General features: G+C 31.6%; 22 protein-coding genes and 2 pseudogenes across 24 annotated transcripts; 14 read left to right on the forward strand and 10 right to left on the reverse strand.

Moving 5' to 3' along the window:
• Positions 1-7,874: 7,874 nt before the first annotated feature.
• On the forward strand, positions 7,875-9,930 carry LOC114195909 (UNC93-like protein 1). Its single transcript, XM_028086355.1, has 2 exons — positions 7,875-9,306; positions 9,510-9,930. The coding sequence occupies exons 1-2, from the start codon at positions 8,150-8,152 to the stop codon at positions 9,742-9,744; spliced, it is 1,392 nt and encodes a 463-aa protein (XP_027942156.1). The 5' UTR covers positions 7,875-8,149; the 3' UTR covers positions 9,745-9,930.
• Positions 9,931-24,178: 14,248 nt separating this feature from the next.
• LOC114163642 lies at positions 24,179-29,260 on the reverse strand (annotated as a pseudogene).
• A 33,936-nt stretch (positions 29,261-63,196) lies between these two features.
• On the reverse strand, positions 63,197-63,796 carry LOC114163643 (110 kDa antigen-like). Its single transcript, XM_028047943.1, has one exon. It carries the CDS (start codon positions 63,794-63,796, stop codon positions 63,197-63,199), a length of 600 nt encoding a protein of 199 aa, XP_027903744.1.
• A 2,880-nt stretch (positions 63,797-66,676) lies between these two features.
• Positions 66,677-67,537, forward strand: LOC114164558. The gene has a single exon (XM_028049275.1). The coding sequence runs from the start codon at positions 66,932-66,934 to the stop codon at positions 67,328-67,330; it is 399 nt and encodes a 132-aa protein (XP_027905076.1). The 5' UTR covers positions 66,677-66,931; the 3' UTR covers positions 67,331-67,537.
• A 4,976-nt stretch (positions 67,538-72,513) lies between these two features.
• LOC114196030 (60S ribosomal protein L9) lies at positions 72,514-73,612 on the forward strand. The gene is made up of 3 exons (XM_028086523.1): positions 72,514-72,946; positions 73,057-73,179; positions 73,278-73,612. Exons 1-3 carry the CDS (start codon positions 72,575-72,577, stop codon positions 73,362-73,364), a joined length of 582 nt encoding a protein of 193 aa, XP_027942324.1. The 5' UTR covers positions 72,514-72,574; the 3' UTR covers positions 73,365-73,612.
• Positions 73,613-79,366: 5,754 nt separating this feature from the next.
• LOC114163859 (BTB/POZ domain-containing protein At2g04740) lies at positions 79,367-86,880 on the forward strand. Its single transcript, XM_028048221.1, has 5 exons — positions 79,367-79,803; positions 82,612-83,362; positions 84,106-84,142; positions 84,218-84,351; positions 86,287-86,880. Exons 1-5 carry the CDS (start codon positions 79,413-79,415, stop codon positions 86,663-86,665), a joined length of 1,692 nt encoding a protein of 563 aa, XP_027904022.1. The 5' UTR covers positions 79,367-79,412; the 3' UTR covers positions 86,666-86,880.
• Positions 86,881-89,586: 2,706 nt separating this feature from the next.
• On the forward strand, positions 89,587-90,648 carry LOC114196094 (60S ribosomal protein L9). The gene is made up of 3 exons (XM_028086617.1): positions 89,587-90,032; positions 90,143-90,265; positions 90,366-90,648. The coding sequence occupies exons 1-3, from the start codon at positions 89,661-89,663 to the stop codon at positions 90,450-90,452; spliced, it is 582 nt and encodes a 193-aa protein (XP_027942418.1). The 5' UTR covers positions 89,587-89,660; the 3' UTR covers positions 90,453-90,648.
• Positions 90,649-91,978: 1,330 nt separating this feature from the next.
• On the reverse strand, positions 91,979-96,064 carry LOC114195866 (stomatin-like protein 2, mitochondrial). Its single transcript, XM_028086285.1, has 9 exons — positions 95,776-96,064; positions 95,440-95,686; positions 95,013-95,162; positions 94,122-94,179; positions 93,943-94,035; positions 93,645-93,776; positions 93,185-93,276; positions 92,559-92,618; positions 91,979-92,458 (listed from the first exon to the last, which is right to left on the reverse strand). Exons 1-9 carry the CDS (start codon positions 95,940-95,942, stop codon positions 92,183-92,185), a joined length of 1,275 nt encoding a protein of 424 aa, XP_027942086.1. The 5' UTR covers positions 95,943-96,064; the 3' UTR covers positions 91,979-92,182.
• Positions 96,065-101,442: 5,378 nt separating this feature from the next.
• LOC114164630 (WAT1-related protein At5g64700-like) lies at positions 101,443-106,965 on the forward strand. Its single transcript, XM_028049366.1, has 7 exons — positions 101,443-101,957; positions 102,069-102,131; positions 105,178-105,294; positions 105,476-105,710; positions 105,798-105,956; positions 106,381-106,532; positions 106,617-106,965. Exons 1-7 carry the CDS (start codon positions 101,764-101,766, stop codon positions 106,807-106,809), a joined length of 1,113 nt encoding a protein of 370 aa, XP_027905167.1. The 5' UTR covers positions 101,443-101,763; the 3' UTR covers positions 106,810-106,965.
• A 2,125-nt stretch (positions 106,966-109,090) lies between these two features.
• LOC114164389 (uncharacterized calcium-binding protein At1g02270-like) lies at positions 109,091-113,245 on the forward strand. 2 transcript variants are annotated; one of them, XM_028049041.1, is made up of 10 exons: positions 109,091-109,522; positions 109,628-109,732; positions 109,843-109,948; positions 110,706-110,926; positions 111,030-111,106; positions 111,188-111,296; positions 111,384-111,509; positions 111,947-112,054; positions 112,148-112,255; positions 112,387-113,245. In XM_028049041.1, the coding sequence occupies exons 1-10, from the start codon at positions 109,358-109,360 to the stop codon at positions 112,624-112,626; spliced, it is 1,365 nt and encodes a 454-aa protein (XP_027904842.1). In that variant the 5' UTR covers positions 109,091-109,357; the 3' UTR covers positions 112,627-113,245. The 2 variants fall into 2 exon arrangements, with proteins under 2 accessions (XP_027904842.1, XP_027904843.1); XM_028049042.1 differs by having other exon boundaries at positions 112,390-113,245.
• A 21,365-nt stretch (positions 113,246-134,610) lies between these two features.
• On the forward strand, positions 134,611-138,177 carry LOC114163198 (NAC domain-containing protein 91-like). The gene is made up of 6 exons (XM_028047355.1): positions 134,611-135,053; positions 135,426-135,703; positions 135,782-136,087; positions 136,755-137,066; positions 137,171-137,578; positions 137,662-138,177. Exons 1-6 carry the CDS (start codon positions 134,849-134,851, stop codon positions 137,950-137,952), a joined length of 1,800 nt encoding a protein of 599 aa, XP_027903156.1. The 5' UTR covers positions 134,611-134,848; the 3' UTR covers positions 137,953-138,177.
• A 5,207-nt stretch (positions 138,178-143,384) lies between these two features.
• Positions 143,385-146,407, forward strand: LOC114164633 (IAA-amino acid hydrolase ILR1-like 5). Its single transcript, XM_028049370.1, has 5 exons — positions 143,385-143,821; positions 143,901-144,026; positions 145,063-145,377; positions 145,575-145,703; positions 145,836-146,407. Exons 1-5 carry the CDS (start codon positions 143,483-143,485, stop codon positions 146,211-146,213), a joined length of 1,287 nt encoding a protein of 428 aa, XP_027905171.1. The 5' UTR covers positions 143,385-143,482; the 3' UTR covers positions 146,214-146,407.
• A 2,845-nt stretch (positions 146,408-149,252) lies between these two features.
• On the forward strand, positions 149,253-150,660 carry LOC114163644 (annotated as a pseudogene).
• A 28,368-nt stretch (positions 150,661-179,028) lies between these two features.
• Positions 179,029-184,256, forward strand: LOC114196320. Its single transcript, XM_028086926.1, has 5 exons — positions 179,029-179,806; positions 180,379-182,087; positions 182,665-182,847; positions 182,954-183,125; positions 183,215-184,256. Exons 1-5 carry the CDS (start codon positions 179,221-179,223, stop codon positions 183,979-183,981), a joined length of 3,417 nt encoding a protein of 1,138 aa, XP_027942727.1. The 5' UTR covers positions 179,029-179,220; the 3' UTR covers positions 183,982-184,256.
• Positions 184,257-185,875: 1,619 nt separating this feature from the next.
• Positions 185,876-187,302, forward strand: LOC114164268 (peroxidase 5-like). The gene is made up of 4 exons (XM_028048871.1): positions 185,876-186,128; positions 186,240-186,431; positions 186,508-186,673; positions 186,746-187,302. The coding sequence occupies exons 1-4, from the start codon at positions 185,916-185,918 to the stop codon at positions 187,156-187,158; spliced, it is 984 nt and encodes a 327-aa protein (XP_027904672.1). The 5' UTR covers positions 185,876-185,915; the 3' UTR covers positions 187,159-187,302.
• A 481-nt stretch (positions 187,303-187,783) lies between these two features.
• On the reverse strand, positions 187,784-189,585 carry LOC114164270 (nascent polypeptide-associated complex subunit alpha-like protein 2). The gene is made up of 4 exons (XM_028048873.1): positions 189,342-189,585; positions 189,162-189,261; positions 188,435-188,553; positions 187,784-188,348 (listed from the first exon to the last, which is right to left on the reverse strand). Exons 1-4 carry the CDS (start codon positions 189,441-189,443, stop codon positions 188,001-188,003), a joined length of 669 nt encoding a protein of 222 aa, XP_027904674.1. The 5' UTR covers positions 189,444-189,585; the 3' UTR covers positions 187,784-188,000.
• Positions 189,586-196,310: 6,725 nt separating this feature from the next.
• LOC114164267 (riboflavin biosynthesis protein PYRD, chloroplastic-like) lies at positions 196,311-198,942 on the reverse strand. The gene is given in 5 exon segments (XM_028048870.1): positions 196,311-197,075; positions 197,232-197,451; positions 197,454-197,529; positions 197,727-198,152; positions 198,309-198,942. Coding segments are annotated over 4 exon segments (1,281 nt in total). The 5' UTR covers positions 198,093-198,152; positions 198,309-198,942; the 3' UTR covers positions 196,311-196,456.
• A 7,575-nt stretch (positions 198,943-206,517) lies between these two features.
• Positions 206,518-211,081, reverse strand: LOC114163645 (nascent polypeptide-associated complex subunit alpha-like protein 2). The gene is made up of 3 exons (XM_028047945.1): positions 210,768-211,081; positions 210,378-210,686; positions 206,518-206,574 (listed from the first exon to the last, which is right to left on the reverse strand). Exons 1-3 carry the CDS (start codon positions 210,831-210,833, stop codon positions 206,518-206,520), a joined length of 432 nt encoding a protein of 143 aa, XP_027903746.1. The 5' UTR covers positions 210,834-211,081.
• Positions 211,082-212,294: 1,213 nt separating this feature from the next.
• On the reverse strand, positions 212,295-214,080 carry LOC114164269 (nascent polypeptide-associated complex subunit alpha-like protein 2). Its single transcript, XM_028048872.1, has 4 exons — positions 213,878-214,080; positions 213,696-213,795; positions 212,962-213,080; positions 212,295-212,875 (listed from the first exon to the last, which is right to left on the reverse strand). The coding sequence occupies exons 1-4, from the start codon at positions 213,986-213,988 to the stop codon at positions 212,528-212,530; spliced, it is 678 nt and encodes a 225-aa protein (XP_027904673.1). The 5' UTR covers positions 213,989-214,080; the 3' UTR covers positions 212,295-212,527.
• Positions 214,081-228,913: 14,833 nt separating this feature from the next.
• LOC114163646 lies at positions 228,914-229,627 on the reverse strand. Its single transcript, XM_028047946.1, has 3 exons — positions 229,394-229,627; positions 229,105-229,191; positions 228,914-229,021 (listed from the first exon to the last, which is right to left on the reverse strand). The coding sequence occupies exons 1-3, from the start codon at positions 229,625-229,627 to the stop codon at positions 228,914-228,916; spliced, it is 429 nt and encodes a 142-aa protein (XP_027903747.1).
• A 49-nt stretch (positions 229,628-229,676) lies between these two features.
• On the reverse strand, positions 229,677-235,034 carry LOC114163648. Its single transcript, XM_028047947.1, has 6 exons — positions 234,698-235,034; positions 234,409-234,495; positions 234,188-234,325; positions 232,122-232,206; positions 231,738-231,850; positions 229,677-229,763 (listed from the first exon to the last, which is right to left on the reverse strand). The coding sequence occupies exons 1-6, from the start codon at positions 234,974-234,976 to the stop codon at positions 229,677-229,679; spliced, it is 789 nt and encodes a 262-aa protein (XP_027903748.1). The 5' UTR covers positions 234,977-235,034.
• Positions 235,035-239,987: 4,953 nt separating this feature from the next.
• On the forward strand, positions 239,988-241,626 carry LOC114164317 (caffeic acid 3-O-methyltransferase). Its single transcript, XM_028048952.1, has 4 exons — positions 239,988-240,484; positions 240,565-240,875; positions 240,980-241,044; positions 241,172-241,626. Exons 1-4 carry the CDS (start codon positions 240,066-240,068, stop codon positions 241,472-241,474), a joined length of 1,098 nt encoding a protein of 365 aa, XP_027904753.1. The 5' UTR covers positions 239,988-240,065; the 3' UTR covers positions 241,475-241,626.
• Positions 241,627-247,767: 6,141 nt separating this feature from the next.
• Positions 247,768-248,145, forward strand: LOC114163649. The gene has a single exon (XM_028047948.1). It carries the CDS (start codon positions 247,768-247,770, stop codon positions 248,143-248,145), a length of 378 nt encoding a protein of 125 aa, XP_027903749.1.
• Positions 248,146-257,850: 9,705 nt separating this feature from the next.
• LOC114196010 (protein DOWNY MILDEW RESISTANCE 6) lies at positions 257,851-263,733 on the reverse strand. 2 transcript variants are annotated; one of them, XM_028086489.1, is made up of 4 exons: positions 263,195-263,733; positions 262,860-263,107; positions 259,795-260,119; positions 257,851-258,050 (listed from the first exon to the last, which is right to left on the reverse strand). In XM_028086489.1, exons 1-4 carry the CDS (start codon positions 263,390-263,392, stop codon positions 257,952-257,954), a joined length of 870 nt encoding a protein of 289 aa, XP_027942290.1. In that variant the 5' UTR covers positions 263,393-263,733; the 3' UTR covers positions 257,851-257,951. The 2 variants fall into 2 exon arrangements, with proteins under 2 accessions (XP_027942290.1, XP_027942289.1); XM_028086488.1 differs by lacking the exon at positions 257,851-258,050 and adding an exon at positions 259,003-259,626.
• Positions 263,734-288,358: the final 24,625 nt, after the last annotated feature.

Here is a 288,358-nt window from a genome sequence, read left to right on the forward strand (position 1 = left end):
CTGGTTTCATTCAATTTACGGCTCAAAAGGTTGTACTCAATGTTTAGGTTCACTATCCATTCCTAGAACTTCTAATAAGTGAAATTCCATTAACCTTTTTCCCTTAATTTAGTGCCACTATAAAAATCCCCAAATCATCAGCCCTAAATTAGTGTTCATATAGTTTTTCATTGAATTTAAACTTCAACTACATATAATCCCACGAAATCTGATCTCCAACCATTTACCAATCATTATTACTATCTTTTACCCCAATCAAAGTTAACTCAGGAACCTCAAAACACCGAAATCGAACCAATATTGGTTCACATCGCCTGACGGGTGTTCATCACCGCCAGACAGTTCATCAAAACCCAGAAACTAGGTTGAGCAGTACGCGTCGCCTGGCAGCACAAGACTCGTCGCCAGGCGATTCCTCGTAGGAACCCAGAAACCAAGCAAAAATACATGCGATTTATCATTAAACGTAAAATTAACGAGTAACAACTCCCATAACTTGGAAATCCTTGCTTAAAATTTGAGTTTTAGAGTTCTTTCTCTTTGATCACCAGGCCGCCTAGCACTTTCCTTCAATTCAGCTCCCAAATGCACTCAATTCTCACCACACATTCTCTGAATTCGTACCTCTCCCAATGCTCAGTAATGGCAGCACAGAAAAAACCTCCTCCACACTCAAAATTTGCCTTTTATTGGTGCCTTAATGGTAGTTTAATGTGGTAAAACGAAAATGACATTAAAATTGATGTAATTGCCATTCAAGGTCCATCATTAGTTGTTTTCTAGCCCCTTAGACTGCCTTCACATGGCTGGTAATAATTCTTACAATTCGAAGATTATATTACTGTAACATCCCGTCAGGATATTACGAATTTTAATAGAATAAAGAAAAGTAATTATTTACACTGCATTTAATAATACCTCATTTTCCAAAAACACGGGAAATTAAAATCTTTATATTAATTCCAAATATAACCAAAGTTCATAAACCATAACAACTAAACTTAATAACAAAGTCTTTCATCAGAGTTTAGAAAATATTTCAAAGCCGAATAATATAAAACTCTCAGGCTTTTTCCCCACTTCACGGCTAAGCCTCACCAGCTTCACCTGCAACATCATCTGCTCACGTGTACCGCGTACACGATCATCGCTAAACACAAGCAGATAGGGTGAGCTAAAAGATAAAGCATAAATGTACAACAAATACACACACACACACACACACACATATACATACATATATATATATATATATATATATATATATATATATATATATATGCATAAACAATAAAATACATCAATAACACAAACTCTTCTCTTATCCCGCATGGCCACAACCATATATGATATTATCTCATTTCCCAAAGAACTTCCTTCTTTTCTATCACATGGCCACAACCATGTATATCGATGCACCTTGCGGAAGACTCGTTACCTTCCTTCCACATGGCCACAACCATGTATATCAATGTACATCAAGGAGACTCGTTCCAGCTCTTCCACATGGCCACAACCATGCTAGCAGTGTTTTACATCTTCTATTAAGTATCTTAAGGCGCTTTGCTGCCTCACCTATCAGCCACAACCGATAGAGCACGTGCGGGGACTATGCTACGGATCACACACCTTAACGCCAGGTGGAGTTCCCAAATACGAACATAGTCCGTAACGTCCCAGGACTACCAAACTCGTCAGTGAATCACTGAGGAGGGCAATCCATCTGGACCTATCCGTACTGGCCACAACCAGCACACTCACACCGGCAACACTCGCCAACCCGAGCCACAACTCAAAGGTTGCTCGTGTTCATCCGCTATCCCGAGCCACAACTTAAGGGAAGTCATTCCGGGTCACAACCCATAGAATGCCACATGCTTAAACCCTATCCTGGGCCACAACCCAAGGATACATTCCGAGCCACAACCCAATGAACACTGTTAAGACTTTGACAAGTGTACCAAGTCGCGCAAGTAGTAACTAGTAAGACCGGGATATCGTTTCCCAAGAGACTCGTGTATACTAAATTATTGTGTAATTAGTGACTAATTTAAACTAATGAATAGATTCATAATTTGGGTTTTTGTATGCAAGAAAGTAAATATTTCATAAATAAGTAAAATTGAACTTGGATATTTGAAGACTTTAGAAAATGGTAAAGACTAGAAATGCATTGGATTGGTATTGTTGGAGTTAGACTTCACCTACTTCACTCTCATGTATATTAAACAATAAAACTTTTCTCCATTAATTACTAATGTCAACCCACAAGTCTACTCAAACTCTAATTCCTTAGTTGAATGAGCCTAGGTTTCCTTATTTAGAGTCAATTCCTTGAATCCCTAAATAAACAAACCTGCTTTACAAATTAGGGTTTAAGACAACTAATGGGTCAAGTTCTATTCCTAGATACAAGTTCCATTAGGTATCTTGTTTCAATTCTAGGTTTCAAGAGATATTTTCCAATACCTAATGACCCAAATATCATGCAATGAATAATCAAAACAAAGCAAGCTTTAAGCACATAAACAAAGATACTAACAATCAATGGAAGAAGCATTTATATATTCAAATCATTCAAAAACACATGAAAGTTCAGTGGCTACATCTAACCCCAACAAAAATGGGTTTAGCTCTCCATTGTCATGGAGAGCTCAAGCTTATAAAAATGGAAATGGAAGAGGGAGGAGATACAAAGAGGAAGAAAGGGTAGTTCCCACTAGCCCTAGAAGACCTCCAAGCACTCCAAGACGTGTTGCTCGAGCTCCAAAGTGTCCAAGATATGTTTCCCCTCGCGAAAACAGAAGAAAAAAAGCCAACTTGCCACATCAGCGAAAATTGGCGCCTGTCGAAAAAGTCTCACCGCCAGGCGCTAGGGAACAAACAGTGGCAAAACGACCAGCTACCGCCCTGCGGTGTCCAGGTCCCGCTAGGCGGTGAGCAGCAGTGGCGCCTGGCGCTGGCGGCCTGTTGCGCCTAGCGCTATCTCTGTGTTGCTAGGCGCTTTCTGTTGACATTTTTGCTCTTCTTCTTGCTATTCCGGGTCACTCATTTGTCTGGACTTTTGGAGCAAAACTTCCAATCTACAAAAAGGACACAAAAAATGGGGATTAGTGGTATATTTAGATCAATGTAACCCACAATGTATTTATTTACAAAAGTAAGGTAAAATTGAGGATTAAGTAGGTTAAAAGCTTTGGAAGAGATGATTTTGCTAATGAAATATAACTTGGATAATGGTAAAAATTAACATTATCAAACACCAGCAAGCCCACCATTGAGATATCTTAGAAGCCTTATAGACCACGCCTTACAAAATCCATCTCATCCCATTCATACAACAGTAACACTTACCTTGAACGCACAACAACACCTTCGCTTGCTCAGGCTAAAAGCCTTTGTTCAAATAACCCAGTTTATCTCGCTTAAGCTAGGTTACCTCGCCTAAGCGAGCACCACGCACAGAACCAGCCTTAAACTCTCGCTTAGGCGAGTCACACTCGCCTGGGCGAGTTCACATTTCGCCCAAAAATCAAACCTCTCGCCTGAGCTACGAGTTAAGCCAACAACAGAACATTCTTCGCGTTCTCGCTGAGGCGAGATACTCTCGCCTGAGCGAGACTCTCTTTCGCTAAAAAAAATGGAATCCTCACCTGAGCGGGATGCCCAAGTCAATTCACCCAACCCTCGCGAGTTCTCGCTTAGGCGAGACTCTCTCGCCTAGGCGAGATGTCCTTCCGCCCAAACCAAAACCTTTCGCCTGAGCGATAGCCTCGAGCGGGAAAAGGGTGTGAGTCCCTGCATATCTCGCCTAGGCGAGCCTGGCTCGCTTGAGCGAGAATTGCAGACTCTGGCACTGTTTCACACACACAAACACTGCACCCGAGACCCAAACATAGTCCAAATCATACCAATTCAGTTTGACAACATTGTACCAATAAAACAAGCATAATTTATACGCAATAGAGGCTCCCAACCCCAATTTCGCACCATAACAACATACACAGCACAAAATACCCATCATGTTCATGAAATTAGGTATAATTCTTGATAAAACAGTACCAAACCACCCAACCCCATGACCAACACGAAATCCATGGCAATAGGTCATCAATTTCATACAATCAAACCAGAACTTAATATTACGAGTTCAACTCCCCTAACCTGAATTTTTCCTTGCTTAAAACTTGACTTTGGGAGGTTCCTTTGATTTCCACTTCAAAACCCATGACCTTAACTAATTGAGCTAGTACTTTTCCACGTCATACCCATTATAATTTAATGTCATCAATACACTACCTACCCGCATTTATTAATTAATTAATTATTTAATTAATTAAATTCTGCGAATCTTACAATTACCACTCACATAATCATACATTTATTAAAATTAATAATAACTTAAATAATGCATAAATGGATTAATTAGGACTCAAACCCAAGACCTCTCATACCAGTAAGTACTCTCAACCACTTGAGCTAGTACTATTCCACGTTATAACAATCTCCATTAAATGCCATAAAGGCTCCCCTACCGTATTTATTAAATAGTTATTTATTTAATTATTTAAATTTCACGGGTCTTACAGTCCACGTCCCTAGAGGTCAAAATTGCTGAGCGAATCTACTCTCAAAACTCGCCAGCTACACCAAGCTTGGACAACATTAGTCGGTCATACGGGAAATTGTAGTCTCCCTAAGAGTGACGGTAGGAGAACTACGAGAGGAAAACGCCTTTGCTAGAAATCATTTGTTGAACTCATACGCCAACTCGCCTCATGGATAAGTTCCCTTGTGAAGTTCCTATCAGAGGAATGACTCCCCTCAGACCTCCTAGAGGCCTAGCAAATCAAGAAGAATGTTGCTAAGTACACATTAATAGATGGGCATCTATTCCATTTTAAGTTCTGTAGACCACTGCTAGCCTACGTAAAAGAAGAAGAAGCATATCAAATAATGACAAAGTTCCATGAAGGTATGTGTGGAAGTCACATTGAATGACGAGCTCTAAGTTTAAAGGTCATTTACGCCAGGTACTATTGGCTAACGCTGCGAAAGAACTACCAAGAATTTTCCAAGAGGTGCCCCTAGTGCCAAAAGCACATGGACTAGCATCAAGCACCACCCAAGGTCTTGCACTCTATAAATGCCCCTTGGTCGTTTCACACCTGAAGCATAAACATACTAGGACCTTTTTTTCGAGCTTCCCGATAGTTGAAATTTCTAATAGTGGCCATTGAATCTTTTTGATCAGCAAATAATATATAGGTATATTCATGCATTAGTTTAGTGCATTTTTATTCATTTGTGCATTATTGGACTCATTTCATCGTGCATTATCTAGTTTCAGATCATACATTTGGATTGTTGTGTTGTTGGTGTAAACAGGTATGAAGGGAGTATGTTAGACACAAAACAACATGTTTCACAAGTGTCTGGTGGAGTCTTCCACGACTTGTGGATTTGGCTTCAAAGATGCGAGTTTCAAAACAATTTGTTCCACAGGTGCCTGATGGATTTTTTCACAACCTGTGGTTTTTTGTAGTGAATTGGCGAATACAAAAAAGTATGTTCCACATGTGCCTGGTGGGTGTTTCCACGACCTGTGGAGTTTGCAATTTGGTCTCTCTATATTTTTTTCATTTCAATTTGGTCCCTGGTTTGGGAAATTTGATCTCAATTTAGTCATTTATGTTAGTGGTACAGTAACAACGTTAAATGGGTGTCACGTGTTAATTCCTCGATTTTATATTTTTTTTTGAAATTTTTTTATTATTTATTTATTTTTTGAATTTTTATAAAAAATTAAAAAATTACCACGTGTCAAGCTGTCATTGTGCCACGTGGCAGTGACAAAGTGATGTGGCAGTGATAATGCCATGTGTCAGTATTATGCTAGGTGTTATTTCCTCATTCTATATCTGGTCCATGTATTCTAATTTTTGTCTCAATTTAGTCCATATTTTTGTAAAAATAATGCAATTTCGTCCCTCTCCAAATTGAAACAAAAAATAATTTTTATATAAATGTTATACAAATATTTTTATTAAATTTGATATTTTTATTCAAAGTGATATTTTTAACATAGCTAAGTTTATTTAAATTTGTGTTTCACATTCAACTTTACTTAAAATTGTTTTCAAATTTTAAATTTAGATGTTTTTTATTGTTACATGAACTAGTTAATTTATGATTTTTTTCTATTAACATTATTTTCTATTAACAACTTTAAAACAATTTTAAATAAAGTTCAATGTAAAATATTAATTAAATGAACTTAATTTTGTTAAAAATATTTACTAGAAATATCAATTTTGATAAAAATATTTGTGTACATTTATATAAATATTAAATTTGATTTCAATTTGGAGAAAGACAAAATTGCTCAATTTTTACAAAAATTTGGACTGAATTGAGACAAAAATTAAAATAAAGGGATCAAATTGAGGAAGTGAAAATGACACCTGACATATAAGTGACACGTGTCATTGTTGTCACTGCCACATCATTCTGTCAGTGGCACGATGACAACTTGATACATGACAATTTTTTTATTTTTTTTAAAAAATTCAAAAAATTTAAAAAAAAATTTAAAAAATCTAAAAACTGATATGTGCCACCCCTCTAACAATATTACTATACTATAAACAGAAGGTACCAATTGAGAAAAAAAAAAGAAGAAGAATCAAGTTAAAATTTTACCGTAAAAATGAGACCAAAACATAATTTCAGTTTTCGAAACAAGAAAAGTACATTGATTCCGTTGACTTCTATTATGCATTGTGATCCCATTGGGTTTACCGCTACAATTGAATCCAGCTTTCATTCACGTGGATTCAATAAATGGATGGACAAAAAAAAAACTGGAACCACCTAAATTAATTTTAATAAAAAAATGTATTTTAAAATGATAATTTTTTGTTTAATTAACATATAGTAATTTAAAAATTGTCATTCCTTAACAAAACAGATGAATTGATTCATGTAAAATCATGTGGAGTGAATTATATTTGTTCAAAAATTGTCCCTCCCAGAAAATCACAATGCTGTCGATAATATTTTTCTCAGTCTTATTTTTTAATGTATCAATGAGCATTAAATATTTTTATTACATTGGTTGTGAAGCTACAAAATAAAAAGAGAATTATGAATAATAAAAACTCTAATCTAGAAGAAATATAGTAAGTATAAGATAAATGTTTTCTGACACATTTTATGTAATAAAATCGTAATTATAAAAATAATGTTTATTAATAATCTCTGCTGCCATTTCTTTATCTTTATCCTTTCATGTATATTTAATTTTCTTAACAGTGTATCGATTTTGATTTACAAATAACTTATATCTAAATTTAAATTATTTATTAAAAACTAAAAGAACACGAGTAATTTATTTTTGGCATCACTTTAATTTAAATATAATTAAGAAGTTCAAATATTGTAAATTTTAATTATATAAAAATTGTTTAATATATACAAAGCAGAACGAACACAAAGGATAATAGATATTTATAATATATTTAGTTATGTTTTAAATTAAATACCAGAAATTATGTAAACTTTTTTCAATTATAAATATTATTGAAAGTTTTTGATAAATTAACGATTTGAACTATTGTAATTTAAATTAAATTAAAAATTTTCATTAGTACATTTTTTAAAGTTTAATTTAAACGCAAAAGTTTTCTGACATACCGTCACACTTTTAAAATGGGAATGTTAAAATATTGATATGTAGATTCAATAGAATAATTTTTAATAAATTGAATTATTAATAAAATAAATATTAAATAATTTGGATCCGTAAAAAAGTGGATTTGATTATAAAAAGTGGATTTGTTCCGATCGCTATTTAAATATTCTTGAATGAAATGTTTCATCATAAACAAATAGTTTCGGGAGTAGCAAACGGCCATTTCCGATGGTTGAAGGAGTTTGCGTAAGCATCTTCAATGCTTCCCTCTTTCACTGACCGGTGGCAATCCTTTCAATTGCAAACAACGAAAGATAAGGGAGAATTTATACTCTAAATTTGTTCCATTACTCTTCTACTTAAACTGTTCTATTCCCTCAAACCATCATCATTTTCTTCTTCTTCTTCTTCTTCTTCCCCTCTTCCACATACTGCCAAATCAATTATCCTTCTCAAATGGGTAACCATGAAAATGGGGATTCAAACACCCAGATTTCTGAGGGGGCAAAAAGTTTTTACCTTTTCAGGTACAATTCGCCGATCATTCAGATCGTTCTTATGGGGTTGGTATGCTTTTGCTGCCCCGGCATGTTCGATGCCCTCTCCGGCATGGGTGGCGGCGGCCAACTCAAGACCACCGTTTCCAATAACGCCCTCACCGCCCTCTACACCACCTTCGCAGTCTTCGGTATCCTCGGTGGCGGCGTCTACAATATCCTCGGACCCCACCTCACCCTCTTCGCAGGTTGCTCCACCTACGTCCTCTACGCCGGCTCCTTCCTGTACTACAACCACTACCAGCACCAGTTCTTCGCCATCATCGCCGGCGCCATTCTGGGAATCGGTGCCGGCCTCCTCTGGGCGGCGCAGGGCGCCATCATGACCTCCTACCCGCCAGAGAATCGCAAAGGCACTTACATTTCCATCTTCTGGAGCATTTTCAACATGGGGGGTGTCATCGGTGGTTTGATTCCCTTCATTTTGAACTACAACCGTGGCGACGCTGCTGCCACCGTCAACGACGGAACCTACATAGGCTTCATGGCTTTTATGTCCGCCGGGGCTGTTTTGTCGTTGACCATTCTACCAGCCAGCAAGGTTGTTCGAGATGATGGCACCAGGTGCACTCACATGTTGTACTCCAACGTCACAACCGAATCCTACGAAATCCTCAAACTTTTCTACAATTGGAAGATGCTTCTGATCGTTCCCGCTGCTTGGTCCAGCAACTTCTTCTACACCTACCAGTTCAACCATGTTAATAAGCCACAGTTCAATTTGAGAACCAGAGGGTTCAACAATGTGTTCTATTGGGGTGCGCAGATGCTGGGTTCGGTTGCCATCGGTTATGTGATGGATTTCAGTTTCAAGAGTCGCAGGAAAAGAGGGGTTGTGGGAATCTCTGTGGTTGCTCTTCTTGCGACTGGTATATGGGTTGGTGCCCTTGCAAATCAGATTAAGCGTGACCTCGGTGTGATCATGGATTTTACGGACTCGGATTATGCTGGACCCTTTGTCTTGTTTTTCAGTTTTGGCTTGCTTGATTCCATGTTCCAAAGCATGGTGTATTGGGTTATTGGGGCCCTCGCCAATGATTCTGAGATTCTTAGCAGGTATATATATATATATATATATATATATATATATATATACATGTAGTACACTCATAAACATAGCATAATGTCTCATCTTCTGTTCTTTCTTTCAGTTAACACTCATGAACAGACATGTCTAAGAATTAATCAGGATTTCAATCTGAGTTCTTAGATTAACAATCTCATGGTCTCTCATTCTTAATAATTGATATGTTATGCAGGTATGCTGGGTTCTATAAAGGCATACAAAGTGCAGGAGCTGCAGTGGCTTGGCAAATTGATAACCATAAGGTGTCAGGTATGGCTCAGTTGATTGTGAATTGGGTGTTGACTACTGTTAGCTATCCCTTGTTGTTGGTTCTGGTTGTGTTGGCTGTGAAAGAGGACAACAAGGGAGAAGAGGAACAAGCAAAACAAGTTGCGCCTTCATCGGCTGAAAATGCCTTTGTCCATTGATATATTATCTCTTACCTGTAAAAACGAACTGCATCTTTTGTTTTGTCTTACTTATGTTGTCTCATCGTTATCATGTCATCATCAGTTTCAAAACTTTTCAATGTTTCAAGATTGGTTTGTATGTGTTCATGGAACTCGCTTGTCTGATTCGTCACACAAAAGTAAAAGGGACAGATTAATGCAATTTATATAGTAATTTCTAATTATTGCAGCATGGGACTAACACGCAATGCATGTCGAAGGAAATTTCCGTTACTGTTTTAAGTATGTGGGAGGGGAAAATTTGAAGGAAAAAAAGATAAAATGTTGTTCATAGAGGTTTTAGTAGTTTTCAATTTTGGTATAAAGATAGAAAGTTAACTAATTTTAGTTCGATACATATTCATATTTATTTATACCGGAAATGATAACTTAAAAAAGTTTTATTTAACAAATTTTGATCAACAATCATATTTGGTAAAAAAAATTAATATTTTATTATTTTATTTTTGTAACCTCTATAAAAAAAATAAATAATTACTTTATTTAGTAACTTTGTCAATTTTATCGATAAAAATATTTGTTAAAGAATATTTTCTTATTGGTTAAAATCCAAATGAAAGTAAACTTATTGCATGAAAATCAGTCAACTTTTTGTTATTATACTAAAAACAGAAATCGGAATTGTTTTTATGAAAAATGTGACGCCCCATTTAATTATTAAACGAAATTAAAGGAAACATCACGCGATAAAAGTATAGTAGCGTAGTCTTGGGATCCTTAACACAACTCCTACAACCTGGACACACCACGATGCCAACATAAACCAGGTACAATTCTAACAAAGAGTGTAGAGTATGAAAGCATAAAACGATACAGGGGTCGTAGCCCTAAAAAAATCGTGAATAAAATAACTCCAGTCCAGATGGCTAAGCAGCGGACTCGTCATTCCCTTGTTGACCACGAGAACTTCGCCCATCTGCTCCCATCAATCAAATTGATGATCATCGCACGAAGAACAACCACATACAATACAACCATGAAACAAAACGGGTAAGCTAGAGCCAACAACATATTCATCATACAGTCAAATATATTTTCATCATCCCATATCTATATAACAACCACGCATGTTATGACTCTTCATTCAATACACTACGACTCGACTCGACTCATCCGGATACGTATAACTTAGTCGGATTCAACGGATGCCTACACTTGTGGTGGATACCTCTACTCATCTCCGAGCTGCTCATCCTCGAGCTATGTGTTACAAGTGTTACAATGAATCAAATTTCCCTCACCACAAGGTTAGCCCTTAATGAATTTCAGGTCTCCTGCTACTCTCCCCACAGGAGTCAGTCCGCTCTAAGTGAGACTAACTGGCTCCTTAGAGTGTCAGGATGCAACCTTAACTTGAATCTTTACCTAGTTATACAGATGGGCACCACCATGGACACCCACTAACAGGGGCCATGGAATTACGTCCCTACCACTGAAGCGTAGCCCCGGAGGTCTCACCTAGAGACCCCAAGGAATTACACGCTGACACAGACTAACACTCATAAATCAGCAAGGAAAATGATCACATACACTATGCAGGGAAGATTTATACCAACATCCATAGACAACTCCCGTATATCACATGTCAATCAGTACCAGCTCGTATTACCAACCTTAAGGAAACATCTCCCCTCATGTCAATGTCATGCCACAAAATTACCAACCACCAAGGTTCATCATTGTTCATACCTGATTTATGATCGCATACAAATCTAACCACTCATGTAATATTCACGTAAGATCATGCCACTCTCACCCGTCATCACATATGAATCCCCCCCCTCAACATATATATATATATATATATATATACACACACACACACACACAATTCAACCCATCAAAACAGATCATCCAAAATAAACACACGTCCCAAGCGAAGCGCTGTCTCGCTCAGCACCTCGCTCAGGCTGAGGGGTTTCGCTCAAGCGAGACGTGCTCGCTCAGGCGAGCTCCCCCTTCGCCTAGACGAGGGCTCGAGAAGGGAACAGAAGCACTCGTGGGATCTCGCTTAGGCGAGACCCCTCTCGCCTGGGCGAGATGCTCGCTCGCTCAGAATCACAGTGGGTCGCCTGGGCGACCATTCATGGAAAAAGGGCTTAGGCGAGCCTCTGTTAGTCTCGCCTAGGCGAGACCAGCTCGCTTGGGCGAGTTTATCAGTGCCCGCCACTGTTTTCACCTACAATAGATGCGAAGACATACCACAAGCAACAATCCCACTGTATCATACATCTATATCAACAGGTAAACACAAAAGAGAATCACCAACCACATAAAATAGCATACTCACACCAAACAAGCAGAGGGTTCTAGCTTCTCGTACCTGGAATATGCTAGTACAGGACTCAACAGTAACCACGGGCACCATAGCTTTAGGTTATACTTAGGAACTGAAAAAAACAACGGAGCAGATCATATGATGAGCTGACTACGGATTCTTAGCTGAAACAAACATGAATAAACACTGGAGGAAGTACGAGTAGGGGTTGGAACAGACTTACGAGAAGTGAAAAACTAGTTCGAGCCCACTGGATGCGGAAGGCGGCTGAACCTTAACAGAGCTCTCTCTCACGGAGTAGAAGGGTGACGGCTGATTTCTGAAAGAGTGAAAGTGGGTGTGGGATTAGGGCAACATGAAAGGCTTTTATCCTATGGGCCGACCTTTAGGCCCATTACTGTAGAACAACCCTTAAAAGGAAGCAAAAATAGAAAGGGGCCTTACAAAAAACATATTTTATCGAAAAATAAATAGAAAACGTTGTTTAGTCTCAATATTTAACCAATAGTTAGCGATTGATTATATATAAAAAAAAAACTAATAATTTTTTTATCAGCAATAATAAAAACTAATAAATAAGTTGACGTAAGTGAGTACTGGAATGTTTGATAAAATTCCAAATGTTTGGCAAATGTTTTATTTTAAGAAAATAGCTAAAATCTTAAAACTTTAATTTGGTTAAGCAAGTTCCGAAAATATAGAAGTTGAATAAGAAGGCACTCGCTTGATGCTAAAACATTCGCGAAGAAAAAAATATAAAAGAAAATAACGGTTGGCTTAAGGCATGTTGGGAAGAGAATTAGTCTGAATATCACGTCAACTTAAGATGATCCTGATGAAAGAAAAAAAAATGATTATTTATTGCAATGTTGTAATGGGCAGTTGTGATAATGGGTATTACAATTTGATGTGAACCCATTCGTAAGGCCTCACTTATGGTTTTTTAGGATTAGAATCATTTAAAAAAACTTGAAAAATTAATGAAAATGTGAATTGAAAAGTGGTTGAAATTTCAGTTTGGACAATAATTTAGAGATGTCAATATATTGAGATGTAGAATTCCAGTTGAAGTGATTCTAAAATAATGTAAAAGACGAACTTTAATTTAGACTTAAGAATCACTAATTTTGGATGAGTTGAACAAGAGTTATGACCACCACATAAATCTAGGTAGAATAGGATTTTCTAAATTTTAGTGAAAAAGAAAGAACAATAGAGAGTAGACAAATATGAAAGATGTAAGGAAATAATCATTTTTTTCCAAGGTGGCAACACACAAAAGAATGGAAAAATCATTTGATCACTCTACCAAGACATTTTCTGTTCTTAATACTTCCAGTTCACAAGTTCCTTTCCCTGCGCACCAACACTTCTTGGAAAGAACCTCACCCTTTGCGCACCAACGCATTGGGAAAGACAACTAATACCCCTTACCTGCTCGCCAAAACCCGATAAGAGCATTACTTTACCTTAGGTCTTATAAGCAACTACCCTTGCCTGCTCACCAAAAAAACCAAGCAAGAGTACACTCTTAGCTGCTCACCAAAACTCGGTAAGAATGCTGCTTCTACTAAGACCCATAAGCAACAACTCTTGCCTGCTCATCAAAACCCAACAAGAGTATCACCCTTACCTGCTCACCAAAACCCGGTAAGAGCGTTGCCTACCCTGAGACTCACAAACAACAACCCTTGCCTGCTCATCAAAACCCGGCAAGAGCCCACCACTTACCTATTCACCAAAACCCGGTAAGAGTGTTGCTTCCCCTGAGTCTCACAAACACAACTCTTGTCTGTTCAACAAAACTTGACAAGAGTCCCACCCTTACATGTTCACCAAAACCCGGTAAGAGCATTGCTTCCTTAAGGTTTACAAAAAACAACTCTTGTCTGCTCAAAAAAACCCGACAAGAGCCACAACCCTTACCCGTTCACCAAAACCCGGTAAGAGTACTACTTTTCCTTAGGTCTTACGTGCAACCACCCTTGCATGTTCACCAAAACCCAACAAGAGTACCACCTTTACATGTTCACCAAAACCCGATAAGAGGGTTGCTTCCACTAAGACCCATAAGCAACAACTCTTATCTGCTCACCACAACCTAGGAAGAGTATCACCCTTTCCTGCTCACCAAAACCCGGTAAGGACGTTGCTTACCCTCACACTCACAACAACCACCCTTGTCTGCTCATCAAAACCCGACAAGAGCCCACCACTTACCTGTTCACCAAAACCCGATAAGAGTGTTGTTTCCCCTGAGTCTCACAAACACAACTCTAGTCTGTTCAACAAAACCCAACAAGAGTCCCACCCTTACATGTTCACCAAAACCCGGTAAGAGCATAACTTTTCCTAAGCCTCCCAAGCAACATTCTTTGTCTGCTCAACAAAACCCAGCAAGGACATTGTTACTAAGCTTATATCAAAGTCTTACAGTAACCCAAAATTCCATTTTATCCGACTCTCCAAAGTCCTAAGGGTAAAATAACAACTCCTTTTACTCGACTCTCCCTAGTCATCTGAGTAAAAGTACAACTTGGTTTTAAAGGGATGAACGAACTTCGAGCATACATCACACAACTAACATAACATGCTTCACTACCCCAAAAGAAAAAAAATCAATTCAAACTTTACCTTGTTGTTGTCGTGGCACTTCAGACTTCCCCCGTTCAGGGCAAGATTTGGCGTAATGACCCGACTTGCGACAATTGTAACACTTCTTCTCATACGACTTTGCTCCTGAAAATTCCGGACAAACTCGTCGAAAATGGTCTCCTCTGCACTAGAAACACTTCACTGTCCCTCGTCCTTCACATTGAGGTCTGGTGTAAGGTTTCTCTTGTCGTTTCTCATTGATGCTACTGTTGTTAGGATGTGCCCTCATGACCCGACTTGGGCCCTTCTCCAGTTGTTCCACCATCTTTGCTTGTTCCACCAATACAGGGAACTCTCGGATCAGTGCAGTAAAGTGGTGCATTAGTCATTCTCCATTTGGATCATGATGCAATTCACAATCTTAGTCTTTTCTATGTGAATCTTGGACTTGTATTCAAATAATATGGATAACACTTATTAAAGAATTTCCTTTTTTTTCCTTGCTCTAACCTAGTGACAGAACTTGACCAAAAATTTTAGGGGGGCCAAATTATATTTGTTATATATAAATTATTTTTTTTAATTAAAAAATTTAATTTTTTACATCATTTTTTATTTAAAATAAGCACTCATGATAATATAATCCAAACAATATAACAATAATATATACATATATATATATATATATATATATATATATATATATATATATATATATATGAAAGAGTAACATAAAGTTTATCATCAATAATAATATATATTAAATAAAAACCAAAAGTTACTTTTAGTCAAAATGGTTCTCCAACTTTTAAAACCTATAAAAAAACATTCAAAAAATTAAAATATGTTAATGTCAATCAACTTATTGCAAATTAGATTTCAATGAAAATAAACTCAATTACATGTAAGAATGAAAACATCTGAGTCAAGTCCTCCGCTTGATTTTTTACTAAAAAGATAACACGGTAAGCAATACGTAGCATCTTTTAATGGCGATCATCTTTACCAGACAACGGATAATTTTCTAGATGCATTTGATATGGACCCCATTTTAGATAAGCATTCTGTACCTCATCAATTTGATTTGGTGGGTATTACCAGATTTGAAGACGCTTCATCGGATTTCGTTCTAAAGTATTTTCATTTTCTTCAATATTTGGATTATCATGAAGTTTCTCAATTTTAGATGATGTAGATGCATTTTTTTCATCTTCATCAAAAGTTTTCCTCTTGAAAAAAGAATCAATTCTTTTACTCTTTATCATATTTTTTCCTAATATAAATTTGTCAATTCTTTTACAAAAATAAAATAAAATTATGAATACCCCAAATTAAATCTTAAAAGCAAGACTCAATATTTTAAGAAAATTAATAACTTCTAAATGATTAGTTTCCCTTACCCTAGAGTAGATTCCTAATCTTTCTCTTCCCTTACACAACTTCAAAGCCTAAGATATTCTATCTATATAAATAAGAGTTTGATCAACAATTAAAGCATGATTTTATGATCTCTAACAGATAATATATGCCTAGAGCATAGAAAAGTCACATACAAGAAGAAAACAAATTGTTTTAAAAAAAGAAGGGAAAAAATGAACTTACTCAAAAGAAGAAATTGTTCAATCCAAAATGTTTGTTAACTCTTCAATTTTGTCGTAGTGCAATTTAATTTTGAAAATAATAAGAAAATGATGGTGAAAATTGAGATGGAAATAAAATAAAAGAAAAAAATGAAAGCACGAAAGGGAAAAACTAAATACAAAAATATAAGAAATTATAATAGAAAAAAAAACATAATTTTTAAATTTAAGAAAAATAATTCAAACTAAATTAATATAAATAAGATAATAATATATAAATAAAATAGTAATATATAAATAAAGTAATAGTATATAAATATATTTTTTTAAATACATAAAAATAAAATAAAATAAAAATCAATTAATATAAATATTATTTTTTAAACAAATAGAAAAAAGGAAAAAAAAATGGTTAGGGGAGACGTGGCTCCCCTCTGTCCTGACCTTGTTACGTCCCTGCTCTAACCCTTGTTTCGAATCTTCCAAATTTTTCAAGTAAATATTTGTCTTTACTCTTGTCACGTCTTCATCATAATTATTGACAATTTTATTGAATAAAATTTATTGCGTCAAATTATAACTTAGCTAGTATAATAAATATTTGGTATGATAAATAAAAATGTAGGCCTAAGTGTTTTTAACTATTTTTTCCTCACAATAATACTTTTTTATGAAATTTCCAAACTTAAAAAATCATTATTTAGATGATAAAATCTTTAATTAATTTTTCATTCTTATAAAGAACATTCTTTCATGATTTGTTAGTTGGGTTGGGGTCATTGAATTTTTTATTTTTTGTTTTTTCATATACGGAAAATTCTTTCAAAATTTGTTCCCTTGAAGTTTGAATTTGGAAAAACAATTATTTTCTCTTCATTTTCATAAAAAGGAAAAAAGTTTTTGAAATGGCTTTTCAACAATTGAAGGTAAGTCCTTGGTCAGGCTGTGACATGTATAAAGCTCGGTGGTTGGTGACTGCAGAAGGGTTGGCACATTGAATGGTTTGATGTTAAATTTATTTTTATGTTCATATTTTAATTCAAAAATATTAATCTGGTTAGTTGAAAAAATTATATATATTTTTTTAAATAATTTAAGTCGATTATAGAAAACAAAACTAATTATGGATACAAAGTGTTGATTAGTTTGGAAAAATAATAAAATGACTATCAAAAATTTGACTATTTTGTTACTATCTGATCTGTCATCCAAGGTGACAATTATAATTTAATTTTTGAATTAAAAATTTGTTTACATGTTTAAATAATGGAGGTGCTTGAACATGTTTACATAATAATTATCTTTTAAGATTTTATATCTTGGTTGTGTTTATATGTGTATGGAACCAACCACAAGTTAAAGGATAGAGTCATATTCAAGTTTGTGTCCTTAAGGATGATTTTGAATTTGAATATTGCATGTGAAAGATTATGATTAAGGATGGAGATTTTATTAAAAAAAAATCTTTCAATTTTTTTGGATTAATCATTGGCAATCATTAAATATTTGGTTCAATAAAAGAAAAGTTGAATAAAAAAAGGGTTTATTTTTAGATCTAAATCTTAAATTTCATGCAAAATGTTATAGTAAACTTACAAAAATGCAAAATGAGTGAAAACTATTAATCGGTGAAATTAAATAATATATTTTTTAAATAAATAAATAAAAAGTCTCCATGAAAATTTTGCTTACCTTGTGGCCTTAAGGTCAATTTTTGAATTCGTCAATAAAAATGAATAATTGTTTGGGGTAGGCATTCTCACTATTTTTAATCATTTGAAAGAGTGGAAATAATTACTATTAAAAAAAATTTCTATTTCCTGTTAATTTTATTTTGAAAATTTTTTTAGAAAATACTTACAAATTTTGTTGTGAAATTTTTTTTAAGAAATTGTTACCAATTTTCTTGCAAAATATTTTGTATAAAACACTTTTTGAAACAAATTTTATAGAAAATACTTACAAATTTTATAAATTTGTAGAAAATGATTACCCACGAAAGAATTACCTGCCAATTAAAATTTTTAGAAAAAATAGCAGAAAAAAGTTTTTTCTTGTGAATATTTTTTATAAATTTGCAAGAAAAATTTCATGTAATATGAAAATTTTTAGTAGTAATTGATACGGATAATTCCCAAAAAAAAATAGTATTCAATATTGAGAATATCAAAATACTTATAAGTGGACAACATAACATGATGATATTTAATTGAAATTTTAAAAGATCTTTTAGAATCATTGATATTTAGAATAAGACATTTCAATAAAACATTTTCTAACTTAAAAGTAATAATAATAGAGTTACTTTTTTTCCAATTTCAAACCTTTTTTTTTACTCATAAATAAGTGCTTTTACCAATAATTTCTGAGATATTGTTTTTATGATTTCTCAGTCAATAAAAAATAATGTTTTTCTTTTTCTTTTTCTTATTTAGGTTTTATATGTCATGTTTTTTTTGTCTTACTACATTTTTTTTTAATTTTCCCTTTAATCACAAGATCGAATTTTTTTTAACTTGATTTAAACTTTTTAGTGTTTAGCAAGATGAAATTTTAGTTATTAAGAGTCTTATGAAAATCAACAAACAACAAAGAAAAATTGATAAATAAAAGAAAGTTTATTAGACTAGGGTTATAAAAATTCTTATCAAATATTTATGTGAAAATAATATATATATATATATATATATATATATATATATATATATATATATAAAGTATAAAGTATAAAGTATAAAGTAAACAAATAGATCCATTTTGTAATCACTTTAAACATTCCTGTTTTTAAATAAAATATTTAAACTAGTAATTAAAACTTTCGATCTATATTAATCAAATTTGTTTATGTTTTATATTTTTGGTTGAAATACCTTTTTTATCTTAATTTTCGTTAAGTTTTTTCAAATAAGTCCTAATTTTGGTTTTGTGTTCAAATAAGTCCTAATTTTCGTCAATTTTGTTCAATTTGGTCATTTTTTACTAATACCGTTTAAATCATTAACAGCTATGAGGTGACTGCCACGTGTCACTTGTGATTTTTTTGAATTTTTTTTATATATTTTTATTTATATATTTTTTATTTTTTAAGTTTTTTTAAAATGTACACGTGTCAACCAAATAGCGTGTCACGTGTCACTTTGTGGTTTTTTTGATTTTTTTTAATTTTTTTAAATAAATTGTTAAATGTCCACGTGTCAACCCAATAGTGTGCCACGTGTAAGAGTCAATGTTCTATATTCAATTTGGTTTCTATATTTGTTATTTTTGTTCAATTTGGTCCCTATGATCAAATTGAATTTTTATATCAAAGTTATAATGATGTGAATTTTAATATATTATATAAAAATATTTAATAAAAAATGTGAATTTTAATATAAAAATTAAATTTGCTTTCAATTTGGAAAGATACCAAATTGGTTAATGTTAACAAAAATTAGGAATAAATTGAACAAAAATAACAACTATAAGAATCAAATTAATTATAGAACATTGACTTTGACACGCTACTGGGCTGACACGTGGACATTTAAAAAAATTCAAAAGAAAATAAAAAAAAATTCAAAAAAACCACAAAGTGACACTTGGCACGCTACTGGGTTGACACATGTACATTTAAAAAAAAAACAATTAAAAAAAATCACGAAATGACACGTGACAATCACTGTTTATGGTCGTTAATAATTTAAACGGTGTTAGCAAAAAAAGACCAAATTGAACAAAATTGACGAAATTTAGGACCTATATGAACACAAAACCAAAATTAGAACTTATTTAAAAAAATTTGATAAAATTGAGACAAAAAAAAGTATTTTAACCTATATTTTTTAATTTTTGTGTTCCAAATTTGTTTGAAATTTCTGAAAAAGAAAAGTGTTAAATGCTTGGTTGATATTTAAAAGCTTGCTCTACATGTTCCATCAAGTACTAAGAGTTGACATGAAAACAAACAAACAATTATGTCCATTCATGTTTGAAAGTTTTAAATCCATGTTTCTCAAGTGGATTCTTTAATATATCATTTCCCAGCCTAACAATTCTCACTTGATTTCATTCCAGAACTAGTAGGAGACCCGTGCATACGCACAGGTCGTGTTTTTTTGCATTCAAACTTTGATTATGTTGAAAAATTCAATTTAATATTTTTATGTATAAATAAATAATTATTGAAAGAAGTATTATTATTTATTTATTATAGAATTTAAGGATATGTTATTGATATAGTTAGGTGAAATGAAGTATTATTATTTATTTATTATAATTTATAATAAATTAGTTGTAAGGTGGATTTAAGTATATCTGTAATATGTAATTTAATTTGTTGTAATATATATTGTTATTTAATGTTATTGGATATAGATGATTTATTTTGATTTAAAAGTTTTGAAATGGTTGATTTGTTAGTCTGAGTATATGAAATGATTATACTTATTAAGTAAATATAATATATTATAACTACAAAGAATTAATTAATTTGATGTAGTATATTTAAATTTCTTAATTTTGTTTATGTTTGTAACGTTAATGATTTAAAAGTTTATTATTTGTTGGTAAATTTAAATTTAAAATCATAACTATTAAATTTGGAATATAAGGAGATTAAGATTTTAATTGATGAAAAAACCTATTAGTAGATTTTTGGAACTGAATAACAGATGTTATTTTTTTTGGTTGAAATTATTAATATCATTAAATTAGAAATAAGATATTTAAGGGAATACGAAGAGTTGGCGGCAAAAGGAATTATGGATAGTCTTGTCAACGTGCTCAGACTGAAATTGTGCAAGATTTATTCTAAAGGTCAGAAGGTTTGGATGTGCAACAAAACGTTTCCTTTATTTTAGTTAAAAGGAGATATCGTGGCTGTAGCTTTCTTTGTTCATAAACGAAGAAGAAAAACAGTACTCCTCAGCAATCACAGAACAATCCAACTATCAATGTCTGCCTCTAAAGATTTCAGCTTCACCAATTTCTACCAAAACTCTGTGATGGTGATGGAACCCTTAGAGGTTAGTTCTTTTGCATGTTCTGTTTTTTAATGTTTTGTATGTTTGACGTATACAGTTGGTTTTTGGACGAAAGTTTATATTTTTCTTCCATCCTTTGGTTCAAGCATGTCCATAAAGTTTTATACAGTTGTTATTTTGAAGGAAGTTTGTGTTTTTATGCTTTACAGGAATTTTTGGAGTTTGAAGAAGGATTTTATGAACAATGGGGCAAATCTCTACTGCCGGGGACAAATTTTTTCAGTGATCCGAGAGGAAACGTGATCAACATAGAGTTTGAACCCAGTTTTCTTCTTCAGAGACAGTTCCGTGCAGTAGAGCAGCTGATGGGTTTTTATGATCTAAACGATGTTTATTACGTCGTTAGCCTTTACTGTGGAGATCGCTACTTTCGTATGAGATTGTTCGATCTGGACTGGACTGAAGTGGTGTATCCTGGTAGAAGGAACAATGGTCTAGCACGTGACACTCTGTCCTCAGTCAGATTTTTCCAAGCCTTTAGAGTGCAGTTCATTCCAAACACGGTATGTAAGTTTAATAATTTTTTTTTGAATTTTTACTTAACATTTGGTGTTATTTTTACTAATATAGGGTTTTTGTTGGTTGTTGTGGTAGCTGTTGATAATCTTGCCCGAGTACTTCCAAATGTTTTGTCAGGATAAAATTTCGTTTAACCATCCGGTGAAGTTATATGATCCTTTGGGCAAAAAATTTGAAATTTTTGTGGATACAGATGAGGGTGGAAGGATGGTGTTATTTGGATTTTGTCAGTATGTTGCATACTACGGGTTCGTTTCTCCTTGTTTCCTACATTTAAATTATGTAGGAAACAATGTCTTTGTTCACAGGATCTTCTTGGTGGAAGGAGTTGAAATTGATTATAGTAGAGATTTGCAGGCTGGTGGTAGCAACCAACTTGAAGTTGGTTCTGTTGATTGTGAGAAAATATTAAGTTCTTATGATGTTCGGTCATCTTCTTTGGTATGGCTGATAGTTGTAGTTATTACTTAATAATTTTGGTTTATATTTATCTTGTTAACACAAATTCTTTGAATGTAGTATCTGGATTCGAAATTTGTGAAAGAAGGCTTGGTGAAAGGGAGAAAAAACTATGTTCTGACGAATGGCCATGCACAATTCTGGAACTGCAAGATTCGATGGACATGCAGGAGTTCATTTGAATGTTATCTGACTTGTGGTTGGAAGAAATACTGTCAAGAGAATGGGTTGGTTGCTGGAGATCGTGTTAGATTTATGGTGCAGACTGACCAAAGCAACGTCATCCAAATTCTGAAGATTTAGCATGTATATGTATTTGTAGTTATTTTGGTTTGTAAAACGAATGTATGGCACGTATGAACAATGTCTATTTAGTTTTCTTTATTTGAACATAACTAATATTTTGTATGCCAACATTGAGATTTTTGGTATGTTGGCATTAATGTTTGTGTAATATTTTGTATTTGAATATTAACCTTTTATGGTATGTTGTCAACTTTGTTTATAAAGACCAGTATATATAATATTCAATGAAGTATGTATTGTAATTATATGTGGTATTTAGGATTTGTGAATGTTGAATAATTTAATTTTAGTACTTTATATTATTTTTAAGTAGATTATTAGAGAAAAGAAAGATTTGAATAATTTTAAAAGATATATTCGGAAATTAAAATTGTGAACTTGTAAACTTGTACATTATTTGAATATCAAATAACTTAGAATAAATTAAAATAATATATTAGTATATTTTGCATTATATGAAACGTAGAGCAGAAAATATAAAAATTTAAGCAACTATTTTGAATACCAATTGTTAAATAAAATTGGAAATTTATAAGTATTATTATATTTTGCACTATACGAAACGTAGAGGAAGAAAAATTTAAAGTTAATGAACTATTCTTAATAGCTATTGGTAAATAAAATTGGAAATTTATAAGTATTATTACGTAAAAATCCATCCTAATTCATTGGATATAAGTATTGTGATTGAGAAAATTATTTACTATAGAAAATGAAATTAATGAAATAATGTGTAGTATCAAAATTAATAATTCAATTTGAACAACTAAGATTTATAATAATGCTAAATATCTAAATAAACTATAATAAGTTAAAGATGTTAACATTTGTTAATATTATTATCCTTAACTGAATTGAAAAATAATTCCTCAAGTTCATGATTTCATGTACTCAATATCTGTAGGATAGTCATAATTATAATAGTTATTTGATATATGAAAATGGATCATGATTTCTAGAGCTTATAACAATAATAATGTCAACTATGTGGGAGGTGCGGTAAAGAATGATGGTTGTTTGCTTAGTAAATAGTCATTATTAATTGGGCTACTTATAGGTTTTAGAGTGTTGGTTTACCTGAATAAATTAATAATGTGACAGTTATGTTATGAAGGTCCATGGCGTAATTATGGTGGTGTGATTAGTAAGTATATTGAGTATCAATTGGGGTGAACATAGGTTCGAGAATTTTTTTTTTTCATAAATAATTATTATACGACGGCAGATGGGCACTATTTGATGTGATTGTGGTAGGCGTGCGAAATAATTATGTTGGTGTGAATAATAAGTAATAATAGTCGTTTGTTGAATCTATACATTTATTATATGTTGTTTGGTTTCTTTGGTGTATGGTAGATTAGAATTTTAATGCATCTGCCAAAATAAGCACATATTCAAGGAATAAAGATGGTAAAAAGAAGATATAATAAACCAACGTAAATAATGACAGAAGGAACCAATTTACTTACATCTCCATCTTTTCCTTCAATGCATTCAAACAGAAACTTAAAACAGGACAACAATTCAGCATATGAATGCAGCACAATCAACGATTGATATCTTCAAAAGTAGCCTCTGACAGGAATTTTAGACAAAATACAGGAACACAGGTATGTTACCATACAATACAGTCATACATTGTTAAAAACTTCTTTGAAAACTACATTTGTCGTAGTAGTCAAAGGTTTGTTTTCATTGTCATGGATTAAAATCTTTAATCCGGATTTGCTTTTAACTCTAGAAGCTGCAACATATAACTGACCATGACTAAAAACTGGTGTTGGCAAATACAACCCAACACAATCTAAAGATTGTCCTTGAGATTTGTTAATGGTCATAGCATAAGACAACATGATCGGGAATTGTCTTCTAATCAGCTTGAATGGCCAAGGGGACTGGGATGGTGACATGGACATACGTGGAATGTAGATCTCAGTTCCTTTTGATTTTCCAGTAATAATCTTTGCACTGATTACATGATTTGCAAGTTTAGTCACTATTAATCGGCTACCATTACACAAACCTTGAGATTGATCCAAATTTCTTAAGAGCATAATTGGAGCACCAACCTTTAGCTTGATACTATGATTTGGTAGTCCAGATGTTCTTAAAGAATTTAGAAATTCAGGTGTAATACCATCGTATGCTTCAGCTGCTGCTGGTTCAGAGGTATCTATGCAGTCGGAGCTTAGATATTCTTTAATTTCTCCTGAAACACATGAATCAGATCAAGTTCACAAATCTTAGTGATGATTTAGTAAATTCTTAATTATGTATAATGATTGACCTGGAATTGATTCCAAAACAGATTGATTAATTTGATCAACAGTTTCAATTTGATTGGCTAGAATAGCTCTTGATATAAGGAACCCTTCATCTTTGTACTTTTGCATTAATCCTGGATATGTGCTATTGACAATGGCTTGGATAGGATCATTATATTCTAATATTAGTAATTCTGATGGGATTTCTATGTCAACTAATCCATCGTTTGGTTCATTCAATGAACCATTGCCAATTTTTATTATCCAGGAAGAAAACTCTTCAATTTCAGCTATAGTAGACTGTTGTAACCCATTTTGCAACAGCCGCATGTTCTTTGTCAAATTCATAATCTGGCAATCATCCCAAAGATAGGATGAGTTGATAGTAGCATGAACAATATCAGACCTGCTTCCACGTGGAATAACAGGCAGTATTTGTCTAAAATCTCCTCCAAAAACAACTACTTTGCCACCAAAAATTGAATCAGTTTTGTTCTTTTCCCTCATGATGTCTTTTAAAGTACGATCCAATGCTTCAAAACAATACTTGTGAGCCATTGGTGCTTCATCCCAAATTATTAGGTTTGCCAATTTCATCAACTCTGATAGTTCACTACCTTTTGTAATGTTGCAAACAGAGTGCTCTAATGTAGGAACAGAAATCTTGAATTTAGAATGAGTTGTCCTACCTCCAGGCAATAACAATGAAGCTATGCCACTTGATGCAACTGTCAACACTATTTTTCCTTCAGATCGAAGAGCAAAAGATAAGGTAGTCCACATAAAAGTTTTCCCGGTTCCACCATAACCGTATAAAAAGAACATCACCCTTCATCATGATGAACAACATCTATAATCTGTTGAAAAATATGTCTTTTCTCTTCTGCAATTGGTTAGAATTTATTAAGTTATATTTGAATGTCTTCATGAATAATGCATGGAGAAAAGAACACAAACCTGTCATACAGTTAAAGTTAGATTCAAATACATGTAGCTCATCATCCTTGTTGTAATCAAGTTCTGCATATACCAATCTATTTCCACAATAATCTACCACAAAATGATTGGGATAAGGCATAGATGGCCATTCCTTTAATGTTCTCCTGTTATTCTGCAAGAGCTTCTCAATTTCAATCAAAGTCAAATTTTGAAGAGTTTCAATATTGAGAATGAGTTCTGCAACACAAAAATTCAGTTAACATACTTGGAACATGAAACATACATTTCATATGCTTTAATTCATTGTACCTTGATTTCTAGCAACCATCCGTTCGTTGTATAGTATTCCATCAGACAACCATTCCCATGTTTTACTCCACAGCTCTTCAGGTTTTAAGACATTATTTGACATAAGGATGGTTACAAATAATTTCTTTAAGAAGTGTCCAGATCCCCAATATTTAGCTTCCTTAATAGCATCTACATATTCGGTATCTTCTGCTAAAAATCCACAAGCTTCACACGCTTCTCTAAATGTAAAATATATTATGTTGTCAACAGTTCGAAGATCTACATATGATTGTGGACCTTTTACTATTGTTAGCATCCTCCTTAAATAGAAAAGTTCACCAGTTGCTGGGGGAACCCAGATAAGTCTGCCAATGGTGTTGCCCTTTTGTCTTGGTTTCCAACATCTTTGATTCTTGTTATAAACATACTTAGATACAAATTGAGGATATGTCAAATCCCTTGCATCAGAATATTTTGTGTTGCAGTCCATCCAGGTTGTAAACATTGACTCCTTAACTGTTGGTTTTGCAATGATTTCATCAATATCATCATCATCCTTGAAGTACACTGATTGCTCACCAGGCAAATGAAAAAATAGACGTTCAACAGCTGGATTTCTTCCATGAATAGGAAATGAAAATATTCTCCAACAGGCTTCACATGGGGAAATATATCTACAATCGATATACTGTTTGATTTCATCTGTCGCAACTTGAGGTACATTCTCATCATTGCCATTGGAAACTATAGCAGCTGTAATTCTATCATATCCTTTATTGATGTACTTAAATGAGTACTTGATAGAATTGGAACGATTACACCATTCAACATTAACATGAGCTTGATATTTGACCAATATTGTAAGATTGTAAGGGACAACAAAACGATTATCTAGTTCTATGTCATTCTTGACAACAGTGATATCGTTGCTTCTTCGACGATAATGAGGAAAACCATCTTCTGCAATTGTGGTAGTATTTTGGTATTTCTTTGGATAAAATCTCGAACATGAACCATTCTTCATGCATGGAGATGATCTATTAGATAATCCACATGGTCCGTGCATCATATGTTCTTTGACACAGGCATACAATTGTGGCTCCTTTTTGGCACATGGTATTTCAGCTAAAATGACCTTATCTATATCCAAGGCTATTGGATATTTGCTAGAAGGATGTAAGAATATTAGCAAATGAGCATGTGGTAAACCTCTTTTTTGAAATTCAATACTATACATGTCTGTCAAGAAGAAATTAACAATTACGTTGTTAGAAGGGTATAATAGTGCAAAAATATGGGCTTAAATCATCAAAATATTAAAACTTACATGCTATTACTCTGCCCAATATATGCTTTTTGGTTAAATCTAATAGCAACTGATCAAATTTGATTCTAAATACTCTTGCAATAATATCTGGCCAGTCTGAAGGACTTAACTTTGAACTCTTTAATATTCGAGATATCTCTGGCCATTTCGGGTTGCAAGTAAAAGTTACAAAAAGATCTGGGAATCCTACATGACCACATATTGCCATTCCATCAAAATATAATTGATCCATAAATCTTCTGCCACCAACAAAGCTTGATGGAAGCACAAATCGTTTTCCTTTTTCAGAGGCATCAGTTTGGCTTTCATTACTTGGTTGACAAAGGTTATTATACTTATCAACCCTCAGTTTGGATTGATTATTTCTGATGAATGATAATCTTTCTGACTCAATCATTGTGTATTCATCAACAACAAATTGTTGGAACAATCTTCTAGATCTAAGTATAGTCATTGCCTCAGAATCTCGAGTCTGAATTCTAAAACAAAACCATTCCCTGATTGTTAACCGATTACGTTTTGATGCCAAAGAATCGCGATGACTAATATCATGCCTATAACCATCTTCACCATATGGAAACAACAAAGGATATTGATATCCCAAATAACTGGTGTGCAATTCATTTATTCTTTGCAGCTTACCTGTCCTGCTTTCCATAATAATATCTCTGGGAGAAGCGTTATCAACATCGCCAACGATTAATGCAGCTACTTCTGACACCATTGGCATGTTGTATATTCGTCCATCTTTTTGCCTATCTGCGATAAGCCTCAACTTGAGATCATGAAATGGTTGTTCTGCATATCAATCCCTAGCCATTCTGAAACATTTACAATGTACATTGTACTTATCAAGCATCTGACTTAGTGTTCTGACTATTTCAGCATCAATATCATTATGGTTCCTACAATGACATTGAATTTCAAATCAAAATGATAGCATGATTATATTCAGAATTCAGAAAGCATAATAATAGTTAACCTCAAAGATTGAATTCTATTGTGTATCTCGTTATCAGTATCATATATGTAGAGCTGAGCAAACTTTGGCTGTTTTCCAAGTGGTGGCAGAAGACTACCAATTAGATGACATGACTGCCCATGAACTCTTAAATTTGGTGGTCCACGTCCATTGTTATATTTGTTGTCAATTTTTGCTCCAGGAGATATGAATGCAAACATCATGTTGTATGTTCTAATGTGTTGTTGAAAACTTCGACTTTGTTTAGAATCAGATTGAAACAGAAGTTGTTGAAGCTCATCAGGGGGGTCTTTTAACATTGGTAATTGAACTTTGCCATTACCACAACAAAGTTGAAATTTAGGATTAACACTTGGATGACTTTTGTCAATACGATCTTCATACCACATATGACCTTGGCAATGCTGACAAATATAGATTGGATCCCTTATATCTGCATACAACTTGCAAATGAATAAATTAGTGAGTTTATAATATCATAGATGATTGAAAAAATATATGACAATAATTGTTTTTAGAAGGCTTATCTTTCTTTGTGATTGATGAATTCGTAGCTCATTTCATACTTTGCATCAATTTCTGCAAAATAAGTATTCATGTAATTTATGTAATACAGTTGTAATCAAACTGATATACTTTATTTTTTTGACCAAGGATATGAATATTGATTTCCTTATTATAACTTAATTTTACCCTCTACATGGGAATTAGATGAATCTGAATTATCTTCGCTTAACTGTAGTTCATCAATGACTTCTAACTGCACAGATTCAGTTGCCATGCTGGAATCATTGGTTGTTGTGACCATATTAACAGTGGCTTCAAATCTATGGAGAAGATTTTGTTGCTTTCTTTTGCTTCCACCAATATCTCTTTGCTCGTTCACCAAAGTAGGATGTGGACCTTTCATTTGTAATTCCGTATGACACCTTTCTTCATTCACAAAAAAACTTGTTACATCAGCTAATGGTGTACAATTTCGTCTTTTTGTTTCAGGGTGTTTCTGTTGTATGCACGTAGCATTCATCCTCTTGTGTTGGATTATTTGTTTCCTTTTTAATCTTGCACTTGTATTGGACTTGATATTTTCATTATCCATCCTAATAGATAAAAAGTACATGAAAATAATTAACACAGCAATACAACATTTAAAAAAAAATTTATAAATGTTATGCAGACATTTTGTAATAGGTATTCAAGATTTAAAACGAACTTCCTAGAAAACAATTGTAGATGAAATTAAAAAATCATCCAGCAGCCAAATAATACTCTTCATTGGTCAAGTATAAAAGTTGTCTGGTTGAAGTCATCAGTAGCCTCACAAATCTGGTGTTCTACCATATTTTTGTATCTGCATAACAAAATTCTTCATCAGATTGACATCATTGAAATATTTGGTGTATATGTTAATGGATGGAACAATCCATCCATTTTTACCGCCAAAAATAAAATGTGTATAAAGTAATAGTAGGACATCAGATATAATTACGATTATTAAATGGAGGTCATTTCAACTTAACATGTCTTATCTATCATATACACTGCATTTTCAATTTACCTTATTTAACATTAGGTGGAATAACACAATCAAATATTAGGTTGAACACTTTTTCGTTCAGGGAAACCCATCAACATCTTCTCCGTAATAGTAAATTGACTACTTCTCTGGAAATTTTAATGTTCAACAGTAGTATTAGATTTAAATGCTTGTCCTCTCAATCAATATAATGTCCTTTCAAGAAATCCAAAATCATCCCATCCAAACCAAAAAGTGCTTTAAATTCTAACTATTACAGTTTTTGCTCGTGCGTTGTATTATTATATTTCATGGATAACTTCTTTATTCAAACAATTTAATCAATTATAACAAAAAATTTATTATTATAGTTCTACTTAGCAATTCTATTTTGGGGCGCTTTGGATATAAATATTGTGATAATATGATTATTATGTTGCATAATAATGTCAATTAATGGTAGTATTAATTAATATTCAAGTTTAATGAAAAAAATATTCACATAAGAAACAAACCAAAACTGTAGTAGTCATTATCCTTAATTTTTCTCTTAAATCATTACTAAATAATACTGAAAAACATATAGCAGTAATTTCATAAATTAACAATATAGTTAGTTGAAAAAAAAGATGTAAAATATAATAATAACAATAACGTTATATTACCATTCTACGATATTGTGTTCTACAATTTTGCACCACCAAAACTATTAAAGATGATTCACAAAATCCATAAGTACAATTCATCAAAATACAACCGGGATTGAGTCTACTATAGAAATTACAATATGGTTGACAAAGATAAAAACGTTCGCAAAAATATTTTAACAGACTTTTCTTGGGCACATTAATACATTTATAATTTCTCCTTTTTGATACTCTTCGTTGGCTTTGTAGTCTTTGTAGCTGATAACTGAGCTAGAGGAATATCTTCCAGAAAATCAAACTCCATGATACTTGATGGAATGTCTGGAACATCATCAATAGGAGCAGAAACATCTTTAGAGGGCATCATACACAAAACTATATCAGGTTCATCATCAGCGGTGGAAGAAAGGCACATCTGCAATGATGAACATAATCATGTTACACATTCAAGGAATCAGTTTTATTATTATGCTAACTGAATTAAAATAATCCTTACCAATGAACTATCAGTATCAGTTGTTAAGTCACATGCAGCATTACCAATACATTCAACAAGTTCAATTGCCTGCCAACATATATATAATTCATGTCAAACATTGTAAAACAATTTACCTCACAACCAAAATGACCATATTTAAAATACTTACTAAAGAAGTCCCGCTAGAAGTTGGTACATCAAGAAGAATGGCATTGCTACATTTACCAATAACCATTGGCTGCATAATTCATTTGCAATTACAATTTAAAAACAAAAACTATCATTGTTGTCATAACAAACAAAATCAAATTCAACTATACTTACTGAGGAATTGGAAGTATCAGGAACTATATCAGATGGACAACTAACAATACATTCACCAACAAAGCTTGCCTGTAAAGTGGTATAAAGAAATCAATTACTAATACGACTATGATTGATAATTCAGCTTATGAATACAAAATATTGCAATACTACCTCCTCATGTCCTAGTAGTGCTTTAACGTGATCAATAATTTCCACGTCAGTAGAAACTCTTATAACTGAGGCAGGTCGGTTCTTTCCTTGTAGCTTAACCTTAAAAGCACAAGTACATCCTAAAATAACATCTAGATCCTCTGGAAAACACTTTGGATCGTCTTCACCATGCTAATGTAAATCAAGTAGAAGAAAATAAATTATTAGTAACTTGTTTACAAAAATGATTCTTGTAAAATTAGTTAAGTTATAAAACATACTGCATTTCTTTTACCTTGATCATTTTCTTTCTCAAATCAGCAGCAGAAACACCAATTAAATTCATGCAATCTTGGTCCCAAAGCATGAAATTGGCCACCTTTTTCCCATCAGTCACTTGAATTTCCAGCTTGTATCTACAAAAATTTATATTACAAATAAGACTATCACATAAGGCATAACATATAAATTAAAAATATACTAACCGGATTCTTGGAGAATCATTAAAAGCATCACAACTAAGACACTTAAAGGAACCAACTTCGTGAGTTCTTTTCGCACAAACGTTACACACCAGATAATTCCATCCATCATTTCCTAAGTTAAATTTAAGTGTACGTGCAACAGTAACACAGGAAATCTCCTATATGAATACAAAAAAGGTCAATAATATGATCAACAAATACAAAATAGATTTAAAAGAAAATTACAAACATAACAACTACCTCTAATACAGTCATAATCTCTGAAACACTTTTAACAACGGTTTTATACATAAACCTATCAACATGATTAATATGTGAAGAGCCACTATATTGACTCCCCTCCTCAAAAGTTTCATTGCCACAGGTTCTACACACAACACATTTATTAGTGTTTATGAAAAATAAAATAATGAAAAATACATGCCTAACATATGAACATACTCTGCGAATTGCTTCTTAAAATTGATCAGCTCAGGTATGTCATCGCCTATGATCAGTTTCGAACCATTCCAAGAATTAGACAGTGAAACTGGCCATGGACCTATACAAACAAATTAAATTAGATTAAATAATAATGATAATCTAAATATAGTAATGACGTTATTCATACCTGAAGCAGGCTTTATCTTAGCCTGAGTAAGAATAATAGCAACATTAGATGTTTGACTACATGTCCTCCAATAGCTCAATAATTTCTCACAATACGAATCCCACAATGTGCAACAGATTATAGCACCACTGCATTAATGAGATAACAACAATAACACAAAAAATAGTTATCAAATAATTATAAAACTATTGCAAATATAAAACACCAAATATAATGAAACAAACCTCAAATCTTTGAGGTCAAACACAACATTTTTGGAATGGCCTTTCTCCTCTACATTGTCCAGCATACCAATGACATCTAACATGCAAAAAAATTAATAGATTAACAAAAAAACAAAATATAGGACACATACATAACGATACAACAATAAACTTACCAACCAACAAATCAGAACAATACTTTCCATCAATGATATCCTTTATACTTTTGAACTTCCAAAGCTTTCTAGGTATGCTTGCAATGGGTTGTGGTCGTATAGACGTTGCTCCTATAAACAACAGCTTAAATGGATGCTCACAAACTCTATATTGAGCTTTGTTCTTCAAGAGTTTAAAGTTATGCATTATGTAACTTTCACCCTCTTTTAGCTTCTCTTCCCAAACACCCATATCTTCCTTCTTAATCATTGCAACAATAGCATCACCCTGAAAAACAAATTAAAACATATATGGTTAAATATAGTTGTCATCGAATAAAGTAAAATTTACAATATGCTAAAATATGGTACTTTACATTACCTTTTGATCCATCAGAACCATTTCCATACTTCGTTTGGATTCCCAGGACTCAACATACCACAAATCTACGATTCTAACAGCAAATTTCAATGTCTCCCTTTTTCCATCAATATCCTTGATCATATCAAATTTTTTTGCCATCTAATATGTCACAAAAAGTTAGGTCTTAAGTTTCAACTGACCACACAACGAACTCAAATAAAGAAAAGAAAAATTAAGTAAACAAAATATTAAGGTAAGAATCATCTTCAAAAATAACAAAACAAAATAGTGTTCAATATGTTCTAATCATATACAACTGAAAAAATTAACAAAAAAAAGTCCTGAAAATAACAAAAAATATTTCTTTTCAACAAAAACATCACAACATCTTAAAAAAACATTAACAAATAATATCTCAAACAAAACGAAACTTCTATAACGTATTTCAAAAGATAATACAGCATAATAACCAAGTACAAAAAAGAACTTCTATAAAAGTGTTTTAAAACATAATACACAACAATGACGAAGTAAAAAAACAAACGATAAAGAAGAAAGATGCATCAAGAAGAAAAAACAGTAAATAAAATAAATATTTAACTTTTAAGAAAATAAAATAAAATATCAACACCAAAGATCAACACATAAAATGTAGTTCAGAAGTTAAACAATATTAACTTACGAAACTAACAGAGAAAAGAAGAAGAAGATGAAGAAATACAGAAGAAGGACGAAGAGAAAAGAAGGAAACCTGGAGAAGAACAGCGCAGGTAACTTGCCTTACAGAGGAAGAATTTTCAAATGTAACCAAATTTTGTTACGCGACTAAGAAAGGAAGGAAGAAGAAAATGAAGAAATACAGAAGAAGGAGGAAGGGAAAAGAAAAGAAGGAAAGCTGGAGAACGACGGAGGTAACTTGCCTTGCAGAAGAAGAATTTTCAAATGTCACAGCAAATGGCCATCACATCATTTAACTCTCTGCACCGCCAAAAACACTACAACACCAAAATGACTAAAATACCCCTAATCTAGAACACGTGTCAATGAACGGGAGTGTCTAATTTAGTAATTTCACTATCCTAACATTTTCTTAGATATATAGTAGATGCGTCTAACAAAGATGGTGCTTATCCTAGACTCACAATTATAGAGACACATAACATAGATTCATATTTTTCTCACAGAGAAAAGAAAATTAAGAATTGAATTTTATATTTATCTTAATTTTATAAAATTAATTTAAAAATGAAATTTAAATTTACTTATATATTATAAATTTATTTTATTTTTATTAATATATATATATATATATATATATATATATATATATATATATATATATATATATATATATATATTGTGATATGATTTATTTGATGTCATATGTAGTGGTTATAAATTAAGGATTGTAAGAACCTTATCGTATCAAGTTTAAGTTTAATTAGTGGAATATTATTCAAAAGTTTCGTTTCAGTTTGATCCCTGTTTTTAAAAGAAGTTTTATTTTCATCTAAATTTTTGAAAAAATGTTTTAATTAGATCATTTTCAAAAAAAAAAAAAATTATTAACGCATTTACGGTTATCAAATTGAAACATTTTTTTAAAAGATTGGGACGAAATTGAAATTTAAAAAAAAAATCAAACTAAAATTTCTAAAAAAAAATAAGTATTATTCGACTAATTAAACTTAGGATAAGGTTCACTTCTCCTAAGTGAAAATTGAATTAAATATTTGATTATGAACTTAACCTGTTAGCATACGTTGAGAATTATTTTATATGTCATATTACATAAATTTCAACAAGCAAATGTTCCTAAACCATAAGGAGTTTCTTAAAAAAAAAAACATTGTCAGCGGGATAATAAAACCTGGTAAGAGTCCCACCCTTACATGTTCACCAAAACTCGGTAAGAGCATAACTTTTCCTAAGCCTCCCAAGCAACATTCTTTGTCTGCTCAACAAAACCCAACAAGGACATTGTTACTAAGCTTAGATCAAAGTCTTACAGTAACCCAAAATTCCATTTTATCCGACTCTCCAAAGCTCGGTGGTTGGTGACTGCAAAAGGGTTGGCACATTGAATGGTTTGATGTTAAATTTATTTTTATGTTCATATTTGAATTCAAAAATATTAATCTGGTTAGTTGAAAAAATTATATATATCTTTTTAAATAATTTAAGTCGATTATAGAAAACAAAACTAATTATGGATACAAAGTGTTGATTAGTTTGGAAAAATAATAAAATGACTACCAAAAAAATTTGACTACTTTGAATTAAAAATTTGTTTACATGTTTACATAATGGAGGTGCCTGAACATGTTCACATAATAATTATCTTTTAAGATTTTATACCTTGGTTGTGTTTATATGTGTATGGAACCAACCACAAGTTAAAGGATAGAGTCATATTCAAGTTTGTGTCCTTAAGGATGATTTTGGATTTGAATATTGCATGTGAAAGATTATGATTGAGGATGGAGATTCTACTAAAAAAAGTCTTTCAATTTTTTTGAATTAATCATTGGCAATCATTAAATATTTGGTTCAATAAAAGAAAAGTTGAATAAAAAAAGGGTTTATTTTTATATCTAAATCTTAAATTTCATGCAAAATGTTATAGTAAACTTACAAAAGCGAAATGAGTTGAAATCGGTGAAATGAAATAATGTATTTGTTATAAATAAATAAATAAAAAGTCTCCATAAAAATTTTGCTTACCTTGTGGTCTTAAGGTTAATTTTTGAATTCGTCAATAAAAATGAATAAGTGTTTGGGGCAGACATTCTCACTATTTTTAATCATTTGAAAGAGTGGAAATAATTACTCTTAAAAAAATTCTTATTTCCTGTTAATCTTATTTTGAATTTATTTTAGAAAATACTTGAAATTTCTTTTTGCAAGAAATTGTTATCAATTTTTTCGTAAAATATTTTGTATAAAACACTTTTCGGAACAAATTTTGTAAGAAATACTTGCAAATTTTATAAATTTGTAAGAAATGATTATCCAAGGAATCACCTGCCAATTAAAATTCTTAAAAAAAATAGCAGAAAAAAATCTTTTTTTTACAAATCTTTTTAATAAATTTGCAAGAAAAATTCCATGTAATATGAAAATTTTTAGTAGTAATTGATATGGATAATTTCCAAAAAAATATTAGTATTATCAAAATACTTATGAGTGGACAACATAACATGATGATATTTAATTGAAATTTTAAAAGATCTTTTAGAATCATTGATATTTAGAATAAGACATTTCAATGATTATTTTATTGTTTAGAATTTGATGATATTTGTGTGACTTTTTATTCCATAAAACATTTTCTAACTTAAAAGTAATAACAATAGAGTTACTTTTTTCCAATTTCAAACCTTTCTTTTTACTCATAAATAAGTGCTTTTACCAATAATTTCTGAGATATTGTTTTTATGATTACTCAGTCAATAAAAAATAATGTTTTTCTTTTTCTTATTCTTATTTGGGTTTTATATGTCATTTTTTTTTTGTCTTACTACATTTTTTTTGTAATTTTTCCTTTAATCACAAGATCGAATTTTTTTTAACTTGATTTAAACTTTTTAGTGTTTAGCAAGATGAAATTTTAGTTATTAAGAGTTTTATGAAAATCAACAGACAACAAAGAAAGACTAATAAATAAAAGAAAGTTTATTAGACTAGGGTTATAAAAATTCTTATCAAATATTTATGTGAAAATAATATATATATATATATATATATATATATATATATATATATAAAGTATAAAGTAAACAAATAGATCCATTTTATAATCACTTTAAACATTCCTGTTTTTAAAATAAAATATTTAAACTAGTAATTAAACTTTCGATCTATATTAATCAAATTTGTTTATGTTTTATATTTTTGGTTAAAATATCTTTTTGGTCCCAATTTTCGTTAAATTTTTTCAAATAAGTCCTAATTTTGGTTTTGTGTTCAAATAAGTTCTAATTTTCCTGAATTTTGTTCAATTGGGTCATTTTTTATTAACACCGTTTAAATCATTAACGGCTATGAGGTGACTGTCACGTGTCACTTCGTGGTTTTTTTGATTTTTTTTATATATTTATATTTATTTTTTTTTAAGTTTTTTTTAAATGTACATGTATCAACCAAGTAGCATGCCACATGTCACTTTGTGGTTTTTTTATTTTTTTTTTTGATTTTTTTAAATAAATTTTTAAATGTCCACGTGTCAACCCAGTAGTGTCCACGTGTCAGAGTCAATGTTCTATATTCAATTTGGTCCCTATGTTTGTTATTTTTGTTCAATTTAGTCCTAATTTTTTTTTAACATTAACCAATTTGGTCCCTATCGAAGATGTGATCAAATTGAATTTTTATATCAAAGTTATAATGATGTGAATTTTAATATATTATATAAAAATATTTAATAAAAAATGTGAATTTTAATATAAAAACTAATTTTTGTTTCAATTTGGAGAGGAACCAAATTGGTTAATGTTAACAAAAATTTGGATTAAATTGAACAAAAATAACAAATATAAGGATCAAATTGAATATAGAACATTGACTTTGACACGTGACACGCTATTGGGTTGACACGTGGACATTTAAAAAATTCAAAGACACATGTACATTTTTAAAAAATTAAAAAAAATAAAAAAATAAAAAAATAATTCAAAAAATAATTCAAAAAAGCTACAAAATGACACGTGGCAATCACTGTTTATGGTCATTAATGATTTAAACGGTATTAACAAAAAATGACTCAATTGAATAAAATTGACGAAATTTAGAACTTATTTGAACACAAAATCAAAATTATGACTTATTTAAAAAAACTTGACAAAAATTGAGACAAAAAAATATTTTAACCTATATTTTTTAATTTTTGTGTTCCAAATTTGTTTGAAATTTCTAAAAAAAAAGTGTTGAATGTTTGGTTGATATTTGAAAGCTGGGTCTACATGTCCCATCAGGTACTAAGAGTTGACATGAAAACAAACAAACAATTATGTCCATTCATGTTTGAAAGTTTTAAATCCATGTTTCTCACATGGATTCTTTAATATATCATTTCCCAGCCTAACAATTCTCACTTGATTTCATTCCAGAATGCGTCTAAGAAAGATTGTGCTTATCCTAGACTCACAATTATAGAGACACATAACATAGATTCACATTTTTCTCACAGAGAAAAGAAAATTAAGAATTGAATTTTATATTTATCTTAATTTTATAAAATTAATTTAAAAATGAAATTTAAATTTACTTATGTATTATAAATTTATTTTATTTTTATTAATATATATATATATATATATATATATTGTGATATGATTTATTGGATGTCATATGTAGTAGTTATAAATTAAGGATCGTAAGCCACTTATCATATCAAGTTTAGATTTAATTAGTGGAATAGTATTCGTTTTTATTCAAAAATTTTAGTTTGATACCTGTTTTTTAAAAAGAAAGTTTTAATTTCATCTAAATTTTAAAAAAAAATGTTTTAATTAGGTTATTTTTAGAAAAAAAAAATATTAACACATTAACGATTACCAAATCAAACTGAAACATTTTTTCAAAAAATTGGAACGAAATTAAAATTTTCTTAAAAAAAATATTAAACTGAAATTTCTGAAAAAATAAATATTATTCGACTGAATAAACTTAAAATAAGGTTCACTTCTCCTAGGTAAAAATTGAATTAAATATTTGCAAACGTTGAAAATTATTGTATATGTCATATTACATAAAGTTCAACAAGCAAATGTTCCTAAAGCACAATGAGTTTCTGAAAAAAAATAACATTGTCAGTGGGATAATAAAGCTCTTTCAGATTCTACTCGTGCATGATTGATATTTGGATTATATATTTTTATCATGTGAAAATAAAATTTTGAACCTTGTAACTAAAAGTTATATATATGAACTCATTTTTAGATTTTTTTTTTTCATTTTTTTAATTATTTTAACTATAAAATCCACTATTTGTAAAATGTGATATGTTTAATTTAATAATTAATCCAAACACACGAAATCTTTAAAATAAATATATTTTTTCTGATAAGAACAGAATGAAAGATAAAAGGAAAGACACTTTGATAAAGGGAAAAAGAGCTATAAAAGTAAGTCTATTCAATGGTTCCCTTATATAAAATTCAGTTCAATTATTCCATTGACATCAATGATTGCATTATATTTAAATATTAGCATTCTAAGTGGTCATATTAGAAATTAAATCATCTCAGTGGCTTAGTTGTATACAGCAAAAAATGAAGGGCATGTCTGCAACTGCAATCACTTCAATAACATAAAAAATAATTAATAATTTTTCTCTCTCACCCCTTCTCTCTCTCTCTAACTTTATATTGTTGAACTGGCTTTATCTATAACAGAAGTCTAAATTTATTGTATTAATTTTGAGTTATGAATTTTACCAATATTTACTGTTATCTCAAATTACAATAACATTTCAATAACATTTCAACTTCATTAAAATCATGTACAGTTTCAGAATAAACTCCACATTAGCATAATTTCAACTCTCAAATAAACACTCTTATTTACTAATTCCACTGCCACATAATTATTAAGTTTATAAATAAAAAAATGCAATTATTAAGTTCAGAAACAAACAGTATATATATCAAGGATAAATGAGTCTTTTCAAGTACTCTGTTTGGTACACACATGTAATTCTCTGTTATTTAACATTTTCAAGGGTTCATCCATTGGTCAACGATGGTAAGAACACAAGAAGCTTCATTTGGTTTTGGTTTAATTATTTGGACGATACCTACTTTGGTACATGTGTGTCAATTTGATACCCACTATTACAAAAGTGTCAATTGCATTCTAATTTTTGGAAAAGTGTTTCAATTAGGTCCCTTTCAAACGGAGTTGACTAACGCCGTTAGTCAACGTGTCACGTGATTTTTTTGATTTTTTTGATTTTTTTAAATTTTTTTAATTTCTGAAAAAAAAAATGTCACATGTCAAGTCCTTGTGTGTGACACGTGGCATTGTTAGTGCCACATGGCATTGTCAGTGTCACTATCAAATGCCATTGTGTTGATTTCGATTTAGTCCCTATATATGTCTTTTTGTTTCAATTTATTACCTACTTATGTGTATCTGATTCAATTTTGTCCCAATTTTTTTTAATAAGTAAAATACTTTTATAATCCATTTTTTATAAGATTAAAACTAATTAAGTATAAATATTTTTACAAAATTAAGTACTAATATTTAAATTGTTTCTCTTAATTTCAGACCAAATTCACTATTTGTATAAATGTTTTACTAATATTTTTTATTAAAAATAACTTTTTAACATATTACTTTATTAATTACTTTTTTTATTAAGTACTCTTGTTTTGTTAATTATTATTTTTTTTCCAAAATAGAACAATATTGTCTCTTACTAATTTTAAACAAAAATTTCTATTTGTCTGAATGTTATACTAATTTTTTTTATTAAAAATGACTTAATAAAATGACTTTTACCACTAAATTTTAATATAAATATCAAATACTTAATTTTTGTAAAAATTGTATACTTAATTACTTTTAATTTTATAAAAAATGGATTTTAATTATTAAAAAAAATTAGGTCAAGATTGAATCAGATATACATAAGTAGGTACTAAATTGAAACAAAAAGACATATATGGGGACTAAATCGAAATTAACACAATGACATCTGATAGTGACACTGACACGTGGCATTGCAATGTCATGTGACACTGACAATGCCATGTGTCACACACAGGGACGTGACATGTGGCATTTTTTTTCAAAAAATTTTAAAAAAAATAAATAAATAAATAAACCACATACTGACACGTGGCACGTCGTTAACAGCATTAGTCAACTCCGTTTGAAAGGGACCTAATTGAAGCACTTTTTCAAAAGTTGGGATTCAATTGACACTTTTTTAAAAGTAAACCTTTGATTTTTTGTCAATTGCGCTTCAAATGATGAAAAACCCTTGGAGGGTCCTATAAAGTGACTGTCTTAACTCTATCATCTTCAAACTTCACACACTGAACAATCACAATGGCTTTCCATAAAGAGTTAGAAGCAATAACCCAAGCTTTCTCAAGTTCTTTCATTCTCTTCAACTACCCCTAACCTCGTACCATGTTCCTTCACTTTTAATATTATCAAATATACATGTCCTTATCAAACATGCTGAATTAATCAAAAGGGTTTATTAAAGTGTAGTTTTTTGTTTGTTAAAATGCTTATACTTAGTGCTTTTTTGCTGTGGGTACCAGTACTGAATCAGAAATTGATCTTATTTAATGATAATTTTATATAATGTGTTGGTTTGGTATTGCAGAAATCAATAATTTTGTTTAACCAAGATTGTTTCTGAGGGACATTTTTTGGGGAAAACCATGTGGTTGATGATTAGAGGTGGATGGTGATTTCAGGGCATGGAGTGGATGAGAAATCGTTGGTAACATTACTGGGAAAATGGGATCATCTCGAGAGAGAATCTTTCAGGAAGAAGACACCACATTTGTTCATAGAGGATCATGAATTCCATTTTCAGAGGTGGGATGATCACCATGTTCGTCTTCTCAAGCATGAATTCGTGCGTTTTAAGGTACATTTTTCCTTTTAGGTTACTTTGTTCTATGTGTACACGATGTTATGTTCTATGTGTACAAAAGGGGCAACCAAGAGGGGCTGAAAAACCACTATATAATGGTCCTTGAATAGAAATTAAACCCACCATAAAGCCTATTTTCGTTTTAGCACTTAAACCCATAATTAAAACACCTATAAAAGGCCAATTTAAGGTGAGGAGAAGGGTTTCTGCAGTGTGTTATTTTACTTTTGAGAGAAGAACAAAATTAGAGAGAGTGAGTGGTGATTTTGGGTGCACAAGAGGCTGGATTGGGAGAAAGTTGGAGGCAAAGCTTGGTGAGTAAATGAACACTCATTTTCCCAATTTTAAGTAAGGATTCCAAGTTAGGGGAAGCTATCCATATGTGTGTTAAATTAAATGTGCTATGATTTTGCGTTTTTGCTATTCTCAATTGGTTCATGTGTGTTGGAAATTTCGTGTTAGGGATTATGAGATTGAGAATTGGGTTGTTTGATGTTGTGTGCAAATCCCTATTATGCCTTATATGACTAGAATGAGGGTTTTGGTATTGAATGGTTATTGTTGGTTAAATCTCGAGTTTTGGTAGTTCAATTAGATATAAAACATGTTCATGTGGGTTGTTTGTTGATAGGGAATGCTTGGTAGTGATTAAGCTGGGTTTTTGGTATGGCTTTGGTTGATTTCGTGCATGAACAGGAAAGAAACTCTGCTATTTTTGCCCAAGCGAGTCACTCTCACCCAAGCAAAAATTGCAGAAACACGTCTTGGTTTTCATTCGAGCATTTCGCTCAGACGAACAAATTTCGTGTTGAGCGACACGTTTGCTCGCTCAGGTGAGAATGGCTCGCTCAAGCGAGGTCACGACGAAACAGGTCACGTATTCTGCTTTATTCCTCATCCAGGCGAGGGTTTGCGTGTTTGAGCGAATGAGGGTCTCGCTCAAGTGAGAAGGTCTCGCCTAAGCAATAAGGTCTTATCTAAGCGAGAGGTCATGGTGAGCCACTGTTTCATACTCGCTCAGACGAGGAAGTCCAGCTTGAGCGAGACAGATGCACTCGCTTGAGTGAGATAGATGCACTCGCTTGTGCGAAGACCTCTGGCTTAAGCGAGAACGATGAGAATTTATGCTTATGTGTACTGTTTGAGCTGGTTTGCTTGGTGTTTCTTATACTAGGGAAATTTATGTGCATGTGTTTGTGGTGGTTGGGCTTGAAGGACTAAGTCCATAGGATCTGGGACGTGCTTAGCTTGAGTCGCAAGCGAGGAGTTCGTGACGGGTGGACTGCATGCGAAACGTGAACGGTTTAGTTCACCGAAGTTACTCTTGTTGGGATGAGTGAGCGAGGGAGTTCATTTCATGCTCAACTTGAGAATGATATGAGCGAGGGAGTTCATAGTAGGAAAGGCGGGTACGCGTGTCCGGGTCCGAGCGGGGAGTTTGGATGACGGGCAAGGGAGTCCGTGAAGCAGGATTACGAGCAGGACATGCTTGTAGGTTGGACCACGAGCGAGAAGGGTCGTGGAAGCACAAGAAGTCCCATGATTTAGAGTACATGCATAAACTCATAATAGTTATAAGTGTGAGAAAGTGGGTGTTTTTTTATGTAATAATATATATTTATGATTGTTGGGTGGGTCGAATTCATATTTATTTATATCTATGTGCATAGCTCACCCTATCTGTTTATGTGTGGTGATGATTGGGTAACTTGTTATCTGGGAGCAAATGATGTTTCAGATGAGTTAGGAGATGCTTAGTGGTGGAGAGTAGGAGCATAGTACATGGGGATTTTCTAAAGACTGATATTTCATTTTCATGTAATTTGAATTATAGATTTTACTGTTTTTGTCCTTTAAATTGTAAAGGTGAATTCTGGATATTTTTGACTATTAATAGCGGTTTATAAACTTTAAAGTTTTAAAATTTCCCGCGTCTTTGGGGAAATGGATTGATAATAAATGAGGTAATTATTTCAATTTTGTTTAATTCTTTTTGTTTTAAGTAATATCCTATCGGGATGTTACAATGCCCACCTTCCATTATTCTGTTTTTGTGCACCAACAATGCATTCTTGTTATGTGGTACAGTGCTAGAGTTGTGGTCACAAGTGAGAATAAATTTTTCAAATTTCCACTTTAAGGTTTGAATCATTTTTTAAGAGAAAATTCTAACGTATTTTTCCTTGGTATTCTGCCTCTACTTGTATTGTTGATGCCCCTGCCTTTGCTTGTTTTGTTGATGTCCCTATCTATGCCTCTTGATGTACTGTTGATGCTCGGTCGTGGGTATTAGGGTTTCATGCCATATATGAATTTTTTGTTTTTGTTTTTTTGCAAAATTTTGGGGGTATTGGCTTTAGTCATGGAGGTGTTATTGTTGCGGGGCATGTAAGAGGAGAATGTGAGAGAAGTTCTTCGAGTGTGGCTAGCTTAGATTCTAAAATTTTGATGTTACTCTAATCTGGTATAATCATGGAATTGTCCAGATTTCAAATATTAACTATGACTATGTGTTCACAATGCACTCAAAACATTGAATTAATCTCATGAAAAAGCTGATATTGTTGTTTAATGTTTACTAGTTTTTATCGTTTTTTTTGCTACATGGGTGATCCTCAAGATCGATGCTTTTGTGTAAGGAGGTAAGGAGGTAAACTAAACCCTTTTGATTTTTTCATAGTTTTGATGTTTTTTCATTTGACTCTTTGAATTGCTATATTCATAAAGGATTCTGAGCTCGAAGTTTGTACTCTTGGGATGTTGTTGCAGTGCATAATAAATTGTTATTGTTTGGTGGCTTTGTTTTCCTTTGCCTAACATTATCATATGAACTGATACAAACTACTTCAAACATTAATTTGCAAATCATTTTCCTTTTTAAAACTCATCACAGGATAAATCCAGTTGTCTCTAAAGAATACATATGTGAACAAGCCATTGTAATCCTTTATTGATTTCATGGAATTCAATAAACTTTGTTTGTGATTTAGGAATTGTTATAATATTTTTTTTTTCTTCTCCCTTTCTTTTTATTTGTATATTCTTGTCTCTATTTGCATGTGTATACATTTGTCTCTTGGAATAATTGTTTGTGAATTGTTTTTCTTATTGTTACATATCTCTTTGGAAAAGTTTTTGGCTGTTTTGCAGGTGGGGGTTATGGTATGCATCGTTCTCCCTCCACATACACACATTGTGCATATCATGAGTGGGGCTCTATACCAAGGTCTGTGTAACTTAGAATTAGAGGGAATTGTGTAGCAGTGCCACAGTGCATGAACTTCCCAAGTGGTCACTTCTTGTTGTCTACTAACTGTTGTGAGAAATATCATGAAGTAGGTCATAACTCTAGTGACCTTAATCCTTAAGTTTAGGGAACCATTCTGGTGAGCGCATATACTTTACCTTAGATCCATTAGGCGCTAAACTTTTGTTAAGCACAAAGGGAGATTGCTTGCTATAATCATCATCTTTTTATGTGCATAATATACATGTGAATAAGTAGTGCCTATTAAGGCACAATCATGCATAAAATTTTTATATCATCACATCTCATGCAAATAAGCGTCTCTTGAGACATAAACATGCATTTCATCATGTCATTCTGCATATCATGCATGGTGTTTTCAAATAAGTGTATCACATTTCATCATCATATCATGGGAATAAATGCCTCTTGAGGCACATGCATTACATCTCATGCAGGTTTTTTCAATTAGTTGCATATCATGCATGGTGCTCTTTAATCACATTGGCATACAAGTGAGTAAGTATACAAGTGAGTAAGTGACTCTTGAACACAAACTTGCATTGCATTCAATCGTTGTCGTTATTCATGGTGGCATGTACATAGTTTTTTTTTTAATCTATATCATACATCTCACCTCATATGAATAAACGGTGTTGCCAAAAATGAGCAGAAGGAAATAAAACAAGATTGTCACGTTTTGAGCCATTTGTTTCCTTACAAATCATCAAATTCATTATTTTTACAAAAAAAAAATAACAACAAAAAGTAGAAAATGAATAATCAAAAGAAAAAAAGGAATAATGGGGTGTCACATTTTTCCGAAGTTAAATGTTTAACCGAGAACAATGATTTTTTTTTCAAGACATTCGTGTGCGCATTTTTTGAAAACACCCATTCTTATAATGAAGCATTTACCTTGTCAATACTAACATTACCCAAATTGATAAACACAATCGTTACGTGGGTAGATTTGATTAGTTTATCATTGCCTATACTGGTTGGGTGGTTCCTGATTTTGTCGAGACAAAAAAGAAATTCAAAGAAAAAAAGAAAATGAAAAGTTAAATTACTCTTTTGATCTCTCTATTTGTCATAAAATTTCATTTGGTCCTCAAGTTTTTCGTTCTCTCTCCCCTCTAAGGTGACTCCTGCAAAAGTCATGGTCAAAATTTCTATCTTCATTTTATTTTCTTGGTATATTTCCTCAGTGCTCTTGCATGAGTGGCAGATCAAGAGCTTGTGGATACATCTTGGTATATTTTCTTTGGTAACATTGCCGGTAACGAGAATCTTCATCTGGGAATTCGAGGTTATGATTCTATATATGGATTCTTTTCTTCATCTGACACAACGCTAGTTGACGAATTCTATATATGGATTCGAGGTTGTGATTCTATATATGGATTCTTTTCTATATATGGATTCTATATATCGTAATCGAATTCATTCAATGAACTTTCAACTATCTTTCACGATATTTTCTGGAAATTACAACTCTGTTCCGAACATGATGGATCTTGGTTCTCAATCAATACAAGTTGGAAACAGCACAGGTGAAGTCATTCCCGTGATAGATAATGAATGATACATCCTGTGAGCTATTAATCATCAATGCGTAACTGTCATAACATGTGTTGTGTATAATTCGTGTGGAGAATATTTAGGGTTTGGTTGCATAGTTTCTAAAATTAGATTACTCAAATGAATACGTTATATCTTTAATAATATATAAATGGGTGATTATTAGACTAATATATGAATAGTTTAATGCATTGAGTTTATCAAAGTAGGCAGAACATTGGTCATTAACGAGTGCTTGCTTCTATATGTATTTATATTTCTGAAACTTAATTTTAATTTTAGAATATAATATCATTTGTTTACTAATTCATGTATTAATGTTTTGATAACTATGTTAAATGTAGTTTTCTATATATACGTTGCTAATTAAATGTTTTGATATATTGTTTTTGGTATTTTTATTTGGATTAGTCTTGATATTTATTTTGAGAAATTCTATAAAACAAAGTTATTCTCTGATTTCTATTAATAAATACAATCAATGTATTAATATAAGTCATACGTATATTTGTTAAGTATTTTTCTTAAAAATAAACATTAAGAAAATTAAATTTAGTGAGTTAAAGGTTGCACTGTTTTTCTTGGTTCGATTAAATGAAATGTTTGATTTATGATGTACTCTTTATAATGCATGAGGCATGCAAAATAAATGCATGGTATAGATTGTGGTTACGAATTGGACTGATGTGATTGTATGATCTTGGCATGCAAAACAAAATGAGATGGTTGGTGTTAAACTAGCATGGTGTGAAGTATGATGAATTGGTATGGGTTGATCTGGAACATGAAAGGGATTGGTTATAAAGGTTTATATATATAGTGTATATATATATATGTGTGTGTGTGTGTGTGTGTGATAGATCTTTCTTGATTTATTGAACATGATTGGTCAATGGTCAGTGGGTAATTCCTTGAGATCTCTAGGTGGGATTTCAGGGTCGTGCTTCAGTGGTCGGGACGTAATTCCATGGCCCCTATTAGTGGGAGTTCATGGTGGTGCCTCATCTATATAATTTGGTAAGGATTCAAGATAAGGATTGCATCCTGACACTCTAAGGGGTCAGTTAGTCTCACTTAGAGCGGACTGACTCTTGTGGTGAGAGTAGTAGGAGGCCTGAAACTCATTAAGGACTAACCTTGTGTGTGGGGGATTGATTCATTGTAACACTTGTAACACATAGCTCGGGGGTGAGTAGCTCGAGGGTGAGCAGGGTAATCCACCACAAGTGCAAGCATCCGCTAAATCCGACCAGATTATATGTATCTAGATGAGTCGAGTCTTAGTGTATTGATTGGAAGGTCATAACATGCTTGGATGATATATGTATATTGAACTGTGAAGGTATATTTGATTGCATGATAAAATCTTTTTGGCTCTAGCTTACCCTTTGCTTGTTTGATTGCTCTGTATGTTGTTATTTTACTCTTGCGATGATCATCAATTTATTGATGGGAGTAGATGCGAGAGGTACTCGTGGTCAACAAGAGGAGAGATGATTTCGTTGCATAGTCTACGTGGGCATCATGGTGTGCCTTGGGTTGTAAGGAGTTAAGTTTTAAACTCCTTGATTGCGCTGTTATATTTATGTGACACTTCCTTTAATTTTGGTTTATTAAATAAATGGGACGTTACATAGATATATCTTACTTTATTTACCTTGGAATTATATTTATCTACATCTAAGTAATTACTTAAATTCAAATAAGTAGTAACAAAATTAGTAAAATAACAAAATTGAAAAATAATTTTTTTATTACGAATAATTATATAAATTAAAAAAATGATAATTAAGAGAATAAAATTATGAAAAAAAAGTATACTAAAAATGTGTATCTCCTTACATATGATAATTATTGTATTTTTTTTATCGCGAGAAATCATTATTATTATTTTTATCATGGTGTACTATTTTTATTATTATTATTATCATTAGTGTTATTATTATAAATAATATTATAGTTGGTATTTTTTTTAATCAATATAAATATTGGTATTAGTAGCGTTAGTACGTGTAAAGTGATATTGATATTATTATTATTATAACTTTTGTTATAGTAATATTTAATATTTTTATTATTATTATCTCTATTTTTGTTATATTAATTTTATTATTATTATTAGAATTATAAGAATAATTATTATTATTAATGAATATTATTAATATTATTATCATTATTATTAGTATTAATAATATAATAATTAGTATTAGTATTATTATTTAAATTCATATTATTGTTAATGTTAGTTGCATTGGTATTAATAGTGATATTAATTTTTATCATTAGTATTTTTAGTAGTTGTATTATATTTTTATAATTTTTATCATTGTCTGAGATGTAAAGCCCTCTTATTTCAGCCCCAATTTTTAAGGGCTGCCTCCAAGGTCTAATGGGCCTAAGGGTTGGCCCGAGCTAAATGACCTAAGACCTACCCTAACCCACTCATTCGTATCATTTCAGAAAAATAGTTCTCCCTTACTTCCTCTTTGAGCAGCCGTGAAGCTCTGCTAGGGTTCAGCCACTATTTCTCATCAAGTCAAGTGAACTCAGACCAGTTCTCTACTCTTCCCCTTGAAGCTATTGCTTGAGCTACTGTTCGTCACGGTTGGGGTGTCGAAGTCCTCTGCTAACCCCTTTGCAGGTAAGGGAAATATGAGAAAAGATTGGGGAAAACATTAGTTTTTGGTATATTTCTGAGTTAGGGTTCAAATATTCATAAGACTGTGATATTTAACGTTATTTCTCGTATTTTGTTGCGTCGCGCAGTCGCTGGGCGAGTGTCCTAGGTCATTGGGCGACTGTGTCTTTTTTCTTATATGCGCAGTTTTAGTAAAATTGGCTTTCCCGACTCATTAACCGTTAGATTGAGCTCAAATTTTGATATTTGGTTCATAACATGCTATTTTATGGTTTGACCGGTTGGATCGTCGATTAGATGTTTGTAGCTCGAGAAATGTGTCAAGCATTACTGAAATGATGTTTGGTTTTATGATAATAAATTTTCTTAGGAATTTTGGTGTAAGATTATGGTTGTGGGTTGTGCTTGATTGTATGGAATTGCAAGTACTTAAAAGTTGGCACTCATTTATTTGGGATGAATACTATTTTGTGATATATGTATGTCTTGGTATGCATTTATAAAGTATGAGATGAATGAATTTGCATGAGTGATGTGATTCATCGATTGTGAATGATGAACTTGGATAAATCTTGACATGCGATTTCAATGAAATGGTTGGTTATATATGTGGTCATGAATTCGGTATGAACAGTAATGTTACATTGATGGCATGGTATTGGTATGAGCTGAAGTTCTATATCCCCGAATTGAGAAGAATGGGATGATATGAAATCAACATGGAATAAGAATGAGGATGAGTTACAAAGGATGGTGTGAGGTGTTAAATGCATGATCAATATTATTTGTTTGTTTGGAATGTGATTGGTATGTTGTCAGTACGCAAATTCATGAGTCTCTAGGTGAGACTTCCTGGTCGTGCTTCAGTGGTCGGGACGTAATTCCATGGCCCCTGTTAGTGGGTGTCCATGGTGGTGCCCCATCTATATAACTTGGTAAGGATTCAAGTTAAGGATTGCATCCTGACACTCTAAGGAGTTAGTTAGTACTTGTAACACATAGCTCGGGGGGTAAGCAGCTCGGGGGTGAGCAGAGGTATCCACCACAAGTGCAAGCATCCACTAAATTCGACCAGGTTATATGTATCTGGATGAGTCAAGTCAAGTCTTAGTGTATTGATTTGAAGGTCATAACATGCTTGGATGATCTGTGTATATTGGACTGTGAAAGTATATCTGATTGCTTGATGAAATCTTTTTAGCTCTAGCTTACTCTTTGCTTGTTTGATTGCCTTGTATGTTGTTCTTCTACCTTTGCGATGATCATCAATTTATTGATGGGAGCAGATGCGAGAGGTACTCATGGTCAACAAGAGAGATGATTCCGCTGCATAGTTTATTGGGCTGGACTTCACGTTTTATTTGGGCTTTTATTTAGGGCTAAGGCCCGTGTATTACATTGTCCCTAAGGCTTTATTTTGAATACTGGTTATCTCTTACTCCTTTTGGGTTGTAGGCATTGTAGTGAGCTTTAGTATTTTCTTTTAAGTACCTTGGATAATTGTAAGGAGTGACCTTATACTCCCCAACTTAGCTCTTTATATTATCCTGTATTATATTATTATTTAAATGGAATGTTACATGAGATATTATATTATATTATATTATATTATATTATATTATATTATGTTATGTTATGTTATATTATATTATATTATATTTTTTTTAGTAACAGTGACTAAATACTCATTTTATTTTTATTTATTAAAGATTATATTTTAATTATTTTTCCTCTTTATTTTTTTTTTTTATTATTATTTTTATTATTACAAAATATTATTATTATTATCAAATACACATCTTACTTTTTTTAATTTATCTCAAAACCGAAATTTTTATTTTAATTTAAAAATTAATTAATAAAATTAGTAAAATGATAAAACTAAAAAATAAATTTTTACATGAATAATTGTGTAAATTTAAAAAATAATAAATAAGTGGATAAATTTGTAAAAAAAACACAAAAAATATGATTTTTTTTTATATATAATTATAAATTATTGTTGTTAATATTAATATTAACAATTAATATTAACAATTAATATTAACATTGATATTAATATTTTTAGCATAAATATTATTATTATTATTATTGATAATGTAGTTATTGTTGTAAATGTTTTTTTAATTAAAAAAATGTTATTGTATTAAATAGTTTTACTGGCTAAATTTGTAATTTTTTAAGAATTTATAATTTATAATTAATAATATTTTTAGTAGTTATATATATTATTAAATTTATTTAAATAAATGTAATAATAATATAATTATTATTCTATAAAAAAAAAAGACCGTGCGGGTTACAGACTAGTTTAATATTAAAAAAAGATAAATAAATATACGAATGTAATAGATTACATTAAAGTTAATATAATAAATTAATAATAGGAAATTTTTGTTAATATTTACTTAAAAATCCACCTGTTAAAATTTAACATTATTTTATTAACAGGAACTAAATCTAAAAGAATTCGATACGCTAAAAATAGAAAATCTTAACAATTAACAATACTACAATACTTACGTAGATGTAAATAATAACTGTTGTAACTAGACAGTTGATGTAAAAGATAACCTTACATCTAGTAATTCTCTTAGTTTAGAAACCAACTAATAAACTAATTAATTTGTTTTTTTTTTCTAAATTGAATCTTTTTACAAAATCTACCTATCGTTTCTTGTAAAACAGTTCAGTTTTATTTTATTTTTACTATAATTTTATAACTTTCTCTAGTTTTACAGAAATTTATTTAAAAATGAATGAAAATTTATTTTTTAATATATTTTTCAAATTTCCCATATATATAATTTTTGACCGGAGTTATTTTTGTTTAAAAGATAAATATATATCCACATTCATCTCTAATTAATCATATCACTTATACAATAAGTTGATCGTCATTTATTAAACATATTATTAGTTGAGCTAAATATTATTATTATTATTATTATTATTATTATTGAAAATGTACTCTTAGTTGTAATTCTTATTTATATAGATATAGATATAAATAGATAAAAGGGTTAAATATGTTTTTGGTTCCTCAAGTTTCAGTGAATTTTGGAATTAGTCCCTCATCAAAACTTTATACCAATTTAGTCCTTCATCTTTCAAAATGCGTGAATTTAGTCCTTTTAACCAAATTTTGTTAAGTTTATCTGACGTTTCAAGCACATTTCATAATAGTATTTAAGTTAACATTGAAAAAAAATGTGTCAAACAGTGTAAATAATTTATATACTATCATGAAATGCGCTTGGAACGTCAGATAAACTTAACAAAATTTGGTTAAAAGGACTAAATTCACGCATTTTGAAAGATGAAGGACTAAATTGGTCAAAAGTTTTGATGAGGGACTAATTCCAAATTTCGCTGAAACTTGAAGGACCAAAAACATATTTAACCCTAGAAAAAACGAGGAATCTGTTTTACAAGTTAAAAGATGATGGTTCTGTTGTTTCCATAAGTGTCGTCAATTTGACTAGAATTTGACTTTCAGTGTTATAAATTACCAGTTATCAAACCTTACTTTATATATCTCTTTCTTTCACTTGCTTTTTTCCTCTGCATTCTAAGGTGACACTGCAAAGCCATGACCAATGTTTCTTCTTTTGCAATTCACATTCAGGACACACTTCCTCAACTCCCATCAACTCTCACTATTCTTGCCATCGACACTAACTTAAGCGTTCTTGAATTCATCATGAAAACATGCAACCAGGATGGTGTTCAAGGTTAGATATACATATTTTATTCATAATTATTTCTTAAGAGAGAGGTTTATTCTTTTCTCATGTTGACGCTACTTTTAACGTTGTGTGCAATTTTGGCATCCTCTGAATCTCTAACTGTTATGAATGCATTAAAGGAAAGAAAGTGTGTATTGATTGTATACTCATAGAGGTTGATATGCCGATCATGGATGGCTATGGATTTCTAAATTTTCTCAAAACAGTACAAATTAATGTTCCTCTGATATGTAAGCAACTAGTCCTATATATTTCACTCAAGTTTTCGAGTTTCTTACTTGTTTTACTGATTAAGAATTATTTGCAGTGATGTCTTCGAATGATAGTGGGGCTTCTAGAGTAAGGGCGCTCAAACTTGGAGCTCATGATTATTGGATTAAACCTCTTAATGTGTTTCAACTAAAGCGTTTGTGGAATTGCACAACTGAAGATACGTTGCAAAAGGATATTGGTTGCTTGATAAGAGGAATAAGTGATAATTCTGAACTGGCTTCATCAGTGCTTCATAGGAGCAATAGCAATTTCGAAGAAGGCCATGATGTTGATTAATCATGTAATCCACCCCCAACCAAGAAGCCTCGTCGTGTTGTATGGGATGAAAAACTGCATGGTGCATTTCTCAGCGCTATCCAAAAAATTGGAATTGAAAGTATGATGTGTTGTTTTTCTCTATTCATCAATACTTGCATCTCTTTGTTGGTATTCACAGTTTCACTTTTTTTACTTTATTTGTTTTAGATGTTGTGCCAAAGAAAATTCTTGTAGCCATGAATGTCCCTGGTTTGGAAAGAGGACATGTTGCTAGTCATTTGCAGGTTAGTTTCTATCTACATTTTATTTTCTTTCTATATTTCATCATTATTCTGTTGCTACTCATTGTGGCTGAATGTGAACTGTTTTTTATGGCTAGAAATATAGAAACTCTTTAAGATAGCAACAACAAAAAGAGCAACAGTAACATAATGACATGTCATTCGACTCAGCGAGACAAATACAACAACAACCGCAATAGAATGACATGTCTCTCGTTTCACGAACACAAATAAAGCAACAACAACCACAACAAAATGACATGCCATTGGTTTCATAGAGACAAATAGAGCAAAAACAACCGAAACAGTATGACATATCATTGGTTTTAGGGACACAAATAGAGCAACAACAACAACAACAAAATGACATGTGTGTTGTTTCAGTGAGACAAATAGAGCAACAACAACCACAACAAAATGACATGTCATTGGTTTCATGGAGACAAATAACGCATCAGCAACCACAACCGCAACAACATGACATGTCATTGGTTTTAGGGACACAAATAGAGCAATAACAACCGTAACAAAATGATATGTCATGGAACACAGAACCAAGGATGTGTGCAGTTGAAAAAGTTCACTTCCAACCTTGTTTTGCCACTCCAATGACAAATTTTCATCCTGGTTTTACAGGTAACATGGAAGAGGAAGCTTTGGCACTTGATAATCCTTTAGCAAGATTTGGTAACATTGCCATTACCGAGAATTTTTCAGAAGAGCAACTTGCCGACAAATTTCATGCAGAGCAAGCTTTAGAAAATGATCACCATCCTTTTGCAACCTTTACTAACTTGCAACCTTTAAATGTACTCAAATTGTTTTAAGTTGACAACAATTTTTTTTAAATGTTGCATTATAATTTCATGAGCAAATTACTCCATTTTGATAAAAAAAAAAATACCTTGATTTTTGTGGAAAATATTTATGATGTGATCGCATAGTTTGTAAAATTATATTATTAAAGTTAGATTCCTCCAATGATAGATTAAATTTATAGCAAATTACTATGCTATATTATGGTATTATAGTAAGCTTTCATTTTATATTTTCATACTATAAGATCCAATTTGAGTTGAATAACTAAAAACATATTGAGAATATAAATTGTGATGATGGTGAGGTGTTGAAGCTAGTGTTATGCGTGTTGGTTTTGATTGTGGTGGTGGGTGCATGGGACGTGTTGGTTTTTCTAACTTAACTCAAGAATAAACATGTTTGACGGCTGTATAAATTTTGTTGGGTGTCTCTAGTAAACATGAAAAGAAAACGGGGAAGGAATATTGAAATTAAGACAAATAACAATTATTATTAATAGAAGTTAGAAAGAAATTAGGAAAGAGTTTGGTTGGAGAATGAGAGTCCGAAAAGTTTAGGATGAATGTGAATTGAAGTAGGCCAAAACACCCATAAGGGGTGCATTGATGTATGTTGTAGGTTCAGAGTGTGCAAAATCTGCTCGAGAATTTGCGTATGAATCGTTCAGATAAGGTCCTCCCACAACAGCTCCTGAAAGCAAATTAGGATTTGGATTTTGGCTTTCAAAATGAAATTATCCTTCTTTACAACCAAAGTGAGGAGGGTACTCATCCACTGATGCCAATGACGACGCACGATGATGTATTTTTTCAGGGTATTTTGCTCCATATCCAACCATGTATGACATATTCAATGGATTGCTTCCCAATATGTAATCCTTCCCAACGCATGAAATGGTGCAAATATTCAACACTTTTTGATGGCTCGAATATTCATGTAACTATTTCACTTTTTCTTTTTAAAAACATATCTACTTTATATTTTTACATTTGTAACTAATAAAAATTTAAGTAATAAACATATCAATAACTAAATATATATTAATAGTTTAAAATATTAAACTATTTTGTAAGAGGTATAAGAATATGGTTAATGTTATAGACTATTTATAAAAATATACATAAATTGAGAATAAATTTATGCTACTGAATAAACCAAATGATTATGAGTGACAATATAGGTTTTGGCTCGATTGGTCGGTCTGCAGTTTTGCACAAAAACACAGGACGGGCCAAGATATAGAGTTTGTTGGCTTGTAAAAGTCTGTCATGCATAACCCGTACTCACACGGACTAACTCGCATTTCGCATAAAAAACAAAAATTTGCATTTATGTATAATGATTACTTTCCTTTTGGACTGATGCATGAATGTTCCAAATTTGTGTATGAATGGGAAAAACAAATGTTATGTTTTTTTGAATGTGCTAAAATTTGAAGAATACATCGTGTATGTCAAAGTACGTATATGAATATGATGATAATGTTGAATTATCAATCTATCATTCTACACCCTAAAGTCTTTGCTTAATTTCGTGGACTTGTTAAATTTTTCCAATTTTTTGAATATTGAAGATTTTTTTTTAAAAAAAAAGTTCAGCCCACGAGCTCGTGGACCAAACCTTATGTGGTACGGATCAAACTTATCAACCTGTATTTTTAACGCCTAACTCATATTTTGCGGGCCAAGTGTGGAGCAGGGACTAAATGGGTTGAGCCAGCCCACATTGTCACCCTTACAAATAACCAATTTCTTTTATTTTTGTATAAATGAATTATATCTGAACAAAAGTATTTATTACATGAATATTATGGTAGTTAAACGTGGTTTTGGAAATTGAGAAATACGTATGTTTTATTTTATAAATTGGATGGCATCAGATAAACATGGTGGGTGGATATTATGATGTTGGTGACAATGTGAAATTCCATTTTCCAATGGCATTCACAACGACTATGCTACCTTGGAGTCTGGTAGAATCATGTTGATGAATCACGTAATCCACCCCCAACCAAGAAGCCTCGCCGTGTTGTATGACATGAAAAACTACATGGTGCATTTCTCACCGCTATCCAAAAAAGTGGAATTGAAAGTATGATGTGTTGTTTTTCTCTATTCATCAATACCTGCATCTCTTTGTTGGTATTCACAGTTTCACTTTTTTTTACTTTATTTGTTTTAGATGTTGTGCCAAAGAAAATTCTTGTAGCCATGAATGTCCCTGGTTTGGAAAGAGGACATGTTACTAGTCATTTGCAGGTTAGTTTCTATCTACATTTTATTTTCTTTCTATATTTCATCATTATTCTGTTGTTACTCATTGTGGCTGAATGTGAACTGTTTTTTATGGCCAGAAATATAGAAACTCTTTAAGATAGCAACAACAAAAAGAGCAACAGTAACATAATGACATGTCATTCGACTCAGCGAGACAAATACAACAACAACCGCAACAGAATGATATGTTTCTCGTTTCACGAACACAAATAAAGCAACAACAACCACAACAAGATGACATGCCATTGGTTTCATGGAGACAAATAGAGCAAAAACAACCGAAACAGTATGACATATCATTGGTTTTAGGGACACAAATAGAGCAACAACAACAACAACAGAATGACATGTGTGTTGTTTCAGTGAGACAAATAGAGCAACAATAACCACAACAAAATGACATGTCATTGGTTTCATGGAGACAAATAGCGCATCAGCAACCACAAACGCAACAACATGACATGTCATTGGTTTTAGGGACACAAATAGAGCAATAACAACCGCAACAGAATGAAACAACATGACATGTCATTGGTTTTAGGGACACAAATAGAGCAATAACAACCGCAACAAAATGACATGTCATGGAACACAGAACCAAGGGTGTGTGCAGTTGAAAAAGTTCACTTCCAACCTTGTTTTGCCACTCCAATGACAAATTTTCATCCTGGTTTTACAGGTAACATGGAAGAGGAAGCTTTGGCACATGATAATCCTTTAGCAAGATTTGGTAACATTGCCATTACCGAGAATTTTTCAGAAGAGCAACTTGTCGACAAATTTCATACAGAGCAAGCTTTGGAAAATGATCATCATCCTTTTGCAACCTTTACTAACATTGTCAATATCCAGAATTCTCAACTAGGAACTCTAGATAATGATACATCGCTAGTTTACAATCCCATTATGCTTCAGATAAATGATATGCATCATAATCAAATGTATCCAATAGAACATTCAGCCATTTTCCACGATAACTTTTGGAAATCCAGCTTTTGTCTCCCAGAATTATAACTTTGGTATGAACGTGGATCATGGTTCTCAATCAATACAACAAGGTGGAGATAACATAGGTGAAGCCATTGTTGATCAATATAGCACTGGAGATTCCATTTATCTTCCATAGTTTCAAAATGCAAGTTTGCCAAGTGGTGTTGTCAGACGTTTTGCTTGAATTGGTATTACGAGCCAAGTTTTTGACACTGGGGGAATCAAAAACACGATCTCTACCACCCTTTCTTCTAACCCCAACCAAATCAATTTTATTTCTTTAAATTATTAGCAGAAAGGATCGACCTCCCCTCTACTTTCCTTTCTTTTATTTATTAGATCATGTTATCATTTTAACTTTATTTTTATATTTTTCTTAGATTTAAATAGGAGTTATATTTTTTGTATACATAGAATCAAATAAATTATCGATGCAACTTCAAATTAAATGTACTCAAATTGTTTTAAGTTGACAACAATTTTTTTTAATGTTGCATTATAATTTCATGAGCAAATTACTCCATTTTGATAAAAAAAATACCTTGATTTTTTTGGAAAATATTTATGATGTGATCGCATAGTTTGTAAAATTATATTACTGAAGTTGATTCCTCCAATGATAGATTAAATTTATAGCAAATTACTATGATATATTATGGTATTATAGTAAGCTTTCATTTTATATTTTCATATTATAAGATCCAATTTGAGTTGAATAACCAAAAACATATTGAGAATATAAATTGTGATGATGGTGAAGTGTTGAAGCTGGTGTTATGCGTGTTGGTTTTGAATTGTCGTGGTGGGTGCATGGGACGTGTTGGTTTTTTTAAGTTAACTCAAGAATAAACATGTTTGACGGCTATTGAAATTTTGTTGGGTGTCTCTAGCAAACATGAAAAGAAAACGGGGAAGGAATATTGAAATTAAGACAAATAGCAATTATTATTAATAGAAGTTAGAAAGAAATTAGGAAAGAGTTTGGTTGGAGAATGAGAGTCTGAAAAGTTTATGATGAATGTGAATTGAAGTAGGCCAAAACGCCCACAAGGGGTGCATTGATGTATGTTGTAGGTTCAGAGTGTGCAAAATCTGCTCGAGAATCTGCGTATGAATCGTTCAGATAAGGTCCTCCCACAACAGCTCCTGAGAGCAAATTAGGATTTGGATTTTGGCTTTCAAAATAAAATGATCCTTCTTTGCAACCAATGTGAGGAGGGTACTCATCCACTGATGCCAATGACGACGCACGATGATGTACTTTTTCAAGGTATTTTGCTCCATATCCAACCATGTATGACATGTTCAGTGGATTGCTTCCCAGTATGTAATCCTTCCCAACGCATGGAATGGTGCAAAGATTCAACACTTTTTGATGGCTCGAATATTCATGCAACTATTTCACTTTTTCTTTTTAAAAACATATCTACTTTATATTTTTACATTCGTAACTAATAAAAATTTAAGTAATAAACATATTAATAACTAAATGGGTTGAGCCAGCCCACATTGCGACTCTTACAAATAACCAATTTCTTTTATTTTTGTATAAATGAATTATATCTGAACAAAAATATTCATTACATGAATATTATGGTAGTTAAACGTGGTTTTGGTAATTGAGAAATACGTATGTTTTATTCTATAAATTGGATGGCATCAGATAAACATGGTGGGTGGATATTATGATGTTGGTGACAATGTGAAATTCCATTTTCCAATGGCATTCACAACGACTATGCTAGCTTGGAGTGTGGTAGAATTTGGAGATTTGATGGGTTCAAATGTTAAAAAATTCATATCCGCAGATAAAATCTATAATGGATAGAAAATGGATACCCGCAGGTAACGAGGTACAGGTATATTTTATACCCGCAAGTTAATGAGGCAAGTACAAGTATCATAGTATCCATACCCATGGATACTCGTACCTACTATACTATAATTTGAATTAAAAAAAATGAAAAAACATGATCAAAATACTAACACATTGATTTTGAATGAGTTATTTTTTATCAATTGGTCTTAAAAACTTTTCATTTCTTTGTAAACTATTATTCAATACTATTTAAATGGGTTAATTGCATTTTTTTTTCAAATTTATGAATGTCATGCATTGTATTTTTATTTGAATTTATGGTTAAAATGTTATTAAATATTAAAATTTCTTTTTGTAAATACCCACGGGTACTGTGGATATTAAAAAATATACAGGTACATGCATAACAAATACCTTGCACGGATAAGGATACGGGTACGGGGTAGATATTTATCCACCGGGTAGGGTACGAGGGAGCTATTACACGTACCCTAACGCGCCCCGTTGACATTCCAAACCAAGACCATACACGGGGTCGAGGCCTGTTATAAAAAACTAGAGAAGGTTGTCATCGTCGTGGTATCACCAAAAGCTCAAATACTACTTTCAAGCGTACATAGTAGTATTCATGGCGACCAACCTTTCAAGCAGGTCCTCTAGAGGCCAGAGATGTCAAGGCACCTAGTTAAGTGGGTCATTGAATTATTAGAATACGACATTCACTATGAACAATGGGGATTAGTCAAGGCTTAAGTTTTAGCTGATTTCTTGGCAGAGGTCACCCCACCACTCCATGACGTTGAAGGGGAACAAGAAGGGTGGGTCCTCTCCATTGACGGGCGACCAATATTTAAGGGAGTGGAGTCGAGGTCATACTAGAGGGGTCTGTCGATGTATTGATCAAGCAATCCCTATGTTTCTCCTTCAAGGATAGTAACAATCAAGTGGTGTATGAGACCCTAATAATAGGGATGTTGTTGGCAAGGGAGTTGGGCGTAAAGACTCTGATCGCTAAAAGTAACTTGCTCTTGGTTGCGGCACAAGTATCAAGAGATTTCCAAGCAAAGGACCCCTCCTAGCTCGATACTTGGACTTTGTACGAACACTAGCGACCGCTTTCACCCTCTTCAAACTCGTCCACATCCCCAAAGATCAGAACTGTTAAGCGGATCTACTCTTGAAACATCAGTCGGTCATACAAGAAATTGTAGTCGCCCCAAGAGTGACGGTAGGAGAACTACGAGAGGAAAACGCCTTTGCTATCCAGTCTGAGCAATCATTTGCTGAACTCATACCCCAGCTCGCCTCATGGATGAGTTCCCTTGTGAAGTTCCTATTAGAGGGACGACTCCCCTCAGACCTCCAAGAGGCTCAGCAAATCAAGAAGAATGCTGCTAAGTACACATTAATAGATGGGCATATATTTCATTTCAGGTTTTGTAGACCATTGTTAGCCTACGTAAAAGAAGAAGAAGCATATCAGATAACGACAGAATTCCATGAAGGTATGCGTGAGTCACATTGAAGGACGAGTTCTAAGTTTAAAGGTCATCTACGCCAGGTACTATTGGCTAACGCTGCGAAAGGATTGCCAAGAGGTGCCCCTAGTGCCAAAAGCACATGGACTAGCATCAAGCACCACCCAAGGTCTTGCACTCCATAAATGCCCTTTGGTCGTTTTGGCACAAACATACTAGGACCTTTTTTCTGAGCTACCCGATAGTTAAAATTTCTAATAGTGGCCATTGAATATTTCATAAAGTGGATAGAAGTCGAGTCTGTGACCATCATCTCAACGTCTAAAGTTCGAAACTTCATCTGAAACAACATATTGTGAATGTTTGGAACACCAAGATGACTAATATCAGATAATGAAACCCAATTTATGAGCAAATTTTTGCTTTCCAAACTATCTTGATCACTCAATTATGTGAAATCACTATTTACTATTTTCTCGAATAACCTCTTAATTAGTTATGAGAATAGTTTTTAAAAATTAAAATTAGAAAAAAAAAGTAACTAAAAGTAATTTATTAAAATATAGAGATTAATTTTTATTGTTAAGAGGAATAACAAATTAAAAATGTTTAAACATGAATAAATGTTAGTTTTGTAATATAGTTTATAATTAAATGTGTTATTATTGATTTGTTTAAAAATAAAATACAAAATAGTTATATTAAACATATAAATTTATTTTAAAATGTTGAATTAAAAATAAATATAATACTTTAAATAAAGTAAATATTATTTTGGGTGGTATAAAAAATGTGAGATAAATGTTTATTAACTTAAAAAAAATTATTGTTATGCGTGAGATGATAATAAAAAAATTTAATGAAAAAAATGTTTAAATAGTAAACTGAGAAGGTAAAATTATTTGAAAGTGTTGATTAATAGATATGTTTTTATATTATCAATTTGGCGATAGAAGTTAAAAATGATTCATTGTAACTCTAGGTTTAAATTAAAAATTTAAAATGAAATTTTGTAATTATTTTGCAATAAAGAATATTTATAAATGTCTACATTTTTCATTTAATATTTTAATAATTTTGCTACAATTATGAATATATATTTTTACTGTATTTTACAAATTAATTTTAAAAACTTTATATGATCAATAATATAAATAACAATAATAATTTTAGGAAAGATTATATTTTTCTTCTATTTTTATTAAATTTTTATACAAACTTAAAAAAATTATGGTTAAATATATTAAGAAAAGTATTTCACATCGTCAAAATTTATTCACTCTTAAATTAGTTTTAATTTGTTCTCTTTCTCAAAAGGATTAAAATCTAATTTCAATTTCAATTTTTTATTTTTTATTTTTTCTTTCTTTTTTCGAAAAGAGCAAATAAAAACCAGAAAACTGGAGAGCTGAATTTAAAGGAATTTTCAACTGTTACAATAAGAATTATTTTCTTGAAAAAAAGGTAATATTTCAGAAAAAAAAAAATTGTTTCCAAGTAAAAGAGTATATTTCTTCATATGGTTAATTTTTATACTAAATCATAGCAAGAAAATGTCTATTATGTAAGTAGACATATGTTTTTCAATTACATATTTATTATTTTCTTTTTACTTAATTGTATAGGACATTACACGGTACAAAATTTCTCTTACTTCCCATTTACATTTTAAAAAATTTTTATTTTATTGTAATATTTTTTTTTATTATGTTAGTATAATATTTTATTATTAAAACTTAATATCAAATGGACTTAGAAATAAAGGTGATGTGAAACAATTTTTTCCCAATAATAGGTTACTTTTTATTAGTGAAATGTTGTTCCAATAACAAGTGGAAGGTATAATGAATAGACATAATGGGGGTAAAGGATTTCGAAGAGATGTTAAAAATGAATGTGATCAGAGGGCGAGAAGGTTTTTCTCTGTTTCTTTTGCTTGTTCAGCTTCTTTTGGTTGTTCAGCTTCTTTTGGTTGTTCTTTTGGTTGTTCAACCTCCTTTGGTTGCTCAGCTTCTTTTGGTTCTTGTGGTTGCTCAGCTTCTTTTGGTGATTCTGTTTCCGTTGGCTCAACTTCTTTTGGTTGCTCTGTTTCTAATGGTTGAGCTTCTTTTGGCTGCTCTATTTCTAATGGCTGAGCTTCTTTTGACTGCTCTGTTTCTAATGGCTGAGCTTCTTTTGGCTGCTCTGTTTCTAATGGCTGAGCTTCTTTTGGTTGTTCTGTTTCTGTTGGTTCAGCTTCTTTTGGCTGCTCTATTTCTGTTGGCTCAGCTTCTTTTGGCTGCTCTGTTTCTGTTGGCTCAGTTTCTTTTGGTTGCTCTATTTGTTTTGGTTGTTCTAGCTTCTCTTCCTCTACTTTGTCCTCCTTTACCTGAACTTCTTCATGTTGAATATTGTCCTGAGGAACAACAAGGGTGATGCCCTCAGCATTCTTTGGTGTGATGGGAGTCTGAATTGCGACTTCCTCTCTCCTGTTCCTGGGACCGCTCACACAACCTCCCATTATAAATTTAAGTAAATAAAAATGAATGAAGGAGGAGTGTTTGTGATCCAAGGAACAAACACCACTACGCAAAGAATGCTGAGGTGACTATAACGTTGCCCAAACCCTCTCATTTATACCTTTCACCCTCTCCATTTTAGGAGCACTTTTCGCCTTCCAATACCTATTTAGAGGGCTTTTAACCATTTACGTTCCTCAATAATCTCCGATTTCAAAACTTAATCATTCCAAAAATATTTTCTAAAACACCAAAATTAAAACCATGTCTCCACGAGTATTTTTCTTGGGATTTTTAGAAAATAAATACAAAATCTATATTCAATTATAAAGAGAGTAGTATGAAAAAAACTGATTCTTATTTTACCTTTCCAAATGTACTTTCTAGGATACATATTTATTTTCTTCATACTCTCAGGAGCACGGAAATAAATTTTGAGAGTAAGAAATATAATTTGTTTTTATGTGATTATTTTTCGAAAAGAGTTTTTTAACCAGAGATTTTAAAGAGAGAAAAAAAAATGAAAAACCAATGGCCTTTTGTAAAATACTTGTTTTGGGTGTAAGAAACATAAAAGGTATTGTTTGTGAAATTGTTTTCTGAAAAGACACTTTCAACCAAAGATTCTCAAGAAAGAAAAATAAAAACATTCCATTTGGAGAGCGAAAATATATTGGGAAATGATATTTTTACACATGTTTTGTTTGATAAACTTTGAAAAACAATATTTTTTATAAAAAAAAATTAAAATTTTATTACTTTATTTTTTAACTTCCATTAAAAAAATAAAAATTATTCCATTAAAAAAATTAAAAATTATTCATCAATTTTGTCAATAAAATATTTGTTAAAAAATAATTTTCGAAATATATTAATTTAATCGAAGATCGAGAAAGAAAAATAAAAACATTCCATTTGGAGAGTGAAAATATATTGAGAAATGATATTTTTACAATATTTTTGTTTGATTAAAAAAATATTGTAAAATATTTTTACAATATTTTTACAAACAATATTTTCTATAAAAAGAATCTTAAACGATATCACTTTATTTTTGTAATTTTCATTAAAAAAAATTACTTTATTTAGTAAGTCTGTAAACTTTTTAGACAAAACATTTGTCAAAAAATTATTTTGGAAATATATTAATTTAATCGCAGAGAAACAAACTTGATCCGTGTTATGACTCCGAGCAAAACAAAAAGTATTGTGTGAGGTTGGAACCTTGAAAGAAAAAAAATAAAATTAGGACAAACATATATTTTAACAGGGTTAAATATATTTTTAGTTATAAATTTTGATGTGAAATTAAAATTTATTGTTATATGAAATTTTAATATATTTAAGTCTTCAAATCTTAAAAATAAATAGAGATAGTTCATTTAATTTAATTACATTAAATTTTTTAAATGTATTAATCATATTTCTCATCTAACATTAAATCATTAGCGTGTCAAATTGTATAAACAATTTAAAATATTAACACGCGTTTAATACATAAAAGAATATTAATATAATTTAGTTAAAATAACTACGTCCATTTATTTTTAAATTTGAAACCACAATATAAGTTTCTGACAGTAAAAATTTCAGTTTTACGTGAAGTTTTAGAACTAAAAATATATTTAGTTAATTAAATAGAAAAATAAGAAGGGTGATATAGGTAGTAAAATTGGGGAGTGTAAATAGTATAAGCCTACATTTGCTCCATATATAATTCTCGTGATTTGAAAAACAAATATTTGTACGTAGACATGAAGTATGCTCATATACACGAGAGTTAACAGAAAAAGAAAAGTAATTCGTTTGTAGGAAATAAAATGTGTAATGAAAAAAGGGAAAAAGAAAAAGGGAGGTGTTCTATAAAAATAAAGTAATTTTTTTAATATCAACACTCTATTATAATTTGCATCGGATGATTCAATTTTGTTTAAAGAAGAGATATACAATATATAAATTTTAGGATAGTTTTCGTTATTTTTCTTGCTTGGTCTAGAAATGTGCCTTCTCTTAATTTAAATCTTCATCTATAACAATATATACGGTGTACATATTTCAAAATATCAATTTTATTTTTTAAAATATAATTATTTATTAAATTTTTTAAAACTAGACGTTACTTTTACAAACTTTTTTATAAAATGGTCTATTTATGTTTCTTCTTTTTTTTTCTACTTATCAACAGTTATTCTTTTATTTTTTTGATATATTTTACTTTATTTTTAATAAATAATTTTATTTTATATATTAACTTAATAACATTACATTATCACACCACCTATTAATATAATATCATGTATATTTAAAAAATACATAGATACATGCATGATGCTAGTGTATGAAAAAGAAAATCATGATTAGGAAAATTATCAAAGTGACATGTGTTTAGTTTTGGAATGATTTTAAATTGAATAAGTTTAAATGTGAGAGTGTATTACAGATTAAAAACATATCAGCTAATTATTTAGAATAAAAACACCTACTATATAAATGATATTTATGGTTTGTATATTAAATTATTTTTAGGAAAATTATATTCTGACAAACATATTTTTGACATAATTGATAAAGTTTCTATAAATGAAATTAAAATAAATTATCTTTCTGTTTATTAATCCAAATAAACTAATAAAATAATACCTTTTACTTAAATTGGTAATTGTCAAAAGTTTGTTAGAAAAAAAAAAAACTGTTAAACTACGATTTTTCTTATTTTTAATATATGTTTTTGCTGAGCATGCTTACGTGTTTTAATACGTTATATATCTTAGGAAAAAATTAATTGTAATTAAGTTAATGTTTTATTTTAATTATTTTGACGCGGAGACTGTGTTTTTATTCTTGCACACATTTATTTATCATTAAAAAGACTTTGATGTTAGCACCTGAAGTTGCATAGAACAGATAGAGAAACAGCAAAATCAATGACGAAGATTGAGATGAAATAAATAGTGAAAGAAAGGTGCAGAGTAATTCGTGTAGTTCAACCACCACTCTCACCCCTCAATTTTCTTAACCTATATTAAAAACTCGATCCAACTTTTTCTCCATCGTAACTAAGATTCAGTTCAAACCCATTTCAATTTTCTGTTCTCCGATTCCTCAGGCGAGCTTTATAAGCTCGCCTCTCCCAGATCATGCCCGGAATCTTCAAAACCTTCCACTTCTCCGCCGTCTTCATCGCCGTCTTCGCCCTCTGCGTTCTCCCGCCTGCGACAGCCGATGACGGCCACTCGACGGTTCTCCGGCTGCCGTCCCAGGTCGCCGGTGACGAAGGGCAGAAAGTATGCGGCGGGGTGGCGCCGTCGTCGTGCCCCGTTAAGTGTTTTCGGACGGACCCGGTTTGCGGCGTGGACGGTGTGACGTACTGGTGCGGGTGCAGCGAAGCCGCGTGCGCCGGCGCACAGGTTGCGAAAATGGGGTTCTGTGAAGTGGGGAATGGCGGTTCCGTCCCTCTGTCTGGTCAGGCATTGCTTTTGGTGCATATTGTGTGGCTCATCGTACTAGGTTTCTCCGTCTTCTTTGGTCTTTTTTGAAAGAGGATGTAACAGTAACAGTAGTATACGTACGCATAGCAGATAGAGTTACGTATTATTGTACGACTATGTCTATACGATGCTTATGGCTATTCTTGTTTTCTAAGGAATGTTTTAGTTCGTCGGAGAACATCATAGAATTCAGATTTTTAGACACTTTGGTCCTTGTAATATTCTCTCTGGAAATGCAGCGTTACATTGTTGTCACTATTGATGAATTTCCCTTACAATATTTTGTGTTTTTTGGAATGAGAATATTTCTTGTTTATGGGACCACCTTCAAGTTTAATACGATGTCTAGAGGGAAAAAAAATCGACTTGTTCTTCAGAAATATGGCTTACTATCACATAGTAAATTTTGAATTTATGTGAGAAATTACACTAACATATAGTAAATTTTGCCGAGTGTGGAAATTTATTTTTGGATAAATTTGAATTTCGATTAGATTTCGTCTTTTGTTTGCTAAACCAAGTTGTTGAGTTTGTTTTCATTAATGTTTTCCTTCCATGATGATAATAATTAAACGCGTTTTGAAGATATATGAACTTTTTTAGCAGGTTTTGTCTAGATTTTGAAAATTGTAGACACCATGGACGCACTCGCGTTAATTGTTAATCATCAATAGTAATTTGGACATCCTCAATGCTAATCGAAGTCTATAAGAGAATAAATAATAATATTATAATCAAAGATAATAATATTTTAATCCAATAAAATTTATTTATTTTTTATTCAGTGATGTGTCCGTCTTGGTGAAATTTTTAAAAGTAATTTTTAATTATTTTTTAAGTTTTTGTTCTTGATGTTGTATATAAAGCGACATCTTAATGTAGTCGTTGGTAATGTTATACTGAGATGATATTATAGTGGCAGGTGACCATTTATTTCATAAAATAATTAATAAAAAATAATATCGTATAAGAAATTTAATGTGGTCACTGATTATGTGGTATTGTGTTAGTTAAAAGGGAGTTTACACGGAACAAGAAAATGAGACATTGATCACGCTAGTTACTACTCTAACAACAACCAGTTTCGTTGGTGGTGGCCTTAGACGGTAATAAAGTGCACAGTTTGCGGATTCCACCTTCAAAAACAACTTAATTTTCATTTTGGTGAATATGACATTTCACATTCAATGCAATCTCTCCGACAACTCCAAACCCATCAATGAGAACAAACAAAAAATTGGTGTCAATAGGTGACACTTCCAATTGCGAGTGGCGACACATCTGCCAACTCCGACGGTAAGAGAAACTATCAGTACTAAAAAGAAATCAAAAGGTGTTTCTCTTGAATGAAACCCTAACTCTCCTTTTATCCGAGTAATTAAAATTACCAATATCGACAACTTAAAAATAACTAAAATTTTCTTTTAAAAATTCTAGCTAGACCGATTCATCACTAAGTACAAAATAAATAACTTTTACTAGGTTTAAGTATCATTATTATGTGTAACATAAATGATTTATCAAAATACTAAATAACTGTGATGTAATAAAAGACAAAATAAAATGTAAGTGTTATAAATTATGCTTTTAATAGAAAAAGGACATCCAAATTAATTGAAACAACTCAGTATTATAAATTATACGTTTTTTTTTAGTTTTTGCTATTTTCTTTTATACAGCGGCTTCTTAGAAGTTTACTAGCCATTTTCATAGGAAAATTTATCCAAATTATTTTTTGCACTATTTATAATTTTTGTCAATAAATAATAAATATTCAATTAATTAGATACATAAATGATCACATAATTCAGATGTAACGTATGCTAATTATTTGTATAAAAAGCAGGACTGGTCAAAATGAATCAAAGTGTATTGCACTGTTAAAATCTGCATTGAATTTAAGAATAATTCATCTGAACTGAATTGAACAGTAGTTCAGAGGAAATGTACTGAACTATTTTTTATTTTAAAAAACTGAACTGCACTAAACTTAACTGAACTATAATATGAACTGAATTGAAATTTTTTCCAAACTACACTATTTTTGAACCAAACTGCATTATTTTTAAATTGAATTTCATTATTTTTTAACTGAACTACAATATTTTTAAACCAAACTAATTGTGTATTATTTTTTAATTGTTTAAATAAATTATTCAGTTACAATTAGATGAATGATCAATTCCATAAATATATTGTGCGAGAGTTTCTAGAATTTCTCACAATGTTCAAATAATATTTATTTTACCTATACCTATTTAATATTATATTTTGTTTATATGTAATACATGTTGCACATTAAATAATTTGTTTTAACAACTTTAGTTTGATTTAATGTTATATTTTATTTATATGTAATACATGTTTCATATTAAGTAATTTATAAGATTAAGACTCAGATTAAGACTTGTATCACTTAACTATTTTTTTATCTAAACAAACTTAATTTAATTATTATCTATTATTTATTTTTATTTGTGAATATTCAAAAAAAGTTACATAAAAACGTCTCTATAAAAAAGATCTCATAACTCCTTTTTTTCTCTATTTTTTATATTTTTTTTCTAATGATTTTAGTATAGAACAGTTTTCGTAAATTTATATATATTTAGAAACATCATTTTGAGGAAAATATCAGAAACCAAATTCCGATAATTATGAACTACTTTACTTTTTATATATATATATATATATATATATATATATATATATATATATATATATAAATAAGTATTTAATTTCTTATTCACGTAAAATTTTTCTTTTCACATAAATCTTGTAAATAATAAACATACAAATCAACACACGATTCACAGTAAACTTTAATCTTTTAGTTTTTCTGCTATCTCAAAGCTCAAGTAATTAGACGTCACATATCTGCACCATTTTGCGTATTTCGTGATACTCAATTTTATTGTTTTACTGTCTTAACTTTTAAAAAACATTTTCAAATAGTTAACTAGTTAACTGATCAACTTTAAACATAAGGGGTTCAATTTTCTTTAACTAAACTTGAAAATGGTACAGTTAGAAATAGTTTAGTTTTTTTTAGTATAATATAGTTAATATAATTTATAGTTCAGTACAATTAGATTTATTTTGTCCAACCTGTATATAAACGAAAATAAGGTAATAATCCAAAAAAATTAAGTGTGTCCTACGATTTTTTATTTCAAATTAAAAATATCTTAGTGTTATCTATTCTTCTTACATTTGGATTTGAAAATGAATTTCGGATAAGAGATTTGAAAGGAAAAGAAGATAAATGTGAGATTGTTTGAATTAAGAGAAAAAAGAATGAGAAATAAAGAGAAAAAAAGGAATTTAAGATGAGAGTTTATAAAAATTAATGAGTAATATGATGTGTTTAATAAACTAAAGACATATTTTAATGAATAAAATCTTATAATTACCATTTTAGTCTTGATAATATATGTAATGTAAAAAAAAAATGTAATTAGCATAAATCATGTTAAAATGAAATGTGAATTATTATTTAAGATAAATAAAATTGTGTTAAAATAAAATGAGATTAATAAAAATAAATTGTTTTAAGTAACAATAATAATTATTACAATTATTATTATTATTATTATTATATTATATTAGTGAAAACACATGCACTATCCAGAGCTTAAATAAAGGAAATAATCAGTTATATTTTTCATACGATCTCATCTCCTTTTATGAATAGACTAATTATCTCCTCTTATGAATATATAATAATCTAATTGGAATATATAATTATAGAATTTGATATAATTTGGATTGGTCAATTAATTGGAAGATTCTCCTAAGAGAATGATACTTCTTAGAATTAGATATCAGTTTCTTTATCAATTGCAAAATCTATCTAGTTTGAACACTTTCAAAAAATTATCTTAGAAGAATAAAAATGGGGTTCATTGGACTAAACAAAAAGAAGAAAGAGGATGAATAAGTATATGAATACCTTTTCATTAGTCCTTCTCATGTGTTCTTATCCGAACATATAAAGAATTATAAGAGTGAATTATTAATATAATTCGAAAAAGGAAGTCCACATATATATTTCTATCTAGTTAGGATTAAACAAAAGGATTAACAAATAAAAGTACGCTATAACCAACTTGTTAAAACTTCCATAAAAGCCGTAATAAAGTGTGTTAAATTTTTTGTGATGACTTTTATCAATTTCATATATGATTTTTATATTCTGTAAATGTCTTTTAATTATTTAATTTTAAAAAACATTTAAATTTAAAAAATTAGTTAAATTTAAATAAACGGTAACTTAAAGGATATAAATATTATTATATTACTTTATATTATTATACAAGATGAAATAAAAAAAAAACACAAAAGCACTAAAAACATAAATTATATCACCATTATCACAACCAACACGAACCAACAAGATCCACACACAAGCCAACACACTATTGAAACACCTCCAATAATAGTCTGCAATAACACCAAAGATCACCACCAGAAGATCAAGGACAAAACCACCACCAACGAGAGCCTCACCAGCACACCACTAACAATGACAACCACAGGACCTCACAAGAAAAGGGAAACACACTACCACAACATCTACCGAGTACCACCACAAGCACCACCACCTACAAACACAACAAAAATAAAATAAGAAACTTTTAAAATGCATGGACTGAAAGAATCAATTCCCCCTCATTGTGTCAATGAATGAAGAATGGAGAATTGATTCTCCCTCACGTTGATATATGTTATAAATCTATAAATTATAAATTATATTACATTTGTTCTTTCGTAATATATATATATATATATATATATATATTCTAAAATTAAATTAAAGTTTACATTATTATACTAAGTTTTAAATTATTATTCTATATTGGTCGATCTAAAAGAATTTTAAAATAAACATAAACATCTCTAATATTACTCAAATACTTTAAAATAAAAAATAAAACAATATCTATAATCAAAACTTACAAAAACCTGCTCTTAAAGCAAAAGAATAACTCAGGAAGGAGGATAGAGTGAAAGTTCATGAAGGTTGAACGTAAGTACAAAATAAAAAAGGGCAAAATCAACATTTTAGAAAATAGGCATTGTATGATGAAATTATGGGTGCGGAAAGCATTTGCTATAGTTTTGTTCGTAGGAAGTTTAGAAGAGAAACGGGCTTTGATACGTGGGCCTAAAGTCAAAACCGTTGATATGTGGGCCTAAAATCAAAACATAAATATAATTGTTCATTAGGGTTTTGAAAGTGCAGTGAGGGAGGTGCGTTGTCTGCCATAGAGAGGGAGAGTTGCAGCAACAATGAAGACGATTCTCTCATCAGAGACTATGAACATCCCAGATGGCGTGAGCATCAAGGTTCACGCGAAGGTGATCGAGGTTGAAGGCCCTCGTGGAAAACTAGTGCGAGACTTCAAACATCTCAACCTTGATTTTCAGCTGATCACCGACGAGAACGGCAAGAAGAAGCTCAAGATCGAGGCATGGTTTGGCTCTCGGAAAACCTCCGCCGCCATTCGCACCGCCCTCAGCCACGTCGACAATCTCATCACCGGCGTCACCAAGGGCTACCGCTACAAGATGAGGTTCGTGTACGCTCACTTCCCCATCAACGCCAGCATTGCCAACGACAATAAGTCCATTGAAATCCGAAATTTCCTCGGCGAGAAGAAGGTACACAAATACTCTTCCTGTTTATTTTTAATTAATTAATTTTCTCTTTTATTTGCTATTAGGAAAAATGTGCGATTAGGTTTAGTGATTGGTTACTTGTGCGTGATTAGGTGAGAAAAGTTGACATGCTCGAGGGCGTGTCAGTTGTTCGTTCCGAAAAGGTGAAGGATGAGTTGGTTTTGGATGGAAACGATATCGAACTTGTTTCCCGGTCTTGTGCTCTGATTAACCAGGTATTTTCTTTTTCCGCACACCTCACATACCCTGTTCAAACCCTTTTCAATTTTGCGTTTGTTTAAGCTTTAATCGTTATTCTCTCACTTTGGTGCAGAAATGCCATGTTAAGAACAAGGATATTCGGAAGTTCCTTGATGGTATCTACGTAAGCGAGAAGGGAACCATAGTAGTAGAAGAGTAGATCATGAAAACATACATTTTCTATTTAGTCTGGAAATCTTTTCTGTTATCTTTCTTGAGTTTGGATTTTACAATTTTGTGTTGTTAAAATATCTTGTTTGAAATTTATCCTATGGAGTATTTTAGTTCTCGGTCTATATAGATTTTGCTTTTGTTGATGTGTTTTGCTATGAATGCTTAATTAAGCAGTTAATGGACTGAATTCACAATTCTGCTGTTAAATGTGGTTAGTCTGCAATCACAATTAAATATTCGAGTGTTGTAAGACATGATAAACCGAAATTTTCACTTTCCTTAATTTCATTGGTAGATGATGTGTTTAAGAATTTCCCACTTTGTTCGACACTAGGCTGACAGAGATCTCAATTGTTCTATGTGTGTTGTCCCTGATATTGTGCTCTCACTCTTTCCAATCTATACCATTTATTCACTCAATTCAGCTAAAACTTGGTTGAATGTGGTTGAGTTGATTCATTTATTAGAAGCAGGTTCATTCATGAGGAAATAAATATCAAGAGAGAAAGTCCTAAGGCAACCATGACAACGAAAAACGCTTGCTTTTATTTTGCTTTGTTTTGTGTAGACTCCAATTGCTGTACATTGTAATAGTTTTGAATTAATACGAATAGTTGAGAAGTACTGTAACAGTGTAGTTTTTATAAAATAATTAAAAGAGCATTAGAAGTTGTTCTGTAAGAACTAAAGTGATAATTTTAGTAACTAAGCTTATTTTATGTTTAGAAGTCTAGGGTTTAATTACCAATTTTAGAAATAAACTATAAGCAGTTTCCGTTAGAAAGAAACTTTGAAATGTACAGCAGGAGATGAGTTATTACACAGCTTATATTTTGTAGGATCATTCACAAACTCAAGATACACTAGAATGAAATTTATTCTTGAAAGAAGACAGTAGATAATATCGTGATTCGTAATCAATTATCCTAATAACCAAGTTATACAAAGTTTGTTCCGTGTAAATAACATTTTAAGTTTTTAACTATAGTGATGTAGTTTGTCTGATGAACTCATTACCATCGGCTGGCGAATATTTTTTTCATGGAAAACTTGTTTGCCTAAAATGTAATGTGTCAACGATTATAATAAATCAAATAAATCGGTAACTCGCCTGAAAATTAAACAAAATCCTGATCCTGAATTAGCATGTAAGTTTTTATTATCCCCCTACCTTACAATAATCTAAATCCATATTGTTTTAAGTCTATTTAAATTGATTTTTCTTAAATTTAAATCTATATTTTTGGATTTTAAATCCAATCAATTTAATTGGATTTGGATCGAATAAATTTTGGAATTTTGAAAATCTAAATTCGAATCCACTTTGGATTTGAATTGGATCATTGTTTTGGATTTTGAAAGTTTAAAATCTAAATGTGTCTAAGGTCTTCGTCCATGGGTCGGCCCGATTCGTCCTCGTCCATGGGTTGGCCTGAGTCGTCCCTGATTGAAGGTTAACCCGAGTTGTCCCTAACCAAGGGCCGACTTGAGTTGTCCCATCCGAGTTGTCTCCAATCGACCTTGGTTGAATCTCGGTCGAGTCGACCATAGTCAATTGGTCGAAGGTTGGTTGAACCAAGTCATCTTTAGGGTGACATGAGTTGTTCCTGAGGATTGATCCGAGTCATCTTTGGGTTGACCTCAATTGTTCTCGAGTGAGGGTGAGCTTGAGTCCTCTATAACTAAAGTCGACCCTGACAAACATTCATTTGAGTTGGCTGGATTGCAATTTGGCCAACTCGTCCCCGATCAATATTTCATGAGTCGATCTCAACAAAGGTTGGCTTAGATGCCCCGGGCCGAAGGTCGACCTTGGACGAAGATTGGTTGAGCCAGCTCCAAGCGAAGGTTAAACGAGTTTACCCAGACAAAAGTCGGTTGAGTCGACCTCGGTCGAAGGTCGGTTGAGTCGGTTCTGTCTGATAATGTCCTCTTCAAAGAATGCACACATAAACAAATTTTTGGCTTTAGTGTTTTTGATGGAAAGCTTGTCTATGGTCATCATTCCACATCCTTCTAGGAATTATTATTTCATTCCCATCATAAAGATCATAAATACCATCCTCAATGATTTATGACAATTCGATATCCAGATTCTTAATGTAGGTCATCATTTTTATTTGTCAAATTTTATCTTTTCTTTGTCGTACATTGGTAGATGATCTGCAACAAATTTTACCTACTTTATTTTGTTTACTAGGATCACTCCTCTTGTTCTATTAAGAATTCTCTTAAAAGGCAGACTCTGATACCACTTGTTGGTGCAACGTGGCTCTAGAGGGGGGGGGGGGGGAGAGGGGTGAATAGAGTTTGTAGACATTTTATAATTGTTTTGTGGAGACATACTATTGTAAATAAATTAAGATAAAGAGTAAGGTAGAGAATAATGTACACAAGGATTTATACAGGTTCACCGCTACTTCCAATCTCTTAAACAACTTGCTTAAGAAATTCAGTAATCAACACATTTGACTAGCACGAGTATCAACCTCTTTAGGTATGAAGAGTTTAACCTTCTCCAAGATATACGAGTTTAGGTTACAATGAGTATCAACCTTTTCAAGTATCCTTTCTTAATCTCCCACTGACATAGAGAACCCGCAATCACAATAATCAATATAATCTCTTACGTAGGAGAACTCAATCATGCTCATAGTGTATAACTTCACCATTTGAAAGATATTACATTGAGTTACACTAAACCCAACATCACTCTATACACAAATGAATATGACTCTAATGCTCACAAAGTATTCTCTCTTCTTCTTTTCTTTCCTTTAAGAATTAATATGGCAATATTTTAACACTTTTGTATTTTTCCTTTTCTTTATCATCTAGGTCTTGATATTTATAGTTGTGTTATGCATTTGATTGTGGATGCATATTCAATTCAGCATATTCTTCATATCTTCTTCCTTCTTCATTAGAAGTTCTTGATATTACTTTTAGAGTATATTGCTTCTTGTGCATCATTTTTTCTTTCCTTTTGATTCATTCAACAATTTGAAATTAAAATATCATAATGTTTTGGCTTCGTTCATCTATATAATGTCTTGCAATCTTTGATTTGTAGAGTATTTCTCTTTCTCGTGATTGATTGATAAATATATGACAACATTCACAATATTTAATCAGAATGTTTTCTTATATATCTTTATGAACCATCTTTTATATTCTTCATATTAAATAATGTTGAGACTTGCTGCACAATTCTCTTTCTTGACTTGATCAATAATTTAACGTTCATATTGTGATTTCATATTCCTCTTTCGCACCGTCTGAACATGATTCATCTAATGCTTATCATCATTTAAATTGTCTAGTCATTCTTCCATTGAAGTCTTTTAACGGAAGCACTCATCTAATAGGGATATTTAACATTCAACTTTATGAGTTAACTTGGCTTGTCTGACACTGATACTCGCTTGAGACTGTTACTCGTCTAGTAACTTTGTGTGCTTGCATTGACTCATCTAATGCTTTGCTTTGACTCATCTACTACTTGTAGAAGTCTAATGCCTTGTTTCATCATGTTAACTCATTTGGTCAATGATTTTGTCAATAGAATGTAGCTGCGTTTGCACTGTTGAATGCTTTTGATGACCTTTGTCATTTAGCAACTTATGACTCTTCTAAGTTAGCACTTTTGACTCGGTTTTATCTAAGTTTCACTTTCTCGTGTTTGCTTCAGACTTCAAGCTTTATTTTTATTTGTATTACTTGTGTTTTTATGTTCACTCATTGAACAAATATTAATTCAATAAATGTATATACTCACAAGAAAGAACATCATTGTCTAATGCTATTTATGCACCCTATTTCATGTGCATTTTCTTTGTCCTTATTCTTTACTTTAAGGTATAAATACAGATTTGGTACCTCAACTTTTTCGGAAAGTTCAATTTGGTACCCAAATTTTAGGAATGTTCAATTTGGTACCCAAACTTTTTAAACAGGTTTATTTTGATACCTTCCGTTAAACACTACATAACGCCGTTTGACTTCTGTTAAGGTGGCACTGTGCTGGGGATACGTGGCAGAAACAATGGTTCAGATAAAATGAGTTGGAATCCCCCTTTATTTGTAAACTTTAAGTGCCCTATTTTGTGGAGAGTGCCCTAATAGGTGATTTTCTCTTATTCTGATTTTTCTAGACATTTAAGAAATGTCAAGGGCTCAATCATCTTCCTCTTGCTCTCACAATTCATGGTTGATGCGAAATCAAAACTTGTCCTGTAATGGTGGTGGCCGTAGAAAATAAAAAAAATCAGCACGCCCATCAACTCAAATATAAAATGTAGGAAAGAAAACTCACCTTCCACAACCAAAGATTCTTCTTCCACCGCCAAAGCTCTATCTTCCACTGCCAAAGCTCCGTCTTCCACCGCTGAAGCTTCTTCTTCCCAGCTTCGCCCTCTCCAACGAACGGAAGGAAATCTTCGTCCTTCTTCTCTGATCACCGAACGCAAATCAACCATTGAACCCTAATTCCCAAATTTTGCTTCTGCCCTAATTTTCCGTTCTGCAAAATTTTCGATTTCACATCCCTTATTTTGCCCCAAATCGACAACAACGCTTTTCTAAAATTTTTTACTTCACAAATTATTTACTTTGAATTTTTTTTTACCACAAAAACCACGTATGCCCTACACAGTGTCACCTCAACAGAAGTCAAACGGTGTTATGTAATGTTTAACGAAAGGTACCAAAATAAACTTGTTTAAAAAATTTGGGTATCAAATTGAACATTCCTAAAGTTCGAGTACCAAATTGAACTTTTTAAAAAAGTTGAAGTACCAAATTTGTATTTATACCTTACTTTAAATAATTTGCGTGCGTATTATTTAAATTTGTTTTGTGCTCTATTCACCCCTTCTAAATTTATATTACACCAACAAATTCAAGTTGGGATTTAGTGAGTTCAAAGTGACCGCCCATAAATCAAAGAATAAAAATGAACCTTTACGAAACCTAATAAACATCAATTGAAGGTTGTTTTCGGGTTTAAAGACTTTACTTGCTTTCTTTCTTTGCATAAGAGCCTTTACTATCAAGATGTTGGTACACATGCATTTGGTGCCAAATCTGGTTTGCATAGTTACTTTTTCTATATTCCAGAGTATTATTATTAAACACATTTTAAAACCATAATTAGTATAAAATACAATAACTACAAGTAATAAATCTACGTATCAAAACTCCCACAAAAGCATATTAAGGCATTTTAAGAGATACAAGAACAAAATCACCTATACAAGAGTTTGCATAAAGCACTAATAAAATAAAAAAATCATAATATTAAATTGTTTATAAGTCATTCAAACAAAATATTAAGGCATTTTAAGACATACAAGAACAAAATCACATATACAAGAGTTTACAGAAAGCACTAATAAAAAAAATCATAATATTAAATTGTTTATAAGTCATTCAAACAATATATATATATATATATATATATATATATATATATATTCTTTATTTATTTTCATTGTATCTTCGAATATATTGTTTTTAAAATATTCAATATCTACATAATATTTGAACATATTTAAATCTTCTCTTAAAATAATGTTTACATACGTTTTTTCAATCAAATATAATAACATTATTTTATTAAAAATATCATATATTATTAGAAACGCAATCCATTCAATATTCTTAAATTATGTATAACCATTAATCAAAATACTTAATTCATAAAAATATTGTTTAAAAAGTATGCATCATTTGTTAAATTCTAAACTATGAATCATCAATAATCATTATTCTGTTACACTTTACTATTTATAATATAAACCTATATAAAATAATAGTATTTACTTTTATTAATTTCTTTTAAATAAAAATAAAAAAGTATAAAAGGAAAAAAAGAGAGGCACATGTGTCATTAGTTGAGAGTATAATCTACTTAAAATTAAAAAAAAAAAAAAAAAACTAAAAACCTTTTTTTTTTTTTTCTTTGGTTTGGGTGGAGCTCGAGCGGAGTCAAAGCAGCATCCATCGAACAGTTGAGTTGAGTCACAAAAATACAATGACATTGGTTGACGAGGTGGAGGTGGAGGTGGAGGTGGAGGCGGAGGCGTCGGTACCAGTAAAGAAGGTGCCGTATGGTGACATATTCGAGGCGTCCCGCGCCGGCGACGTGGAGCGGCTCCGGTACCTGCTGGAGACAGGCGTGAACGTCAACGCGCGGGACCAGTGGGACTCGGTGGCCCTCTACTACACCTGCCTGGTCGGCCACCTCGACGCTGCTCGCATGCTCCTCGAAAACGGCGCCATCTGCTCCGAACACACCTTTGACGGCGACCGCTGCCACTACGCCGCCCTCAATCTGAAGGTCCGGAAACTCCTCAAGGCATTTGAGGCGCGGCCCCCGCCCTTGGAACCCTTGCAGGCTGCTTTGCGTGACACCTTCCTCGCTTGTATGCTACTCTATTGCCCAATTTCATTTCACTCTTGTATAGACTCTAGGTTTAATTACTGGGTTTAAGTACCTGTAATGCATGCAATATTCACATAACTATAGATCAAGAAGTTTTCAAGAATTTCGATGCGCTGTATTGATTAATTTGTTGTACAATGATAGTGATACAGCTCGGATAGAGAGGTTTTGACGCAGTAGGATTTCTTTATTCATGGGTTTGATGGAGAAATGGAAAATTTACTGGGTTTGTGCACACTCAAGGAAGACGTGTAAAACATGTAATTCTAACATTGATGTAATATCCTACCTAAATACAAAATCATATTGAAACTGTAAACCAAACCAGTATGTTAGCATCTAGGGTAACATAAATAGGCAAAAATATCCACAACCAAAGGGCAATTTCACCTACCACCAGTCCCAAGTTGACATTTTCATACCAGAAAAACTAGAGTTTAATTACAGTTAAACATAAACAGCATCAAATCATTAAAACAGGGGCACAGTTACATGAACATACCAGCAAGGACATAATGTAGAAACATCAAACACTGAAGAGAAAACAAGCCAGTTAGCACTCACCCAGATTGTGCAAGAGAAGAGTTCGGCCATAACTGAGATCAGCCAGTTAAACCCAGGCTACCCAGTAACAACAAATGCAGTTGAACAAATGTTGCACTAGGGTTTGAGGTGAGAGTGAGGTCCAATGGAAAATTCAGTCACACAGAGAAACAGATCAAATGGGATATCCTGGGTTCAGCTACACTTTGTCTTGTGTTTTCTTTTTCAGAATTGTGAGTTGCTCCACCACTTAAATGTTATCTAGATTGGTCACAAAATTTGGCATATTTCACTGGTTACACGAACTCCCGGAACAAACCTTCCACTAACTCTCCAAATTGATTTTGTGTTTAGCATTGAAGTACATGTGATCCATTGAGGAATTTTTTGTTGAAAATTAGTGATAGAACAAGTCAAGGAGGATAATACCGCTCTAGTACCTTGTTTAGGAGATAGAAACTGAGAAGGAATATAGTGAATTTTGTGTGTTGTGTACTCGCATGAATATTCTTATTGATAATAAAGAAAAGATACAATAATAGGGAACAATCAATATCTAATAATGTGAAATATTTGGTAAGATATGCCCTTATCAAATCATATCTCTATCGATGTAATCAAATCATATCTCATGACAATTTTGATCTCAGGTCTTAACAGTCAGATTTGGGGGATACAAAAATTTCTGAGAGGAGTCCTCCACTTCAAAATTGTAATGTAATGCTATGTAGAAAAGAAACAATGCGTGATATAATCTGTATTAGTGAATTTACTTCACTAAATTTTACTTAGTTCCTGTTCTGAATTCTTGAATTTATTATTTTACTCACTATTTATGTTGAACTGCCCGAATTGTGTGTGGTTGAATCAATGACATTGGATTGAATTTTATACTAATTTTAGAAAGTGTGATACTGGACCCAATTCAATCTTACAAAATTGACTTGTAAGGTGAGGTTCGCATCTATTTATATGCTACACTTTAACCATATCTCTTACCAATGTGGGATCTCCAACACACTTTCGCCAAGGATTAAAAATCTTTAGCATTGTTTGATAGTCGGTGGTAGGACAGGTTCTAATAAAGGGGATCAATAGATGAGAATATATAGAGGAAATGAGTCATGAGTCAACTACACAAGGAGACATAACACCACTCTCAACCCAAAATCTTAAGACAACATGTCTTTGGGTCCTTGTATTTATATATTGCTTATCTCTTTTACATTGTAAGCTCATCCTCTGGTGGAAGCTGTGAGTACTTTTAGTGTGAATTACCATGTTGTCTGAACTAGATGTACTTGTCAGTCACTAGGTTGAATTTGACTTTAATACACACATGAATATTCTTATTTATAATGAAGAAGAGATGCAATGATAAGGAACACAATCAGTATCTACTGATTGAAAATATTTAATAAGATATTTCCGTATGAAATTATATCATATCACCCTATTTAACATTGATAAATCATATATCTAACATAATCAACTGATATATTTAACATTGTTTCTAGATATAATTAACTTATCAAATCATGGAAGGATAAAAATGATTCTTGAATTGGAAAAATACATATCATGTGATTGATAGAGCATGTTTTGGAGAAATAATTGCTTTTAAAAAGTAGGTTCTTTGCTAGGCATGCTAGAGGTAGACTTTCAATAATACAGATTTAGAACTGAACTACAAAAACTCTTAGTTGACTTGTAAAGAAATTGTGTTACGAAACATCCCCCCATAACTCAAGTTTACTTTCATAAGAAAGCCTTGAAAATAAGAATAAGTTAATTATCCTTGTATTTATTGTTACCTAGAAAAGTAGGAATACGTAACTTATCCTATTTATTTTTGTTTATCTAGAAAATAGGAATAAGTTAGGTAGCTTTCTACAGTCATCTATCTATATCTCTATCCTTAGGAAAAGAGGGGAAGGGAACCACTGTATATAGGAGGATCAGCAGAACTGAGGGAGGAAGCTGGGTTTCTAGTTTCCCTGCAAAATCAGGAAGGGGAACCCTTGCTTACAAGGGAACTCCATTAGAAGTTCTTTCTCTTTTACTTATGATCCATTTATTTCAGAGAATAAATAAAGGTTCCCTATTCTTACAAAGCATTAATTGATAGGCATCGGATCTCTATCATGATGTCATTGGTTGTAGCTATTGTTTTATTTTTTTTCCCCCAAAAAATAATGATGTCTGCATACATAGGCTGGGACTCAATATTATCATGATTGAATAGGTATTTCATCCACTCAGGGGTCCATTTGCAGCCACTTCCCTCCAGATGTAGTATTTATTGTACAAGGAAAACGTATTCAAACTCACAGAGTCATACTAAGTGCAAGGTCGCCATTTTTCAAGAAAAAGTTTACTACTGATTGGAAGGATCGCAATGAAGTTAGATTCTCAAAGGAAAGGTTGTCATATCCTGCACTTTATAGCCTTATACACTTCTTTTATTCAGACAGATTAGAGATTGCCATTGATGACATGGAGGATCTTGTGAGAATCTGCAAAGTATGCAGATGTGAATCACTGCATAAAGTTATTGAGAAAGAACTAATTCATCAAAAATATGCAGACTATAAAGCGCTGGGAAATGTAGATAATTCTCAGAAACGGTATATTTTACAAGGTCTATCCCTTCCTGAAGAGGACAGGCTTCCCGCTGCCTTGCATCGAATCCTTCTGACCGCCCTTTCAAATTCAACCCATGAAAGTGGTCAAGAAGATAAATTGATTTCTATGATGGATGCCATGCAGATGGCCAAATCTGTGGATGATCTTGCTGATGTTTGTGTAAAAGTTGATAGAAATATTTTCCGCTGTCATCAAGTTATTCTAGCATCCAGGTCAGAATACTTCAGAGCAAGATTATCACATATGAAGAACTTCCATGAGGGGAAACATGAGGTATCTGTTGACACTCTTCCTTGTCTTGAAGAACATGACTTAAGCAAGGAGGCTTTTGAGAAAATGATTGAATATATGTAAGTCTCTTCCCTCTATATAAAATGTGGAAATTGAAAATTGAAAATATTTGAGGGATTTCATGTGGCACTTTTGCCATGGTAAGCTGAGGATATTCTATAGAGTCTGGTTTGTCTGATTTATATGTAACTTAAATGCTCTACAATGACGATATTGCATGCTTATGTCTAGAGATTCACCTTTATATTTATATATATGTGTGTATGTATGTATATATATAGTTGGGTTTCAACTTGAGTGCGATAAGATAACATTGTCAAAGTCAATCACCGTACCAAAGTATTGATTGCATTGGAACTCAATGCTTTTGTTACAGTTTTGTTTAAAAGACATCTTAGTGAGCTTAGAAAGGAGGTTATTTATAAATTGTTTATAGTCTGGATTCCTAAATAATGTGAGACTTTTGACATACCAAAACCAATTGAAAGTAGGAATTATTACTAGATAGACAAACAAAAGAGATTGCTGTATTCATATTGGAAGTTTCTTAAGTAGTGTTCTGGTTGAGTCCAATTAGTTTGAGATTGATTAATAAAACCTGTTTATATTGATTTAGTTTTATGAAGATTGCTTTTGGTTCTAGGTCATTTATATATTGTATTGTTTTATGCTTTTGTTGCCCTTCTTAGTGTCTGGAGTGCGTTTAACATGATGAAGTTTTTTTATGTAGTTTGTATATATAACATCAATTTTCCGTTCAAAAAGATATTTTCATGAATTGTATTGTCCGTTGTTGGACCAGGTACACTGATCGTTTGCAGGACATAAATCCAGATCAGGTTTGTATACACCCGTATAACTTATGTGATAGTGGTTTGTCCCTCTGTTGTCTAATATTAATATGTTTTGAACAGGCTGAGGAAATGTTTGATGTTGCTTCTAGATATTTATTGTTTCCTCTCAAGCGTGCAGTCGCTGATGTCTTGTTGCCACACTTGGAAATGGTGTCACTTGATGAACATTGCCATTGGTTAATACTAGCAGACATGTATTGCTTTTCTGCCGATCTCCCTCCATTTTACAGTAATGCATACCAGTATAATTGTTTCATTGATATTTGCATGAAAGGACGGATGGGATCTACGAAACATGAACTCCAACATAGACATAAACACTCTTGCACAATTAATATATAAAATGTGAGGCACTATTACACCGTGCACACTCACCTAACTGAAATGAAATGTGTAACAACAAAATATCTATATTGATAATCAATATTTGTATTATATGTTCTTGTGTATCTATCTTATTCTTATAATATTGAGCCTCAGTAAAGAATATTAGTAGACATTACAATGAAACAACATACTTTAGAAAAAAATACAAAAATAAGAGGTTAAATGGTATATTTACCTTCTCAAACCGACTTTCTAGGTCTTTTCTATGATAACTACAAAAGGGGGTTGTTGTTTTTTTCTTTTTTATATTTTAACCTGACTTTTGTAGAAGATAGAAATAAATATATTTTCAATAATATTAGTGTGTGCACCAGTGAGGACTACATCTTCCTTTGTTTAGCCCTGTAAAAAGAGAGTCTAACCAAGAAAGATATCGGAGGAAATATAAAATTAAGAGAGACCTTATGGTAAATGATATCTCTAAGTGTTTAGCCTCTTAGAGTAAAAGTTAGGAGGACAATACTTAACCTATGTTCGCTCAAGGTCTTTGATGATATTAGTCATTGCTTTCAGCGATGAGTAATCCATACCAATAACAGGGTTAGAACAAATGGTATCATGTGAGTGTGATCCATGTAGCTGACATCACTGTGGCTTGCGGGATAAGGCATCTGTTGTCCATTCCTATGGATTGAGCTGTGTAGAGGTGTTGACTAAAGTATTCAATCTGAAAAGATAATCTTTTTATTGGATACTTAATGAGAAGTGTTTAACACTTGTCCCTGACAGGTGTTGGTGTTGAAAATGTGTCCTGCATTGTGACACTTCAAATAGGAGAAATTTTTGTGCTTCATGGGAGGAAATTCTTCCTTGACTCTTATGTTTTTGTTACATTTTGGTGATTAAGGAAAAAATATAGTTGATAAGCTACAATAAGATATTGTAATTAACTACAAGTGTGTTGTTAGATGCTGTTAGAAGATTTTAGAGATCTATCTGTAGTCATTACTTTAGGGTTAGCATTCTTTATATATAGAGAGGCTGATTTACTGTTTTAAAATTCAATTCATTAAAAATCTTTTCTCATTGAGTTTAATCTTTTTCAAGTTATTTATATGATTGTTTCAATACCTTTCAAATCTCATGCTGTACTGCTTGCGTTAAAGTTTATTAGACTCTACTTGTGTTTGTACAGCTTATTAAGATAAGTTCTACTTGACTAAAATCCTTTTTTTCCGATGAAAATAGGTTTACTAAAAGCATCACTATATTGATTACTATCCCAATTTGGCTGACATCCTAATTGACATCAACTGTTTGTAGAATACCTGAAAATGTATTTAGAAGCAAGAAAACAGTACAAGGGGACTGGTAGGTAATTGAAAATGCAGACTCTAGAATTCACTTTATTTAAGCTATTTATCCAAATAGGTTATTCAACTTTGTAAGGTAAGGTAATTTAAGATTTCAGATATTACTTTGCATCATGAGGAGGATGAAATTTGAAAGGAAGAACCAAAAGTGAATGGATTAGAGATCGTTATCTTTTGGAAATTATTACTGCAAAAAATTTGGGAATAAATATGAGAATGGAAAAGACATTTATTTTGTTTACTCTTGTCTGTCATCCCCGCACTAATTGGATTTAAGATTGGTGTAATGAAAATCATATTTTTGTAAAATGATTCCTTGGTTCTAACTGCAAAGTGTTGCAAGTCCTGCTATTGTGAATTACATATGTTCCTTATTTTCCCACTGGATAAGTAGTTAGTCGTGTCCATTGAATATTTGTTCTTGTCCAGGTATGGTGTTGTGAAGATTCGGGAGTATTGTCTGGACACCATTGCTTGCAATTTTGAGACTTTTGCTGAGAGTAAAGAGTTCAGGGCAATGTTGCTGACTTTGCCTCCACCATCTGGAGACTCGTCCCTTCGCACCACTGTCCCTAGTATTCCTGGATCTTCTCTTAATACTGATCAAGGAAATCTTCTTGATGATTTACGTGAGAAATGGCTTGCAATTGAAGCGGCTGAGCTTGACAAGAGAGATGAGAGTGCTTTGCAATTTGACAAGCGACTAGAGATGCTTATGCTTGTTGCAGAGCAAGAAAAATCATCACACAATGCTGATTCCGATTACGCTCCTGCATTTCTTCCCAATCACCACTCTGATTTAAACTGAAAAAACCCGGATTTCTGAAGCAAGATATTAAGGTCACTGTGTTTAAGTCGAATTTTTTGTAACTTCATTTGCTCGGGCATTCCTTAATTTTTAAATTTCTTTGTACTTTTAGAAGAAAAAAAATGAATATATTGATTGTACCTACCTGGCTCATATAATTATATTTTTAGCAGACTCAAAAAGGTTTAATAAATTAAAGATTAATATTAGATTCATTTGATATATTAATCATCTTAAAATAACATGCCAAAAGATATATGTTTTACCCGATAGTGCAAGAGAAATGTAAGGTCCACCCAAAAGTTATGAGAAAAGTATAGTCGGGGAGTTTATTAAAGAGCAACTCATATGGAGACCTATTTTGCAGAACAGGAGTAGGAAGCATGTTTATTATACTGACAGCAGAAGTAAAAGCTTCTCCCCAGTAATTCATGGGTAAAGATAAAATAGCAAACAAAGATAAGCTAACGTTAAATGATGGAAGATCCCATATTCACGTAAAACAGAAGAAAAACACAACAGGAAGGGACGCATGGATGCTAGAAGAAGATGTCATCTTGAAATAAAAACAACTCCAGGAAAAATATTTAAGAAAAATGAGAAACAACGCCTTAATGGCAATAGAATCGAAATCTATTTGGATGAATTTAGTGACAAAGAGTATAATTTTTTTTTTCTTCCTACTCCAATATTAATTTTTATAAAATAATAAAATATTACAGTAAAAGAAACATAATATTATCAAATATTCAATATTAGAAGATGTTTGTTTTTTCGATATCAAATACTTTGAAATAAATTATAATTGTTTATATTTTATATTAAAATACAAAATAAAATTTCACGAGAACCAAAACATTTATTAAATTTGCAAACTACAAACATTAATGAAATCTAGTTGATAAAGTTTAAAAAATATAAAAGAAAAACAAATATTCAAATTAAAATATATTTTAAGTGTTTGTTTACTTTAATTTTTAAAATTCTAATGAATCTTTTTTTATACACTAATAAAAGTTATAATACATCACTTGATCAAAATGATGTAAAGAACAAATAATAAACATAATAATAAAATTTTCATAGATCTTATATCTCTTGAACTTCAATGTACGTTGGATGATGATAAAAAAATATTCATGACAATTACATTAAATTTTTATATTGTAGTAAATAAAATTTATTTATACAATTATAGTGAAAAATTATATTATGATTGATAATGAATTAGAAAATAAAAAATAATTAGATAAAATATATCGAAATAATATTGTACATGATGAAAATATACAATAAATAAAAATATTAAAAAGTAATAAAAATATTCAAATGTGAGACATAATTTTTTTTTTAATTCACATACATCATTTTAACATAATTACATAAAGATTATGATAAGATGAAAAATATATTGAAGATGCGAATGAGTTTCATGACAAACCAAATAATTAGAAGAAAAAAAAATACATATATATATATATATATATATATATATGTGTGTGTGTGTATATATATATATATATATATATATATGGTTACATAATTAATTATGAATATTTTAATAATTTAAACGGAGACAGAGATATGGCGAGAACGAATATTATGGTGGGGATATGTATATCCCCATACCCAATTGAAAAAGTTGGAGATTTCTCATACTCATACCCATACACAATCAATGCGAATATTTCCGTCAAAATAGAAACGAGTTTGGACAATACCCATAAAATGAATTTATTTACTATCTCTAGTCACAACATGTAAAATCTTAATGTAAAATCTTAGATAGAGTTTAACATCTAGCTAAGGAATCTTTTCATTACAATGATGATAACTATTGTTTTTATTAGTAATTAACTCTCATTAAAAAAATACACAAAATATTACTCTAAAATTAATTTTTTATGATAATATTTCATTCTTTTTAAAGAGCATTTGTTATCAATTATGAGTATACCTTTTTTCCCAAAAGACAAAAAAAGGGTTAATAGTAGAATAAAAAATATACTTTCATTAGTTTCAATTAAAAGAAAAAAGTGGAATCAAGATTTAAAAATCAATATTTAAACTCGGGTCGGACTGTCAAAAATGGGGTGGCCAAGTTGACCCATTCTTAAAATTTTATTTCTATATATACTTATAAATAAATAGGTAGTTAAAAAATATATTTAATTATATAATATTTTAAAAAACATTAATTGATTATTTAATATTTTTAATTAGATAAATAAAATAATTATTATATTTATACATTAAATTATTTCTGTTATAATTAATAATCATAAATTAAGTCATAAGTTTTAATGATTTAAATTATTATATATTAATATAGTTTTAAAAAGTAATATAAAAAATTAAAATTTTTAACTATTTTATTGTAACTTTTAATTTAAAAATAAAAAATAAAATGAGTTAATGATAGACCGGTTTGTCTTTGCCCATCAATTTGACGGATTATGATAGTCGAATCAAAATAGATTTGCGAATTAAAAATTCCAATCCGATTTATCCTGTTGTGGAGGATCGGCAGGCTAGCCGCCTATTTTGACACTCCTATTTTAAGTTATTGTATTATTCTAATACCTTTATAAGTTTTTTTTATTTTTTACATCTTCTAATCAAATAACATATTTTTATTCTAAAATAATTAAATTACTTAAAAGAAAATGTTTTATCTTCTAAAAAATCTATGTTTAAACTCCCGAATTTCATCTGACTTCCACGGCCATTAGGCAGTTTATCATGATGGTATTTTTGTGAAAGGGGTACTTGTGAAAACAATTATTAAAAGGAATAGTGATAAAATGGGTAGTTGCAGATATTAACTCCGAAAATAATAATATGGGTTCTTCTAAAGTTGTTAGTTTTGGGCCTAGCCCAGTTACTGTTTTCTGTGAGATGAAATAAGATAAAAAAAACGAATGAGGGAGAGAAGAAATAACTAGGGTTTTGCGTCAGTGTTTGTGCAAGTGAGGGGAGGCGTGAAGCGGCAACAATGAAGACCATTCTCTCATCGGAGACTATGAACATCCCAGATGGCGTGAGCATCAAGGTTCACGCGAAGGTAATCGAGGTTGAAGGCCCTCGTGGAAAACTAGTGCGAGACTTCAAACATCTCAACCTTGATTTTCAGCTGATCACCGACGAGAACGGCAAGAAGAAGCTCAAGATCGAGGCATGGTTTGGCTCTCGGAAAACCTCCGCCGCCATTCGCACCGCCCTCAGCCACGTCGACAATCTCATCACCGGCGTCACCAAGGGCTACCGCTACAAGATGAGGTTCGTGTACGCTCACTTCCCCATCAACGCCAGCATTGCCAACGACAATAAGTCCATTGAAATCCGAAATTTCCTCGGCGAGAAGAAGGTACACAAATGCTCTTCCTGTTTATTTTTAATTAATTAATTTTCTCTTTTATTTGCTATTAGGAAAAATGTGCGATTAGGTTTAGTGATTGGTTACTTGTGCGTGATTAGGTGAGAAAAGTTGACATGCTCGAGGGCGTGTCAGTTGTTCGTTCCGAAAAGGTGAAGGATGAGTTGGTTTTGGATGGAAATGATATCGAACTTGTTTCCCGGTCTTGTGCTCTGATTAACCAGGTATTTTCTTTTTCTACGCACACCGCACATACCCTGCTCAAACCCTTTTCTATTTTGCTTTTGTTTAAGCTTTAATCGTTATTCTGTTACTTTGGTGCAGAAATGCCATGTTAAGAACAAGGATATTCGGAAGTTCCTTGATGGTATCTACGTAAGCGAGAAGGGAACCATAGTAGTAGAAGAGTAAAACATACATTTGCTATTTAGTTTGGAAATCTTTTCTGTTATCTTTTGAGTTTGGATTTTACAATTTTGTGTTGTTAAAATATCTTGTTTGAAATTTATCCTATGGAGTATTTTAGTTCTCAATCTATATAGATTTTGCTTTTGTTGATGTGTTTTGCTATGAATGCAATTAAGCAGTTAATGGACTGAATTCACAATTCTGCTGTTAAATGTGGTTAGTCTGCAATCACAATTAAATATTCGAGTGTTGTAAGACATGATAAACCGAAGTTTTCACTTTCCTTAATTTCATTGGTAGATGATGTGTTTAAGAATTTCCCACTTTGTTCGGCACTAGGCTGACAGAGATCTCAATTGTTTCTTATGTGTGTTGTCCCTGATATTCTGCTCTCACTCTTATCAATCTATACCATTTATTCACTCAATTCAGCTAAAACTTGGTTGAATGTGGTTGAGTAGATTCATTTATTAGAAGCAGAGGTTCATTCATGAGGAAATAAATATCAAGAAAGTCCTAAGGCAACCATGACAACGAAAACGCTTGCTTTTATTTTATTTTGTTTGGTGTAGACTCCCAATTGCTGGACGCTGTAATAGTTTTGAATTAATACGAATAGTTGAGGAGTACTGTAACAGGGTAGTTTTTATAAAATAATTAAAAGAGCAAATGAGAACTGCTCTTTAGTTTTATGACATGAAGAACCATTAATAAGCTTTAGAAGCCCTGTAAGAACTAAAGTGATAATTTTAGAAACTAAGCTTATTTTATGTTTAGAATTCTAGGGTTTAATTGTCAATTTTAGAAATAAATTACAAGCAGTTTCCGTTAGAAAGAAACTTTGAAATGTACAGCAGGAGATGAGTTGTTGCACAGCTTATATTTTGTAGGATCATTCACAAACTCAAGATACACTAGAATGAAGTTTTTTCTTGAAAAAACAGTAAGGTAATATCATGGTTCGTAATCAATTATCCTAATTACCAAGTTAACAAAAATTGTTCCGTGTAAATAGCATTCTAAGTTTTTAACTACAGTGATGTAGTCAGCAAAAATGTTATTTTTGTATGAACTCATCTCCATCGGCTGGCGAATATTTTTTTCATGGAAAACTTGTTTGCCTAGAATGTAATGTGTTATATATATGGTCAACGATTTGAACAATGGACATTATTACACACAAAAAAAAACCATCTCAACGTTTATAAAAATCAAATAAATCAGTAACTAACCTGAAAATTAAATAAAATCCTGATCATGAATTAGTTGAATTAGCATGAAAGTTTTATTTATGCCCCTACCTTACATGTCCGCTTTAAATTCAGAAAACGCTTATTAAAAATAATTAATACGTAAAAGTTTGATCAAAGGAAATAAGATTAGTCTAAACGCCCGTGGGTTCATTTTTTTTATCCAAAAACGTCATGGACACTAAATGCAAGAGATAAAGGGAGTAAGATTATGGATATACATGTGAGACGACAAAATATCTTTTTTTCTTTTTTATTTCTTTCAATTATTTCCTCAAGAAAGAAACACAAAAAGTGAATTAAAGAAAGTCCAGTGATCAATATAACGTGTACCATGTGATGAATTCCACAATAACTAGCAATGCAAAGTCCCTCCTAACTCTTTTGCTTTCTTCTCTCCAAAGTCCGAATTCAATTTACTGTAACATCCACAAGCTAAAAAAAATTGAATTCTTGGAAATAGTAACTCCTACAAATCAAAGACTATTCCCTTTTTGGTGGGGTCTGAAGTGAAAATCCAGATTTTCCATGATAATCTTGGCTTTCATTAGTTACATTGGCAGTTGTGGAGGTCTTGCCTTTAACCTCCTCCTCCCCCGAGGTATCATTTCCTTCCAATTTTGCTGATACTGAAAGGGGCATATTTCCACCCTGCTTATCACTAGAAACGTTGCCAAGCAGGCTTTTATACATAGTAAGCGCTTGGGCCATCATGTTAGCAGGATTTGATGCAGAACTAGGAAGCAACATTGTTGTGCCCTGATCAAACAAGTAAAGATGAAATGAAAAACAATTTTCGAACTAAACAAATTATGTAAAGCACGAAATTGAATATCAATCAGTTTATGGGCTATATTACCTCCTTGGCTATGTTACTGAAAGCTTGAATATATTGCTCTGCAATCCTTAAACTTGCTGCCTGCAAAATCAAATGACAGTATCATTCCCTTCCCTGTCAGTCCATGAGACACAATAAAGCTCAAAAGCAGATGTACCAATTAAGAGGCAATTTTATCCACCACATTCACCACCTAATTTAATTTGTCTCCCATTTTCAGTGATCAACCAACATCAACATAATAAACCCTTCTACCCTATTTATATGGACAGATGTTTGATTGTCTTCAAGATATCAAATACTATAAAAAGTCAACCAGATCCTGTATTGAAAACTGACTAGGAAAGGAAAATCAATAACCTGGTTTAGCAACAAAACAAAAGTCTCCCAGTTACTGATATATCATTATATGGCTGGAATGCTAATCCAAAAATAAGAAATATCAATCATCAGAGCTACCAACCGAAATAAATTAATCCAAGAAGTTTTCATCATACACTTTCTTGACCAACACAATCTAAACGAAGGCTAGAAAAGTACAAAACCGATATGAATCAAACGTATAACAAGAAAAAATGTCTTAAACTAATCAATATAAAAAGCTAGCACTGGCTGTGATATACAAAATACGAACTTGAAGATCTCACCTCAGGTCCTCCATTTTCCTTTAGGGCGGTTGAGACGTGAGCTAAACCCTCAGCTGTTGCTTTTGCTTTAGCTAGGATGGCTTCAGCCTCACCTGAAGAAGAATAATGCTAATCATTAGATTCATCAGGCTTCGAAGATATCAAATCAACCAACTGAAATTGGTATATGAAGAAAGCAGAAGATATCATATCAACTAGATCGGCACATTAATCATGGCATGTTATTAAATAAAACACAAATCAGATATTCATTAGACTATGGTTCAATCCACAATTCATTATTATCTAGAAGTGCATAAGATCATTCCTCTCAACAAGGGAGTACACGTAGACCTTGATATAAAGGACAGTGTGAAATAATATGAAGGGATATCATATCACATCATGTTCACTATACATCAAAGCATTAATATTGAAACATAAATGGAAGTTGGAACTAAGTTATCAAGATGTTAATAACCTTGAGCTCTGTTAACTTGATCCATCTTCGCAGCTTCTGATGCTAAGATCACTGAAATCTTCCCAGCTTCTGATGCTAAGATCACTGAATTCTTCTTTCCATCAGCAATGTTTATATGAGCCTGTCTTTCTCCTGTTTAATAACTATAGATATTAATACTAGAAGCTACATGTAGTTGTTGGATCAGAACATATCCCTTTCGGTTGAATGACATGATACTAAAACTAATTTCATGATGAAAAATAATGCAAAAAGTATAAACTGAGCATACGAAGGTTTGGAATATCAAATTGATTACCTTCAGACTCAAGAATTTGTGCTCTCTTTTTTCTTTCTGCTTCTGCTTGCATCTCCATAGCTGCCCTCACTCCACGTGGAGGAGATATATCCCCTAAATAAGAAAAACAGCAAAAAGAATTACACAGAAACATCAAGTAAAAAATATAGTAAAATTATTTATGCACGGCTAAAGCTTACTTATTTCATATCGAAGGCACTCCAGACCCCAACTTTTTGCAGCCACATTAATGGCCTCCTGTAATAATTTTGTCACACAATTAATCATTATATGGTCAGCACAAGACTAACTCTGTGAGTACATTTTTTTAGGGTACGTCAGAAAGAAAACACAAGGCTAACTCTTATGGAAGGGCTATGCATAGCTGTTAGATCATATTTATTATATCTTCCTGTCCTTGTTAAATACTAATTCCTTGGCACCAGCTAGCTTAAAAATCATGCTCATCATGCCAACCTTTCTAAATAAGTCTAATATATAAACCAATAACCGATTGTAAAAAATTATTCCTATGTTATCATAAGTTAAGGACTTAGGCAACGTTGCACATTACTAGGAAGGAAACTAGTGTCACCAACCAGCACAACCACTACAAAATTTTCATCTTTAGCTATTGTCAGGTTTCTCCTTTTCATTCCTATATATAACTGGATTGAAATAGGAGTGGGAATTTTTATTATTTTCAATTTTTTTGTTTCTCACAGGTCAACTTCTTTTGAGACCATCCTATCCAAAACAATAGCTCCCACTACATGTGAATATCTCTCCAAGCAAAGATTCAATTCAAACTTTATTTAGCCATGTTATGAGGAACTAGCCGCTTCTATTAGACCCAACCCATGTAAGTATAGGACTACGAAATTTAAGGTACTCGATCATCCTTCCCATACTTTGCACAGCCCCATCTAAAGAGACATGTCTTTACTTTTCACAACTATTTTCTGTTCTGCTATAGAAGCCTTCCACCAACACCAACATGATTTTATGCGTGACTTGAATTTAAAGTATCTAAAATGGAATAAAATGAGCAGCACAGACAACAAATTCAAAGAACTTATAACTAAACTCACCACAATTTTTTCATTGAGTGTGTCTCTTTCCTCAAATGTCTTATCAAGGGTAATCTTACCAAGCTCACTACGCATTGTCGTTTGTGCCAGCTGAATGACAGCATAAATGGGATTCTCCACCCCATAAGACGCGAGCTTAGGATCCACAATCTGCACTCCAAACAAAATTAATAAACAAATAAATAAAAATATGATCTGGACATAATTTCAAAGAAGGAAATAGAAAGTCAAAATGAACCAAAACCACCCATAAGTTCAAACTAGCTTATACATAAACTAAAATCAGCTCTTATAGAAGCTAAATGAACTGCTCATTGATATATTTAACAAAAAGTAGTTCACTACCACTGACCACTCAAATACACTAACCGAATACATAGACAAAAAGAAAACCTTGTAAAGCACACCAAAAAGAAAAACCAGAAACCTTGACGTAAAGCACACCATCGAAGAGGATGGTGACATTGTCCCTGGTAATTGCACTCTGATCAGGGATGTTAATAACCTCCTCCTTGAGGGAATGCACATAAGCGATACGATCAACAAGAGGAATCAAAAAATGGATTCCAGATGGAAGAGTCTTAACGTACTTCCCGAATCGTTCAATCACAAACGCCCTCTTCTCCGGCACAATCCGAATCCCCCAATTCACCGGTGGAATAATCTCATATGTCCTATTCAACCACACCTCAACATTAAAAATGAAAAAAAAAAAAGAAAAAAGAATTGTTCGACGGCGAAACCTAGCAGCAAGAAAACTAACCTGGAACTAGGATCGCGACCTGTGCGGAGATATCGAACGGAGGAGAAATGAGAGGGAATTGAAGGAGTGCGAGAGGGAATTGAAGGAGTGCGGCTAGTAGAAGCCAACGATTGGCTCAAACAACGCACTGCGTTTCTTGCGGCGTTGGTTTTCCAAATGGTCGCCATTTTCGTGCTCCGGAGTTCTCTGCAGTTCTAGTGCGCTTAAATTTTCTTCCTCTTTGTTAATTGTGAAAACCCTAGTAAAACCTCTTCCTTCTATTTTTTCTTAGTTTGTTCAGATTTTACACGTTAATTTTCGTGATGAGCAAGTAATTCATCATTTCTTCTTCTTACCCTAATTCTCCGCTTAGATTCATTATTTTTACATTTTTTATTTTATGATCTCATTTTATTTTTATCAAATTTTCTCATTTTTTCAATGCTTCATTTAACCCTTAATTTGTGTATTAATATTTTTAAAACTGTAATTATTATTGTGTTCTTTTTTATTAGGATTTTAATCTACTTTTGGAATTAATTAGATTCTCCTATTTTTTGTTTTATTTTTTAAATATTTAGTTTTATTTTTTTCATTTTATTACTTGGTTCGGCGGTGTGTAATATTCCTACTTATATTAATAAGAGAAGTTTTTTGCTAATTTGTATATTTGTAAAATATAATTAGATACGTAAATTTAATAAAAAAATAATTATGCATTTACGCCGTGAGGAAGATTTTATTAACCAAAGCGGACAATAGATAGTTATTACTTGTATTTAACTTGACTCATTGTCATTCCTAACAATAATATCACAAAAATAAAGAATAAGGTAGTGAAAATTGAACAATACTACATAAACCAATATTGTAATCAAATTAGAAACTAATAGTTAAATCAAAATATCATATCTACCACACAACAAGATCAATATCCCATCTATTTATCACACTTTTTGCATATCTATAATAAATTTGATTCAATAAAAAAATCAACTTTGCAAACAAAGTTTATCATCAACTTCAAATCAACAGTTAACAACAAGAATCAAATGCTTATTGAATAATACAACCTCTAAGGCTCAATCATCACAACACACCCTTTATGGATCAACCCTAATGGCTAAATCATAACATAGACATTTAACTCAACTTCTAGAAGACTAGTTTATTGAGCAAACTCAGATACTCTCTATAGACTTCACATTGGGACACCAATCCCTCTTGAGATGACACAGGTAAATTCCCTACATGTTTTTGGTATGATCTTATTTCATATTGAAGCTCCACATGTGTGAAAACCTTCCTTGGCTCTTATAACTAGATATATTTTCTCTATGTAAGTTCGATGCTAGTAGAGTAATGATAATCTATGTGGAATCCTTCTCAATGCACCACCTAACATCACATCAATGCAATACTCCTTCCCTAGGAGTCACTACATTCATCACATCTACATAATAATTTACACAAGATCATCACATTCTCATATAAATTTAAATCATCACACCCCGTCATACATATGTATCTTATGTTAATCTAAATTCATCATATATCATCAATCATATATTCTCCATTTAAATTTAATTGCTAATTGCTAATAACTCATGATTTTATTTATATTGCATTAATGTAGTATTCGATTACAATATTTCAATCAAATATATTCAACCCAAGGAATGTTATAATCATTTTAACCTTTAAAGATATATAAAATACAATACTCTCAAACATTTATTCAAATATATTCATATCTTTAGAAGTATAAATAAAACATATTTTTAAGGTTTTGGCTCAACCAAAAATCTTGCCTACCCAGCCAGAGATCTAATTTGCCCTACAAGCTTACATACTTGCCTAGTGGGAAACCACTAGAGTTGAACTCGTTCGACTAGCCATACACTTTGCCGGTGAAGATAAAACAAAGGCACCTTAGATTTGGAGTTCTAGGCCACATTCAATGCCACCAGCGTTGCACCCAACGAAAGACCAAAATCTAAGCTTATTGATTTTAAAATAAAAGCTTTCGGCTCAACAAGACTCCTTATTCTCTAGAATTCAATAAAATATTTTCGCTTAGCGATCCAAACCTTGGGAGCCAAATTTCACTTGGCTTACCCAACGAGGAAATGGTTCACCCAACGACTCTAAGATCTTGTCCAATGAGTCTTCATAATGCATAAACAAATCATGTGTAGTATATTAATCAATTGGGTTATCTAACCCATTTTTACTTTTTTATTTATCAAAATATATTTAGTTCAATAAAAGATCTACCTAGATATTTCAAATGGTAATATTAATACCTCATAAATTAATTTACTCTAATTATGCAATCCAAACTAAGTAAATTTAGCACAAACAAAATTCAATGTCATAACACATTCATCATCACCATAAAATTTCAATAGTAGTATTCTAAATTTTTATTAGCTTCTCTGATCTCAAAATATCTTGTCTTAGATTAAAACTCCGCAGCTTAATAAGTTATTCTCGATTAAAGGCCTATTGCAAAATATTTAAATAAGATAAAAAATTAGTATATGATAAGTTAAAATTAGAGGACCATTTCTCTCAAGTGTCCGTATTAATTTTAATGACTAAAAGACTACCAAACTAAAAAAATAAATGATTTTATGAAATATATAGAAACTTACACTATTTTAAAATATTATATGTTTAAAATACCCCTTATCTCGTCAATTTAAACAAGATGGGATTGGAACTGAATTAGAAATAAAGAAGTAGAGTGCTTCTGAAAGGGACCCGGAAATAAAATGATAAGCACAAGGTAGAATGTTTTCTTCTCTTCCGTCTTTCCTTTATTTTATTCTCTGCTTATTTACTTAATTTTTTCTATACGTTAAAAAATCATTTTGTTTTTTTTAACTTCTTTTTAAAAAATTAACCTTATAGATTCAATAGTATTTGAAAATTATTTTAATATTTTCTTATATTGATATAACACTATTATCATTAACTACAAATTCATTCCAAATTTACTAATTGAGATTCAAATACATTCAAACAAAAATATGCTCAAAATCAAACAATTAAAAAACTTATAACTTTTTAATGCCATTGATTTTCATGCAAGGGTATCGGATAATCCCAAGATCAATTGTAATCTAAATTAGAAATCTCCGGTACCTTACTTTTTTTTCCCTTTTGTCCTAAGAAAAACAATAATTTAAAGAAGAAAATTACAACACTAATGAACTCTTTTAATAGTCGGAAAGATCATACCTAGTCATTAATAACTTCAATTTCAAGTTCAAATTTAATAACTTCAATCTCAAGTTCAAATATCAGAAGTCTAACATGCATGAACTTTACCGGGAAGAAATAGAAATTGAAGAGAGTAAAGTTGTGGAACTTACCCTAATCTAGCTCTACATTGATGCTCTATACTGTATCTTAACTAGTTTCGAGATTAATAGAGGATTTTTGGTTTGTTATCCTTAAACAAAAAGAGGATAAGAATGTAGAGAGAATGAAAGTGAAGAAACGTGTTAGGAGAGAATTGAAGTTCTTCTATAGGCACCCACAATTTCTAAGTTCAACCCTCGCTCTTCTCATGTCTATTCTTTCGCACCAAACCCGAAATCACGGCTCAACTGTTTTTCATTTGTATTTTCTAATTTCTATTACCCTTTCCTGTTTAAACAACATCGTATATACTTTCAAATTAATTTAAAATTTAAACAAAAAATATAGACTTAATTATCACTTATAAACGATTTTATATATTTATTTATATATAACAAAGAAAAAAGTGCTTACAACAACCGTACAATCCGTCTCATTTTCCTTTTATTTTAATACAAATGTTTTCCGGGAGATTATATTGTTCGAATATTATAAAATAATTATGAAAGATATTTTTTTTATTTCAAATATTAACACAAAAATATATATCTAAAATTTATATTTAATATAACTGATAAATTAAACCATTAATGTAAGTTCAGAAACCACAAAAAGTGTGATCTATTGTAATTGCTAACATATAAAAAAATGTGAGCATGTAACAATTATATAAATATATCTCTGCTCAATAATGTATATATTGTTGTATATATTATGTTGTTAGGAAAAACATATCGTTCATTAATAACATTATCATTTTTATCTCAAGAATTATCTTATTAACATATAAAAAAAATAAAAAAATTATAACATGAAAACTTCAAATATATAAAAAAAAAATCACGATCGTTGTTCAAAGACAACTAGAGAATAATCATTCTGCAAATATTTACAACACACAGAATACACTTTCAACCCTTTGACCCCAAACTCCAAGTACATCAATACTCTCCATAGCAAAAATTTAATTACACCTCACAAACACCCTACTACAAGAGTATAAGAAAAGTCATACACTAACTCAAAATGTCTTGGACTTGGGATAAGAAACATCATGGACTTAAAAACCTATTTTATAGTCACTGACACCCATTCCATAACTTATCCAAGGTGATATGAGACTTTTCAAGACGTATTATTTTCATCAGTCATACATTCTTCAACCTGATTAAAATCAACACATCTTTATTGCCTATACCAACAATTATACTCCATCATAAGGAGTATACTCACTTCGAATTAAACCATCCTAAGAATTTTCACTTGAAATTAAACCATCCTAAAAATTTCCACTTGGAATTAAACAATCTTAAGAATTTTCACTTTGAATTAAACCATAAAAAATTTTCACTTGAAACTAAACCATCTCAAGAATTTCCACTTTACATCAATATTACCACACACTTTGCATCAATATTAGTTAATGTCCATGTACAAAATTACCGCTAGAAAAATTCATCCTAGCAATCACAGTTTGCCCAACCATAAACAACCATGTGTCATAGTCATCCACTTCTAAATCTGACCAACTAGGAGCTATCACGTCATCTCCTTCTTACTCAAGCAGATCTACAACACAACCAATATTCTTCATTACATATCCACCACTGGCCTTCCACGCAGTCATCACAACAGTAAAACAAGCACCCTTCGTCGAAAACCACGCTGCCATTGCACCACCATAGCACCACGACACAACACTAGTCGCCGACGAAGCATCGCACAAGCCACTCAAAATGCCGCCACTGGAGATCTCGATCTCTAAACATTATCAAACACCACAATCCACCGCACACAATAACTCAAATCCATGAGTTACACTGTAAACCGTAGACAACTTCCTCCATGCACATGCCACAAATCGGGATTCACATAGATCAGATCTCCATCGATCACCACTCATCGGGTCACGCAAGCATCAACTCAAAGAAAAAACCATGGCCGCTATCCAAAGACAACCAAAGAATAATTACTATGTGCAAATTTTTACAACATACAAAAAAAATACTCTCAATGCTTTGATCCCAACCACACTCTCGAGAGTAAGAATTTAACTATACCTCACAACACTCTACTACAAGAGTATAAGAAAAGTCAAATACTAACTCAAAGTGCTTTTGACTTGGACTAAAGAACATCATGGACCTAAAATCTATTATATAGTCACCGACATCCACTTCTTAACTTATCTTAGATGATATGAAATTTTCCAAGACGTATCATTTTTATGAGTCCAACACAAATGTGATGTGTGAAATAGCCTTGAAAAATGTCCCTACTTAATTAATAATGCATGTATAAAATACATGAAGCCAGAAACATGGGTGACACGAGAGTTTCCTAACTTACGGTATAGTTTCTACAAAAGAAATGTATGGCATCTGTTATCATTCTCTACCTTCCAAAACTCTGCAACTTTTACTTATGCTTATGCTTTTTGTACCATGTGTGCGATCTCAATATTAGATTCTCTTTAGTTAATCTTTTTCCCTTTTTCATGAGCTAATCAGAGATAACACAAAGTTCAGTTCCTGATTCCTGTGCCAACCCAAAGAAAACCCTTTTTCTGCCCACATTTTTTGCTTGATTCTTTTCTATCTAGATAAGGAGAATTGAAAGAGAGTGTTATAGAATAGAAGAATGAAAGTTGTTAAGGAATGGTTGAAGGGTTCGCAGACTGTGCTTAGCATGTTTTTAGTGCAAGTTTTTGCAACGGGGATGCAGATTCTATCGAGGGTTATACTTGTTGAGGGCACTTTCATTTTCGCACTCATCGCCTACCGTCACGTTGTTGCTGCTGTTTGTGTTGCCCCTTTTGCTCTCTACTTTGAAAGGCAATATATATTAATTTCATATTCATCTTCTTCTTATTATATACTCTTCTGCATCTATCAACTTTCTTCCACATTTTCTTCTCACTCTTTACGATGTGTTGTCATTTGCAGAGGCCGTCAAAAGAAGTTGAAGTGGTCGATTTGGTTCTGGCTCTTCCTTAACGCCTTAGTGGGGTACGCATGCATTAATCTGCTTATTTCATTTTTACAACAAAAATCACTGAAAAATGAACACAGATATTAGCTTATCCAGTTTCTGTCAAAACTAGCTTTCTGTCCATACATAATTTCATAGCATATTCCATTGCAGTGTACGAAATTTGATATTTTCATCTTCAACACTCGATTTTTCAAGTTTTATAAGGATGGCACTGATAATTGAATGTATCTTTCTCTAATTAACTTTTGCAAATCAATGTCCGTGTGGAATTTTTTTTTTGTGAGGAAGAATCAAATTTGATGGCTGGAAATTTCTTGGTGCGTGCGTGTAAAAGAGAAACAATTATCTTTTATTCTCTTTCAGTAAATGAAACAAATTAAAAAAAAAAAACATTATTTTTAATAAATTTTAGCTTTTTTCTTTCATCTATAGCTTAATGGTAAATAATGAAGTACAGTGGACATGCATGTCTTATTCATTGTTACAATACAGACATAGAGACATATCTTATCTTATATATACAAACAGAAAATTGTCCTCTGAATGTGCCCCATTTGTTTTGGAAGTTTATTTTTTGTTAGTACCAGTTCAAAATACAAACGAAACACAATGAAAAAAAAGGAAAAAAGACAACCTTCTACTTAATTTGTCAAACCTGACATGACAACCACCCTGCATTTATCGATGTCGAGGGATAGGTGACACTAGGCACGTACCTCCTAAATCTAGTAAATAGTGCAACACTGACTTATATGGTGATTACGAAACTGATTTTTAATGGTGATTATGAACTTGTGCTATGTTCTTATTCGTTTGGTTGTGTGGTGAGAAGACACCTTTATTTTGGAAATGACATAAGCTTCAGATTTTCCAAAGAAATCTATAAACTAAGTTGCTTGAAGTCATTAGTTGGGTATCAGCAGCTTTCGGTTACTCTAATAATCAATGTTTTAATTTTTCCACGTCACGTAACTAGTGGAAATTAGGGTTTTCAAACAGCTCAAGGAAATAGAGAAATTTGGTTTAACAGATGAATATAAAAAATGTGTGGATGTATAATTATTAAATTATTTCTATTTATTTTAAAATAATAAATACCGATAACTAGTTATATATGACCGCACATAAATCCTTAAAAAATAATGAGCATATAATCCATCATTTTTTTTTTCATTATAAAATATATTTCTATCCACATAGTTTTGAGAAAGAAAATAAACTGTATCCACACATAAAGTGTTATATTTCTATCAACAACATATGCTTTCTCAATCTTATAATCTTCTTCATTTATTCTTTTCTACCTTGCTTTACAAAAAAGGTTTTATTTTCATATGTTCTTTTAAATATTCAATATTATTATTCTCATATACAGATATGTCAAAAATATTTGTACCCGCGGATATCCACGGATAAAATTCGCAATGAGTAGGAAATGAATATTAAAAATGTATACTCGTTATCTGCAGGTACATGTATTTTTGATACCCGCATGTTAACGGGGCGGGTACGGGTATCATAGTATTCGTATCCATGAATACCCGTACCTGCTAAACTTTAATTTACAAAAATACCCTTATATATATATATATATATATATATATATATATTAGTAAAAAACATTTTGACCTAATTTTTTTCTCAAGAATCCATCGGAGAAAGTGGGCTTGTTGATCAAAGCACTAATTAAAGAATTTTCATTGTGTTGAACGTCATTTTATATTTATTTTCATGATTATTTGGACTTGTATGGACTTGAGTTTGTTTGAACTTTATTTAAAATTTATGACAGTAATGTATTTTATTTTATTTGAATTTATGATTAAATACTTATTTTTTAAATAACTTTGTAAATACCCGCGGATACTCGTGGATACCTGCAGATATGAAAAAAATAGACGGGTACCCACACAATGGATACCCGACGGATATAGGTACGGGTACGAAACAAATATTTATATGGTGGATAGGGTGCGGAAGAGCTACTACCGTACTCTATCCGCCCCGTTAACATCTCTACTCAAAGGAAAAGAATATTAGCAACTTAATGGATTAGAGTATTTAGTTCGTAATTAATATAAAAATATGATACACTTAGAGCTGATGTCAAAATTGTTCAAAATTGATGTATTTTACGATTTTTAGAAATCATATTTTAGATTTTTGAAATATAAAATAAATATTTGTTTTTTATCATTAAAATTAAAATTAATAATAAATAAATGTGTTTAGTATACAAGTTATATTATAATTAAAATTTATAATAAATCAACTTGATTAAACAACATATTTATAACATATTTATGATATAAAATTTTATATTGTAATACTAATTTATTAATGTTTTTTAAAAATAATCAAAATTTAATTTAAACAGAATAAATTGAAAGAAATATATATTAGACATTATCATTTGCTTCAAGGGGGCAAGAAAATTGCAAAGTAAGAAAAAATAATGTTGAAATTTGATATAAAGTGAAATATTATTTTCTTTTTTGAGTTTTTTAGTTCAACTTTATTCTCTCTATTTTCTTTCCACTTTTTAAATACAAAAAAAAAATGAAAGTCATTATTCTATTTTTTTCCTCCATACAAATATGCCATTAAGAAAACAAAATATAAAATAATATGATTATATGGTTGATAAATTTTTTAATTGTCGTTAAACCAAATAAAATTTAAGGTTAAATTTTAAAAAGAAAAATTAATATTTAATTATATAAGAATTCATAGATAACTAATTCTACAAAGAATGAACATAATTCTTAAAAGCATTCTCGAAATAAATACTAAAAATACTATTGTTCAAGAATAATCCTTAAAAAAACAAATATGAAGATTATATTTTACAATATAAGAGTGGATGGGTTATATATATTTTTTAATTGTTTTGCATATGATTAATTTTAACAAATTCTATGAGTTTTATTTTATGATATTTTTTAAAATTTTAAGAAAACACGTTTTCATTTCGTTTTATTACTTGTTGAATAATTTGAATACATTTATCTGTTGTAATTATGATCTAGAGTTTTTAACTATATGATGATATGATCGCAGGATAACACTGGGCATGGGACTGTTCTATTATGGTCTGCGAGATACATCAGCTACTTACTCTGTCAATTTTCTCAGCTTGGTTCCTATCTCCACTTTCATTTTCTCTATCATATGCAGGTATATATACGCATATACAAAGAACATCCATTATATGTATAAACATATACTAACTGAATATTCATGTATTTCTTTCTATTCGTATGAACTAATTAATACTGATATGATATAAGAAGTTTATACAAAGGAGTTAGAAGTTTCAGTAATATGCATATGCTAGATTCTGAGTGATACATGACAGAATGGAGAGGGTGGAGTTTGGAAGATGGACGAGTAAAGTGAAGACAATAGGAGCAACCTTGTGTGTTGGGGGAGCATTAACAACTTCTCTCTACAAAGGAAACGAATTCTATATTGGTTTATCTACCCATCATTCACACACTCCAACACTTGAGTCTTCCAAACCAAACATGCTTCGTGGCACTCTTTTTTTGCTTGGTAGCTGCTTCTCATACACAGCTTGGTTCATCGTCCAAGTATTCATTCATTCCCTCTTCTTCATATTCGTTACTTTTTCTTTCTCTAAAAACTCTACAATATTGGATATTTTTCACTCTAAACAGGTTAAGTTGCTTCAAATATTTCCATTCAAATATTGGGGAACAATGCTTACGTGCATTATAGCATCAGTTCAAGCAGCAATAGTCGGAATATGCTTAGATTGCAGAAAAGTTACTTGGAGTTTAAAGTGGAATCTACAACTTATCACAATAATATACTCGGTAACATTGCTACTTTATACTTCATATACACCAATATCATATATAAATTATTAAAGCTAAACATATATATTAAATTGATGTACATGTGGTCTAAACAAATATATCCAGAGGTATAATTAACAAGTTTTTAATTAGTACTTGAGTGGTAAAGTTTATTGTTTGTGCAAATTGATAAGGTATTTGATGTTTGTGCAAATTAAAGCAATATTGTTTGAGTTTACTAATTCAACATGGTAATGCCTCATAGAAACCCCTTTATATATAATTGTGTATTAGTGTTTTTAACAGGAACTACCCAAGATTCCTTGGCTTTGATCAACTTTTAGTAATGAGAAAATGCAGTAACCTTAAGTTTTGAGAAAGGAAGTGAAGATGTGAAGTAGTATGATTCTGCATTATTAATGAACAAGGGTTGTTTGTACAGGGAACATTGGCCACAGCTGCTACGTTTTGCTTAATTTATTGGGCAATTTCAATCAAAGGACCAACTTATCCCACAATGTTCAACCCATTGGCTCTTATTTTTGTGGCCATATCAGAAGCTATCTTACTGGGTCAACCAATCAGTCTTGGCATGTATGAGTGAATGCTTTTCCTTCAATCACACGATATTTATGCATCCGTGAAAGTGAGTAATGAAAAATTGAAACTTATTTGCAGCTTGGTGGGCATGCTTTTGATCCTAACGGGGTTGTACTCATTTTTGTGGGGCAAAGAAAAAGAGACAGAAAGTATGGTTGAAGCCTGTGGAGAGGTTTCAACAGGCATGGCACGAGAGTCTCTTGGAGTTCATTCCACAGCCATGGTGGTACCAAGTATTTCACCTGCCAATGAGAAGACCGATAGAAATTGAAAAATATAAATTATTATTATAATGTTCTTACGAAGACTTCTGCTTTGTCTATAGTTAGCTTACGAATACATATACAATAAGAGTGTAACCAATAGATAGTCATACTTGGACATATCTTTTATATTTATATATTTAGATGGCTTTTACTTTATTTTGAGCCTATCTCTGACCAGACCTTATGATTACCTTATATTTAAAGACGGTAAAACGGGTTGGTCCGGCCTATTTTGGTATGATCCATTCTTGACTTATAAAAAATAAGTTAGACTCGACTAAACCATCACAAAAAAATTCAATTATAGGATAAGTTACGACAGGCTGGTAGACTGGCCCACCACCTTTTTTTTTTTTAATTTGTAACTTTAATTTTTAAAATTTATTTGTATATTAGCAATAAATATTTAAAACATATTTAATCATATAAATATTTTTCAAACTTTGAATTGATTAATTAATATTTTTAATTGGATAAATTGAAATAATTATTACATTTATATATTAATTACTCTACTATAACTAATAATTGAAACTTAGTCTGTAAGTGTTAATAATTTAAATTATGATAGTATTGCACATTTATATCTACAAAAATTTAATATAGAAAATTTATTTTTTTTATTTTAATTTTTAATTTAAAAAATATAAAAAACAAAGCAAAACGGGCCGGTGGGCTAGGAGAGCTAGTCCACCAATTTGGTGGGTTATGTAGGTTGGATTAAAACAGGTTGGGAGGTCAAAAATTACAACCTGACACAACCAATTTTGGTAGGTTAACGCACGAGTCACAACCCATTTTTACACTTCTGCTTAACTTTACATTATGGAGAAGGTAACTCCGCGTAAGAGGAAAGAGATGAGGAATTTGAATGGGGAACGACTTGTGTACAAAACGTGTAAAATGACATGTAAATCGTGCATACACTACAATGGAACATCGTTTGATACATTAGAGAGAATTTAATGTCGTTGAGTGGAATAGACTATATATTCAATCATTTCTAAAGTTGGGTGTTCCAAATAGAATCAAAGTTTCAAGAAAAGATCAATTCCAATTTTGCGTTATAATTAAGGGATAAAAAATATATTTAACCCTTAATTAATTTCTCTTCTTATGTTGGCTTTATTTTGATTTTTTTTATACCATATGTAATCATACATTTATTAATTTTGTCCTAAATATCTTTATCTTTCAAAGTAGTCCTATCCTTTCGAAGTACTTATCTTGGTATCATATATATATATATATATATATATATATATGTATATATATATATATATCCAATCTCTTGATTTCGATACCCTCAACACAATATGTTATTAATTATAAATTTTATATAGTTCTTACTATCATCAAATACCAATTTCTCAATGTGATGATCATCTCTCTTTGAAAAGAGAGAAAACAATCAATTAAAAGAGTAGTTATTTGACAGTCAATTTTTTTCTTACTTCCAACTTACACTTTGAAAAGTTATTATTTTATTATAATATTTAATTTATTTTTATTTTTATTATGTTAATTTATATCATTAAAATTTGGTATCAAATGAACGTCAAAAATAAAAGTGTGTCAAATCACCATTTTCCTAATTAAAACTTTGTTGTGTTTTTGACTTATAAAACATCATAACTAACCCGTTACTTAAAACTAAATAGAATTTGACTCCACGAATTAGTTCCCTGTACTACCATTCCCCGCATTAATTTTAGAAGTTGAAAAGCTTATACTAAAATAGACCAACTATAAATCAGTCCAATTAAACTAAATAGCTAATATAACTAATATATAAAGATTAAGTTTTTTTTTTCAATTCTTATAAACAAGAGAGATTTTTTATTTGATCTCAAAAACATATCCATTCTAATACTTAAAATAGAAAACATGTGCGATGTTCTTTCTTATGTTCACGAATTTGGATATATAATTGATTTCAATATTCTTACTCGCGAAATTGAATGTATAATTCATCATTGCCTTTTCTTATTAGTGCTTAAAATATTAATCTATGTTTTGTAATATTCTACAAATGAAATATTTTGTTTTTTAGAAAGTATTTTTTTTAACAGGAAGGGACAATAAAAAACTAAATCGACAGACAGATAGATTATTAGTTTATTATTTCATTATAGTTTGTGTGTGAGTCACATTTTTGAATTGTTGAACTCAAATATAGTGTTAAATGTTTTGAAAAGGAATGAATCGCATGATTAACGTGATACGGTGAGATACTCGTTCGATTGAGTTGGGATTGGGTTGGCAGTTAAAATGGGTTGGGAAATTCGAAAATCCCTATTTATGAGACATAAAATCCCAACGTTTTCTATTATCGAACATTTTCTCAATTCTTTTTCTCTTACTTTCTCTCTCTTCAAACCTCCATCATCATCATCATCATCATCATCCTCGTCGGCATCATCGTCTTTCGTAATCGAACCACTTCATTTGCGGTTAACGTTTTCATCATCGTCATCGGTAACATAGGAAAATAAGAAGAAAGGCATCTTCAGGGGCAGGTAGCAGCATTGGTGGATTGGGTTGGGACGTAGAATGAGAACGGATAGGTGGGCTAAGAGCATGGGAAGGATTTCAAGGTTTGGGGGTTTCTCAGTTGCTTCTTCTAAGGAAAACCAACAACAACAACAACAACAACCTACTATTACCTGCACCACTTTTAACATTCTCGCTCCCATTTACAAGCGCATCAACCATGAGGTTCTTATATTTTTAACATTCTCAATAATACCAACAATGTTAATCAATCACCGTTTCAAAAGGGTAATCTCAATTTTCAATTTTTTTTCTTTTTCATGGAAGCAGGATCCGAGTTGCCGCGAGAGCGACTACAGAGCGTATTGGTTGGCGAGGAACCACAGGATATTGGACTGGTTGTTGAATGAGATGTCTTCAATTATCTGTCTTCAGGTTTGCGTCGTCAAAAACTGAAATTCATTGCTGGGAGATGTGTTATTATGATTATTATTATTCTGTAATGGGTCGAAAAGCTAATCATTACGTGGGTTTTACTTTCGCAGGAATTTTGGGTTGGGAATGATGAACTTGTTAATTTGTATGAGAAGAGACTTGGGGACGCTGGTTACGTTAGTTTCAAGCTTGGAAGGACAAACAACCGTGGGGACGGTATGATAATATATAATGCACGTTGTCCCTCAATTCCTATGAAGTCTATTTGGATTTTTTACAATCGGTTTTGTCGGAATTTTGTCGTCTTCTTTATTTGCAATTACATGCTGTTTTCTGAATTTAAATGGGTAGTTATCTCTTTTTCAATGGGACTTTGAGTTAACAATCCAATATTATTGTTGAAACATTTAATACTTTTCCGCCTCATTTAAGGTAACCTGCATGCCATTATTCTTCAGAATATTATTGGAAAAAAATACATTGTTGATACTCTTAAGTGACAGATGAATATTGCAAACGTATCAAAATAAAATGAGACTGAAGGTGTATTGTTAGATTCTTCTTAGGCTGAAATGTGTACTAACATTGTGTTTTCTCTTCGTAATTATTATAATTTTGATAAGTCTTTACGTATTCATTAGACATGAAGAATGATAGAAACAAACTTTTCGTTCTTATGTGAAAATTCAACTCAGAGAAGCGAGTCCTCCCATTTGGGATCAGATAATAATTTGTTCGAGTTGGCAAACTGGATACCACAGAGAGTATTTATCTAGAAAGGGAACAAACAAGTAAAATTCTTTTGAAAGGAAAAACATGTTCTGTTTTTAATTTTCTTCTGAATACAAGTTTCGTTGAGTACTAATACGGCTTTCATAATGTGCCTAGTTTGTTCCTCCATAACTGCCACTTGAAGATTTTTGTACAAACTAAGAAGTAGAAATTTTGATATAATTTCCTCCGGGGTCTGCAGGTCTTCTAATAGCAGTGCTAAAGGAATACTTTAATATTTTTAATTACAAGGAGTTACACTTCAATGACTTTGGAGATCGTGTGGCTCAGTTGTTACATGTTGAACTAGGTTCTGCGTTTTCACAATGGCGAAGCAGTAATATTAGGCAGGAGATTTTGATTGTTAACACTCACCTGCTATTTCCCCACGATTCAACTCTATCCCTTGTACGACTGCAGCAGGTATCTAAGCATATCAACGTGACATCTAATTTAAATCTCAAACCAAATATCAAGTTTGGTGTCTCGCTTAGACTTACACACGTTACTATTTTCTTTTCTGCAGGTTTACAAGATTCTTCAATACGTAGAATCATATCAGAATGATTTTCAACTCAAGCCAATGCCAATCATGCTCTGCGGGTAAATTGGAAACCGATTTCCATGTACTTTTTTTTCTTAATAGACTTGAATCATGGTTTTATTTACTGCTTTTTATTTCAGTGACTGGAATGGAAGCAAACGTGGACATGTCTACAAGTTCCTGAGGTCTCAGGGATTTGTATCATCTTACGATACAGCACATGATTACACTGATGCAGATGCGGACAAGGTCATAAATTACCGCTGTCTAGTGTTTTCTTTCTTTTGTGTAATGTGCCAACTGCCAATCACTTGCATTTATTTTAACATTGTGCAGTGGGTTAGCCACCGCAATCATAGGGGAAATATATGTGCTGTTGATTTTATTTGGCTCCTAAATCCTGACAAATATCGAAAACTACTAAAAGCAAGTTGGAGTGAAGCAGTGTTCGGTATGTTCAAGGTAAATCATAAAATAATCTGACTGGAATTTTTGATGAAAGGTGTTTCCTGTAAGATTTAAATATTATTTTCTTTAAGCAAAAGTAGAGTTGGACAGTTAGTGAGGCAAAACATTCATATATTGGACAAGGATTCTGATTAGTTGTACTCTCCTAAACGTCAATACATCTAATTGGTGTATTAGTTAAACTTGTTAAAAGATAGTGCCAGGTGTAGATGTACATTATATAATATTGTGGAACAGAGAAAGCAATGAGGTAGAGTTTGTTGTAGAGAATCTGTATTGCTTATTACACGTTGTTAGGGTAATGATGTTTTTTCTATAGCTCCATTTCAGTGCAATTTTACTTATCAAGTCAAAGCTAGCACCTACCTCTACTTTGGGTTTTTTTCTTTCGTGAAACAATTGTCATTGACCATAAATTTCTACTTTTTCAGTATTTGGTACGGAGAGCTTCATTGACTGAGAGTGATGCATTTGCCTTTCTAAAGGCTGATAATGAAGATTGTATCACCTATTCAGGTTTCTGTGAAGCACTTAAACATGTATGTTGCTAAGCACTGTGAAATTTCCGTCCATGCTGGTCTCGCCTGAGAAATAATAATCCTGATGGTTGTGGGTTTCTTCATTCCATGCAGCTCAGTTTAACTGGTCATTGTCATGGATTAAATGACGAAGAGATCAAGGACTTGTGGCTCCAAGCAGACGTAAATGGAAATGGTGTTCTTGATTATAAAGAATTCCTGGTAAAGTAATCGATACTGAAATTAGTTCTTGAGATAAATACACCACTATTGTGAATGATTATAAAGAATTCCCTTTTATTATTTTTATAATCTTTTCTTCCTTGTTTGGTGATACGATTGGGATGATGCAGCAGCAGATCTGGAATTCAACAGCTCCAGAACAGAGTGATGAGAACAAAATTGGGGAGCAGGATGAGGTTGTAAATGATTCACAGGAACAAACAATTGGTTTCTGTGTAAAAAATGCAGTTCTGTTTCCTCCAGAGGTGGAGAAAGGTAGATGGCCTGAAGATTACTCTCTTTCTGATCATGCACGACTCACTGTAGTGTTCTCGCCAATAAGAATGCCATGCTCCCAGTTGATTTGCTAACAATACGCTCCATTTTGGCTATTCTTGCTAATGGTTTTGGAATTACAGACATGTGTACATAAGGAATGGGCGAAGCAGTGGAACAAGTAAGGAAAGATTCAAAAGTTCTTTTCTGGGGAGATTTTATAGAGCCCTGTGTTGTGATGCTGCACCATCATTGGCCAGAAAGTGCTCTCATGCTAATCATCAAGTACCACTAAAGTATCATCTCTGGCATTGCTCCTCACCTTTGCAGTGAGCAACACTCATCACCCAGTTTGTTTTCCCCATTTATTCTTCTCCGGTGAAAGATTAGAGACAAAAGGAAGAAAAAGAAGAATGATCTGTATCATAGTTGTGTATAGGTCCTAGGTCCTGTTTTTGTAGTTTGATAAGATGCACCGATTCAGACACATTGTAACATTTTTTTTTTCCCCTTGATAGAGTTGCCATGAATTCAAACTGTACAGAGTTTGATAAATTAGTTTCACACTTTCACTTGTAATAACATAGGTCCCTTCCCTCCTAAGAAGGTAAATTCTTTGAACTTTATAGTTTGGAAAAGTTCAGAAAAAAATTTACAATCACTCAACCTCCTAAAACAGACTTAGATTTGTGTATTAAGCAAACATGGTTAATCATTTACATAGAGCCTCTATGAAAAATATTTACATGAATAATATATTTATCTAATCTATCGAGTGAAAAATATATTTACATGAATATTCGAGAGTATCATAAGAGTTTTGGTGTAAGGGGCTATCCTTGAAACCGATTCGGTGACATGTATGCATGTGAGTGAAACTAGATTGCATGCGGCTCTTTCAAGTTTAAGATGAGTCTTTGTATACCAGTGATATGTAGGGTATGTATCACTAATATGAAATTGTTCTTTGTGTAAAGTAGTACAACCCATGAGAGTGCTTGTTGGTAAAGTTTGAAAAAGATGAAAAATATTAAGCATAGGTAAGAGAAGCTAATTGTTTGTTGTTATCTTTGAGTTTGATGGTCTCCTTGTTGTGTGATTTTCATGTTGATGATTAAATGTGATGATGTTACATGTTTGTTGCCATAATGATTTGAGAGTTTTGATGATGTTGCATGTTTGTTGTATGGTTAATTTGATAAAAGTGATGATGTTTTGGTTTAAAGGTTTTTTTTGTCAAAAACCTTATATTTATATGAGATTTTTGAGATGTTGAACAAGTTTAAATTCTTGAAGCATATCAACTGAGTCAAGAGGTTATATTATAAGTAAATCTTTAAATTATATGAAATCTTTTAAGTTTAGAAAATAAATACAAAACACCTAAATAAATGAAAAGAATCAACTGATATAATTGAAGAATTTATATAGTTGTGCACAAAAAACTCTAGATGATATGGCGAGTGTGTGAATTTGGAATTATTTGGTTTAAAGTAATTTATTTTAGAACTAGACGATGTGCTTTTTAAAGGTTAAAAGAGGGAGAAAACGTAAGTAAAAGCCAATCATACAAAATTGATGTACTTATCAATTGCAAAGTAGAGTAAATAATGTATTTGTTGGATGAGCCATCCACTTGCTAAGCGAGAGTTACAATTTAAAACCCAGAAAGAGCTTCAAATGATACACTCATTGGGCAAATCAAATCTGTTAGACAACTTAGTGGATTTAGCTCCCACGGGTTTGAGTAGTTAAGTGAGTGGTGTTGTAACTTAGCGGAAAATGTTTTGCCAAAATGTAGAGAGCTCAAGGTGGTTGGGGCGCTAAGCGTGGTATGCATTTGCTAGGCAGGTCAGTTCCATCATTGAGCAAAAATACATTTGTGAAAATCTAGAGAGCTCAAAGGAAAGTGGACCCTAAATGAACTAAGTATTGGTTGGATTATACACTCGCCACATTATACCTTCTTTGGACAAGTATATATGATGATCTCATTAGGTAAGAACGAAGAAAATTCTTTTCAAAATGTTGAAAACTTTGTGATGAGATGAAACGAATGAGAAGTGTTAGGTTGAGTAGAGCATGGACACGAGGTCCTAATCTACTATCGATACATACATATATATATATATATATATATATATGTGTGTGTGTGTGTGTGTGTGTGTGTGTGTGTGTGTGTGTGTGTGTGTGTGTGTGTGTGTGTGTGTGTGTGTGTATTGTGTATGTGTGTGTGCGACTGAGTAGAGCTAGGGCATGAGGTCCTAATCTACTATTGACACACACACACACATTCATGTTTTGTATGTGTGGGGTTAAGTAGAGCTAGGACTAAGGTCACAATCTACTCTGATGGTTAAATTGTGGTGCGTGTATGTAGGGTTTTTGAGGAGGAAATGTTATGTAATGTGATCATAAGGTGTATTGAATGATCATTTGATAATTTAGACTCTACTAAATTTGGACTCACATAGAGGAAGAATTCAGGTAATGAGAGTTGAAACAGGCTCTTGTAACCTAGTCTAAAATATGAAAAAATATTATGTCTAGTAGGTCGTAAAGAATTTACCCTATCATATGATTTTATGACTTAGCCTACAATGTGAAAAAGGATTGTGCTTAGTAGGTTATATGAGTAGGACTTAGGTTTTGAGGGCAAGTAGAGCTTGGGTTGTTTTGCCAAAATCTATTGTTGAGAGCAGATGATAGGTGCAAAAATCTCAGAGTCTTTTCAATGCACAAATCTTTTGGAAGTTGATCATGTTATCATGAATAAATAATGTTGTTAGATTATTATATGCATTGTTGAGGAATGTAATAGATAATTTGTTGTTATATATTTTTATTAAATTAGCTTCCTCTATCTTTTATGGTTGTAGTTTTATTTGCTATGATTGTGTGTAACATGAAAGCATACGACAATGTAGGTAGGAGTGCTCAACGATGAGAAAATTGAGAATTGTTTCTTTTGTATAGAGTTTTGTATATGTATGTAATATTTACATTCCTCTCGACAATTTATGGAAATTGTAAATTTATTTTGAAAATTTTTAAAGTTCATGAGGATTGTAAATATGTTAATAATATAAAAATTATCCACCAATGAAAAAGCATGTAGTAAACGTATTAAAGGATTGCTCATTAGATAATATATCTCTAGACAAATAATACGACAAGTATGTAAACATGTAGTCAAAATAATGTGATATCATGCGAGGAGTATTACAAATGGCTTAAAATTAAAAGTAAGAATAAAATTATATCTTGGTTTAAGTGTATAATTTTAACTTTTATATTAACTTATTTAATTAAAATTAAAATTTAATTATTTAACTAATTAAATAGTTCATCTATATTTTAGTAATTAATAATTAAAATAATATATATATATATTACAAGAAAATATATCATAAAAAAACTAATTTTATTAACCAAACGCTAAAATAAAAATTTATTAGTTATTAAAATAGTCAATATTATAAATAAAAAATTATAATTGGTCGCTGAATTTGTCACTAATTAATTAGAAACTAATTTATAAATCAATTCCTTTGATAGCCAAAACCTTGGTAACTAATGTTTACCCATCAATTTTTTTTTGGTAACTAAAACCTTGATAGTTAAATTTTAGAAACCAATTTAGACACCATTTATAATTTTTTATTTATAATAGTGATTATTTAAGTAACCAATAAATATTTATTTTGTAAATTAGTATCTAAATTGATTATTATAGTAACTAAGAACTTTTAGTCACTAAAATTGATTGTTAATGAAATATTTTCTTGTAGTAATATCTATATATGAAAAACCAATGAACCAATTACAGCAATAATAATTAAAAGGGAGTTATTTTTCATTGTCTCCTTTATTTTCTTGTAATCTAATAATTAAGATAAGTTAGTACGTAGAATATTAAATTATAAGACTAGATACTTAAGATTAAATTTACTTATGTAATATCTGATAAAAAAAAACAAAGAAGATGAAAAAATGATTCAGTGATGAAGGAAGTCGTTGAATTGAAGATGAAAATGGTAAGTAAAAGAGGTGAAGATATGAAGGTTGGCCTTGTGTCAATCCTACAATCCACATGCTTTAGTTTCCATTATTATTAAAGGTATTAAAGTCAGATTCTCTAACCCAATGTTTCTTTATTTTTCTTTCATCCTTTTTCCTCGGAAATCGCAAAGGAAGAAAAAGCTGTGTGAACTTTAATGTTTCGGTCAATCCTTAACAAAGATAAAGTTGTTATTTCCTTACTTTTGTGGTTAGAGTTTGGAAGCACCTTAAATCGGTTTCATAATATTTTAATTTATTATTTTAATTATTTTTAGATTATTATATTATATTATTAAAAAAATTAAAATAGATAATTTAAGAATGATTAGAATGATAAGAGTAAAGAAAAAATTAAAATATCATTATCTTTGGGGTTATTTTTTCCTTCGTATACTCTCTCGGATGTAAAATTATTTAAATGCAAATTATTTTTTAATAATTAAGTTTTAACAACTTTTTTAGATAATTTTTTTAATTAATTTTTTATTTTTTATTTTTTAATATTTCAAAATTACTTAGAAAACGTATAGTTAAAAAAATTGTCAAATTTTAATTATTAAATAATTATTTTCCATAAAAAAATAAAAAACACAAGATACGTTAGAAAATAAAATATTTGTTCTTGCTTTAAGCGAAAAAAAAACTGTACGTGGAGAAAATCCTACAATGTTTGTAGTGGGTTTGTAGTGGATGGCCTGAAATTTTAGCTGTTTCAATCTGAAAAAGAAGAAAAAAAGTGTTGAAACTTATACTTTTAGATAGTTGTGGAGTGCAACTAAATAATATGAATAAATTATTATTTTATGCACCTTAAACTTACTTTTCACACGTGCTTCTCAACAGGGAAGGATCGTTTATCTTAAATTTCTGTTTTCAGTTCTGTACCTTCTGAAATATTTTGAGGATCAAAGATTTTAAAAACAATTACCCCGATATTCATATATAAGCCAAAGCCACAATTTTGTGTTTGAAAGTTTTATTGAATGAGTATTAATATTGAAGGTTTTTTCTACACAAATAAAGTGGTGTCAACCATGTTAAAGATTCAAGAGAAAATCTACAAAAAACTTTTTCAAATATTTGAATTCTGTACAATATCTTAAATGATCAATGCAATTTATTGGTTTACTTAAAACCTTGAACTAATTTTTTATAAACGTGTTATTTTTAATTAGATTAATACTTGAAAAACATAATTTTAACAAACAAAATTTCTCTAATTAATCTAACCCGCTCAAAAGTGACTTATTGAATTAAACATAAAATAAAATAAAAAAACTCCACCCAACCCAAAACCATTTTTGTTAAGTTGAATAATAAATTTACCCAAATCGTAAACAACCGAAACAAAACCTTAATCTTATATTTCGTTTTTCTAATTTTCCATATTCCTTGAAACATACTTATCTCTTAAAATTAACAAAAAAAGTTATAAATAATAAACAAAGTACAAAAATACGATTGAAAAAAATAAGACTAGTTAAAGCTTGTTTATGTTTTAAAAACATGTTTTATTATTTATAAATAAGAACAAAGAGAGTACTTCGTTTATATCATTATTATAAGAAGGTAGAACTGTAGTACATTTTTTTAATTCATTTTAATATCATATTTTATTTAGATAATTTTTGTTTCAATAAATAAAAAAATTATTATTTAATAAAATAAATAATTAAGTAAATTTTATATTCAAATGTAATTACATAAATTTTCCATTTGAAAATAATTATTATATAATTTATAAATTATAATTTTTTAAATTTATTCCATTTAATATAATAAAAAAAGAAAATACACACTAAAACGATTTTTTTAGTTAATATAAATAATTATACTTACATAAAAAGTAATGAATAATTGTATTCATATGTGAGTGATTTATAATATGTATATTGTTTAATATGTATAATTATTTTTAGCATTTGAATACTTTATTTTAATTTTTTTAATTTCATTAGCCATTAAAATTGAAAAAAAAATGTATGGCATATAATCTGAATAGGTAAATAACTTACAAGGGAATTAAAAAATTTCATTTATCATTTAAACATAATTTATGATCCATGATGAATATGCGGGTACTATGTATCCATTTTCTTGTTATAAAACATATCAATGGCTAAAATATAATAAATATTTACTGTATTAATATTTTTTTATTCTATTATTACATTTTGCTGATATATATATATATATATATATATATATATATATATTGTAACTTTTATTTTAAGAGGAATGGTTTAGAAATTATTGTTTTTATTATTATTATTGAAAAAAAAGTGTGTATTTCTTTTTTTAATTTTAAAAATATTTTTTTTTAATTTTATTATAAATATTTTTTTTTATAATTTTTAGATATTTTTTCTTTAAGGATATTTATTTTATTTTGAAAGTAATTAATTAAAATGAAAAATTAAATTAATGAAATAATTTATATAATAAAACGATCATTTAAAGAGATAAAAATAATAAAATAACTATTTTAATTAAAATAATGTTATTTATTATGGTGTAAAATTAAAAATAGAATTTTTATTTATATAAAAGTATATATTGTTATTATTATTATTATATTTTTGTCACTTTTTCCAATTTTTTTACACAATTTTATCATCATGATTATGTAATCATTATCACATTAGTATCTACCATGATTACTATACTATTACTTTATCAGTTAGTTCATAATTTTAATGTTAAAATGACATATGCTTTTCCATATTAAGTTATTAGAGTTTATCTTTCAGAGTGGATTAATTTTTCTTCTTATATTAATACAGCTCGACTTTTACCTTATAACAAAAGATAAAACATAAGGATGGACAAAAAAACCATTGTAAAATTCAAATCATAATATTTCTAATTCATATTATTTAAGTTAATTTAAATAAATTTATTTAAATCTATATTTATACTTTTAAGTTTTAAGTTCAATTAATTCGGATTGTATTTGGACATTGATTGGATTGATTTTAATCAGACTTAAATTAGATCAATTTTTTATTTAAAAAATTTAAAATCAAAGTGCGTTTAAATTGAATTAAAACAATTGAAAACTAGGTCGAATTAAAAACACAAACATAAATTAAAAACAAAAATTGAAGAGAAAACTACTACAGATAAGTTTATAACCTGGTTTTAACTTATAAATTGATAACTTTTTTATACTTTTCTCTCCTAAAATTCCTTCCTCTTGCAAATGAACTTACCTTATAAGGAAGAAGTAAAAAACTGCATTGAAACGTGTCCATAATCCGCAAGTTTTATTCAGTAGATTCATATTGATGACATCGTGGCATATGGTATTGAATTTTTTAGACGATAAAAAGTTGAGTATCAAATATCAAAATGTTAATTCCAAATTTATAATTAAAATCACGAATGATTATTTAAATTTTGGATTGATTAAATAAAAAGAGTACAAAAAGTAATAAAAAATTTTGCTTTTACATTTAACTTTTTTAGAAAACAAATACAAAACACACACAAAGTTAAGGAAATAATCATCTATAAACCAATTTTCAACGATTCGATTTATTTTAAATAAGTTATGAAAAGTTCTATAGATTTCAATTATAAAAAATATATAAAATTATAGTAACAAAATTGTGTTTAAGTAAAAGAAATTAGATGCAAAAATAAGTATTTATTTTGTCACAATTAAATGTTTGAGTTTAAATGAAGTATAAAATTGGTAATATTAATTTTTCTTTTTCAAACTTGATTTTTTGTCTAATTTAGTGCATTCATTTGGTCACTTAAACAATAAAACCAGAACCATAGAAAAGGAATTAGGTAAGGACTAGAAATTCATATCACTAAACACGAAATGAGAATATGGACTTATGTTTTGTCTTTTTTTCAAGACAACCTAATCATGTTAGACCTTTAATCTAGAGTCTGTTTCGTCTGCGTGAGTGTGTGTGGGTGGGTGGGTGGAAATTCTCTCATCGATAAAACCATCACTAGTATTAGAATCAATGGTTTGTTTTAGTGACCGACTTAAAAGTCTTCCTAGCAAAAGTTTTAGACATGTGTATCTTGTTAAGATAAACACACTACAAAATGAATACTCGTGGCTGGGAATACTTCCGCTCAATGTGAAGTAACTAGGTTGAGAATACTTTCGTTTGAAGGGAAGTGTATTAATGCGGAAAGAGTCATCCTTGAATGGAAGATTGTTGAGATGGTTGAGAATCAAAGTGTAAATTTAAGTCTCACATTAAATAGAAATGATAAAGTTGATTACCTTATAAGCAAAAGACCCATAAACTCATTTTTCTAAAATTTTGGGTTAGAGATTGTATTAATTTCTTATGTGTGTTAAATTCAGATGGTATTGTTGTTGTGTCTCCCCATGAATTCCTTCCTTAATAGACCCATCAATATATATTATTCTTTGTTGATAAAAAAAACACAAAAATAAAATAAAAAATTAAGGTGAATCAAATTTGAAAGCATTGATATTAGATTTAATTTTGTTTCACCTAAAAATTTCTAAAGATGCGTTTCAATTTAATTTGACTAATTAATTTATCTTATAATTTATTTAAATCTTAATTCTGTAAAAAATGTACCCTTAAATTACTTATTATATGAAATCAGGAAGTAATAAACATTCGAATTAGAAAGTCCAGACAAGAGAGAATAAGCAAATTCAGCGTAAATATACAAGGAGAAATAAGTATTTAGGTAATAAGCAAATTCATATATATAAAAAAAAAACACTTGATCATTTAATAACAAAGTATTTATTTAGTTATAAGTTGAAAATAGCAACAACAAAAAAACGAAAAAGGAGAAAAAGAGAGAGATCCATAGATGCTTAAAGAGACATAGGTTATCATTCTAATCATCCTTCTCCTATGTACCTATAAAGTTCCTAGAGACAAAACAAAAATCTAAGACGATGAGTTAAAATTGGACACAAAAAGAAAACATTCCTAACCCTTTATTTCTTTATTCTTTATTATATGAGCCAAGTAATTAGCACTAAAGAGAAAATAAAGGTCCAGGACTCTTGAAAAAACTATTCACTTATATTGAATTTCTTTCTTCATGAATTATAAATCTATCTTTTGCTTTTTGTTTTAACTAAGATAAAAAGGATATAAGGAAATAAATATAGAAATCCAATAAACTACAGAAAATAAAATAAATATCCTCTTCCATTCCACTGTTTTAAAGTTATTTATTTGAGGAAAGCGAGTTACGAATTAAAATTAACAACTTAAAATATCTCTAAAATAATATATATAATTACCTACAACTTTATCTATGTTTTTTTTTTATCTTTTCCATACATGTTTTAAAAATGTCAAAAAGGAATAACTTTTGTTGTCTCATTCACAAAAATTTCGTTTTTCTTTTTATTGTGATAGTAGACAGCAAATTGAAGCAAGCAATGATATATACGACAACATATGTAAAGCTTGCATGTGCACTAACTTCAAATGTGTGACTTCTTAACCCATCAAAGTAAACAAACACTTATCTTTTACAACTTCGGACTCCAAAACTCAAATTTCTTCAATAAAGTTTTGTCAAAAATAAACTACAAATTTGCAAAGTTACAATAATTATGAAAAGAGTTATTCCATGTATTCTGGTGTTTTATATAAAAAATTATAAAAATTGATAGATTTTAAGAAAAAAATTATAGTGATTTGTTCTGTATTAGACAAGGTTCTTAGGCTTCAATTGTTATGAGAAGAATTATTTCATATACTGATTTTTCTTATTATTTTTGTATAAATTTGTAAAAAGGTTATTGAAATTGGAAAACTTAGAAAAAAAAAACAATTACAACGATCGATTAATCATGTTTAGTGTTCACGATTTTTTATTGAAAAAGTTGTGTTTACGAAATACGACTTTATCATTGACATACAGAAGTTGTGTATGACAAAAACGAACGTGATTTGTCTTTTTTCTCTCCTATAACAGTTATGTGACGACTTTAATTAATTTTGTACGAATGTGTTAAAACCGTGAATGGTAAAAACGATTTTCAATTTTTTAAGTGAAATCATGCACTAAGAAAGTAGTGAGGATCTCATCTATCTTTTTCTTAAACTATAAAACATTAATTAAGCTTAATTATCTATTATGTAGAAGTAGCAAGGATCGTAACGATGTGGAAGTGCATAATAACTTCTCTATGCGGAAGAATTTGGATTAGACTTGACAAACATAATTCGAAGAGCGAAAAAATACATCTAAAATTTATACATTTAATTATTGTCACTAATATAATAAAAATGAATGCATAATGTAGTATAACGATAACTAAAAAAATCACACATATCTAAAAGATTGTCAAAAGAAAAATTTGATGATAATCAAACCACATTTAAAATCCAGTTATAAAAAATACATAGTATAATTATTTTTTCTTCTATGTTTATAAAATAAAGGTTAAAATACCTTTTTGGTTCCAATTTTTGTCAAATTTTTTCAAATAAGTCCTAATTTTGGTTTTGTGTTCAAATAGGTCCAAATTTTCGTCAATTTTGTTTAATTGAGTCCTTTTTTACTAACACCGTTTAAATAATTAAGGGCCATGAACAGTGACTGCAACGTGTCACTTCGTGGTTTTTTTGAATTTTTTTTATTTTTATTTATTTTTTTTTTAATTTTTTTTTAAATTTTTTTTAAATGTACACATGTCAACGCAGGAGCGTGCCACGTGTCACTTCGTGTTTTTTTTGAATTTTTTATTTTATTTTTCTTTAATTTTTTTGAATTTTTTTTAAATATCCACGTGTCAACCTAGCAGTGTGTCACGTGTCAAAGTCATTATTCTATATTCAATTTGGTCTCTATATTTGTTATTTTTGTTCAATTAGGTCTCAATTTTTGTTAACATTAACCAATTTGGTCCCTATCGAAAATGTGACCAAATTTAATTTTTATATCAAAGTTATTATGATGTGAATTTTAATATATTATATAAAAATATTTAATAAAAAATGTGAATTTTAATATAAAAATTAAATTTGGTTTTAATTTGGAGAAGGACCAAATTGGTTAATGTTAACAAAAATTAGGACCTAATTGAACAAAAATAACAAATATAAGGACCAAATTGAATTTAGAACATTGACTTTGACATGTGGCACGCTACTAGGTTGACACGTGGACATTTTAAAAAAAATTCAAAAAAAAAATTCAAAAAAACCACGAAGTGACATGTGGCACACTCTTGGGTTAACACGTGTACATTTGAAAAAAATTTAAAAAAAATTTAAAAAATTAAAATAAATTAAAATAAAAAAATTTAAAAAACCACGAAGTGACACGTGGCAGTCACTGTTCATGGCCGTTAATGATTTAAACGGTGTTAGCAAAAAAAAGACCCAATTGAACAAAATTGACGAAAATTAGGACCTATTTGAACACAAAACCAAAATTAGAACTTATTTGAAAAAAATTGACGAAAATTGGGACCAAAAAGGTATTTTAACCTAAAATAAAAAATTAATATAGAAAATGTTCACTAAATAAATTATTAAATTAATATTTCACTCTCAAGTGAGACGACCTTATTTTCTTCCTCTTTGGAATGGAAGAGAACATAGGAAAAATAAAAGTAAAAATAATATATCTTTTTTATTTTTAGAAACAAAAGAAAATAGGTGAGAGTGAGAATAATTTGCATAAAACTTAAACTATAATGAAAAATAATAATTAAATATATCTTAATAAATATTTTTATTTTTATTTTCTATTATGCTTGATTTTATATTTTATTATTTATTACCATTAATTATTATGTTTATAAAAGAAATAAAATATTTGATTTAATTATCATTAATTTGTAATATATTATCTAATATTTATAATATAAAATAATTCAAAATATATATAATGTAAAAAGTATTTTAAAATTTTTGGGAGAGGTCTACCCTGTCCCATTACCACAATGTCCCGTCACTGGAGATTTTACTGAGTTTTTCTATATTATTTTTTTGTTGTGTCTTTAAAATACATTGATAATTACTGATTTTGAAATTTTAAAATATATTAAAAAGATTTTAAAGTACGAATATAATGTATTTAACAGATAACAACACTACAAAATATTGTAAAGAATCTGGACTCGAAGCAATGAGTGAGATTGATATGGGTGATTAACATTGCTTACTTTGCAAGTAACAAGAATTGGTGAGAAGTTAGCAATTATATAGTTGAAGAATAATGAAGGTGGCGAAAGGGTATTAAGGTGAAGCAATAGTAATAGACACTGAAAAGGATTTGTATGAAGGTTGAAATTGAATTTTGCATGATTTAGAAGACGAGATAGCACTAGTTTAGTAGTGCAGTATGATATGGCTTTAGCTTTAACTTGCTTTCTTTTTTGAGAAGTAGCTTTTCCTACTTTTCTTTTTCCTCGGATTCGCCTTTTTGGCACGTGAACTCACATCCTATCATTTTCATCTCATTGCAACTTACATTACGCAAACTGCAACATATGGGATATAGTGACCTAATTTCTTTCGCTAAAATTCACAATTTTTTTATATTGTTGTCTCCTCACTTCCACTTTTAAGAGAAGAATCTACAGTTATAATTTATAATTTTTTTTAAGTTAATTTGTCATGAGAAATGTAATTAAAGAACAAAAGATGGAGATAACATTTGTATAGTTAGCTTCCAAATTTTATGTGGTATGAAGAGTTGTTAAGATTTTAGTTTTCAAGTCTACATGACCTGTTTTGGTTAAATATGCGTGGCAATAGTCACAGGTTACGTCATCTAAGCTCATTTCTAATAATCCTCTTTTATTTTGTTATAGATTTCAAACTATGATAGTTTTAAAAAAATGTTAATGTTTTAAAATAAAATGAGTATAATTAAATGCTGTTAACTTTCTTAGTTAGGATGAATTTTTTTAACACCTTAATTATTTCCAGATTTAATATAACGTACAGTCTTAAATCTAGTCGTCTTTTAATACATATATTTAGTTATTGCATTATCAAAGAGGAAAAATATATGGAAGGATTATAAATATATACATAAGTCAAAACTAAAACATTATAAATATATATATATATATATATATATATATATATATATATATATAATTAAAGTTAATATTATAAAATTTCTATGTTTTCTTCTTAGTTTATTAGAATTATTGTTCATGTGTCAAAATATGATTATGGGTGAACTAATTATTTAATTAAACGTATAAATAAATATATTAATATATAAACAATAAAATGTTATAGTTTGCCAAAGAAAATTTATTTCATATACAAGATCTACAAATATTAATTACTTTCACAAGAAACATTAAGTTTGAACACAGAGTAACACATGTCATAATATCTTTTTGTTTAGTAAATCTCATATAAAATTCTCCTATAATAGCTTAATTTCTTTTATGTCTTATCAAATAGGTGACTTTTATCCCAAAACTTAATGTTAGAAATCTCTCTCAGTGTCACAGATTAAATCATTCATGTGAAATTTTAAGGGTGTGTTCTTTTGGAACGAATGATTCAAGGGAGAGGGAGAAGATTGATTTGGATGAATTTGAGGATTAAATTTGTGTTGTTCTTCTGAGGAGATCGTAAGATGACAGTGGAGTTGATTTGAAAGTAAAATTTGAAAAAAATTGTGAAAAATTCATTGATGTGATTAATAAAAAATAAAATTTAGTAGATAATAAGATAAGATTACCTTATTGATCTTAGTGTTAAAAATAATATAAAATGATATTTAGATAAATTATAATTAATTTTTATTTTTATGGTGAAAATATTTATTAATAATATTTATAATTTGAATAAAATAAAAATTATAATATAATTGATTTGAAAAATTAATTATTTTAATTTTTTTTCTTTATTAACGCAAAAAAAATTGTAATAATCATATTTATTATTTGAATAAAACAAATATTTTAATATAATGGATTTGTGTTTTAAGTCATGATTTTGTAATTAATATTTTAATTGGTTTGTGTTTCATTCAAATTAAGGAAGAAAAGTCATGATTTTGAAATTGGATACAAGAAAAATGGAACTGGGTAAATATACCAAAAACTTTTGAAGTTGTGATCGGATCCAACTAAAATGTATTAGATTCCATTCACTTCTTCAAGAGCACACTTCTAGTAATTCAGTTTGACTTTGGCTATTGTTGCTATCTTCACACATCTCTGTCAATGACTAACAATGGTGGAAAGGTAGGAAAATGATATGGAACATCAAATATCAGGGAAGTAGAGCACTAGGGCACATCAATAAATAAGAACAACCATATGTTCTCACCACAAACATATAACTCACCTCGTTACAACTCAAACCTATTCACAGCCATGGAGAAGCTTCCTTTTTCTCATGTAACATAATAAATCAATTGACTTCTTAATTACATTCAATGGTTAATTCAAGAGGCTCAACAACACATAATACACGGACAAACAATTCAAAATTCAAACGAATTAGGAATCTCTCCTATTATGCATTAGGAATCCCTACTGTGTGCATCAGGAATCTTCCTCTTTATACAAACCTCGAGCCATGAGAGTGCAATGTGGTATTGTATTTTGTAGTATAATAATGAGGGCATATTGATAAAATGTTAAAGTTCACTCTCAAATCTCGTCTTGGTAGCGGGATGTAATATGGTGAGGTATCTCCCAAATTAACACTTTCTATTCCTTTTCATTCATTGAAAACGAATACGAAAAATCTCTCCAATTATCGCTCCTCATCACCTTTCAACACTAATTCATTCCAAATGAATACGTCCTAAGCCTTTCATAATAAAAAAAAAGATTTTAATGCAAAATAAAACATATTTTAAAATAAAACTTGATAGGCCAAAAGTAATCCTTATTGAACCACTTTCTACTTGGTGAAATTGGTTAGTGAAAAACAATACAAAATTACATAAAAAAATATGACTAAATCAGAAAAAAAGGAAAAAGAAAAGGTCAGATAAAAAGAAAAGTTTAAAAATAGAATAAGAAAAAGAAACGATGCTTACAGAATTCATTTATTCCTTTTAAATTTAATAAAGTGACATCATCTAATTTTCTTTTCTTTTTGTTCTTACATAGATGAGATCGAGATGAATTCTTCAATTCCGATATCTTCTTTCTCTTCCTAAATCGAATCCTTCTTTATTACTAAAATCTAGAAAGACACACACTGCAACAACAGTCAAATAAATAATAAATGTACAATTAAAGAATAATAAATATCTTAAAATTTTCATCAATTTATATAATCTTAATATGGTTTTTTCCGTTATAGGCATTTGGGATGATGTTATCCATGTTTTTATTTTGGAATTAGGGGCCATCTCTTTTTAATAAATAATTTTGTTTAAGTTTCAACTCATTTGGTACAGTTTTAAAAGAATTAGAATTCTCTATTAATTTTTTTGTGTATTCAAATTATACTCATGGACTCATTTTAAAGTCTTCATGTATCCTCTCTTCAATTTATATAATAACACAACTTCGTATTATTTTTCGAGAATAAGTATCGATAATATTAAATAGACTAAAAGTGAAATAATAAAGGAGAATTATTCATGGTACACAGATGTTTGAACTGAACCATTCAACTAGAGCCTGCTTCTTAATATAGAAGGAACAGACGCACAGAGTAAACAAGAACACCAATAATGCATAATTTGGCTTCGTTTTTAAGAAAATTAATTTGTTTCCATTCACGTACAAATTGTAAAATCAGATTTACTTTCATTCCTAACCTTTTCTGCTGTTATTCCTTTATAAAAGAATAATTATTTCAGAGAGTGATATATTTGTGTTTTTTATGAGAAGAAGTGTTATATAATTTTGTTAAGTTATCATTCTCTTAACAATACTAATGTGAATCTAACATAAAAGACTATATTATTTTATTTTAATAATTATTACAACTATATTGAGTAAAAAAATTAGAGGAAAATATTTACAAATATTATATTAAATCTTAAATTATTATGTTATAAGCACTTAGTCAGGAATATGATGATTGTTATATATATATATATATATATATATATATATATATATATATATATCGCTAAGCAAATTTAATCTTAATACTTAATGTTTTTTTTTCAGTAAATAAAATTTTATCTAGTACTTTTTGTCACTTTACCTTTTCCTTTATAGATCAAAGTGAAAATGTTGTGTTTTTCGTAATCTTAGCTCTAGATATTTTAGGTCAAAGTGAAATTATTAGTTTTTGTTGTTATTGAATAACATCATGTTACTCGAAGTTGAGAGTTTTGGTTAAAATTTTGTCTCCATTATTGGCGTCAGTCTTGTTGTAACTAATGAAAATGACTGAAAAACATGTTTCAAAACAATTTTCATGTAATACGTAAATTTCTTTTTAAATAGATAGAATATTTCTTTCTCTTTCTTTTTCTTTTCTGAAATATTCATTACTCTTGTGAGATCCAGTTCAACCATATTTTCTATTTTATTTGTACGAATAACACTACAACACATTTTCATGAAGGAACAAACTCTAACAAACTGGTTGTAGCAAATTCCTAACAAAATATTTATAGCAAATTCCTAGTTAATTCCTCACAAACTAGTTGTAACAAATTCCTAAACAAACTATTTATAATAAATTCTTAGCTAATCCCTAACTAATTGATTGTAGCTAATCTCTATCTAATGTCTAGCAAAGTGATAGTACCCTTGCAAAATATTTGTAACAAATTCCTAGCTAATCTCAAGTAAAGTATTTATAGCAAATTCATAGTTAATCCCTAACAAACTACTAGTTGTAGCAAATCCCTAGTTAATCACTCGCAAATTGTTTGTAACAAATTTTTTCGTTAATTTTTCTCACAAGTTAGCTACGAAATCTTTTTGTCGTTGATCTCTCACTAAATAGCAAGAAATTAGTGAAAAATATATTCGCTCACTAATTTCTGTCACAAATTAACTACGAAATCTTTTTATCGCTAATTATTCGCTAAATAGTGAGAAATTAGTGGAAAATAAATTCCTTACTAATTTACAATTTTGTTGTAGTGTTATGGTCATGATGTAACTAATTAGTATAAAAAAACAATTAATTGTATAAACAAAAAAATAATTGATCAGTTAGTTACTAGTTTAAATATTAATTGACAAACTAAATGTTTTTTATTTAAAATATAGTGAATAAAAAGTTATAATTATACTTTAAATCAGTCACTAATATTAATTACCATAATTTATACTATTAAAGGAATACGTGTTTACATGGGTAATTAATTATAGACCAGTTTAATAATTCGTTTATAGCTAATTAAAAGTTTGGTAGTCAAAAGTTTTGATTTCTAAGATTAATTGATATTTAAAGATTTTTTTTAGTGAATATGTGTTTCTCACCAATGATGCTTTAAAAGTCTATTAAAATAAAAAATATATTAATATATGAAGTTGATAAATAACTAACTGAACATCGTTTAATTAACGGAGTTGCATAACATTTTAATCAATTTACAGAGGTGTATTATTTGTATCATATATCTATTATATATAACCACCCTAACGTTGTGGTTTAAGAACTAGATTCGAGAACATATATACTTGCTATTTAGTTAAGTATTAACTATGCAATATGAAGTTTTAAGTTCGCCATTTAGTAAATATAAGAAAGTAAAATAAAATATCTTATGTTAAAGAAAGACTTATAAGTATATTATCTTAAAATTTTAGCATATTAACTCCTTTAAAGTTGACTTTTCTTTCCATAACCACGAAAAACAACTCTTTGAAAAGTTTACTTTGTGGTCAATTACTAATTCAAAGCTCTTTAACATAATGTAATTAATAGCTCTATGTTCTCTCTTTTTTCCTTACCTACCACCAGAGATATCAACAGGATATGTGAGGTAAGGGTAGTAGCTTTCTCGTACTCTATTTGCTGGATAAATAGATAAATATTCGTCACATACTTGTATTTATATCCGTACAGGTATCCGTTATGCGAGTATCCACATATTCTTTTAATACCCACGAGTACCTATGAGTATTCAAATAAAAATACAATGCATAACATTTATAAATTTCATTTCAAACAAAATGTAACAACTCATTTAAATAGTGTTGAATAATAGTTTACAAAGAAATGAAGATTTTTTAAAATTAATTAATAAAAAATAAACCATTCAAAATCAATGTATTAATGTTTTAATCATTTTTTAATTGAAATTAGAATATAGCAGGTACATTTATCTGTGGGTATGGATACTATATGATACCCATACCGACCTTGTTAACATGCAGGTATAAAAATACTTGTATTCGTTATTCGCGAGTATCCATTTACAATATTCATTTTCTACCTATTACGGATTTTATCCGTGAATACCCGCAGATACAAATTTTTTTGACATCCCTACCTACAACTAATGTGTCAATAGTAGATTACATAATACTTACTTTAGCCTTATCCATTCCTACATACCATAAACAAATTCTTCTTAATCACCTCTCTCACGAATCTAGTAAACCATTCTCCCATGACAATGAATAGTGTGGGTGTGTGTTGTTCACTTGATACAATCCTAAAAGGAAAGATGACGATATTTTCTAACTTTGAATTTCTTCTATAAAAATAATCAATATAAATAAAGAATGCAAAATATAAATGATATGGATTGCGTCACAATTAGATTGATAAACAAAGGAAGATTCATCAATAAAATGAACACCAACTTTTCTACCTTTTGTTTTGTTCTTTGATATTTGTAATAAATTTTATCAATAAAATTCATCAGTAACATTTGTCAATAATTAATTTTTTCTTAGTAATTTTTAGCTAAATTTCGTTCATAATGTAGTCTATCAATTTATTTTTCCAAATCCGATAAACTATGTCTTATTAAACCCAAGTTTTGGTGATGGGTGAGAAAAATAAGAAAAAAGAATAGCCATAGGATGAGGGAGTAATAGCAAGAGACAAAAAGAAGAAGAAAATAAAGATGACGAAGAGAATAAGTAATAGGAAAGAGGGAAGAGAAAGATGGAGAAGAAGGAAGAAAATATAAAGAAGAAAAATAATTATCAAATAGTGATAATTACCATTAATAATTACCGACAAATATTTGATTGGTAATTATCAATAAATTTCTTATAATCATTAATAAATTTTAACAATAAAATAAATATTTTGTCGATAAAATTTATTCATTAATAATTCCATTAGTTCATCAAAATTTGTATCCAACATTTGAATATTTGATTATCTTCTTGACTGTCTTTCAAATTAGCCTATTCCAAATATCTCTTTAAACCCTCTTCAAGATACTCTCATGTTTTCTTGTACCTCATTAAATCCGTCAACCATATGATGTGATGACTTAATTTAGTATCATAGTTTAATAGAGCGAAACTAATTTAATTATGGAAGTTAAAATACTACATGCATCTTAATATATTTGAAAATAGAAATACACTGTTAGGAGGAGAGAGCCGCGTTTAAGTTAAATTGCTTCTAAAAATAAAATAAAAAGCAATAAACCCTTTAATTTAATATGAGTTTTGTTTAGCCGTCTTTATCACGAACTCTCTTAGAGTTTGGTAAATAGGTTAGAAAGGGATGAAACATATTCGTTTTGTTGTATATTTGGGGTCTTTTTTTGAAAATGAAATCAGAACAAAACATAATATTAAAGTACTATATTTTGATTCCGTTGAAGTTTTATAATGTGAGGACAACGAAAGAGGATGAATTGTTGCATTTTATCCACTTCACACGTCAAATTATACCACAACCAAATTTATTATTGTTCTTATAATTTCCTTAGCATTCCTAAACATTTTTCAAAAAAGCAAATAATTTCGTTAACCTTCCTTAACTTATATTATATCCACGTTTTTCTCAGAAAAATTTAAACAATACTCTACAAAAATTTAAAAAAGCTTTTCATTAAAAAAAAAAGAAAAAGAAATTGCGGGAGCATTTTTAAACATGCAATGCTTGTATAAACGGTCATCGTCAAATTGACAGATTCTATTATACATCGAAAGGAGATGCGAATGTGAAGAAATGTTACCTTAAATCCAATTTCATTTGAGGTGTCAATTTCAAGAGCAAAAGAAATATATATGGAATCCATTTCCACTAGGTACATAAAGATGGTGTCAAAACTAGCCTAAAAGGATTAAGAATATGTTCCATTTTACAGCATGCAAACACTATAAGTAATTGTAAGAAATCAATGTACACTTCATGGATCGTCTTATTTAAAATCTGTTACAATTATACATTAAAAAATAATTGTCAAATATTTTTAGCTTTTGACAATTACATATTTTTCTCATCTGTCAAGAAAAGTTGCCTTAGATTATACCACTTACTTTTCCACAAGTTGTGTTACTAAATTAGCTTTAAAATAGTATTTGAGGCGATTTAAAATGAATAGATTATTCTAATGGGTTATTATTATATAGGTATTTTGGAATAATACTCTTAAATGTACAAATTCTTTGTCTAAAGATTTTGGATTGCAAGAAATATCAATTTTTTATTTGAGTTAAATTCAGGTCTCATTAATGTTTATCTTTCTAGGATTTTTCTCTTAAAATACTAATCAATAAGAATGTGATAAAATATTTCATAACCAATTGATATAAATAAGAATGAGGATGAATTTTTAATTCATGTTTGCTTGTTCATGGGTTTAGAGCGAAGGGTTTCAAAGTCTAATAAACTTCTAAAAGATGATTGTGTGTAGAGATATTTTTTCTGAAGTCTCTATGACAAAAAAAAAAAAGAGAAAACACAAAAAACACAATTATTGATGAATTTTTTTAACAAGTGATTTTTCAAGAAGACATCATATAATGAAACTTGAATCAGATTATTTGTACTCAAAATCTTCATCCTTATAATAAGATATTAATTTTTTCATTTCAAAACAATATAAAACTTAAATTCATATTTAAATTCTTAACAAAAAATAAATAATACCCATATCTGTACTTTATATATATATATATATATATATATATATATATATATATATATATATATATTTTACTATTTTACTATTTTAAGATTGAATTAAAGTCGGGCTTGAGTAATAAATATACCATCCTTAGTACAGATCATAAACATTTATTTCATATATTAAAATTCATGTAGTAATAAATTAAAATTCATATATTTTATCTAGACAATATAGTAACCAAACATGCACCGACAATGTAGTAATAAATTAAAATTCATATATTATTTTTTATTTCAAAAAAAAATAGGTTACTAATTTTATTTTTAAAGAACCAAATATAATTTTATCTTTCTAGAATTATAGTTATAGTTATTACTTCATAATTTAGGCTATAACCTTTTCCCTTAAACCATGCAACTATAACACAAAAAATATAACAAACGTTTCTTTAGAAATAAAATAATGAATTAACACGTATGTTGGGTTCAATTATTTGCTAGAGGGAAAATAGAGTATAAACGAGAAACATTAGTAGGAAAATAAAAATGTTAACAAAGAAAAAAATTATTATATTTTTTACCTTTTTTCTATTTGTTAAAACAAATCCTTTTATTTTCATTATATGCCTTCCATATTTTTATTCGTCTTCATTTTTTCTCTTTCTACCAATTTCTAGATTTTTGAATTTTAGAAAACAAATAGAAATGTTTTTAAAAAGTTTTCCGAAACAAGCACAGCATCATATTTTATTTGTCGTTGTTATTGTTGACTATGGTTTTCTTACCCAGCACGTAAATGGAGGGTGGGAACGTGCACGTTTGGTGCCACGTGTCAAAATACTATTTGCTGAACAACATGTCCTTTTTCCCTCTAATCTAGTGCTTCCATCAATAATAGCAAAATTCACATTCCGATTTACCCCAACACTTGTCCCTGGCTCAACCCTTCACCGCGTTGGATTGAATCAGTGGCATCACCGTAGTTTCGTGGAAAGAGGAGGGTAAAACATGGCACACGGTATATACGAGGAATTTAAACGCGCTTTCTCCTACGTGAAATCCATAAAAATTAACGAGTCACCACTACACTACACTACACTGCAGTGCCTGGGAAACTTTCTCTGCTCATGCGTGTTACCTCTGAGAAAAATAAAAGCGAGAAAAAGCTATGGGCCACACCACCTAACACAACACAATCCTCTCTGAATTATTCCCCTGATTCTCAAATTCCGCTTCCGCTTATTTCTTTATAATTCATCGCTGTTCCTTTATAAATCTTTTTCCCTTTCATTTTAAGTTTCGTCTTGCTTGAGTGAACATGAGTTCCGTCGAGTGTTATCCGTCGCGAGGCGACGATGTCGCCGTCGTGTCGCTGGATTCTCTACCGTTAGGGTTCCGATTCAGACCTACCGACGAGGAACTCATCGATTACTACCTGCGGCAGAAGATTAACGGCAATGGTGCCGAGGTTTGGGTTATCCGAGAAATTGATGTCTGCAAATGGGAGCCGTGGGACATGCCTGGTATTTTTCTCTTCAACCTTTTCCGATCATTAGCTCTTATCATGCTGGCCCTGCTGTTTCTTTTGGTAGTTTTTCCCCCTTGAATTAGGATTTCAACTTAATTCAATCCACAAGTTAGTTGGTGTTGTGTTACACTTATATATTATTTTTGTAGTTTAATTAGACAGCGTGAGATTTCATACTATCCCCTTATATTGAGTCAAAGCTTTAGCAGGTATTACAGAGCATCTTAGTGATTATCTTTAGATGGATAATCTGTATGTCTTGTATTATGATTTCAGGCTCGACATGTCTGGTGACATGGGGTGTGTCGGAGATTCTACAGTTTTTTTTTTTTCTTCTTTAATTTGTTTATTGGATTTTGTTTTGTAGATTTGTCGGTGATACGGAACAAGGATCCGGAATGGTTCTTCTTCTGTCCACAGGACAGAAAGTACCCAAATGGGCATCGATTGAACAGAGCAACAAGTCATGGATATTGGAAGGCGACTGGGAAAGATCGTAAAATAAAGTCTGGGATGATTTTGATTGGAATGAAGAAGACTTTGGTGTTCTACACTGGTCGTGCACCCAAAGGGAAGAGGACCAATTGGGTTATGCACGAGTATCGCCCCACCTTGAAGGAGCTCGATGGCACCAATCCTGGACAGGTACATAGCGTATTGTGATTAACAATTAGTTTAGGAATTATATGAAGTGATGATGATTCTCAATTTGTTTTCTACCAGAATGCATATGTCCTTTGTCGCTTGTTTAAGAAACATGACGAAAGCCTTGAAGTTTCGCACTGTGATGAGGCAGAACAGACTCCGTCAACTCCGATTGCTGCCAATTACTCTACGGAGGAAATACAGTCGGGTCTGGCTGTTGTTGCAGTATCCCCATCACTTGTTACAGGGGATGATAAGCACCAGAAAATTGTCCCTACGCACTCTGAGGAAGCAATATCCAACGTTATAACTCCGGTTGATTGCCATAGTGATGGATATGAAGCTTCTGATGCACAAAATAAATATTTGGCACCAGCTGCAGAGGTTAGATGGAATACCTGAGTTTATTTATTATTATTAGTTATACTTGTTTAGAATGGGGAAAATGTATGATATTTTATTCTTTTTTTTTTCCATTTCTACTTAGACATAGAGTTTCAAATAGAAAATACTCTTAAAATCATAATGGAGGATTTAGGCTATTTAGAAGATCATTAAAACATCATTTCAATCTTTATTAGCAAGAGAGAGCATAATGTCTATTTTCTAAAGACAGAAGCTGGTTATGGGAAGACTGGTTTTATGTTTGTTTGGAGAAACTCCTGTACAAGCACTTTTAGGAGATAAAAATAAGAAGGAAAAATGAAATTATTTTCCGCATAAATTAAAATTAAGTTATGCATAAGTTAAAAATTAAATTTTTGAAAAGCTAATGAGGAATAGCTCCTATAAACTAGTTCGTGCATTAACTAATTTTAGTTTCTGGAGAAATTAATTTCACTTTTTATTCTTATTTGCCTCTTCTAGAAGTTTTTATGGAGAAAGTAGACCTAATATACCTTATCTGGTAATTATGATTTGTGAGAGTTGGATATATACTTTAAAGATCATTATTGTACATTTGTTTTGTTTTATTGCTTTCATTCACCCCGATTTGATTTTTAATACACCGGAGTTATTGATTTAGTCGTATGGTTGATTTTCCCTGCAGGAGTTTCAGCCTTGGAACGTTGATATGTGTTACGACCTAAAAAACGAGCTATTGGATGATAAGTTATTCTCCCCTGAACTTGCACATGTTCAACCAGAATTTCATTATCAACCAAACAGAGAATCAGATAGTCGGTATGGGCTTCAATATGGCACTAATGAGACGAACATTTCAGACTTTTTGAATTCGGTGGTTAACTGGGACGAACTACCCTATGAGGAGCCCAATTGCCAACAGTGGACCTACCCCTCGTTTAATGTTCAGAATGGCGCATTAGGCAGCGATATAGATTCTGAACTTGCCAATATAAAAGTGAGTAACAGCTCCTACATTATTTTGTCTTTTGTTCATTCTAGGTAGGTTTTGCCTCGATAATAAAGCGGTTTTCCTAATGTTAATCTTACTGTATGCTGCAGTATATGCAAGCTGGTTACGCTGAGGAGGCAAACGACAGAAAGATTCCTTTGGTGATAGCTCCAGAATTTTGCAGCACCACTGGCATCCCCATTAGCCGTGGTGGTGATGAGCAGAAGAGCAATGTTGAGTTATTTCAAAGCATTTCCCAGAGAGATTTTACCGATGCCAATATGGGCCAAGTATACAATATTGTCAATGATTATCAGCAACCCAGAATCTATAATTCAGTTCCTAGTGGGGATACTGGAATCATTAGGAGGACACGAGTGGTTCAAAACGAAAAGCTAAGTGCAAACGTAACACAAGGTACAGCGCATAGGAGAATTCGTTTGGCGCAGAAGGCGCGAAATGAACTCTCAAATAAGATAGTGAAAAAAGAGCTTGATTTGAAACCAATCATTGCTGTGGTAAGAATTTTATCTGTTTAGCCTGTCTGTGAACGTAAGTGTGTGTAGTCGCGTGTGTAGTGACTCCTGTTGTTCTTTGATAGGAGGAGAAAGGTTCAGAAAACCATGCTTCGGAGGAAAGTGCTACGCTTACTAATGATGGGAATGAACTGCAGAAGACAGCAGAGGCAAATGGCACTAGAAAGATTTCTCGTCAAGTTACAAAAGCAAGTTCTACCTTGGGGTTGAAAGATTTTTTATTGCTCAGAAGGGTGCCATACATTTCAAAGGCTACTTCCAATCCTACCAAGTGCTCTTCTATTTTTGTAGTTTCTGCCTTTGTAATGGTCTCATTAGTGGTCTTTACTGACATCTGCGGATATCTTAAATTCTAAACTGCTAGGAGATCATTCGTTTGTTTTTGTTTTTGCCTCTATTTCTTTTTTGTGCCAATTAAGTAGAGGCGTGTAGGGTCTACTTAGAGTTGTTGATAGTTGAATATATATGCGGGTGCATATGTAGTTGGTGTATTATATGTATACTCACCAGGTTGGTTAGTCTGTAGACTCTTGATGTACATTGGAAGTGCAGTTCCTCCCCCCCCAACTTTTTAGCTCTTTCTTTTGAGTTTGCTGCATCTCCATTTCATATTAACAAAGGTGGCAAAAATAACTTGAAAGCTAAAACTATTGAATTGCATGTAAGTGTTAAATTATCCGACTTTCAATGACAATTCTAGTGTTACAAGAATATGCAAGTGAAAGTACTCACCATAATTGCCGAATAATATCATACCATACTATTTATTGTATATAAGTTGCCAACGGGGCAAACAGCTTTACGAGGTCGACATTTTATCAAACCTCGCTTCAATAACGTTCCAAAGGTGGTAAATCGGTTGTGTTTTTTTTTTTTTTTAAGTATTCTACGATCGATAAGTTAATTTTTCTGCCTGTTTTTGAGTGGTTTACTAAGTAGCGATTAAAGTGCAAAGGATTTAAGAATTGTTTTAGTTACCGTTGGAAATTTTGACTTAATTTAGTTTATTAATTTTAAAAATATATTAATTTAATTTTTTTAACCAAATTTTATTAAATTTATTTGTTGTTTCAAATGCGTTTTATAATATTATTTGATTAAATTACATTTTTTGACATAATTTCGCTTCAATTGATAAAATTTAGTTAAAATAATTAAATTTATATATATATATAAATTAATTCAAAATTTTGAAAAAAACTAATACCAATTATCAATCCAAGTTAACAAAAACATATTTAACGTCAAAATAAATCCATAACCATTTTGGAGATGCTAAATACACCAAAATACCTTAAAAATAGAAAAAAGAAGAGAGTTATATATATATATATATATATATATATATATATATATATATATATATATATATATATATATCCAATGTCCCTATCCTTACTCTAAGACCCACCACTGTTAAAAGGAATTTTAAAATTTGTAGAAGTTGTTTTTTCTTGATGTAAACAACCGTTGTCATTGGTCTATACGTTATCCACTTTTTTTATATATATTTGTCATCTGCGCAGCCATAATAATGTTATCTAATTTAATTTAAATAAAATAAATTAGAGCGTATATCAGGAGTACCTTTATTTAATTTAAAGCAATCAGTTTTAATAATTTGTTTACATGTTTTAATTAAGTATAAAATAATAGTATAATTTATGTAATAATTGTGATGTATATTTGGTTGGATTGAAATTTTTTGTTAATTTACATAACCAAATGAAAATAAAAGTCTTATCTACAATTTATTTTAATTAATATGACTTCTATTTGTCCCTCTCTTTTTGATTACCTATAGGGTGAATGTGTAAAGATGATCATACTGAGTTATTACTTGTTAATTGGATTAGGTTTACACATAAATAATATGCTACTGATGCATGGAGAATGAATCACTGCAATGGATGTGGAATAGAGATTGAATTAGTGCGTAAAGTGCATAGAAAAAGTGGATGAAGAAGAAGATTGTGTTCCCAAAATACTTTCAGATCACTCTCTAAATGTTATTTTTATATTCAAAATTGGGTGTTTCGTAAATTATTTTCGAAACATTTAATTCAAAAATATTTTTTATCTATTAAAAATTAAATATTTTGATATATTTTTTATATACAAATAATTCCAAATCAAAATTAAGATAAATTGATAAATAAAATAAGAGGATCAAATAAAAATAATTAAAAAATTTATACACATCATAAAATACAAAAACAAATTCAAAATGTAAGTCAAATATTAATGAAATACTAATAAAATATAAGTCAAGAAGGTGAATTAAAAATAAATTTCAAAATTTCAAGTCAGTTAAGTGACATATCAATCACTGCATGAGGTATTGTTCGTTTTGTACTCTAAAGTTCTATCACGATTTTATTTTTAAAAAACGTATTTAAATGATTTAAATTTCTTTTGATTTTGATTTCTAAACGATATAAAATTATTAGATACATTAAAACAAACGATAATATAAAATTTAGTGTTTAGTGTTGAATGAGGTTGTTGTCTAATGTCATGACAATGATTTTCTTTAGCTTCATATATAGAGAGGAGAATTTATATGTTGTCTTTTATTTTTCCTTTTTGTATATTACTTTATATATGAGTCGAAACAATTCAATTATCTTCATTTAATATATTTGTCTTTCTGATAAGAAAACGAGTTATATACATTAGCTTAATTAATTTATGGTTTAAACATAACATGTTACACATTATAAGAGTTGACAATATAAGTAAAAGATCCAAATGCAAATTCATTAAGGACTTTAAAAAGATCGAGTACAAACAAATCTTGACTAGAATATCCATTTCTGCATTATTATTTTTTTCCTATAACAATCTTGTTGGACTCAAATGCCACTTTATCCCAACCTTTTCCAACAATATTACAAAACTAAATTTTCTAATTGAATACACATATACAATGTCACGTAAAGTTAGAGTGTTTATAGATGCCAGATTCAGAATAACTTTCCTAAAACCAGAGTTGTTCTAAAATCATAAGACATACTTGTTCCTTTTCCACATCCTGCATTAATTTTGGAGTTAACCATATTTATGTTTGGATATATGTGTTTTGTAGTCATAGAGTTCAGCACCCTTTGCTCTCGGAAACCATTGCAACAATTGTATCTTCTTCTCCAACTTGGTTTTCTTTATGAGATTATCATTCTTGTGTCTATGCCTACACTGGGTATGCATGATGACCTAATTTTCCACAACAAAACAAGTTTCCTTCTTTTTCAAGGTGAGATAGAAGCACCGGGATGAAAAAATTTAAAATTTTATGATCAAGCTTTTGATTATCTACCTTTTTTTGAGCTAATTTTCCTTTTACAATGTTTACCTTAAAATACAATATTTTGGCTAGGTAATAACACGTTCATTTATATTGGTGTCTACAATAATGATATGAGGAATTTTTTAAATTTGCTTGTGTTTGTTAGTTATTGATTGTAATTGATCCAAGATTGAGACAATTTTTCTATTAGAAGTTCTAAATCACTATTTTTTGCTTAAATATCTTCAAGCAATATTTGATATTCACTTATTTATGTTTTGATGTCTTTAACCTCAATCATCTCTTATCAATAGTATTTTTCTATAATATAACCACATCTTTGACATTGTATTTGAGAATAAAAGAATCTCAAATATCCTTGACTTGTAGGAATAATACTCACAGAACATATCCTTTTGCATGTGACTTGATTGATATGCTTGGTAGATGTATTAGTGTTGAGTTTAAATGAGATAAAGTGAAAATAACTTTGTTCACATCTGATAGGGTAAAGACATGTTAATGACATCATTAAAAGTTCAAAAATGAAAAAATAGTTCTATTTTTTAAACCTAAAAAAATATAATTAGAGATGTCAAAAAAATCTGTTGCGGATAAAACTCGCAATGAGTAGAAGATGGATATTATAAATGGATATACATGGGTAACGGGTACAAGTTTATTTTTAATACTCACATATTAACAAGGAGGATATGAGTATCAAAGTATTGGTACCCACTATACTCTAATATAAATTAAAAAAAATAAATAAATAAAATATGATTAAAATATTAATATATTGATTTTGAATGATTTATTTTTTATAAATTAGTTTTAAAATAAATTTATTTCTTTGTAAATTATTATTCAAAACTATTTAAATGAGTTATTTGGACTTTATTTAAAAATTATGAATGCTATGTATTTTATTTTATTTGAATTTACAATTAAAATATGTCGTAAAATATTTATTTTTTATAAGTATTTGTGAGTACTCATAAATATCTATAAATATTAAAAAATTATATGATTATTTATATAATGGATATCCGATAAATATAAATACAAATATATAATAAATATTTATCCAATTAATAAAATACGAGAGAATTACTGTCCGTATTCTACCCGCCGTTAACATTCCTAATTATGATATAAACTTTTGATTTTCAATGGAGATTGACAGCTAGACTAGTCTAATCGTAGTCTAATCAGTGCACATGATGACATGTTAATAGTAGAGATCGAAGGAGGTGTGATTAGTCTAATCATAAAGGGGAGGTTGAAGTAAAGGAAACGCACACCACATCAATAATTATCTCGCTATTATCCATTTAATATATTATGCTCAAATGGATGAAAGAAACTAAATTAGTGATTTACAAATATCATAGAAATGTAATCAGAAACTTGAAAAGATAAACAAAAAATTGAAACAAACTCAGGTTAAATTACTCTTGTTAATAAATATAAATTTGATCCTCAAGTTTTTTTTTTTTAATTTAGTCCTCATTTTCTTAAAAATAATTCAATTTAGTCCTTAATATTAGTTTGATCAGATGGTGATAAAATCAATGCAACATATCAATTTCTGTTTTTTTTTTAATTTTTTGAATTTTTTTGAATTTTGTTTAATTATTTTTGAATTCTTTTATTTTTTACACGTGTCACTTCGCAGTTGTGTCACGTGTCAAAATGATTCAATTTGATCCCTATATTTGTTTTTAGATTCAAATTAGTTCCAATTTTTGTAAAAATGAAACAATATTATCCCTCCTTAAATTGACACTCAATTTACTTTTTTATAAATTTTATGATGATATTCTTATTAAAATTAACGTTTTTATTAAATATTTCTAAAAATATTTTAAATTAACTTTAAATTTTATACAAAACATTAAACTTTGGTTTTGTTTTAAACTTGAAATTTAGTTTCTAAACTTGTGTGAGAAGTTATTCGATTTTTAATTTTTACTATGTTTGTATAATATGATACACTTTTCTGTATATATGATGACGAAATTGTTAATTGTTAAAATTAAGTTTGGGGTTTAACTTTGTTTAATAATAAAACTACAAAAAAAAAGCTTGTTTAAAAATATTTGTACAAATATATAATAAAAATATTAATTTTAGTAAGAATATCATCATAATATTTATACAAAAACTAGATTGAGTGTCTATTGAATGAGGGATAATATTGTTTCATTTTTACAAAAATTAAAACTAAATCGAAACTAAAAACAAATATAGATCAAATTGTGTGAAGTGATACATATAAAAATTCAAAAAAATTCAAAACCTTTCAAAAAAAGAACTTGAAAAATAAAATCAAAAATCAAAAATTGACATGTGATACAAATTTTTAAATTGAATTATTTTTAAAAAAAATAAAGACCAGACAAAAAAAATTTAGGACTAAAGTGACATTAATTTAGAAATAAAAAAAATCAAAAGATAATTTAACATAAAATAATTTGGTATCTTGGTTTTTTGGTCGGTCCGTTCATCTTTGTAAGATAATAGTCAACGAAATAGGAGCAGTGGAAATTCTTGAAGTCACAAAGCAACAAACTCAAACAGATTGTAAGTGTTGAAAGATGAATGCGTATTCGATCGCAGCCATTTATCTGTTTGCTGTGTTTCTGTCATCGTCGATGGTGTTGGGATCCGAGGAGGATGAAGTCTATGCCAAAGAGATTATGGGCGCAGCACAGAAGGAGAAGGAATGGTTGGTTTCGGTGAGAAGGCAAATCCACGAACACCCAGAACTGGCTTTCCAAGAACACAACACCAGTTCTCTTATACGCGCACAACTTCACAATCTTGGCATTCCTTACACATACCCAGTTGCCAAAACCGGCGTCGTTGCGCAACTTGGCTCTGGCTCTCGCCCCATCATTGCTATTCGTGCTGATATGGATGCACTTCCCTTGCAGGTAAACACATTTTAACATATTCTTTGATATGTGTATGTGTATGAGGATGTACCTTTGGTTTGATGGTGGCGATTCTTAGGAGCTTGTTGAGTGGGAACACAAGAGCAAAATAGACGGCAGAATGCATGCTTGTGGACATGATGCTCACACCACTATGCTACTTGGGGCTGCAAAGTTGCTCAGCCAGCGCCAAGATAAGCTTCAGGTTCTTTTTCTGTTCTCATTTTCTAATTTTGGTGGATCTTTTAGGTTTCTGGTGTTTCTGTCTTTTGAGGTCTTTTTTTAACAATTTTCCACAATAAACTAGGGTTAGAGTTAGAATCCAAAGTCCTACATTGATTGTTCAGCTGACCATGTAAGTTTGATGTGTTGGCTATTGATGTTAGGATCATGTAGTGGGATAAGGCTTTTGTTGCTGTCGTCTGTTGAAGTTATGAAAAATCCAAATTTGAACACCATTTGGCCCCTTTAGGTAGTTGTGGACTTCAATTGTAAATTCTATAGGTCGAAAGAATCCTGAAGCAACTCTGATTGGTTCATTTTGAAAAACATGGAGGTGTTGTTGAAGTGAAGTCTTTCGTGATGGAGTTATTTGTGGATTTTTTTGTTGTTAATTGGTCCATCATTTTTTGAGAGAATACTATAGTAGGGAATATTCTCTAAAATCGTAAAATCAATCTGTGCACTATTTGTTAATTCAGTTTAGAGATTCAAGTGTATGGTTGAGAACATCTGGCTTGCTCGTGTGTGTGTGTGAAGTTGAGAGTGTTAATTCTCATAAGTTCAGAAGTTATAGCAGTACCTCTTAAGCATATGTATGTTTTGACTTTAATACCACCAGTTGCTGGATTAGATGCCATGTTATAATACCATAAGTTCATAGAAAATCTGTACTGTAAAGTTGGAACTACTGCAACTACGCACACAATATTTCTAGATGAAGTAGAATTTCGTGAAGTTCAAAATGTATTCACTAACATAATTCCAGCTAAATCAGATTTGGTGCATGTCAGGCTTTTTGTTGCTTTTAGTTGAAATAAGTAAATTAATAAACAGTTTGAATGTGGCTATTGAATTGCCTTTTTCCTGGTAATAGTATAAAAGCATAAGTAAGAATGATGTAAACACCTTTTTTTTTTTTCTTTCTGTTTTGTGTGTTTGATGTTCTGGCACATGCACAGCTTATTTTAAACTAGAAATATTGTTCTTTGAAGACTGCATTGTAATCTTTGGTATTAAAGGGAACTGTAAGACTTATTTTCCAACCTGCGGAGGAAGGAGCAAGAGGTGCCTCTCAAATGATAAAGGAAGGAGTGCTTCAGGATGCAGAAGCAATTTTTTCATTACATATTGATTCTACAACACCTACAGGAGCCATAGCATCCATTCCAGGAGCATTTACTGCTGCTGGATGCGTGTTTGAGGCAAGGATTGTAGGAGTAGGTGGTCATGCTGCATCACCCCACACGAATATAGATCCAGTGCTGGCTACATCATTTGCAATTTTGGCACTGCAACAGCTTGTCTCAAGAGAATCTGATCCTCTTCAAAGTCAAGTATGTGCTACTCTCAAGCTTGACATTTGCAAGAAGATTTCACCATAGTCGTTTAAAATGCAACAAATTTGGAAGAGAAACTTTCCCAAATTTTGATTCAGCCCATTTTTGTGGATCTGCCTTCATGCACAAAAACCTATTAGGCCTTCGTTGTTGTTATTTCATTTCTAAGCTTACATCATTTATATTTGCCACAGGTGGTATCAGTTACTTTTGTCAAAGGTGGAACTGCACTAAACGTGATTCCCTCCTATGTAAAATTTGGAGGCACACTTAGGAGCCAGACAACTGAAGGCATGTACCATTTCAGACAACGAATTAAGGAGGTACGGATAATGATTATTTAGACATTGCTAAGCATCATTGAGGAACCATTTGGGAAGTTCTGGTTCATCTCTGCCTTGTTGTTTTGTTTTATGAATCTGTTTAGTTTATTTTGTTGGGAAACACCCTTGCAGGTTATTGAAGGACAAGCAGGCGTGCACAGATGTAAAGCTTATGTTGATTTCAAAGAAGAGCAGTACACCCCATATCCTGCTGTTGTTAACGACAATAATCTGCATCTGCATGTGGTGAGAGTTGGGCAACTTCTTCTTGGTTCAGACAATGTGCATGATGCCAAGAAGGTGATGGCAGGTGAGGACTTTGCATTTTTTCAACAACTGATTCCCGGAGCAATGTTTTCCATTGGAATCAGAAATGATAAAGTGGGAGCAATTCACTCCCCTCATTCCCCTTTCTTCTTTCTGGATGAGGAAGTTCTGCCAATAGGGGCAGCTCTGCACACTGCTCTTGCTGAGTTGTATTTAAAACAGCATAACCATACTCTTCGTTGAAATTCTTTCTCAATAGCTGATAAATGCATTGGTTATTTTGCCTATTTGAGAAACATGAACATATTTCATAAAACTGTTAGATTGCTTCTACTATTATGTGATGCTACATGGTTACTCTAAAGAAAAGTTATTTTTAGGGAGGTAGAGTTTTGTTCTGTAATATATTTACCTGACCAAATTCACACTTGCAATAATCTTGTTTTAACTTTAAATTCAACCTATATAATATATGCCACAGCACTAGGCTTATTTTTGAAACCTTCTCCGTGAAGAGAGTGCATTTATTATGAATTCTGGTTTCGGTAAAATAAGAAGCTCCATGTGGTAGTCATTACTCATAATAGACAATTTTATACGGACTAAAAATGCTATTAAAATTAAAATTAGAAAATAAATAGAATTTTATATAAACCAAAATCAGAAAATAAATATATTATAAGAACTAGAAGAAAAAAAATAATGTATGTTTTAAAATGTTGCGGAGTGCAAATATCATTTGTCTAACTGCATGATAATTTTAGAATGGCAAAATAAACAATATCCAACATACCATGGATATGTACGTTAGCATCGTTTTTTAATTCCATACCAGTGCTAAAAATTAGTTTTAAACATATAGGAGTGTGTTGTCTGTTCTTGAATATGCACTATTTCCACCAACCATGTCTACCCATAGTATTACTACAAATTGGTGGTAACATATGCATGTATTGCAGCAAAATAATAATAAATTTTCGTTCTTGCTTGTCCTCTAATATTATTCATCTGTATGATACCAAGAATGCAGTACTCGGACTAAGTTTGTTGTAGTTACAATATGTGCTTCTCAAGCTATATATGGCTGAGAAAAATTCTTAAAGAACTACAATTTAAACCAATAAAGACTACTACAATTTTTATGATAATAACTCGACAATCAAATTGTAAAACAGTTCAATCCTTATATGAAAGAAACAAACATGTAAATTTTAATTTTTAGAGATCTTTGTAAAAGAAAACGTATTGAACTAGTTCATTGCAAGAGTGAATCAAGTAACTCTTACATATTCAACAAGGAAAATGATATTTGACAAAGTTTTTTTAGCAAAGTTTGAGAGAATCCATGTTAGTACATTATTTGTTAATAAGTGATATTTTCACCCATTTTAGAAAGGGAACGATAAGGAATGTCAAAAAAATTTCTACTCGCGGGTATACATAGATAAAATCCATAATGGGTATGGAATGTATATTGTAAATGGATAGCTACAGGTAATAGATACGGGTACTTTTATACCCACATGTTAACGGGGTGTGTACGAGTATCATAGTATCTATACTCGTGGATACCCGTACCCACTATACTCTAATTTAAATTAAAAAAATTGAAAAACATGATTAAAACAGTTCAATATGTTTTTGGTCTCTCAACTTTCAGTAAAAGTTGAAATTAGTCTCTCTTCGAAATTTTAACCCAATTTAGTCCCTCAACTTCATAACTATATGAATTTAGTCTTTTTAACCAAATTTTGTTAAGTTTATTTGACGTTTCAATTGAGTTTCATGAGTGTTCTGGTGGTCGTGCGATGTTCTGGTGGTGTTCGTGCAGTGTTCTGGTGGTGTTCGCACTTCTAAAGTTTTCACAGAGTGGTCTCGTGGTGTTGGTGCAGTGATCTCGCGGTGGTTGCATAGTGCTGTGGTGGTGGTTGCACGGTGTTGCAATGGGGGCTTTATGGTGGTGCGGTGTCCTTTATTCTGTGTAGGAAAGTTTTCACATTTTTGTTTTTGTTTTTGTGCTTCAGACATAAGTAAATCAAACACAAAATGAGAAATTGATATTACATGAAATTACTGTGATAGTGTTCCACCAAACATATTGCAAGTGAAGTGTAAGTTTTATTCTCGTACTTGTTGGGGTGACATATTAAGGATAAAATTGTGAAATTATGTAGTATATACACATGTATACAATCACTCTATTTCACTTAGGTTATTTTGTTCTTAATTGTCTCTTTACATATTTAAATATCTTATATTTTTAAGTATATGTTACATTTTTATAATGTTTTAAAATATTTATAAATTGTACGATTTATGATATGATTCACGATTCAAGATTTAAACTCTCCGATACATGATACGATTCACAATTCAACTACTATGGTTCCAACTCTAAAGCACTTGTATCATAAATGGGCTCAAGCTCTGAACATATGAATTTATTGACCTTCTGAATTCATCATATCAGGATTTTTGTTGTTAAAGTATTTCTATCATTCCCCATACCTGTGGAAGGTTACACTGTTGTGGACAAATTATGCCCTGTTAAAAAACTTAGCCGTTTATAGAAGCCTTTTAGAAGGCATTTTCTCTTAATGTTCTCTCCATTGGATTAAAAACTATCTTTCAAACTCTGCACCTCAAAGTAGAGGGAGTGTATGATATTTTCCAACATTATTAACAATTTTGATTGATGAAATTATCTCTTCTACTTGAGAGTAAGTAAGCACAAAGCCTTAGATTTCTAAACAAATGAACTTTTAATCTATAAACTTGATAGAATTGCTATGTAGTACATGTGGCAAGCTACAATACATATTTAGCCTTACTAAAAGAAAAAGAGAACCACATCATCATTGAAGTGAGGGATTCCCTGCATTACTAAATCGGGATATGTAAAACCCATCTTAGAATAAGAAAAACAATTTTTTGACTACTAAATTTTGACAACTTTCTTTTACAATTTTATTTGTCATTTTTTAAGTGGATTTTTATTTTTTCATTTTTTCATTCTCAATATTTCAAAACCATTTAAAAGATGTCTACCTTATAGTAAGAGAAAGTTGTTAAAATTTAGTAGTCAAAATATCATTGTCCATTTGGCTTACTTACTGTTTACCCACCACCCACTTATCATACTCACTGTGTGATGCTCCTACCTTTCTTTACGTAACTGTCTTCTCTGTACTTGTTAACCAACATCATCTCTTGACTTTTAAGCCCCTTTTCTCCCAAAAATCAAAACACTAACTTCATTTTTCATCTCGATTCAAAGAGCAAATGGATGAGGAAGCAAAACAAGTGAGCCTTCAGTGTGTGTTGTTTGTTGACTTACATTGTATAGGATGCACCAAGAAAATAAAAAATCTATTATGAAAATGAGAGGTTCTATATTCTCTCTTCTATCAGTTTGATTTTGATTCCACAGTGCATGCATTTCATTCATTTGTATTTTTCTTCTAACAGGAGTTGAGGGAGTGGTGATTGATATGGCTCAAAATCAAGTTACCGTAAGGGGAACAGTGGAGCCTGAAGCAATATGTTACATAATTACGAAGAAAACAAAGAAAAAAGTCCAACTTATATCTCCATTGCCAGAACCAGAAGGAGAACCTACACCAGAAGTTGTTATGTTTTTCAAAGAAAAGACAAGTATATAAATTATACATCTACAAAGTTTAACTCATAAATGGTATTTGTTTCCTGTTACAGGCTAGTGAACCAGTTACTGTGGAACTTAACATAAACATGCATTGTGAGGCCTGTGCTGCGCAGCTCAAACGGAAGATACTCAAAATGAGAGGTAACACTTACATATATATTCTCATCTAATGTGATGCCAACATAAATTGTTGGTTGTAGTTGAAAGAAATGAAGATCTTGTGAAAGCCAAATTTTGTCCTAATAACACTTTTATTAAAAAAATGAATAATCATTCAAGTTTCTCTTTTAATTCAACAAAAAAATTTCATTCACGATTTCACAAATTAATAAAATTTAGTCAATATAGCTTGTAAACACTCTTGTAAAGTAGAATGCAGGACGATTTAACAAATACAACAGTTAAAAAAGCATCATCTAACAACTGTTTTTATCGGCTTTTGATGAACAACCTAAATATAATCATGTACAATACATGAATATAGACATGTATAAGCAATATAATGCCTAAGAAATCCATGAACATAGATGTAATGAAAATGTGAAAACATGTTTTTGTTATTAATGTAGGAGTTCAAACAGCAGTGGCAGAGCTTAGCACAGGGAAGGTCGTTGTGACTGGGACCATGGATGCACACAAGCTAGTAGACTATGTTCATAGACGCACCAGAAAACAGGTCAAAATAGTTCCCCAGCCAGAAACTGAAGCCTTAGCAGAAAAGAAAGAATTAGAGAAGCCTGAAGCAGAAGAAGAGGTGGAACCTGAGGAAGAGAAAGAAGAAAAGGAGGAGAAGAAAGAAGAGGAGAATACAGAGATAATACCTAAGATAGAAGAAGGTGGCAATGGTGGTAATAATGAGAGTAAAGAAGAGAAAGGTGTTGAAGAAGAAAAAAAAGAAGTGGTTGGTGATGAGAATGGAGTGGTGGTTAACGTTGATGGTACCATTATTACCCACCACTCTATGTTATTGAACCGCCCCCTCAGCTATTCAGTGATGAAAATCCTAATGCATGTTGCATTTCATGAACTCATCACAAGATCAATGAAAAAGAGGAAGAAAGGGTTCCATATTGTTTTTAATTAATTTGATGTATCCATAAGATTACACACACAGTAGTAATAATAATAATAATTTTTAACTGTTTCCTTTCTTTGCTTATTTGCTGTTTCCAAACATGTTAATGCATGTCAGAGCAAATGTGATTTTTCATGTAAAAGTGAATGGGATCAGTTTTAACTTTTTCTGTTTCTCACATAATGAACGTAATATTTTGGGTGTTCAACATGTTTTTGAGTCCCTGTGTCTAGAGAGGATGTTCACTTAGTGGAATAAGTAGGGATGATAGTTATGGATCATACAAGTCAATTTATAACCCATTGTGAAATATATGGATTAGGATGAGCATTTAAATATGTAGCCTACACAAGCTTTAAAAAGGTGAATCTTAAGTTTATTTATTTTCAATCGGATGATAATACACATAACAATGAATATTTAATTGCACTAAATTATTATAATTAGATTTATAAGTTTTATTTGAATTGAATGCATTCACCTAAGAACGTGAACATGTCATGCAACGGAAAAAAAATAATGATTTACAAGAATTTACAATTTTGTTTCATGATCATACCAATCTTGTTATATCAATGATTATGCTTGAGATTTAACTAATAAAAATAAAAATTATGTAAAATAGTAAGATCCCATTATTATACAATTTAATTATCAACTTTAACTACAATAACAAAACTAATGACTACTTTTATCAGTTATTAATATGAATTAATGATTTCTTTAGTTCATGAAAATGTTTGTTTGAATTTAAATTAAAATAAATTTTCTAAATATATATGAGGTATTTTTGTTTCGTATAAGAGCTTACATTAAAATGTAATTTCTATGTAATAGAATCAATTACATTGTAATAATACTATGAAAAATATATATTTAGAATAAAAAGACTACATCATACACTTTCAAAGACTATACCATAGTAAAAATAAGGACGGTTGTAATACGAATCTTCATGATTTTTTTTCATTTTTAATGACGGTTGTAACACGAACCATTATAATTTTTTTCATTTTTTATAATCATTTTTAACGACAGTTGTAACTTAACGGTTGTAGTTTCCCAAGTTTTGACCAAGGTTTGAAATTATCGTTATTTCATAACTAAATGGTTGAACTAATGAAAGTTTAAAAATCATCTTTATTGTCGTTAAATGCGTTTTTTACAATAATAAGACTATTAACATTATTATGAAAAAAAACTACTAGAATTTTTGTTTTTATGATTATCGAAGATAGTCTTAACTTCGTCGAACTTTTTGTTCCCCATATCAATCTTTTGTTTAAAAATAAAAATTTAAATTAGTATTGTTAATGATTAAATAGAGTGTAATGGTGTTCATATTCTTTTATTCATTCATAGTAAGAATGACTAGTGATCATAATAGATAAAATCGACTTCTCTTTCATCTTCTATTTGGCATTAGCTTCCTTCTTGCCTTCATTTCCTTCCCTCTATATATATTTTTTTCATATATTTCTTTATTTTATTTATTATTTCTTTTAAAATGAATAACAAAACTATTAAAAAAATAAATTTATTTTAAAATATTTACTATTTTAAGTTTAAAAATAAATAAAATTTATGGCAAATATAATTTTAGTGAAATACCTTCACATTAAATACAAGACACACTAGTTCAAAATATGCATTCGACGTTGTTAATTAACAACAAGCGCAAACAAACCATCATCGAAAAAAAAAGTGGTGGGAAACTTGTAATTAATGTTTCACTTGTATATTAATACAAGATCATACATATTTTGCTTATTGCATGAAAAGTAGCCGCCCCCATGACTTTAAACATGACTTTAAACATATAGTAGAAACACGTAAGTCTCTTTTAAAAAATCGTGTACTACTAGATTGATCTTGTGTCCTTTTCTAATATCAAATGTTCTTATTATTTTAGTGCTTTATGGGATATATAACATATTAAGTGGTAGAAAAAGTGTTACATTATTAAAAGCTCACATGGATGCACGTTAAGGTATTTATATTATATCATTCATTTACTTTGTATTATCATTTAATTGATCCAAATATTTTTATTATTGATGTAGTGCAATGAACAAACTGAAAATCATGAGTGTGAATATTACATCATATAATGAATACGACCAATGAACAAGTTAGTATTCAAAAAGCTTAGGATCAAATAATATGTTATAACCCATTATTACATGTACAAAAGAACTGATTACTTACACATGGACTAATCTTAACTTCAATTCACTTTTGCAGTTTTTTAATGACATGCAACCTTTGAAATAAAGTATAATAACTTATGTTCAAAAAACATGGACAAGGTATTTTATTAATAGATATAACAATTTAGAATAGTTGAGAAATTAGATTATATTAATTTTATAGGATTTTTACGTCTTTGTTATCAAACTCTGTTTAAAAGATTAGTTAGTTATTATTACAACTTTTATGTTTTGATATCATTTGAATTGTTTGAAGAAGCAATATTAATTTGTTTGCTGAAAATCTTTTGGAGGATTGGGGTATGTGCCAATTATATAGCAATTTAAAAAAGAAAAACTTTCGATGACAATTGTTGCATATATCGTCATTGTTTTCCTGCTTTTAACAATTGTAGCACAAACCTTCATGGTTTTTCCCATTTTTAATGATGGTTGCAGCACAAACCATCATAGTTTTTCCATTTTTTATAATCTCTTTTAACTATGATTGTAGTTTTTCGACTTTTGATGATGGTTTGAAATTACCGTTATTTTCTATTGAACTAATGAAAGTTTAAAAATTGTCTTTATAAACCTAATTTAATCTTCGTTAAATGTGTTTTTTACAATAGTAAAACTATCAACATTATTTTGAAAAGAAAAAAGAGAAAAAAAACTATGAGAATTTTCTCTTTTTATAATTATCTTAATAATATCAAAGATAGTTTTAACTTCATCGAATTTACCGACATCAATTCTTTATTTAAGAATAAAATATAAATTAATATTATTATTAATGATTAAACAGAGTGTAATAGTGTTCATATTCTTTTATTCATATATTATATAGATTATAAAAGAAAAACTAAACTTAATTTAATAATATTATTTTAACCTCTCACTTATCAGGTAAGATCAATCATCGACAATTATATGTCTAAATTGAGAATATTAAATAATAAAAAAATGTTGTGTGGCTCTCATTTACCTTGTGTAAAAGTATCCTTGATTTCTTGGGAACTTCTTCATGCTAATGATGAATGAAGTGTGAAAGATAATGATTCTGAAAAGAAATATGAACTGTAAAAGGTGGAATAATTGGTGTGATATATGGTAAAGGGCACTCCATAAAGAATCGGATAATTAAGACCCCAGCAAAATTGTCGTCTTCACAACCAATACAATCATTGAGAAATTACCAAGATATTATTAAATTTTCATTATTTATGGAATTAATGTCATGATACATGTATACAAACATTTCACATGGCTTCATTGGATGGCTAGGGACAAATTAAGTTCCTTAACCAAATGATGAAACAAAAAAAAAAATATAAAAATAATTTCTTTTAAGAAAGTTCAAGTGTATCCTTAAATGTATGTCTCATTTATTATTAAATTAATTTTACTATTTTGAAGTTGTGAAATTTATTATTAGGTACACTAACTAATGGGAAGTTGTCTCCTTGTACAAGGAATAAAACAATTACCTATTCAAATGATTGACCATAGTTTTAGGATAAATAAATAGCAGAAATGGCATTGCAAGGAAATTAAATTAACATGATGATGAGGAAATTAAATTAACATTGAAAAATATTCCATTAATATTTAATACAATAAAAATTTATGGATTGAATTTTAATATCAATAGTTAGATGAAATACCTATTATTAAGTTAAAAATCATAACTTTTATAATTAAAATGTAACTCTTTCGACTTTAAAATATGTTCCATCTAGTAGCACGTTGGATTTCTAAAAATTTTTAAAAGTTTTCTGTCAAAATGTTTTTTCTATTTGTGTTTAACTTTCTATTTCCTTAAAAATATACATAAAAAAAATCATATTTTTAAATATATTAAAAATAAGAAATCTAATTATACGTTTAATTAAAAAAATGAAATTGCTAAAATTATTTATATTATCTATTTTTTAAATAATTGTAGCAATAAATATAAATTAAAAATTAATAAATATGATTATATAATTATATAAATACTTATTTTATTATATTGTGTCATGTTTTTTATTAGTTATAATTAATAATTTTAGATAGGTTTAATTATCCGGATGGTATCCACTTTGGTACAGGTGTGTCAATATGGTACCGCTTTTAAAAAAAATGTCAATTGCATCCAAACTTTTGAAAAAGTGCTTCAATTATGTCCCTTTCAAATTATTAACACCGTTAACGGCGTACCACATGTCAGTATGTGTTTTTTTTTGTTTTTTTTGTTTATTTTTATTTTTTTGCAAAAAAAAATGCCATGTGCCAGGTCCCTGGTGTGACCTGTGGCATTATCAGTGTCACATGGCAATACAATGTCATGTGTCAGTGTCATTATCAAATGTCATTGTATTGATTTTAATTTAGTCCTCGTATATGTCTTCTTAGGAGTTATATCAAATGTTAGAGAGGTTTGAGTGTCGGAAAGGATTCTTGGGAGTTGGAGACAAGGGTTAAGCTTCTGGGGGCAAAGAAGATCACTAGGATTGCGTTAGGAGCAGGAATTCCTGGTAAGGGGAGTTGCTCTAAGTCCTAATCTATAAGTTTCAAGCTTCTGTGATGTCCTTGGACCACTGTATGCATTTTCCCCTTGAATTTTCACTGTTTGTTTCGCGTTGCTAGGTTCCTGCCAAAAACTGTCTGGTGGTGTTCATGGTCCACCAGGCGACACATGGTGTGTGATGGTTGTTTCTGAGTTTTGCCCAAAAATTGCCAAATAGCGTTATTGGGCTGCCAGGTGGCACACGGAGTGCTTGTGATTTTCAACATCTTTGAGTTATGTTGTGGCAGTGGTGACCCTTCTGAGTATATTTTTATCGTTATGGGTTGGTGTTCTTGTTATAGGATGTGGGAATACCACTAGATGAATTTGTTTGGGAAAATTCTTGAATGCATGAGTATGAGGGTTTAACCTTGGGTTCATGGGAAACATGATTATGTGGTGATAATGATGATTGTTGTCCGTGTTAGAAGTGTTATTGTCAACACCCAATTTCGTCCGGATAACAATGATAAAATAAAATAATTAATTAATTAATTAATTAATGTTCAATTGAGAAGAATAAATAAATAAATAATTAAGAAAAAAAATGTTTTAGTTTGAGAAAAAAATAATTATCTATTTATTTTATTATTATTATTTTTTTTGTTTTGTTTTATTTATTTGGGCTTATTATTTTGATTATTACATTATTTTTCTTTCTATTATTACAGCTCCTTTTTTTGTTTTACGTCTCTCATTCTAGTTTAATAAAAAAAAAAGAAAAAAAAAGAAAAAAAAAAGAAAAAAAAAGAAAGAAAAAAAGAGAGAGAAGGGAAAGGGGAAAGAAAGAGGTAACGTAAGGCCTCTCTTTTGTTAGACCCATGCATGTTATCATGGTTTTGTATTGGGAAGGGCCTGTAGCATGGTCATGATGGCTAAAGGAGCAGGAAGCAACATCTGCTCTCAGCCTTGTCCCAAATTTCGAAATTGGAAGGTGCAGAGGGTTACATAATAAAAAGGGGAAGATTCATGAGAGGGAGTCCTTTTTTTTTATTACGACAGAGAGGGGTTTGGGCACTAGAAATCAGAGAGAGGGGAAAAAGAGTCAAAATTGAAAACGGAAGCAAAGCTGTTAAGGCATTAAGTTTTATTTTCACGGTAAGTGTTCTTAACTCGTCCTTAGCTTATGTTACCGTGACTTGATATTGTCGTTGATATTCATGGATGTGTGAATTGGAGCTTCTGTTAACGTTTTGATATTGATGTTCATGAATGTATGGATGAAAGATGGTTTGAAATGAGCATAGTTATATCTGTTATTTATTTTGTTTATTCCCATCGCGTGTGTACAGTGAAGAACAGAGTATAATTTTTATTTTTATTTTATTTTTATTTTTTTTATCTGTCATTGTTACGATATGTTCTTGTTTCGATTATGCTATTGTCTGGGTGTTACTGTTGCTCGAATGAGTGCTGGAAATCCTTTCGAATTTTATCTCCTTTCCGGCCCTCACTCCTTTTTTTTTTTCTTTCCATCAATCATCCTGTTGCATAAAAGCAAAATCATTCATAATTTCAATCAAGTATCCCGCCCATCAATCTTCATTATTATCTTCATCTTCCTATTCCCTCATTTCGTCACATGCATAAAAAACCAAAATAGGAAAAATAATAAACTAGGAAAAACAATAAACGGAACCCACGCTTAGAACAACAGATCCACATCCTCTTAATCATCTTCTCCACGCCGCAACCCTCCATCTTCCCAATCGCACCTTCAATCGAAACAGAAACAGAGAAGAGAGAAAATCGTCGCCGGCAAGTTGGAGGTCTGGACGGTGGAGTGTGGCCGTGTGATGGTTGCAGACCCAATCACAGTGGCTGACACGGTGGTGACGAGCCTCAGAGTGGTCGCACACCTTTCTTTCTCGCGGAAGGGGATAGTCGAGCACCGGCGGCAGCGGCGTTCACGGCGGTGGTCACAGACACTGCGGCGGTCATAGACACTGCGGCTGCGGCGTTCAAGGCAGTGGTCACAGACGCTGCCAGCGGCGTCCGCAGCGATGGTCATAGACGTCGTCTCGCACGCGGGAAGAAGAAGCAAGGAAGAGAAGCGACTCAGGGGGGTTTGTTTCTCGTCGGCAACACTGCCGATGGTGACTGGCGTCGACGGCGTGGCCTCTCGCCGGTGGTGGGACGTGCAGTGGCAGCACGGACGATGTGATGTGCGGTGATGGGAAGAAGAGATGCATGAGCGTAGAGAAGACATTAGGTTAATTAGGTTTTAACGTGTCTTAGGAAAATTGAATCAGCTCACTTCAGCATTTAATATAAAACCATTTCCCAAAAATATGGGAAATTTAAAACTTTACATGTCATAAAATTACGAGTCCATAATTTTATAAAACTAAAACAATATTCACATGGCTCCCAAAGGATTATATAGTTATCTTAAAAAAGCAAAATAACAACATATAAACAAAATCCCCAGTTATCCCTCGCTCCGAGTCTATGCATCTCCTGTCTCACCTGTCAAATCATCTGCTCCCAGATAACAAGTTATTCGATCATCGCCACACACACACAAAAAGAGTGAGCTATGCACAATATATAGAAATAGATACATGAAATAAATATGCCGCCCATCCCAAAATAACATAACTAAATTTCACAATTTGTCAAATTACCCAACCATGACCTCATAGTCCTTCATGAATCATATGCATGAACTAGGTCTTGGGACTTAATTATGCTCCCACAAAACTAACTCATTCATGGTCCAACCCTATGAGCCTATCCCGCTCATAGTCCTGCCCTACAAACTCCTCGTCTGTAGTAAAACATCCAAGCCTCCTCAACTTGGACCCTGGCACGCACGCAATCACCAACCTATGGACTCCTCGCCCAATAGTAGCTGACAGAAACATATCAGTTCCTTGCCCATCGTGCGCCCGACACATGTAATCACCATACTAAGGACTCCTCGCCCATTAGTAGCCGACGGGAACTCAACCAGTTCCATGCCCATCATGTGTCCCACCATCAAGCACATCCTAGACCCCTATTGGACTTAGTCCTTCAAGCCCAAATGCCACACCACATGCATATACTTCCTATACTTAGGAAAAAGTAGCCAAATTAACACACACAAGCACACACAAACATAGTAATTCGCCTAAACTCGCTTAAGCTAGGGACTCTTGCCCAAACTAAGCCCTCAATCTCGCTTAGGCTAGCTCACCTCGCCTGAGCGACCTTAAAACAATAGCATCATCACGTCATCTCGCTCAGGCGAGATTCTCTCGCCTGAGCGAGCCATACCATCGCTCAAAGACAACACGCACCTCGCCTAAACGAGAAGTCGTGCTAAAAAATGCACAGGACTCATCGCGACCTCGCTTAGGCGAGTATCTCTCGCCTAAGTGAGACTACGTCTCGCTCAAACCCAGTCTTGGTCGCCTGAGCAAAATGCTCGAGCCTAACCCTGTATGAACTCCTGCAGCTCTCGCCTAGGCAAGAGGGAGTCGCTTGGGCGAAACATGCAGAATTTCGCCACTGCTCGTGCATAAGAGACACCAAAACAATGCCAATTTACACACAATCCCTTTTCATTCGTTCTAATTCATCAACCAAATCATAAAACATAATGTAAACACGTTTAGATTCTCAAATCACAGGATTTGGCCACAAATCAAAATTACAGTACCATAACCCCCATCAGATTCTTATTTCATACCAACAAGGCTTTTCACCCCACGTCTCATTCACAATTTCTCAATTTCAGTGCATATCATAACCAATTCACACCACACAGAATACAATTTAAGAACAAAACGCCAAAACCTAAGCAATATTGAAATACACGAAATTTCAGCACCCCTAACCTGGACTTCTTGATTCAGTTTGGAGAAAAAGAGAATGTTCCCTTGTTGACCACTCTTTTTGCTTCAACCTCCTCCCAATTCAACCTTCATCTCTCTCCTCTCACCCTCGGAACTCGTGCTCCTCTCAAAAGCCAATTACCAACACTGCCAAAACCCTTCTTCTCTCCTAAAATCTGGCTTTTATAGGTGCCTTAATAATGGGTTTAAAAACTGAAACAGAAAATGAGCTTAATTATGTTTTTAATTTCTTATTTATTTTTAACTACGGTTTTTCAGCCCTTTGGCTGCTCCTCCCTTTGATACATTTATTTAATTTCCAAAGCACTACCACTATGCCAATTCACATTTAGTGATACATTCCAATCAATATAAGTTTACATTACCAATTCCATACTCATACATATTATTAAAAATCAATAATCAAACAACAACACATAATTGGCATACATAGGACTTGAACTCAAGTCCTCTCACACATTCAAAGTACTCTCAACCACTTGAGCTAGTACTTTTCCACGTCACATCAAACAATAATAAATGCCATAAAGGCGCTTTCTACCCGCATTTATTAATTAATTAATTTTAATGGGTCTTACAATGTGGAATGGTATGAATGCAATTTGGCATTTTGATATGCGCTTGTGGTGATTGGAGTGTGCTAGAACCTATTTTGGCGGTATGAATGGGATCGCTAGGCGATAGCTACAAACAAGGGGATCCTATGAAGCGTGGCGCTTGGCAGTGCGTGGGAACCATCAAGCGATCTGCACTGAAATGTCGCATGGCGACGCTTAGCATGCATCAGGTGATAATGCAATGGTAGGTTGCATTGTGATGTGTGTTGCATGCCTCGTGATGATGGTTTTGGTCTGGGATATGCTTGGATGAATTACGAGTGATGAGGTTCGTAATGGAGTTGGAAACACGTAATTAATACGAATAGGGAGGTTCGTATTGGAGGTACACTTGTGTGGGGATACGAGCAGGGAAGTTTGTATGTTCCATGCTTACACTTAAGGCGACTATGAGCGAGGAGGTTCATAACAGGTGGTGTTCACGCATGTTGGACTACGAGTAGGGAGGTTCGTAGAGTTGGACTATGAGCAGGGAGGTTCGTAGAGTTTGACCACGAGCGGACATGTTCATGGAAGCATATGATATTCCCATGGCCATGGTCGAGTTGCGCACAATGTGATTGGATGTGTTGATCTCTTATAGGTTATGAGGCTATGGAAACCTAATTATCTCATGTTATAAGGTCTTTAAGCATGAAGTCTTGTGGAGTGAAGTTATTTATTTTGAGTGGGGTATTCATGTTAATTATGCCTACTTTATTCGGTTTGAGTTCACCATGTCTGTTTGTGTTTGACGATGATTGTGTGACTTGTTATACGAGAGAAAATGTTATTCCAGGTGATGATGGCGAGGCATAAAGTCGGAGTGAGAACTAGCTTGTAGAATCTTATTAAAGAAACATGATTTGAAATATTTTGTATTTTCGATTTTGGAATTTGGAGTTGTATTAAATAAATTATGAGATAACATCATTTCATACATTTTTAAGTTTTAAATGTTTCCATGTTTGGGAATGATATCAAAATAATTAAATTTATTTATCAAATAATATCCAACAAGTGTAGTGTTGTTACAAAGTGATTTAATAAAAAAAATTGACAAAATGTTACATAAAAACACACATGCGAGACCCAAAGCCTTGTAAACACAATTATTGGTCTATATTCTTCCCATGTTATATTTCAAATTATATTATGGACAGAGCAAATTCACAGCACACATGGTGAAAAAACCTCGTTTTCTATTAATCTAAACGGACTAACCCCAACAAGCCCTAAATCAATAGCCTTAAAATGGAGACTATCTAAGCTCTGCTGGAAAGGAATGGAAAGACACTCAGTGGAAGGGGTTCAATGTTGAGATGATTCAAGTAAAGTCACTAGCGTCATTTACCAATCAAATTAAAAAACATAATCTATGAAACTAATGCAAAAACAACAAATATACTAGTATCTTTCTTTACATCAACTTATATAAAATGTCCAACCAATATTTACAATATTATCACCACATTATTTTTATATTCATTTTAATCATAGATCCAAATTATTTTCGCAACATTAAAATAATATTTTTAAACTAGCGAATAAAAATTCAAATATTATTATTTTATATTTTAAACAATCAATAAGATTTAATTGCATATCATTATAATTTTATAAGAATATTCAAACTATTTTATTAATTATAATGCTTACACTGTTGCTGTTATATGAACAAATCTTATATGTTAGTAAAGGTTAAATTATTTAAAAAAAAATGTTAAGGAAATAAATGAAAAAAATTTACTAAAAAAACTATTTTTCATATTTTGTACTATTAGTATTATAAATCGATCACTCCGCCGTGCATCCTTAGTCTATAAATAAGGTATAAGTATTTATACATGAGATTAGTCTTTTTTTAAAAATTGACTTACTTGCATGGTTTTATTAATGTAAAACAACGGTTTTATACAATAAAATTAACTACATCTGTACATAATAGATAAATAAAATAAGTATATAGATGTCATACGTAATATTAATTTTATAGATAATGGAACTATTACTAAAAATATATATAAATGTCCTAGTTTTATAGCCTAAACACTTTATTTAGCTAATATTACTGTTTCCATTATTTTAGAAGTATTGTAGGGACACGAAAATTTTGAAATATAGTTAATTTCATAAAAAGTTTATTTTTATTTTCCTATCATGTGATTATCTATGCTATTAATTAATTTTTCTGCCATCCATTATTCTTTATTTTTTCTTTGATTTCATTTAAATGTTTAAATTAAGATGGGTAAAAGTAAAAGAATGACTTATGAAATTAAATGTTGTCTTAAACTTCTAAAATCATAAGTAATTTCTGATAAGAATGAAAAGGTTTATTTATTTTGTCATTTTCACTTTACTACAGTTACAATTCAAGAAAACACTGATAACCAAAGCTTGAAAGAAGAAGACTGATCTCACATATGGTAACAGTAACGGTAAGCTTCTCCTCTACAATATCTTCCATAAAAACAAGCTTTTGCAAACATAAACTAAAACAGAAAAATCAAAACTCTTAATTTTTACATTTATTCATCAAAAGTAAACCAAGAAAGAAGCTGATTCTTCAGAAGAGGTTGTGGAAGAAAAAGGGTTTCGGAAACTGTCAAATCGTCTGCTATATGGTGGAAGAAGTTGCTCTGTGACTCTTGTGAGCATAACCGTGTATTCTCTCAATATCTTCATCATTCTCACTACCATTATCATATTTCTTGGAACAAAACTTTACAGAGAGAGTCTTGAGGGTCATAGAAATTAGGCAAAGTTCACTCCCTTTTATACATGGGTCTAGTAGTTATTGGGAGTGGACTTCTGGCAAAAGGGTTTTGAATTATGGGTGGGAAATTGATAAGACATATATAAAGCACAAGCAGTTAGGCCGAAAAAGGTTTGAAATCTAGCACTTTCTCTGTGGAATATACAGGGATTAGGCATGTCACAATTACCATTTTTATGTGATGATTACCACAATCATGATATATAATATAGGGTATTATGAGATCAATCAAAAGGGGTGGATTCACTTAATTGCAGCTAAAGGGTGCTCGTCATCATGGTGAAAACGAACTTATTATCATGTATGACTTGTCATGTAACGTGTGTTCAACCATTTATGTGTGTCTTTATCAAATAGTTGAAGCTTTTGAAAGAGTGATATTTTTTTTTCTTGGATAATTTTGAGATATCTCTGTTTATTGTAATGTAATCTGGAACCAGATAAACTCATACAATATCTAGAGTTCCATGTTCAAATAATAGAGCTTCTTTTGAGGAAGATGATGGACATAAATGTTGCAACTTTATCTGGAAGCTGAATTAAAAGAAGAGAAAACAGGTTATGGGTGAATTAATGTGTGATTGATTCACAGTAGAAAACTATTTTATATTATCGATACTTAACTATTTAAGCTCAAAATAGGGAAAACATGGAGTAGGTTAGAAGTTTTGAGGATATCTAGTTTGGTTCATGCACGCATTAATTTGTCTGTTTTCAGAATATGCCATGTGATTTGGCTAGCTGTTGTTTGCCAACACATGTTTTGCCGAACAAAATTTGTGGTTTCAAATATATGATAATTGAGTGTCTTGTTGTGTTAGAATTAATATATGAATGAGTCAGTGATGCAGAATGTACTATGCTCATAATTGTCATAATTGGAAACAGGATGAACAGTCTCACGGGTGAAATCTTTCTAAAGGGCCATCATGCATTAGAGTTAGATTATATGAAGAAAACACCAAACTTACATATTAAGCCTAAAGGGTGGAAAACAGCAATTCTACGCAAGAGAGATAAGGAAAGTTGTTCTTCACATGTTCACAAGGCACTTTTTCTCTTTCCCTAGTCATCCAATAGTCGCAATGGATTTATAATTGATTTGATTTTGTTTTAGAATTGAAAGTTTACACATCCAATATCTTACTCATTTATAGTATAAGATCGTTTGTAAATGTTCTTGCATAGTTGTGATGGTACAAGTAAGATCCACGTGTTTATAGATTAATTCCAAACTTGACTTCCTTTTGACAGATCGACGAGATCTTCCAAGTCCGAATGGTCGAGATGTCTACAAATATACTACGACATTCAAGTCATCGATATCTAAAAAGTAATAAATGCGGTAATAATTCATGCATCATATCTTGTGAATAGCGTTCCTATTGTACTATTTTAACAGGTTCTTACTTGAGTTGGCCTAAGCTGAGTAGGTTAGACCTATACTACATCCATTTAAGATATTCTAATTTTTGTTTATCTCTTAATCATTTATTAACTAACTCATGAGGTCAAGGTATGAGCTTTAGTTATCCTAGAACCAAAACTTATAGTTGTGCAAATAATTTCAAAAATGTCACCACGTTTTTTAAAGGCTTTACCCTGAGTGTCAAAGTATAGGCTTTGGTTCTAGGTTGTATGAGTGTAGGCTTCGTTTATTTGAAAGAATCGAAGCCTACACTCATGCAATCAGGGTATAGACTTTAGTTTTACCTAGAATCGAAGTCTATATCCATTAGCATAGGGTTAATTTGTGAATTTCTACAAGCCGCGAAAGATCATGTTGCATAATGTCGATGCATTCTTCTCCTTCGTCGTTGCAAACTCACGTTTTCCTTTATTATATCCTTCGTTGAGGTTCATTTTTGTCATCATTATCATTTATCTTCCTTCTTGTTTCTTGTTTATCTCTTTCTTTCGTTTTTGTTTTCCTTTTCCTTCTTCTAACATTGTTTTTCTTCTCGTTTTGATGTCGTCGCTACGTTTTGGTAGCCATTGTCATCTTTTCGCATTGGGGAGCTGCAACATTCCAGGTTTGTGTTGGTCTTGGTTTGTTGCATTGGGGGCATCGTTGTTGGTTTGTGTTTGAGTGGTTGGTCTTTGTCTCTCTCACTTTTGCTCTTGCTCTTGATGTCTTTCTCATTCTTTCACGCTTCTAAGTTCCTTTCTTACGCCGTATATTTTTAATTATTTGAAATATTTTTTAATATATGATGTTTAATGTAATTATTGTATATTTAAAATAATGATTTATTTCTTAAAATTGGTTAATTATATGATTAAATTATTTTCTTTGAGATTGTTATTTGTTTTTCTCTTACATTGAATATGTCTTAGTTTCTCGTTTAAAATTCAATACAAAAATTTACTATGTCCAAGTTTTTTTACGAAATTGTATTTTTAAGAATTAATATAAGATGGGACAGTACTAATATTTTTAAAAATTGTATTTACTGTCTCCAAGTCTCACAGGATTGATAATCACTTTCATTTCGTATAACCTGAAGACCAATGCAAAATGCTAACAAAATTTAAGAAATGTTATTTAAAATTGATATGTAACAATAAAATAAAAATAAATAAATCTTCTTGAATGGGATATGGTCACATCTTCAATACATAAGTGCGGTGATCATTTAATTAAAGATTACTGAAATTTTTCATACAATTTTAGTATATATATACACGTATGGATCGATATTAAATTAATTCTTCACGCTTAAGTGTTAAGTATGAGAGAGAAATAGAATAATTTATACAATTTCTGCAACATAATGAGGGTAGAAGTGGTGATGAAGTTAAGTTTAGATGTTTTTGTGTCAATTGTTTGAATGAGAGAAAGTTGAATGCAATCAAAATTAGAAAACACCTTATATGTGATGGTTTGCTTTGAAGTTATACAACTTATACATGACATGACAAATTAATAGACTTCCCAACTATCTCTCAAACTGAATATGTTAATGATTCAACCATGGAAGATCGATTGGAAGAAGAAGATTAAAGGATATGATTTGAGATGTTGAAGCATATAGTGGAATAGGCTTCAATTGTCCTGAAAACCGAAGTTTGTTCCCTTGCTTCATGTTTTAAATGATTTTTAAATTATTATAGGCAATGGTCAAATATAGTCCTTAATTGTCTTCAAAACTAAAGCATGTAATTGGTGCCTATTTGTTTTATTTTTTATTTTAAATATTTTTGAATCATTTTAGGTTTCGGTTGTCTTACCAACCGAAGCCTATTCTTGAATTATAGGTTTCGATTATGAATGAAAGTTTAAACCTCTTCCTTTTTTACTTTGTCTATATATGTTTCGCTGGTAGAACTGGAGTATAATGTAAAAAGAAAAACGATGTTAAATCTCTTTATTGCACTAATGTAAGGTTTATATTATGTAAAATATATGTGAATCAATTAATATAACATTGTAGCACATAAATTATCGATCAATAAATAATTATTGGAACTCATAAATTTATTAACACATAATAATATATAGGTTCAATTATACATTTGATTCTTGTATTTGTTCAATTGGTTCAATTCGACCCTTTATCATTTTTTGATTCAATTTAGTCATCTACTTTTTAAAATGGGTTAATTTGGTCATTTCCATTAAGTTTACATTTACATCCACATGTCAATTCGTGAAATTTTTAATTTTTTTAAATTTTCTTTAATTTTTTAAAACGACTTGGTCTTGGTCTTGCCACGTGGCACTAGCAGTACCATGTGTTAGTGTTATTGTCACATGACAATGGTTGTTTTCAATTCATGTATTTAAAATTTTGATTCAATTTAGTTTTCCTATTTTATAAAATGATCCAATTTGGCTCTCTTTAATTTCAGATCAAATTAGTAATTAAGCTTAGTTGCAACTTTTATATATATATATATATATATATATATATATATATATATATATATATATATATATATATATATATGTTAAAATATCTTTTTTTCATAATTTATACATCAAATCATCTACCTAAATACTCACATTATTTTATTTTTTTACATTTTTACACTTGTAATTTTTTACACTAGTAAAAAATGAAATAATTTGAGTATTTAGGTGGAGTGATTTGATATATAAATTATAAAAAATCATTTTAACAAGTATATGTACGTTGTAATTAACATGTGCCATGTACGGACACGACGTAAACCTCAACTTAACAAAAAAATACCAAAATCGAACCATCTTAGAAATTAAGAGGACTAAATTGAACATAAAAAAAATAAGGAGACGAAATTGAACCAACCGAACAAATACAAGAACCAAATGTGTGTGTATATATATTCAATTGGGATAGTAACTCTCATGTACTCTACCCATTGGATAAATATTCATCTCGTACCCGTCTCCATATTCGTGTGGATATATGTTATGTGGGCACCAACATATTTTTTTAATATATGTTCGTACCCATGGGTATTTAAAAAAATTTAAATATTTAACAACATATAATATAATATATAACATTCATAAATTTCAAACAAAATCCAAATAACTCATTTAAATAGTGTTGGATGACAATTTACAAAGAAATGAAGATTGTTTTAAAACCAATTGATTAAAAATAAACCATTCAAAATCAATATGTTAATATTTCAATCATGTTTTTTAATTTTTTTTTAATTTAAATTATCATATAGCGGGGGTACGAGTATCTACATATACTAATACTATGATACGCCAATATAAAGATACTTGTATCAGTTACCCACTGATATCTATTTACAATATCTATTTCTTACTCGTTATAGGTTTTATCCACTATTGTACGAATTTTGTGACATCCATAAATTTATTTATGATGCCAATTGTATAGATAACTTAAAATGAGCTTTAAAAGGTATATTAACTATATTTGTGTTTAATATTATACATTTCCATAAAACTTTCTCCATATAACTATTTTAAGATAAACATAATATTTCATACCAAGAATTATTCTCGTCATACCTAAGCCTTTCATCTCAAATTCTCCACTTCACGAATGAAATCACATTCATTCATCTACATGGTATATAATTTTGTTTTAATTATGCCTTTGGTCCCCATTTTGGAGTCAAAATCTCAACTTGGTATCCAAATTTTTAAAAGTCATAAGTTGGTCCCCTTTTTTGTTAAAACGTCTCAAGTTTGCCCTTTCTGTTAAGTTTGGGTTGACACCATTAGAGGGAGTGCCACGTGTCAGTTCCTAGATTTTTTGACTTTTTTTATTTATTTTTATTTTTTATTTTGAATATTTTTAAAAAAATCAAAAAATTGGCACGTGTCAAGTTGTCATCGTGCCACGTGATAGTGACAGAGTGATGTGACAGTGACAATGACATGTGTCACTTGTGTCATTTTCAATTTCTCAATTTAGTACCTTTATTTTAATTTTTGTCTCAATTTAGTCCCAATTTTTGTAAAAAGTTGCAATTTTGTCCCTCTCCAAATTGAAATCAAATTTAATTTCTATATAAATGTACACAAATATTTCTATCAAAATTGATATTTCAAGTAAATACTTTTAAACAAATTAAGTTCATTTAATTAATATTTTACATTGAACTTTATTTAAAATTGTTAATAGAAAATAATGTTAATAGAAAAAAAATCATAAATTAACTAGTTCATGTAACAATAAAAAACATATAAATTTAAAATTTGAAAACAATTTTAAGTAAAGTTGAATGTGAAACACAATTTTAAATAAATTTAGCTATGTTAAAAATATATAATAAAAATATCAATTTGAATTAAAATATCAAATTTAATAAAAATATTTGTATAACATTTATATAAAAATTAATTTTTGTTTTAATTTGGAGAGTGATGAAATTGGATTTTTTTTACAAAAATAGAGACTAAATTGAGACAAAAATTAGAATACATCGACCAAATTGAGACTAAGGAAATGACGTCTGGCATAATATTGACACCTGACATTATCACTACCACATCACCCTGTCATTGCCACGTGGCACGATGACAACTTGACACTTGGTAAAAATTTTATTTTTTAAAAAAAATCAAAAATAAAAAAAATAAAAAAAAATTCAAAAAATCGAAGAACTGACACGTGGCACCCCATTTAACGCTGTCAACCCAGACTTAACAGAAAGGAAAAACTTGAGACATTTTAACAGAAAAGGAGAACAACTTGAAACTTTTAAAAATTCGAGTACCAAATTGAGATTTTGACTCCAAAATGAGGATAAAAACCATAGTTTTTCATTTAAGTAGAGATGATTATGTAAAAACTACGTCATATATCGACTTTCGAGTTTCACCCAAAACTTCATCATCTACATAGTGTTTGCTTTTGCGTAAGTTGTTCAAGCAGATGGATATCTTACTTCACCTGATTTGAAAGAATTTGTAGGATAGTAATTGCGGGATGGGTATAGATTTAAATAACAGATTGAAGAGATTTTTTACGATTTACTGTACATGGAACTTAATATTACCAAATTGTCCATTACCTTTGTTTTAAATCACACTAAATAACGTTTGCATGATATTGTTGTTTAAGATTGTTCGGTGTACGGTGTGTGGTGGCTGGTGATGGTTGTTCATGTTAGATAGTTATGTGATGGTTCTGAAACATTTTAAACATTTTATAGAGCTATTGTCATTCCCTCCACTTCTCTGAATGTTCCAATCTCTACAACATGAAATTATGGTTCTTTTCAGATTTATAAATCAGTTTGTAAAAAACAGGAAAATATGAGATTGCATTTCCTTAGATACGTACATGCAACGAGGTTCAGATGAAATCTATATCAAAATAAGAAGTGTTGTTTTCTGTACACTTCTCATATACCAAAATATTTTTTTGTCAACACCACATTTTTTTTTCTCCATGTTATTGATCTATTTATTTTTTTTATTTGTTACTTTATTCTAATTTATTCGACTGTAAAAATCAATATCTATTCAGACAGTTTCATTTCCCCCTTAATTAATGTCATTCTAATTAGGCTTGTATACAAGTCTAAAAGGCCTTCTTTTTTGCTTTTTTAATTGAACATTTGATTGGACTGATTTGGGCCTATAAACCTCGTCCATTCCTTTATTTACTATTTTATTTAAAAGAAAAACTATGCTCACTTGGTATTCATGAGAGTTGTAACTAAAAGTTTTAATGGTTAAAAATTATAACAAATTAAATTTGTAATGGTTAAAATAATAGTCAAAATTACATGTTATAAAAACAGTTTGTGACAGAAATATTTTAACCATTTATATTTTTGTTAGAAAAATAACAAAAGTAAATTCTAACATTTTAAAAATTGTCACAAAATTTATTTTTCTTTTATAATATTTTATAATATTCTAATAATTAAAAACTATCACAAAATATATTATATTTTATTATCATTTGATATTTATTAAAGGTTAAAAATGCTATAAATTATTTTAAATATTTATAAAATTTTCAGTTATTAATTATTTTTTACGAATTTAATATTAAATAATAAATTTTATTTAAAATTATTTTTTAAGATGATAAAAATAGTAATAATAATAATAATAATAATTAATTTTTCATTTAACCTAAACATTATAATTCTTTTATATACCACACACACAACAATATGCATTATAAAACACCTATAATGATTTTTCAAAATATACGAAATCAAACAAAGAAAATGTCAAAGCTAAAAATTAGAAAATTTGGTGTAAAAAACATTAGAAAATTAATAAAGAAAAAAATTATTAAGTAAACATTAAAAAAATCATAAAAATACAAAAAAAATACATAAAAGATAATCTATTTTGATCTTTTCCTCATTTATCCACTAATTTATTTCTTCTTCTGGAGGTGTCAAAATGAATTTTAACTTGTGAATCAATCTAATTGTCATGGATTTGAAATGCAAGTCAAACTAAACATGGATCACTTAATTTACAAGGTTAAACATGTTGAAACCATGTTGAAAATGAATTGACCAATAATCCACTTATAACATTCTTTTATTTTATTTTATTTTTACTATTTTTTTATAACTATTTTTAATTTTAATCGTTTATTACTTCTAATTATATAGATTGACAATTTGATATTTTTAAAATGTTAAATAATGTTTGAATATGTTTAAATGATTAATTTATTTGTTTACTCAATCATATAAGTTGAAACATTAATTCTCAACTAGTATATTTTATAATAATGTTTGGAAGTTGAAACATTAATTCTCAACTAGTATATTTTATAATAATGTTTGGTGAAATAGATAAATATTTTTATTATATGGTTATAAATAGATTAGTTAAATAAAGATATAAAATAAATTAAGAAAATACAATTAATGAACCTACCTAATTTACTTACATATGCGGAATTTCAAAATTTTTAATGTACTAAAAACTAAATCAAATTGAACTCATTCTTAACTTAATTGACATTGATTTAATCTGTATTAGATAAGGTTGAAAGCATCTTAGCCAAGCTAACTAGATGAGCATGAGGGCTTTTTGGATCCTACAAGGATGAGTATATATTGGTCACGTAACTTCTTACAGGGACAAGTACATCTCTACCATGTGACTATCCCAATCAAGCCTGTTATGAAGACAGAAAGATGATATATGAGACCAAAGGTACAAGACGAGAACATATATGTTGGGCGGATAAAAATAACATGTCTTGAAAAATCCCACATCGCTTAGAATAACCAAGGGGGTAGGTGTTAGTGACTATATAATGATCTCTAAGTCCATGATGTTCCTTGTAACATCCCTACCGGATATTACGGGTTTAAATAATAAAATAAAATAAGCAAATAAAGTCTCATTAATTATAAATCCATTTCCCAAAAATGAGGGAAATTTCAAACTTTTATTACTTCAATAATAATTCAAAATCCAAGAACATAATTACTCTTATAATTATCAAATAGTCCAGTATTACCAATAATTACAACTTATTTGAAATCATAAAGACAATGTAAAAACTCTGAGAAAAACTCCCCAAGACTAGCCCTGCTTCGGCTCTACGTCTCACCAGAGCAGATAGGGTGAGCTAACAAAATAAACATATATATATATATATATATAGTACAATTATATATATATATATATATATATATATATATATATATATATATATATATATAATACAATCACACCAAAGGAGTTCCGTCCTTTGATTTCACATCACATGGCCACAACCATGTGAACCGTGTTCTACGTCTTCTAGTGATTACCTCAAGATGACCTGCTGTCATACCTATCGACCACAACCGGTAGAGCACGTGCGAGAAACCATTGCTACGGATCATACACCGTAACGCCAGGTGGAGTTCCCTTATATGAACATAATAAGTAACATCCCAAGACTACCAAACTCGTCAGTCAACTACTGAGGAGGGCAATCTATATGGACCCATCCGTACTGACCACAACCAGCACACTCACACCGGCAACACTCGCCAACCCGAGCTCAACTCAAGGGTTCCTCGTGTTCATCCGCCATCCCGAGCTTAACTCGATGGATGCCATTCCGAGCTCAACTCAAGGAATGTCACGTGCTTAACCCCTATCCCGAGCTCAACTCAAGGAACACCAGCAAGCCGACCTTTAAGATATCCTAGAAGCCTTGTAGATCACGCACATCATAGCAAGCATAACACCAATCTACTGCAGCAAAATCACCTGGCGGGGGACACGTACCGCCAGGCACTACCGCTTCCAGATCGACTGGTAGGGGACACGTACCGCCAAGCGTTAAGTGCCTTAGTCTTCACTACCACTACAACTATCGCCTGGCGGGACTTCCCCTACCGCCAGGTGCCACGCGCCTTAGGATTCACTGAATTGCAGACTCCGTGTGGCGCACCCCTCCTTACTGCCAGGCGCTACACCAGTACTTACGCAATATTGGTTTTAGTTCAGGTTCAAGCACACTTCACACAGGTTACTCTCAGTTGCTCTCATTTGCTCTCATTCTAGAGTACCCCTAATGAAAAGCATTGCCATCTATAATGTTCAGGCCTTATAGCACCTCACATGTGCATTCATCCCCTAGTCATATAGACCATCCCAAGCATGCTCAAACACAATATAAGCAGCAATACTCTTACAATTTTAAGCACATGATCTTATGCACCAATGCAATTTAATATTGACACCCATGCCTTCAACAAACCAATTCTCCACATGTGACTAATCCAAATGAATATTCAAATTGTAGAGACTTACCACATAACCCAATCATGCTTCATTAGAAGTTACTAGTAATTATCAAGAGGTTATTCATGCATTTTAAAGACTCCAAAATTAGCAATATTGAGTAACGTATATATCTAGTTGCTGACCTCCAAATCAAATCTCCACCCTTCAAAGTGAAGAACCACATGTTATGGACCACCTGTCGAAATTTCACCTAAATCGGACTGTTAACAAACCGAGAAATGCATTTTTACGAAAATTGCGCAAACTAGAAAAAAGTGGTAGCGCCTAGCGCCCAGAGGTGGAAGGTGGCGCCTGGCGGGACTGTACTACCGTCGGGCGGTTCCAGTTGCGCGAAAAGTACCAAAAACAACGTTTTTCGTGAACTAGAGCACCCCTCACATCTCTGATATGGCGCCTGGCGGCCAGCCCCGTGCCGCCAGGCGGTGCATACTGTTCTGAGCAATTTTTTCCCGATTTTCAGCACCAGCACAGCTCTTCTCTCCAACAATTCCTCCAATACAATTTCGCCACACTTCCCATTATTTAACAATCCAATTATACTACTCTTTCCATTTGATAATAGCAAATTACCCAAATTCAATTTCCGCTAATTGATTCCCTAAGCAACAATTCGCAATTCATCAATCCTAGAGCCTTCTTACACTGTTTCATTCGACTATGTCCAAAAATACATTAATATCCCCACTGTTTGACATCACACCCAACCTTTAGAGAGTAAGGTTAACTTTCCCTCTGATCAGATTTGACCCAGCACCCAGAAAACACCAAAAACGACCAATTAGCTCGCGTAGCCTGGCGGTTCAGTCAATATCGCCAGGCCCTACATCCAAAAACCCAGAATTGGGTAAAAATTCTATGCATCGCCTGGCGGTCGAGAATGTACCGCTAGGCGGTTCCTCTCACAGGAACCCAGAAACATGAAAATCAGATGAGTCACCTGCGGCTATGCATAGCCCGCCAGGCGGTTTCTGGAATTTTTCCAAAAACACAACAATTCATGTAGAAACATATAATACTCATGCAATTCATACTATAGATCATGCCATTATTCACCCATAATACAAATAACGAGAAAAATTCCCCTAACCTGGTTCCCTTAGCTTAAATTTTGGAATTGTTGTGAATTCTCTCTTGATCCTCAATGATCTCCCTTTGGCTTTCTCTCCCAATTCAGCTTCAAAGCTTCACTCCAACCTTACTACTCTCAAAATTCGTGTTCTGTTTTCTGAGTACACCCACAGCTTGCCAAAACCCTTCTTCTTACCTCACATTGGCCTTTTAAAGGTGCCTTAAAGCTAGATAATTACCAAAAACGAATTTAAGGTTTAATGGCAATGTTTATTATATCATTCATTGATTCTTTATGGTCCATTTTTCAGCCTCCCATGGAGGCCCATGCATTTAGGTTTCCCTTAACCCTTCAAATTCAAGCCAAAACCCAAAATAGCAAAAATAAAGTTTAATTTGGGTTCTCCCAAGCTTGAACACATAACCATACAAATGCCAAATCAATGTTTAACCATTTAACCAATTCATGTTTTGTGATGACTAATATAATTAAATGATTATATCATTTCATAATCATGCTCAACATATATTTAAAAATAAAAACAAATAATTAACATACATAGGACTCAAACTCAAGTCCTATCACACAATTAAAGTACTCTCAACTATTTAAACTAGTACTTTTCCACATCATAGCAATCTGCATTAAATGCCTTAAAGGCTCATACTACCCACATTTATTAAATAATTATTTAAATTTCTTAGGTTTTACATTCCTTACACCGAGTCAAAGAAACTTTAAGGCTGTATTTAACTCTTCTTTCTCTTTCTTATTTCTTATACCTTATACCCATAATAAGAGTGTTGTGAGATGTTTGAGTTAAATTATTTCTTTGAAGAGTGTAAGTATACTCGGAGTCAAAGGACATGAGAGAGTTGTCTATGTGTTTTCTTGTATTTATTATTAATAAAGTGATTCTCGAGAGTTTTTTCCAACAACATCAAATAGGAACCTGATAGCTTCGACAATGTAGTAATTAATCGGTATAACGTTATGATAGTTATAACAAAATATTCATTAGTATTACACATTTTCTATCACTGACTTGAATGTCGCAGTACATACAAATACGCATTCTTCCACGATTCTATAACAACACCAAATTGATTCTATACAAAAACATAATCTACGGAGGTTAACATATTTTGAAATCCCTATTTTTATTTAAAACACCCTAACTTTGTACAACACCATCTTCGGAGTGAGAGATTCCATTGGAGGATTTGGAGGATCGGATAAAAGCCCAGTCAGAAAAGAAAAGCACAAGAAATGGTGCATTAAAAAGAAACATTGAAGAAAGCTTTTAATTGAGGAAAAGTAATGGATAAATGATGTTCATTTTTTAATGAATAGAACCATCTAAAAATCTAATGGAAGCAATGGCCAAACATGTAAGTAAATGAATGGTGGGTTAGTGGCGTCCTTATTTTATGGATACATGAGAGATGGGTGACACTCTGTTCACACCAATGCCCAAGAATGTGACGATACGATATGGCACTAAAATAAATGAAGAAGAGTTTTTACGGTACAAACTATTGAACTATTAAGTAGAAACTAATGTTTTACTTTTATATTAAAACATACGGGACAAAAAGTGAAAAAGAAGAAGAAAGGTACACATCATCTTAAAAACAGTGATTATGTTTTTAGACAGTATGTGTATTTTTAATCAAATTAATTATGACAAATATTTTTTTTTATGATGCTATGATTAAAAACTAAAATGTGTGAAAATTTTAAAGCATGGTAAAGTTCGTAAGATTAGTTTATCACGTGAAAATGCCTTTAAAAAAAATTCGTATTTTATACAACTACATATAGTTATTAAAAGCGTAAAATATCTTTCGGTATCCAATTTTTTAAAATAATATTTCTAAATAATAATATATTGTATTGATGATGATAATAATAAATATAAATTTTTTTTGAAATAAAGTAATGACATAAATAGTTGTTTAATGATTATATAATATATCAGGATTGACCATATATCATAGTCCATTGAAAGATATGAAAGACTGTATATTTTACTTCTTTTTATTTCTGTTCTAAAATAGAAATAGTCGTTTTTATTTTATTTTATAAAATCTTTAATTTTGATTTCATCTTGATTTTTTTTCCATATATTCATTTTTTATTATATTTTAATTAATTAAATTATATGTTAGATTTAAGTTTTAATTTGACTAAAATAAGAAAGTTCTATTGAAACAAAGTTATCGATTTTATAGAATAGAAGAACAAATGAGTCTATTTTAAAATGGTTCTTCAATTTTTTGATTTAATTTTTATTTTAGTAAGTTGTATATTTTTTTATTTAAGTGTTTTATATTGCATTAATAGACTACTTTATTTATTTTTTAATAAAAGTTACATGTGAAGTATAAATGCAAATCTTAACACATCAGTTTACTCACAAAAATGTAATAATCATAAGTCATTCAATAGAAAGATGGATAAAAGAGGAGAAAATAAATATAAAAGCGATCAGAAGACTAAATCAAACATATGTAAATAAAAAACACCAATAACCTTTTCAAAGAAAAAAGTTATTAAACTCTAAAGTTTAGAAAATGATATTTTTTATGAAAAAAAATGTAAACTAATATAGAAGTTAAAAGATCAAAGCAAGTAAAGTTTAATCTAGGTACAACATTAAGAAATTGTAGACCATGGTTCAAAAATAGAGGACAAAACCAATAAAAACGTTTTGAAGTGATGACCAAATTTTAATAGCCATGATGCTAAAAGAAGATATGAAAACTACTCTCCTCTTATTGATTGCATAAAGTACACATCATATGAAACCTCTAAATTCAACATCTTTCTTCCATATTTAAAAAAAATATAATATATTATTTTATTATTTATTTATTTATTTTCAAAAAGTTTAAGAATAAAAATAATTTATCAAAATTAAATAAAATATTAAGAGACATAATTATTTAAAATAAAAATCTATAATAATTAAGTCACAATAAAAAAAACAATAACAAAAAAAAAATAATACAATTTTTTTTCTATATTCATAAAAATAATATAAATACAAAAAATTTATAAAATAAAAAATATTATTTATTAAACTAATATTTTATTATCAAGTAATACAAATTAGATTTATCATTTTATTTTCAATAGTACTTAAAATATACCAAAGTTAAAAATAGAAAAAATGAATTCATTTATATTTTTTTTACTTCAAAAACATAAAAAAACAAAATACTGAGAGTGTGAAAATATACGAAAAGTTCAAAAGATAACGAGAGAAAAAATAAAAATACCTCAATAAATTTATTTATTTAGTGTTTTATTTAATTTTATATTTTATTATTTATTAAAAATTAATATTATTTTTAATAAAAATATACCTAATTTAATATTCACTAATATAATACAAATTATATAAAATATATGTAATTTTAAAAAATTTAGAGTCAACACCCTATACCAAAACTAACGTCCGCCTCTCATATATTTTTTTTCAAACAACAAAATTATGAAGCGTTTGAAAAAACTTGCAACGACTTTTTGATTATGTATACCTAAATTATCCAAAGACAAATTAGGAGATTTAGAGATACTCAGAATCAAACTGTTTAGATTATTTATTAATGACTTGCAAAAAAAAATTTCATTTTTATCATTTTTTATAGACATATTATATATTGATTTATAAATTATTATATTATTATATACGGTAATAGTAATTTAAATATTAATTTATATTTATTTTATCATATATACGGAGAGAGGTCGAACCATATTGTTTTTACAAAAAGTTGAACTAGATTTTATAGAAATATTTTATTTTATTAAATTAAGCTCGAAAATTTTCATTTACTATTTTTAACTCAATTTTTATTTCTATTAAATTGTGTATTGATTGATTTATATGTATTACGGAAAACTTATTATTTAATAAATTTATTAAAATTTTATTATATTTAAATAAATGATAACAAAATTTATATTTATAATTTATATCTATTAAACTCTACATTTGATTATTTAATTTTATTCATAATTATTATTTTAAAATTTAGTTATTTTATAAATAATTTATATTTAACCGTTATTTAAAAATATTTTTTATTTTTAATTTTTTTTGTATATATTTATATATTTTTTTCTCCTAATTTAATATTTAACAATTATTTTAAATATTAATTATATTTTTTTATTAGTCTAAATTTAAATTTTTATGAAAATTAAAAAATACAAACATAATCGTACCAGTATTTTCGTTAGCTATTAATAAAGTTAGCTACTAATAAAAGAGATTATTTTTGGTAACTGCTTAGTATAATAATCTGGTTAATTATTTTATCTTTTAATTTTATAATTATCTTTTAAGAATATACTTTTTATAAATTTAATAATATTTTTATTTTAATAATAATTAGAAGAAATATTTTTATTTGTTATATTAGATAAAATTATTGTTAAATTTAGTTAATATTTCAAACATTTTTTACAACCTTTCTCGATTAATGTTCCAGTAAAAATGTATCTGAGTATAATCAATTTATCATTAATATATTTAAAATATTAAATAAATCAATACAATTTCATTAAAAATATTAAATTTATATATTTATACAAAATTAGTTAAAACAATTAAATATATATTTATATATATAAATATATATATATATATATATATATTTTTAGATCTAAGTTGTTAGTCAAAGTTTTAAAAAAAATCTCAATTTTTACTTAAAATTAAAAAGAGAAAAAACATATTTAATTTTATAATTGATAATTCAACAAAATTAAACTTTTAGTATCTAAATACATTTAATAGTAAATTTTTATGTTATAAATATAATTAAATATTAAATGAAATTAGTATAAGGTAGCACAATTGCAACAGTAAAGAAGTAATAAATAATAAATATATTATATCAATGAAACAAACTCTGGTATTTTAACAAAATTTCAAACTAAATTATATAATTAAATTAATAAATATTTGATAATAAAGAATATATTTGTTGATTTGATTGAATTCAGTTATGATAACAGGTTGAAACGAAAATATTTTATATATTCAGTTGTAATTCCTTGTTTTCCGCAATCTTCTCATGTTATCTTTTCAATTTTGCACCTTCTCATATAATTTCTGTTTCTCGTATAATTTCTTTCCCTTATAAATTCTGAATTCTGCTATCCCAACTTTCAAAATTGTTCTCTTTTTTCACACCAGTAACTGTAGTTAATTCTGATTCTGAAACCTGGGTGTTTTCGATAGTTCATGGTAGCTTAATCTGCAAAAGCGATGACGGGTGTAGGGGGATCGAATCCTTATTTCTTCTCACCAGCTTCAAGTTTATCAGCTTTTGCGGCGCCATTTAGTGTCAATCCTTACTCTTCCCCCAACGTGGTGTTCACGGATTCAGGGCCCTTAGAGGATTCAATAGTGGATACAATTGAATCCGGAAGTGAATCCGCAGATACTACGCGTGCAATTCACTATCAACCTTACGGGTACGATTTCTTTTCGAGCCCCGTTAGAGAATTGGATTCCTCTGCTCAGTTCCCTCAACTGGGTTTTCCCTCTTATGCTGCAAGATCAAGTCTTGTAGAAGCCCAACCGTACCCTGTGTCTTCTGCAATTCATGATCACGCTTCTTCCGTGCCGCCTTATCACTGGTCTTCTGTGACTTCCCCTTCGGATTGGCCCTCTCTGGAGGAGGCTAACAACTTTCCTGAATTAGGGTTTTCTGGTCAAAAAGGTGTTTGCTGGGAAAGGTTTCGCGACTTCAATGGCAGTGTTAAAGGGAAACAGGTTGGAGTTGGGAGCAGCAGTCTCCCTTCAAAGGCTGTTTCTGGCTTGGTCGAAGAAATAATGCATAAGAAACAAGGTATTTTTTTTTTCCCTTGTATTGTTATTATTATTTTTTTTTTTCATTTCTAGTGCCAGATGTAGACGTGCTCTGTGTAAGGTGTGTCTGATTTCTGAGCTTCCTCGCAAATATGGCCTCTCTTTCATTCTTAGAACAATACTTGATTCGAGAAAGTTTAATGTAGTCTGGATGTAATTTACAACACACTTAAAATCAGTCAGTTAACTGTATAATGTTAATACTGATTATGTAATATGATATGATATCTTGCCTACATAATGTAGGCTGGTAATACAATGTAAGTATACTATTGTCTTGCGTCAGGGGATGTTTCAAATGAGAGTCTGCAAAATGTTTTTGGAATGAACACATCTCATACAACAAAGTTTGTGCATGAAGATCTGTTATTTGTTTCTAGTTAAATTGAAGGACAGTTTAATTATGAGAAAGATTATTGTTGGTGGGTATTATTTTGTTTATAGTTTCAGAAAATTAAAGTATGAGAAAAAATATTGTAGTTGGATGGTGGTAAATGGGAAATCAATTTTTCATCTTTTATATTGAACATGAGTGTTTTTTATTGCATGCAGCAAACCGAGAGGTGAAGGACTCTGTTAATGGTGAGGTTTCATATATTACTGATCGGGAAAACTACAACGTGCCTGCAATTTCACCTCCCTTACCTGATACATCTAGCTGGTGGGGCAGTCACAAATCCACGCCGGTCGAATTTCTAGGTGCATCTGCTCTGCAGTCCCCTTCAATGCCTGTAGAAACTCGTCATGAGGCCCCTTTGAAAGCCGTTTCTGATTCAGGGAACAATCACATGTCAAACATTTTTTCATATGACAAACCCTCAAGACACATTGATAATTCTTCAAAGGTTCATACTGTTTATTCAATACCTAGAACAGGTTTGACTACAGATCTGAATATTGATCATATTATAGATCAACATGTTGGGCACAGTAGTTTCTGTAATACAAAGGAGGCTTCTGTCAGGCCCTGTCCTGGAATCTCTGGTTGCTTCGACTCAAGTCATATCCGTTTGCATCTTGGAAGAAATGAGCCTTCCTCATCAAACAAAGCAATGGTTTCAGACAAGACTGTTTCGGGGGATGATTTTGATTATATATTTAGAGGGAGGACCGAATATCAAACCCCTCATGCCAATATGAATACTTTAGGCCTAAGACTTGGCACTATGGAAGATGTCAATGTTGAGAAATCTTTTGAGGGTGGCGACCGATGCAACCCTGCTGAAGACTCACCTTGCTGGAAGGGAGCTTCAGCTGCTCACTTTTCTTATTTTGAACCTTCTGCAGTCCTGCCTCAAGAATATGTGCACAAAAAAGAAAGCAGCTTCGGTTCCGTCATTCAGGAGTCTCAGAATTACCTGTTTAATACAGATAACAATACAAAAAAGTCAGCTGAAAATTCAAATGGCTATCAAGGAACAGGTTCTCCAAGGAAATGTTCAGTAACAAATTTTGCTTATGACGATTGTAAGTCAGGTAGTGCTGTGAATGGTGGACCTTTTACATTTAAACCTAACTGTGATTTTGGGCTTCAATTTATGGATATTACCAAAATGAAGGAAAATAGTGTGCCAGCAGCCAAGGCAACCAATTCTGAGTCTGGATCTTCTCACATGGAGTATCAAGTTGCAGAGAAAAACAAATTGATGTCACAAAAACAGCACACATCCTGCATAGGTGATGCAAAGGCTGGATGCAATTTGAATAAATTCTTGGAACGTGGTTCATCTGACACTGTAGAGCATGTATTACCTTTGGAAGTACATACCACTACTACACCTTCGGTAGTAAATACCACTACTACACCTTCTTCAGTAATAAATACCATTACTACACCGTCTTCAGTAGTAAATACCACTACTGCGCCTTCAGTGGTAACTACCACTACCACACCTTCAGTAGTAAATACCACCACTGCAACTTCTCCAGTAGTAAATGCCACTACTACACTTTCTTCACCTTCTTTAGTTGTAAATACTACAACTACACCTGTAAATACAGCAGGGAGAGTAACAACTGAAAAATTAAATGTCCAAATGCTGGTTAATACTATGCAAAATTTATCAGAATTGCTCCTTTACCACTGCGAAAATGATGTCTGTGAATTGAAAGAGAGAGATTGCAATGTCCTTAAACATGTGATCAGTAATCTTAATACTTGTGCTTTAAAGACTGCTGAACAAATTGCCCCTGCACAGGAATGTCTTCTCAATCAGCCAGAAACGTTTAACTGTGCTAGAGAATCGCATGAGTTTCACCAGGTATGATGTTCTTGTTTATTATATATTCAATGACAAAGCAGCTCTATAATGGATAGTGTGTGTGTGTGTTCTGTCTCAGTTGTTCACAATTATAATATAACAGTAATTTGGCTATATGAGAATGTACCTGTTCTTACGATGATTTCCCTGATATGTGATTTGGATAATACTGAATGATAACATACCCAAAGAGTGCTTTACCTGGTACCTAATAATGAAATAGAGAATCATTTTCAAAAAGAGAAAAAAGAAATGAAATATATATACTTTACACGTCTCAATGCAAAATTTTAGCTCAAATTTTCAACTTTAAATTAAACATTAAAACCCAAAACTGAACCTCAACAGAAGGAAATATTGCACAAAATGTAAATGATGAGTAAGCGATATTCATAGATATAGAAGTTGCATATAATTCTCCTAATTCATATTGTGTCTAGGTCCATTTTGTAGAAGGAGAAAAGATAGGATTCTTTTTTTTGTATCCAAGATAGTGAAGATGGTGTTTTCTGTTTTCTATATGTGACAAATTATTAGCCTTGCATTACTTCTGTAAGTTCTCTGAATATATTCTCAGAATGCAACTCTCAAGAGGCCACAATTAACCAAGATTGGACCAGAGATCTCTAAGGTTGAGAATCCACTTGTTGCGGATGCAAACTTGAATTCCAGGTCTGCCAAACCACCTTGGAAGCTTTCAAATTCAATTTCCTCAAGAAGGGGGGCTAGAGAAATGACAATGACTGATGGCATGACTAAGGTATTTCAGATTGTTTTATTTCTTACTAACACGTGTTTTCAATTGGAAAGAGGGAAAATACAGCGGAAGGGAAATATTTAATTACTGCTGGCATACCTTTTGATAGGATCTAAAAAGGACTCTTGATGAGAATTTCCACGATGAAGTAGCTGATCCTCAGACAGCGTTATATAAGAATCTGTGGCTTGAGGCTGAAGCTGAACTGTGTTCTGTCTATTACAAGGCTCGCTATAACCAAATTAAGATTGAAATGGATAATCACTCTTACAAGGAAAGAGGTTGGCATTTTTTCTTTATCTCAATATTCCTCATTCTTATAAATATCATGGAAATTTGTTTTATATTTTATCTTTTATAAATTTTGTAGAGATGGGAAACCAATCAAAATCTGAGGAAGTTCCGGCTTTGAGGCAAAATCAGAGTTCTGAAACTAAAGCGCACAATTATCCAAACCGTGGTTCAACTGCCCTTAATTTGTCTGTCTTGGATTCTCCAAGTCTAGAGGGACTATCTTGGTTGAATTTTTTTACTGATGTGAACAAGCCTAATAATGCAATGACACCTGGAGGAAGTGGTGATCAGAACCTGGATAAAGCCATTAATAGTTATATTGTTTCATCCTCAGATGAGGAGGAGCCTGAAAGAAATGATGAATCTTCTGTTATGGCCAGATACCAAGTTCTCAAAGCCCGGGTTGACCAGTCATGCATTGATACTACCAAGACAGAGGAACCATTAGACATTGCAGACAAGTCATCACCTAGAGGGAGTGATAATCAAAATGCAGTCAATTTTTGCCAAGACTCCCCTAGTCCTGAAAAAAATAGTACTGATTATGAGGCATCTGTTGTGGCTAGGTTTCATATTCTTAAATCCCGGCTGGAAGGTTCAAGTTCTATGTCTTTAGAAGGGAAACAATTAGATGGAGTTGGATCTGCTGACAATGATATGGATGACACAACAGTTGCAAAAAAATCTGAGGATAAAAATTTGGACGTCCATGAAAATCCTGCTATGGTGCATCCCGGCTCCTACATTGCCATGGACAAGTCAATCCCAGAGGAGTTTCGACATCCTAACTATTTCTCTGATGGCTACTCAACTGATTGGGAACATGTGGAGAAAAGCATGTAGGCCGTATTGAAACCGTGAAGAGTTTGGTTATATGGTGCAATAAATGTTTATACTTAAGTTGAGAACACGACTGAATAATGTTTATGGATTAGATTTTCTTGTTATTTTTATCAGACGTATGTTACAGAATTTGGTCTTATCAGTCTTTGTTCTGTTTGTATATAACAATGTCTGACTTTACGTTTATCTATTGTGTGTCTGCTCACTCGCACTTGTTTATAAACAAGGGCAAGTAACTAAAATATCAAGTTGCCAAATTGCTTCAAGTTAATCAACCATATGGACCTTGATGATTTTTTCTTTACTTCAAAAGAATATTTTGACATTGTTTGCTGTATAATTTGCTAGCTACGTTTCTAATTACTTTTCCATTCACATGTTGCTTTCCTAAGAAGCTGTTTGACTGATACATAAAATGCTGTTTTGTCACGTGAATTTATGAATTGAAGTTCTTGCAATCGGACGGGATTGATATGCATTTGTCATTTACCAATTAATATATGGGATGCATAATATGTTTGTGCATCATGTGACTTGTTTTCGGTGCAACAAATGTCTGCTTTTTCTGTTGCACATTTAATAATTTAGTTTTTGAGTATTTGAAGGCAATAATGAATTACTGATTATAACGGGCGTACCAAAAAAGGATTTTAACGGGTTAAAATTATTTCACTTTATTGTTGTGGCTGCTTTCAAGTTCTCTTTGTTTTCTTAAGAGTTGTTTTTTTCTTGATTTTAAAATGGACTAAATTTTTTTTAAATGAATGTTGGCAACATTTTCTAAAAGCATTCGTAGCAAATTGAATGTCAATGTAAATTAATTCAATTTTCGAAACTAATATCGCCATTGTAATAGTTAAACGTTGCGCTATGAATAATGCTTAAACGATCTAGACTCAAAAACCTCGTTCTTTTAGAGATTCAAAAAGATATGTCATTATCATTATTTATTTTTATATATATATATTTGCAACTACCCTGGTGGAATTTTGTGAAAGATACAATCTTACTATTAATTTTATAAAACCCACTATACTAAAATACGGTTTTTGACAACAATGATTTAATCTTGAGAAAATGTTGATGGAGAGAATTCTAAATGTGTATAAGATCACTTTCAGCAATATGATAATTGAAATTATTCAAGATTATATACAAAAATAAATAAAAAATTCTTATTTGGTTTTTCTCTTTAGCTCTAAGTTTATAATTCCTTTGAGGTGTTCCTTCACTAGTAGGGCTTGTTGGGTGTGGCCATGACATGCCAGGGTTACCCTGAATCTGCTCTTAATTGAATAAACAAGAACATAGAATGATATTTCAAAAGATAGCTCTAGGTTCTAATTAACATTCCCTCACGATCAAAGTTACACCTAATCCATGAGAAATAGTGGTTTAGAACATATAACTAATCGTAAAATATGACTACTACTAATTTGTTTTTGATATTAAAAGCTTCATCAGTAAATCATTCTTCCTAATCCATGCCTTCTTTCTAGGTATATGAAAGTTGCTGTAACAACTACCACGTTGGCCTAGCATGTAAATTATGAAACCAAATTTTTTAGCCTATTATTTATATTTGCTAATCCATTCAACTTAACAACCAATTTGGATTTACGTGCACTCAAGTCAACCAGAGTTGATTTACGCACGTATTCCTCATCCTATCATCGCGTGAAATCTTGAGAAGGGGCATTATCAAACCACTGCACTAGCAGTGTGCTATAACTTGTTCTACTTGTCGTTTCTTATAGCTCCCCAGTCACTTGCATTCTTCACGATCAAATTATAATAATAGTAATATTCCAGCTTATTGCCCTATCACTTGACCCTAAGGGCAGAACAATGCTCTTAATCATTGTCTTTCGTGTATAAATAGGCTACAATTATGTTGTAAGTACACTTAAAAGCAAAACAATCTTAAAGAGAAAATGAGGTCAACAATGCTTAAATGTATAACTATAGTGTCGGTCATATATTTGTTGAATCAGAATGCTCATTGTGAACTGCAGGTTGGGTTTTACAGCTACTCATGTGGTATGGCTGAGTTCATTGTCAAGGATGAAGTCAGAAAAGCTGTCAGTACTAATCCTGGGTTTGCTGCTGGGCTTGTAAGAATGCATTTTCATGATTGCTTTATTAGAGTAAGTGATTATATGAAGCCATTTGTTATATACATTATTTAGTAACAGTGAAATCTGCTACTCAGCTTCTTTCTTTAGTAAAAACTTTTACCGCTTTGTTAATTTTTCTAGGGGTGTGATGCATCAGTGCTTCTTGATTCCACTCCCTCAAACACTGCAGAGAAAGACTCTCCCGCAAATAAACCAAGTCTTCGAGGGTACGAAGTCATTGATCATGCCAAGGCTAAACTTGAAGCAGTGTGTCCAGGGATTGTTTCTTGTGCTGACATTCTGGCATTTGCAGCAAGGGACAGTGTTGAGTTCGTAAGTGTGTGTACTTTGTTCTAGAAACATTTCTGAAAGCAAGGAAATGAACTTAACCATTTCTTGAATTATGCAGGCTGGAGGGCTTGGTTATGATGTTCCAGCAGGTAGAAGAGATGGCAGAATCTCACTAGCTTCTGATACAAGAACAGAGTTACCTCCTCCAACCTTCAATGTAAACCAGCTCACTCAACTCTTCGCAAGGAAGGGATTAACACAAGATGAAATGGTCACCCTCTCAGGTATGCAAGAGCTTCAACATATGGTTTTCTTATAGCTTAAATCTGCTAATGGCATGTATTTTGTTCATGCAGGAGCACACACAATTGGCCGTTCTCATTGCTCAAGTTTCAGCAATAGATTGTACAATTTCAGTGCCAGTTCTAGACAGGATCCAAGTTTAGATCCCTCGTATGCAGCATTGCTGAAGCGGCAATGTCCACAAGGCAGCACAAACCCAAACTTGGTGGTTCCAATGAACCCTTCAAGTCCTGGAATTGCAGATGTAGGCTACTATGTTGACATATTATCAAACCGAGGCCTGTTCACATCTGATCAGACACTGTTAACTGATGCTGAAACAGCCAGCCAGGTGGAGCAGAATGCCAGGGATAGCTATCAGTGGGCAAGCAAATTTGCTGATGCAATGGTGAAGATGGGTCAAATCAGTGTCTTAACAGGTAATGCTGGAGAGATTAGAACAAATTGCAGGGTGGTTAGTAGCTAACAATAGGGGTGAGGGAAGTACCTGCAGCAAATTAAGATTTACATATTTTAAGTCATGTTTCTAGTGGAGGGTTTTTTCCTCCTGCTTCATTACAGAGCACGTAACTTCGCTTCTGTTTTATTTTTGTTCTTTTTGTTCGCGAAACTTGCCTTCACCTGTCGCTGAATCAGTCCTGTGTTTGCCCCTAAAAATTGATAGCTTGTCGTGTGTAGCAAGAATTCACTCACGTTACCACAATCAATTTCCAAGATCGTCCAATCACAATGCCTCGCTATCGACAACCGACAAACTTTTGTCCTAAGCTAGATATCGAGGACAAATGCTAAATTAGTATATTACACGTTTAACAATATATCAAACAATAATTACTTGAATGTGCTTTTGTTGTTTTAAACATTTAAATGGACAAATGACATCTTATATTTTTAAAATTAATTCAATTTAATCCAAGCGTAACATCAGCAAAGACTGCAAAAAACTCCTTCTCCTGGATCGATGGTATCCCATTTCCAAAGGTCTGAGACATGAGCCTTCAAAGGTAGCACGTATGGATCCAATAAACCAAACTGTATATAGCAGGAATTAAACATGTAACACTTAGGTCTAAACTCTCAAGGGCACATTATAGAGCTCAGAGAAGGCTATTATAAATAAAACAACAAAATAATATATCATTCATCATCATATAGTACCACAAATCTTAGATAGCAACAAAATTATAAGGTAAACACAACCATATGGACCAGTGATACGGTTTGAGTACCATGAAATAATAAGGATGGCATTTAGTTCCAAAATCATCCCCAAAAATCAACAACAACAAAGAAGAACATAAACAGAAACTAAGTAGTGAGCTCCATGATAGCACCAACAATGTCCCCGTCGTGAGTCTTGAGGGCCTTGACAGCCTTGCTTCTAGATACTCCTGCCTGGGTCATCACCAAATCAATGTCATGAGGTTCAACACCAGTCTCATCAACCTCCTCCTCTTCTTCAGGCTGCGCTGCTGCAGCTGCAGCATCTTGATCTTGTTTTGCCAGCACGGATCCCACATCTGGCATCCTGAACTGTTGAGCAGCCTGTGTCTGCAATTGAGAGCTCAAGTCCTCTATTTTTGCCTCCCCAAATATGACATAGGTCTCAGAATTTGGACTCTTAAAGACATCAGGTTTTGAGATGAAAAAAAGAACCTAATGCATAAAACAATCTGGTTAAAAGCCATCCACATCCCAGATAGAACACAGAAAAGACGATGACAATATATACAATGACTCACATTCTTTGTCCTCTTGATTGTGACCCTACTAACACCACTAACAGGTTTCAATCCCAGCTTCAGCATTGCTTTTCGGCTCTTCTTCTCACTTCTGCTCTGCTTCGAACCCTCAGTACCACCTGCATCATAAAAAAACATTAATCCAAGAGAATAGATCAACAGATACAGTGTTGCAGTTGAAGACAAATGAAAAGAGGCACATTGTATTTTTCTTCTAGCCAAACCCTATAATTATATAACCCTAACCTCCATAACACCGCAAAGCTAAATCCTTTTGAAACAAATAACACATGTGCCAATAGTATATAGTTTTTTAACACTTCTGACTAAACTACACAATGAATACTCTCGTGTAGGGCAAGTTCGATAACTCCTAGGCTAACTACCTTGAGAGTTATTATTAGTTAACAATGATTTCTTACTGGTTATTTTTTACACAGACATGCATGTCTATGAACTATGAAACTCATTGTTTTTCTTCTTGAAAGAAAAATCTCAAATTGATGTAAGAACTCAAAGCACAGAAATATATCAAACGGAGTGAAAAGTTGACACATTAAGTACATTGCCAACAAAAAGAATCCCTAACATTAAAACGATGTTCTACAGCAAGGCTAAAAAAATCTGTTATTCTCAGATGTAAAATGGTAAATCTAGATACAAGTAAATCCATTAATCCATTTTAACAGTTATACATATAAACATAGTGATTAAGAAAAAGGAGGACCTTGGGCATCATCCTTGTCATCGTCTTCGTCCTCATCCTCGTCTTCGGTTTCATCTTTTTCATCGTCCTTAACATCCTCTAAGATGGGAGCATCATCCTCCTGAGGAAAAACAGATTGTGGAAGCGAATGAGAGAGAATAAAGTAAAAAATTGAAAGTAAATGGAGCAAGATGGGAGAACCTGGGGCTGGGGTTTCTTCTTCAGGACTGCGTCTTCGACAGAGGGCACTTGTGGCTCGGCTCCGGCGTCGGCGGCGGCGTCAACAACGGGTCCCGGAGACATGGCTTTTGTTTTAGTGAACAAACACTCCACAGACACTGATACGGAAAGATAGAAATCGCAGAAACGATAGATTCAATGATGAGACTCTTTTTCTGCTATTCATTCTTCACCTTCCCACCTCATGGGCTTTCGGGTTCTTCAGCCCATCTCTAACTTGGGCCTTTATCGTCATCCCTTGACCTATATTCTTAATTTTTAAAAAATATTTATGTAATGAAATACATTTATCATATAACAAAGACAAATACTTGAAATATAGTCTAGTATTTGATTGCAATTTTTAAAATTAAAAAATTGTAATATCATGTCTCATTTAATACATCCCTTTTCCAAAATTATATTTTAATAAAGTTAACCAGTAAAAAAATATTTGATTGTGTTATTTATATTCCTCTAACATACATTTAGCAACCAAAGTAAAGACAATTTGAGATAAATACTCATAGTTGCCATACTTTATAAAAGTTCCTGTAATTACATTTTATTCTTAAGTTTTGAAGACTTGTTTTATTATAAAAATGTAATTTTGAAAAATCAATTTGATATTTTACTAAATACTATCTTATCATAAAATTGCAGTATTAGGAGCTATTTTGAATTTTGTATATATTTCGGAACTAAATCAACTTTTACACTCTCAAGAATTAGATTCATCAAAACACATGTATATTTAAAGACCGAATTGTGTATTTACTCATAAACTGTTTAATAATTTGTTATATCTTATTTTTTTCAATATTTCAGTTTCATTGTTAAACGAAAGGTTTTAAAAAAAATCTCACCCAATACAATAAGAAGTTCTCTTAAGTTAAAAACTTTTATTGCTATTAAAAATCCAGTATTTTATACTTTTGATTCTTAGTTGTACTAGTTAGTTATTTGGTCCTCTAATCAATTTTTCTCACTCTACGATTTCAAAAGCTAATTCAGCTCGTGCAACTTTCAAGAGTTTTGTTCTAATTTTTTTCAAATATATCTATCTTAAAGAATTACAATCTCTTTATGAATTCTTTTAAAGATAAATAAAGTTTTGAATTTAGTTACCTATTGTTGATTTTTTTTATTTTAAATATACATAAATAAATACTTTTAATTTATTTTATATACTTTTTCTTAAATTTAAAAACCCTATGAATGATGAATGAGATATTTTCTAGTTTGACAATAGCATTTTATATCTCTACCCATTTTATAGATGATAATTGTTGCCATGTATCCTCAATTTCATCTTTCAAGTACTATTTTATATTACTGGACTTAATGGCATGTTTAACTACTTAACAGATAGTAAGTTACACATTTTATCATTTTATTGTTTCAACATTTTATTATTCAATTTTAATTTTTTTTATATTTTATAATCTAAGTTTATTTTCTGCACATTTTAATATTGTATTGTTTTACGTGTACATATTTTTCTCTATTAGTTAGTGTTCTTTTTTATTTATAAGAGTTCTAAACAGGAAAATAAACAAAGAATAAATAATAAAAATATGACTTATTTATAAGTCCTTAGGTATTGGATTTGTACTTTTATTTATAGGTATTTATGTTACAAAATCAAAGTACAAAATAATAAAAATATGACTTATTTTATCTTTTGTTAAAATGTCTATTAATATATATATATATATATATATATATATATATATATATATATTAATATTAGAATACACAATAGTTGTCTCAAATAAAAATGTTTATGTAAATTAAAGAAGATCCGAAGAATATTGCATTACCTCAAAACTTTATACTGACATAAAATGTTTTTTTATTGATAATAAAGGTTTTTCTCAACATTTTCCATCTATCATGATTCCATTAATAAACTCAAAAACATAATTTTGATATAGATAGATTATAATTGAAATAAAAGTTCAAATAAGAAGTTGTATACCTTAAATTTATTGCAAAATGTTGTACATATTTCATTTTAAAGAGTTTTGAAGATTTCTTTTTACAAAACATCTTCGGTTGTTATACTGACGTTTTCATCTTCATCGAGAATTAAGATTTTCAATCCTTTCTTTTTTTCTGAATCGAAAAACAATAAAGTCTAATGCTCGTAAGATTCTCCTTGATTCTTATTGATTGTCATTGTAAAACAGAATGCTATTAGAATTTGTTTTCTTTTAAATTTAAAAGGTAATCCAGAATCATAAGGCACTAAATCCATTGTTGGTATAAAAATCTTTTTACCAATATTTTCTCTTGTGATCATGATAGCACAAATCACATTTTTGCCTAAGTCATTAACTTGCAATCTTCTGTCATTACAAAAATCTTTTGATTGATCAATGCTTCTTAGAAAAATATTTCGCACACTTGCTTTATACTTCAATGGATGATTTGGTATACTTGAACATTTTATTTCATTCAAGAATTCTGATGTAAACCATCGGTTTGAATTTCTTGGTCATCATCTTATTAGTAAGGTGTTTTTGAACTTAAGTATGTAATTTCTTCATTATTTATGAAAGATAACATGACATCATTCACTTGCTCTATACATTCAATTCTTGGACATAGAATTGCTCCATCATCAAGAAAATCCATCAGACATCATATGTAGCTCAAATTCAAGATAAACAAATTAAACTAATGATAGTGAAGGCGATTCGATGTTTTCAATTAGAAGATGTTTTGGTATTTTAAGATTGTCTTTAGCATTTTCGTTTAAATCCATATCTTCATCTCCAATTTTGAGGATCCAATTAGAAATTCTTTTATGTTTGTTGCATTTTTATTTGTGACAATATTTAATCTCATATTCTTTGTTAGTTTAAATATGTTGCAATGCTTTCATTATTCAACATCAAATAGTTGCAATGTTTGCAACTATTGTTTCAAACCATGGTAGGGTTACAAAACAAATCAGTAGAGGAAATGAGAGAAGAGTAAAAGGATAAATTAGAGTGTTCTATTTTTCTTGAACGATTAGGGTTTTGGAAGACATGGGAAGATTATAAAATAGATTGATGAAGGAGATGAGAATAGAGTAAAAGGAAAATGAGGGAGGGTTTCATTTTTCTTGAACGACTAGGGTTTTAGAGCATGTTTTGGGAGTGTTATAAAATAAAGAGAAAAGATGGTTTATGAGAGAAAGAAAAGTGACATTTTGAAATTGTACACGTGGTAAGCAAAGAGGAAGCCGCATGTATTAATTTATTATTTTATATTAAAACTACTTAAAGAGGTAAAAGAAATTTGAATTAAAATGAGAAGTTGAGATGAGTGATTAAGATAACAACGAGTCTAGTTTTTCTGGTGGGTTTTTTTGTATTATCCTTTGCTGAACATTTATCACAATCTAAATTGTGAAGGGACGGCAAACCAAATAGAAATTGGTTTGTAAAAAGAGAGTTGAAGTTGCCACCATTCCATAGTTTATTCTGGAAAACTATGGAAAATCATACAAATAAAATGAAGTATGCGAAAACCAAATTTAGGGTCCAGGAGTCGGTTACGCGTAGAGAAGGTATTAGCACCCTACAGCGTCCGTCCAAAGACAATACCTTTAATTATATTTGCAAAAGAGATGTGTTTATTCTATAATATTTATTTTTCCCAAAAAGAAGAAAATAAATTAAACAAATATATTTATTTTATAATATTTTTTCCTCTACCTCTCTCTCAATGTGCTAGGGTTTTTAAGTAGATTCAAACTGTACTCTTTCTATCTCTCTTTTATTTTAATGTCTCATCTCCACTAGGTTAAGTGAGACATGAGCTTCTTAACTTTTGGGTCTTTTCTCCACATAGGAAGGAAGCCTAATACTCAACCCAAATTATAGTTTGTTTTCAATTTTACTTTAATGGTATGTTAGCCTTTAAGTGTGCTGTATTTTGGCAACTTGAATCACTTGCTCTCATTGAGTTGTTTATGTGAAACATGTATGACATTTATTGTTGTTATTGGAGTTGAAAAAATAAGCATTTTTCAATCTACTTTTTTAAAAAGAATTTGAATGTCCTTTATATCAAAGAAAGAAAAAGTTAGTTTCATAAAATTTCACAAATATTAAAAGTGAAAATTTAAGCAAATGTTTGAGCCTGAGTTCAATTCGAGGACATCTAGTGTGTGAAACTAATGTGATAACCAACTACATCACCCAGACTTTTATGATAAGTAAATATAACCTTACTTATAATTATTTTAAAGGTTCAATACCTAATTTTTTCCTAATATTTGTTAAGTTATTTTAATTTGCTTCAAATATATATATATATTTTTTAATTTGATCCTAATATTCGTCAACTTTGCTCAATTGATTCATTTTCTCTAATAGCGTTAAAATAATTAACGGTGAACAGTACAGGTAGACAAAATACCGTTACGTGACAGTGTTATATGTGACGTGGACTGTTTGAACTAATTTAAATGTATTTGTATAATTATTTTTCAAATTGAAAACGTGAGAAATTGTTTTTAATATTTTGTGCGTTTAGCGTTTCATACACGAATGCGAGATTGAGCAATTTTAGTTCAAGAAGAACGCGACTACGTGAGCAGAGCAGAAGGTGGTGCAATTCGTCGTCATTTACAAAGATTGGGCAAGTTCTGGTGACGAGAGACAGAATTAAGCATCAAATAGGTGAGTTTTAGTTCCATCATGTTATTTCCTTTTATTTTAAGGGTTCGGTGGTGAAGTGTGTTCTGTTTTTGTCAGATTTTGATGGATTAATTAATGTCCTTGTTGTTAGTTGAGAAATTTTTTATAGACTTCTTTATCTCATTCTGTCTTCTACTTTGTGTATGGTTGTCGGTATTGTTTTCCCACTTTGTTGTTAGTATTCAGTTGTAGTCTCTTTTTTATCTTAATTTAAATTTTTATAAAAATTAAAAAAATACGAACACACGGACACTATAATTATATATAAAAGAAATATAATATGTGAAAATTTTAACTCAAAAATCTTAAAACTAGCATATTAATAACAAATTAAAAGAATACTGTATACTCTTTTAATTATTTTTTATTTTAATTTAAATTTTGACATTTTAAAAATTAATAATTATAAATTGATTATCATAAATTTGAGGAGTTCATATAAATTGATTATTAAAAAAATTGTGGGATATTATAATTATAAATTGATTATTAAAAAAATTGTGAGATATTATAATTAATATAAAATAATAAATATTTAACTTTTATTTACTTCCTTTAACGGATCGTTATGATCATCGCTAAAAAAATAATGATAATAATATTTACTATATTTTACATCACATAATATCAAACATCACATAATATCATCTCATACTAAACTGCAAGCAAAGTAGCTTGGGTTGGATTTGACAGAGGGAAGTGGGAACAAACAGCCCTCAGAAAGACTTGTAATTCTTAGGCAATTTTGAATCCATCGGTAGTATTTATAAGACATGTTGAAACTAGATGGAACATAACATAAGTTTCCTTCTATGATGCTTTTCAAAATGGAACTGCTTGAGGAGTTAAAAGTTGTACATTTTGGTTTCACTAAAAAGGGTGGAGCTAATGAGTGCAGAACATCATTGTTTTACTGTGTTCAGTTCTATTTGATCTGTGCCTCTAAAGCTATTTACTATGACAAGAACAGTGAAAAGAAACACAAACCTAATACAGCCTTAGGTCCTCCAGAAATTGTGTCAGGAAATAAGAATATGGCACAGTACTTGATCTGCTATTTTGAAAAGCTTATGAACTATTTTGTTTTGAGAAAATGTTTTTCTATTTTTCACTTTTAATTATAAGTGCACCATGGTATTTTAATTTGTTTTCTATTTTCATTTTTCCTTTTGTTAGAGAAAAAAGTTGTTTTCACTGTTTCGTATTCAAACTTTTGAAGATGGGAAATAGAGTGAAAATAATGTGACAATAAAAAGTGAAAACAAAGAATTGTAACAAAAACCTCTTCTCAAACCAAACAATCCATGGCATTCTTTTAGAAAAACACAGCATTAGCTGATAGGATGCTATAAGAAGTATGCTAATTGTATTTACCTAGATGATAGCAGCTGGAAGCATTAATTAGTATATTCATTTCTTAGGTCTCAGATCAAGTTGATTAGGTAAGTGTATGATAATGACTATGGTGGGAGAAGTATAGAACAATATCCTAATATGTTTATTTACCTTTATAGTCCTGTTCACAGTGGTTTCGTGCTTTGGTACCAACACTTGTTTCTGGTAATTAAAAGTGCAAACGTCTTTCTATTCCAAATCCACAACATTCTTAAAATCATAACAGTTTATCTTATAGATAACCTTCAAGTAAAAGATCAACAGCAAGAACCTGAGCAGACTCTTCTAAAATTGATTATAATCTGTTTAAAAGTAACTTACGTGCAAAATTGAAAACTAAAATGAAAGCTCAATGTATATTCCTTGAGAAAGAGATAGCCAAGTCATAAAAGAAAGTGACGAAGGATAGATTAACAGATAAGGATATAAAGTGGATGCAGAAATTGAGACACAGTGAGGCAACTTTATCATTGCACTAAGATCCAAGAATAAAATTAATCCTTGCAGAAATAATCATTTTACAGAACCAAAACAAACAAATTTTACTCCATTCGCCCAAAAGATAAGTGTCGATCCAGATTTCTATGCTTCAAATAACAATTTATCAAAAGTTAATTTGAACTACATTAAGTGTTATTTTACTCTCAGAAACAATGCACAAGAAAGCTCAAACCAAATAATCTACTTTCTTTTGTTAAAATCTGCCACGTCCACATTAATTCAAAGTGCTTATATTGCACATGAAACACGCAGACCAACTTCAAGGTAACATAAGACTGGTACAATCTCTTAAATTTCAAGTCAAAGTATTTGCATACATGCAAAAACTAGACAGCTAAACAAAATGTTAGCCCAGAAATAAATGAAAACAAAAATCATTGGTTACAATACCCTCGAGTTTCCGCCAGCAAAATACATTAACTGCTCTTTTAAGTTAGCCTACAGCAAAATCCATGCATGACACTGAAATATTGATAAATGGAAGTTGTGAGCACTATGCTCCATTTACTCAGATTTAAAATATCCCTCAATTACAACACTCTGATCAGAGGCCTTGGACTTCAAGTTTAGCACTTTCATTCCTTGCTCTAAGCTCTTCAATGTCTGTAGAGGATGTGGCTCAGTACGTTTGTTCCAAACAGGCAAAATTTCTGTGATAAATTTATTAATATAGTTATTCTCAATAGCCTCCATAACAAGCACTTCAAACTCACTGAAACTCCCTCTAATATCTAACAGAACACTGCACAATCCTTGATGATTACAATAATCCAAGATCACATCCAGATTTATTTCATCCAGAACTACAGTTTCAATTCCTTGTTGAGCCACTTCTGGAGCTGTTCCCACTTTATTCTCAGTAAAGATTATGATTTTGCTTGTGATGTCATTGATGGATGATAGAATTTGATTCAAAGAACTAGGATCTTTATGTATTACAATCCGAATTGGTTGGTTGGCTCCAGGTTCTTGAGATGCAGGTACTTTAAAGTTTTCAGTGAGAAAGGAAGAAGACATTACCATTGCATCATATTTCTGTAATAGCCTTGAATAGTAACCACCACAGTCTGCAGCTCCATTCCCAAGCAAGTTCAAAAAGTTTCCATTGATAGAAAGAGAATATCTGCAATGCAAGTACAGGCTAGACTGTCAAGTGATGTTTATGAAAGAATTAAAACACATGAGGATCAACCAAACTCCAAAATGCATCCAAAGAACAGTCATAATTGTTAGGAAAAGCATGTGAAAGTGTCAAAGGACATAGGGAGAGTTGAATTACCTCAAGGTAAGGAAAGGTTTTCCCGTCAACATGCGATGAATGTAAGGCTCATTGAGACTCTTGCACAACTCTTCCTCTACCCCTACAACAACTTCAATTCCTGCACCTCTCAACCTTTCCACCCCTTTGAAGGCAACTATGGGATTTGGATCCACCATCCCAACAACAACCTTTTTCACTTTGGCTTCAATTAGAGCTTCAGTACAAGGTGGAGTCCTACAAAATGATTACAAGGTTCCAAGCTCACATAAGCAGTTGCATTTTGTGCCAAATCACCGGCATCTCTCAGAGCAAACACCTGACAATCTCATCTCCCCAACTCAACATACTCACAAACACAAGGTCTTTATCCAAAGGCTAAGTAAGAAACATTAACATCTCACAATCAAAACATGTTCACCAGAATATCTCCTAACTTTATGTAACATTCATTTTTATTTTACACACATAGAATAATTCAGATAGACAGAGAGTGGAAGAGAGGAAGGTAGGTACCTCAGCATGCGATTGCCCTGCTTTAGGGTGGAACCCTTCACCAACAACTATCCCATTCTTTACAATAACACACCCCACCAATGGATTGGGGCTGGTATACCCAATAGCCTTTCTTGCAAGCTCCACACATCTTCTCATGTAAAACCCATCATCACTTTCTCCATCGGAGGATGCACACAGCACCCCAAACCCATTCCACCGACTCCTCCTAACGGGTTTGTAACTCCCATCACCAAAAGTCAAACACAACCTAGTTCCAGGCTTGGAGGGGCTCAGGGTGGACACAAAAGATGCAAACTTTGGAGGAGTTGCAGTAATCGAGAACCCAGGCACCTGAAGGGTGCAATCTGAACACAGTGCTTGCATAGTGTTTGTTCACACTACAAAAACGAAACCTTCCCCAAAATACCAAACCCGAATCATAACCTGCAGACGTGAAGTAAATTACAACATCATAACCAGTTAAACAAATAAAAACTTGCAATAAACAAGATTCAAGCCATGAGTACAACCATTCCCACTCCCAAAAAGCCAACAAATATCCCAATAATTTCAACATTCAGAACTTGAAATTGTAATTACCCCTCAGCAATTCAGTATTGTGATAACCCTTTTATTTCAGTCTCTTTCTTCCCCTCATTCCAACACCGAATTCTCTACTCTCTCTACTTCACCATCATCCCTTACACTGCTACCTTCACACTTAACCAAATTTCTTTTGCTTCTGAATCAGATGCTAGAGAAGTGACCCCGGCAAGTCCTCAAGCTACCTTCATCTCTAGCCTTTCTTCCTCCAGGTAAGCTCCAATTTCGTTTTGAGGTCCAATTCCAGATTTCATCAAGAAACCTTGCTTCTATTCTGAGTCTAATTGAGTGTTCCTCCCTCATCCATGTCAGAATGATGGAATTGCTAGGTTAAATTAAAGAATTCTGCCCTTCCTCTCTACGTTGCTCTCATTCAAGGCGTTCTCCATTAACTAGGCAAGGGAAGCTGACTTTTAGCTCAATTTTCGTAGGAGATGTGTTCTTGAGTGGTAGAATTGTTTGTTCTGTGTTTAATTGGTGCTTGGACCTGCTTGTGTGTGATTTTTGAGTATGGAATGATTTTGGGCGAGGATGCATGCGTGGAACAGATGAGGAATCCTGGTATTTTCGCCTAGGCGAGCAGCTTTCGCCTGAGCGAAAATACCAGAGGATCACCTCTGCCACTGCACGAAATCTCGCCTAGGCGAGCTGGAGTCGCCTGAGCGAAATAACTTCTCGTCTAGGCGAGCTAATATAGCCTGAGCGAGAGTTCGCCCAGGATTTTATTTTTTGCCACTGTAAGGGGTCTTGCCCAGGCGAGAGTAGCCCGCCTAAGCGAGACAACCTCTCTGGCTTAGGCGAGACTCTCTAGCCTAAGCGAGATTGCCTGCAAAAGTTTGCTCCTTTCATTGTTTTTGACTAATTGATACTGTACTACTTGCATGAATTTGATAATGGCTAGTTCTGTATGTAATTCTTATGCATGATGGTCAGTGTGATGGAATTGAGTGTGAAATTGGTATGATTAAGAACATGTTGGAGATAGGGTTTCAAGGGGAATCCTAAGGAATGTGGTTTTAGTGAATGTAAGGGCATGAGGACTCAGATTGGTGGCATCCTGACGCTCCTAGTAACCATTAAGACTCAAGTAGAGTATGATGGATTACGTCGGGGGGAGTAGCAGGAGGTCCTGGTCTATGATTCCGATCCATCATAGAGGTGATGGGATTTACCTTAAGAGTGGTAGGGTGAATACCCCTTGTGCCTAAAACTCTGCAGAGTTTAGGAACCATCTCAAGTGCAAGTCACCAAGAGCTCCAATGCCACTTACATAATCCGAATATCGAGTCTAGAATGATGTGAGATGTTGTGGTCAGGATTAATCTGATGATTTAATCGATTGTGTAATAAAAGTCTGTTTTCTGTCTTAGTATGAAAATTTGCATGGTTTGCTCTTTGTTTAAGTTAGCTTACCCTTCTAGTTTCTATTATGTTCTGTGTGTCTTCTACTTTTGCTATGATCGCCCTTATTGAATGGCGTGAGCAGATAAAAATGCAGGCGAAGATATACCCTTCCTAGGCAGGCGTTGAATGGCTTTACATGACGTTTTCCAGCAGTAGTAGTTACATTTTCCTATAGTAGATGCTTAGAGTGTTTTGTAACCCTTTGTTTAGTGTAGGCGGTATGTATGGTTATTTTGAGGATGACTGTATTATATATACTGGCCTATGTCATCATTTGCTTCTGAATTATTAAAAATTTAAATGTTTTGTTTAATAGTTTAAAAGCTATGAAAACGGGATGTTACAATTTTGGTATCAGAGCAGTGATTCCTTTAGGATCTGTAGGTGTGAGCTTGCTTAGCTTCTGTTGTGTATTTCTCGTAGTGTGTTTGGTACAAGTTGTTGTACCTGTCGACTAATCTGATGGTTCCTTCTTGTGTGATCAGAGCTATAGCACCTAGACCTTCAACACCTCCTGTTCCAAACCTAGATAATCCTCATTTGGTGGGAGCAATTGAGGCGATGATTGCAGCCATGCAGCAGCAGAATGCTAACATGGTGAATCAGCAGAATCTAGCCTTGCAACAAATGGAGTCTGCAAGACTAGCAGCAGAAGCGACTCAGCAGAGGCACTTGGAAGCCCTGCATCAGATAAGGGAAAACCGTTCAGCCGCTGGTTCTTCCCAAGCTTCACTGCCACGAGTGCAAGAGTGGAGTTTGAAGGATTTCCTTCAACACCATCCATCCCGATTTGATGGCAAGGTTAGCCCGGATGTAGCTGATCAATGGATGCGGGACATGGAACGAATCTTTGATGCTAAGAGATGTCCTGCAGAGAACAGGCTTGCATACACTGAGTACCTTCTTGCTGGAGAGGTCGTGCATTGGTGGTCCAGCATGAAGATGATGTTAGAGGATAACCATGAGACCATCACCTGGGAACTGTTTAAGAAGAAGTTCTATGCTGAGTTCTTCCCAGATAGTGTGAGGTATGCGAAGGAGGTTGAGTTCTTACAGCTGATGCAAGGAGATATGTCAGCGTCGGAGTACGCTGAAAAGTTCAAACACTTGGGTAGATTTCACACCCTGAAGATGGCAGAGGACTGGCAGTGTAGAAAGTTTGAGAATGTGCTGAGAGGTGACCTCAAGCTCATGGTGGCTCCGCTCTCTATCAAGGAATTCCCTGCCTTGGTAGAGAAGGCAAGAGTGATGGAGAAGCTTAAGGCTGAAGTTGAAGCTCATCAGAGGTCTCAGCTGAAGGTGGGAGGACCATCTGGGTCCACAAGCAGACACGACGACAGGAGGAAACCATACTCTAGGCCTCAGCCCCAGGGGCCCAGGAGGTTCTCACATCAGTCCCAGCAGCCCCAGCCTTTTAGGCCACAGTGCTTCCACTGTAGGGGGCCCCATCTGAGGAGCGCCTACCCCTAGCTTTCTGACAGGAGGACATGCCATAGGTGCGGCCAGGTGGGCCACTTCATCAAGGATTGCCCAGTTGAGAGGAGCACAGTACCGAGGCCTTCACCACAGCCTCAATCACAGCCGTCGAGGGGAGGTGCGAGACCATAGGCGGCGGGTTGGGTGTACGCTGTCACTGGTGCCAAGGCAGCTGGATCAGGTAACCCTATTATCGGGTCTTGTGTGATAGCTGGTAGGAGCTTGCATGTTCTGTTTGATTCGGGGGCGACGCATTCTTTTGTGTCGGAATCTAGAGTGGTAAAGTTGGGTCTTCCGGTGAAGGAGCTCCAGTATGACCTGGTGGTGTCCACACCTGCTTCTGGGTTAGTCAGAACCTCGACCGTGTGTGCTAGGTGTAAGATCGAGGTTGAGGGGCGCAAGTACAGGGTAAATCTCATCTGTTTACCCTTGGTGGGACTAGATGTCATCTTGGGGATGGATTGGCTATCTGCCAATCACATTCTCATTGACTGCAACGAAAGGAAAGTGTTGTTTCCTAGCCTAGAAGATGAAGATCTGTTGGTGTCCTCACAGCAGGTGGACAAGGCAATGAAGGAAGGGTCTCAATGCTTCCTGATTCTGACTCAGTTGTCCGTTGAGACTGAGACTGGACCCTTGGAGGCGCCAGTAGTGGGAGATTTCTCAGATGTGTTTCCTGAGGATGTGCCTGGCCTATCCCCTACTAGGGAGATAGAGTTCTCCATTGACCTGGTGCCAGGAGCAGGGCCAGTGTCCATAGCACCCTACAGAATGGCTCCTGCTGAACTAGTGGAGTTAAAGAAACAAATTGAAGAGTTGCTAGAGAAACAGCTTATCAGGCCGAGTGTATCGCCTTGGGGAGCACCGGTGTTGCTGGTTAAAAAGAAGGACGGTAGTTCCAGACTCTGTGTAGATTACAGGCAGCTGAATAAGCTAACCATCAAGAACAGGTACCCTCTGCCAAGGATTGACGACTTGATGGATCAGTTGCACGGTGCGGCAGTGTTCTCCAAGATTGATCTGAGATCAGGATACCATCAGATTCGAGTCAAGTCTGATGATGTACAGAAGATCGCTTTCAGATCCAGGTACGGACACTACGAGTATGTGGTGATGCCGTTTGGTGTGACTAACGTCCCCGCTTTGTTCATGGACTACATGAACCGAATCTTCAGGCCATTCTTGGACAAGTTCGTGGTGGTTTTCATAGATGATATCTTGATTTACTCACGGACTCCAGAGGAGCATGCAGAGCATCTAAAGATAGTTCTGAGCATACTGAGGGAGAAGCAGTTGTATGCAAAGCGGTCAAAATGCGAGTTCTGGATGACTTCAGTTCAGTTCTTAGGGCACATGATATCGGCTCAGGGCATAGCAGTAGATCCATCTAAAGTAAAAGCTGTGCTAAGTTGGTAACGCCCTAAGTCAGTGACTGAAATAAGGAGCTTTGTGGGGTTGGCAGGTTACTATAGGAGATTCATTGAAGGATTCTCCAAGATAGCAGCACCCTTGACCCAGTTAACCCGCAAGGATCAACCTTTTGCTTGGACTGACAGGTGTGAAGAGAGCTTTCTAAAGCTATAGCAAAAGTTGACTAGCGCTCCAGTGTTAGTGATTCCTGATACCGGTAAACCCTTTGAGGTTTACTGTGATGCTTCTCATCAGGGATTGGGATGTGTTCTGATGCAAGAACGGAGAGTGGTGGCCTACGCCTCACGACAGTTGAAGAATCATGAGAAGAACTACCCCACGCACGACTTGGAGTTAGCAGCAGTGGTGTTCGCACTAAAGATCTGGAGACAATATCTGTATGGTGCACAATTTCAGGTTTTCAGTGACCATAAGAGTTTGAAGTATTTGTTTGACCAGAAGGAATTAAACATGAGACAAAGGCGGTGGATGGAGTTCCTAAAAGACTTTGACTTTGAGTTGTTGTATCACCTGGGGAAGGCGAACGTGGTGGCTGACGCCTTAAGCAGAAAGGCAGTTCACGCATCTCTCATGATGGTCAGGGAGTTGGATTTGGTGGAGCAGTTTAGAGATATGCAGTTGTAGGTGGTTTTGGATGAAGGAGTCATTAGATGTAACCATCTCACTGTGTCTAATGATTTCCTTAATCTGATAAAGCAGAAGCAACCATCGGACCCCAAGCTACAGAGGATAGTAGAGTTACTTGGCACTGAGAAGGCCAAAGATTTCTTGATGGGAGATGATGGGGTACTGAGATTCAGAGGCAGGGTTTGCATACCTGAAGATTTAGAGCTGAAAGGCATGATTCTTGAGGAAGGGCACAAGAGCCGTTTTAGCATGCACCCAGGCATGACTAAAATGTATCATGATCTGAAAGAATCGTTCTGGTGGTCGGGCATGAAGCAAGATGTCGCTCGATATATATCGTCATGTTTAACCTGTCAGAAGGCTAAGATAGAACACCAGAGACCGGGGGGAATACTTCAGTAGCTTGAGATACCCGAGTGGAAATGGGATAGTATTGCTATGGACTTTGTTACCCATTTGCCTCAGACCGTGAAGAACCACGATGCTATATGGGTGATAGTAGACCGTCTCACCAAGAGTGCCCACTTCCTAGCAGTAAACTTGAGGATGTCTATGGCGAAACTAGCACAGTTATATATCAGTGAGATCGTGAGGTTACATGGTGTGCCATCGAGTATAGTCTCTGATAGAGACCCACGATTCACCTCACGCTTCTGGCAGACGCTGCAGGATGCTATGGGTAGTAGGTTGGCTATGAGCTCCGCATATCACCCTCAGACCGATGGGCAGTCCGAGAGAACCATCCAGTCTCTTGAGGATCTCTTACGAACGTGTGTACTGGACCATCTGGGTGCGTGGGATGAGGTCCTGCCTTTGGTAGAGTTTACATATAATAACAGCTTTCACACCAGTATTGGCATGGCCCCTTATGAGGCCCTCTATGGCAGGAGATGTAGGACGCCTTTATGCTGGTATCAAGATGGGGAATCAGTGGTAGTGGGACCAGAGCTTCTGAAACAGACTACTGAAAAGGTCAAGCTCATACAAGAAAGGATGAAAGCATCTCAAAGCAGACATAAATCATATGCTAATCAGAGGAGAAGACCTTTAGAGTTCGAACCAGGGGACCATGTTTTCTTGAGAATTACCCTGACTACTGGTGTGGGAAGAGCCATCTACCAGAAGTTGTCTCCTAGGTTCGTCGGTCCATATCAGATTCTGAGAAGAGTTGGACCAGTGGCATATGAGATTGCCCTACCTCCTCCTCTGGCCAACCTCCACTCAGTGTTCTATGTTTCTCAGCTCAGGAAATATGTTCCCGACCCTTCCCATGTACTTGAGATGGAAGATCTGCAGATCAAGGGAGATCTTACAGTAGAGGTTCAGCCCGTTGATTTAGGAGATGTTCAGATGAGACAGCTCAGAGGAAAGTCCATCAGACTAGTCCAGGTCATCTGGGACAAGAGGACAGGTGATTCCACTTGGGAATTGGAAGCAGATGTGAGGAAGTCATATCCACACTTGTTCTCTGGTAAGTCCCAATTTTCGGGTCGAAAATTTTTGAAGTTGGGGAGATTGTGATAACCCTTTTATTTCAGTCTCTTTCTTCCCCTCATTCCAACACTGAACTCTCCACTCTCTCTACTTCACCATCATCCCCTACACTGCTACCTTCACACTTAACCAAATTTCTTCTGCTTCTGAATCAGATGCTAGAGAAGTGACCCTGACAAGTCCTCAAGCTACCTCCATCTCTAGCCTTTCTTCCTCCAGGTAAGCTCCAATTTCATTTTGAGGTCCAATTCCAGATTTCATCAAGAAACCTTGCTTCTATTCTGAGTCTAATTGAGTGTTCCTCCCTCATCCATGTCGGAATGATGGAATTGCTAGGTTAAATTAAAGAATTATGCCCCTCCTCTCTACGTTGCTCTCATCCAAGGCGTTCTCCATTAACTAGGTAAGGGAAGCTGACTTTTAGCTCAATTTTCGTAGGAGATGTGTTCTTGAGTGGTAGAATTGTTTGTTCTGTGTTTAATTGGTGCTTGGACCTGTTTGTGTGTGATTTTTGAGTATGGGATGATTCTGGGCGAGGATGCATGCGTGGAACAGATGAGGAATCCTGGTATTTTCGCTCAGGCGACTCGCCTGAGCGAAAATACCAGAGGATCACCTCTGCCACTGCACGAAATCTCGCCTAGGCGAGCTGGAGTCGCCTGAGCGAGATAACTTCTCGTCTAGGCGAGCCAGTTTAGTCTGAGCGAGAGTTCGCCCAGGATTTTATTTTTTGCCAGTGTAAGGGGTCTCGCCCAGGCGAGAGTAGCCCGCCTAAGCGAGACAACCTCTCTGGCTTAGGCGAGACTCTCTAGCCTAAGCGAGATTCCCTGTAGAAGTTTTCTCCTTTCATTGTTTTTGACTAATTAATACTGTACTACTTGCATAAATCTGATAATGGCTAGTTCTGTATGTAATTCTTATGCATGATGGTCAGTGTGATGGAATTGAGTGTGAAATTGGTATGATTAAAAACATGTTAGAGATAGGGTTTCAAGGGGAATCCTAAGGAATGTGGTTTTAGTGAATGTAAGGGCATGAGGACTCAGATTGGTGGCATCCTGACGCTCCTAGTAACCATTAAGACTCAAGTAGAGTATGATGGATTACGTTGGGGGAAGTAGCAGGAGGTCCTGGTTTATGATTCCGATCCATCATAGAGGTGATGGGATTTACCTTGAGAGTGGTCGGGTGAATATCCTTTGTGCCTAAAACTCTGCAGAGTTTAGGAACCATCTCAAGTGCAAGTCACCAAGAGCTCCAATGCCACTTACATAATCCGGATATCGAGTCTAGAATGATGTGAGATGTTGTGGTCAGGATTAATCTGATGATTTAATCGATTGTGTAATAAAAGTCTGTTTTCTGTCTTAGTATGAAAATTTGCATGGTTTGCTCTTTGTTCAAGTTAGCTTACCCTTCTAGTTTCTATTGTGTTCTGTGTGTCTTCTACTTTTGCTATGATCGCCCTTATTGAATGGCGTGAGCAGATAAAAATGCAAGCGAAGATACACCTTTCCTAGGCAGGTGTTGAATGGGTTTACAGGACATTTTCCAGCAATAGTAGTTACATGTTCCTATAGTAGATGCTTAGAGTGTTTTGTAACCCTTTGTTTAGTGTAGGCGGTATGTATGGTTATTTTGAGGATGATTGTATTATATATACTGGCCTATGTCATCATTTGCTTCTGAATTATTAAAAATTTAAATGTTTTGTTTAATAGTTTAAAAGCTATGAAAACGGGATGTTACAAGTATCATTATCCCCAATCAAATTTCAATCCCCAAACATAGCACCATCAAATAACAAGAACACAGCAAACCCCAAAATCATCTTACGTTCATATAAAAAGCCAAAAATCAGAAATCAAAGCATGAAGAAATGGAGGAATCTCATTACCGCCGATGACGGAGGGGATGATGAAGATGCGAAGTGAAAGATGGCCTCCCAATGTTGTAAAAAAATGACTAACCCCTCTCCCTCCTATGGATCCCCCTTATGAACTAGATGAAGGAGTTAAAAGAGCAGTTGAAACCGGAAAAAACCGTTCCCCCAGTTCTTTAAATTATTATTATTTTTTTTTTATTTTATTAATAAAAAAACGAAAAATAATTAATAGTATTTATTTTTATTTTACTTTTTCTTATTTTTAAAACACAAAATCCTTATTTTACTTAACTTTTAAAAACATAAATTAAAAAGAAACTTTTAGTAATTAATTTTTTCTTTATCCTTCTTATTTAACACTTATTTTTTCGGTTATTTTGAAAATAATTTTATATTCACCAAAACAAAATTAGATATTGACATTATTAAAAATACACTGTTTTTGTGCTTTGAAATTTTTTTTAATATATTTTAAAATTTTAAAATTAATGATCATCAATGTATTTTGAAGACATAATAAAAAAATAACATAGAAAAACTAGTAGAAAATCTAAACTCGATAACAACATTTTGTTTATTTTTTGTGATTTGTGTTTTTTGTATTGTATTTTTTGTAGATTAAAACAAAACTTCTATAACACTTTCGCCCAATTTCTAAGCCTAAAATATCATATCTAAATCAACTATAAGACAATGGTATGATACAACTTCATCCGCACTTAGAGCTAATATATGTTTAAATTGGTTTTAAGACATTCTAATAATTTTTCAAAACTTCTCCTCTAATAAGTCGTACAGGTAGTAATGAAACAATGTTGTTTTGTAAAATTTGTTGTAAAATGTCATTTTCTAAATATGCGCTTTACTTCATTACAATTATTTACATATTCCTAAAGTTTAGGAAAATTTTATAGATAATAAAATGAAAAAACAAACTGAAGTGGTAAAATTATGGAATAGTCATTATAATTAAGTGGTACAATGTGTAATTAAGTATTATTATTAAAAAGGTCCATTATCTTTTATTTTTACATGATTAAACATAAAAGAGTTTAATAACAATATTATAGATATTTTCTTATACAGTATACCCTTTCTTATTCAATGCAAATTTATTTAATATCGTAAGTAATTATAAAGATTTAAAGTGTCAAAATAAAGCAAAAAAAAGGTATGAAATATAACTTCATTAAACCTCTAAGATTAAAAAATTGTAAAATTTGAATTTGAATTGTTTTTATTTAATTTTGTTTTCAAATATCTATTTATACATAGCCATTCAAAAGTCTTAATTTCAAGAATTTACTCTACATAGGATAATTTGTAAGTCTCATTTTTTAGCTTATATGTGTATGGGTCTGGCTCTTTTCGTAGGCTCAAGACCAGTCCATTAGGAGACCCCCAATACCCTGTCTAGCCCCACTCACTCTCACTTGTCTCACTTTCAGAAAACTTTTCCTCTCCCTCACTCTCTCTGTTGGAACTTGAGAACTCTGCTAGGGCATAGTGAACCTCCCATTTCGAGCTAGCTAAGTCCATCTCCTCTTTCAAGTAAGTAAATCTTAGGGTTTCCTGGTCTTTTTCCCTCTTATTTTCACTATTTGGATATGTGGGTTTGATTGGGGTTTAACCTCATATGTTGTTTTGTCTTGGTTCCACATTTCAGCTCACTACCATAGTTTTTGGAGTTGTGGTACTCCTTAGTTGTGGGTCTGTTGCATTTGTTAGCATCTAAGCAAGGTAAGGGAAGTTAAGGTTCAGGTTTTTAATTCATTTTTGCATGTTTGTGGTTCTATTTCGTGTTTCTAGTGATAGTGTGTTGCTTATGATGGTGTGAAAATGCATTGGGTGTTGTTTTGAATGAGTTCTTGGTGGAGCATGCGTGGAACAGTGGGTGAGAACTGATTTTCTCGCCCAAGCGAGCTCGTCTCGCCTAGGCGAGAATAGCTGAAGCTTGCCCAGGGTTCTGCTCAAAGCACTCCCTCAAGCGACCAACACTCGTCTTGAGCGACATATTGTCTCACTCAGGCGAGAAGGTCTCGCCTAAGCGAGAGCTCGTGAAATCTCTCAGGGCCACTGTTTGCAGTCTCGCCTAAGCGAGAGCCTGCAGCTTAAGCGATGCAACTTCCCTCGCCTGAGCGAGGGCTCCTAGCTTGAGCGAGGCTGGTGCAAAGGTGTGCTCTAACATTGTTTTCTTGTATGTTTTGATGATTTGTTGCATGATTGGTTTAAATTCCCCTTTTTAAACGAGGAGTATATGAATATGCATGGCTGTTTGATTCCTATGAACTAAAATAAGCATGCTTGGTATGAAATTAATCACGGATTTGTTGGTTGGTGGTGTTTTGGCATGATAATTGGATGTTTGAGATAAAAGTGGTTGTTATGGTATTGAGAAACATGAATTTGGTGTGAGATAGACGTAATTCCATGAGTCTCGTGGGGAGATCTCATGGTGGTATGTAGTGTATATAATTAGGATAAGGATTCAAGTAAGAATTGCATCCCGAAATTCTAAAGGATTAGTTAGTCTCATATAGAGCAAACTGATTCAAGTGGTGAGAGTAGCGGGAGGTCCTAGTCTTTGGCAAGATAATGGCCTTAGATGCTTGAAGGCTAACCTAGTGTGTGGTAGGGTGAAACTCATTGGCAATGGCTCTGCAGAGTAGTAGAGGCCACCACAAGTGCAAGCGTCCAGTGAATCCGATCTTATTATATGTATCCGGGTAATTGAGTCATAGTGTCCTGCTTGGTTGCTATAACATGATTTCGTGCCTACTTGTTGCATGTTTGTAATCTGTTTTCAAGTGCTTGAATAATATAACATGTTAAAAATTGTTTTGTTTCACTAGCTTACCCTTTCATTCTTGTCTGTTCTTTGCTTTGTTTTCTCTTTTGCGATGATCACCTTATTGGTGGGTGCTGTGTAGTTTGGACCTGATATTTGTGCCTCTTAGGAGCAGTGTTGAGGCCCTGGTGGCTTTGTAGTTCCCTGCTCTTGGAGCATCTCTTTTGCAAACTATAAAACTTTTGTTTAGTATGTTTTGTATGGCATCCTTGGTGTGCCTTAGTATCTTTTAAGCACTTTCATGAATGACTGTAATAGTAGATCCTTATGCATATTGTTGATCTGATTGCTCTTTTATTACTATAATTATGCCATATTTTTATTTAGTAGATTTAATCTATTTAAATGAGATGTCACATAATTCACTTCATATTGTATATATAAATTATAAATTATAAATATATATTAAAATTGGAACTTTAATATTAACATTTACGAAAATAAACATTAGCCCATTTAAATATTTAATAATTAAAATTTAAATGTAATATTAGATAATTAGATGATATTTAACTTTTAAAACCCCAGATCTTATTTACTTTATATATACGATTAACTTCTTTTTCTAAATTGTTTATCCTCACAACATACGATTTTCTTTTTCTAGAATCAAAATGAGGCATTATCTATAACAATATACAATATATAAAGAGGATTCCCTCTTTTGTGTCCACATTTCAAAATACCAATTTTATTCTTTAAAATATAATTATTTATTAAAATTTTTAAAATTGACCATTGTACAATTTTTTTTCTTTATTTATCAATAATTATTCTTTCATCTTTTCTTGTATATTTCACTTTACTTTAATAAATATAATTTTATTTTATATATTAACTTAAGAAATAATTATATTATCATCACCTATTAATATCATGTATATTTAAAAAAAAAAAATGCGTATAACAAGATCCCGTTGTGAGTCTTGAGTGCCTTGACGGCCTTAGTTCTTGACACTCCCGCCTGTGTCATCACCAAATCAATGCCAGTTTCATCAATCTCCTCATCTTCTTCAGGCTGTGTTGCTGCAGCTGCAACATCTTTATCTTGTTTCGCTGTAACAGATCCAATGTCTGGCATCCTAAACTGTTGGGCAGCCTGTGTCTGCAACTGAGAGCTCAAGTCCTCTATTTTTGCTTCCCCAAATATGACTAAGGTCTCAGAATTTGGACTCTTGAACACATCGGGTTTTGAGATGAAGAAAAGAATCTAATGCATAAAATAACTTGGTTAAAGGCTATTAATCTTTCAGATAGATCGCAGAAATGAATAATACATATAATGACATACACTTTTTGTTCTCTTGATTGTAACCCTGCAAATGCTAGTAACAGGTTTTAGTCCCAGCTTCAACATTGCTTTTCGGCTTTTCTTCTCACTTCTGCGCTGCTTTGAACCCTCTACACCACCTGCATTTCAATCCAATTAATTAAATTAATGAACAACAAGAAGATCAACAGATAACAAGCCAGACTAATCCAGTATACTCATTGCTGCTAAAACGCATAGGACAAGTAGCAAAGTGCATAACTACATAGACATTTTCTCTAGGTAAAAACCCTTCATTCCAAATAAACTGCAACAGTTATTTACTTGTTAACATTGAAACAACTATACAGTGGTGAACTTTTTTCACGAACAACTCAGCCATATAAAAATCATAAAACACATAAAACCAGATGCTGAATATATTTAAGATGTGAAGTTCAGCACCAACAAAAAGAACCCCAAACATGAAAACAGTGGTACAAGAGCTTCAACATATGGTTTTCTTCTAGCTTAAATCTGCTAATGGCATGTACTTTGTTCATGCAGGAGCACACACCATTGGCCGTTCTCATTGCTCAAGTTTCAGCAATAGATTGTACAATTTCAGTGCCAGTTCTAGACAGGATCCAAGTTTAGATCCCTCGTATGCAGTACTGCTGAAGCGGCAATGTCCACAAGGCAGCACAAACCCAAACTTGGTGGTTCCAATGAACCCTTCAAGTCCTGGAATTGCAGATGTAGGCTACTATGTTGACATATTATCAAACCGAGGCCTGTTCACATCTGATCAGACACTGTTAAAAGATGCTGAAACAGCCAGCCAGAGAATGCCAGGGATAGCTATCAGTGGGCAAACAAATTTGCTGATGCAATGGTGAAGATGGGTCAAATCAGTGTCTTAACAGGTAATGCTGGAGAGATTAGAACAAATTGCAGGGTGGTTAGTAGCTAGCAATAGGGGTGAGGGAAGTACCTGCAGCAAATTAAGATTTACATATTTTAAGTCATGTTTCTAGTGGAGGGTTTTTTCCTCCTGCTTCATTACAGAGCACGTAACTTCGCTTCTGCTCTATTTTTGATCTTTTTGTTCGCGAAACTGGCCTTCACCTGTCGCTGAATCAGTCCTGTGTTTGCCCCTAAAAATTGATAGCTTGTCGCGTGCAGCAAGAATTTACTCACATTACCACAATCAATTTCCAAGATCGTACAATCACAATGCCTCGCTATCCACAACCGACAAACTTTTGTCCTAAGCTAGATATCGAGAACAAATGCTAAATTAGTATATTACATGTTTAACAATATATCAAGCAATAATTACTTGAATGTGCTTTTGTTGTTTTAAACATTTAAATGGACAAATGACATCTTATATTTTTAAAATTAATTCAATTTAATCCAAGCGTAACATCAGCAAACACTGCAAAAGACTCCTGGATCGATGGTATCCCATTTCCAAAGGTCTGAGACATGAGCCTTCAAAGGTAGCAGGTATGGATCCCATAAACCAAACTGTATATAGCATGAATTAAACATGTAACACTCAGGTCTAAACTCTCAAGGGCACATTATAGAGCTCAGAGAAGGCTATTATAAATAAAAACAACTAATATGATCATTCATCATCATATAGTACCACAAATCTTAGATAGCAACAAAATTATAAGGTAAACACAACCATATGAAACAGTGATATGGTTTGAGTACCATAAAATAATAAGGATGGATTAGTTCCAAAATCATCCCCAAAAATCAACAACAACAAAGAACATAAACAGAAACTAAGTAGTGAGCTCCATGATAGCACCAACAATGTCCCCGTCGTGAGTCTTAAGGGCCTTGACAGCCTTGCTTCTAGAAACTCCTGCCTGAGTCATCACCAAATCAATGTCATGAGGTTCAACACCAGTCTCATCAACCTCCTCCTCTTCTTCAGGCTGCGCTGCTGCAGCTGCAGCATCTTGATCTTGTTTTGCCAGCACGGATCCCACATCTGGCATTCTGAACTGTTGAGCAGCCTGTGTCTGCAACTGAGAGCTCAAGTCCTCTATTTTTGCCTCCCCAAATATGACATAGGTCTCAGAATTTGGACTCTTGAAGACATCAGGTTTTGAGATGAAAAAAAGAACCTAATGCATAAAACAATCTGGTTAAAAGCCATCCACATCTCAGATACATCACAGAAAAGAAGATGACAATATATACAATGACTCACATTCTTTGTCCTCTTGATTGTGACCCTACTAACACCACTAACAGGTTTCAATCCCAGCTTCAGCATTGCTTTTCGGCTCTTCTTCTCACTTCTGCTCTGCTTCGAACCCTCAGTACCACCTGCTTCATAAAAATACATTAATCCAAGAGAATAGATCAACAGATATAGTGCTGCAGTTGAAGACATAAAAAGAGGCACATTGTATTTTTCTTCTGGCTATACCCTATGATTATATAGCCCTAACCTTTATAACACTGCAAAACAATGCACAACCGCAAAGCTCAATCCTTTTGAAACAAATAATACATGTGCCAATAGTATGTAGTTTTTTAACACTTCTGACTAAACTACACAATGAATGCGAGTTCGATAACTCCTAAGCTAACTACCTTGAGAGTTATTATTAGTTAACAATGATTTCTTACTGGTTATTTTTTACACTGACATGCATGCCTATGAACTATGTAACTCATTGTTTTTCTCCTTGAAAGAAAAATCTCAAATTGATATAAGATCCCAAAGCACAGAAATATACCAAACAGAGTGAAAAGTTGACACATTAAGTTCATTGCCAACAAAGAGAATCCCTAACATTAAATCGATAGTCTACAGCAAGACTAAAAAAATCTAATATTCTCAGATGTAAAATTGTAAATTTAGATACAAGTAATTCCATTAATACATGTTAACAGTTATACATATAAACATAGTGATTGAAAAAAAAAAAAGAAGACCTTGGGCGTCATCCTTGTCATCGTCTTCGTCCTCATCCTCGTCTTCGGTTTCATCTTTTTCATCGTCCTTAATATCCTCTACAATGGGAGCATCATCCTCCTGAGAAAAAACAGATTGTGGAAGCAAATTAGAGAGAAAGTAAAGTGAAAAATTAAAAGTAAATGAAGTGAAGATGGGGAACCTGTGGCTGAGGTTTCTTCTTCAGGGTTGCGTCTTCGACGGAAGGTACTTGTGGCTCGGCTCCGTCGTCGGTGGTGGCGGCGGCGGCATCAACAACGGGTCCCGGAGACATGGCTTTTGTTTTAGTGAACAAAGACACTCACAAGACAAACTGGAACCGAAGGATAGAAATCGCAAGAAATGATAGATTCGATGATGAGACTCTTTTTGTGCTATTCATTCTTTCACCCTTCCCACCTCATGGGCTTTCGGGTTCTTCGGTCCATAATTTACTTGGGCCTTTATTGTCATTCCTTGACCCATATTCTGAATTTTTTTTTAAATATTAATGTAACCAAGTACATTTTTTCATATAACAATGACAAATACTAGAAATATAGTCTAGCATTTGATTGAAATTTTTAAAATTAAAAAAATTGTAATATCATGTCGCATTTAATACATCCCTTTTCCAAAATTATATTTTAATAAATTTAACCAATAAAAAAATATTTGATTGTGTTATTTATATTCCTCTAACATTCATTTAGCAACAAAAGGAAAGACAATTTGAAATAAATACTTATAGATGCCATACTTTATAAAAGTTCCTGTAATTACATTGTATCTTAAGTTTTAAAGACTTGTTTTATTATAAAAATGTAATTTTGAAAAATCAATTTGATATTATACTAAATACTATTTTATTATAAAATTGCAATATTAGGAACTATTTTGAATTTTGTATATCTTTAGGGACTAAATCAACTTTTACACTCTCAAAGAATTAGATTCACAACACATGTATATTTAAAGACTAGATTGTGTATTTACTCATAAACTGTTAAATAATTTTTTATATTTTATTTTTTCAATATTTAAGTTTTATTGTTAAACGAAAGGTTTTAAAAAACAATCTCACCGAACACAATAAAAAGTTCTCTTATGTTAAAACTTTTTCTAGCTATTAAAATTTCAGTATTTTATACTTTTAATTTTTACTTGTACTGGTTAGTTATTTTGTCTCCTAATTTTTTTTTCAATCGAATTTTCTCACTCTACCATTTCAAAAGCTAATTCAGCTTGTCCAACTTTCAAGAGTTTTGTTCTAATTTTTTTCAAGTATATTTATCTTAAAGAATTACACTCTCTTTGTGAATTCTTTCAAAGATAAATAAAGTTTTGAATTTATGTATCTATTGTTAATTTTTTATTTTAAATATACATAAATAAATACTTTTAATTTATTTTATATATTTTTTCTTAAATTTAGAAACCCTATGAATGATGAATGAGATATTTTCTAGTTTGACAATAGCATTTTATATCTCTACCCATTTTATAGATGATAATTGTTGCCATGTATCCTCAATTTCATCTTTCAAGTACTATCTTATGTTGCTGTACTTAAAAAATGTTTAGCTACGTAACAGATAGTAAGTTACACATTTTATCATTTAATTGTTTCTACATCTTGTTATGCAATTTAAAATTTCTTATATTTTATAATCTAATTTTATTTTCTGCACATTTTAATATCTTATTTTTTATATGTACATTTTTCTCTATCAGGTAGTGTTCTTTTTTTTATTTATAGGAGTTCTAAACTGGAAAACAAAAAAAAAAATTGATCCAAAATTATCAATATTGTACTTTAAGCTAGAAATTTGAAGTAATTGGATTTTTTTTATTTATATGTATTTAAGTTACAAATCATATCTCCAAGATAATCAAAATATAACTTATTTTATTTTTATTAAAATGTCTCTTAAACTAGTTTTTTTATTATAATATTTTTGTTACTACCTCTCAACATAATTAATAAAAATGAAATATTTGATTTTACTAATAAAATAATACAATTGCTATCCATATTATTTGTCTAAATTAGAGTACATAACGTGGTTTCAAATAGAAATATTTATGTAAATTAAAGAAGATCCAAAGAATATTATATTATCTCAAAACTTTATATTGACATAAGAAGTTTGTTATTGATAATAAATGTTTTTCTCAACATCTTTAATTGAAATAAAAAGTTCAAATAAAAAGAAGTTGTATACCTTAAATATATTGCAAAATGTTGTACGTATTAGTTTCGAAGATTTCTTTGTACAAACATTCTTAGTTGTTGTCACATTTTCATCTTCATTGAGGATTAAGATTTTCAATCATTTCTTTGTTCTAACTCTATAAATAGTAATATACAGTTGGTCACGTGTGAATATTGAACGTGAAAGATAAAGTCCAACTCTCGTAAAAGACTGTTCTTGACTTTTATTGATTGTCATTGCAAAATAAAGTGCTATTAGAAATTATTTTCTTTGAAATTTAAAAGGCAATACAAAATCATAAGACACTAAATTTATTCTCGGTATAAAAATATTTTTACCAATGTTTTCTCCTGTGATCATATTAGCAGAAATCACATGTTTGTCTAAGTCATTAACTTGCAACTTTGTGTCATTACAAAGACCTTTTGATTGATCAATTTTTCTTATAAACTAATTCGTACAGATGCTTTATACTTTAATCGATGATTTGATATACCTGAATATTTTACTTCAATCAAGAACTCTGAATTCTAATGTAAACAACTTAGTTTGAATTTCTTGGTCCTCATCTGATTAGTAAGATGTGTTTGAACTTAGTATGTAATTTCTTTACTATTTATGAAGGATAACATAAAGTCATTCAGTGTTGTTATATAGCAGTGGTGGATCTTGAGACAAAATTTAGGGGGTATCAAAACAAAATATTAAGTATATTTTTAGTTTCTGAACTTTGACGTCCAAATTGAAATTTGTCACAGTCTGAAGTTTTAATACAGTTTAATCACAAACTTTACAAATTAATGAATATAATCTTTTTAACTCAATTGTGTTAAATTTTTTGTATGTATCAAACGTTTTCCTAGCTGATATTAAAGTCAGAACATGTTAGACAGTGTAAACAATTTAAATGATAGCATGAAACACATTTAATACTTTAAAAAACTTAACACAATCAGGTTAAAAGGATTATATCAATTCATTTTTTAAATTTAGGGACAAAAATATATTAAAGATTTTGATGTGTTAAACGCATTTTCTAACATATATTAAAGTTGAAATGTGTTAGACAGTGTAAATAATTCAAATAATAGCAAGAAACACATTTGACACTTTAAGAAAAATTAACGTAATTATGTTAAAAGGATTATATTCATTCATTTTTTAAATTTTGTAATAAAAATATATTAAAATTTTGGACATAGACGAATTCTAATTTTATATTAAAACTTTGATACTAAAAATATATTGAAATCTAAGATAAATATATAAAAGTTTTGAAAATATCAAATATATAAAATACATTAAAATAAAAAAAAATTATTTATATATATATATAAATATAAAAAAAAAAAAATATATATATATATATATATATATATATATATATTAATATTATATAGAATAAAAAAAATTTGGAGGGGTGGCCCCCTATCATTGTTCTTAGGTCCGCCATTGTTCTATAGATTCAATTATTGGACATAGAATTGCTCCATGATCAAAAAATCCAGAAGACGTCATATTCAGCTTAAATTCAGGATAAACAAATTTGACTAATGATGATAGTAAAGGCGATTCAGTGTTTTCAATTAGAAGATGTTTTGGTATTTCAAGATTGCCCTTACCATTTTCGTTTAAATATATATCTCCATCTCCAATTTTGAGGATCCAATTAAGAAATTCTTTGATGTTTGTTCCATTTGATTTATGGCAAAATTTAATATCATATTCTTTGTGGGTTTCAACACATTGCAATGTTTTCATAATTCAAAATAGTTTATTGTTGATTTGACAACATCAATAGTTGCAACGTTTACAACTATTGCTTCAAAGCATAGTAGGATTATAGAATATATCAGTATAGGAAATCATAGCAAAGTAAAAAGAAAATGAGAGTGTTTCATTTTTTTTGAACTGTTGGGGTTTTGGAGGACATGGGAGGTTTATAGAATAAATAGATGGAGGAGATGAAAGCAAAATAAAAGGAAAATGAGAGAGAAAGAAAAGTGATATTTTGAAATTGTACACATGGCAAGGAGAGAGGATGCCATGTGTATTGATATGTTATTTTATACTAAAAACTACTTAAAAGGGTAAAAAGAATGAATTTTGAAATGAGAAGTTGAGATGAGTGATTAAGATAATGACATGTGTTTATGTTTTGCTATCTGTGTTTTCTATATTGTATTTTTTATAGATTACATGATCTTGTTAATTAAATCAAAACTTCCTATAACACTTTGGCCCAATTTCTAAAAACTTTGTTGTATCTTTAAACTCCTCTATCGGTTCAAAATTGATACTTTACAAGTATAAATTTACCTTTCAAAACTATATTCATCTTATGGATCAAATAAAATTATAGGGTTGGTCTCTGAGGACGATAAATGAATTTAGACCCAATTCTCAAGCCTAAATTTATTTCTCAACCATTGAAATTAGGTTAGTCCAAAAACATTATTGTTGTGTTCACTCGGGAGATAGTAATTGAGAAAGATTGAGTGGATGGGTTTGAGTTGATTTAAGAGTGAATTTTGTCGTTCCTTTACGCATCTTCAACTGGGATTCTCACTCTGGTTGCAGTGGATGGAATGTCTTCTCCATGTTCAGCTCGCGACGAGGTGGTAAATGGGGCATACACCACTTTAGTGGATGGGTTCCTCACCATTTCACAACTCAACATCAAACAATAACACACATACACCAGTTAAGAACTCAACTTCTACACACACATTTAAAAAAAAAAAAACAGGATAGTCACCTGAAATGGCAGCACCGTGAAACGAATATCTCCACCAAAGCCATCCTACACCATGCAATGCACGTGAGAGAGACGAGAGGGTAAACTTATAATAGCGCAACTCAATCCTAGCAAATCATTGCATAATGACCGAGATTAGTAATTTGATGGATCCCTATAATCGTCGCCATGCCATCTGCACAAAAACTTAAATGAACATTAGACTAACTCTAATTTCCATCTTTGCAAATGCAGTTTCCTTAACGTGAACACAACATACATCTAAATTCGCGAAAGGCGATAATGTGATACAACTTATTTAGACCTAATATATGTTTGAATTGGTTTTAAGGTCTTCTCCTCTACTAAATCACAATTAGTAATAAAACAATGTTGTTTTTTGAAAAATTTGTTGATAAAATACCATTTTCTAAAGAGACACTTTACTTCATTACAATTGTTTACATATTCCAAGAATTTAGGAAAATTTTAGAAATGAAAAAAAAAACTGATGTGGTAAAATTATGGAACACTCGTTATAATTAAGTGGTAGAATGTGTAATCAAGTATTGTTATTAAAAAACGGTCCATTATTTTTTATTTTTACACGATAAAATTTAAAAGAGAGTTTAATAGCATTATAGCTATTTTCTAATATAGTTTCATATTTTTAATCATTTTTATTTTCTACTTTCAATTTATTTCTTCAGTTTTTTCACAACATAAAAAAAATCTTTGACGTTGAAATATGGTATAAAAATGTGAAAGTCAAAGACTGTTTTATCCTCGAAACTCATATTACGGTTCAACTAAAATAAATTCATTTTCCTTATCTTCCTTATCTTAAAATAAATTAATTAAAAATGCTATTAAAAAATATTATATTTTAGTAAAAACTGTACTTACTCATTGAGCTTAATAAAATTTCATTTGATATTTCTCTTGTTTTTTATGCTAAATAATTTTTCTCTTAATTTATATAATAAAAACATTACAGTATGCCCTTTCTTATTCAATGCAAATTTATTTAAGGTCTTAACTAATTATATAGATTTAAAGTGTCAAAATAAAGCAAAAAAAAGTATGAAAAATAAGTTCATTAAACCTCTAAGGTTTGTTCAAATTGTAAATTTAAATTTGAATTGTTTTGATTTAATTTTATTTTAAATATCTATTTATACATAGCAATTCAAAAATCTTAATTTCAAGATTTTCCGCTAGGAGAATTCACTTCATATTGTATATAAAAATTATAAATATATATTAAAATTGAAACTTTAATATTAACAATTACGAAAACAAATAGCTCATTTAAATATTTAATAATTTAAATGTAATATTACATAATTATATAATATTTAACTGTTAAAACTCCGAATCTTAATTTTACTTTATACATTTTCTAAATTTTTTATCCACACAACATTTTTTGGGCTAGAATCCAAGTGAGGCATTTTATCATGACATTTTAAATCCTTTAACTGGACAAGAATTTCACATTCAAACACGTATGACATTCCCCATGTTTCATTATATATTATATCATTTAAAGATAATTGACACTGTAATTAGGGCACATTTTATGAAACAAATCATTGTGCGTGTAATACAAGAATCATTATTTAAGTGATTTTTCAATAAATAGTATATTATAAGTGTATAAAATTAAATAAAAAATAATATTAAAAATACCCACAAAACAAAAATTTCATGTAAGAACATTGTACACATACACACAAACACATATGTAATATTAACTTCAATTCATAATTTCAACAATTACTTATAATTTAATAAGTGAATTTAGTATCTTGATCTCAACTTGTTTTTTCTGTCTCCCTTAGTTTTTCATTAGTTTTGCCAAACTTGTATCTATATTTTTTTAATGTAAATATCTTATTGATAAATAATACAGATTTAATGTTTTTAGTTTAGAAGACTTAAATGAGAGAATATCAATTGCATTGCAAATCATTAATAGTTACAGTATTTATTTCCATTATGTGTCAAATATGACACAATAAATTTGTGTTTCAATTAAGAAACCAAAAGAAATGTTTGAATTAAAATTTTCTTTTGATGCTAATTTTTCTCTCTCCAGAGTTTATTATGTCACAAGTTATATTTAAAAGTTTGGTTAATTAATACCATGGATTTATTTATTTTGGATATTTTATAAATGTTTCCTTGTTTCTTCCATCCATTCAATAGTTATTTCTTTATTTATTTTGGATATTTTATAAATGTTTCCTTGTTTCTTCCATCCATTCAATAGTTATTTCTTTCTTTCTAAAGTAGATTTCAAGACAAAATAAAGAGTTAATAATATGTTTTAAGTCAAAGTTATTCATCTTGAATCAACGGTATGTTCATAAATAAAACAGTAACTAATTTGATTGCAATATAACACAAAATTTGGTTTAACACCAACCTTAAACAGATAAATTGGCTGGAGTTCTAACTTATATCCAAAACTATGGACATTAATGGTTGGATTGGACGAAAGAAATAGATAGCAAACAAGTGGATGGAAAAGGAAAAAGAAAACAAGTTATTAAAAAAATATATTTTAAATAAAAATAATTTGATAAGAGAGAACCAAATAAAAATAGAGATGTTATTAACGGTTTTTTAAGGCTGGTTAATATTATTATTTTTTATTATTATTATCATTCTTTATATATATAACTCAAAATTACTTCTTAAAAAATGTTATATGGTGTTATTAGAAGTTTTTTTTTTCTTCTAAATATCTTTTGTCATTTATAAAAAGGAAGATACTCGGTTAAGTGTAATAAGTATGGTTATATTTTATTTTTATTCTAATAAAAATTATAAAAACTATAATTATATTATTTTTGTTTAAACTCTAATAATCAAGGTAATTAGTAATTTAACATCTATTCTTGACTTTAATAAATGTCACGTGTATTTATTTGAAATATATATGATAAAATATGTGTTCAATTACTTAAATTATTGATAAAATTCAAACAAAATTAATAGAATTAAAGTTTTTGTATTAAAATGATAATATTTTTATCATATAAAAAGAAACCAAATATATTGTTCTTATATTGTCCTTATAATGCAGGATAGACCTATAAAATCACCGATCAAATGTCATAAGTATTCTATTCTTACACTACGTCTTCAATTTTTTGTCTCAAATTCCAATTCTCCTCCAAATATGCTTTGACTTCTAAGTGTTCGATAAAGAAAATATTATCATCAAATGAATGATTTAGATTACAAAAGCTAACATTTTTAGTTGGATGTTCACCTATTTGAATATTTATTCTTGCATCTCCAAATATTTTTTTCTTGTTTCCTCTTCCTTCGCACGACGTTCTTGTTGACCTTCATGTTGTTATCTTTGTCATTTTTCTTACACATTACTAATTTAATCTTCACAAACTTATTTTCGAATTGGTCAATTTGGAACGTACTTTCAGATCCAGGAGTGTATATTAGATTATCCAATCTGACATGTAAATATCGGATTGGGTAATCTAGTATATACTCCTGATTCCATGCATATATTGGATTGACCAATCCGAAAGTGCATGCCTTTTTTTATTCAACTTTGTTATGCGTGGGTTGTTTTGCCGGGCCCAAAGCCTATACTCTGTCTATGTTAGGAAATATGGGCTTCATTGCTTCCAAGTGCTGAAAGGACAATAATTGGGACAATGGATGTGCAAATAGTATCCGAACAAATTCTCCGGCATGTCCAAGTGACGTAAAAAAAAGGATAAATAATGATTTCAAAAGAGTCTATCATTACACTTCTTTTAGGTCTTAATCAGAAGATAAAAGAATGTTACTCAACTATAGAATTCAAGAAGTTTAAGTGCAATAGAGCAAACTATATTGGAAGTCTTACATCGACTAGAGATAAGACAATTTTATAGTATACAAGTGAGGTGCAAATCTCACCTTACAAGCCGATTTTGTGAGGTTGAATTAGACTTTAAACCCACTTCTAACAAAGTATCAAACTTAAGACTTAGAAAACATACTCGCCTATAATGTTTGTTTGAAATGCCAAAGCATTTAATAAGAAAAAATCTCAAACCAAACTATTAAATTTATCGTATCTTGAGACCAATTTATATTCAAAACTTCAAAAATTAAATAAATGTAAGTTATACACACAATCATTGAATGCCCCAGAAAAATAGTAAATTGTAAATTGGATTTTAAAGTGTCACAATACTTTTCAAATTTTAATGTATATTTACTACTGCGAAGATGGAACGGGGATTATTCGTTACTTGTTATTATACACTTCTAAGACCATACATTAAACTAGAATATCGTCCTCGGTGCTATCTATGATATGAGTTGCCCGTATAATACAAAAAAAGAAAAAATCATGATAGTTTGTCATTATCATTTTTTATATTATCATTTAATAATAATGAATATTATTCTATTATTTTAAAATTTTGTTCATATTATTAAAAGGATTACAAAGGAAAAGTAAGAGAGTTAATCAAAAAAATTTATAGCAGAAAATAAAAATAGTTGTCAGCCGAGGGTTTCTTACTTTTAAACATTATTTTTAACAGCTATTATAAGTGTTATGATACAGAAAGAAATAAAATCTGCATAATTCCTTATTCATCAACGTACTGTACAAGGCATAACGAAGCTTATTATAAAATTGTGGTTACAAGGAAAACTGAAAAGAAACAACTAACAAACAATTGTAACAGAAAAAGATATTTTTCTAACTGTAATACCCCCTCTCAAGTTGGGTGGTATATATTTATCAGACCTAACTTGGAAATATTGTCGGTGAAAGGTGTTGGGTACAAAGATTTAGTAAAGACATCCGCAAGCTGATGCTTAGAGGAAATATGCGAAAGAAGAATGAGTCCTTCAGTGATTTTGGTACGAATTAGGTGGCAATCAACCTCAATATGCTTTGTTCGTTCATGGAAATAAGGATTCTTTGCTAATTGAATGGTGGATTGATTGTCACAAAAAGTGGAAATCAGCAAAGGAATGTTGAGAGAGAGATTATCTGCAATAAATTTGAGCCATTGAAGCTCGCGAGCAAGAGTAGCCAAAGCCCTGTATTCAGCTTCGGTGGAACTTCGGGAAACTGTGTTATGTTTTTTTGACTTCCAGGAAATAAGACAATTACCATAAAAGACGCAATAACCTGTTATGGATTTTCGTGTAATGTTACAGGTGGCCCAATCTAAATCAGAGAAGGCTTGTAGTCTGTGAGGATTTTGAACTGGATAGAAAAGACCCTGTCCAGGGGCATTCTTTAGGTACCGTAAAATGCGAAAGGCAGCATTTAAATGAGAGGTTCGTGGAGCTGTCATGAACTGGCTAATCTGTTGTACAACACAACTTATGTCTGGACGTGTGTGAGTAAGATACAACAACTTTCCAATTAATCTACGGTAATTAGTGGAGTCAGGAAGAAGATCGCCATCTGTTTCATTGAGTTTGACAGAAGAATTGGTAGGAGTGGGTGCAGGTTTACAACCAGTTAAACCAAACTCAGATAGAATAACAATGCAGTATTTTCGTTGATTGAGAACTAATCCACGTTTAGAACGGGCAACCTCAAATCCCAAGAAATACTTTAAGTCACCAAGATCCTTGATATGGAATTGTGTGTGAAGATAAGATTTGATAGTTGAGATAATGGTCAGATTATTACCAGTAATCACTATGTCATCCACATAGACCAAAAGGGCAGTAAAAGAATCAGATTTTTGTTGTACGAACAAGGAGTAATCTGTTGTGCTTTGAGTAAATCCAAAATGGAGTAAGGCGGTGGTGAGTTTTGCATTCCACTATCTGTTGGCTTGTCGCAATCCGTATAAGGATTTGTGAAGTTTGCAAACTAATTTAGGAGAAGGAAGTTACAGACCCGATGGTGGCTTCATATAAACTTCTTCATCAAGTTCTCAATGTAAAAAAGCGTTATCAACATCGAGTTGATGTAAAAACCAACCAGAAGATATAACAATGGAGAGAAGAAACCGAACAGTAGTGAGCTTGATAACGGGAGAAAAAGTTTCAAAAAAATCAACTCCTTTCGTCTGTGTGAAACCTTTAGCCACAAGTCTTGCCTTGTGCCTTTCTATAGAATTGTTTGCTATGAATTTGGTGCGGTAGACCCATCTACAACCCACAACTTTCTTTCCCGGTGGAAGGCTTACTAATGACCAAGTTTTATTTCTCTCAAGGGCTTCTATCTCAGTAATCATAGCTTTCTGCCAATGGTCAAATTGACTAGCTTCTTTGAAGGATGTAGGCTCAATTATACCAGAAATAGACAAACAAAAAATAGTATGAGGGTTAGAACATTGTGAATAAGAAAGATATGAGTGTAAAGGATAAGGAGGTCGTATAGTAACATTGGATGATGCAAGAGTTGGACAATGGTAGTCAGCTAAGTAAGCAGGTGGCTTCTTGGATCTTTGTGAAATCCGTGAATTGCATTCAGTGGCTTGAATAGTATCTTGTGTCACATATTCATTACTAGTGGTAGGATAAATATTATATTGGGGTTGAGGTGATTGATTGTAATTATCAGGAAATATAGGACATGATTTTTGGGAAGGTATGAGTGAATCAAAACGTTCAATTTCAGAAAGGGTACTATTAGGTATGTTATTGACATTCATGTTTTATGTTATTAAAAGATGTGTATCATAGGAAAATTGTTTTTCATAAAATATGACATTACGTGATATGATCCAAGATTTTGTAACAATGTCATATAGAATATACCCTTTGGTGCCAGGCTTAAAGCCTAAAAAGATAGTTTTAATGGCACGTTTATTAAATTTGGTCCTGCCAGCAAGAAGAGTGGTTGCAAAAGCCAAACAACCAAAGACACGTAATTGAGTTAAATCTGGAAGGTTTCCATGGACTAATTCATATGGGGATTTTAATTTCAAAAAAGGGTTGGAAGTCTATTGATGATATGAGTGGCATGCTTGACAGCAAAAGACCAAAAACATGTAGGTAGATGAGCTTGAAATAATAAAGCACGACTAACATTTAACAAGTGTTGATGCTTTCTTTCAACGATGTTGTTTTGTTGAGGAGTTTTAACACATGAAGTTTCATGAAAAATTCCTTTATTAGAGAAAAAATCATGTAATATAAATTATTTGGCATTATCGAAGCGAACTTTCTTTAGTTTCAAAGAAAATTGATTTTCTATGAGAAGTATGAAAGATGGTAGAACTGTCTTAACATCATATTTGAATTTTAACAGATGAATCCATGTAAAACGTGTAAAGTCATCTACCACTGTTAAGAAATATTTGAAACCATCAACAGAGGAAGTAGCAACTGGACCCCATATGTCCACATGAATTAGTTCAAAAAATTTGGAATTTCTGCTAGTACTGTGAGGAAAAGATAGCTTCTTTTGCTTGGCAAAATGACATGTGTCACAGGGCTGAGAACAATCGAAAGTAATGTCATTATATTTGATAGACAAATGCTTTAGAATTCTATTTGAAGTATGTCCTAGTCTAAGATGCCATAACATGGGCATTACAGTATTTTGTGTTTGGGAAATGATACAACCAGTTTGGGAAAGTGAGGCACATGATTTCAAGTCACTGGAATGCTGAAGATAGAACAAGCCATTGTAATACTTAGCTACACCAATCATCTGAAACTTGTGTTTCTGCATGATGAAACAAGTTTTATCATGAAAAATAACCATGCAATTAATATTTGAAAGAAGTTTTGGAATTGAAATAAGGTAAGCCACAAAGTCTGGTACATAAAGGACATTGAAAAGAGTTAAACTGTCGAGAGTGATATTCCCAGAAAAATGAGCAATAACAGTGGTATTGTTTGGCAACTTAATGTGTATAGGTGTTATGGGTTTTAAGGTTTCAAAAAGAATTTTAGATGGACAAATGTGGTTAGTGGCCCCATTGTCCAAAATCCATTGAGAAAAGGAAGAATTATCACCTGATGGAGATGCAACAGAATTTTGTGTATGATGAACAAAAGCCGAATTAGTTTTGGAATCTTTGAGAAGAGATATAATAGCGTGATATTATTCCTTCGAGAAATTGAATTGTTCACCAGTAGAGCCTTCAATCAGTTCAGATTGTTGTGAAGGAATATCAGAATCTGCTTCTGCCAAACTAGCCGAGGAAGTGGTTCTAGAGGAAGCTGCTCGACCTGTTTTTCTGTATCTAGTGGGAAAACCAATCTTCCAGTAACAAGTTTCTATAGTGTGGTTTGTTTTCTTACATTTTTCACAAAACTTGGTGTTTCTATTATTGGATTTACCAAGATTTGTGTTCTTGGAGACCCCAGTAGAACTTTTGTTGTTAGCTTTAGATGAATCATTGGATTGAGCAGAAAAAGCTACAAGATCTTGAGTGGTAGAAGAGGAAGGTGTACTTACAAATTCACGTTCATGTTGTAAGATCATAGAAAACGTTTTGATGACAGAAGGCATAGGATCCATCATCATAACTTGAGATCGAACTTGCGAATATTCATCAGTTAGCCCTCGCAAGAATCGAATAACACAATCATCCTCTCGTTCTTTGTGTAGCCTGGAAAGAATGCCGCAAGAGCAAGGTGTGGAGCATGAACAAAGAAGAACACACCGATATAGTTCTATTTCTTTCCATAAAATTTTCAACCTTGTGTAATACTCAGAAACACTAGAATCACCTTGTTTACAGGTTTGAATCTGATCTTGAAGATCAGCAACACGAAATTCATTGACATGAGAGAATCTTTCTGTGAGATTTGTCCAAATCTCTAGGGTTGTATCCATCCACATAACTGACTGCTTTATTGAGGGAGACATGGAGCGTAATAACCAGGACATGACCATGAGGTTGCAGCGTCGCCATGCATCATATAGAGGATCAAAATTTATGGGACAAGAAAGACTGTCATTGATGAACTTTTCCTTGTTCTTGGTTTCAAGGGCCACCAACATCTCTCGCTGCCACTAATAAAAGTTGTTTTCCATCAAGAGAGGGGAAACAAGAACAATGGCGGGATTCTCACCGGGATGGAGGTATAGAGGGTTTGTCGGATTGATGATATGATCTAGTGTAGGTATAAGGGTGTTTTGGCTAGGTTTAGCCATGGTTGATCACAAAAGAAGCAGAGACGGGTGCGAAAACGAGAAAGGTAATATCTATTCTGATACCATATAAGTGTTATGATACAGAAAGAAATAAAACCTGCATAATTCCTTATTGATCAACGTACTGTACAAGGCAGAACGAAGCTTATTATACTATGGTTACAAGGAAAATTAAAAAGAAACAACTAACAAACAGTTGTAACAAAAAAAGATATTTTTCTAACTGTAATAGCTATTCATAAAAGCATGAACTTGAAGGGATGCGAAATCTGCGATTTTTTTTTTATTTGGAGTCGATTTTAACTTCAATTTGTAAAATAGAGTCCGTCTAATTTATTTTTGTAAAACAGATAAGTCATCATTAGAGGCAAAGTCGACCTCCATCCAATCGATTTCATATATTTTTTCTTTTTAAAAACAAAATCATTAGGACAAGATTGGTTTCTTTTCCTCCCAGACGACGACTTTACTTTTTGGCCGGAGTGGGAAGATATCGTGACACTTCGGGCAGAGCAAGGTGGAAGTGTCGGCCGATGACAGGAACTTGAGTCTGGGGTCATCGAAGGTGGCGGGGTTTGTGGTGGAGCAGCAGGGCTTGGCGCAGGTGAAGGCGGCAACGAAAGTAGTGACGAAGCTTGTACTGGACGATGGCTAAGGAGAAAGCTTAAGGGCGTGATGGAGAACAAAGCGTTGATCCCCACTGTAGAGATTCAAACCAAAAAATTGAAAAGTGAAAATTTTGAAAAAATAAAATAAAACTACAATAATGTTCAGAAAAAGAAAACTAAAATGATTTATATAAGATGACGATTTCACTCTTATATGTAAAGAAACCGTAATCTGACGATGTTACTTTAAAAAAAAAAAAGAAACTGATTGGAGGAAGGATAACTTCACCTTTAATATCGTCCTTCCCATAACAGCTTAACCCAAATTTAAAAAAAAAAAATTCAAAACAGTTCCTATTTTATGAATTCATGATTAAAACAACCTAAAAATAAAATAAAAAAATGAAATCTGCAGAATAGCATAGTATGATTGTGGACACACAGAAAAGCAAAGTTTGAAGCTGAATTCCCCGAGGCACATCATCATACAACTTAAAACAAAAAATTCAGTTTATACTCTACAGATTTCTTCGTGTTCCTCTCAATCCAAAGAATTAAAGATCCGCCTATAAACTTCATCACAGTGTGGGGACGTAAATCGGGTCCAATGCTTACAAGGAGCACGTATGTCACATACACGACAGTAACACTGCACATATCATCACACGGATATTTCAGAACAAGTTGCTGCTCCAGAACCAATTAAGGAATCACAAATTAATTAATAATTACCAGTTCACAATAGCTCTTGTGAGGTGTTGTAGTAAACGGAAATTTAAAACACAGATCTCTTGGATGCGGGTAATCCCTGCAAGCTACCTATAAATTTGTAAAAAAAACAAAGAACTTTTGAACAACACACTTCGACAACAAACATCTTCACTCAAGCAGCACAACATTTTCAAAAGTTTGATTCAGAAATGAAAACTTCTTGCGACATTTTACTTCACCTCCAAAACCAAAACATACCCTTCAAGCCATGCAGCGACAACAGTTGTGGGAGGTTTTTGTAGATATTTACCTTACCGTTTTCACCAACAATGTAGACATCTTTAGAGGCATCACCTTGGTGGTTATTTTTGTGGTCCAAGGAGAGCATGGAGAAGTCGAACAAGTCATATGGGTCGAAATCTAAGATGAAACAATCCTCAGTTTCCTCGAAACGTCTCATGTCCTCTTTTCTCGAACAGACTAGTATTATGGTTGGGGTCTCTTCCTTTACTGAACTTTTTCCATTCACCGTTATCTCTTCCATTTCTTTTTGCTTCAAAGAAATGAGAATGTGGACTCTACGAATTCCACAGCTAATAGCTTAAGCAATAAATATCAATTTTTCTGAAGCTCTTCGCATTCCTCATGTGCCTCACTTCGATGCTACCGTAGCAATTTAACTGCAACAGGAGTTATATGCTGACGGTAAAGTCGGGAGGGGTCAGGGGGTTCAACTTTCCACTATGTTATTAATATTTATTTTTTTTAGTTTGAATTTTAGTAAATTTATATGCCAAAATAAAAGAAAATTTATGGATCTAAAAAATTTAAATTAATTTCAGAACTTTATAGAAAGCGTTTAAAAATTTCAAAAGTCAGTGAAAATAATAATAATAATAATAAAAATAATACATTTTTTAAAATTATTGATAGTTAATTAATTTTAGTTTCACGTCTTGTTATTATAGATTAGCATTTTTCGCTACCTGTTATTAGGTTTGAAATTTGGATTTAATAAAATTATAGTATTTATTTGCGGTATATAAGCTTCCTATGATAAAATCATGATTTTATTTAGACTTTAAACTTCGTACGTAAAATCAGGTCTTTTAGAGCTTTATTTGGAAATTTAGAATTTCATATCCAAGTCATCGTATTGAAATTAAAAGGGAAGATTATATAATTCCCCGATAAAAAAAATTATTTGGAAAAGTTGAAATTTCAAATAAAAGAAATTATTGAAAGTTTGATCGGATGTAATAGATAATATAATTTGTACTATAATAAATATAAAAAAATAAATTAGAAGATCAAAATATTGTGAGCGAGTTAATTCATTTAATTCACACCGATCTATGAAGATGTTTGGTTATAAATTTTCGGCTGAAATACTTTTTTGGTCCTCATTTTTGTAGTGTTTGTTGCGGATGGTCCTCATTTTGACAGAATGTTTAAAATGTTGATCATTTTTACAGAATGTTTAAAATGGTCATCATTTTCGCAATTCGTGTTTTATTTGGTCCTTTTCTATAACGTCATTTAAATCATTAACGGAGCATTGTACAGATGGCACAGTTTGTATTAGGGTGTGTTACGCGGACTGTACATGTGTGGTAATTAGATATTTGGGGATAAATAAGTGAGTTAGGGTTTTGGTAAGGAATGTTTGGACAGTTGGTGAGTTTTGGCAATCTTGTTCCTCCATTACCAATTGGTGTTGCTGCAATCTTCTTCTTCCTGCAATCCCATTATATAGGTATGTTACGGTCTCAATCTTCTTCCTTTACCTCTGGTTGTAATCACTGGAGGCAACCATGTTGTATCACTTCGTACACTGTTGGTGGTTCAACGAGAAATGGATTAACCCTGATTTGTAGCTGCGGAGAGATGACAGCTTTGAGGATGGCAAGAACTCCAAAGAATATTGGTAGAAAATTTTGGGTACAATCTGTTTTTTATTTTCGTGTTAATAATAAATTGGTTTTAATTTTTGGTTTATTGATTTACAGAGTGGTGGTTCCAATATTATGGGCTGCAACTTTTTTCAAGTGGTGGTGTTAACGAAAAGGATGTCATCATGAAGACATAAATGAAGGCAGATTAATGATTTGGAGAAGTCATTGAAGGTTGTTGAGAAGAGGTTACAATTAGTAATAGGGTTCACTTGTGTTGTTATTGTATTATTGTGTAATCTTTTAAAGTCCAATCTCTTTTGTACTATTGTTAAATGAAGAAATGAATTAGTTTGATTATGTTGATATTAGTCCCAACATGTTCAAAATGACATCTTAATCTGAGCATTGAAGTAAGTGATATTGATCTAAGCTTGGGAAAAATTAAATTGATCTAAGTCTGGAAGAAGTTAAATTCATAACATTAATTCATCCTCATCAAAATGCACTACATCAATGTTTGACAAAAGTGAAATTGAATAAAGTTTAAGGAAAGTCAAAATGCAGTACATCAATAATGAATTCTACATCAGAAATTCCAAAAAATAACTAAGACGTTTGTAGCTGCTATCATGGCCTCCTCCTAATATGTAATTTAATCCTATACTGCTGAGATGGTTCTTCTGGTGTTGGTAGTGGTGCAGCTTGACTCTTCACTTCATTCCTTGGTGGTTAAGTTGTTTGAGTTTCAGCAGTTGGTGCATTTTCAGCAGTTTCAGCATTTGGTGCATTCTCAGCAGTTGGTGCATTCTCAGCCGTTTGAGCATCTGGTGCAGTCTCAGCAGGTGTTGCAGTCTGCTCATCCACAAGCTTATCTGGGTAATTGTTCCTGTTATGTTCAATCTGACGGCATATGCTACATTTTTTTCTATGACCTCCTTTGCTGATTTGTGTGTTATCCTTTCTCAACTCCCATTCTTCCAACCTTCTTTTTTTCTTAGGTCTTCCTGGTAAGATCCTCTTATGTGGTGGATGAACGTCAGGGTAGTAAGACTTTAGCATTGACTGGAAAGATGATGGATTGATATATTTCTTTGTAGATGGATCTCCTGAAGGAGATTGGTATGAAACCCTAAACTCACTTACCTCGTTGATGATGATTAACTGGAAAATTGAAATGAAGAGCGTCACTGCAATCCAATGATAAAATGGCAAGTATTAGTGGCTTTCTCTGCAAATTCGAGCTCAAAAAAGACGAAGATGAAGAAATTTCCCTAATTGCAAAATTCCCCTAAATTGAAAAATTAACGTTAATTAGCCATATGTACAGTGCACGTAACACATCCTAATACAAACCGTGTCACCTGTACAATACTCCGTTAATGATTTAAACTACGAATTGCGAAAATGAGGACCATTTTAAACATTCGGTAAAAATGAGAACCATTTTAAACATTCGGTAAAAATGAGGACCATTTTAAACATTCTGTCAAAATGAGGATCATTCACAACAAATGAAGACCAAAAAAGTATTTAAGCCTAAATTTTCAAAAAATAAATCAAATTAAACTAACAAAATTTTAGTTCAACTCGAAGTGACATTCTTTTATCGATAAATGAATATATAGATATGTTGAGCACTTGATATGCTCTTACCTTTCTAAAAAAATATATACATAGTTTTTCTACTATATATCCAAAATAGTCAAATAGCATTACTTACCAAAATGCTCCTGATCTCTTTATAAATTTTCACAAAATGTTGTACACATAATTTTATGAATATAATTGAAATAAATTCACAAAGTTGTATTCATATTCTTGTAAGGATAAAGATTCCTGTAATATATATATATATATATATATATATATATATATATATATATATATATAATTACTTAATTGATAATCGATATAAAGAATAAGAGAATTATTTATATAAGAGAATCAATTCTCTTTATAATCAATTTCAAAGTCATGTTTTTTTCATTTTGAGCTATGTAATTTGTTTTTCTTTTGTTGATTGTCTTAATAAGGTATTAACTCATACACTAATCAATCGATTGAGAGACAGATTTAGAGTCACTCTCTCATCCCATAAGTACAGATTTAGAGTCACTCTCTCATCCCATAAGTTTGGAGGGAGAATTAGAAACAAAATCTCTAAATTTATGCATCATCTAATATACCTTTTAATATTGTGAATTATTGTTATTGTCAATCAATAATAGTTAACATTACTCTTTACCATATTTATTTATAGGAGTTAATATTAGTTGTAATAAAAATTATGTATTGCTGCATTTTATATATATATATATATATATATATATATATATATATATATATATATATATATATATATATATATATATATATATATATATATATATATACTATTATCATCATATTAATATATCATTCTCTTATTTTCGATATATTTTCTTTCTATTAAGAAGATAAAGAAATGAAAACTATTTTAATATTGACTATATATTAATGATGCATGAGACATGTGTATGCAATTATAAATATATTGAGATAATGCAAATTCTTCATTATGATAACTATTACTATTATTATTTATATTATTATAAAAACAATAACTATTATAATTATATTATATATTACTTTATTACATTGTATTAATTGATTATTCATATTAATTATTATGTTATATATATAAAACCGAGCATTTACTTTTTTAAATATGAAGAAATCGACAATCAGTGATTATATATATATATATATATATATATATAACATAATCGATATAAAGAATCAGATAATCGATTATCTCTCAAAATCGATTTCAAAGTCATGTTTTTTTTGGTTGAGTCATGTAATACATTAACATCAGAAGAAGAAACGAGTAATTTAAGTTGTGGGACACAACTTTCCTTCCTAATCTTCTCATTTGCGCGAGGGAACTCTAGCGTGGATCACCTCCAATTGGTAGACTATTTTTTCTATAAAAATTGTCAAATGTTAAATAAATTTGTCCTATTTTCAAACATTCTTTCTGAATAAGCTATTCATAAAAACATGAAGCTAAAGGGAAGCGAAATCTGCAGAATTACATAGCGTGATTGAGGACACCACAGAAAAGCAAAATTTAAAGATGAAAATGTACCTCCTTCCCAACAAATACAGTGAAGGCACATCATCCTACATCCTAAAACAGAAACTTGAGTTTATATTCTACGAATTACTTCATGTCCATCATGTTCAGATATCCATTCAATAATCTCTGCTTTATAATCCCTCTCATAAACTTTATCACAGTGTGGGGACGTAAATTGGGTCCAATCCTGACAAGGAGCACGTATGCCACATACACGACAGTAACACTGCACAAATCATCACACAGATATTTCAGAACAAGTTGCTGCTCCAAAACCAATTAAGGAATCACAAATTAATTAATAATTACCAGTTCACAATAGCTCTCGTGAGGTGTTGTAGTAAACGGAAATTTACAACACAGATCTCTTGGATGCGGGTAATCCCTGCAAGCTACCTATAAATTTAAAAAAAAAAAAAAACAGATAACTTTTGAATAATAAACGTCGACGAAAAACATCTTCTCTCAAGCAGCACAATATTCTCAAACTTTTCGATAACCCAAATAATTTCTAATTATTTCCACTTAGGGTTTTAGATTAGGGCTTTAGATCTGTTAGTAACTATAATATATAAGATTAGGGTTTTGTAAATGTTACCTTGCCGTTTTCACCAACAATGTAGAAATCTTTAGAGGCATCACCTTGGTGGCTATTTTTGTGGTCCAAGGAAAACTCGGAGAAGTCGAACTTGTCATGTGGGTCGAAATCTAACACGAAACAATCCTCAGTTTCGTCGAAACTTTTGATGTCCTCTTTTTTCGAACAGACTCTGGGCGGGGTGTCTTTTAGCCATATAACGACTGAAGTTTTTCCATTAACCGTTATCTCTTCTTCCATTTCTTGCTTCCTTTCTGTCCCTTTTGGCTTCAAAGACATGAGGATGTGGACTCTACGAATTCCACAGAATTTCAAATTCTTAAACTCATATAAACCCTTCGCATTCCCTCCTGCGCCTGACTTCGATGCCGCTGTAGCGATTTAAGTGGAAGTGTAACGTTACCGACCTCTTATATATAATATAATTGTTTTTTTAGTTTGAATTTTAGTAAATTTATATGCTAAAATAAAATCTGAAAACACTATATGGATCAATAAAAGTTAAAATAATTTCATAATTTTGTAGAAATCGTTTAAAATTTTCAAAAGTCACTGAAAAAATAATTAATTTCGGTTGGTATAATAATTTGTTATTATTTTTCAGTTATATTGTTATTATATATATCATTTCCTAGTATCACATATCAGTTATCAAAGTGTTGAGTCTTTGAAATAAATAAATATATATAAAATGAGAAAACAATAATAAGAATAAAAATATACTAAATATGCATGATAATAAAACTTTGAAATTTAAAAAAATTATGAGAAATAACAACATAATAACGACAATAGTCATAAAAGAGAATTCAATGTTTTTAAAGTGAAAAAATCCTTTTAATGTGAGAAGTAAAAGTTCACCAGCACAAACCACTTAATCAATGAAATACCATTAAATTTAAATATGGACACAAGAGACTTGAATCGAAAATACAAACAAAGTCAATATATTACATATATCAAATCAATAATGCTTTTTCAAATATGAAAATCAAAACAAAGAAAAAACTTACAATAAACAACTGTGTGAGATTGAATTCTCTAATCTCATACTTCTAATTGACTATTCTAATGGTCAGAATGAAGATACCGTCAAAATTTTAGTCCAAACCAAGTATGAATAGAGCAGGAATCACAATTTCACTTGAAGTTATGTCAACAAATTATCTCTCTTTACTCTTATAAGGATTGTGAAAATAAACCTTTCTGACATAAAATATCTCTCTCCATTAAATTAAATAGTGAAATAACAATTTGAGTGTATCGAACTTTTTAATTACATAATTGGAAACTCAATCCAACAAAATATACATACATACATAATGCAAATAAATTCATGCCCAAATGCATAATTAAAAAAACAACAAATGTAACTATCAATGATTAGTGATCATATTATCAATGTTTACATTGATAACAATATATGTGTATATATTTTTGTTTAAAAATTTTAACCTCAAATCCATGTTCTTCTAACTTTTTCCTTTTTTTCTAATAGGAATTACATTTTGGAATATGCTGCATTTTATTCTTATATGCATGTTATATTTGTTTAAAAAAAATTAAGCTTAACTTGATTTTTCTCTAATTCCACATGATCAATATTTGTTCAGTATTTCTATGTGTTTTAAGTTGTACATATCTACGTGTATATCTATCTTTTACGGAATAATATTACACGATATATATGTATTTTACTTTAACAATAATATATATTGTGTCAATTTAAACTAAAAAGTATACACATTTCTAAAATGTATATATTTTATTTTAAAATAATATATAATTTAATCGTAAATTTTTATCATATGTAATATTATTTTATTACATATACCTAATAAAATATTATGGCAATTTTATAATTTAAATCAAACAAATTCATATCCAAATATTATTTTTTAATATTGTTATTATTAATTATATTATTATTATTATCCATTACCATTATTAGTTATAAATTTTATAATTTATTATTTTAGCATAAAGAAATCAATATTAAAATGATATTATTTGTTATAAGAAAAGACCTGTAATTTATTATTTATTTATTTTATATACAAAAATATTTATTCAAATATCATATTTATATTTATACATAATTATAACACTTAAATGTAATTATATAAATAAATTATTTATTTAATTATAATAATAATTATACTAATTTCTTAATGTAAATTAAAAAATAATACACGTCGCACAAATCTCAAACTAGTTGTCTTGAAACCAAATTTCTAACAACCGAAAAATTTTTAGAATTATTTTGAAATCAAGTTTTGGATTAGAATTTTCACGTAAAACAGATGATGATTCAAGATTTTTTTTTTTTGTTACAAAAAGTTGTATTTGTTTATTTGTAGCTGTCTCATATGAAGCTTACATGAAAATCTTTTGCTACACTGACTTTTCACTTTTACTTATACTTTGAATATTCATTCTTTTTATAAAAAAAGGTATTTTAAATTTTTTATATGTTGATATATTACAATATGCAAAAAATGTATTCAATATTGAAGTTTATATACATAACACATAAGTATAAATTAACAACTAACCAACGGTAATAATACTTATTAATCATATGCCACATTTTTAATTTGATAAAAAAGACAAATAAGATAATAATTTTATTCTGTATAAAAGTAATAAAAAAATTTATTATACAATTATATAATTTTTTTATATTGGGCCTTATTTTTGCTATGGGTCCTGGGATGTCAGGGCTCGGGATGAGGCCCATGAACCTTCAGCCATTGTTTTCTTAGATTCTAAAAATGGATCCCAAAGTGTTAAAATGACCATGATTGTCCACTACACAAATTAATGCGCATTATGATTGTTTATAGCAAATCTTAAAACTGTTTCGGAAAGTAGAAACAGTGGTCCACATATAGTATTTTTCTAATGTTTATCTTAATCAAGGATTTGTTCATTAAAGTAGTTTGAAGCAGTTCGTGATAATCGAGCAGAGTAAGAAAACAGAAAACAAAGTTGGTTGGGGGTTGGTGGAAGGTTGGCGAATCAAGTTAAATATGTTTGTGGAATTTCTTTCTGGTTTCTCAAAACAACTTCAACCACCAAACATGGGGAAAACAACCCTTCCACGTTCTTTTATTTCCTTTAATTACACTTCAATTAATCATTTTCTTCACACAATACTTTATTTTAGAAATTGGGTAAGAGACGTGGAAATGCTACCGCGAACTATTAGAATGTCCTATTCCCTATTAAATAGGGTTATTTTTTTCAATAACTACCATCACATTTTAGTTATGTCAGTTGGACGGAGATATCTTAAAATTTAGGATTTTGAGTAAAATATGTTTTTACTCCTTATATTTTGATGTGATATTTAAATTCATCTTTAAACGAAATTTTAAACAAAATTTTGATACATTTTGATCTTTAGACTTTAATAACAAATAAATATTTTAATTTAATAACATTAATTTTTTATTTGTAAAATTATTTTTAGTTGATATTGAAGTGACAACATGTTAAATGATATAAACAACTCAAATGTTTTATATTGAAAAAAAGATTCGTAAACAATTCAAATACTAACATAAAACGCGTTAAAAAAATAAACATTATTTGGTTAAAATAATTTTATTTATTTATTTTTAAAGTTTGACACCAAAATATATAAAGTTTTGGACAGAAACAAATTTTAATTTTTTGTTAAAATTGAAAAACTAAAAACATATTTAACTTTATAATTTTAGTTGATGCACATTATTTATTCGAAGATTTGAGACGTTTGATCGTGTGAGCAAGGTGATGTCAGTCAACGTTTTAGCGGACATAACAATATTTTTCTATCCTAAGACTAAAATTCTGAACCATATTATACAAATAACATAAACCTTTCATAAGATTCATCGTACTAGTAATAATAATAATAATAATATATTAACACCAGTTTATACAAAATATAATTTCATTATTAAGATCTCTAAATAAAGAATGAATTACCAAAAATATGGTCAGAGTTTTACCAAACGATTTCAACCACAACAAAATTTCGAAAATGTCAAATACTGCGACGAATTTCGACCACAACTGTAACTTTGTAATACATTAGTGCTATATATTAGAATGTAATGATGATATTTTTCTTAAAAAAGAAAAATGGAATAAACATTGAATTCCTCAAATTTGTTCCAACTGTCATTGTCTCTCTTTTAATTAATGAACAAATTTTTAAACAGAATTGGAAATAATTTATGAAAATTTTAGTAGAAGCACCGTAAATAAACCTTCTTTTGGTAATCATGTTGTAGTTGTTTTTCTTGCTCATAGCATGGCAAAGTCTTTATTAGTCTTTTTCTCGTCCTTGCAAAAAACCATGGCATGGCCCAAACTTGCAAGCAATCAATTATCTCACTCACCATACTAGGTAACTAAATTGAATCACAAGAAAACAGTACAAAAAAGTCACAACTATAATTGTTATTTAAAATTAAAGAAATAATGTTATGGGACATATATCCTCATCAATATTGGATCTATGTTTTTGAATAATAAATTTGCATCTTTCTAGAAGTTAAGTAACTTCTCTATCTACTTTTGTCATTTTGCTGTGAAAATTGGAAATGAGTCTCAAACATAAACTTCTTGGGAAGGGGAAGAAGAAATATAAAAATGAACCATACACACTCCACACTCTCGTTGGTCTTCAAGCATAGCTCATCATTAATAAAGTATGAATACTTTTTATAGATATTTGAATATGCGTACCAGTTGTTTGCGTATATGTGTAACAGCTTAGACTTTAGAGCAGCTACAAATGCTGACTCTTAAATGATTAATTTAATGTTTCCATCTAATAGTGACATATTAGGTAAAGTGTAGATGCCCCATTTTCAATCTTGCATGGAAAAGTCTTCCTCATTGAAATTTTATTCGATGTCATTGTACATACTCACCAAATTGTACAAATGCATTTCAGCTCAGAGGCTTCCTTTCCTTCTTGCATTAATTGAAGAATTTCACCAACTTTTATAAATTTACTAATTTACGAACTCATATTTTAGCTTTTCATTTTTAAAACAGAGAACACTTTGGTTCGATCAATGAATTCAAAGCAATCCTTCAAAAACTTGACAAATGTCCACTTGTAGCATCATTATTTTTTAATTTCACTCCCCACCACATTTCAAATGGATCATAAAATTTCATACTGCTTTTGACACTTTGTAGGACCCTGGTGTGGTTGTTGGGATGGGGACAGGTGCAGGTAGGGGAGCCATTAACATCATTTCTGAATATCTTTGTGAATATATAACCACTTCACCAAGGCACCTTTGAGGTCACAAGTTGCTCCAATCTTGAATCTAGAATCTGAGGAAAATTGAAAGTATCAAGCATGGGTTCAACGGGTGAGACTCAGATCACTCCGAGCCATGTGTCTGATGAAGAGGCAAACCTGTTTGCGATGCAACTGGCGAGTGCCTCTGTTCTCCCAATGGTTCTGAAATCAGCCATCGAGCTTGATCTGTTGGAAATCATAGCCAAGGCTGGCCCTGGAGTTCATCTTTCTCCCTCTCACATTGCTTCTCAGCTTCCAACACAGAACCCTGAGGCACCAGTGATGTTGGACCGAATCTTGCGTCTATTGGCTTCCTACAACATCCTCACTTTCACCCTTCGCACTCTCCCTGATGGCAAGGTTGAGAGGCTCTATGGCCTTGCTCCTGTTGCCAAGTACTTGGTCAAGAACGAAGATGGCGTCTCCTTAGCCGCTCTTAACCTCATGAACCAGGATAAAGTTCTCATGGAAAGCTGGTATCTATAGTAGGAAATAGTTCAATCAAAACTGTTTCCATTTAACAGTTAAATTAAAGTTGAAATGATTGTTATTGTAGGTACTACTTGAAAGATGCAGTTCTTGAAGGGGGGATTCCATTTAACAAGGCATATGGAATGACAGCGTTTGAATACCATGGAACAGATCCAAGGTTTAACAAGGTTTTCAACAAGGGTATGGCTGATCACTCTACCATCACAATGAAGAAAATTCTGGAGACCTACACAGGCTTTGAGGGTCTTAAATCTCTGGTTGATGTTGGTGGTGGAACTGGAGCTATAATAAACATGATAGTCTCAAAGTATCCCAATATCAAGGGTATTAATTTTGATTTATCCCATGTCATCGAAGATGCTCCATCTTATCCAGGTACCTATTTTTAAGTTCAGCACGTTCTCTTCATATTTATACTGTCACCAGTTATTACCCGTTAATGCTATGAATTGTGTATTGACATTGCTGTTTTCGTGTAGGAGTGGAGCATGTGGGTGGAGACATGTTTGTGAGTGTTCCAAAAGCTGACGCCATTTTTATGAAGGTGAATGATAAAACTTGAATCCCTTTCTTTTCTGAGGGTCAAGTTATGAGTTATTTCTCTCTGATATGATATCTGAATCATGTTCCACTTGTTTATGCTAATGATTTAATATCATTGATACCTTCAGTGGATTTGCCACGATTGGAGTGATGAACACTGTTTGAAGTTTTTGAAGAACTGCTATGACGCATTACCAGAAAATGGGAAGGTAATTGTGGCAGAATGCATTCTTCCAGTGGCTCCAGACTCTAGCTTGGCCACAAAGGGTGTGGTTCACATCGATGTGATAATGTTGGCTCATAATCCGGGTGGGAAAGAGAGAACAGAGAAAGAGTTTGAGGCTCTGGCCAAAGGATCTGGATTCCAAGGTTTCCGAGTCCTGTGCTCTGCTTTCAATACCTACATCATGGAGTTTCTCAAGAAGGTTTAAGTGTTTCGGCATGGAGTCATATCAACTTGGATTTGGATTGCTTTCCCGAAAATTGTAATTTTCTCGAGTGCATTAGGAAAAGATTAATGAATAAGTTGAATTTATAATACATACATCAAATAACAAGCTCAGCTTTTCTTCATTAAAGCCAACCCTTTTTCCGTTGACTAGTAGCAAGTACGTATAGTAGTGAAATTTTATTTACCATGGTTATCACATACCTTAATGCTTTTGAATGAATGAAAGTTATAATAAAGCTAACACATTATCCGATCCAATTGAACATTCAAACGTGTAAATTCACTGTCCTTAAGGACTTATCTGCGGTGTATTGCGCAAGTCCCCAAATACAACAGGAACTTCTCGAAATTTTCAAGGATCTCAGAACTAGCAAAATAACTCTTAAAAAAGAGTAAATAAATAAACCTAGAATGAGAGAAGAAATATAAGAGAGAAAGGAGGAGAGACTAGAGAGAATGAATGAGAGTATGGAAGTGTATGTTTGAGGGAGGAGAATGATGCTCTATTTATAGATGGGGGCATAAATGGGCCAAATCCATGTCTGCGAGAGAAGAAAACAAAAATCCATAACAATCCCAACGTTTAAAATATATGGCTGCAACAGTGCACCATATTTGCATCCAAAATGAGGGGAAAAAATCACCCTATCGGTGCAACTGCTTTTGCAATAAATTGCAATATATATATATAACAATCCCCCATGTAAGGCCTAGTTTTCCTGCCCTAATATTTTAAGGGCTGCCTTACAACTATTGGGCCTAAAGGCTGGCCCAAAGAATAAAAGCCACTCCTAGTCTGCCATAACTCACACTTTCCATTCATTTCAGAGAACCTTGAACCGCAGCCGTCAACCTCTCTGCAAGGGTTTGCTTCCACTGTTAAGTTGAGCTAAGAGGGCTTGTTACTCCACGTAAGTATCCATTTCTAGTTCATGTTGGTCCCCCTTTAATCACCTTTCGTATTCCCAGTTAGGATCCTTTGTTAACCCCATCTACTGGTTCTGTTCCACCTTTATTTCAGCCCTCTAGTTCATCCCTAGAGCTGCTGTGCTCGTGGTCGTGCTGTCAGGGTCCTTGCTAAACCTTTTTCCAGGTACGGGAAAGTTAGGGTTTTGGGTTTTGAATGATTTTTTTGCTGATTTAGAGTTTGTTGGGTGTTGTATGATCTATATGATTGTGATGAATGTGTGAACTATCTTGTATTGTTATTTGGGTGCGAACATGTGATTGTTGCAGGAGAAACAATGGCGAGATCTGTTACTCTCGCCCAAGCGAGACTAACTCGCTCAGGCGAGACTTGTAGGAGCAAACTAGGGGTTTCGCGAACTCTCGCTCAAGCGGAGAGCCCTGGTTTTGAGCGAGGCACTGTCTCGCTCAGGCGAGAGCCACTCGCCTAAGTGAGGAGGAGTGAAAGCTTTGGGACGCTGATGTGGTTTAGCCCAAGCGAGGGACCTCACTGTTGGGCGAGAGGTTGTCTCGCTCAGGCGAGGCAGGGCTCGCCTAAGTGAGAACCTCCCAGCACTGGTCATGATCTTGCCTAAGCGAGGGTTTACCGCCTAAGCGAGAGCACCCCTCTCGCCTGAGCGAAGGCCCTTGGCTTGAGCGAGATACGCTGCAGGTTGTGTGTCTTCTTCAATTGGTAAGTGGATGGTTTGATTTATGAGTTATTCTGTATGATGCATGAGGCCTGTGAAATGAAATGCATGGTATGATTTGTGGTTATAAATTGTATAGATGTGATTGAGGGATCTTGGCATGTGAAACTAATGAGTGGGTTAGAAATTAAATAAGCATGGTATTGGTATGAGATGAGGCCCTATACTCATGGATTTGGGAATGACCAGTGGTATGGATTCAACATGTGGTACGAATGAGAATTGATTTCAGAGGTTGGTATGATATTATAAGCATGATAAGTGTTCCTCTTGTTGTTGGTTTATGTTTGGTTTGTGGTCAGTGCGTAATCCCTTGGAATCTCTAGGTGAGATTTCAGGGTCGTGCTTCAGTGGTTGGGACGTAATTCCATGACCCCTGTTAGTGGGTGTCCATGGTGGTGTCCCATCTATATGGTCTGGTAACTATTCAAGGTAAGGTTGCATCCTGACACTCTAAGGAGTCAGTTAGTCTCACTTAGAGCGGACTGACTCTTGTGGTGAGAGTAGCAGGAGGCCTGAAACTCATTGAGGCTAACCTTGCGTGTGTGGGAATGATTCATTGTAACACTTGTAACACATAGCTCGGGGGTGAGCAGCTCGAGGGTGAACAGAGGTATTCACCATAAGTGCAAGCATCTGCTGAATCCGACCAGACTATATGTATCCGGATGAGTCGAGTCAAAGTCTAATGTATTGTTTGAGAATTCAGAACATGTTTGGATGATATATAAAATGCTTGGATTGTGTGATGGGATGCTACTATTTGATGAACTGTTTTACTCTAGCTTACCCTGTTTGCTTGTTTGATTGTCTTGTATGTGGTTCTTCTCCCTTTGCGATGATCATCAATTTATTGATGTGAGCAGATGCGAGAGGTGTTCGCGGTCAACAGGGGAATGGTGACTCCGCTGCTTAGTCATCTGGACTGGATTGGTCCACTCAGGGCTTTCTTTTAGGGCCACGACCCATGTATTGGCTGCTCTTTAATTTCCCAACTTTATTACTGTTGAATAGTTGTATGTAGTTCGTTTGGGCATCATGGTGTGCCTTGGTTACTGTACGGAGTTGGGTTTGTACTCCAGGACTGCGTTTATATATTATCTTTGTGTGACGCTTCCATTAATTATATTTATTGATTAAATGAGACATTACATTTATGGTATCAGAGCGGTCATTCCTTAGGTCTGTGGACTTGGATTGTCCACTTAGCTTTCTCTGTGTTTCTCTGAGTGTTTAGCTAAAATCCTGTCTTATCAAGCCTAACCAAGTAATTTTCTGTGTGCCAGTGAACTATGGCACCTCATCGTAGGACCTCTCAATCCTCTCAAGGCGATGTATCTGATATCGCGAGAGCTATAGAAGCAATGGTGGCTGCTATGACGCAGCAAAGCACAACGATGATACAGCAGCACGAAGCGTCGATGCAGCGACAGGCAGCGTCGCTGGAGCAACAACAACTTGTGATGCAACAGATGGAGGCTGCGAGGGTGGCTGTAGAGGATGCCCACCAGCAACATATGGAAGCCCTCTGGCAGCTGGAAGAGAACAGGGCGGCTGCCCCTGTGTTTGGTCCTGAGCCACGACCTTGAGTCAGGGAGTGGAGCCTGGAGGACTTTCTGAAACACCAACCGACGAAGTTTGGGAGCAAGATCGGTCCTGATGCCGCAGACCAATGGCTAAAGGACATGGAGAGAATCTTCGACGCGAAGATGTGTCCGGCAGATAACCGACTTGCATTTACGGTGTATATGCTCACCACAAACATTGGTGGATCAACACCAAATCCATCATGGAGGAGAGGGGAGAACCAATCACATGGGAGGCCTTCCGGGGAAAGTTACTCTCGGAATATTTTCCCGATATCGTCAGATATGCCAAGGAGGTGGAATTCCTCTAGCTTACCCGGGGAGGGAAGTCAGTAGCTGACTACGCTGAGAAGTTCAAGCATCTCGGTCGTTTCTACACCTTGCCACTCGACGAGGAGTGGAGATTTCGCAAGTTTGAAAATGGTCTCCGCGACGACATTCGCTTGATGGTAGCACCCTTATCCATCAAGGATTTTGCTGCTCTGGTGGAGAAGGCCAGAGTAATGGAGAAGATGAAGAATGAGGTAGAGGGTCAGCGGCCTTAGCAACCTCAGAGGATTGGTGGACCATCTGGGTCCAAGCCCAGACATGATGAGCAGAGGAGACCATATGACAGACCTCACCATCAGCCTCAGGGGTCTAGGGGTCTTCCTCCCCAGCAGGGTCGAGTGCAGTGCTACATTTGTGGGGACCCACATCTAAGGAGTGTCTGCCCACACATGGAGGGCTACCGCAGATGCAACAATTATGGCAAGGAAGGCCACTTTGGGAAGGACTGCCCAACCTTGCAAGGGCAGCGACACGCCCTCCAGTGTAGACTCCCCACCAGCATCAGCGGAGGGACAAAGGCAACAGGCCTCAGGGGACGGGCAGAGTATACGTTGTAACATCCGTAAGGAATATTACTAATTTTTAATAAATAAAATTCTAATTAAAATAAATACCGCATTGATTATAACAATTTCCCAAAAACGCGAGAAATTTAAAACCATAACTGGTACCATACATAGATCGAATGTACATTATCGCTAAATAGAAATGTTATTAAAATTCATCATAAAAATATTTACATCAAACTCAAAACAATAAAGTTCCTTTCAAAATCCCAAGTAGCTCATGCTCTCCGTCTCTAAGCATCTCCTGGCTCACCTGTTACATCATCTACTCCCAGATAACAAATTATCCGATCATCGCCAAACACACACAGATAGGGTAAGCTATGCACAATAACAATATAAACATATATATGAAGTAAATATGTTTCCCAACCCAAAATACATAATTAAAATCCTCATACTTTCCAAATCACCCAACCCTAACCTCATAGTCCTTCATAAGTCATATGCATGAACTAGTCTTGGGACTTCCTTGTGCTCGCAAAAAACTAACTCATTCGTGGTCCAACCCTATGAGCATATCCCGCTCATAGTCCTGCCCTACAGACTCCTCGCCCGTAGTAAAAACATCTAAGCCTCATAACTTGGACCTTGGCACGCACGCAATCACCATACTATGGACTCCTCACCCAATAGTAGCTGACGGGAACATCACAGTTCCTTGCCCATCGTGCGCCCGACACATGCAATCACCATACTAAGGACTCCTCACTCATTAGTAGCCGACGGGAACTCAACCAGTTCCATGCCCATCATGTGTCCAACCACCAAGCACATCCCAGACCCCTATTGGACTTAGTCCTTCAAGCTCAAACACCACCCACATGCATATACATCCTATCCTCAGCATAAAACAGCCAAAACACACTCACAAGCACATGTAAAACATAGCAACTCGCATCAACTCGCTTAAGCCAGGGACACTCGCCCAAGCTAAGCCTTTAGCCTCGCTTAGGCTAGCTCACCTCGCCTAAGCGAGCTTAAAACAGTGACCACAACATGTTATCTCGCTTAGGCGAGATCCCCTCGCCTAGGCGAGATCATCTCTCGCCCAAACATTCAAATCAGTCTCGCCTGAGCTACGAATCACCCAAAAGTATCACACATGACCACGATATCTCGCTTAGGCGAGGTCGTCTCGCCTGAGCGAGACTAGACTCGCTCAAAACACTAAACTCCTCGCCTGAACGAGAAGTCGCGCTCAACACGAGCACCCTTCCTTGCGATCTCGCTTAGGCGAGCCACTCTCGCCTAAGCGAGAGTGTCTGTCACTCAAACCCAAAACCATTCACCTAGGCGAGAAATGCAGCACAGGGCCAAAAACGAGGTTCTGCAACTCTCGCTCAGAGGAGATGACCTCGCTTGGGCGAGACTCGCAGAGTTTCCCTTTGTTTACGCACACAAACCACCCGAAACCATACCCAAACCACATTCCAATTCATAGCAAACAATGGAGAATTATACACCAATCATAGACATATCATTCAGACCTGAAATAATCCCAATGATCCCAGTTCAAAGCACAAACCACATTTATCTTACCCAAAACCCTCATTGTTGACACCCAAACATGCAAGACTCTCCAGCAACATCAATTTACCCCAAAATTCCCAATCACATTAGGCTTAACATGAATTCCCACAAGCATACAGAATCAATTGAGGATAACAGTTCCACAGGATCATACCCAAATCAAGTAATTTACAAACACAAAGGTCAGCACCCCTAACCTGGAATTAGTGATCAAAAATTGAGAAGATGAAATCCTTGATTCGCACTCTCCCTCTTGGTCCAGCCCTTGCACACTCACAACTCCACTCACACTCTCAAATTCGTGCTTCTCACTATAGCAGTCCACCACAATGTCCAAAACCCCATTCTGCTAGGTTCTCTACCTTTCCACATTCACCTCAAACCAGATTTAGTAAAAATAAAGGTTAAGTTCTGTCTATTAAGGTTTGAACTCGAGACCTTCCACTCATAAGACCAAAGCAATCAAAGTACTCTCAACCATTTGAGCTAGTACTTTTCCACACCACATTAAACAACAATTAATGCCATAAAGGCGCTTTCTACCCGCATTTATTAATTAATTAAATATTTAATTAATTAATTTTCACGGGTCTTACATACGTCATGACAGAGGCGGCAGACTCAGGTAACTTGGTTATTGGTTGTTGTGTGATCGCTGATGCTAGTTGTTGTGTGCTATTTGATTCTGGAGTGACACACTCTTTTATGTTCGATGCTTGTGTGAAACGTCTGAGTCTGCCGATGTGTGAGCTACAGTGCGAGTTGGTGGTATCTACTCCGGCGTCAGGTTTGGTCAGGACATCGTCCTTGTGTGCTAGATGTCCAGTGGAGGTGGAAGGGCGCAGATATAAAGTGAATCTGATCTGCCTACCTCTACAGGAGTTGGAAGTAATTTTAGGAATGGATTGGCTCTCTGCCAATCGCATTCTCATAGACTGTCGAGAGAAGATGCTATTATTCCTTGACTCGGAGGAGCCATAATTAATATCTCCTCAAGGAGTTACGAATGAGGTTCAGAGTGGTGCGCTGTGTTTCATAATCTTCACCCTGTGGAGGTAGAGGAGAAGGAGGGAACATCGGTCGTACCTGTGATGCGTGAGTTTGAAGACGTATTCCCGGATGAAGTACCAAGGTTGCCTCCCAATAAAGAGGTGGAGTTCTCTATTGATCTAGTACCAGGAACAGGTCCAATCTCGATGGCTCCAGCAGAGTTGGTGGAACTCAAGAAACAGATAGAGGAGCTGATGGAGAAGCAGTTCATCCGACCCAGCACTTCGCCTTGGGGAGCACCAGTGTTGTTGGTGAAAAAGAAGGATGAGAGTTCATGTCTGTGTGTGGATTATAGACAACTAAATAAAATGACGATCAAGAACAAGTATCCCCTCCCAAGGATCCACGACTTGATGGATCAGCTGCACGGGTCGTCGGTGTTCTCAAAGTTAGACTTACAGTCAGGGTACCATCAGATTCTGGTGAAGGTGGATGATGTACAGAAGACGGCCTTCAGGTCCCGGTATGGACACTACGAGTATGTGGTTATGCCTTTCAGTGTGACTAATGCTCCAGCAGTGTTCATGGACTACATGAACAGGATCTTCCAGCCTTTCCTAGATAAGTTTGTTGTAGTCTTTATAGACGACATTCTCATCTATTCTAAGACTCGGGAGCAGCATGCTGAACACCTGAGGTTAGTGCTTAGTGTTTTGAGAGAGAAGCATTTGTATGCCAAGTTATCCAAGTGTGAGTTCTGGATGGATGAAGTACAGTTTTTGGGGCACGTGATATCCGCTCAGGGGATTGCAGTAGACCCTGCAAAGGTCGAAGCGGTGGTAAAGTGGGAAAGTCCTAAGTCGACCACAGAGATCAAGAGCTTTGTGGGGTTAGCGGGCTACTATAGGATATTCATAGAGGGATTCTCCAAGATAGTGGCACCTCTGACACTGCTTACTCGGAAGGACTAACCTTTTACTTGGACGGACAAGTGTGAGGAGAGCTTTTAGGAGCTAAAGAGAAGGTTGACAAGTGCTCCTATATTGGTGATTCCTGATGTTGGAAAATCCTTTGAGGTTTATTGTGATGCCTCTTACCTTGGACTCGGCTGTGTTTTTATGCAAGAAAAGAAGGCAATGGCCTATGCTTCGAGGCAACTTAAAGTGGATGAGAGAAATTACCCCACTCAAGATCTGGAATTGGCAGCGATTGTAGTCGCCTTGAAGATCTGGAGGCACTACCTATACGGTGCCCATTTTCGTGTATTCAGCGACCACAAAAGCCTTAAGTATCTGTTTGATCAGAAGGAGCTGAATATGAGACAGAGGAGGTGGATGGAGTTCCTGAAGGACTATGATTTTGAACTGTTATATCATCCGGGGAAGGCGAATGTAGTTGTTGATACCTTGAGTAGGAAGACGGTACACACGACTCACCTCATGATCAAGGAGGTGGAGTTACTGGAGCAATTCAGGGATATGAAGCTACAAGTGGAGTTAGAGTCTGGACTCATCAGATGTAGTAACTTAACCATATCCAGTGACTTCCTGGACTCAGTCAGAGAAAGACAATTGTTAGATGCAAGTTTGATCAGAGTCAGGGAACAACTTGGGTCGGATGAGGCTAGAGAGTTTACTTTGGGAAATGATGACATATTGAGGTTCCAGGACAGAGTGTGTGTACCTGATGATACTGAGGTAAAACGGTTAATCCTTGAGGAACAAGAGTCGTCTTAGCATGCATCCTGGCATGACTAAGATGTACCAGGATCTCAAGGAAACCTTTTAGTGGCAGGGGATGAAGAAAGACGTGGCATAGTTTGTGGCAGCCTGCCTGACATGTCAGAAGGCAAAGGTGGAGCATCAGCGACCCGACAGGATTCTACAGCCCTTGGAGATACTAGTGTGGAAATGGGATAGCATCTCCATGGATTTTGTAACCCATTTACCGCGAACTTTTAGGGGGCATGATGCTATCTGGGTTATAGTGGACCGGCTAACCAAGAGTGCTCACTTCTTGGCAATGAACTTAAGAATGCCTATGGCCAAATTGGCTCAGTTGTACATCAGAGAGATAGTGAGGTTGCATGGGGTACCGTCAAGTATTGTGTCGAACAGAGATCCGCGGTTCACTTCACGGTTTTGGCAGACGCTACAGAGTGCTATGGGTAGCAAGCTCACCATGAATTCAGCCTATCATCCTCAGACCGACGGTCAGTCTGAGAGAACGATTCAGTCACTTGAGAATTTGTTACAGACGTGCATATTGGATCATCTGGGAGCTTGGGATGAAATGTTACCCCTGATAGAATTCACCTATAACAACAGTTTTCATACGAGCATTGGCATGACGCCATATGAGGCTCTTTTTGGCAGGAAGTATATGACTCCTCTTTGTTGGTATCAGGATGGGGAAGTAATGCTAGTCATACCAGAATTATTAGAACAAACTATTGAGAAAGTCAGAATGGTGAGGGATAGAATGCAGGCCTCTCAGAGTAGGCAGAAGGCTTACACAGACCGTAGGAGGAGACCTTTAGAGTTTGCAGCTGGGGATCATGTATTCTTGAGGGTGACTCGAACCACTGGTGTGGGAAGGACTCTCCGCTCGAGGAAGCTTGCTCCTAAGTTCCTTGGTCCCTATCAAATCACGAGAAGGATTGAGCCGGTGGCTTATGAGATAGTTTTACCCCCTCAGTTGGCAAACCTCCACCTGGTGTTCCACGTCTCGCAGCTGAGGAAGTATGTGTTTGATCCGGCTCATGTGTTAGAAGCCGAGGATATACAGATCAGAGAGGACCTCACGGTGGAAGTGCACCTATTGCTCTAGAGGATAGCAAAGTTGAGGAACACCGAGGAAAAGTAGTCAACCTTGTCAAAATCATATGGGATCAGAGGACGGGTGACTCGACTTAGGAATTAGAGGAGAACATGAGAAAATCATATCCACATCTTTTTACCTGGTAAGTCTTTATTTTCGAGGTCGAAAATTTTCTTGTTGGGGAGAATGTAAGGCCTAGTTTTCCTGCCCTAATCTTTTAAGGGCTGCCTTACAACTGTTGGGCCTAAAGGCTGGCCTAAAGAATAAAAGCCACTTCTAGTTTGCCCTAACTCACACTTTCCACTCATTTCAGAGAACCTTGAAACGCAGCCGTAAACCTCTCTGCTAGGGTTTGCTTCCGCTGTTACGTTGAGCTAAGAGGACTTGTTACTCCACGTAAGTATCCCTTTCTAGTTCATGTTGGTCCCCCTTTAATCACCTTTCGTATTCCCAGTTAGGATCCTCTGTTAACCCCATCTACTAGTTTTGTTCCACCTTTATTTCAGCCCTGTAGTTCATCCCTAGAGCTGTTGTGCTCGTGGTCGTGCCGTCAGGGTCCTTGCTAAACCTTTTTCCAGGTACGGGGAAGTTAGGGTTTTGGGTCTTGAATGATTTTTTTGCTGATTTAGAGTTTGTTAGGTGTTTTATGATCTATATGATTATGATGAATGTATGAACTGCCTTGTACTGTTATTTGGGTGCAAACATGTGACTGTTGCAGGAGAAATAGTGGCGAGATCTGTTACTCTCGCCCAAGCGAGACTAACTCGCCCAGGCGAGACTTGCAAGAGCAAACTAGGGGTTTCGCGACCTCTCGCTCAAGCGGAGAGCTCTGGTTTTGAGCGAGGCACTGTCTCGCTCAGGCGAGAGCCACTCGCCTAAGCGAGGATGAGTGAAAGCTTTAGGACGCTGCTATGGTTTAGCCCAAGCGAGGGACCTCACTGTTGGGCGAGAGGTTGTCTCGCTCAGGCGAGGCAGGGCTCGCCTAAGCGAGCCTGCGAGAACCTCCCAGCACTGGTCATGATCTCGCCTAATCGAGGGTTTACCGTCTAAGCGAGAGCACCCCTCTCGCCTGAGCGAAGGCCCTTGCCTTGAGCGAGATCCGCTGCAGGTTGTGTGTTTTCTTCAATTGGTAATTGGATGGTTTGATTTATGAGTTATTCTGTATGATGCATAAGGCCTGTGAAATGAAATGCATGGTATGATCTGTGGTTATAAATTGTATAGATATGATTGAGGGATCTTGGCATGTGAAACTAATGAGTGGGTTAGAAATTAAAGAGGCATGGTATTGGTATGATATGAGGCGCTATACTCATGGATTTGGGAATGACCAGTGTTATGGATTCAACATGTGGTATGAATGAGAATTGATTTCAGAGGTTGGTATGATATTATAAGCATGATAAGTGTGCCTCTTGTTGTTGGTTTATGTTTGGTATGTGACAATGCGTAATCCATTGGAATCTCTAGGTGAGATTTCAGGGTCGTGCTTCAGTGGTCGGGACGTAATTCCATGACCCCTGTTAGTGGGTGTCCATGGTGGTGCCCCATCTATATGGTCTGGTAAGGATTCAAGGTATGGTTGCATCTTGACACTCTAAGGAGTTAGTTAGTCTCACTTAGAGCGGACTGACTCTTGTGGTGAGAGTAACAGGAGGCCTAAAACTCATTGAGGGCTAACCTTGTGTGTGTGGAAATGATTCATTGTAACACTTGTAACATATAGCTCGGGGGTGAGCAGCTCAAGGGTAAGCAGAGGTATTCACCACAAGTGCAAGCATCCGCTAAATTCGACCAGACTATATGTATCCGGATGAGTCGAGTCAGAGTCTAGTGTATTGTTTGAGAAGTCAGAACATGTTTGGATGATATATAAAATGCTTGGATTGTGTGATGGCATGCTACTATTTGATGAACAGTTTTACTTTAGCTTACCCTGTTTGTTTGTTTGATTGTCTTGTATGTGGTTCTTCTTCCTTTGCGATGATCATCAATTTATTGATGTGAGCAGATGTGAGAGGTGTTCGCGGTCAACAGGGGAATGGTGACTCCGCTGCTTAGTCGTATGGACTGGATTGGTCCACTCGGGACTTTCTTTTAGGGCCACGACCCATGTATTGGCTGCTCTTTAATTTCCCAACTTTATTACTGTTGAATAGTTGTATCTGGTTCATTTGGGCATCGTGGTGTGCCTTGGTTACTGTACAAAGTTGGGTTTGTACTCCAGGATTGCGTTTATATGTTATCTTTGTGTGACGCTTCCTTTAATTATATTTATTGATTAAATGGGACGTTACACTCCACATATTGCAAAAGATAATCGATAGAAAGAAGAAAAGAAAAAAATTTGGGTTTCACATAGGATGTAATGCATCAGGGCTGGTATAGCAAGCTATATGAACCAGTCTTAGATTGGGAAACTTAATACACAATGTAGTTGGTATAGCAAGCTGTATGAACCAAGGACACTTGATGTGTGTTAGCGGTTCATCAATCACAATACACCCCACAATTCTTTGTTGTTATCGTTGTGTTGCGCTTACTAGGCCATGCGTGTGCAAAGTGTTCATGAGTGCTCTAGAGATCATGCCAAGATCTCATACAAGCGACCCCACTTGACACTCATATAGGTGATTTCATCACGTGTATGCTGCAAATCATATACTACCCGTAAGGGATATGAAAATCATTAAAACTTTGTTTAAACTAAAATTCTTACACCACAGAGAATTTTAATCACAAAGTTTATCCTCTAAAAATGCAGTCTCTAGCACTTTCACACACACACCATAGGAATAGACAGAATTGATTTAAAATCAATTTAGTGCTATCAGAACTAACAAGTGACTTGTTTTTACCCATATGAACCTTATTCATGAGATCTCCAATCACAAAGGTTGAGTTGTCATCACTTGTTTGTTTGCAAGTGGCTTAAGTCTCATTCCCCTCGATGTTTCTAATATCATGTTTCTTCCCAAGGGTTTAGTCAGAGGATCTGCTAGATTTTGTTCTGACCTCAAATAATTAATGGAAATAATTTCACTCTTTAGCACCTGCTTAACCAAATTATGTCTCAATTGAATATGTCTGTTCTTCCTATTGTAGTTCTTATTTTTAGCTATAGCTATTGCCGATTGGCAATCACAATGAATTGAAATAAATGGGGTTGGTTTCATTCCTAAAGGAATGTTTGCTAAGAAGTTTTTCAACCACTCAACCTCACTACCAGCCATTTCAAGAGCAATAAACTCAGATTCCATTATTGATCTTGCAATAATTGTTTGTCTGGCTGATCTCCATGTAATCGCACCACCCCTCAAGTTTGAATACATAACCATTAGTGGATTTTGTCTCATCTAAATCAGAGATCCAGTTAGCATCACTACACCCTTCTAGTACAACGGGAAATCCATTGTATTCATTGGCATAATCTATTGAACCTCGTAAGTATTTCATAAGTCTTGCAAGTGCATCCCAATGTTCATGATTAGGACATTAAGTGTACCTACTCAGTCCACCTACTGCATAAGCAATATCAAGTCTTGAAAAGCTCATCAAGTGCAGTAAGCTCCCAATTATCTGGGCATACTGAGGTTGAGAAACAGATTCTCATCTATTTTTCATTAATTTAGAGTTAGCATCATAAAGGGTACTCATTGGTTTGAACTCATAATATCCAAACTTCCTAAGAAGTTTCTCAATATATTGTTCTTAGGATAGTAATATATTATTTCCCTTCCTTATGATCTTAGAAACAATTTAGTTCTAGAAACTATATCAATGCATGTACCAAATATTAACATGTCATCCACATACAAACATATAATGACACATTTGCCATTTTCAGATTTAGAATACACACATTTATCAGCATCATTAGGTAAGAAACCATCACATAGTAAGACACTATCTAGTTTTCATGCCACTGTTTAGGTGCTTCTTTTAACCCATACAAAGATTTTAAAAGCTTGCATATCTTACTTTCTTGACCAGGGACAACACACCCCTCAGGTTGAGTCATATAGATTTCCTCCTCTAAATCATCATTTAGAAAAGCAGTCTTAACATCCATTTGATGTATTACTAGCTTATGGGTAGCTGCTAAGGCTAACATCGAATTGAGGAAATCCTAGTCACAGGGGGCAAAGGTGTCAAAGTAATCTATGTTGGAATTTTGAGTAAAACCTTTTGCTACTAAACTTGCTTTATGCTTATCTATGGATCCATCTGGGTGATATTTTTTCTTAAATATCCACTACAACCAATGGGTTTTGCTCCTTTAGGCAAATCTACTAAGGTCTAAGTATTATTTTTCTGAATTGATTCAATTTTAGTCCTAATGGCCTTATCCCACTATTTTGCATCAGGAACTCTAGTAGTCTTTAGAAAGCTTGTTGGATCATTTTCAACTAGATAGGTATAAAAGTCATCTCCAAAAGAAGTTTCCTTCCTTTGTCTTTTACTTCTTCTCAAAACCTCACACATGGCATCACTATTATTATCTATAGACTGTTTAGGTGTCTCACTAACCTTTAAAGGAAATATATGTTCAAAGAACTCAACATTTTTTGTCTCCACAATAGTATTATGTTCAATTACATCACTTTTAAGAACAAGAACCTATAGGCAGCACCATGTTCGGCATAGCCTAAAAACATACAATTAGAGGTTTTAGAGCCTATTTTTCTTTTCTTAGGATCAAATAACATTACCTTAGCTAGGCACCCCCACACTCTTAGATATTTAAGATTAGGTTGATAACCTCTCCACAATTCATAAGGTGTTTTACCAGTTTTCTTATGAGGTATCCTATTTTGTAAAAAACACGTAGCAAGAAGGGCTTCTCCCCAAAGGTTATCAGGTGCACTAGAACTAATAAGCATGACATTCATCATTTCGTTAAGAGTTCTATTCTTTCTCTCAGCTACTCCATTAGACTTAGGTGAATATGGTGGGGTTACTTCATGGATGATACCTTCTCTAACACAATATTTATTAAACAAAACATATTCACCACCTCTATCTGATCTAATCCTTTTAATTTTCTTATTCAATTGATTTTCTACTTTTGCCTTATATTTTAAAAACACATAGAAAGTTTCATCTTTATGCTTGATTAAGTACACTTTAGTGTATCTAGAATAATCATCTATAAATGTTACAAAGTAATTTTTACCACCTCTAGACATAGTTTGTTTTAAGTCGGCTAGATCAAAATGAATTAACCCTAATAATTCATATTGACGTTCTATAGGATAACAAGTTTTCTTTGTTATTTTAGATTCTACACATATATCACATTTTCCACTTTGTTTATCATGCATATTAATCCTAGTCGTTGCAATTTCATAATATACGAAGAATTCATGTGTCCTAATCTAGCATGCCACATATCATATGAGTCAATGATATAAGCAGAAGAAGATTCCTTAATAATTTCTAAAATATTGAGTACAAAGAGACCTTGATCACAATATCCCTTTCCCACGAAAACATTATTTTTTGTCATTACAATCTTGTCAGATTCGAATGACACTTTAACCCCAACTTTTTCCAATAGTGCTACAGATATTAGATTAACTCTAATAGAGGGCACATGTAGCACATCACTCAAGGCCAGAGTCTTTCCCGATGTGAGTTTCAGAAGAACCTTTTCCTTTCCCAAGGACAAGAGTTGTCCTGGAGTGACCAAGATAGATGTGTTCTTCTCCTTCCCCTATATTGGTATAGGAGGTAAAAGCACTTCTGTTTGCACATATGTGCCTGGTAGCACCAGAGTCTACGACCCACTTACTCACATTGGTAATCAAATTTACTTGTGAAACGACCGCAACTATAGTATCTTCCCCTTGAACTATATTTGCCCTAGGAGGATTGTCGTTTCTTGCTCTACACCTGCACTGAGGTGCATGATAGCTAGGGTTCCCACATACGAAACAATTTCCCTTTTTCTTAAAGGTGGGGTTAGATCCTTTGGGAAGGGAATTTCGAAGATTACTTTTCTTATTGTGATCAGGTTTATTCTCGTATCTTTTTGGTGCAGGTTTTTCTTCTACAATGTTAACTTTTGCAGATAATGCTTTGGCCCTTGCAGTAGCACATTCCTGCCTGTTGGTATCTTCGACTATGATATGTGTAATGAGCTCTTGAATCGACATCTTCTTGTGCCTGTGTTTCAGCTGTTGTTTATAGTCAGTCTAAGATGACGGTAGTTTCTCAATCAGGAGTTCTGAAACAAACTCATCAGGAAGGATTATGTTCTCTGCTTTAATATCTTCAAGTAGCTTGTGATCTTCGTTGATTTGGATCTTAATGTCCTTATCTTCAATCATCTCCCATCGGTAGTAGTTTCCTATGATGAATCTTTGTCTCACTACGTCTTCAGCAGTATATTTGAGGATCAACGAATCCCAAATTTCTTTCGCTTCCTTGTATGAACAATACACATCAAACAGGTCATTAGACAATGCACTAAGTAAAGTGTGTCAACATACCTTATTTGCATGAATCCAGTCTTCAATTTGTTTTGAAGGGATATTGGAGTTGGGCTTTGAGGATGTGAGAGCAATAGCAACTCCATACATGTCTAAAAGGGTAGACACACGTTCTTGCCAACATCGAAAGTTCTGTCCAGAGAATACCTCAATTTTTAACACATCCAGAAAAGGTTTTGCAAAGACTTTGAGTTCTGGAAAAAGTATTTGGATTCTCCGTAAAGGATGTGTTGTTGTTGTTGTTGTCAGCCATAAGTTCTTAAGATTGTTGTAGTAGCTGACAATAATCACGAACCAAAAAGTCTTCCTGAGGTGTGTAAATTCACTGCCCTTAAGGACTTATCCGCGGTGTATTGCGCAAGCTCCCCAAAATACAACAGGAACTTCTCAAAATTTCCAAAGATCTCAAAACTAGCAAAATAACTCTTAAAAAAAAGTAAATAAATAAATCCAGAATGAGAGAAGAAATATAAGAGAGAACTAGAGAGAATGAATGAGAATATTAAAGTGTGCGTTTGAGGGAGGAGAATGATGCTCTATTGATGGTGGATGCGGGTATAAATGGGCCAAATCCATGGCCTGCGAGAGAAGAAAAAAAAAACTCATAACAATCCCAACATTTAAAATATATGGTTGCAACAATGCAGCATATTTGCATCTGAAATGAAGGAAAAAAATCACGCTCTCGGGTGTAACTGCTTTTGCAATAAATTGTAATATATGTATAACAGCTAACACATTATCCAATCCAATTGGACATTGAGGTGGTGTTCATATAGGTGTATAAAAGATAATAACGCAAACAACCTACTATACAAATATTTGTAAAACATCATTCTAATAAGTGTGACAGACAAGTTCTAAACTTAAAATAAAATTCTTTGACCAAAATTGAATCAGCAGCAGAAGGAAATTTTCATGGTTCAACATATAATTCCATGGCGTTTTACCTTCCCACGTTAAAGCTGCAAGAGCAGGATTGCTTCTGTGGAATTTTAACTTCTCCCTCTTGAAGCAAAAGAAGGAAAAATTCAATGAGAGGACAGAATGAATTCTTCTAGTGATCATACATTCAGTCATCATTGCTGAAGTTGTTGAAGAATTCTACGAGGCACTAACAAACAACGGGAAGGTGATTGCGTGATACAATAGGTGTGTGCGATTCACTCTGATGTGGTGATGGTGGCTCTTTTCTTGTTGGCAAACAAAGAACAGAGAAAGACTCTCAGGCACAGGCCATAAGGGCCAGATTTCAAGGTTTCATGGTTATGTGTTATGTTTTTAATACCTACATCACAAAATTTCTCAAAAGTGTTGAAGTTTTTCAAGCGTGGATTCATATAAAGTTATATTTGAGTTTTCAAAATTAAATTGTTTGTGGTGCTACTTTAGAATAATGTTATTTTCTCTCAAATAACAAAGTTTCGTATTGAAACTATTTATTTGATTTAGACGACTTGTAATATTTATTCTTTGAGGAGTTTTCCACAAAGTTAACTTGTAATACTTATGTGTACAAAAGAGAATGAGCAGCCCAAGAAATATAATATTTGAGAAACATGATTGTGAGAATGGCGACAATAGAATTCTAAACTTAAAATACTTTTCCCTGGCACTTCTCTATGAGACCAAGTATACATGAGTAGCACTAGGAAATTTGGAAGGTTCAATATATGAATGTTAAATAACATATTTTTCTTCCTACCATAAATCAAATAGAGCACGATGGCTGGTAGGAAAACACCTTCCTCCACCAGAAATCATGAGCGTCTGACACAAAAACACAATTTGTGATAACAAAAAGAAATGAAGAACTGACAACAACACTGAGCTTCAAGGAGTGCGGATAGGATGGGAAGAAAGGAGCAATGTAGGACAAAACATGAAAACATTTTTTGTTCTTGCCAGGTTACTTGTTCTTGAAAAGTTCCAAACAGTGTTCCTGGTCTAAGTTCCTGCTCCAAAACTTCTTATAATATTCAGCATACGTATATCCTCTGTATACGGCTTCAGATCCATCTTCAGTGAGTGGTTTAGCTGGGCTAATCAATGCCTCATCGTTCGGACAAAGAAATGAAGCCACAGAAAGCCTGGGCTTATCAACATTCACAACAGCACGGTGCCATACACTCTTATAAAGCCCATTACTCAAAGCCTGCACACCACTCAAGCCCAGTTTCATATTGGTTATCACATTGTGTGGGCTGAATTCTGACACAAGATCCAGCTCACAAAAGAAGTTGGGCCAAGAGACAAACACATAAAACCCACATGCAAACGAAGCGAAACAAAATTTAAAGCGGTGTTTGGTTGACGTAATTACCTGGAGTTGATCGCCGATGTTAATGACGAAGGCATTGGGGTGGGGCTTAACGGCGAGCCATTTTCCGTCCTTGAGAACTTGAAGACCGGCAACGTGGAGATCTTGGAGCAGAATTGTGAGTGCATTCGGGTCGGTGTGACCCGGTAACCCATAAGTGAGTTCCGGTTGTGGGCACGGTGGATAATAGTTCACCGCCATGTGTTGCCCCTGTTCACCCAAAACATTCTTTATGTAATCTTTCTCCAGCCCCAAACTCTCTCCTATGTATTCCTCTATTCTCAACCCTAATTCCCGAACCTCTTCGCAGTATTTTTTCACGCTTTCCCTGCCGAATCATATTCCAAATTCCAATTCATAAACAATTTTAGATTATTCCCTTATGATTTGGGGGTAAAAAGTGCGCAGAATGACCCCATAACTGAAAAGGCATAACGGAACAGAAGTAGGGACAAGCTTCAGATCAGAATATTAATGAATTAAAGACGTTACGTCAACACGCAAATGTCCACTGACGTCACTGCTCATTCAATGCCACGTCACTCCAACTATCACTAAAATGACATTTGGGCCCTGACTCACATTTCACACATAAAACAAAAACAATGTGAAAAAATTAAATAATTTATATTTTCATTATATAATAACTCACCTTATCTTTTCCTCAAAACCTGATAGGCTCTGTGTGGATCTCGTAATTTGTTTTTATTCTTTCACTTTTTTAAATACTCCAAACTACCTCAACAAAACAGTTTTTCTTTTTCAGCTATTTATTAACAAATTCCATCCACATATGCATATCGTGTACACAAACACAAACACACATTATTTTTTTATACAATAGAAAATTAAATAAATACAAAACCGTAGCATCATATATTTATAAACGGTAAACAATTCAAATATTTATACCAAGGGTTCTTTCAAAACTTAATTTACATGCTATTAAACTTTATTTATATTAATTAATATAAATTATTACATTATTTATAATAAAATGTTATTTCTATTTATTTTGAATACTTATAATTTCAAATATTTTCCTTTCTTTTTTGAGTGTCTATCCGGAAGACACATTGCATGTAGTCACATGATCAGTGGGTAGAAAACGTTGAAAATAGATTCAAAAACATTATGTTCGTTTTGAGTTACGAAAAAAAATTAAATAAAGTAAAAGTATATTTCATTTTGTATGATGGAAATTCTATGTATTCTTAATTTCTTTATCTGGTTCATTAACCCGCTTCTACCCAAAGTTGAAATTAATTAGTTTAATTTTTTTGATGGCATATAGTGCATTTTGAGCTCTGAGTTTATAATCGACACATCCATCATACTTTAAAAAATAGAATGTTTTTTAAGACTTTGAATTAAAAAAAAAAAAAAAAACTGTGCTTGCTTAGGTGGGTAAATGGGTGAAAAAATACGATATAAAAATATAATTCTTGAATTCATTTTTTAAATAATTAAATATCTTATAATATAGTACATACATGGTTTTCCTCACATTTACTTTGTAAAGCAGAAAGTTTCTTTCCCATGTGGGTTCAATTAATTATGAATTGATATGGGCGCTTTATCCTTTTCGTGTGTGTTTTATTTTTCGACTCTATAATGTCAACAGTACAACCCAACACAGAAGGAAATCAGATTTCAAAGCACTCAATAGGTACCGTATTTCTAGTTTTTTTTTTCTTTTTTCCAAAAAATTATTTATTAAATAGCATATGATCCCCGACAGGACCACAGTACTTTATTGCGAAAGTTGTGCCAATTAATTTTCCAAAGGCAAATATGATAAATAGACACGTGCATTACTTAAAAGTTTATGTTTGTACTTTTCAAAAGTATTCGTGTATCTATTATTTCACCAATTTCAGTAAAATAAAAAAAGTTAAATATTTGTTTTTGTCATATTTTAGTTTCATTAAAATTTAAAATTAGTCATTTTTTAAAATTTTTGATTAATTTTTTATTTTTAAAATGTATGAATTTAGTCATTTTAATCAAATTTTCTTAAATTTATTTAATGTTTCAAATGCATTTCAGGATAATATTTGAATTTTTTACATCGTTTGACACATTTTTACTTCAATGTTAACTCAAATATTATCATAAAATACGTTTAAAATATCAAATATCAAATAAACTTAACAAAATTTGGTAAAAAAAACTAGGGTTAAATATGTTTTTGGTCCCTCAAGTTTTAGTGAATTTTGGAATTAGTCCCTCATCAAAACTTTATACCAATTTAGTCCTTCATCTTTAAAAATGCTTGAATTTAGTTCTTTTAACCAAATTTTGTTAAGTTTATCTGACGTTTCAAGCACATTTCATGATAGTATTTAAGTTAACATTGAAGAAAAAATGTGTCAAACAATGTAAATAATTTAAATACTATCATGAAATGCGCTTGAAACGTCAGATAAACTTAACAAAATTTGGTTAAAATGACTAAATTCACGCATCTTGAAAGATGAAAGACTAAATTGGTCAAAAGTTTTGATGAGGGACTAATTCCAAATTTCGCTGAAACTTGAGGGATAAAAACATATTTAACCCAAAAAACTAAATAGATGTATTTCTAAAGATAAGGAACTAGATTAATATAAAATTTTGAAGAATAACTAATTTCAAAATTGACTTCAATTTGAGGGACCAAAACATATTTATTTAATCTAATAAAAAAATATTGTGAATATACTAAGATTTAATTATATCATTACGTATGCTAATTAAATTTGTTAATTTCATAATAGGTGTATTATTTTCTAGAACAACATAGAGTATTGGCTCGAAAGAAGAAAATGGAGAGGGTAGGAAACTGGAACGGTCGAAAAGAAGTTATGTAAAAAGGGTATTATTATTACATGTGATTTGGTTTGGTATTAGGAGGGAAGGCAGAAAAGTGTTGTCCACATGACAAAGGGATGGATGTTTTCCTAATCATCCAAAAAGTATGCAAAATTAGAATTTAAAATTTGAACACATTTCTATTTTGAAATTTAAGCATTTATATTTTTGAACCTATTAGAAAAAAAGATATGAATGTGTGGGAGGAGACTTACTTGAAAGAGGGAGGACTAGAAGGCCATTCAGGAACATATTTGTCCAATGGGTAGCAATGAAGTCTGAGATAATCCCTCCAATTATGGACGGTCTCTTTCTTCACATTGAAACTAGTGGAGAGTCTTGTTGTTTTTGAAGGGTCTTCAGAGTACAACTTCAGTTTCTCCTCCACAGGCAATTTGAAGAAACCATGTGCCACCTCTGTCATTTCCCGAACAGCTTCTACACCCACCCCGTGATTCATCACCTGTTTCAATTTTTATTCTAAATTATTTAATCCTCATTTCTTAAATCGAAAATATATATATAATTCATAACCACACAGCCTCTGCACCTGGAAAAACCCAAAGGACCTGCACGCTTCACCGATTTCCCGCACAATCTGGGCTCTGTTTTCACAACCCAAATCGACTATCGGAACATCCTCGAACTCCGACACTTCGCCCAGACGAGGTCGCTCCGATTCCGGTCGGATGTAACTCTCCGGCAGATTTGAGTACTGGACTCCGGAAGAAATCACCTTTGTGTCCATATTTAATATCCTTAACTCTCTACCTTCTTAAATACCAAAAACAAATTTCATAACAGATTAAATAAATAACGCTATGGGGACTTAGCAGGGGAATACGAAGAAGATAATTCTTTTTATTTATTTTATTTTTCTTATCCTCGTCCTTATTCTAGACCACTGTTCTTACAAACCTCTAAACATTGCACCCTTTGACAAAACTCTGAGAACAAAACAGCAGAAAAAATGGAAACCAAACCCTAAGGGAAAAGGCAAGGGATGAGAGAAAAACTGTGAAACAAGAGAATAACACTACGGGGACTGTGGAGTGGGAAGTATATAACCACTGAGCAGTTTCGCGAATGATAAGCTTAAGACTGAGCATATGCTTATTTATATACAAGATGAAGGGGCAATAAAAAAGAGAAATTTTTTTTTTTTTTTTTTTTATCGTCCTTATTTTGGACCATTTCCAAATCTTTCTGTTTCCTTTATTATTTTAAAGGTTAAAATAATAATTAGTCCTCTCTACTAGACAAATTAGTTTGGAATCAAACAAAGATATCAGATTTCGTCAGTAAAATAGTATGAGATGCCTGAACATTAGTCCCTCTTGTTAGTAGTGCTTGTTTTAGCACTTTTCGGACAAACTAAGATGTTTTATCTTTCTAACCGAAATCCCCATAATGGCTTTCTAGACAGGTGTTCCAGCTTTCATGTCGAATTTGCAAATTTTTGTGAACTGAAGGTTAACATCATTACTATAAAAGGATTAATATCCCCATTTAAGAAACCCTATGTTTCTGTTTTGAAAAAAACCAGTGTCCATTTGTTTCTCGTTCTTTCACAATTTCTTTTAGTGAAACTGTAGTGGTGGATAAACATCGAAGGAGTTGTATTGCAATGTTTTGAGGTGTTTATGAACCATCAGTTTCATACTTTCACAAAAAAACAGAGAAGCTTTTGGCCCTTGTTTCCTTCTTCTGACTCTGAGTATTTATATTTGAGACACAATTTCAACTATATTTGTTTTCTTCTTAAACCATGATGGTTATTTGTTGAAAAACTCAAAATTCATTCAAAGGGAGTGGTTAGACTCGGTAGGAGGTGGCTTAACAAATATTGCGAACCAGGTAATTTTAACATTGACATCCGACTTTTTTTTTTCTGATATCGACCTCCATTATTATGTTATTTTGCTCATTTATGAATGTTGATATCCAATAACCAATATATTAAATTATATTAAAATAATTTTTTCAATTAAAATTTAAAAAATAATTTATTTAACATAATTATTTTTTAAATATTTATTTAAAATAACATAAAAAAATGCATTTTATTTTTTTAAATTTCAACTTTATAAATATTTAAAATATAATTATTACAAAAAGTAATAATAAAACATTTAATATAATTTAATCTATGATAATCTGATTAATAAAAATGTAAAAATAATAATAAAATAATTTAACAACTAAAAATTTTAATATAATTTAATCCATTTTAACCGGACGTAGAGATCCGGTAACATATTAAAAAAATGTTTTCTTTTAAATTAAATTAACATAATAATATTTCAAATATTTATACAAATAAAGAAAAATAAGTTTTATTTTTTTAAATTTTAATTAAATACAAATTAAAAAATTTAACATAATTTTACATATGTTAACCCGGAGGTGAAAATCCGGTTAACATTCTTTTAAAGAATATTTTTTAAAATTTGAAGTAATAAATATTAACATAATAATTCTTTTAAATTTTATATAAACTAATATAAAATAAAATATATTTTGTTTTGTTTAAATTTTAATTTAATGAATATTTACACAAAATTTAACAAATATTTAAATTAATATAAATTAAAAAATTTAACATATATTAACCGATGTAGTATTCCGGATAATTTTTTTGAAATTGTTTTTTTCAAATTAAAAATAATAAATATTAATATAATAAATTTTTAATATTTATATAAGTTAATATAAGTAAAATACTTTTTATTTGGTTAAATCTTGGAGATAAGATTAGAGACAGAAAAATATGTTACTTTTAACTTAGGACAAAATAAGAATTTAAAAGATTCCTAGGAGTACAAAATAAATGTCGAGAGATGCATGGAAAAATATGTTACTTTTAACTTATGACTAAACATTTTCTGTAAACTAAAAAAAAGCGCACACAGAACAATAGAAATTTTAATAGATTATAAAATTGCTTAAATTGTTCGTGAGAGGTATAATCATTTACGTAGAAAAACAACAAATTAAAACATTATTGTTTTCAGTTTTTAATTCTTAAGAATATAATCGATTATGTTTGTGTTTATAATTTATTAAATCAATTTTTACAAATTAATGATCATCGTGTTTAATTGATTAAATAGTATAATAATGGATTATTTTAAAGAGACATTTTAAAATATTTTCAAAATTTTGTTATAATAATTGATTATCAGCTAACATAATCAGTTATATATGTTTGTGTCTCTTTTTGAATTAAATTTTCAAATCTCAATACAAAGAGTAACAATTTAAATCTTTGCAAGAATATTTTGTAATTGTTAAGACAAATTTGTACACATGTTTTATTTTATCAAAATGCAATCTCTAAGTGCTAATTTAAAAAATTTCTCAAAAGTTATATTGTGTTAAGAGATGACAATGGAAGGAGACAACAAGGAGTTTTGCTATTTCATACTTATCCTAAAAAAAACTCATCATAATTTTTATACTCAAATCTAATGAACATAAAAATTTTGTCTTATCTCTATCTCCACGGATAATGGGTATACTCATACTCGTGTTTGTATACACTTTCTTTCTGTTTCAATATCAAAAATTAATTCTTATAAAATAATAAAAAATTATACCCAAGAAAATATAATATTTTTAAATATTCAATATCAGAAGGGATATTTTTGTTTTTCCAATATCAAATAATTAGAAAGAAATTATAATTGTATATATTTTAAATTAAAGTATCAAATAAAATTTAATGAAAACCAAAATATTTATTAAATTTACAAACATTAATAAAACAAAATTGATAAAATTAAAAAATATTTTTTAAAAAAACAAATATTCAAATTGAAAAATATTTTAAGTGTCTCTTTACTTCCTCAAAGTTCTAATGAGATATATTTTTTAATACCGTAACAAAAATTATAATCCACTACTTGAACGAAATCACACAAAGAATAAATTTAAACTAATAATAATTTAAATTTATCTTAAATCTTTCATCTATCGAACTTCTATAAATGTTGGATGACGATAAATCATAACAATGACATTAAATTATTATATTATCGTAAATGATTTTTTTGTATACAATTGCAATAATAAAATTACACTTATGATAATGAGTTAGAAAATGAAAATAATTATATAAAAAATATCAAAATAGTATTCTATATGATAAAAATAAACAACAAATAAAAGTATTAAAAAAAGGTAAAAGTGATCCCATGTATGTCGTAGAAACCATTTGATAGACCAATTAATGAAATATCAAAAAAGAAAACAAATGTATAAGTAAGGGCATGAAGATGAAAAATACCTTAAAAATTTAATAAATTTTTTATATTACCTACTAAATGAAGGGTTTGCCTTATTGATCGCTTAAGTTGAAAGTTAAATTCTCATATGAAAAATTAAACAATAAATAAAACATTAAAAGAAGAACAAATATTCAAATGTGAAACATTAAAAAATATTTAATTGATATATATATATATATATATATATATATATATATATATATATATATATATTACATATATACATACATCACTCATTTCTAAAAGACATATATTCATCACCTTTATCAGACCAAAGAATCTTGATTTTTCATTCCATTTGACTTGTAACTCAAAATTTTATAATTTGAATAGTCTCTTACTAAACTTCTTAACCTTTGTAATAGCATGCCACATATCACAAGTTTCAACATTAGTGATATTCAAGGAAGAACTACTAAATATTTTATTTGAACATAAAGGCATAACACTTAACTTAAACATATCATCACAAATATATCATTTACCAAACATATCTACAAATAACAACTCTATTGCACTTAAAAACAAGTTTATGTAATAAATAAAGTATTTTTTATTAGAAAAATTAACATTAGTCCCATAATCTATAAACTAATTAAATCACTCATCATTGCTAGTGACATTTTAGATGGAAAAACAAAGACAACAACATATAGTAATAGTATTAACCTCTAGGTTTATAATTAGACAAAAGTATTTGACAATTTTTTGAGAAAAATAATATTTTTCTTCAATACAAAGACACATAATTATGTTTTAAACTTTGAGAACTAGTCATGAGGGAGACAAGATTTAAATCATAAAACTCTAAGCATTGTGTTAATTAAAATAATATCTTTTTTAATTTTATGTCGTAAACAATATTTTCAAATTCATAAATATGATAAAAAATACATTTATGTCAGTCATCATTTTTCACAAAAAATCAAGATAAACATTTATTTTCACAAATGTATAATGTAGTTCAAGTGCTTCCTATAACTCAATAGTATTTTTTGTACGATAATTTTATAAACGCTGTCATACAAAACAATTAAAATACATTTGTGATATAGAATATCTTTGTCCGAGTTAGAAATACAGAATGTCAAAGCACCAATTAATATAATAGAGAAAACAATAATAATATCAATCACATATAAATTATTCAATGAACCAGAATTTGATTTGTCCATAATTTCATTTATTGTTACTAGCAAAAAAAAAAAAATACATCCATACAATTTATTGACTTGTTTGAGAAAGTCTTAATCATAACCATAACAAACATAATATATAATATTATCACAATTTTATAATAAAGTGAATAAAAGGAGTAATTATAAATAAAGTAGAACAACAAAATTTCCTCTCCAAGAATGTTGGGAAAATATTAATCAAAATAAATAATAATAATTATTAGAGCTAGACAAAGATATAGGTAATAAATATATATCAAGTCAAATAAATAATACGTTAAAATACTCAGTTGGTCCTCGTTTTTGTAGCAAAATCTCAATTTGGTCCTCATATTTTTATTAGTCTCAATTAGGTCCTCATTTTTGTATAGTATTAATTAAGTCATTTCCGTCAGTAGAGAACTAACATCGTTATGTAGGTGTCACGTGTTAGCTTCTCATTTTTTTGAATTTTTTGAATTTTTTATTTTTTTTGAATTTTTTTTAAATTTTTATTTTAAAAAAAAATATTTATGCCACGTGTCAAGTTTGTAGTGTGCCACATGTCAATCTAATATGGTGACACATGCCAAATTATTGTATGAATCTCAATTTAGTCCTCATATTTGTTAATTTGATTTGATTTTAGTCCCAAATTTTTTTAAAAAAATTTAATTTCATGTGCTCCAAATTTAGAACAAATTTAATCTTTTATAAATGTAATGATGATACTTTTATTACAAGTGATATTTCTATTACATATTTTTAACAATATTTAATTTATTTAAATTTATATTTTACATTAAACTTTATTTAAATTTTATTTTAAAATTATAAATATATAGATTAATAAATTTATATTCGAAATAGTTGTATAATATTCAATATCAACAATATTTTAGAGTTGGCTTAAAAATAACAATTTTATAAATTCAAATGTAAAATTTTAAAATAATTTTATAACAAATTAAAATAAATATATTTAAAATTTTAATATTAAATACAATTAATATTACTAAAATATTTAATAAAAATATCAATTTTAATAAAAATAATCATAATATTATATAAAAGTAAAATTTGTTCTAAATTTGGAGAACACGAAATTAAATTTTTTTAAAAATATTTGGGACCGAAATCAAATCAAATTAACAAATATGAGGACCAAATTGAGATTCAAACAATAATTTGACACGTGTCACAATATTAGATTGACACGTGACACACTACAGACGTGACACGTGGCATAAATATTTTTTTTAAAAAAACTTAAAAATTTAAAAAAAAATTCAAAAATTCAAAAAAATTCAAAAAATTCAAAAAAATTCAAAAATTCAAAAAAACGAGAAGCTGACACGTGGCACCTACTTAACGGTGTTAGTTCTCTACTAACGGAAAGGACCTAATTGATACTAATTTACAAAAATGATGACCTAATTGAGACTAATAAAAATACGATGACCAAATCGAGATTTTGCGATATAAATGAGGACCAACGAAGTATTTTAACCTAAATAATAAGAATATAAGACAAAAATAAAAATGAAAAAAGGTTCACACAGAGTCGGGTAAACATACTTTTTTCTCTCGTAGAACGCTGTCCTTAGAGAGAAAACGCTCCTACAACATAGGACAAAACAAAATATTATATGTGTTTCTCTCCCAAAATACAACAACATGTTAGATTGATCGAGTGAAGTAAAGAATATTTGAACCTTATAAACATCAATGTTTAAAAGACTGGAAACAGTTTTCTATAAGTTGTTGTTGTGGTACTTGTTTTGTCTTTTCCTCATGAAAATAGTAGTATTTATAGGTAAAAGGGAGTAGAATATATGTAAATTACAATAAATATGATTAAATAAAATAGTAATGATTAATAAAGTTCAAACTGTTATAACTTAGAACTTATCCATAAGATAAAAGTCCATAAAAATATGTAGAATAATTTATTTATTTTTTAAACTATAATAAATATTTCCAAGATACTTGAACTAATACACAAACACCTGAGGATAAGAGTCTCAAAGTGAGTCAACCCGGCTCACATGGATTGGCTCACCATAGATTGAGCTAAAAATATGTCAACTCAACCCAACTCACTTGTTGGTAAGTCATAAATTTTGTAACTGAGCTTGACCCACCGTAAGTTGTTGGGTTAATGGTTTGACTTAGCTACGAATGTTTTATTTTTACAATTTATTTTATATATTTATTGCACTACAATGGAAATGAATTGACTTGACTCATTTTTTTTATGATAATGAAATCAAAGTATTCACCAAATTCTTCAAATATCATTATATAGATAATAGTTGAAAATTAAATTATCAATGTATAAATATAACTTAGCAAACAAATAAATTAAACATATCAATTATTCAAACATTATTGAACAACATTCTAATATTTAAAAATATCAAATTATAAACTTATATAATTTGGAGTTGTAAGTAATTATAACAAAAAACTTATAAGAAAATGATAAAAAACTCATAAAGTGTTGTTGGTGGGTTACGAATCAACTCTCTTTAAACTTGACTCGAACCCGTTTAACATGTGAGTTAAACAAGTCAGATTCAATTTAACCCACATTTAAAAATAATAAATTTTTTCAATCCAACTCGATTTAAACTCATTATAAACCAAATTAACTTATAAATTAAAACTCATTTTAACATCGTACATGTGAATCACATTGTGATCTAAAGGTGATCTAAAGGTGGTACTCCTAGTCACCCTACCCACAAGTATCCACCCTACCCACAAGATTGTACTAGTGTTGATCCTACCCATCTAATCTACTTCATTGTAACCTCTAATTGTACCAAGTCCTACATTACTTACCTTAAAGTAGACGTACATAACTACCCAATAATCCCTTAATTTTATCTTTATAAAAATTAAAACACACCTAACAAATATATGATTAATTTGTTATTTAGCAAGAAATTCTCATTTTTTGAGCGAAAATCTACCCAAAAAAATAAAATGGTTTCCTACTTTATTTTCGCTTAAGCAAAACTTTTTGTCTCTAATAAAAAATTTGTCGGTAATTCGCTTGAGTAAAAATTTGTACTGCCAGAACTTTCACTTGAGCTTAAATTTCGCCTCCTTGGATCACATCAAAATTACCACATTTTCGCTTGAATGAAAATGATAGCTCTTTGAATCATATCAACACTGTCAAAGTTTGGCTTCATCGAAAATAAGTTTTTGGCAAAACCTTCTCATCCAGAAAACCTCCATATTTGTCCCAACAACCAAGTTTTTCATCCTAAAACATTACCAGACAATCAAATACTGACTTAGGCATCAAAATCTAAGTTAAGTGAGTTGTCATTTAAAAAATAATATATAGTATGTACTATATATTTTGTTTATAACAATGTAATATTTATATTTTGTTTTTTTTATAAGTCACATAATATAAAAATTAAATTTATAAAATTTAATAAAATTGCAAATCATGGAACTAAAAAGTTGTATTTTAAATCTTAAAAAGGTACAGAATATAAATAAAATATATTAAAATATAAGTGTTATGATATTTTGTAATAAAAGAAAAAAAATAATAAACTAGTCTTACCAATAATATTACATAAGGATATATAATTTTTAGGCTTCATTACTTCTTCTATCTATATTTTAATTAAAAAGTTGTAAGTAGATCTTCATTTTATATTTTTATTTTTGTTTCAATTAAGTAAATCAAATCATTTTCATTAACAGTGTTAAAAACAAGTCATGTGTTTGTAGTTTTTCTTTCTTTTCCTTCTTTTTTGCAAAAGTTTTTGTGGTCTATGTATTGAGTTTCATCGTGTAATCGTGTAACATGTGACTTTAGCAATGTTATGCGACAGGACAATATCATATAAGAATTCCAAATGTTATTATTTTGTATTTAATTGAGACCATATATATATATATTTTGATATATATTAAATTTAATTCAGTCTTATTTTATTTTAAATAAAATAATATTATTTCTGTTTAAATTGAAACTAAATTTATAAATGCTACAGTGATATATACTTTTGTTAAATTTGATGACTTTTTATATAATTTTATATAAATGGTACCTAAATTTTTTTCAGTTTAATTTAATATGTTAAAAATTAATTTTAATATGGAGAAAGGTATAATTAAGTCTACTTTATAAAATGAAGTGATATAATGTCACATGTGTAACAGTGATGAGATTGTAGCCATGGAAGGTGGAAAGCTAACGTCTATTGTGGTATCTACTGAGTTGACCTCTTTCTTTGGTCTCGTAGAGTTGACTTCTCTTGAGATTCGTAAAGAAATGAATCTCGGATACGGTAAAAATAATTATATAACTATTTTTTATATATGTTTAATAAAGTATATCTAACATATTCTTAATTCATGTTAATAAAAGTATATGAAGTACTAGTAAGTTCTGTATCACGGGTGAAGCTAATGGTTTTTCCTTTTTAAAACCATTAATTTGGAAGCATAGAGTGGACAAAAGGCACGTGGATGAGATGTATTTATACATGGAGGCGCATCTTCCATCTTCGATGTTCGATGTTCGATGTTCTTAAGAGTGGATCAGTCCCAAGAAAATGACGCAGAGTTGGAGAAGTTTACACGATGGTGGCAAATTACAGAGCAAAGCAACCCATGATCCAGTCGTGAATCTAGCAGAGCATCTTGACTCGACCATGCACATGTTTGTCAGTAGTAGGTGGCCCAGAGTGCACAAAAAGAGCAAGACAACCTTTGCAAACCATCTTCAATGGAAAAAATATAACATCAAATTTTTATTAATAAAATAATTATATTAATTCCATGTAGATATGAATTTCTTTAAATTTTAAGAACCATTTATGTAACAAATTATATTCAATGTTAAACAATTCATATTAATAAAATATATATTAACTTTATTTGAATAACATTTTTTTGTTATAGAGCGCATTATATAGTCACTAACATTCACTCGCTAGGTTATTCTAGACAATGTGAGACTTTTCAAGACATGTTATTTTCATTAGGCCAGCATTCTGCATCATGATTAAAATAAACACATTTTTGTTGCCTATACCATCAATCATACTCCACCATGAAGTATCACTTGGAATCAAATCGCCTCGAGAATTTCCATTTAGAATCAAACTATTCCAAATATTTTCACTTGGAATCAAACCATCCGATTCCGAAGAATTTTTACTTGGAATCAAACTATCCCAAGAATTTTCACTCGGAATCAAACCATCCCAAGAATTTTCACTTGAAATTAAACCATTTGAAGAATTTCCACTTGGAATCAAACCATCCCAATCATTTCCACTTCGAATTAAGTTGTCCCAAGAATTTCCAGGCACCCTGCATCAATGCTAACCAATCGTGTATAATCACCACACACCTTGCATAAATACTAGCGAATGCCTACGCATAAATACAATACACCTTGTATCAATGCTAACCAATATCCATGCATAATTCCCATGCACATTGCATCAATATTAGACAATACCCAAGTATAAAATTACCCCTAGGAAATATTCATCCTAACATTCAACACTCAACTAATCAGAGTCCGCCACATCATCATCCACATATCGTTATAGCAAACGCCAGCATAACGAAGCAAGCCCAGATCCCTAAATCAGATCTATCGCTATAAAGACCCATCCTTTTCTGTGGATATTTCTCGCATTTTTTCACAAAAGATCACCATCTCCTAATGAGAGAGACACTCTTATCCGAATCTGAATCATTTTTTCGTGATGCATCTCTTGTTGGAAATATTTTAATATAATTTAAAAAATGTATAATTAAAATATTATCTTAAGGTTACTAATATTTTTATGGACTTTTAATTTGATGAGTTAATGTTATTTATGTTTAACGACTATATTTTTTATTACAATTGACTTTTGTGTCTTCTTTTGTTTACCTATAAATATCACCTAGGTGCATGGGGAGAGACACAATAAACACTAAAGTTTTCTCAAAATGTTCTTATTTTCTTATCTATACTATCTCTTAAAATAGTGGTGTGCATAAGGTTCAAAGATCTTTTGTTGTATCTTGGGAGAGAAACGCAAATGATTTCGTTTTGCCTTGTGCAGTAGGGATGTTTTCTCTCTAAGGATAGCGTTATACGTGCCTTAGCCAAGGATTTGTCTATCCTTTCCTCATTTATTTTCTATCAATTATTGTTATTATAATGGTTGGGTCTTTGATTAATATTGGTTTATATATATATATATATATATATTTTAGTGTTATTATTGTTCTAATAATTATTATATTTTTTTAATTTTATATTAGTAATGTTATTTGTTTAATCATTTTTCTAACATTCTTATAGTGAAAATATTCTTTGTTATTTTTATTGTACATTAGTCATTATCGTTATTCATTTGTAAAATTAAAGACAATATAGAGTAGATGACTCAAAACACATCTTATGTACCAATGTGTTTGTTATAAGTATAATTAAATCAGTCTCAACTAAGCCTAAAAATTTATGTATAATTGTTTATATTTCTATTGATAACAATAAATGAAACTATAGATAAATGAAATTCTAGCTCACTGAATAATTTTTTGTGATGTCTAAAGTTAATGTTTTTTTTCTATTATATTAATTTATGCTTTAATATCTTCTACTCTTACAACAGAGAAAGATGTTTTATATCATGAATATATTTTAAGTGTTTTGTATGAAAAACAATTATAAAATAAGTTTTCATACTAAAACTACTATTGAGTTATGGAACGCACTTCAACTAAACAATGCATTTGGAAGGAAAAAAGTTTATCTTGATATTTATATGAAAAAAAAAACCTAATTGATAATAAATCTATTTGTTTATCAAATTTATGAATTTAAAAATATTGTTTATAACATTAAATTAAAATGAATTATTTTAATTGACATCATGTTTATGATCATTTATGTGCTGAAAAAAAAATCATATCAGAATTTGAGGAGATGATCAAGTAAAATTAAACTTGTCTTCTAGAAATCATTATTTTTTTTCTTTTAAAAGGAGTATGTTTATGAATTTAGAAACTTTCTTGTTATTCAACAAGGTTATGAAGTGGTTTTTTGAGTGCAATAGGATTATTATTTCTAAACATGTGTTTTGATTGGTAAATGATATATTTATAATGTTTTGTTTGAGTTAAGTACATTTATCTTGTAATAAAATATTTAGTATTTTTTCTTTGATTGACATGTTGTGATATATGACATGCTATTATTACAATTGTTAGACAAGTTTGGTTAGAGATCATTCAATTATAAAAAATTGAGATAAAAAATTAATTAAATAGAGAAGTGATGATACATGTCTTTATAAATGAATGTTTTTATGTGAAATTCATGGTATTATTCGTTAAGTAACATCTTCATATAGTATATGATGTTAATACAATGGTAAATGTCATACTACAAGTTCTAACTCTAAAATTATAAGAGGTGAAATTTTATATTCTGCTTGTCATATTTTGAACATAAAAGGTTGTGATGAAATTTCTATGAGTTTGAAAAAAAGAAGAAGGAGAACTACATTTAAAGTATTTTAAACTGTGGGCATTAACTGTGTGTTACGCGTCAGTTCGTAGTTTTTTTTAATTTTTTTTTTACTTTTTTTCTTAAAAAAATAACTAACACGTGTCAAATTAGGATTCTACCACGTATCAGGTGGTAGTTTTTTTTCTAATTTTTAATTTTTAAAAAAATTAATTTATTTTTTAAAATACTACGTGTCAAATTATGGTTCTGTCACATGTGAATTAATTATGTAAAAAATCTTGATTTGGTTCATGTATTTGTTATTTTTTCTCAATTTAGACCTAATTTCTTTTTTAATCTGGAGTAATTTTTTCAGCATATAAAATATTTAAGATCTCTCTACAAATTTGCTAATGAACAACATGATGTTCTTTCTTACAACTACAAGATTGGAAGCTTAAGGTCTTGTGCAGGGGCGGCTCAACAATTTGGGAGGTCTAAAAAAAATTAAAAAAAAGAGGTCTTTTATTTAAAATTTATTTTTCAAGCTTTTTTATGCAAAATTATTTATTAAATTGTTATAATTAATTTCATTTAAAATTTCTTTCTCAATAGATATTAGGACTAATATGTTTAATCTTTCTTGAGACATTATTGATGTTAAATACATTTTTATTATCTTTAGCTTTGAGAAACTCCTCTCGGCCGAAACAACTAACACTAAAATTATTAATATTATTCTATAAGTTATATATACATTTGGAAAAGAATTTGTTCTTTTATATAATTAAGAATAACAATTGGTTTATCATTTTCTAAACCTATAATTTCTCTTAAGATATTTAATTCTGAAACTAAATCAAATCTATCAATATCTAACGAATTATCATGTTTTAAAGATTTTTCAAGGTTTAAGGCTTTTTTCTTTCAAAAATGAAATATCTACACACCATAATACACTAGACATTTGCTCTTTTTTGTTCATAACTCTTTTTTGTTATGCAATTAAAGTCTCAATTCTTATTTTCTTTTGAATTTTTGAATAGCCTGATTCAAAGTTTATAGTTGACACATCTATATATTTTTATATGAAATCAAAAAATGATAATATATAAAACACTACTAAAGATAAATATATAAAACGAATGGATTAAAACAATAAAATTTGATTCTGGTTGTCAAGAAAATAAACTCAATGGTAGGTTTGCATATCTTAAAGTCTCAAGTCTCTTTTTTATTCTTAAGTCTCAGTTTTTTCACAAACTTGCAAAATTATTTATTTTAAGATTAATTATTAATAAAATTAATTAAAAAATATTGTTCTTCTAAACTCGATAGTAATTTTTTTCCCTAAACTTGAATTATATTTATACAGAAAACTCGACTTTAAATTATGTTCCAATTAGTCTATTATCCACCATAAGATTAAACCATAATCTAATTAAAAATTTTGTAAGAAAATTCAGTTTCTTCTCAATATATATGCAAAAAAAAACCTCTTGAAACCCGTAAATCTAAAAGTAGAAAAATAAAACTAAGCAAAAGAAACACGTTTCTAATTATAATACAAATCCAAAACAGAATAAAAATAAGAACACAAATAGAAAGAAATAACATACTAACAAAAAATGAGGATGAAAAAATTGGTACATGTTCAAGAGATTTAAGGGATGTATCTGCCCAAAACTTAGAAAAAAAGACTATTAGAAAAAAATAAAGTAAGAAAAGATAAGAGAAGTCATAGAGAGATAAAGTAAGAAAATAGAATTCATATTGATTATAAGAGAACAAAGATAGCTAATCATTCTCTTCCTTGTAAAGAAAATTATAATTTACTAAAAAAAATGTTTTAAGTTACTAATTATCATTTTCACTACCAATAAAAATAATATACACTAATAATAATTTAATTAAATTTTATTCTCAAACATAAACTTATAATTAATTTAATGGAGTTATATTAGTAATAAAATATTTTTGTGAGGTCTTTTTTATCTTAAACATAATTTTATAATTAGTTTTATACATGTATATTTATTAATACTAAAAACAATTTGAGGTTTTTTTTTTTAAACATTATAATTAATTTAATAAAAAAATATTAGTAATAAATTTTTTTTGAAATCTTCTTATCTTTAAAGTCTAAAACGAGTATTTTACTCGCTTTACCCTTAAACCGATCATTTCCATATTATTGTATTAAGATTTCCGTGATTTTCCACCGTTATTTTTTTCTTCTATGAGAACATTATATATCTTAAAGAAAATAGAGATTACCGATTTTAAAATTAGATAGCTTTTTGATTATTTTGTAATTGTAAAATTAGTTAACTTAATAATGTGATTATGAACATAAATTAATGGGGTTCATTGATTGTGGTAGTTTAGCAATACTTTTCTGCCGACGTTGGTTGTGGATCATCAACAGTTACCTCCATTTATCACAGAATGACAACCCATGCCCACCCATTGCTTCCACATTTAGTAATGCTCTTTCACCAAATTCCTTACTTTATATGTTTTCAGAAAATTTAGAATTACTTTATATAAACACATGTTTAACGATTTTTGTGTTTTTTTACTTTATTTATTGTTGTTTTACTTTCAATAAAATAATATGTATTATTTTTTAAAATAACACATCTTTTATAATTTTAATACATTGCATCTACTTTTCTTATACTTTAATAAAATAATACCTATTTTCTATATTTTATTTAAAAATATTATATTGACTAGAATTTAAATAAACTGAAGATTTAAATATATATATATATATATATATATATATATATATAAGTGAAAATTTAAATTTATATGGCAATTTTGTTTTTTTAACCTTAGTTTGATTAAAATTTACAGTAAAAACACATTATGCGCATGTGAATTTTTTATTGTTAAAAAAAAGAAAAATATTTTTATTATTATACTTAGAAAAATAAAAATAAATTATTTTTACAATTTATTATAGATAGTTTTCACTAATTTTTAAATATTTTTTACTTTAAATAGTTATTTTAGTTTTAAAAAAATTAAATTAAAAACATAACAGTAAAATAAAAAAGTTGATTAAATTAAAAAAATCAATTAAACGATAAAAATAATTGTTTTAATTTAAAATGAAAATTAAATATGTAACCAAAAGGTGCCTTTTATGTAGAAGTATAAATGTTGTATCATAATTTATTCTAATAATATTTGTTATCATATTATATTTTAGAGACCTTTTTTTATTATTACATTTTTCATATTAAATAAAAAGAAATATATATATATATATATATATATATATATATATATATATAAATAAGTAGATGCAAAATTAAGTTTATAAGTTGAATTTGTGAAAAAAAATGAATAATATCATTCATAAGTTGAATAATATTATGAATATTCTTTTATTAAAAAAATATAAATACATGAACGTGTTTTTTAGAACTAAAAGAAGAACAAGAATTATTTAGTAGATCTTTTGGAGTGTAAGTGCAAAATGTATTTTTAGGAAAGTAATTACTTCTTAAAGTTCATAAAAGAAAATAGTTTTTGAAAAGGAATTAAATTTGATGTGAATACAATTTATAATGTGCTGTGCATGTTTTGTGATATCCGATGTAAAAATTATAATTAAAGTGTTACATCTGCGGTTATAATTTTGCAAATGAATTTTAGGAAGCATACAAAAGACTTTGACTTGAAGTTTTGGCAGTTTTAGAATCCCCTCGTTTACTCCGAAGATCAAAGTCTTGGGATGATTCAGCAATGAGTCGGTGCAGATGATAAGAATGGGATTAATTTATCCAAGACCCGTGAAGTCATTTCCACTCATTTACAAAATCACTTTTCGGAATGAATCTGAGATGAAATACTTTTTTCGGATCCTTCTCTATTATTTTAACATGAACTACAAAACTTATGTTCTTTTAACAAAAGGTAAACTTTAATGAGAAATTTCTTAAAGTAAAAAATTTATTAAATTATTTACACTAAAATGTTGGCAATATTTAATTGAAAAATAAATAAATAAATTATTTTAATGTTATTTTTTATAATAAATATTATTTATGGGTTATAATAATTTGATATTTATTATCAATTACTATTTTATTGAATCATATTTATTATAATTTATAAATTGTTTTTGGTCTTTTATTTTGTATTGTCTTTGCAAACATAGTTGTTGATAAGTTCAAGAGATATTTTTTCATACTCAATTGATTTAACGAGTTATTATAGTTTGGAAAAAAAACACATGTAATATTTTGTTTTGTTCCGTACAGTAGAGACATCCTCTTTCAAGAAAAGTAATATATGTATCTCAACTTAGACTTTTATTAATCATTTTTTCATTTATAATTTTAGTCTTATATTTTTATCATTTGTTTGACTTAATGAATCTTCTATTACTTTCTATATTTCTTTTGCTATAATAATAATTATTATTATTTATTTTGATCAATATTTTTCTAACATTCTCATATAGAAAATTATGTTGTTTTACTTTATTTATCATTATTTCTTTTATTCATTTTATTTTAAAATTATGTTAATATTATATAATGTTTGTTATGGTTATGATTATGAAATTCTCAACAAACCAATAAATTTTATGGGTATAATTTTTTTTCTTCTAATAACAATAAAAGAAATTATGGGCAAATAAAATTCTGACTCACTGGATAATTTAAATTTAATTTCTAAATCTATTGTTTTTTATATTACTTGATGCTTTACATTTTTTTACCTCTAAGTTTATAAAGATATTTTATATTATGGATGTATTTTAAATGTTTTGTATGATACCATTTACAAAATAATTTGCGGTACTAAAAAAACTATTGAGTTATGAGAAGAAATTGAACTAAACTATGCATTTGCAGAAAAGAAAATGTTTATCTTGATTTTTTTTTTTGTCAAAAATATTGACTTGACAATAAATATAATTTTTTTATCAAATTTATGAGTTTGAAAATATTGTTTATGACATGAAATTAAAAGGAATTGTTTTATTGGACAAAATGCTCAGAGTTTTCTAATTTAAAAGTTGTCTCCTTCATTTTTCTCAAAAACATGTTCAAATACTTTTTTTCTAATTCTAAATCTCGAGGTTAACACTATTACTATATGTGTTGTTGTCTGCCTTTCCATCTAAAAGGTTCCATGTCATTAGCAATAGAGTTGTTAATTCTAGATATGTTTGATAAAGGATATATTTGTCATTGTATGTTTTAAGGAAAGTGTTAGGCCTTTATCTTCTAATAAATATTTAGTAATTCAGCTTTTAATATTACAAATGTTGAAATTGTGATATGTGGCATGCTATTATTACAAAGTCAATTAAAAAGAAAATTCAAAATTCTTTATTCTGATAAAGGTGCTGGATATATGTTTTTAGAAATGAGTATCTTTTGTGAAACTCAAAGTATCCTTCATTGAATAACATCTCCATATAACATTGATTAAATGGTGTAGCAAAAAAAAATTTTTTGTTTGATATGGTAAATGTTATGCTACAAGTTCTAGTTTGTCTCAAATAAAATCCCTTATAAAAATTATAATAAAGGTCATTATGAATTATGAAAAAAAAGAACCACATTTAAAACATTTAAAAGTGTGGATATGTCTTGCAAAGGCTAATATAACTCTTAGTTAGAAACAAAAATTCTTGGTTATTTATTCTAGAGTGATATTATGAAATCTATGAATGTCATGACTAAAAGTGCGTGTGATGCCTCTATTATTGTTTTGTCATCTTGTGATAATATTATGTGTAATTCTTCTTGTTATAACATTCAATATGTGAAACTTCTTGAGATTATTGAAGGATATATTAATGCAAATTGAATTTTGATTATGTTGACACAAAATCAAATATTGATATTATGTTTTTCTTTAGGTGGAGTGCAATTTCATGAAAATATGCTAAACAAATTGTTATTTCATGATCTACCATGGAAGTTGAGACTATCACTTTAAATATTGCCATTACTGAAGCAAAATTTCTTCAAAAATTTCTATATGATTTACCATTTTTAAATAAGCCTACCTCTTATTGCATTGTGATAGTTGATATATATATATATATATATATATATATATATATATATATATGTTCATTGACTCCTTAATTCTGTCTTTGTACAATTTTATTTTAAAAATGATAAGTGATTGAGAATGAAAATTGAGATAGAAAAAAGATGTGAGAAAGAGAGAAAACAAATAAAAGAGAACAAAAAATGATAAAAGAAGAAAAATACAGAGTTTTTATTTTTTTTTTAAACTTTTTTAAAATAAATTTATATAAATAATAAAATAATATATAAATATATCTTTAAAATATACATAAATTAAAAGAAATATTGGAAAAATGTGACTTCTTAGTTCTTTAAAAAGATCGCCACTTATTTTAGGTATGAAAATCTTTTAACCTCTTTATTCTTTATTGATGGAACTTTTATCGTTCTGATTAAAAAAATAAAAATGTAATTATTTCAATCATTATTAAATTAAATATATTATTAACTTTACGAAAATATATTCTTAAAATATAAAATAAAAAATAAATACAAAAGTTAAAAGATAATATAATTAATAAATAATTTATATTAATAAAATAAAATCGATAGTAAAATATCTACACAAAAAATAGTTATCGAGCATGTAGCAAAAAAAAATCCTCTATAAATAAAAACCTTAAATAATAATTTCAATCTCTATTTAATTTATTCAATTACAGTATAAAGTTTTAAGCCAGTAAAAACAAGTAAAATTTTTAAACCATGATAAGAAAGTACAAACCAGAAAGAAAAGTTGCATTAGTTAATGAACTTATGAAGTCCTATTTATAAAAAATAAAAAATTTAAATTTAAAATATATTTATTTTTAATAAAAATAATATTGTTTACCTGGTATTACTAATTTCTAATTTTTAAATTAAGACCAGTAATTAAGAAACTGCTCGAGCGAAACTTTTAATAATTTATCCCTAATGTTTTGTTTGAATTAGGAGTAGAGTAGAAAACAAAATGAAAGAAACAAAAATAAAATACGAACATTATTTTTTAATGGAGGAGAAATATAGAGAATTTTTTCTTTTTATTTATCTAAATGAATAGAAAAAAAAATACATCAATTACACAAAGGTATTTGTAAATTAATTTAAAATGCGATATTTTAATTTATCTTTGCCTCAATTAAAATTTTTGTCGCTCGAACATCACAATTGTTTAATTGTATACTTTGAATTTCAATCATATGAATCGAATCTTGTTTACGACATAAATGTATTATTTTACTCTTGATTTTAACCATTCTAATTAATTCTAAAATTCTAAAATATGATAATTTGTATGTCATGACTGAGTCTTACATATCTGTGTGATTTGTATCTTCATTTTTGCCCTAAAGAAGGGGTTATGTTATATAGTTATGTTCTTTTTCTTTCACTGTAGTGACAGAGATGGTGGTGTCCAAATCCCATGAAGACGCACTGCTACAAACATTATCACGACCAAGTCTTGTCTTCTGTGTTATGAGGTCGGAAATGAAAGAAAAATCAAACTCACATGATTTTATATTTCTATGAAAATTAAACTTAAGTAAAACGATGTGAAGTAACATAACCGTCCACTCCATCAAAACCAACCATTCAAAAAACATGTTTGCTACACATGACAATCCTATCCTCCAAATATCATTCTAAAACATATCTATTTCAGTGCTTATTTAAACTCACTCGTAAAATTAACATTTACGTTTTGTAAAATCTTTGCAATATAATTATGTAAAATAAATAACATACAGATATTTAAATAACCTTTCCTAAATTACATAAATAAATAAAAAATATATTTCAAGAATATCTATTTCTATCAATAACTAAAGAAAATATTAACGAAGTTATCATATAGTATTGCTGTTGCTGTTCCTACTCCTACGACTTGGTCTTCAAACCCAGACATACGCTATCCACAATGCTCTTGAACCAGTCTTTCACACTTCGAACTCAATTCTCATTTTTCTCTATCTTTCAGTTCACGTTTCTCTTATTTTCTTTATGACAATACTTATTTTTAATTATGTTATTATTTGTCCTATTTTTCAACCAGATTCAAAATTTTAATTACAATGTGCATACATAACAAAAAATTTCATAGTATTATAAAATAAAGCTAATAACATAGAGAATAATGAGAATGAAAAGAAGAACAGAGAATGAGATAATAAAAAATAATTTTTTTGTATGTCATACCGATTGAAAGAGTCTTATTTATAAATATAATATGGTAACCCATAAAGGATACAAATCAAATAGTTAATACAAATGTTTACATAAAGAGTAATGAATCATATTAGTATCAATGAATCTGCTAGATTTTCGCATGAACGAATCTTTTGTATCTTTACATCATCCTTTCAATTGAACAATACACTATTATCTTCATATATGGTTCTTGATTCCATTCTTCTTAAGGATAGACCACAAGTTTTTCACACATGTTGAATTATAGACCTTAACTAAATATATTCACGACTTACCTCATGTAATGCTAAAAATTATGCATGATTTTGGTGATGTTGCTGTTATGGTATCTTTCACATATCGTCATGAAATCATTTTGCTATCACATATGAATAAATATCTTGTTTGTGATCAATCATTGTGACATAGTGAGAATATAATAAATAACATGCATTTGCATAATCCATTAGATTCAGTTTTGAATCATTAAAATTAAAATAAATTCATATTCGTAGTACCCTTAAGGTAATAAAGTATATTTTTTACTTCAATCCATTGTCTTCTTGTAGGTGAAGAACTATATCTTACTTAACAAATTTACAGCAAATGTAATATCACATCAAGTATAATTAGCAAGATACATTAGTGCGCTTATAACACTAAGATGTGGTACTTTTGGACCAAAAAGATATTCATCATTTTCTTGAGATCAAAGAAGAACATTTATCGACATCTAAAGACCTCACAACTATTAGAGTGTATAATGGATGTGACTTGTCCGTTTAGAACATTTTACGCTCCTTAATTATATAAGCATATTGATGTATAAAAAACACCTTTGCTTAAATACTCAATTTGTAATCTCAAACAAAATTTTTTTCTTTTCAAGATCCTTCATCTCAAATTCTTTTTTTAAGCAATCAATTGTCTTTGTGAGCTCATTAGGAGTTCCAACAATGTTTATGTCATCTACATAAACAATAACTATGGCAAATTCATTTTTGGATCTTTTCGTATAAGTACAAGAACAAATAGGATCATTTTTATATCCTTCTTTTAATAAGTACTCAATAACCCTCTTTAGAATTTGCATTGTTAGGCAAATAAAATCCTTTAGGGATTTTCATATAAATATGATTCTCAAGAGAACCATACAAATAGGTTGTAACATCATCCATTAGATGTAATGCAAACCTTGTTGTGCAACAAGGATAATCAAATATTGCAATGTTGTTGCATCCAATACCAGTAAATATGTCTTTTCATAAATCAATATCAGGTTTTGTGAAAAATCTTGAGCAACCAATTGTGCTTTCTATCTACCAATTTCATCATTCTTAATTTAATTTTTGCGCAAAAATCTATATGTACTCAACGGGTTTCACACCTTCAAGTGTGCAAACTATAGGTCCAAAAACCTTTCGTTTAGCAAGCAAATCCAAGTATTCTTCTTTGCATATTTTCATTTTGGCCAACCATTTCTTTGTCGACAATCTTCAATGATCATTGATTATTGATCCTCACTGTCATTCATAACATTCATCGCTATATTATATGTAAAAGTTTCTTCAATGTTGACTTCATTTTGGTTCCATATTATATGATTCATGACATAATTTATTGAGATCTCATCATTTTGAACAATTGCAGGTACCCGAGGTTCTTCTGGAATTGAATCATTAATTATGTCAAATGAATCTTTTGGGATTTCCATTTTAGCTCCCTTTCTCATTCAAGAGTTTTTATCTTTGGAACCAATAGGCATATCATGCTTCAAGTGTGTCTTTAGAACTAACAGGCCTACCACACTTTAGGCGTGTTATGAACTAATATCAATTATCTTTGGAGCATTAGCATCTGATATTAGTTACCCTTTTTTCTGTCAATAAAACATAAGGTAATTGATCGATTAATTTTGTAAATGAATTATCCTTTGAACTTCTAGTTCACATTCTTTTGTACAAGAATCAAGACGAGATAATGATAATTCATTCCAACCAATACCTTTTTCCAATTGTTTTCTTTCTCCCCCTAATGTTGGAAAAACTTATTCATCAAAGTGACAGTCAAAAATTTGAACTGTAAATAAGTTTCTCGTTGGTAGTTAAAGATATTTCATTATTGAGAAAGAATCATATCCGACATATATTCTCAATTGTCTCTAAGGACCCATCATAGTCCCTTTTGGTGGGGAAAACATATACACCACACCCAAAAATTCTTATATGAGAATATTAGGTCATTGATAAAAAACCAACTGCACAATAGAGCATTTGTGATAATTTGTTGGTTTGATGCGAATCAATAATGCAACATGCAAAATTGCATATCCCCAAATAGCCATTGGAAGATTAGCTCTCATAAGTAATGGTCTTGCAACCAATTTTAGACGTTTTAGTTATGATTCCACAAGTCTATTTTGAGTATGAACATGTGTTATTGGAGGCTCAACTTCAATTCCAATTGATATACAATACTCATGAAAAATATGAGATGTAATTTCACTAGTATTATCAAAATAGATTTTCTTAATCGGATAATCTAGGAGGTGAACTCTTAATTGTACTAATAACTTTGCAAATAATTGATTGCGAGTTGATAATAAACAAATATGTGATCATCTAATAGATGCATTAATTAAAACCATGAAATATATAAATGATCCACATGGTGGGTGTATTGGACCACAAATATCACCATGTATTCGTTCTGAAAATGAGATTGACTCATTTCTAATTTTTCTGGTGATGGTCTTATTATCAACTTTTGTGAACATATAGTACATGAGAACTCCTTGGTCTAAAGAAGTTTCTTGACTCTTAAGTGGGTGTCCACATGAGTTTTTCAACCTTTTTTTAGCATCATGATATATCTAAGATGACCCCAACCAATCATGCCAAACAAGAAATTCATTTCTATTTGTAAGCTTCTAGCTTACAATGGCATGTGTCTCAATTGCATTACTATATGTGTAGTATAAGCCTTAAGAGAAGGCTAATAATTTCTCCAATACACATTTTATATTCAACTTAATTCGAGTGATATAAAGATATTCATTGAAACTTAATAAGTTTCTATTAGACTTAGGAGAATAAAATGCATTTTTAATATGCAATCTTGTACCTCTGGGTAGAAGTACAATAACTCTTCTGAAGCCTTCAATTATATTTGTAGTACCAGAAATAGAACTAACATTGACTTCTCGCATTACCAAACAAGAGAAAAATGTGTTACTCTTGAGAATTGTACGAGTTGTTGCACTATCAATAAGACATATATCCTCATCATTGGTGCTAGTGCCAACATTCATTCTTCATATAAACATTAATATCAATGTGAGAATTTTTTTTTCTTTTTTAACACTCTCATAACCAATGAGATATTCAATGCTTCCATTTGGTTTAGCAAAGAAAATAATAATATCAAGATGAGTAGCATCCATATGGCCATAATCAAAATCACCATATTCGTAAACAAAGTGTGTTTCGATGTTCTTCTTATTATTTGTAAGATGTTTTGGTGTACGACAAGTACAACTCAAATGACCTTTATCATCGTAATGATAATATATACTATCATCTTATTTGTCAATATTTTCACATTTTTCTTTTCCTTTTTCACATTATTGTGCCACTTCTGGTGACAAAATGTGTATTTAAAATTTCTTTTATAACCATGTCCATAATCAATATCACGATCATGAAAATATAAATCAAATATTGTTGCATTCACTTTTGGGAATGGAGCATAACCAATTGGACAAGTTTCATGATTTTCTATCAAAAATTCATTGTTTTGTTCAGCCATACAAAGGCATGAAATAAATTCATAATATTTATTGTTACATTCACTTCTAGGAATGGAGCGGATTAAGCGAATTTCATGATTTTTCATCAAAAAGCTTCATAGCTTTGTTCAGTCATACAAAGGCATGAAATAAATTCATAATATTATAAAATCTTTGTTCACAATATTGTTCTCGCAGGAACAAATTAGTTACTCAAATGCTTTATTTCTTTCTTTAATGATATCACCAAGATCCATTGCATCTAAATGTATTTCAACATTTAATATCCAATATAAGTCATTTTTCCTTGTAATATCAAGGATCGCAAATTCAAAATTTGTAACTTTGGCGTGTTAGAACTAGCACATAAAATAATAATAATAATAATAATAATAATAATAATAATCATTGTCATAATAAATAAAAATAATAAGATGGAGATGAACATTGAAAAAGTCAAACAATTCTTATCAAAAGAATAAGAATATAAGGTAAAATTGTAAATGAATAAAAGATTAGAAAAAACCTGGATTGAAACATGCAGAACATTGTTGTTAGAGGGAAAAAGCTTTCACTAATCCTCATTTAGTTGGAGCATCGTGCTGATAACGTGTTATATAATAAAACTAATAACATAGAGAATATAAAAAATAGAATGAAGAACAGAGAATGAGAGATTAGGGAGCAACTTTTTTGTATGTCATATTACTAATAAGAAGAATACAAATCAAATAGTAAATACAAAT

This window comes from Vigna unguiculata, chromosome 9 (assembly GCF_004118075.2).
Source record: "Vigna unguiculata cultivar IT97K-499-35 chromosome 9, ASM411807v1, whole genome shotgun sequence".
Taxonomy (NCBI): domain Eukaryota; kingdom Viridiplantae; phylum Streptophyta; class Magnoliopsida; order Fabales; family Fabaceae; genus Vigna; species Vigna unguiculata.

Bases quoted from the DNA above. Each gene is read 5' to 3' on its own strand.
- LOC114196094 (XM_028086617.1), top strand. From the start codon at position 89,661: ATGAAGACCATTCTCTCATCGGAGACTATGAACATCCCAGATGGCGTG. The intron at 90,033-90,142 runs GTACACAAATGC...GTGCGTGATTAG, and splicing joins ATTTCCTCGGCGAGAAGAAG to GTGAGAAAAGTTGACATGCT. The intron at 90,266-90,365 runs GTATTTTCTTTT...ACTTTGGTGCAG, and splicing joins CTTGTGCTCTGATTAACCAG to AAATGCCATGTTAAGAACAA.
- LOC114163198 (XM_028047355.1), top strand. From the start codon at position 134,849: ATGAGTTCCGTCGAGTGTTATCCGTCGCGAGGCGACGATGTCGCCGTC. The intron at 135,704-135,781 runs GTACATAGCGTA...GTTTTCTACCAG, and splicing joins ATGGCACCAATCCTGGACAG to AATGCATATGTCCTTTGTCG. The intron at 137,067-137,170 runs GTGAGTAACAGC...TGTATGCTGCAG, and splicing joins CTGAACTTGCCAATATAAAA to TATATGCAAGCTGGTTACGC.
- LOC114164317 (XM_028048952.1), top strand. From the start codon at position 240,066: ATGGGTTCAACGGGTGAGACTCAGATCACTCCGAGCCATGTGTCTGAT. The intron at 240,876-240,979 runs GTACCTATTTTT...GTTTTCGTGTAG, and splicing joins AGATGCTCCATCTTATCCAG to GAGTGGAGCATGTGGGTGGA. The intron at 241,045-241,171 runs GTGAATGATAAA...TGATACCTTCAG, and splicing joins CTGACGCCATTTTTATGAAG to TGGATTTGCCACGATTGGAG.
- LOC114195866 (XM_028086285.1), bottom strand. From the start codon at position 95,942: ATGGCGACCATTTGGAAAACCAACGCCGCAAGAAACGCAGTGCGTTGT. The intron at 95,687-95,775 runs GTTAGTTTTCTT...GTGGTTGAATAG, and splicing joins GGTCGCGATCCTAGTTCCAG to GACATATGAGATTATTCCAC. The intron at 93,277-93,644 runs GTTATTAACATC...ATTCTTCTTCAG, and splicing joins TCAAGTTAACAGAGCTCAAG to GTGAGGCTGAAGCCATCCTA.
- LOC114163648 (XM_028047947.1), bottom strand. From the start codon at position 234,976: ATGTCTTTGAAGCCAAAAGGGACAGAAAGGAAGCAAGAAATGGAAGAA. The intron at 234,496-234,697 runs GTAACATTTACA...TTAAATTTATAG, and splicing joins TTGTTGGTGAAAACGGCAAG to GTAGCTTGCAGGGATTACCC. The intron at 231,851-232,121 runs GTAAGTGAGTTT...ACAATTACCCAG, and splicing joins AGTTAATCATCATCAACGAG to ATAAGCTTGTGGATGAGCAG.
- LOC114164270 (XM_028048873.1), bottom strand. From the start codon at position 189,443: ATGTCTCCGGGACCCGTTGTTGACGCCGCCGCCGACGCCGGAGCCGAG. The intron at 189,262-189,341 runs GTTCTCCCATCT...GTTTTTCCTCAG, and splicing joins AGAAGAAACCCCAGCCCCAG to GAGGATGATGCTCCCATCTT. The intron at 188,554-189,161 runs GTCCTCCTTTTT...TTTATGATGCAG, and splicing joins TGACAAGGATGATGCCCAAG to GTGGTACTGAGGGTTCGAAG.
- LOC114164558 (XM_028049275.1), top strand. From the start codon at position 66,932: ATGCCCGGAATCTTCAAAACCTTCCACTTCTCCGCCGTCTTCATCGCC.
- LOC114163649 (XM_028047948.1), top strand. From the start codon at position 247,768: ATGACAGAGGCGGCAGACTCAGGTAACTTGGTTATTGGTTGTTGTGTG.
- LOC114195909 (XM_028086355.1), top strand. From the start codon at position 8,150: ATGGGTAACCATGAAAATGGGGATTCAAACACCCAGATTTCTGAGGGG. The intron at 9,307-9,509 runs GTATATATATAT...TATGTTATGCAG, and splicing joins GATTCTGAGATTCTTAGCAG to GTATGCTGGGTTCTATAAAG.
- LOC114163645 (XM_028047945.1), bottom strand. From the start codon at position 210,833: ATGTTGAAGCTGGGACTAAAACCTGTTACTAGCATTTGCAGGGTTACA. The intron at 210,687-210,767 runs GTATGTCATTAT...TTTATGCATTAG, and splicing joins CAATCAAGAGAACAAAAAGT to ATTCTTTTCTTCATCTCAAA. The intron at 206,575-210,377 runs GCATTTTTTTTT...TATGAACGTAAG, and splicing joins ACAACGGGATCTTGTTATAC to ATGATTTTGGGGTTTGCTGT.
- LOC114163643 (XM_028047943.1), bottom strand. From the start codon at position 63,796: ATGGGAGGTTGTGTGAGCGGTCCCAGGAACAGGAGAGAGGAAGTCGCA.
- LOC114164268 (XM_028048871.1), top strand. From the start codon at position 185,916: ATGAGGTCAACAATGCTTAAATGTATAACTATAGTGTCGGTCATATAT. The intron at 186,129-186,239 runs GTAAGTGATTAT...TAATTTTTCTAG, and splicing joins TTCATGATTGCTTTATTAGA to GGGTGTGATGCATCAGTGCT. The intron at 186,674-186,745 runs GTATGCAAGAGC...TTGTTCATGCAG, and splicing joins TGAAATGGTCACCCTCTCAG to GAGCACACACAATTGGCCGT.
- LOC114163859 (XM_028048221.1), top strand. From the start codon at position 79,413: ATGACATTGGTTGACGAGGTGGAGGTGGAGGTGGAGGTGGAGGCGGAG. The intron at 79,804-82,611 runs GTATGCTACTCT...ATGATTGAATAG, and splicing joins GCGTGACACCTTCCTCGCTT to GTATTTCATCCACTCAGGGG. The intron at 84,143-84,217 runs GTTTGTATACAC...TGTTTTGAACAG, and splicing joins AGGACATAAATCCAGATCAG to GCTGAGGAAATGTTTGATGT.
- LOC114196010 (XM_028086488.1), bottom strand. From the start codon at position 263,392: ATGGACACAAAGGTGATTTCTTCCGGAGTCCAGTACTCAAATCTGCCG. The intron at 260,120-262,859 runs GTAAGTCTCCTC...ATGATTCGGCAG, and splicing joins TCTAGTCCTCCCTCTTTCAA to GGAAAGCGTGAAAAAATACT. The intron at 259,627-259,794 runs GTAATTACGTCA...AGTGGTGTGCAG, and splicing joins ACATCGGCGATCAACTCCAG to GCTTTGAGTAATGGGCTTTA.
- LOC114164633 (XM_028049370.1), top strand. From the start codon at position 143,483: ATGAATGCGTATTCGATCGCAGCCATTTATCTGTTTGCTGTGTTTCTG. The intron at 144,027-145,062 runs GTTCTTTTTCTG...TTGGTATTAAAG, and splicing joins AGCGCCAAGATAAGCTTCAG to GGAACTGTAAGACTTATTTT. The intron at 145,704-145,835 runs GTACGGATAATG...ACACCCTTGCAG, and splicing joins TCAGACAACGAATTAAGGAG to GTTATTGAAGGACAAGCAGG.
- LOC114163646 (XM_028047946.1), bottom strand. From the start codon at position 229,627: ATGGAAGAGATAACGGTGAATGGAAAAAGTTCAGTAAAGGAAGAGACC. The intron at 229,192-229,393 runs GTAAATATCTAC...ACAAATTTATAG, and splicing joins TTGTTGGTGAAAACGGTAAG to GTAGCTTGCAGGGATTACCC. The intron at 229,022-229,104 runs GTAATTATTAAT...TGATATGTGCAG, and splicing joins ACAAGAGCTATTGTGAACTG to TGTTACTGTCGTGTATGTGA.
- LOC114196030 (XM_028086523.1), top strand. From the start codon at position 72,575: ATGAAGACGATTCTCTCATCAGAGACTATGAACATCCCAGATGGCGTG. The intron at 72,947-73,056 runs GTACACAAATAC...GTGCGTGATTAG, and splicing joins ATTTCCTCGGCGAGAAGAAG to GTGAGAAAAGTTGACATGCT. The intron at 73,180-73,277 runs GTATTTTCTTTT...ACTTTGGTGCAG, and splicing joins CTTGTGCTCTGATTAACCAG to AAATGCCATGTTAAGAACAA.
- LOC114196320 (XM_028086926.1), top strand. From the start codon at position 179,221: ATGACGGGTGTAGGGGGATCGAATCCTTATTTCTTCTCACCAGCTTCA. The intron at 182,088-182,664 runs GTATGATGTTCT...ATATATTCTCAG, and splicing joins AATCGCATGAGTTTCACCAG to AATGCAACTCTCAAGAGGCC. The intron at 183,126-183,214 runs GTTGGCATTTTT...TAAATTTTGTAG, and splicing joins TCACTCTTACAAGGAAAGAG to AGATGGGAAACCAATCAAAA.
- LOC114164630 (XM_028049366.1), top strand. From the start codon at position 101,764: ATGAAAGTTGTTAAGGAATGGTTGAAGGGTTCGCAGACTGTGCTTAGC. The intron at 105,711-105,797 runs GTATTCATTCAT...CACTCTAAACAG, and splicing joins CAGCTTGGTTCATCGTCCAA to GTTAAGTTGCTTCAAATATT. The intron at 106,533-106,616 runs GTATGAGTGAAT...ACTTATTTGCAG, and splicing joins CAACCAATCAGTCTTGGCAT to CTTGGTGGGCATGCTTTTGA.
- LOC114164389 (XM_028049041.1), top strand. From the start codon at position 109,358: ATGAGAACGGATAGGTGGGCTAAGAGCATGGGAAGGATTTCAAGGTTT. The intron at 109,733-109,842 runs GTTTGCGTCGTC...TTACTTTCGCAG, and splicing joins CTTCAATTATCTGTCTTCAG to GAATTTTGGGTTGGGAATGA. The intron at 110,927-111,029 runs GTATCTAAGCAT...TCTTTTCTGCAG, and splicing joins CCCTTGTACGACTGCAGCAG to GTTTACAAGATTCTTCAATA.
- LOC114164269 (XM_028048872.1), bottom strand. From the start codon at position 213,988: ATGTCTCCGGGACCCGTTGTTGATGCCGCCGCCGCCACCACCGACGAC. The intron at 213,796-213,877 runs GTTCCCCATCTT...GTTTTTTCTCAG, and splicing joins AGAAGAAACCTCAGCCACAG to GAGGATGATGCTCCCATTGT. The intron at 213,081-213,695 runs GTCTTCTTTTTT...TTTATGAAGCAG, and splicing joins TGACAAGGATGACGCCCAAG to GTGGTACTGAGGGTTCGAAG.